The sequence below is a fragment of the Bos mutus genome, chromosome 5 (assembly GCF_027580195.1).
Source record: "Bos mutus isolate GX-2022 chromosome 5, NWIPB_WYAK_1.1, whole genome shotgun sequence".
NCBI classification, from domain to species: Eukaryota; Metazoa; Chordata; class Mammalia; order Artiodactyla; family Bovidae; genus Bos; species Bos mutus.
Genome location: NC_091621.1, coordinates 110,477,197 through 110,753,152, shown reverse-complemented (window position 1 = coordinate 110,753,152; position 275,956 = coordinate 110,477,197). Strand labels below are relative to the sequence as shown.

The window sequence follows — 275,956 nt, the reverse complement described above, 5'->3', positions numbered from 1 at the left end:
TCTTGGGGGTCTGAGTAGGAGGAAGGAACTAGAACGGAAGGGCTTAAGCTTCCTTCCAGGAGGGTCTCTGTCCCCTGACTTCCCTCAGAGCACATTCCTATCCTCAAGGTCAGCCAGGAAAAAAAAAAAAAACATGGGGCCAGCTTGCTGCAGACCTCTGCTAATGAGAAAGCCCAGGAAGGATCCCAAGACACCCCAGGGTCTGTGACACCCGAGGGCAGCCACTGCTGGGGAAAGGGCAGAAGCCCAGCCCAGCCCACACGCAGAGGGCCAAGCGCAGTATTCAAGGCCTCTCTCCCATCCTCCACAGCAGACCATCCCCAGCTCATCTGCTCCCTTCGTGAGACCAACTCTCTCCCAAGCTCACCTGTGGGCACTCTTATCCCAAAACACAAGGTCCAGATCAAATGCCACCTCCTCCAGGAAGTTTCCCTGGACCTCCTCAATCAGTCCTCTGCCTGCCTGGCCCCTTCTACTGCTGTTTTGGCCCTTCAGCCCCCACCAATTCCTGGCCTTGATCTTTCCCACCAGACCAGACAGATCGCTGATAACAAGGAGTGCATGTGGCCTGGCCCACAGCAGGCACTTACTTAATGTGTGTTAAGTGAAACTGTCTCCTGGGGAAAGAAAATTCTAACAATAGTAATAACTATAGCTACCCTTCCTTGACCATCAGCTACAAGTCAGGTCGTGAACTTGACAGCTCATCACAAATGAAGCCCAGGTAAGGAAGTGGCTCATCCAAGGTCACTCTGCTAGGGCAGAGGTCCCCAACCTTTTGGCAACAGGGACCAGTTTCATGGAAGACAATTTTCCCCTGGAATTGGGGTGGGGAGTGGTTTCAGAATGATTTAAGTGCATTATATTTATTGTGCACTTTATTTCTATTATTATTATATCAGCTCCACCTCAGATAATCAGGCATTAGATCCCAGAGGTTGGGGACCCCTGTCCTAGTGAGAGGCAAAGCCAGGATTTGAACTTGGGTTGGTCTGATTTGGAAATGCATGCTGGATGCTAGAATTGAGAAACATGGGGATGGCACCCTTGGCCCCACTGCCAGTCTCCCCAGGCTGGGGAACTAACCCACAGCATAGATCACTTGGAGAACGCAATGCCGCCCACTTCCCTGCAATGCCGCCCACTTCCCTGCAATGCCCAGGTCTGTCTGAGCCCCTGCCAGGAGTCCAGCCCATAGAGAGTGTTCCTGGAGAGGTCCAAGGAGGGGTGTACCTGCCCTCGTGACGGTGCAGACAAGTTGGGGTGACAAGGACCTGCTTCTTATGCTGGCCATGGGGAGATGATATTGCAAAGCAGTTTTCAAGGATGTTTTGCCTAAGGGTGACCCATTGATGAAGGTGAGGGAGGTGTGTGCCTGTGAGAAAAATAAGGACATGCTCAGAAACTCATGCTGGTCAGCAGAGGCCAGGTGTGAGTTGATATAAGGTTATCATAGGATGGACAGGCAAACGAGTGCATGAGACCATGGAGGGACAAGCAAGGGGTAGACAGCGGGGGTTGTTGGCAGTAGAACAAGGATGCTGGATGGAAAGGTGGGGGAAGATATATGGGTGGGTAAATGGATAGGGGTGGGAAGAGGGGCAGGCGGGTAGATGGATGGATCGGTGGGGGTAGATAGATAATGAGTAAGGGTGTAGGCAGTGGGTCAACTGAAGATTAGTAAGTAGTTAGGTGACTGGATGGGTGTGAGTGGTAGGTTAACAGATGGATGGGTAAATTGGTGGTTAAACAGATGGGTAGAAGGATAAGTAGATGGATGGATAGGAGTGTGGGTGGTGGATAGATGAGTGGACACTCAAAAGGCAGTCCTCACTGGGAATTCCCTGGCAGTCCAGTGGTTAGGACTCTGAGCTTCCACTGCGGGGGGCACGGGTTAGAACCCTATCTGGCTGCAGAACTAAGATCCCACATACTGCATGGCATCTCCAAAAAAAAAAAAAAAGACAGAAGACTGAGAAGACCAATCGAATCAGTCAATGAGCATGTGCATAAGCTGACCAAAAGCCAAGCCAGACTTCGGGATGGAAAGGATGCACCCTCTAGGGAGCGGCTGGGATGCAGGCTGAAATATGTGGCCAACTCCCTCAGCTCAAGGCTCCCCCGCCAAACCTCACTGGAGCCTGGTGGGCAGCCACTGGCATTCCTGGGTCCCCAAAGGGGAGGCGACCCCGTTAGCTGTGCCCTGCCTCCTCCACTTGAGCGCCAGAGAGGACTCCCTGCCCAGAGACCGCCTCCTTCCCATAAGCCCCGTGCCTCAGCCCACCCAGCCTGCAGGGTGAACTGAGGGAGCAGCTGAGCTCTGTGATTACAGTCCAAGGGGCCTGGTTCCTCAGGACAGGGGAGGAGGGGGGCCTTCTAAACTCCAGGCAGCCAGTCCCACCTAGCAGCTCCCAGTCCCCAGCTGGGAGGCATTTGTTCTGCATTCTGCACGGTGATTATAGCTCTGCCAGGGTTAACCCCTGCACTCCTGGGCACAGTCCCTTGACAAGGTAAAGAAGAGGACCACAGGAAATTGGGAGAGGAGAAAACCATGGGAAATGAGGACTGTCCATCCCTGCATCTTTCACGAGGATGCCCAGACTCCTCCCTTTCTCCCATTTCCAGAAAAAAAAACTGAGTTGGATCCTTCAATCAGGAGTGGAGCCAGGAACAGGAATGCAGCCTACATAGAGAAGTACTTCTATCTGGAGGGAGGCTTAGAAAGAGGGGAAGTGCCTCTGGCCTCAGTTTACCTATCTGTAAAATGAGGTGCAGAATTTCTGACTCACAGAGTGCCTTACAATGAGCTAGCAGAGACAAAGTGACTGGCACAAAGTAGGAAGTTCGCTAAGTCGTGTCCAACTCTTTGTGACCCCATGGACGGCAGCACGCCAGGCTTCCCTGTCTTTCACTGTCTCCCAGTTTGCTCAGATTCATGTGCATTGAGTTGGTGACGCTATCTAACCATCTCATCCTCTGCCGCCCTCTTCTCCTTTTGCCTTCAGTCTTCCCCAGCATCAGGGGCTTTTCTAATGAGTCGGCTCTTCACATCAGGTGGTCAAAGTATTGGAGGTTCAGCTTCAGCATCAGTACTTCCAATGAATATTCAGGGTCAATTTCCTTCAGGATTGACTGGTTTGATCTCCTTGCAGTCCAAGGGACTCTCAAGAGTCTTCTCCAGCACCACAATTCAAAAGTGTCCATTTTTCGGCGTTCAACCTTCTTTATGGTCCAACTCTCATATCCATACATAACGTCTGGAAAAGCCAAACCTTTACTATACAGACCTTTGTCGGTGAAATGATGTCTCTGCTTTTTAATACGCTGTCTAGGTTTGTCATAGCTTTTCTTCCAAGGAGCAAGTGTCTTTTAATTTCAAGGCTGCATTCACCATAAGCAGTGATTTCGGAGTCCAAGAAAACAAAATCTGTCACTGCTTCCACTTTGTCCCTTCTATTTGCCATGAAGTGATGGGACCTGATGCCATGATCTTAGTTTTTTTAATTCATTGAGGGCCTCTGACATCACACCAAACTGCTTCCTTTGCCAGATGCTCTGGACAATCTTCTGACTAAAGTGATGTATAATTTATTGTCCAACCAGGTCATCTTTGAGAGTGAAAGGAAGTCTTATTAATAATTATGCTGGGATATTGGGCATCATGTGGGACTCTCCTGGGCAAACCAGGACATAAGGACAACTTGCCACAGCTGGAGGCTTTGGGAAAGTCATTTTGCTTCTCTGCAAAATGGACATGATGGCAGTATTGTCCCTACAGGGATCTCATATGGATTCAATGATGAGCAGGTGAGGGGCGATAGGGCCTGGTTATTGTTCTGATGTTGTTTAGTTGCTAAGTCATGTCCAACTCTCAGTCCTGCTGTTACCTCAGCAAGTGCTGGAATTATCTAAACCTCAGTTTCCCCATCTGTCCTGCTGGGGAAATAACCTCCTCCCTTGGTGGCTAGCATGTGCATTCTGGGAGCCCAAGTGGCACTAGTGGTAAAGAATCTACCTACCAAGGTAGGGGGCTTCCCTTGTGGCTCAGCTGGTAAAGAATTTGACTGCAATGTGGGAGATCTGGGTTCGATCTCCAGTATCATGGCCTGGAGAATTCCATGGACTGTATAGTCCATGGGGTTGCAAAGAGTCAGACAGGACTGAGTGACTTTCACTTTCACTTCACTTTCACCAAGACAGGAGGCATAAGAGACTCCATCCCGGGGTTGGAAAGATCCCTGGAGGAAGTGGCAACCCACTCCGGTATTCTTGCCTGGAGAATCCCATGGACAGAGGAGCCTGGTGGACTACAGTCATGGGGTCGCAAAGAGTCAGACACAACTGAAGCGACTGAGCACACACATGAAGGAGGTGCAGCCAAAAAACCTCCTCTTTCCATGTGTGTGTAAATACGGCCCCTCCTCCTACAGCCACACCTGCCTCCTGCAAGCGGATCCTTAGTTCTAAGCCTTTGCTTGTTCTGTCTCTTGCCGGGTGTGTGCACATTCCCACTGCCCTTCCCTCTGCCTGTGTGTCCTTTACAGCTTAACTCAGGTATCACCTCTTCCAGGACACCTTGCTGAGCCCCGCCCCTCTCTTGTGGACTATGTTATGGGGCTGTGTGCAAGAACAGCCCCCAGATCTTCCCGCTTGTCCTTAGGAAGCTCACAGTCCAAGAGGAATATTGTTCCTGCTGTTTAGTCTCTAAGTTGTGTCCAACTCTTAGGGAACGTTGAAACAGCATAAGCTGGGGATCAGAGAGAGATCCATCTCCCCTCCTTGAGGACAGCACAGAGTCCTGTGCCTGGCTGATTCCCTGACCCTCATGGGTGGAGTTGAGGAGTGCTCAATGAAGCTTCGGGAACCCACACATCAGAGATGTGACCTCATGTAATTAATTGTTCAGCAAGTCTGCTAGGTGCTGACACAGCAGGGAACACTGAGCCACATAACATCTTATGCCTGCTGTTATTATCCCATTTTACAGATGGGAAAACCAAGGCACCGAAAGGCTAAGCAGAGACCAGCACAGGATAGGAAACCAGGCTGTTGGGTTCCAGCCTCCACAGCCTTGACCACAACACCACACCACTCTACCAGTGGCCTGGCCCCAGTGTGGCTCATGTCTGTGTTCTGGTAATCGCGGGGTGGGGGAGCTGTACTGGAGTAAAAAGGAAAGGGGGGTTAGGAGAAAGGGAGTGGGTATCCCAGCTTATAGAACTTAAGGTTTAAGCAGGAGTCGGGAGTACAGGGCCTCGCAGATCTGGCTTCCAGGTTCCCCAGACTCCCACATGGAGCGGCTGGAGAGCCCAGCAAGCGAAGTTGTCAGGTCAGTCACCCCAAGGCCCTGCTAGGAGACGGTGGGAGAGGGTTTGGGAGCTGGGGACCCGAGTCACCTCGCCCGGGCAACCCGCACGTTCCTGGTTCCCCCTGGCCTAAAAGAGCCTGACCTGGCGCCCCCTCCAGCTTTCGCAGTCGCCGCTCGGGGCGGCCCGATCGGTGCCCGGGACTGGGGGCCCCGCCCCGCCCGCGGCCTGGAGCAGAGAGGCGGGAGGAGGGAGCGCGCCCACACCCCGCCCCCGCCCCCGGAGCCAGCCCGCGGAGCCCGCGGCCAGGGCGGCGCAGACCGGCCCAGCCACTCGCCAGGGCTGCGCGCGGGGACACGCTGCCCCGCCGCCGCGTCCGCCCTTCACCCCCGGCTCCCGGGGCGCGCGGAGAGAAGGTAACCGCGAGCTGGCCCGCTGGTCGTCCAGCCCAGGGTGGGCGTGGACGCGGGCAGGGGGATCGCGGCGCCGAAATGTCTTGGCACCCCCTAGGTTCTTGGGACCGGGGCGGGGGAGGGGGCCAGCCTGCCAAAGATCGCCCCGGGTGCCAAGGGACAGGCCGGGAGCGCCGGCCGCGGGAGCGGCACGGGGACGCTCCAAGTTTTCGGGTGGTTTCGCGCTGGTCCCGGCGAGTAGAGAGCGGCAGAGAATTGGAAGGTAAAGCGGGTTGCGGGAGGAGGAGGCGAGCAGAAGGCCGTCTACGCTCCTTCCTGCCCTGGGAAAAGAAGGGAAGGAACGGGGAGTGGGGCATGTGTCGGAATGTCGGGCCCCTTGGCGAGGCTGGCGGGGAGAGCGGGAAGTGGGGGGGACCGCCGGGGAGATGGTCCAGGCACCCTGCCCCCTCCCCAACCGCCGCATTCCAGGCCCGAGCGGCGGGTGAGGTCATCCCGTCCGGTTCCCCTCGGGCCAAGGCAGCCAGCTGCCCTCTTCCCCGCGGAGCGACGACCCTCCAACATTCTAACCTCATTCCTCCCAAAGGGAATGTTTTCTGGCCAAAATCTTTCCGGGACTTCCCATCCCCACTGCCCTCGAGACTGTTCTGTTCTCGCCAAGCCAACCGAGACTCACGAAGTTTGAAGCCCCTTTTCTGGATCGGGAAACTGAGGCTCAGAGTGGCCAAAGGGCTGGCCCGCGGAGGCCACAGCTGCGCAAAACGCAGCGCAGGGTCTGGAGCCGAGGACTTGGGGAGACCCTGCCTTTAGGCCAATCAGCCTCGGCGTCAAAGGCTGATTCGGCTCTAACTTGGGGTCCATGGTGCTCCTTCCTACTGTCCCCCTTGACGGCCTGAGAACAGGGTCTCCGCTGCCACTGTGGACAACGTGCTATCCTTTTTCTCGGCTCCGTTTCTGCCTCTTGAAATGGCTGGACTTTGAGGAGCATGAAAAGGCAGCCCCCAGAAAGTTAACCCCTTATTCGGGGAGGCTAGAACAGCCCTAACGGAGACAGGGTCCCTCCGTCCAGCGGTAAGGATGGTGTTACTACCCAGCTGGACACTTGCGGGCGGGGTGCTGTGAGCAGGGAGTGGCTTCCAGGATGAGAGGTGGTGCCCCCTAGGGGCCTGCGGGTGACTCCCAGGTGAGCCCTAGGGTTCCGCCACCCCCACCCGCCTCTCACCCCTGCCTCTGCCCCCTCCCCCACAGCCATCAGAGGGCCCTTGGCCTCCTCCAACCACATGCACTTCCACAGCGGCCCCTGTTGGCCTCTCCTAACCGCGAGGTCCCTACTTCCGGCCCCAAACCTTGTCCTTGTGGTCACCACTGCTATTGAGTAAGCTCCTACCAAGTACCCAGGCCTGACTATCTGTAGGGTAAACTGAATCTGCAGGGCTGCGTCTCCTGCCTCCCTGGCCTGCCCTTCTGTGCTCAGCGGCTGGGCATCTGCTCAGCACTCCTGGAGCCTTCACCCACTCTCCTGGCATTTACTATTGAGGTTGGTAGACTCCTGACTTCCCCAATGGCTCAACAGGTAAAGAATGCACCTGCAATGCAGGAGACCCAGGAGATGCAGGTTTGATCCCTAGGTCGGGAAGAGCCCCTGGAGGAGGAAATGACAACTCACTCCATTTTTCTTCCCTGGAAAATCCCATGGACCAAGGAGTCTGGTGGGCTACAGTCCATGGGGCCACAAAGAATCAGACAAGGCTGAGCAACTAACAACAGTAGAATCCTGAGGAGATTCCTGGCCACGCCTCATTTTGCTCTCCAACCTGGGACAAGTCAGTTTCCTTTTCATGTCTCGTTTTTTCCGTCTGTAAAATGGGTGTTTGTGAGCATTAGCAGGTAGTATTCCTGGGTTGGGGAGCAAAGAGAGGCCACATACCTGGACAGCCAGAGCCCTGCTTACTCCAGGGCCAGGTGGGGCACACCTAATCACCAGCGATACCTGATGATCAGCTTCAAGGGCCAAATAGGCTACATCAAGGTTGGAGCCTCTCCTTCTGTCTCTCCAGAATGAGAGACATTATTAGTGTAAGAATGTTGGCTTTGAACCCAGCCCTGCTTCAGGATCCAAGGGTTTAATTACAGCGCTTTCCACTCTTAAAACTCTCCTGGGAGAGGACCAGCCTTGTTTTGCACATGGGAAAACAGGTCCCCAGTAGCAGTGTCCTGTCCTCGGCTGCACAGTGCCGCGGGTGTCCCTACAACAGTGGGCAGGGTGGAGAGCTTCTGGAGGTGCCCAGAGGCATTTGAGACATGGGCTTATCATAAGACTCGGGCAGAAGCTGGTGTCTCAAGTCCAAGTGGCCACAGTGGTGGGGTGGGGACCAGGACCCCTTTTGCTGAGAAAGGAGGGGCTGGGGAGAAGTAGGTGTGGCCACATGATGGACATAGTGACCTCTCCTCGTGACATTTCAGAATGACACTCCGCCCCCCCCCACCAGTTCCCTCCCCTCTGTCCCCAGATTCAGTCCTCAGCAGAGCAAGGAAATGGCCCATGCGAGGTACCTGCCACATGACCCTGGCCAAGTTCCTTCTCTCCAAGCCTTGGCTCTTCCTGTAAAATGGGCTAACCCTCCAGCTTCGGGGCTGTTGGAGAATCAGATGACATCATGCAGTGGTTGGCCAACTGCAGAGCACTTCATTACTTCGGCAAACATTCCACGAGGACATCTTGGTGCCGGGGGTGCCAGGGAAAGGAATGATTCAGATACCCCCCGCCCCCCGCTGTGGGGGAGGAGTCAGGGTTGGGGGAGGATCCCATGGTGGGAAGGAAAGAGAATGCAGTCAGAAAACAAAGCAAGCTTTGTCTTCTTGCCTCCTTTGTTTTTATCTTGTTATTTAACCTATTTTGAATTTCAAATAACATTTGAAGGGCAGTATTGAGATTTTTATGCTTGGAGGTGGCAGCAATTTTTTTTTTTTAAGTTGACGCTCAGATCTAGGTGTTAAGAATCAATATCAACTTTTATCAGCTCAGGTCCCAGGTCTGGGCAGGTAAATGACTTGCCCAAGGTCACACTGTGAGGCCACTAAATCCTCTACCTGCCCTCACTCGGACGGTGGCAAGGGTGAGCCTTTGGCATGAAGGTATCACAGAGAATTCCTGGTACTGATTGGGCACTTGGCCGTGTGCAGAGCCCAAGCTGAGCGCTGGAGGGAGGGAGGCAGGAAAATCCAGGCCCCACCCTTAGAGTGTGTTGCGATCTGGAGAGACAAGACAGGGCTCCACGAGCCACTAAAAGCCACGTGAGTCAGAGGCTCTGAAATGACATCTCTACTGGTTCTCTTGACGTGACCTTGAAGAAGCTTGGCCTCTCCGGGCCACAGGAAAACCAAATATGGGAGCATAGGTTCATAGGTGTCCTCCAGTGTATACTCTTAGGGTGCTAGAAGGGGTGATGTCAAACCAAGGGAAGCTTAGAGAAGATTGGGATGGGGGAGGAGGGTGAGGAAGAGATCAGGACAGAAGGGAGTAGGCAAAGAACAGCTTTTGGCACCAGCTGAGCTTTTTCCAAAACTTGTTCCCTGGTAACAAGGCCTTGACATCAGTTCGAAAAAAATATGTTCTTCCTGCGGGCCTTCTCAGAGCCTTGAGTGTGCTCAGACATGTAATAAGCAGCTGGAAAAACCACTTTTGACCACAGGATCCTTTTTCCAGGAAGCATCAGAAAGTGAAGGGTTCTGCTGGTTACACAGCAGTTCATAAAGCCTTTGGCCGTCACCTCCTAGCCTCTGTGAGGGGAAGACAGTTTAACCCAAGAAGGAAGGTGACTTAACTCCACCCGCCAGCAGGAGGCAGTGTAGCTTGGGGCTCAAGGGCTCTGGGGTTGGAGGCTCTGCTTCACCATTGCCTACTGTGTAGCCTCAGGCAAATCCCTTCATTTCTTTGGGCTTCCGTGTCTCCTCTGAAGCCTATAGTGCCTCCCTCGAGGTTAAATGAGTGATGAACATAAGCCATTGGCACTCAGTAGGTGCTTCATCAATGGGGACCATATAATGACCATTCATAGGTTTTAACCAGTATACAGTTGAAGAAGGGCACAGCTCCGTGAATTTTTTGTGCCCCCTCCCAGTCTATATCTGTTCAAAGGCAATCACAATTCCGATTTCTATCACTGTTGTTTTGTTTTGTTGTTGTTGGTTGCTAAGCCCTGCCCGACCCCATGGACTGTAGCCCGCCAGGCTCTTCTGTCATGGGACTGTTTCACCTGCTCTTAAATTTCCTGGATGAGGAATCATGCCACGTGGCCTCCTCTGCGGGTCTGTTCAGCATTTTCTCCATGATCCTCATTTATTCTCTTTAGCTGTTATTATTTGGACCAAGATGCCCCCAGGCCCTCCACTACCTTCTTTCTCTTAGGTCTCCACTCCTGGGCAGAAGAAGGACTGTCTACGTCTGAGGCACGTTTGGTGCCATCTACGTCCTTGGCCAGAACATCTGCAGCTCCTTCCACGGGACTGGGAGCCAGGCCTCGGGGCAGACAAGCCATGGACCCCCCACAGCCTCAGCATGTAGGGGCAGCACCTTAGCACAGAGGGGCAGCCTCCGTCCACCCCCTCCCACCAAGAAGGAGGGAGCTGAGAAGTGGACCCTTCACCTAGCCTAGCAGTCTCCCCAGGCCCCGGTGAGCATGGACCAGCAGCTGTGAACAGCCAGAGCCGATGCCGGGCCCCCAGGGGGCCGGAGGAGCCCCGGCCATGAACCTGGGCAAGCTCTCACCCGTGGGCTGGGTGTCCAGCTCGCAGGGGAAGAAGCGGCTGACCGCGGACATGATCAGCCCCCCGCTTGGGGATTTCCGCCACACCATGCACGTGGGCCGCGGCGGGGATGTCTTCGGTGACACCTCCTTCCTCAGCAACCATGGTGGCGGCTCAGGGAGCACCCACCGCTCGCCCCGGGGCTTCCTGGCCAAGAAGCTGCAGCTGGTGCGGAGGGTGGGGGCCCCGCCCCGGAGGATGGCTTCTCCGCCCGCACCCTCGCCTGCTCCACCGGCCATCTCCCCCATCATCAAGAACGCCATCTCCCTGCCTCAGCTCAACCAGGCGGCCTACGACAGCCTCGTGGTGGGCAAGCTCAGCTTTGACCGCAGCCCTGCCAGCTCCACGGACGGCCACTCTGCTTACGGTGAGGCCCTGCGCTGTCTGCCCATTTTTCAGGGGCTGAGGTGCAGCGGGTTTGAAGGTTCAGCCAACCCTCCCAAGTGAGCTCTTCCCCACAGTAGTTTGGTCTCCATGGAAGTCAGACCCAAACCTGAGATCGTGAATGGCAAGGGTGGGTCACAGGGCGGGAACCAGTTCACTCCCCAAAACACTGAGGTTGAGAGGTGATGAGGTGGGGGTTGAGTTCTGCCTGCCCCTAAGCTGCCTCCCCTTCTCTGGGCCCTCGGCTAAGCCAGCCCACCACCCTCCTTCCCCTATCCCTTGCCTGCTTCAATGGAAGCAGCTCCCTTGTGTCAGAACAATACAGTGGAGAGGTGGAGAGCCAGGGCCCTGGATTCAAATCCTGATTCTGCCTGATTCTCAGTGAGCACATTGACCTCTGTGAAGTCAAGTCCTGGCCTATATAATGGGCACTTAGGGTCACTGCTAAGATTCAGTGAAATGATAACACATATTTGATTGTGGCCTAGAATCTCACACACAGTAGGTGCTCAGGACACGGGAGCTGTTGCTCTGTTGTTATTTGAACAGAGGTTCCTGTAACTTGACAGATTTGGAAAACCCCTCAGAAGCCCTTCCTGCCAGCATGGGGTGGGGTGGGTGTCACCTGGGCTCCTCCTGGACAGCTCACTTGAGAACTGGGGCCCCTGCTGCCACCTGGTGACCGTTCCCTGCCCTGCAGCTTTGCCCGCCACCAGAGGCTTCCTGTGGTGCTCCCTGTCCAGGGGTGATGCTCAGAATCCCACTGAGGACTGGTCTGCGGTCCCACCGCTATGTCCCAGGCCTGGTAGTCCTGGAACCAGGGTCTGAGACAGAGGGCATTTACAGGGCATTTGCCTGTCCTTTGGGTCTTGATTTCTATGTTGTCACACCGGCTGCTGGTTCTATCCTGTGCCCACAAACCAGTACATGTGCTTGGGTTCACGGAAGGGGACCAGGGGTCATTCAAGTTCAGTGTTGGGCCTGAGAGTCAGGAGGTTTGAGCTCCGGGCTCAGCTCCAGCCCATCAGACTTTGTGGCCCTGGGCGAGCCTTTCCCCTCATCCCAAACTTTCTTCATCTGCAAAATGGGAATGAGGATTATGTCAATTTCCAGGGTTGACAGGAAGATTGCTCAAGAGACTGTGGGGTTCACTGTATTGGAAAGATGGAGGAAGCTGCAGTCAGATTGGGGGGTGGCTTGTTAAAGGCCACATCGCAAGCAGGTGTTGGTCCTGGCTCTGCCTTCCCCAATTCCTGGTTAGGGCCCCCAGCTCTGACCCTGGTCCCTATTTCTCTTCTAGGCCTGGACTCCGGGTTCTGCACCATCTCCCGCCTGCCTCGCCCAGAAAAGCCTCGTGACCGAGACCGTGATAGCTCCTTCCCCACTGAGCCTGAGCTCCGCCGCTCTGACTCCCTCCTATCCTTCCGCCTGGACCTCGACCTTGGGCCCTCTCTCCTCACTGAGCTCCTGGGAGCCATGAGCCTCTCAGAAGGCTCTGCAGCTGAGACCCCAGCCCCGGCTCCTGCTGCAAGTCCCCCAGCCTCTGTTGCAAACCCCCCGGCCCCTGCCTCAAGCCCCTCACTTCGTGGACGCTGCCCCAATGGGGTAACCACCAGGTTGGGCCCAGTGGCCGAGGCGAGGGCCAGCGCGGTGGGAGAGGGCCCCCGTGCGCCTGCTGACGAGGGCCCCGGCAGGCACTGGGGCGCTGTCTCGGGTGGCAGCCAAAGCTGCCGCCACTACACTGAGGTGGATGCTCGGGCCGAGGGGTTGGGGGCGCTGTCCCAGGCTCGGGCCTCCTGGGGGAGCCTGGATGAAGAGTGGGGGGCATCCCAGGCAGGCAGCAGGACCCCCGTGCCCAGCACAGTGCAGGCCAACACCTTCGAGTTTGCTGATGCTGAGGAGGATGACGAGGTGAAGGTGTGATTGGCTGGGCACAGGCTGAGAACCCTGGTCAGCCTCCGGGCACCACCTGCAAGGAGCCCAGATGCAGCCCCAGCCCCTGGCGGCTGGGTCTTGCCAACGACAGACGGGAGAACCCAAGTTGTCCCCAGACCTGTCCACACCTCTGCTGGACAGACATGAGAGGGAGGCCAGGGGAGACCAGGCTTGTTCTGGAACCCAGGTGTTCCCCTGGACCCTGCTCAGCCACCCCGCCTCCCTCCACTGCCACTCTGGACCTCCAGACCCAGTAGCCATTCCCTGGGCCCACCCTCCACCCCAGGCCCCCAACCCACTGGAGGGCCCAGCCTCACAGTGCAGCCTTTGTGTTGGGAAAAATGCCCTTGCTGGGTGGGGGTGGGGAGCCTACCACATAGAGCCTTTGTCTCCTCTCCTGAAGAGACCCTCGGCCCCAGCTCATCCTGGAGTTGCCCCCAGCAGGGTCCCTCCTGCCTTTCTGAGAGCCCCCACGGCTGCCTCCCCAACATTCCCACCGCCAGCCCCATGTCCCAGAAGCCTCAGAAACGTCAGGTGTGACCTCACTGGGAGGGGGGAGGGTCCCACCTTCCCGTGCACCCCAGACCTGCCTCTGGGTCCTGATTAAAAAGGTTTTTTTTGATAAAAGGTGTCCAGTGAGATGCTTGAGGACCTGGGATGACCGTGTCCGCGCCACCTGCTCGAGTACATTCAGCACTGGGTTTGGAAAGCCAAGGACTCCCCCCACCACCCAACCAGGGCCCCCAGTGAGGGGAGGGACCGAGGCAGGGGGTAATGAGTAACCAGACTGGAATGAATAGCCCTGAGATAAGAAGCCCAGGTGGGAGCCCTTATCTGCAGTTCCGGGAACAGCCCCTGGCCCAGGTGCCTGGAACTGTAATCCCACAGAGCAACTTGGCACTTGTCCTGGTGACAAAAGGGGACTCGCAGGCAGGACTAGTGGCTCAGGGGTGTTTGGAGCTCATCCCCCACTGGGCAGCCTCAGTTTCCTTGTCTGTATCAGGAGGACGCTAGGAGCATCAAGATAGTGGAAAACACCACAGTTGGAAAGACTATAAAGGTGGATTCTTTTGTTGGTTCTGAGCCTCAGGGGATGAGGGCGGAGGATTAGGAACAGTAGGTGCATCGCAAGGGTCACTGATCCCACATGAAAGGACAGCTCTGGGTCAGGAATCTGCTTGCAGGGACGGGTCTTGGTCTCTGGTGAGGTGCTGCCTCACTCTAGCTTGAAGGAGGAGACGAGGAAGTTCTGCACACCCAGGTAGCTCAGGTGGCTGTGGCCCAGTCTGTTGGGAAAGGTCAACTGGTGGCCATCTGGCAGCTTCACCTTGAATTCATTGTTCTCGAAGGTCACGATGAGCTGCAGTGGGAGGGAGGGCATCAGGGAGGCAGGAGGTGCCCTGGAAATGGGCCGGGGCCATGCCTGGTGACTCAAACAGTCCCAGCACGTGTCTAGGCCAGGGTGCCCCCACTATCTGTTCTCCCCCCTTGAGATCTGTTTTCAGGCCCCTTTCCCCTTTGACCTCACCTTGACTTCTGACCCTGGGCTGAAGCACATGTGATTGTCCCGTTGCTCCGCCCCCCAGCTGTTGCCATCTCGTGAGTTGCAGACGATGGTGGATTCAGCAAAGCGTGGGTTGAAATGCAGGTTCAGTTTATCTGTCCCCTGGCCCAAATTAATCACAAAGCTGCCAGAGAAGGAGTAAGAAGTGAGAATAAGGGGCCAGCCCTGGGTATAACAGCTTGGGTGGCAGTGTCTTGACCATAAAATTGGTAGAATCACCAAAGGTTGTGTTAATTGAGGTTTGTGCCTTAAAACAAGGGAGGTGACAATTTGATTGGACTTGGCACTGGAGTATCACATTCCATTTAGAGCACAGACTAAGGCTCCTGACAAGTTAACTAATAGTGACATTTCAGGAAATGAAGGTGTCTATCCTTGGGGAAAACTGCCGTTCTTAACTATTTGTTGTATGCCTAAGGTGGTGAGCTCCCTGTCATTGGAGGTATGCCCTCAGGAGTTGTGTGATCTTTTAGAAAGGGGTCTTGGTTAGACCTTCACGGTTCCTGAGAGTGGGACATTCTGAGTCACAGGGTGTCTCCACTGGGAGGACTCAGGCCAGAGGTATCCCACATTTCTGCAACCTTGAGGGACCCAAGTAGGAGAAAGAGGTGATTTTTCTCTTGGCTCCTACCTGATGCTTCTGCCTGCCCCTCCCCAATCAAAAACTGATTGAGATCAGTCTCAAGAAATGCTGACCCTTGTCCTGCACCCGGGACAGCCTAACGCTGACCTGTAGCCCCTGAGGTGAGAAAGGTCTCGGATTCCAATGGAGAGGATGCAAACGAGACCACTAGGCGCCCCCTGGTGGGTGCCCCTGGTTTGGTGCTGGTTGTAGTCACTGAGTCTGACTTTTGCGACATCATGGACTGTACGGCTAGGCAGCTAGGCTCCCTGGTCAAGAATTCTGGAGTGGGTTGCCATTTCCTTCTTCAGGAGATCTTCCCGACCCAGGGATTGAACGCTGGTCTCCTGCATCGCAGGTGGATTCTTTACCAACTGAGCTATCCCTGGTTTAATGCATGTGAAAGGCCAGTCCCTGGTCCTTCAGCAGTATCAAGAGGGTAGTGTCCCCGGGGGTTGGGGCTTTCAGTAGAGGCATCTGACTCGCAGAGGCCTGGCCAAAGACTCAGGGATTTCTCACTTGCCCCTTCCGTGTCGTTGGGGCCAAGGAATTGAGCCGTGGCGTCCAATGTGAATTCTGCAGGTCCCCGAACCTGGCCTCAGATGTGAAAGCAGCCCAAATGGAGCCAGCAAGGGTGAGGGAGGGGTGCGAGAGGAGCAGAATGTACAAACGGCCCTGGCCAGAGGTCACTCTCACTGTCCCAACATCTCACAAGGCTGCCTTGCCTGCCCCCACCTTCCCAGCCAATGCCAGCTCTGTGGCCGGCCCCCTCCCTGTCCTGCCCCACCTGCCCTCCCCTGGGCTTACCCGTTAGCGCCGTCAGCGATCTTGCCCTTGATCTTCAGGCTTGACCCCATCTTCATGTCCATGTTCACAATCTCAAATTTCCCCTGCGCCAACAGAGAAACATCCCACACAAATCAATCACACTCTTCTGCTGGTAAAAACCACTCGCCAGCATCCTCCCATCCCAGCCAGGCCCCAGGCCCCCCTCTCCTTCTCCCCATGTGAGGCCTTGGAGCCAGGAAGGGAAAAAGCCAGAGAACTCAGATCAAAGATTCCTGGAGCCCCCTCTTGCCCATTTTGCTTCACTCTCATCCACCCCAGCCTGAAGAATAGCTGGATCTGGAGACATAGGGCCCAGCTGAGGAACCTCAGTTTGCCCATCTATAAAATGGGTAGAGTGACCCCTGCCAACCTCACTGTTCCTAAATGCGTTCAAGTGATGAGGCACAATGCCCTCGGCAAAATCCCACGAACAAGGGTACGTTTATTTCCTGCACGAACTTGGGAGTCATTTTACGGATAGAAAATGACTGTATTAGGACTTCCCTAGTGGTCCAGTGGCTAAGACTCCACATTCCCAATGCAGGGGGCCCAGGTTCTATCCCTGGTCAGGGAACTAGATGCCACACGCTGCAACTAAGAGTTCGAAAGCCCCAGCTAAAAGATCCCACGTGCTGAAACTAAGAAAGATCCCATGTACCGCCATTAAGACACATTGTAGACAAATCTTTTTTTATTTTTTTTTTAAATAACTGTATGACAGGCAAGTCTAGGCCCATCCCAAACAGAGAACCTATAAAACTCCATCAGTCACATGTCTGAACATGTCCATCAAAGTCCCTCTGTAAACCGCACACTCCTCATCTGTAAAATGGGCTGATCTGATTTATTCATTCAAGCCCAGTTCCCAAGCACCCTTGTGACAGATGTTGTCGGATGCCCTGAGGTTAACAGCACCTTCTTCACCCTGGTTTGGAGGATGAGACCTTCCATTTGTGAAGCCCCTCAAATAGGACTTGGCACAGACTAAAAGCAAATCGAGGGGCTGTGGTCATTAGGCTTACTTACTGCTACTGTGGCATCCTTCTGCTCCTATTTTCCCACAGGACCTGGGCAGCGCCTGAATTTGTATAGTTAGAAGGGAGGTTCTCGAAGCTGGGTTTTCAAACCTCATGATCCAAGCCTGAGAAAATGTCCAGTTATCCATGATTGGAGGGTGTGAGGCTGGGCCAGACAGGATTCAGCAGCCACAAAAGACTTAGAACACTTAATAGGAGAACACATTTATATTATAGGATTTCTGTTCACTGATGTCTTTTTTTTTTTCTGGAGGGAGCTCACTTGGGAAGCCTTGAAACAACTTCCGGGACTGGAATGCTTTGCTGAAAGTCAAGGGCAGTGTCCGTAGGGGGTAGATTAGGACTCCCCTGCTGGCAGCTGCCTCCTTTCCACCAAGGGGGAAGGCAGTCCTCGGGTTCCTACATGGGTGTAGGGTTGCCCAGTTTTCTTGGTGGTGGTGGTTCAGTCGCTCAGTCGTGTCTGACTCTGGTGACCCCATGGACTGTAGTCTGCCAGGCTCCTCTGTCCATGGGATTCTCCAGGCAAGAATAATGGAGTGGGTTGCCATTTCCTTCTCCAGGGGATCTTCCTGACCCAGTCATCAAACCCGGGTCTCTTGCATCTCCTGCATTACAGGTGGATTCTTTACTGACTGAGCCACCAGAGAAGCCCTCTCCTGGAGTCAGTACATTTTAAAAGGAGGCCTGGGGACATCCTTGGTGGTCCAGTAGTTAAGACTCTGTGCGTCCATGCAGGGGCACAGTGTCCATTCCTGGTCGGGGAACTAAGATTCTGCCTGCCAGAGGCCATGGCCAAAAATAAAGTAAATAAAAGGAAGGCATGAAAGAGGCCATGCCAAGCCCAGGAGGGTGGAGCATCACAGCACGTTGGACCCTACGATGCTTCAGAGCAGGGTTTTCCAGGCTCAGCGCCCTGGACTTTCCAACTGAATCATTCTCTGCTGTGGGGTTGTCATGTGTGTGTAGGAAGTAGAGCCTCAGGCCGGGTCTCTAACCACCGGATGCCAGTAGCACCCTCCCCTAGTAGTGACAACCAAAAATGCCTCCAGATGTCCCCTGTGTGTTAGTCACTCACTCCTGTCTGACTCTTTGCGACCCCATGGACTGTAGCCCACCAGGCTCCTCTGTCCATGGGATTCTCCAGGCAAGGATACTGGAATGGGTTGCCATTACCTCCTCCAGGGGATCTTCCCAACCCAGGGATCGCACCCAGGTCCGATCAGGTGGATTCTTTACCATCTGAGCCACCAGGGAAGCCCAGATGTCCCCAGGATAGGGGGCATTTCACTGCCTCTGAGAAAGTGGCGCTCAGAGGCCTAACCCCTCAGATGGGTGCTTAATGTAACACGTGGATCACCAGCCAAATGGATTAAAATCCTCCTTCAGTCTCTCTTAGAAGGACAGAGAGCAGTCCCCTAGGAGAGGTTATCCTGTCCCTCCCAGAGGAGCATGGGTGACCTGCCAATGAGCAGCTCTTCACGGTGTGGGCCCTGCAGCATGCACAGTCCCCACCAGGCATCGTGAGGAGTCTCCAGTCTCCTCCCTGGATGGTCAGGGTGAGACTGAGGTGGGGAGAAGCACCCTTGCCGCCCCCATAGCTCCTGGAGGCTGCCTGGCTCAGACAGAAAAATCTGGGCCCCTAGAGCTGCTGCAGGGTAGGGGCGAGAGGAAGGCCGGGCTTGGGGGTCCATCTGGGCAAACAGGGATCCCCGTGGGAGGGGGCAGGCCTAGTAACCTGTCCCCACTCCGTAAGGTCTGGAGCACAGAGAGAGAGGGGGATGCAAAGCTGGGTGGAGGCAGGTGTCAGTGGTCAGGTGACTAACCAAGTGACTAGGGGCCAACGGTGCCCCTTTATGGACCTTGGTTCCCCCATCCTTTTTTTGTTTTAATATTTTGGCCTCACCTCATGGCATGTAGGATCTTAGTCCCCCGACCAGGGTTTGAACATGTGCCCCCTGCATTGGCAGAGCAGAGTCTTCACCCCTGGTCCGCCAGGGACGTCCCGCTACCCTCTCTTTAGTGTAAGAGATTTGGACTAGGAAGTCTCTTAAGAAGGAGGAAAGAAAGGGGAGGGTGAGAGATCGGGGGAAGGAGAAGTCGGGCACAAAGGTCCTCCCTGAGAGGCAGAGGGTGGGGAGGGCACCATGCCATGCACGTTGGACCCTCTAGTCACATCCACGCCCACATCCCACCTGTGCTGACTCTCCCAGAAAACTATGCCCCCTGGAGCCTGTGAATGAGGCCTATTTGGAAATAGGACCAAGTTGAGATGAGGTTGTAGTGGTTTAGGGTGGGCCTCAAACTCCATATGACTGACATCCTTAGAAGAAGAGGAAATTTGGACCCAGAAACCCAAACACGCAGAGAAGCTCTGTGAAGACAGAGGCAGGGGTTGGAGGGAGACAGCTGCAAGCCCAGGAATACCACAGATTGCCGGCAACAAATAGAAGCTGGAAAAGGCAAGAAAGAACCCTCCCCTAGAGCCTTCGGAGAGAGAAAGTTCCCACCAACACCTGGATTTCAGACCTCAAGCCTCCAAAACTGTGAGAGACTAAATTTGTTACGGCAGCCGCAGGAAAGCAACACACCAGCCTCAGAAGATGCCATCTGTAACCCAGTTCCCCAAATACAGGAGACAGGCTCAGAGAGGAGCAGTGATTTCTCCAAGGCCACACAGCGGACTACGGCAGAGCAGAGTTTGGAATCAGAGAATCGGGGAGAGACCTTGAAGAAGATCCACTTGACCCCCTGCAATTTATAGATTTTGCTCTGGGGCAAGTTAACCTTCCAGTCTCAATTTCGTCATCTTTTAAAGCTCAGGAGGTGTTAGTGGTTATCATTGTTGCTGCGATTAATGTTATTGAGAGGAAATTCCCTGGCTGTCCAGAGGTTAGGACTCCAGTGCTTCCACTGAAGTTAGCCCATGTTTGATCCCTGGTTGGGGAAATAAGATCCTGTAAGCCGAAAGAGATAGGCAAAAAATAAACAAATAAATTACCGATGAGAAAACCAGGCTGGAGGGGGAAAGAGACAGACTCAGAATGGTGGTGGGGAACAGAGAGCCTTGATGCTAAAGGCCAGTGGAGTGATCTGTCCAACTTCCTCCCTACACAGATAAGGAAACTGAAGCTGGAGGGGCAGCGATGCTTTTTCTCCAGCATCCACCCCACCCCAACTCAGGTAATGGTTCGGAGCCGGCGTTCTCACCGACATGGTAGCAGCTCCGGACAGCAGCTCTGGGTTGCTCCTGGAGGTCTGGGCTCAGGGTCTCACCTTGCAGTCCAGCTTATATCCTGGAATATTACACATTAACTCCCCCCAGGCCATAAATGGGGACTTTGGTCCATCCTGCCAGGGTGTCTCTCCACCCACACCTCCCGGTACCCAGAACAAACAGGCAGAAGGCTCATCGCCCCAGCCCAGCCTGCCCAGCCCAGAGCATCTTCCTGACATCTCTCCAGCTCAGCCTCCCGCCTCCTTCCTGAGCCCTAGGGGATGTGACCCTGGAAGCAACGCTGCACTGGGCGCCAGGAGCTGGCACAAACCGTGTGAACGTGGCAGGCCACCCACCAACCCTGAGCCCCACTTTCTCGTCCTCAAACAGAGAGACTCACTTTGTAAAAACCTCTATGCTTCTATGATGTCCAGATTCACTTTGAGAATCTTTTGCTTTCTCTCCTCACCCCATGCTTTTTCTGATTGTACAAGTAAGGTTTTGGGGGGGTTAAAACTTTTTTTTGTACATCTAAGTTTTAAAAGCAATCCAAAATAAATAAATAAATAAATAAAAGCAATCCATGGTGGATTTAAAGAAAACATCTAGAAATATCTACAACAAACTAAGTAAAGAAGGGAGTAGAGGGGCTGGGGGTGTGTGGTGGGTAATGGAATTTCAGTGCTTTGCTCTTTACTTCTACTACTTATATAATTGACATGCTTACCATATGCAATGGGAGCTATTAAATAAAAAGAAAAGCAGGGGGCTTCCTTGGTGGATCAGCGGTAAAGAATCCTGCTGCCAAAGCAGGAGATGCAGGTTCGGTCCCTGGTCCAGGAAGATCCCATAGGCTACTGAGCAACTAAGCCCGTGGGCCACAACTGTTAAGCCTGTGCTCTAAAACTCAGGAACCGCAACCACTGAGCCCTCATGCCACAAATACTGAAGCCCATGCACCTAGAGCCTGTGTTCCACAGCAAGAGAAGCCACTACAATGAAAAGCCAGAGCACAGCAACTGGAGAATAGCCGGTGCAGCAGAGAAGATCTAGCACAGTCAAAAAATTAAATAAGTAATTAATTAATTTAGAAAGAAACAAAAACAGGGCTTCCCTGGTGGCTCAGTGGTAAAGAATCTACCTGCCAACGCAGGAGACACAGTTTCGATCCCTGATATGGGACGATCCCGTATGTCCCAGAGCAGCTAAGCCCGTGCGCCACAACTATTGAGCCTGTGCTCTGGAGCCCATGTGCCACAACTACGGAAGCCCCCGCTCCCTAGAGCCAGTGCTCCACAACGAGAGAAGCCACGACGATGAGAAACCCACGCACTGCAACTTGGGAGTAGCCCCTGCTCGCCACAAGCAGAGAAAAGCCTGTGCAGCAATGAAGACCCAGCACAACAGTTCCCCCGACCCCGCAAAAAAATTAATGAATGAATTAAAAAGTTATATTGCAAATATACCACCTAAAATGTCTGTTAAAAAAAAAAAAAGAAAAGAATCACCCATAATCCCAGCTCCAGGACAGAATCTGCTTACTTTATTGACACATTTCCTTCCATGTGGTTTTCAATGAATTTATATCACAGACGCCCCTCTGTCTTACTCAAGTGCTGATTCTGCTTCAGCCTGTAAACTCCAAAGCCCATGAATCTATATTTCAGAATGATACCTTCAGTTTAGTTCAGTTCAGTCGCTCAGTCGTGTCCGACTCTTTGCGACCCCATGAATCGCAGCACGCCAGGCCTCCCTGTCCATCACCAACTCCCAGAGTTCACTCAAACTCACATCCATCGAGTCAGTGATGCCATCCAGCCATCTCATCCTCTGTCATCCCCTTCTCCTCCTGCCCCCAATCCCTCCCAGCATCAGAGTCTTTTCCAATGAGTCAACTCTTAGCAGGAGGTGGCCAAAGTACTGGAGTTTCAGCTTTAGCATCAGTCCTTCCAAAGAAATCCCAGGGCTGATCTCCTTCAGAATGGACTGGTTGGATCTCCTTGCAGTCCAAGGGACTCTCAAGAGTCTTCTCCAACACCACAGTTCAAAAGCATCAATTCTTCAGCGCTCAGCCTTCTTCACAGTCCGACTCTCGCATCCATACATGACCACAGGAAAAACCATAGCCTTGACTAGACGGACCTTTGTTGGCAAATAATGTCTCTGGTTTTGAATATGCTATCTAGGTTGGTCATAACTTTTCTTCCAAGGAGTAAGCGTCTTTTAATTTCATGGCTGCAGTCACCATCTGCAGTAATTTTGGAGCCCCAAAAAATAAAGTCTGACACTGTTTCCACTGTTTCTCCATCTATTTCCCATGAACTGATGGGACCAGATGCCATGATCTTCGTTTTCTGAATGTTGAGCTTTAAGCCAACTTTTTCACTCTCCTCTTTCACTTTCATCAAGAGGCTTTTTAGTTCCTCTTCACTTTCTGCCATAAGGGTGGTGTATGGCAGTGAAATAGTCTGCCTTTCAATGACTAAATTTATTCAACTAATTTCCTTCTGCTGAACACTTACATTAATTCTAAGTGTCTGTTATTAAAAATGCTGCTGCATTCAATTATTTGCACATAAAGTTTGGCAGCATTATGAGAACTTATTTAAGGCGGATTCCCAGAAGTAGAATTTTTCTAGAGCCTTGGTTTGGCTAGCTGAAGGGTTTTCCATTAGAGCTGACAGTGGCCACTCTGGGTTGGGGTGCTGGGGGACCAGCCTCCTGAAGGCTTTTCCGTGCCAGGAGCGGACAGGTGGCTCACTGCCCAGCACTCACAGAAAACACCGCCTTCAGTTCCCTTCCCTCCCCCATCCCCACCCCGAGAGGAGAGTGATTTCCTCATTTTACCCACAAGGAAATTGATCCTTGATCCTTTCTTGATCTTTTTCCCGTGGCCATTATAAAACTCAAACAAGATAAGGATTTGGCAAGTGCTTTATACACGGAAACTCTCTAATCAACAGAAGCTACACCTTGCGGAGGTGACATTCTTATGACGATAGTAGTAATTCTAGCTCACTGTGGAAGGTTTTGGAAAGTGCACAAAGTAAAAAGAACTTAAAAGCTCACTTGGTTTAGAAGAATGCTTAAACACAGGTGATCATGACCACATTTATGAATTGTGCACTTTTCTGTGGGCTTCCCTGATAGCTCAGTTGGTAAAGAATCCTCCTGCAATACAGGAGACCCAGGTTCGATTTCTGGGTCAGGAAGATCCGCTGGAGAAGGGATAATCAGCTACCCACTCCAATATTCTTGGGCTTCCCCTTGGTGCTCAGCTGGTAAAAAACCTGCCTGCAATGTGGGAGACCTGGGTTCAATCCCTGGGTTGGGAAGATCCCCTGGAGAAGGGAAAGGCTACCCACTCCAGTATTCTGGCCTGGAGAATTTTTTCTGTGGGTATGTTTTACATCAATGAAAGATTTTTAAAATACTAATAAGAAGGAGGGGAAACAGTGGAAACAGTGTCAGACTTTATTTTTTGGGGCTCCAAAATCACTGCAGATGGTGACTGCAGCCATGAAATTAACAGATGCTTACTCCTTGGAAGAAAAGTTATAACCAACCTAGATAGCATATTCAAAACCAGAGACATTATTTGCCAACAAAGGTCCGTCTAGTCAAGGCTATGGTTTTTCCTGTGGTCATGTATGGATGCGAGAGTCGGACTGTGAAGAAGGCTGAGCGCTGAAGAATTGATGCTTTTGAACTGTGGTGTTGGAGAAGACTCTTGAGAGTCCCTTGGACTGCAAGGAGATCCAACCAGTCCATTCTGAAGGAGATCAGCCCTGGGATTTCTTTGGAAGGACTGATGCTAAAGCTGAAACTCCAGTACTTTGGCCACCTCCTGCTAAGAGTTGACTCATTGGAAAAGACTCTGATGCTGGGAGGGATTGGGGGCAGGAGGAGAAGGGGATGACAGAGGATGAGATGGCTGGATGGCATCACTGACTCAATGGACGTGAGTCTGGGTGAACTCCGGGAGTTGGTGATGGATAGGGAGGCCTGGCGTGCTGCGATTCATGGGGTCGCAAAGAGTCGGACATGACTGAGTGACTGAACTGAACTGAATAAGAAGGAGAAAAAAAAATCACAGACACTTGAATCTTCAACACTGTTCTCTTAATAATGCCTAACTTCTGAAGGATATTTTATACCCACCCCTCATCACAATAAACTCAATAAATTCTGAAGGTGATCTTTATTATGACCCCATTTTTCAGATGAGAACAAAGGTTCCCAGGCCTCACACAACCAATATGTAGCCGAACTTGCCTTTTCTACTAACCCATTGCTCAGATGACTGCCAAGGCAGTCACTTAGCAAAAAGAATATTTGACTTCCAGGAGGCATATGATCTTAAAACCTTTGTGTGGTGGCAGCTTCTTTGATGGCCCCTAGTGATCCCTACTCCTGGTATTCATACTCATGTATAATTGGCTACCCTTGACTGTGGCTGGACCCAGTGACTCAATTCTAACTAATAGCATACAGAATTCTAGAAGAGAATACTAGTAGATTAGGTTACAAAAAGCCTACTTACAAAAAGAAAAGTTACAAAAAGATTGTGCTCTCTCACTCTCTCTCTCTTTCCCCGACAGCTCTGGGAGAAGTGAGCCATACAATCAGCAGCCCTATGGAGAAGCCCATGTGCTAGGGAATTGATGTCTCCAGCCAACCAGCGATGAAGACCTGAGCCCCGCCAATACCCATGTGAGTGAACTTGGCAGTGGGTCTTCTCCCCTTTGCGCCTTGGGATGGCTCGTGTTGCCAATACCTTGACTGAAGCCTTGTAAGAGACCCTGAGCCAAAAGGCACCCAGCTATATCCTATCTGGTTTCCTGGCCCCATGAGCTGTAAGAAATGTGTTTCTTCCTTTAGGTCCCTAGATTTTGGTAAATTTGTTACACCACCATAGATAGCTAATACACTTTGCCAAGCTACTGTTATCAGAAGTTTGGTGGGAGAAATAATATCCATGAAAGCCTCCTAACTAAAGAATCTGCAGTTTGCACATATGTCCCTAGACCTTCTACTACCTTGGTCTTTTCAAAGAATCAGCTCTCGTTTTGTTTGCTTTATTATTTTCTGCTTTTATGCTAATTAACATTTACTTTTTCTTTTATTGCTCTTTTTCTAACTTCCTGAGTTAAATGCTTAGTTCATTGACTTTTCGTCTTTTCTTCTTATTAACTGGGGCTTCTGAGGTGGCACAGTGATAAAGAAGCCACTTGCCAATGCAGGTGACACAAGAGACATGGGCTCCACCCCTGTATCCGGAAGATCCCCTGGAGTAGGAAATGGCAACCCACTCCAGTGTCCTTGCCCGGAAAATTCAAAGGACAGAGGAGCCTGGTAGGCTACAGTCCATGGAGTTGCAAAGAATTTTACATGACTGAACATACATACTTCTCATTAATAAATATATTTAAGGCTATAAATTTTCCTCTGCCTACTACTTTGACCAATTCTCATAGGTTTTCAGAAGTTCCGCTCAGTACTCCAAATGTTGCCCTTAAATCAAGCCAGATGATCAGAAAATTGTTCTCAGCGCTTAGTACATCCTTAACAACAAGTATTTATTGACTGACTGAATAGCAAAAGTCATCATCACCATTAGGGAAGAATTAGAAAGTGAAACATCAATACTATGGGATTGGCTAAGTTTATGGTGCTACAAAAATATAAATGAACTATTATGTAGTCATCAAAAATCACATTTTTTGAAAAAAAAATCACATTTTTGGGAGACCCTTAATGGCTGTGGTTCCCTGCTCGTGGTACAATGTGAAGTGAATAAAGCAGCTACAGAAGCGAGTTCCCAGGACTTTGTGATGGGCCCTCACTGACCTGCTTGCTCTGACTTGTACAGCAGCCGCCAGGCTGCACTGAGGGGCTGCAGTGAGGAGCAAGGCCCCCAGGAGGACAGGCTTGGCTGGCCACACAGGGTCTCCCCAAGGAACACAAGCACAGAGGACTTGATTCAAGTGCATGGGAGCAAGGGCCTCCGTAGGAAAAGGGACGAAATAAAGCCAGGCCTTAAATGAGGCCAAGTCTCGTAGAGAGACAAGCTAGGGCACAGGAAATGACTGCAAAGAATTAATGACACCCCAGTGGAAAGCTTCAGAAAGTCCCAGATTCCTGGGGCCAGGGAGGGTTCTCGAATGTCATTTTGAAGCCAGTACAGCACTAGAATCTGAGTTCTAACCTGAGTTCTGTCTCCTCCCCTGTAAAATGAGAGCAATAATGTGGTAAGAATTAGGGAGATAAAGCCTGGCACTTTGTTAATAGTTAACAGACAATATTTGTTATTTTTATCAGGAGCCCGGTGCCCCACCCGTGTCAGCTGGAAAAAGGCCGCTCACCCCCATCTGGTGGCCGAGTCTGAGCCCCAGGCTTGTGAGAAAGTTCTCCTTGCAAATTCCCAGGGCCCCATCGTGACTTTTGTGAGCCTGAGGTACTGCTGCCCTCACGGGCCCCTTCCTCCATTAGAAAACATGGATGATGTATGTGCTAGTTGCTCAGTAGCATCCAACTCTTTGCAGCCCTTTGGCTGTAGCCTGCCAGGTTTCCTTGTCTGTGGAATTTCCCAGGCAAGAATACTGAAGTGGGTCGCCATTTCCTTCTTCAGGGGATCTTCCCAACTCAGGGATCGAACCCAAGTCTCCTATGTCTGCCTGCATACGCTGAGCCATCGGGGAAGCCCATGTATTTATATATGGTGGTGGTGTAGTTGCTAAGACACGTCCAACTCTTTGCAACCCCACAGACTGTAGCCTGACATACTCCTCTGTCCATGGGATTTCCCAGGCAAGAATACTGGAATGGTTGCCATTTCCCTCTTCAGGGAATCTTCCCAATTCAGGGATCAAACCCAAGCCTCCTATGTCTGCCAGACTCTTTACCTCCTGAGCCATCGGGGAAGTCCATATATTATATATGGTGGTGGTTTAGTCGCTAAGTCATGTCCAACTCTTTGTGACCCCACAGACTGTGGCCACCTGCCAGACTCCTCTGTCCATGGGATTTTCCAGACAAGAATACTGGAGTGGGTTGCCATTTCCTTCTCCAGGGGATCTTCCCCACCCAGGGATTGAATCTGGGTCTCCTGCATTGCAGGCAGATTCTTTACCAACTGAGCTACCAAGGAAGCCCCATATTATATATACACAGACATAAATACTACACATAGATATAATTCTAATTCATGTTTTAATATATAACATTGACCCATTTATTCAATGCAGCTATGGAATAGAATTATATCTATCTGTAGTATTTGTATTATCTATGCGCAGGCATAAATGCTACACATAGATATAATTTCATGGCTGCACTGAAGAAATGGATCAATGTTATATATTGAAATATTTTCATCTACCTAAAAATTCACTTTTTTCTTCTGATTTTACATGATAGTAAAACATTTTGGTGGGCCCCTAGAGTGTCTGGGCCTGAGCCTCTGTGTCTGCTGCGCCTAAGGGAGAGTTTGGCTGGTGGCTTCCAGTAAGTATCAGCCATCAGCCTCCTGCTGTTGGGGGACTTTGGTCCTGAGGTCTGTGGTATCTCTGCTCATCTCCTCTCCTGTCCTTCTCCTCCCAGAGAACAAACAAATCAACTCATCCCTGATATCTCTCTGCACCCCACTCCTTGCTCGTCTCCTCCCCAGCACACTCTTTCCCAGATAGGGAAAGGTGCACGAAGTGTGGACATATGGGAAGCACTGAGATTGGGGCATCAAATGGGACAATGATGCATCCTAGTTCTGTCGCCTACAAGCTGGGAGCCACGTCCAGCCACTTCAAGCCTCAATTTCTTCATCTGTGAAAGGGAGCTAATAATATCTTCTTCACAAGCTGATTATAAGTTGTTTTGCTTGTTTGTTTGTTTTGGCTGAACCACACAGCATGGGGGATCTTAGTTCCCTGAGCAGGGATCAAACCCATGCCTTCTGCAGTGGAAGCGTGGGGGAATTCCCAATTGTGAGAATTTTAAAAGATCTTTTTAAATTAAAGAAATGAACCGATATAGCATGTGGCGTGCATATTAGATGCTAAAGAATTAAATAAATAAGCAAATGCCTTCCTTTCTTGCTTTGAGGGAGGATCCTAAATGGGCAGAGGTTTCACCTGAGACGATGAAGCCAAGTATCCAGAGCAGTGGAGACAGCAGAAGTGAAGTGAAGTTGCTCAGTCGTGTCTCAGGAGCAGCATCCAACAGCTTGGACCCGGGCTGGTGAGCACATCCTTCTGTGCCCTGGAGGACAGGGCTCCTTAGGAAGGCAGTGTCTATCTTCCCAGAGTCCAGGGAGCCTGAGACCAGAGCCCGGTGAGTGAGGAAGATGCTGAGACAGGCAGATGAACCATCTCAAGGAGCCAAATTATCCCATCAGCAAGTTAGGGGCCCTATTGCTACTGAACATATCTGGAAACCCATGATTCGTGATTTCCAGTCTCTGCCCAGAGAAAAATCCCTCTTATTCCCACAGTTTGTTTTTTTTTTTCCAGGTGGGTTAGTCTCAGGCACAGGGAGGTCTGTCTATAGCTGTGTGACACTGGGTGAGTCACGTAACCTCTCTGAGCTTCTGCTGGTCCATTGGCAAAATGGGAACTGTAACTGTCACAGCTTATAGGGTAGATGCGAACTTTAAGGGAGAATATGTGCAGTGTTAAGCACAGTGCTGACCTCTGTTCAGTGCTGAATAAATAAATGTTTGCTGTTATGAAATATTATCAGGCCTGCTTGGCTGTCCCACCATGCTTCTCCATCTCTGACCAGCTGACTACCTGTTCTTCGAGGGACATCCACAGAGCTCTTACCTTGTCTGGTCCAGGGATCTTCCTTGTCTAACCTGATTGCCAGGTTCTGTGGCCTCACCCTGAGCCCCAGCTGCCGGCTACACCGGGCAGCACTCTCAGTGGGCATCGTTCCAGGGCTGCCTAGATCCGCTGGAGCTCTTGGGTCATCCTCACCTCACCTGGAATTAGGGAGGGTCCTTGAGGGAGGACGGGATGGGTCGCTGTCTTAGCTACCCCCGTTCTCTGCTCCTGCCCCCACAATCCTTTCACCATTCACTGCAGTCTTGGTGAAATGGAAATAACAACACCCCACTGTCCTGCTCAAAACCCTCCAGTGACTTCTCACACTTAAAACAAATCCAAAATCCCCCGTTGGCTGACCAAGTCCACCTGATCTGGTCCCATCCACCTTGCAGCCTCGTCTCATCCCAGCTGCTCCCTGGCCAGGCTGACCTGTAGATTCACCAAGCTCATTCCAGCCTCAACCCTATGTCCTTGCTCTTCTCTCCACCTAGAACTCTTCCTCAGCTCTTGGCTGGACCTTTTCAGGTTGGCCTTAATTCAAAAGGTGGAAAGAAAGATGGATGGATGGATGGCTCAGTGAACGGAAGGATGACAAGGTGAGTAGGTGGTTGGCCGGGTAGGGAAGGGATGGATGGATGGATGGGTGGTTGTATGATGGAGCAACAGCTGGAACCACTCATCACAGAGCTCAGAAGGGGGTATTTTCAGGGGCTTCAATCCAGAGATGCATTGCCTCTTCACTTCCTCTTCCCTCGCCCCTCCCAGGATGTTACCCCAGCCCTTTGGACTGGGGAGACTCAGGGGCACACCCACCTACGCACATGTTGGTACTGGGTGTATTTACCTAAGAGACCATGATGTCCTATAATGATGATATAAGAGACCATGATGACATAAGAGACCATGATGTCCTACCTCTTATAAGTGGCAAAAGGAACATTTTCCCATAGAGAACATCTCTCTAGAAATGAAACAATACAGTAAGCTGTTTCTGTTACTTGGATGGTCCTCAAGTACTCTTCTGGGGGAAAGGAGACCCCAGCCCTGAGCCTGGTTGGTCCTCTCGGGTCCAGGACACCCCAATCTTCCTGTGGACAGTGGGGTCTCAGATGCCTTAATGGCCTGGTCACAGCTGATAAGGGAGATGCATGGGGCACGGAATCAACACCTGTATTACAATCCCCAGCTGAGAATTCCCACCGGCTCCCAGCTCCTGATCAGCATGTTAATTCTGTCCCAGTAAAGCTATTTTAAAATCAAAGATTCCATAAGGTCTTAGAGTCCATAATGACAACTTATTTTCACTTATTTTCCTTTTAAGACTCCACTTGGAGTCTGGGTTCCAGCCACAGGGCACAGCCACAGTGTTTCCTTTTTTATTTTATTTTTTAATTTTAATTGGAGGATGATTAAATTTTGGAGGATAATTAACTTTGCAATATTGTGATGGTTTTGGACACGGTATTTTCTGAAGATTGTAGAAGAGGAAAACTCTCCCCAAGAGAGAGAAAGCATTTGCCTCCTCCTGCTGGCCACGAGGAGAACAGTCTAAATTAGGAAGAAAAATAGCTTGTCAACTGCTATAAACATTTATCTCAGAAAAGAAAGAAAAGAAAAATTGACACGTATGTGATTTAAAAAACACTTCATAAAGCTCAAAAGGGTTTTACTTGGAAAAGCAAGCTCCTCATCCACTCCAGTCTCCACAGCAGCTCAGAGGCGAATAACCTTCTCCTGCTTCCTTCCAGAGATACCCTACACATCGCACAGGTACAAGTGTGCTATGCTCACCGTCCTGTAGCTTGGTTTTATTCCCTTAATGTTTCTGGGAGATTGTTCCACATCAGTAAGACATTTTTGTCTTTCCAAAGGCTGTGTCTGACTAGTATGAGATGCAACTAATGGGAAACTGAGCTGGGCATACATTTAGTTTGAGCTTACTGGGTTACAGTTATAAGGTTCACAGTCAACTTCTAGAATATTTAGATGATTGCTAGTATCCTAGTGTAGGGAATGGTTCCCAGAAACACTCCAATTACCCACACTCACTCACCATGCCGATTTACTTGGTGCCCTGACCTAAAGGTGGAGGGACACAGGTCAATCACTATGTCACCATGACATAGGTCCTAGGCACCAGACATGGGAAGATGTGGGCAGTGGAGGAGAACCAAGATCTGCATTGTACAGAGCCAGCAGCTCGTCTATGGAAGATTCTCCCAATCCTCAGACGTGTAAAATTACACGTGGAAGATTTAATCCCCACTGATCTAGTTACAGCAGATGTCCATGCCATTGGGGATACAATTAATAACATAGCATACTTAACTATAAATACGCCATATGCTATTTTCTGTTTTTGGTGGATGTTGGGGATCACATGCAGTAGAACTGATCAGGACACCTCTGTTGCAGGACACCAACTCCTAACAGTACTGAAGTAGCAAGAACAGCTGTGTATGACTTTGCACGTTTCATATGTCATGACACATGGAGTTCTATCTCACGTGCAACACGCTTTGTTCTGACGAAATCTGCCATTCCTGGCAAAACAATATAGAAAATTTGTCTTTCTCAGATCTGACAAAATTAAACATTTCAAAAAAAAAAATTAAACATTTCAGGTTTACATGACATCACCAATAACAGATTGTGAAGCTGAGAAAAATTTTTCTAAAATAACAAAATAAAAAAGACTTTTGATCAAACCTGCTAGAAGGCTGACTTTTCTTTCTCCTTATAGAAAAGAATAGAAGAAAGTCACTGCTGTATGAAAATCATGCAGCTTAAAATTACCTAAAAAATTACAAATAAAGGTATTAAAGTGACATGTCAGGTAGTTAAGTAAAAATTTCTTGTTGTCCTGACTTTATGATTATGGTATTTGTTGGATTTTGAAGTTTGTAATTTATAGGAATTCATTTTCTAACACTAAATAAATACCTGATTTTGCCTACAAAATTTTACACATATATTTTTAAGAAGTCCCCCAATTTTACAAACTGCAGCCTCCGCAAAACTTGAGTTCACCTGGTCCTGGTGTAAAGCGCATTTCTCACATTGTATTTCTGTCCCCTCTCCCCAAATAAAAAAGGTTGAAAAGCTCTGGACTTGATGTTATCTCGAAGCTTTCTTCCAGCTCTGGAATTTTCTATATCAGTAGGAAGTGTATCCAGTTCCCTCCCCCCAGCAGCTGCAACTCTGACAGAAAGACAAGAAGTCCTTTCTTGGAGTTTATCCAAGTCTTTCCTGCTGTACTTGGAGTCCTTGTCCCCTGAGGCAGGGAGTCAAAATGCCAGTGGGCAAAGCTCCAAGGGAGAGAGAAGGGAAGACAGAAAGTCTGAAGCTATAAGCTTTGGGGAAAAGGGAAGAGAGAGGTGTAGGACCAAAATTCTAAATCTAGGGAACAGAATTGAGGGACTCTCCCAATATGACAATTATGGTCACCACTCGGAACTTTCTTCAACATTTACTGAGTGCACATACATACTATGTAGTCTTCCCAGGTGGCAATAGCTGTAAAGAACCCGCCTGCCAATGCGGGTTCTCCTACATAAGAGACGCAGGTTCCATCCCGGGATTGGGAAGATCCTCTGGAGGAGGAAATGGCAACCCACTCCAGTATTCTTGCCTGGAGAATTCCATGGACAGAGGAGCCTGATGGGTTACCGTCCATGCGGTCAGAGTCAGACAGGACTGAGCGATTAACACACATCAGTTTACTAGAATGTAAGTGCCACAAGGGCGGTGCCTGCCCCTGTTATTCGCCTCTGTATTCCCTGACTCAGGACTTGGCACAACAAGGTGGGAGCTCAATAACTGCTTCCATGTGTAACCTCTACCTCAAAGCTGCGCTCCAAGCCGCATCTCAGAACTCAAGAATGAATGGTACGTATCTGTCCATCAACCAATTAACGTAGGGCAATATTTGCATATTGCCTCCCTATTGGTGAAATCCACGGTCCCTAGTTTCCTTCCAGCCAGTGGAGGGAGGGTCATAATATCGGCCTCTGTGGCCACAGTTCAGTTGCGACCCCATAGACTGCAGCACACCAGGTTTCCCTGTCCATCGCCAACTCCCGGAGTTTACTCAAATTCATGTCCATTGAGTCGGTGATGCCATCCAGCCATCTCATCCTCTGTTGTCCCCTTCTCCTCCCGCCTTCAATCTTTCCCAGCATCAGGGGCTTTTCAAATCAGTCAGTTCTTCCCATCAGGTGGCCAAAGTATTGGCATTTCAGCTTCAGCATCAGTCCTTCCAATGAATATTCAGTACTGATTTCCTTTAGGATGGACTGATTGGATCTCCTTGCAGTCCAAGGGACTCTCAAGAGTCTTCTCCAACACCACAGTTCAAAAGCATCAATTCTTCGGTCCTCAGCTTTCTTTATAAGTCCAACTCTCATCCATACATGACTACTGGAAAAACCATAGCTTTGACTAGACAGAACTTTGTTGGCAAAGTAATGTTTCTGCTTTTTAATATGCTGTCTAGGTTGGTCATAACTTTTCTTCCAAGGAGTAAGCCTCTTTTAATTTCATGGCTGCAATCAACATCTGCAGTGGTTTTGGAGCCCCAAAAATAAAGTCTGCCACTGTTTCCATTGTTTCCCCATCTATTTGCCATGAAGTGATGGGACCAGATGATAAGATCTTACTTTTCTGAATGTTGAGCTTTAAGCCAACTTTTTGCTCTGCTCTTTCACTTTCGTCAAGAGGCTCCTTAGTTCTTCTCTTTCTGCCATAAGGGTGGTGTCATCTGCATATCTGAGGTTATTGAGATTTCTCCCGGAAATCTTGATTTCAGTTTGTGCTTCATCCAGCCCAGCGTTTCTCATGATGTACTCTGCATATAAGTTAAATAAGCAGGGTGATAATATACATACAGCCTTGACGTACTCCTTTTCCTATTTGGAAACAGTCTTTTGTTCTATGTCCAGTTCTAACTGTTGCTTCCTGACCTGCATACAGATTTCTCAAGAAGCAGGTCAGGTAGTCTGGTATTCCCATCTCTTTCAAAATTTTCCACAGTTTGTTGTGGTCCACACAGTCAAAGGCTTTGGCATAGTCAATAAAGCAGAAGTAGATGTTTTTCTGGAACTCTCTTGCTTTTTCCATGATCCAGCAGATGTTGGCAATTTGATCTCTGGTTCCTCTGCCTTTTCTAAATCCAGCTTGGACATCTGGAAGTTCATGGTTCACATACTGTTGAAGCCTGGCTTGGAGAATTTTGAGCATTACTTTACTAGCATGTGAGATGAGTGCAATTGTGCAGTAATTTGAACATTTTTTTGGCATTGCCTTTCTTTGGGATTGGAGTGAAAACTGACTTTTTTCCAGTCCCGTGGCCACTGTTGAGTTTTCCAAATTTTCTGGCATATTGAGTGCAGCACTTTCATAGCATCATCTTTTAGGATTTGAAATAGCTCAACTGGAATTCCATCACCTCCACTAGCTTTGTTTGTAGCGATGCTTCTTCAGGCCCACTTGACTTCACACTCCAGGATGTCTGGCTCTAGGCTGATGATCACACCATTGTGATTATCTGGGTTGTGAAGATCTTTTTTGTATAGTTCTTCTGTGTATCTTTGCCACTTGTTCTTAATATCTTCTGCTTCTGTTAGGTCTATATCATTTCTGTCCTTTATTGTGCCCATCTTTGCATGAAATTTTCCCAAGTTATCTCTAAGTTTCTTGAAGAGATCTCTAGACTTTCCCATTTTGAGATTGCATCCAACTACTGCATTTCAGACTCTTTTGTTGACTATGATGGCTACACCATTTCTTCTAAGGGATTCTTGCCCACAGTAGTAAATATAATGGTCATTTGAGTTAAATTCACCCATTCCACACCCTCCTGTAAAAACCCATTCCACACCCTCCTGTAAAAACCAGTTCTTCCTACCCGCTAGTAAAGGGTATGGGTTTAGAGGGATGGGAGCGGGGATGGGGTTGCTCAGAACTTTCAGTCCCCAGTCCCTTATTCTCCAAACTTGGCACACAACTCAGTCACACAGCAAGTGTGACCCTACCTGGTATATCTGAGCTCTGAGCTGGGAGAGGCTGATGTTACCAAGAACTGGGGCGGGGGGCTGTAGGGGACCAGAGTCTCACTAAGTTGCAGCTGATTGTCCACACTGCAAAGTCAGACCATCGGGATGGGTCTGTGTTACCCTAGATGGGCACATCTTAGATCTAAGGTCCTTGAGGAACCAGAGCAGGCAAAGGGGGTTCAGGGAACAGGGGGTGAACTGAGCATACGATAAGACTAACTTTGGAGTGCAGATTCCTGGGCCACACACCCAGAGTCCTACTTAAACTGCCAAGGAGCCTGAATGCTACATTAGCTCCTCGGCGGATTTTGACACAGGCAGTCACCTCAGGGAAAACCACAGTTAGGTTAGTTGGTTATAGCTGCTTCATGGACAACTCATGTCTACTTGCCCATCCACTCTTAGGGATTCCCCAAGTCACTTAGAGGAACACATTTGCAAACAGCGAAGATGAGAACAGCTGCCAAAGGCCCCATTCCTGCATTTCCTGTCTCCTGTGTTGGTCCTCCTTCCTTTCACCATCCTCAGATCCTTCCTTCCACACCTATGCTGATCCCCACCCCAGCCCCGAGTTTGGGCCCAGGCTTTTCCTTCACAGTCACTTCCTGTCTCCCTCGCCAATTCTTGCTCTCCAGGACTTAGTGAGGCAAGCCTAGAGCCTTCATTAAAAGTAGGATCTGGCTCCCCTCACACACACACACACACACACACACACGTACAACACAACACACCCTCCCTGGGCAATGTAGAGCACATTCCTGCACCCTTCCATCCATAAAGCTTATGAATAATAGTTTCAACTCATTCACTTATTCAATGGGTGTTGATTGAACACGTATGTGTCAGCTACTCTTTCAAGCCTTGAGGATACATGGGTGAACCACATAGCTGAGATTCCTCATCCTCACAGAGCTGACATTCCAGTGGGGAAGAAAGACAGAAAACACAACGAGAAAAAGGAAATAGACGGTGGAAATAAGTGCTAAGGAGAAAAGTTCAGCAGAGAAAGTGGATGGAGAGCATGTACTGGGGATTCACTTTGCAGACACCCATCCATTGAATTCTCACAACCAAGTTTCAGATGAGAAGCCTGAGATCTAGGGAGTCTATGTGACTTGTCCTAGGTTTAGAAAGCAATCAAGTCAGAATCTGAACCTTGGTCAGATCTATGCCATCTTTAAAAAGTGAGTCTTGACAGTGTGCTCAGTTCAGTTCAGTTGCTCAGTCATGTCCGACTCTTTGCGACCCCATGAATCGCAGCACGCCAGGCCTCCCTGTCCATCACCAACTCCCAGAGTTCACCCAGACTCACGTCCATTGAGTCAGTGATGCCATCCAGCCATCTCATCCTCTGTTATCCCCTTCTCCTCCTGCCCCCAATCCCTCCCAGCATCAGGGTCTTTTCCAATGAGTCAACTCTTCGCATGAGGTGGCCAAAGTACTGGAGTTTCAGCTTCAGCATCATTCCCTCCAAAGAAATCCCAGGGCTGATCTCCTTCAGAATGGACTGGTTGGATCTCCTTGCAGTCCAAGGGACTCTCAAGAGTCTTCTCCAACACCACAGTTCAAAAGCATCAATTCTTCAGCGCTCAGCCCTCTTCACAGTCCAACTCTCACATCCATACATGACAACAGGAAAAACCATAGCCTTGACTAGATGAACTTTTGTTGGCAAAGTAATGTCTCTGCTTTTCAATATGCTATCTAAGTTGGTTATAACTTTCCTTCCAAGGAGTAAGCGTCTTTTAATTTCATGGCTGCAGTCACCATCTGCAGTGATTTTGGAGCCCAAAAAAATAAAGTCTGACACTGTTTCCACTGTTTCCCCATCTATTTCCCATGAAGTGATGGGACCAGATGCCATGATCTTAGTTTTCTGAATGTTGAGTTTTAAGCCAACTTCTTCACTCTCCACTTTCACTTTCATCAAGAGGCTTTTTAGTTCCTCTTCACTTTCTGCCATAAGGGTGGTGTCATCTGCATATCTGAGGTTATTGAGATTTCTCCCAGCAATCTTGATTCCAGCTGTGCTTCTTTCAGCCCAGCATTTCTCATGATGTACTCTGCATATAAGTTAAATAAGCAGGGTGACAATATACAGCCTTGACGTACTCCTTTTCCTATTTGGAACCAGTCTGTTGTTCCATGTCCAGTTCTAACTGTTGCTTCCTGACCTGCATACAGATTTCTCAAGAGGCAGGTCAGGTGATCTGGTATTCCTATCTCTTTCAGAATTTTCCACAGTTTGTTGTGATCCACACAGTCAAAGGCTTTGGCATAGTCAATAAAGCAGAAATAGATGTTTTTCTGGAACTCTCTTGCTTTTTCCATGATCCAGCGGATGTTGGCAATTTGATCTCTGGTTCCTCTGCCTTTTCTAAAACCAGCTTGATCATCAGGAAGTTCACGGTTCACATATTGCTGAAACCTGGCTTGGAGAATTTTGAGCATTACTTTACTAGTGTGTGAGATGAGTGCAATTGTGTGGTAGTTTGAGCATTCTTTGGCATTGCCTTTCTTTGGGATTGGAATGAAAACTGACCTTTTCCAGTCCTGTGGCCACTGCTGAGTTTTCCAAATTTGCTGGCATATTGAGTGCAGCACTTTCACAGCATCATCTTTCAGGATTTGGAATAGCTCCACTGGAATTCCATCACCTCCACTAGCTTTGTTCATAGTGATGCTTTCTAAGGCCCACTTGACTTCACATTCCAGGATGTCTGGCTCTAGATGAGTAATCACACCATCGTGATTATCTGGGTCATGAAGATCTTTTTTGTACAGTTCTTCTGTGTATTCTTGCCACCTCTTCTTAATATCTTCTGCTTCTGTTAGGTCCATACCATTTCTGTCTTTTATCGAGCCCATCTTTGCATGAAATGTTCCCTTGGTATCTCTAATTTTCTTGAAGAGATCTGTAGTCTTTCCCATTCTGTTGTTTTCCTCTATTTCTTTGCATTGATCGCTGAGGAAGGCTTTATCTCTTCTTGCTATTCTTTGGAACTCTGCATTCAGATGCTTATATCTTTCCTTTTCTCCTTTGCTTTTCGCCTTTCTTCTTTTCATAGCGATTTGTAAGGCCTCCCCAGACAGCCATTTTGCTTTTTTGCATTTCTTGTCCATGGGGATGGTCTTGATCCCTGTCTCCTGTACAGTGTCACAAACCTCATTCAATAGTTCATCAGGCACTCTATCAGATCTAGGCCCTTAAATCTATTTCTCACTTCCACTGTATAATCATAAGGGATTTGATTAAGATCATACCTGAATGGTCTAGTGGTTTTCCCTACTTTCTTTAAGTCTGAATTTGGCAATAAGGAGTTCATGATCTGAGCCACAGTCAGCTCCTGGTCTTGTTTTTGCTGACTGTATAGAGCTTCTCCATCTTTGGCTGCAAAGAATATAATCAATCTGATTTCGGTGTTGACCATCTGGTGATGTCCATGTGTAGAGTCTTCTCTTGTGTTGTTGGAAGAGGGTGTTTGTTATGACCAATGCATTTTCTTGGCAAAACTCTATTAGTCTTTGCCCTGCTTCATTCCATATTCCAAGGCCAAATTTGCCTGTTACTCCAGGTGTTTCTTGACTTCCTACTTTTGCATTCTAGTCCCCTATAATGAAAAGGACATCTTTTTTGGGTGTTAGTTCTATTTTTTTTTTATTTTATTTTATTTTTAAACTTTACAATATTGTATTAGTTTTGCCAAATATCGAAATGAATCCGCCACAGGTATACCCGCGTTCCCCATCCTGAATCCTCCACCCTCCTCCCTCCCCTCCTCTCCCTCTGGGTCCTCCCAGTGCACCAGCCCCAAGCATCCAATACCGTGCATCGAACCTGGACTGGCGACTCGTTTCATGGGTGTTAGTTCTAAAAGGTCTTGTAGGTCTTCATAGAACCGTTCAACTTCAGCTTCTTGAGTGTATATACCCTTAAATCAATGTGGTAAGTGCGGTTACACTTTATTTCTGTAATAATCCATTTCAGTAATAAAAGAAACAAAGGAAAAGAGCTCTAAGCACATTTTATGTTACAGCTTTTATTGAGGAATGCAATAAACATACGTATCATTTTCCTGTACAATTTTAATGGCCTGTGGGGGAGAATCTTAAAAAACATCCCAGTCTGCTGAATGGTTGAGTTTAGGGGAAAAACTGACCCAGCACATGCCTCGCAACTCCCTGATGAGGTCACCGTGGTTCTGCAAGGTGAATCGAGGTCGCTTGTCAGGGCGACGGCCAAGCAGAACCGGAATCGCTAGATTCCGTTTCGGTCTCCGCTTTAACCCTCCGGAAGACCGGAAGGCTTGAGTGGATACCATGGATCAGCTCCCCGACGGGCCGCCAGGGGGCGACGGACCCGGGTGACCCTGGAGACCGGGCTCCCTCCGGCCGCGGGTGGGAAAAAACGGATGAAGAGGGTCTGTGATGGAGAAACGGCAGAAAAGTCACCGAGCCTAGAAGTCTGTTCATTCCGCCCTCCTTGATTTCAGTCCAGCACCCGTCACTGTCTTTCGCTCACTGTTGCGCCTGGACCTTTCTAAAACAAAAGCCTGACTTTGTCATCACCACTCGTTTAAAGTCTTTAACGACACCCCCAGCATAGTTTACAAGAAAAAAAGCTAAACGCAGGAACTGCGTGATCTTGCCCCGGCCTATTTCCAGGCCAACAACCTCTGGAGCCGCATTAAACTATTTTGAATTATTTGACCTCATCATCCTCTTTCTATCCTGTGAATCCTGAAATGTTTGGTTCCCCTCACCTGGAGTACCTTTCCACACCAGGTTTACTGGGAGAATTCTGTCTTTCAGCTAAATATCACCTTCTCTGTGAAACCTCCTGACAAAACAGCCCCCCCCCCACACACACCCCGCAATCCCCTATCCCCGCCCCAGTTTAGGGTAGGGGTCCCTCCTATGTTGCCATTATCCCTGGGCTTCCCCCATCACGTGTAATATCTGGCCTTCTCTTTCTGTTTCGGCGCCTGTCCCAGAACAAGACGAATAAACAGTGCATGAACTGATTGCAGAATGGATGCAGGAGATAGTACAGGGTTCAGGCTCTGCCACTTGTGTGATCTCAGACAAACTATCTGGTTCACGTTGTGAAAAATAGCAAATCATTAAACAATACTTAAAAACAGTGCTTGGAACACTGTAAGCACTCAAACGTCATTTTCACAGCAGCCAAGGTGCCGTTGCCCTTTTAAGGGCCCCCTCCCCACTTCTGCAGCTAAACGGAATATCCGCTCAGGGATCCGGAAGTGACTTCAGAGCCCCTCAGAAACATGGCCCCAGAACGTTCTTCCGGAAGCGGTCATAGGCATCTCCGTGACGCACGGCGATTTAGAGCGTCCCGCAGGGTTTCCATGGTGCAGCCCACAGTCCCGAGTCCCTCGGCTTTCTCTTGTTTCCGAGCGCTCTGAACAAGGCAGGAGGCGAGTCGCTCTCGCGACATTAACGCCGATTGGAGGGGTTGGAAGAACAGATGACGCTCTAGGCAAGCCCGTCTTCATGTCTATGGTGCCGAATGCTCTGGCGCGCCGCTCCGGCTCGTCGGGACGGACGTTGCCCCTTTAATCGGCGGAGGGCGGTGCCAAGGAGGTCCCGCGAGAGCGGCGGGGGGCGGGGGGCGGTGCCGAGGCTGGGGGCCTGTGGCCGATGGAGCCCGCGATGGAGCCGGAGACTCTGGAGGCGCGAATCAGTGAGTGTCCGGGAGGGGCGCGGGCCGGACCGGAACCGGAACCGGGGGCATTAGGCGGTCCCCTTTCCGACGGGGGCGGGGTACAGGGCGCCCCCTCCTCACGCTCCGCCCCCGGCCCGGTGAGGGGCGGTGTCCCAAAACCCATACCTTAGATCCTGGGGTGAAGAAGGGAGACCCCCACCAGCTGCATGGACCCGCAGTGGGATCAAGTGCCACCCATCCTTCCGATTCCTGGGCCTCGAGCCCCGGGGCCGAGTGAGCTGCCCCCAGCTCGGCGCCCAGAACTCCCGGGATGGAGACCGCAGCCTACAACCTCCTCGGGCCCAGACTTATCCGCGGAGCGGACACCCAAGTCATTCCCTGGAACCCGGGAGGGAGCAGGCGAGCGTCCCCGAGGACTTCACCATACACCCAGGAGGGAGGGACCCCTGTTCCCCTTAAAGCCCCGAATCCTCCACTTTCTGGCGGTGCGTGATGGAACTCCCTCCTATCTGTTCCTTGAGCTTGCAACTCAGATTTGGTTGTTTCCCCACCCAGGAAGGTAGGACCCACTAACCCATGGAACCCCAAGTTCTGGCCACATAGAAACCCCTGAACTCCACAGGCTTGGGAGGGTCCCCGTCTCAAACTCCAGAAGAAATTTCAAGCTCTGTATCACTACCCTTCGTCCAATCCCTCAGATTTCTGCACCGCCACCACAAACTCCTTTCCTGCCTCTCACCGAGTTTGCTCCAAAGGCCCGTGCATCCCTCCCTGTGTCTCCTCAGACCCAGCTCCCCACTCCTTCGGCTTCTGAGTGCTGGCCCCCCACATGGTCCACCTGACCTCCCTATCTCACACTGCAGAAGGTCCTCGCCTCTCGTAACCCACTCTGGACTGTGCTCCTCAGAGCACGGCTTGCTTCTCCCTGGACTAGTGACAGCTCTCTTCCTTTCCACTCACCTCTGCACCAGGGCTGCAGGGAAGCCTCTGGGTCAACCCTCAGCTCAGCCCTTCGGTCCCAGGCACACCAGGGAGCCGCACAGGGTGATTTGGAATTATGGACATCCCTTTTTAAGCCAGTCTTGTGCAGCGTTGAATCTGGAGGTTGGTCTCAGAACCACACCGTCTCCAGTGATGTTTCACAGTCAGTCTGGCCAGTGGAGGGGGCAGGCATGGAAAGGAAGCACTCAGCGGCCATCGAGACGGTTCTGGAATGCCACAAGTGTCTAGGTCTCCACAATCACTTGGGGGTGGGGGATGAGCAGGGCCCTGACGGACAGATCTGACCAGACACAGGCCTTGAGCCGTGGGTGATACAGAATGGTATCAGGTTTAGCAACAGTGGACGATTTCTGAGAGGCCAAGGGGTTTGATCTGAGCAGGAGGCTGGACTCTGAGAGACTGGAGCTGAGGGTGTTTTCTCTTTTTCTTCCTGTTGGTGCCATGGCGAAATTGTAAGCTCTTTCCTTGCAGTGATTGGGGGTGAGAGTAGCCTTTGTTGGGTAAAATATGACATTGTCAACACTGTAGAGTGACAAAGTGGAGTCACACCCTGTTGTGAAACATCTCCTTCCCTGGGTGTTCTGCCCTGAGGCCTCCTGGGGGAAGTGCTCCCCCCAGGTAGAGCTAAGAGGGCTGGGAGTTGAGGGCCAGGCCCAGAGAGGTTGGTCAGATCTCCTTGGACCCAGAGGCCCTTGCTCTGAACCAGATGCAGAGATGTCCCGTGATGCCACTGCTTCGTCCTCCCTGGCTTCTGACTTAGGAGCAGACTCTGGAACTCACTCAGACTCACGTGTCTCTTGACACTTTAAGAGACTTCCTGTTTTAGGTTCCCCCAGCTGGGTGTCACTAAGTAGGCAATATCCAGCCCCATGCTATCTTTCTAACTGCAGACTGATGTTACCCAGGCTCCGTCCCTGTTGCAGGACTGGGAGGCAGAGTTGATGGAAGCGGGGAGGCAGCTATTTCTGGCATTCCTGAGTGGTCAGCAGGGGCTTCGTTTCTCCCAGGGACTGGAGGGCTCTGCAGGGCTCCAAGAACAGACGTGTGCACAGGGAAAATGCTTCATTGAGGTCTCTGCTCAGCTGGACCTCTGAGGGCCATCCCAGAGAGCAGCAACCCCCACTAATACACACACGCTGTCTATACCGTCTCTCTGCTCTGAGTTTCTTTTCCATTTTTTTTTTTAATGATCTGTTTTTCCTAACAGCACTCTGCAGCAGTGTACAGCACCCTGTTTGGTGGCTTGTCTGAGCAGTCAGTGTTTCCTATGCTGAGCTGTTGAGTTCCAGGAGGATGGGGGTTGTGTTCACTGCCACAGTCCCACACTTAAATATTTATTGAATAAATATGAATTGAATGATTGGTTGCCAGGCTCTGAGACCCTAGGGCACCAGGCCTCCCGCCACAGCACAGGACCCCAAATAGGCAGGCGCCACACTCCGAGTCCCCAGCCTGTCCCTGGCCACAGCTCCTGTGTCCCACCTCCTGGGCTGTTCCCTCCACAGCCCCCGCTCTGTCCTCAGGCTGGGGCAGAACTGACCTGGACAGGCTGGGAGGTGACAGAGATCCAGCTCTGGCTGCCCCCGCCGCTCCCCCTGGGTGGAGTATGTTGTCATCCCAAATCATTCCTTATTTCGCCGCAACTTTACAAATGGGGAAATGGAGGTTCAGGAAAGTTATGTGACTTACTTAATAGTTTTTTTGTGTGGTTTTTTTGGTTGTTTTTTTCATTTTATTGCAGTATAGTTGATACACAGCGTTGTGTTCATTTCTGCTGTACGGCACAGTGACTCAGTTCTACACATATATACATTCTTTTTTATATTCCTTTTCATTATGGTTTATCCCAGGATATTGAATGTGGTTTCCTGTGTTCTACAATAGGATCTTGTTTATCTTTAATTGTTGTTTGACCGACACTGGCGGGGGGGGTCAGGCGGTTCTGTCTGGCCTTGTTTACCACCCCTTCCTGTTTGCCCTCTCCTAGCCACTACCCGCTCTGGATTTGAATTCCCCCAGAACCTCTCCCTGCCAGCCTGCCGCCAAGCCCATGTTCATTCACTCATTTACTGGGGGGAGACCGACGTGTACATAAACGGCTGCGATGCGATGCAGTAGCAGACTTGGGCTCGCGATGAGGGTCAGGTCTGGGGGGACACAGGCGCACACTGCCTTGGCAGTGCTGCCCCCTGGGCAGGTGTGACCTTAGATTGGGAGGAGGCATACCTGAGCTGTGCTCCTTATCACGCCCCTCATGCCTTGCCCTGGGCTGTTATCCACGGCTCTTCTCACATGCAGCCCTTGAGCTGTTCCAAGTCATGTCCTCCCCAGCCTGGTACTCCCTCTTGTGCTGCCCCTCCGGGCAGCCTCCCCTGAGTCCCCTCCCCTGGCTCCCAGTTCCCATGACCCTTTTGCCTCCCTCTGTCACCTTGTACTGAGAACCTAGCTGCCCTTGGCCCACTTCCCAGCTGCGAAGCTCCTTGTGTTTGGAACTACGGCTGTTTTTCCCATACCTCTAGGTCTCCTCTGAGAGTGAATTCCGTGAGAATTATGGGGACATTTTAGGAGCAGAAGCAGAGGAGGTGTGGTTAGACAGGCGGAGAGGCTTACAGCAGAAGTGACACTAGGGGAGCAGCCCCTGAGCACTCTCTCGACATGGGGCCCTTTGGGGAGAGGCTGTGAGGGGAAGCCAGCGGCCAGCAGGCCCTCTGTGCTCTGACCTGATGGACGTCAGTGCTGGGGTCTTGGGGCTGTTGGGGCAGGGAGTCAAGGAGAGGCCTTTCCGTGTGCTCAGTCATGCCCCAGGGCAGGAGCTGAAAGAGGCAGGGGTATCCTTTCACCAGGTCACACTAGCCCTCTGTTCTCCAGACAGAGCCACAAACCCCCTGAACAAGGAGCTGAACTGGGCCAGCATCAACGGCTTCTGTGAGCAGCTCAACGAGGACTTTGAGGGGTAGGTGACTTCCCTGTCCTTTGCTCACGTGCTCAGCACCTGCCATGCACCCTCCAGACCCAGCCTTGGGCAGACATGAGGGTGGGTTGAGACTCGGTTTGCATTCTTAATGAGCTCCCAGATTAATGATGGCATCAGGCACTCTGTGCCTGGACCCATTTTACTGGACCCATTTCACAGGTGAAGAAACTGAGGCTCAGGGAACTCAGCAGTTGCCCTAAGATCTCACAGACCTGACGAGGCTCCAGGCTGCCTGACTCGTGCCCAGGCTTGTTTGGGGAGAAACTGCCGGAGAACTGCATGCTCCCCAGTTGGGGTACCCTCTGCTCAAGGCAGAGCCTGAACTGCCCGCATGAAACCCACACGGTGTGCTTGTCAGAACTGTCCGTTGGTGGTGCGTCCAGGCTTGGACTAGACCACTCAGCAGGGACCTTGAGGGGGGACGTTGTTAGCGGGTTCCCAGGCAGTGCTGAAGTTGGGAGCACAGCCCAGCGTGCTTCACCTCCGCTGCACCCCCACAAGTGCAGGCGCTCCACTCAGGATGCCATGTGGACCCTGACGTGCGTGGTCCCCACACCAGCTGCTCGGGCCCGAGTCCCATCCCTTCAGTTAGGGGGTTGCCTGGGTGAGTACTGGATGCCTCTGAGCCTCCATCTCTGTGACTGTAAAGTGGGGGTGATAGTGCTGCCTGCTTCAGGGGGCTCTTAGGGGCTTAGGCAGGAAAATGGAGGTGAGTCGCCTTGCACATTAACCACTCAGTACGTGTTAGCTGTTGCTGTCACTGGTGACGGTTAGGATCTGGTAGGTGATGTCACATTCTCCCAGCAGAATGTTCTGGGCACATTGTCGCGTTCTGCTCCCTGGCTGGGCCCCTGTAGACCGTGGGCATGTCTGTGTTAGGATCGGGTAGGTGATGTCACATTCTCCCAGCAGAATGTTCTGGGCACATTGTTGTGTTCTGCTCCCTGGCTGGACCCCTGCCTCAGTACTTGTCTGTACAGCCACCCAAGGATATGCAGGTCATAGTTCTCAGTAAAGCCAGCCAAGGAGCTGAGCTCGTCCCTTTCAAAGGTTGCCGCCCTGCGCGCCCTGCCTGGCCCTGCTCTGTTGTGCCAGAGTCTCTGGCCCCAGTCAGTCCGAAGAGGGAGCTGGGCCTTTGCGCATGCCCTGCAGGAGCCTCTGCAGACTCCAGGTCCAGGGGGAAGAGTGGCAGCACTCTCAGGGTGCCTGGGGCTCTGTGACTAGTCTGGCTCTTTGCTCTTCCTTTCCCGCAGGCCTCCACTTGCCACCCGGCTGTTGGCCCACAAGATCCAGTCCCCGCAGGAGTGGGAGGCAGTCCAGGCCCTGACGGTGAGGAGAAGGAGAAACACAGTGCCATCTGTCTCCTGACCATGTGGATGGCACCAGGGGTGGGGTAGGGGGGGAGACTGAGGTTTTTGGGGTCCCATCAGGCTCCTCTTTAGAGCCCAAGGGAATTGAGCCAAGATGGCCTAAATAAGGGTGTGTGCCAGCCTTTGAGCGCCCCATGGCAACCAGTGAACCAATGGGCTGGCCTCCCACCCCAGACCCTGCACAGTTAGGCCTCTTGCAGGGAGGAAGCCCTCGGTCACCTGGTCCGGGGATTCCCAGCTCCGGCTGTCCCTCAGATCTTCTGGAGGCTGAATCCGGGCCCCACTCCAGCCCTGCTGACAGAACACCTGTAGTACATGCATCCAGGAGTCTCCGTGTTTATAGAGCTCCCGGATCATTGCGGGGCCCGACAAGGCCAGCCTGTTGATGGCCTCCAGACACAGGACCCCAGGCACCCTTTTAATAGTCCGGTGTTTGTTTTAACATGTTAGGGTTTCGGTGTTTTTTTTTCCTCTCCTCACATGTTAGTTCTCACATATGTATGGCTTAGGATGAGGCTGAGGTTGATGGTGCCTATTTACATTTCCAAAAAACCATCAAAGGAAAATAGTGAGAAAGTAATTTACAAGTGGTACTCAGATGTGGCCAGGCCATGGAGGGACTAAGTTAGTGATGTGAGTTGGGTGTCACCAGGCTCTCAGAGTGGCCCGGCCCTGTCTTCCAGGGGTGGTGATCAATCTCAGGGGTCTCTGAGCCTCAGAATCCTTTTTTTTCCTCAAGTCATTTTCTCCCTTCTCACTGCTGGTCTCTGGACTTCTGGGCCCTGGCTGAGGTGTGGGAGAGAGGCTGCCTCCTCTGACCCACCCAGGGGCCCCCGTACCTCACACCTTCCCCCCCAGGTGCTGGAAACATGCATGAAGAGCTGCGGCAAAAGGTTCCACGACGAGGTGGGCAAGTTCCGCTTCCTCAACGAGCTTATCAAGGTCGTGTCTCCCAAGGTGGGTGCCTCTATCATATGCTCAGACCTGTGCTGTCATGGGGGGTTGAACAGCGAGGATCCCAGATCGAGAGAGGAGGGTGACTGCCCTCCTCCTGACCCAGCACACACAGACCCTTTCTCAAGGTCTCCTTCACACAGCTGAATCCAGGACAGCTGGGCTTCTAGGAAGAATGTTCCAGGCTGCCCGGTGGCTGGCTGACTCTGGAGCAGCTCGGCACATAGGGAGGAATGACTGCAATGAAAGAACAGCTTCCCCAGTGTGGGCTGCTCAGGTCTGAGCTCGCTCCCTGCAGACCTAGCCGTGGCAGGTCTGGGCACCAGGGTGGGGTGCCCTGGTGCCCCCACTAGGTGTCTAGTGGAGGGTGTCCCTGTCCCCACTTACAAAAGTAGCCTCCTGAAGCCTCAGATCTGAGGCCCCAGAGTCCTCCCGTAGGGCACGAACAGGTTTGGTGCCTCTTCTTGGGTGTGTGAGAGCCCACCCCTTTCGCCCGTCCTCACCCAGGCCCGTCCCTTGGCCCGAGCAGCTGAATGACCCAGTAGCTGTTCTCAGGAGTTGATCAGTGTGAAAGCTAGTTCCCTCAGCCGAGTGTACTGCTGGGAAACTGAATGGGGCCTGGGGCCAAACGGTCCCACACCTGCTCCTTCCCTGGTCAGCCAGAAGCCTGGTAGCTCCTCCTCCCTGAGGTCACAATGTTAGGGGTTCCATGAGCCAACCGTGAGTAGATGCTGGGCTCTGGGCCTTTCAGCTCTGCGTCCCCAGTGCTGTCTCTCTGCTGTCACCTTACTGAACAGGTAGGGGACTGGGACGCCCAGGGCCATCTCAGCTTGGGAGCGGCAGGGCCTGGAGCTCTGCAGGGCTGGTCAGGTGGGACATGAGGGTCCTGTAGGCTGAGGTTTTGGAGGGAGTCCTGGGAAGGCAGCCAGGTTTGGGCTGGGGTTGGGGCTGCAGTGAGTGAGGCCAGCCAATGCAAAGCTTCCTCTCCCCCCGGTCCCTGAAGTACCTGGGTTCTCGGACATCAGAGAAGGTGAAGAACAAGATCCTGGAGCTTCTCTACAGCTGGACAGTTGGCCTCCCCGAGGAGGTGAAGATTGCAGAGGCCTACCAGATGCTGAAGAAGCAGGGTGAGGCCCCAGAGGTGGGGGTGACCACCCTCTCTGCTCTGCCCTGGGGCTCCAGCAGCTTCAGGGCCCTGTCAGCAAGATCATGGGTGTGCCTTTTAACTGCTCAAGACCACAGAGTCAGTGGGGCCTCATTATGGCTCTAACTGAGGCCAGATGGGCTGCAGAGAAGATGGGTTTGAGTCAGCCTTCCCCTCAGAGTGGCCCCCCATGGAATGGTCTCAAAATAGAGGCTCCTAAGTACGCCCTGTGCCGGCTGCTGCTTGGCGTGGTAGTTCAGGAGCAGGCCTTGACCCGGAAAGGCAGCACCAGCGTGCTGGAGAAAGCCTGCCTCCACGCTCCCTCCTACCCTTGCCTGCCCCCCATACCCCGCCCCGCCCTAGCCCCGAGACAGACAGTCTCCCCACTGCAGGGATTGTGAAGGCCGACCCCAAGCTGCCAGATGACGCCGCCTTTCCCGTTCCTCCACCACGGCCGAAGAATGTGATCTTTGAAGATGAGGAGAAATCCAAGGTGAGGCTTCAGGGAGGGCCAGAGGAGGACCCCAGGCCCCTTGAGGGTCAGCGGATCCCAGCCCATGGTGGCACTGTCCCTGGATCAGAGGCTCGCACTAAGCACGGCTGTGTGGCGGGTACAGGCGCCAGGTGTTAAGCCCTTACGCGTGGTGATGCTGCCCGCGCGGTGCCCTGCGCTTAGTACACACAGGCCTGAGCCTGGCGGCCGGGGGTTGGTCTGAGGGCATTTCACAGGCTGATCAGCAGGTTGCCTGTCTTTATGTCTGTGACTCTCAGCAGTAATTTTGCTAGCCTTTTGTTAAAGAAGCATGTGCTCATGGGCAAGAACTTAAAACAGCCCAGAGGTAAGATAAAAAAAAGCTCCTCTCTACCCAGTCTAGTCCCAGAGGGTAACTGCTGTTGAGTTTCCTGTACTTCCTTCCAGAAGAATTCTTTAGCAACATTAATGTAATTTTTCACAGCATTTGTGGAGAACTTATTTCTGCTGGGCACTGTGGAAAGCACTTACATGCAGTGTGGCACTTGTCCCACGGCCACCACGTAAGATTAAGATGTTAGTAGATTCTTTAAAAAAAACAACATAGGATTCATTTATTTTATTTCATCGGCCTCTACAGTATGTGGCATCTTAGCTCCCTGACCAGGGATCGAACCCACACCCCATGCAGCAGGAGAGTGGAGTCTTAACCCCTGGACGGCCAGGGAAGTCCCCACTGTCAGTAGGTCCTTGCCACCCCATCGAGAGCTTAGTGACTTACTCACGTCCCACCTCCAGGAAAAGGAGCCAGCACAGGACCCCAGGCCCAGAGAGTGCCGTCACAGCGGGTCCCTCTCTCTCCACAGATGCTGGCCCGCCTGCTGAAGAGCTCCCACCCTGAGGACCTCCGAGCAGCCAACAAACTCATCAAGGAGATGGTGCAGGAGGTAATAGCCGAGCCCAGGGCTCAAGGAGGTGGCGGGAGGGGATGTTGAGCTGGGCCACCGAGGGGAGCTGTGTATATGTGTGGAACTCTGCAGTGACCCAGCTAAAGGGCTGTGACAGCACAGAAAGGGCTGACTGAGTCAGGGGACCCTGTGGGCAGAGCCAGGGTCAGTAAGTGCAGAAGAAAGCATTTCCCAGCAGCCGAGCTGACCTGCGCTGGCTTCTGTGAGACTGACTACCTCTTCTATAAAAGTTAGAAGGAAATTAGCTCTTACTGTACTTAAGATAGAGTATGTATACAGAGAAGGAAGAATATACGTGTATTTCATAAGGACGTGTACCTGTGTTGGGGGTGCATGCTGAAATCTTTTTTATTGATAAGAGTAAGTCATCAAAAGAATGCAGTCCAGACACACAGAGGCAGACATTCTGGGCTATCTTAGGGTAAGCTATGTGCTCTGACAACCCAGAGAAAGTCAGGGCAGCCCCTTTCAAGGAGGGCGACTGTATCAGACAGCACAGCACAAGCCCACCTTTCATTCCACAAGGAAGAAGCGTGCGGGGGTGAGCAGAGTGGGTGCAGGATAGCAGGGTCCCTTCTGCAGCTGCCTTTCAAGGCCATGAGCTCCCCCCACTTGCCACACACCGACAGACACCTCACAGGGTCCTGGCACTAGTTTCTCTGTTGGTGACCACTCAGGTTCCCTTTCCCTCTCAAGTACAGGCACCTCCTTTCAAGGGACAGATGGAGCGGGAGGGTCTTGTAGAACCACAGGTGTGGATCTAGACCCCAGGCCTCCAGCATCACCTGGCAAATGTGTTGGACTCAAAGATCCCTGGGCCACCCCTGGAGATTCTGATGAGCTTGTGCGTCTAGAGCCTTGGCGAGAGGAGAGGAAAAGTGAACACAGGGTGGGCCAAGGGCTTCTTGGACCAGAGTGCCTGTCCAGGGCCCAAGGGGCTCTTTGCAGGGGCTGATCCCACACCCATCGGGCGCCTCCAGGGTGGTGGGGGGCAGCATCCTGGCTCAGGTCCGGGCCTGACCCGGGCTCTCCGGGGCTGTTTGCCGATGCCTCCCCAGGACCAGAAGCGAATGGAGAAGATCTCGAAGCGGGCGAGCGCCATCGAGGAGGTGAACAACAACGTGAAGCTGCTGACCGAGATGGTGATGAACCACAGCCAGGGCGGCGCGGCGGCCCGGAGCAGCGAGGACCTCATGAAGGTGTGCCGCCCCCACCCGGCCCCCCCACCCCACCCCAGTGCCCCCGCCGGCCTGACCTGCTCGCCCTGCTGCCCCCAGGAATTGTACCAGCGCTGTGAGCGCATGCGGCCCACCCTTTTCCGACTGGCCAGTGACACGGAGGACAACGACGAGGCCTTAGGTGAGCTGCAGTTAGAAGGAGCTACCACTAGGGGGCCCCCCCCTCCCTTCTCCAGCAGTGATCTTGGGTTTCTCCACTTTGAGGAAGAAGGAAGCGAAGCTGAGGGGCTGACCCTGAGAAACTATGGGCCAAGCCCCCCCTTGGCAGACATCTCGTTTACTGCCTGTAAGCTGCACAGGAGGGGGAATTGTTCCTTTTTCACAGCTGGGGTTCAGGGAGGGAAGTGGCCTGTCCAGATCATCAGAGTGGTGGCAGAGCCAGGGAGGACTGGAGGCCCTCCCTCCAGACGCTGCCTCCTGGTAAGGGTGAGCTTGAAACCAAGAGCAAGTCCCTCAGGCCTGAGCACCTCCACAGCTGGGCCCCGCGGCCACACGTAAGGGTCTCATCCTTGTTCTGTGCCCCCACACGAGCCGTGCCTCCCAGCAGTGGTCTGGGTACCATCTCAGCCCCCATTCATGGCCTTCCCTGAGCGCCTCCATGGCTGGGCCCCGTGGCCACACGTAAGGGTCTCATCCTTGTTCTGTGCCCCCACACGAGCCGTGCCTCCCGGCAGTGGTCTGCTACCATCTCAGCCCCATTCATGGCCTCCCCTGAGCGCCCCCCGCATGCCAAGTCCCTGGTGCAGCCAGGAGGCTCGGCCCTCAGCCCCCCTCAGCCCTGCCCCGGAGGACCCGGCTTGCGGCAGACGCGGTTCTAGGCCCGGGGCTATGGCAGTGACCAAAGTAAACAGCCAAATCCCCCAGGAGCTCTTATCCCATGACACAGGAGCCTGAGGGTGTGAGCCTGGCAGTTTGTTGGGCGGTGGTAAGGGGCATGGAGAAGAGCAGGGAAGGAACTGGGGTGTGGGGCCGGGGGTGAGGGAGGGCCTCCCTGAGGTGACGTGGGTAAAGACTGGAAAGCAGGAAAGGGTGAAGCCGTGTGGAGATCCAGGGGTTTCCAGACAGCAGGGCCAGTGTGGGGGCCTGGAGACCAGGGCCTGCGTCTGTGTTGAGGGGCTGGCAGGGGGCAGCCCGGAGGCTGGATGAGAGTCACGAGGTGCCTGAGGCAGAGGAGTCAGGATGGGCTGTCCCCAAGCCCCACGCCCCTCCCACGAGGCTTGGGAGGCATGTGGGGCATCCTCCCCACCTCCCCCAGAGGCCCCCACAGTCCTTCAACCCAGCCCCTCCCCTTCTGCCTGTTCCAGCGGAGATCCTGCAAGCCAACGACAACCTTACCCAGGTCATCAACCTGTACAAGCAGCTGGTGCGGGGCGAGGAGGTCAACGGCGAAGCCACCGCTGCCTCTATCCCTGGTGAGGAGGTGGCGGGAGAGCTGGGAGGGCCCACCGGCCAGAATCCAGGGTGGGCCGCTGGTCCCAGAGCTCAGTGGCCCCTTAAGATGAGGGAGGCCCCCACTGGGAGAGCTGGGGGAGGAGTCTGTGCCAAGCCTGCAGCTGCAGGGGAGGAAGTCTGGATGCGGGGCAGAGGGGAGGGGGCTGAGGGTCTGGCAAGGACAGGCTGGGGAAAGAGGGCCTCCCTTTCATTTGACAAATCTGACGCCTCTTGTATGGGCCTGGATGACATCCCAAGGCTTAGTTTGATTATCAGAAGTGCACAGGGAGGGCTTGACACATAAGCATTGCAGCTCAGCTCCACTCCGGGTAAAGCGACAGCCAGGGGAGGCTAGAATGGGCCCTGCTGGGAGAGGCTGGGGGGCACTGCCCAGAAACAGTGGAGTCTAAGAAGGGCCTTAAAGGACGAGAGGCAATCCGCCAACTATGAGGGAAGCAGGAAGTACGTTCTGTGCAGAAGGGACACCACGTGCCAAAGAAGGGGCCTGGCAAGCAGATCCCAGGCAAGGGTAATGTGGCCAGGAGGGGAGCTTGCTGCTCCCCGACCCCAGGGACTCTGCATGTCCTCCACCCGGGGCTGGCCTGACTCTCCTTCCCCACCCCAGGGAGCACCTCGGCCCTTCTGGACCTCTCAGGCCTGGATCTCCCTCCGACAGGCGCCACCTACCCAGCTGTGCCCACCCGCCCTGGCGACCAGGCCAGCCCGGAGCAGCCCAGCACCTCAGTGTCCCTGCTTGATGATGAGCTCATGTCTCTGGGTGAGGAAGGGGCTGGGGCCCGGCCCAGAGTAGGGCAGGCTCAGCTGCAGGTCGGGGGTGATACCCCAGCACATAAGGCAGCTTTCAGAGTGTGGTCAGGTCAGCCTGTTCCTCCTCCTCCTGTGAGTCCTCTGGAGAATGGGGGAGGGGCATCAGGCCCATTTCATAGCTGAGGAGGCTGAGGCTCAGAGAAAGGAAGGAGATCCCGCCAGGTCCTACTGTCTGGGGTGAGGCTGGCCCCACCTCTGATAAGCCAGCCACACCTAGGCTCTGGCAGCCTAAGGGAAAACAAAGGGACTTCCCTACAGCAGGTTAGAGCCTAGAATTGGGAGCTACCCAGGCAAAAATCAGCAATCTCTTCACCCCTGAGAGGAAGAGGAGGGGAGCTCTAGGCTCTGAGCACTAGAAGCTCCAGAAAAGCTGAGCTCTGTGACCCCCGCTGGTCCCAGACCAGGCCTGCAGTCACTACAGGAGGGGTTGGGGCTCCTGAGCCTGGCGGGGAAACGGGCTCAACCCTGGGGCAGAGCAGGGGCACCCAGCCGGGCACACAGTTTTCAAGTTCCCAACTTTCAGGGGCAGCCGCCCCATCTGAGAGCGTTGAAGCACGAGAGCCTAGTAGCCATCTCACAGTGGCCCTGATGTGACAAAATAGAGGTAGGTGGTCGGGCTCTGTCACAGGAAACCTTACCCTGTCACAGGGGTCTCAGAGGATATGTTAGGAAAGTGACTTGGAAGCCGAGTCAGACTGAGTTCTCCTGAATTGGTTCTGAGGTAAAACCCACACCTGACGGACTCCAAGAAGCGGTGGAGGGCCGGGGTCCCAGCGGGGGCACCCCTGACACACCACGCTGCTGTCTTAGCCCCGCTCCCCTCAGCCCAGGACACAGTGAGGCCAGCACCCCTGGTTTACAGATGCCAGAGCCAGGCTCCGAAAGCTGAGCCTCTTGTCCAAAGGGCCACGGGCTTTGGGTGAGACCCTCCGATTCTGAAGCCTCCCCGGGAGCCTCTCTGCTGCTCTGGCTCGGCCATCAGCCAGGACAGGGAAGCGAGGACTTAGAGTGCGGAGGGGGACAGCAGACCAGGTCGAAGTCTCCTCTGCGGGCCGGTCAGCCAGCACCCCTTCCCTGGGAGGCTCTGACCACAGGGCGTCCCGAGGCCTGCATCAGAATCCCACCACCCGCCCCCTTTGCCTTCGGAGCTGGGGGAGACTCTGAGAGAACTGAGCAGCACTGGGCGGCAGCTACCTGACCTGGTGGTGGGTGTGTGAGCCCAGCCCCCACCCCACCCCTAGCCAGCGGCTTTGGGGAAGCCACCTCCGGGTGAGAGGCTGTGTGGGTGCTCGGCACTTCCTGTCCCCGCTGTCACAGCAGAGCCCTGAGCCTCCAGCTTCCTCTGCTTGCTGCTCAAAGTGAAGAAAATGTGGGAACCAGAACCCGACATGGCAGGGCAGCAGCCGCCCAGCTCCCCGCTGCTCGGGGCAGTGGAGGAAGCCTGGGACCACAAAGGGGGCTCGTCCTGAGCGGTTTTCTGTGGCAGGAAGGGTGCGGGGTGGGGGTGGGGCAGGCAGCACAGGCTTCCCGTCTGCCAGGGAGGGTGTCCCAGCTCCTTTGCGTCTGAATTGTCCGATTCATTAGCGACAGCAGTCCTCAGAGGCAGATGCTGCTGTTGTCTCCTGAGGCGCAGGAAGGTTGTCACCAGCCCGGGGTCACAGCTGAGTGGCAGAGCTCTGTCTGAACGCCAGTCTTCAGGCCTTGCTCTGGTCACATCCACACTCTGGGCTTTCCAGTGGTGTGACCGTGGGCAGGTTGCTTAACCCCTCTGAGCGCCTGCTTCCTCATCCCTAAGGGAGGCGTGAGAAGCCTACACCCACCTTTTAAGGTCACCTGAGGATTGAGGCCCGTGTCTGCAGTGCCTGCCTCAAGGGTGTGGGAGCTGATAGTCTCCATTGTTGGCCTTGGTCTCAGGCGTGTCCAGACGAGGAGGCCTAGCAGTTGCGGCCTCCCTTACCTCTGCCCATCAGGTAGCGCATGAGCCCGTTGTTCCGTCACTTGAGTCATGTCCAACTCTGTGACTGCCCTTGGACTGCAGCACACCAAGCCTCACTGTCTTATTCACGCTTTGCTACAAACAAGACAGAGGTCAGACTGCCTGGTGACCTACTCCCCTCTACTGACCAGCAGGCAATGAGCAGGCCTTTCCAGAGGGACCACTGCCTTCTTTGCCCCCATCAGCCAACCTTTTGGCACATGCCAGGGCAGACAAGGCCTTTTATGTCTGCCCTGGCCATCATCTGCATGCTGTGCCCAGGGCCCCTGCGGCCCAGCCCAGGGTTGCTCAGAGTCGGTCAGGCTTGGGCCCAGCGCCCTTCTGATGCTCAGAAGGTATCTATCCGTCAAGTCAGTCATTGGACGGGCACAGGATGCTGACTCCTGCCACCTGGATCTGTGAGAAAACGGACCTCACATAGTGTCTCCCACCCCCCACGCCAGCTCCCACCTGCCCACTGTCAAACGAAGGCAACCTCAACCCTGACCTTAGCGGTTGAGTCGGCCTCTGAGCAGCAAGAGAGGAAGTGTGTTTGGGCCAGAGAATGGGCCCTTGGGATCTTCAGTTGCTGCTTCTCTCTGCTGAGACAGGGAGGGGGTTGTCCCCTTTGAGCTGAACCTCTTGGAAGAGAGGGCGCAGGGGGAAGGTGGAAGCCAGGAAACCCTGACCTGACACAGAGTCCCCTCAGCCCTCTTGCCTCTGCTCACAAATCCAGCTCCTTTACCCCTCTCTCACTTCTTTGTAGGCCTCAGCGACCCCACACCCCTCTCTGGCTTGGATGGTGCTGGGTGGAACAGCTTCCAGGTAGGAGGGGTTGGGCAGGGCAGCTGGGACAGGCATCCTGAGGGGGCAGGGACGGGAGAGGTGGGCAGGAGGGCCCAGGGCAGGGGCGGTGGGGGTGGGGGGCAGCCATCTCCGGATGGAGGGAGGTGGGTGGGCCTCTCCTCAACTTTCATCGCTTTTCCCTGAGGTCTCAGCCTTGGGTTCCCTTGGGTTGAGCTAGAGGCTCCCCGTTCCTTTCTTGTGACTCTGAGGTCCTTGAAATGGGATGTTTTCTTGAGTAGAACCCCAGATCAGACTTGGCCACCAGTGGCCCTGGAGTCAGGGGCTCAGGCCTGTGGGGATGTTGTCTGTTCCTCTGCTGCTGCTTCCCAGATGTCACCTGCCAGGAGGGAAGGGGGCCTCAGGGCAGCGCCAGGTGACCCGACACCTTTTCAGCGCAGCCTCACCGCCCTGCATCCTTTGTACACCCAACAGTCGTCCGATAGCACGGAAGCCCCAGCCCCGACTCCGGCCCCCAGTGTGGACATTCGGCCCCCAGCGCAGACACCCCCGCCCGCGAGCAGTGGCCTGGATGACCTCGACCTCCTGGGGAAGACCCTCCTGCAGCAGTCACTGCCCCCGGAGTCCCAGCAAGTGCGGTGGTGAGGGTCCGCCCTACCCAGACCCTCCCCTACCCCGGGCCCAGCAAAAAGAGGCCCAGTGCCGGTTTGGTCAGTGAACGGCATGGCCAGAGCACCACCGCACGCCAAGTGCTGCCCGGGGCTCGGGGACACAGAAGTGACCAGGGCAGGCGTGGAACATATGAGAGCGGGGTCCATGCCCCACTCACACACCCTCCCCCAGGCCTGCCGGCCCCTGAGAAAGACCCAGAGGGCTGCCAGGAAGGAGGGCTCTGAACCCAAGTGGGTGGGGGAGCTTGAGTTGCCTTCTCCAAGGCAAGGAGACCAAGGCCAGAGAGACAGGGTATCTGAGCCAGCCGTCAGGGACCACGAGGACCCCAGCCGTTCCTGTGCCCCTCATCTTCTGGGCCCTGAAGATTCACCTCTCAATGCACCATCCCCCCAATAAGGGAGAAGCAGCAGCCAGCCCCCCGGCTCACACTCCGGGACCTGCAGAATAAAAGCAGCTGCAGCTTGCCCAGCTCCAGTGCCACCGGCCTGCTCCACACCGTGTCCCCTGAGCCCCCCGGGCCTCCGCAGCAGCCCACGCCCACCGAGGTCTCGCTGGCCAACATCACTGTGCCTCTGGAGTCCATCAAACCCAGTGAGTAGGGCAGTGGCGTGGCTTCCTGCCTGCGCCCCACTCCTCCCCCCACCTTGTGCTGTTGGAAGATAGATCGGGGGCAGCAGGTGGGAAGATGGGCTCCCCTCCCAGCTCTGCCCAACTCGGTGGGGGGCTCTGGGTAAGACGCTTCGCCTTCCTAGGACTCAGTTTCCTCATCAGTCCTGGAGTGTCACAGAACTGCATTCCAAACTCCAGGATGGGGAATTCCTTGGCAGTCCAGTGGTTACTGGACTTTGACTGCCAAGGGCCCAGGTTTGATCTAAGATCCCACCAGCCATGCAGCATGGCCAAAAGAATAAACAAACTCCAGGGGACTTCTCATGGGTGGCCCCTGCATCGCTCCCCAGGAAGGGCAGGGCCAGGACACAGCGAGGTCTGGGGGGGGGTCTCCCCAAGACCATAGGGATAAAGACCCAGGTCCAAGCCTGTGTTCTGCCCACGAGCAAAAGAGGGGCCACTTACAGCACCAGACTATGACCAGACAGGAAGACCGGCCAGGCTTCTCAGCGCTGTCCATCTTGTAAGCTCACGATGACAAGGGCAGTCCTTGGGAGCTGGTTAGTGGTGCCAGTGTCTTAGCAGCCTGGAGGACCCTGAACTCAGAGACACAGAGTGACTGTGCCTGGGTTACACAGCGAGAACGTGCCCTCAGCTCCTGCATAGCCCTTCTACTCCAGCATGCCAGGAGCAGCCACGCGGCACTGCGTGAGCCCGACTAGGACTCAGTTCCAGGGTGGGCGTCCTCCCTCCACCATCGTGCTAGAAGTCCACCTGCCCATCTTGGCCCCAGACTATACCCCTGACTGCACTGCTGCCCAGGGTCAAGGCAGCACGCTGGGTCTGGGTCTTTTCATTCATTCCCAGCAGAGCAGTGAGCACCTGAGGTCAGCTGGGTGTGAGGGGCTGATCGGATGTGCTTGGGCTCAGGCTTGGCACCCCGCCTCCGCCCCCTGCCCCCATCAATCTCTCCCCGTCTCCCCTGCCAGGCAGCATCTTGCCAGTGACCGTGTATGACCAGCATGGCTTCCGGGTCCTCTTCCACTTTGCACGAGACCCGCTGCCTGGGCGCTCCGACGTGCTGGTGGTGGTGGTTTCCATGCTGAGCACCGCCCCCCAGCCCATCCGCAACATCGTTTTCCAGTCAGCTGTCCCCAAGGTGACGTGGATGTGCCTCTCCTCAAAGCAGGGTGATTTGGGGTTGGATGTGGAGTCAGCTCTCCGGAGCAGGGGGTAGAAGGGAACCCAAGGGCAGGGCCCTGGGGCCCTCAGGGTGGAGCTCACAGGAGGTTGGCTTTGTTCCTGAGGGACTGGGGACAAGAAGCCAGGGCTGGCTGTCCCCAATCTGCCCTCTGACCCTCCACAGGTCATGAAGGTGAAGCTTCAGCCACCCTCAGGCACGGAGCTGCCAGCGTTTAACCCTATCGTTCACCCCTCAGCCATCACGCAGGTCCTGCTCCTTGCCAACCCCCAGAAGGTGAGTGAGGGGCCCGGCTGTGACAGGGCGTGGCCATGGGGTGGGGGCAGCCTCTTCTCCCGCTCTGACCCTCTGCCTTCGCCATCTCTGCTTCAGGAGAAGGTTCGCCTCCGCTACAAGCTCCTCTTCACCATGGGCGACCAGACCTACAACGAGATGGGGGACGTGGACCAGTTCCCCCCACCAGAGACCTGGGGGAGCCTCTAGAACCAAGAAGGCTGGGGAGAGGAGGGGCCACGGGACTGGCTGCTGCCGAGCCTAGGTGGAGGCCGTGGCCGCCTGGGTGTGTTCCCACGGCCATATTCCCCTGGGTCTGGTGCTTCTCCCCTCACCCCTGCAGCCCCCACCATCCTTGCCCCCTCCCCTACGGAGCCAAACCCAGCAGGAGGCTGGGCCTGGGTTTGCACTGGTGGGGACTGTCATCACAGGTGGGAGCCTGGAGCAGGGAGGGCCTACACGGCCCCAGAAGGACTTGGGGTCGTGGGGGAGAAGCATGGCTGTCGGGCAAGGGCCAGGGCCTCAGGCCTAGCCCGGACCCCAGCCTGGGGAGGGGTCCTCCCTGCCTGTCTCTTATGCCTTATGGGAAGGCCCAGCCATAACTTGGGGCCGGGCTGGAGCCGGGACCAGCTCAGGCCTCCTCCATAGGAACCGGGTGACTGTGGGGGTGACGCCTGCACCCCCAGCCCTTTGCACTCTCGGGTTTGTGGTTTGATTCTCTTAGCTTTTCTCTCTGAGTGGCCCTGTGGTCACCATCTCAGGGGGCCCAGTGCGGGGAGCCCCCCACCTGTCCCCCACTCCTCCTGGGGATCTCACTCTACCCGCCTGGCCCCTTTGCTGTCAGGCCTCTGGGTGGGGGGACTATGGGGGTCATGTGACGGCTGGCCCAAAGGTAATGCCCCAGGCGGTGCCCGCAGCTGGGGGCTCCCGGGCTCCTGGCCAAGGGAGGTCCTACACTGGAGTTCTTGCGTGTCTCTTTCATTCACTGGGCTTTGTTCACCCACCTATCCATGGGCAGAAGTGGGGTCGGTGCGTGAGTGAGAGCAGGAGTATTTATGGAAATAAAACGTCCATTTTCCTGGACCAGCTGCTCTTCTGCCCTTCTGAGAGAGAGGGAGTCAGGAAGGATCCAGGCGTGCGAGGTCCCCGGGGGCTGCCCCGCAGACTCCTCTGCCTCTCCTGGGAAATAAGGCCACGGTTCCCCTCCTCTCCGCTCCGGATCCCGGCACCGGAAGAGGCCCTGCTCGGGGGCCTGTGGCCACTGCTGAGTCACCAGAGAGAACCCGGGGGGCTGTGGGGGGCCCAGAGCCATCCCAGCTGGAAGCGAGTGGCTGCCTGGGCCTGCTAGGAGCCCCAGCTGCTGCAGACACTGAAGGGGAGGCCCCTGGCCACTCACAACTTCCTCTTGGTGCGTTCAGCCCTGAAAGAACAGCTGCAGTGCAGCACCACCCGAGGCCCCTGCCTCAGCTTCTCCCTCTCGCCAGAGGCTGCTCCCAGGGCGCAGGCGCCACCAACCGCAGCCTCTTTCCTGCAGGGGCCTCCTGCCATTGCCCGGGATAGCACACTCCCCCTGTGTTTTCGGGGTGTTTCTCTTCACTGGGAGGCTGGGGTCCCGGCCTGGGGCGTGGCTTAGAGACTGGCAGCTGAGGGAGCCAACCAACGTGCAGCAGAGCCATTGAAAGGCACCCCGTGGTAGGGAGCCCTCCGCGCTCTGCTCGCAGACATCTGGGGCAGCCTGCTCGCCACTTCTCTTTCCTAGAAGATGGTAGGAGTTCTGCTTTGAAGACTCGAGTTTTCACTTTTGTGTAACCCAGTGTTTCCCAAGTCTGAATTTGGGCGCTGAACACCGTCCTGTGGATACTGCTGGGAAGGGCTGGAGGCCAGTCCAGCCTGTGTGCTCTTTTCCATCCAGCGAATGAGGGCTCTTCTCTGCGCCAGCCAACACTAATCGCGCAGGGCAAGGGTTTCTCCACGGGGAGGGCGTGCTGTCGGCACAGGAGAGGGAGCAAGGCCTCTGAGTCCGCATCTCCAGCTCCTCACCATCAGGAGCCTCCTGTCAGATCTGCTCGATGTGACCACCATCCCACCTCTGGGCCTGCAGACACCCTGATCTCAGGCTCCTGGCTTCCTTCCTGTTCGCCTCCCTACTCTCTGGGCAGGAGTCTGCCTAAACACTTAAATGATGCCTCGGAAAGATAATCTCTCCTTGGAATGTTCTTATAAGAAGAATGTTATTCTTTTACATGAGACAAAACCCTGCTCCCTGTAGCATGCCCCTAGGGTCCCAGAAACTCCCTCTAGGAGCATGTGTTCCCCAGGCCGTGGAAGGGTTGTTGTGGGCCTGGGCGCCAGCGTGACTGCCAGCTGGGAGCCTGGGAGCTCTGGCTGGCTGTGTGACTTTGAAGAAGGTGCTTCCCTCTCTGGCCTTTAGGTTCCTTGTTTGAAAAGGTGGGAGGGACCCAGTGAGCTGTAAGGCCCCTCTGAAGAATCCTTGGGCCAAAGGGCCCCCCGGCTGTCGACTTGCAGTGACCACAGGGACAAGATCTGTTCAGTCTTTTAGACCACCCTTCCCTGATCCAGTCTACCCATCCAGCTGTCCGTCTGTCCATCCCGCCAAGTGCCTCCTGAACAGCCCTGTCCTCAGACCCCTGAGCCAGGAGCATGGCCACCAGAAGCTGGAGGTGGACGGGAGGTGCTCCACGAGCTTGCATCTGTCTGAGGGGCCAGCAGGGGTGCTCTAATCAGAGGAGAGGACCCTTTGCCTCCACCACCTGTTGCATCATCCTCAAATACAGGGTGTCAATCTAGACAGGTCCAGAGCCTCTGGAGCCCTCGGGCTGGGAGAGAGGGACACAAGAAAGTGTTCTCTGTCTCCTCAAGGATGACCCCCACCTCCACCCCAGGAGCAGTGGGACTTCCCAGGCCTCGAAGCCACACTTCCACTTCTGTTTGTGCCGCTGGAGGCAGCTGCTTTCCTAAGAGCAAGCACAGGACACTGCTCATCCCTTCATAGCAGCCAAGAGAGACAGAGGCCGCCACTCGCCCAGAGAGCGTGTTTCTGCTGTTCCTGATGCCCCTGCCCCCATCCTCCACAGGCCTCCTGGCAGGGTTCCAGGCCAGCAAGGTAGATAAGAGGGGAGCCGGCCTAACCTGGTGCTGCCTGAGGCCTGGAGCAAGCAGTCCCTCCCTCCAGCCCCGTGAAAATAAGAAACTTGAGGCTCGGGGAGCTTATCCAGTGCCTGAGGGCACATGTTAGGGCCCAAGTGTGACCAGCAGTCCTGGGAAGTGACCACCCTGACTGCACATTACCACCCTCCTCGCCCCCCCGGCAGGTGCTGTCCCCCAGGGCCAGGGTTGAGGGCACACGCTCTCCAGGGCTGTCAGGACTGTGGTGTGTCCCTGCCCCAGCTCCACCCAGGATTTCCTGGTAAGTCCTTTTGGCTTGAGGGCGTTTTTGGAGCCACAGAAATGACTGCCACCCGCCTAGCTGCTTCAGGCAGAAGCCTCCACATGAAGGGCAGCACCAATCCGGCCACAAACACTTTGTCAAGTGTCTAAAAGGGGATGTTTTTGCTCGGTTCTGCGGCCCCACCGCTGACCCCTGCTACCACCACCTCGACGCCAGCCGCTGGCCTCCCTGCCCACATCCTGCTGGAGCTTCAGCAGTGGGCGCTTCCCAGGCCGTTGCAGGTTTTTGCAGACAATCTGCACTGAAGCTGCTGGGCCTCCTGAAGCAGCCACGGGGATTAAGGCGGGAGGCGGGGGCGGGCAGGGCCCAGCATTTCTGGAGTCCAGGCAGTGCCATCTGGCGCAGCAGGAGAGCACGTGGCTGTTTTGGAGCCTGTCAGATTTGCTTCCTAACTTGGCTTCTACCATTTAGCCGGCCAGAGACGTGGGCCAGGAGCCTGGGTCTACTCACCTATAAAACCCCACGATCCCAACCTCACTGGAGAAGGTGCTAGAGTATCTGACAATAAGTGCCATTGTCCCCATGTAGCAGGACACAGAGGGCAAGGGGCAGCTGAGGCAGGAATGGGGGTTAAAGGATCTTTCCGTTCCTGACTTTGCAGGCTGAATAATAAACAGGGTCAGGCACTGTCTTAAGCATTTTACGTATCAATTTATTTAACACAACACCCTATCAGGTAGATGCTATTGTTATCCTCAAGTGAGCAAGTGAACTGCCTCAGCTCAGGTCACCCTGCTAGTGAGAGGCTGAGCCCAGCTAGCCAGCTCTGTCTACACCAGTAAGCTCTGCTCCTGCTGTCTCTTTGGGCTGGAAATAAATGTCCATTGATGCAATGTCTTCACTTGCCATTCACGTTAACTGTTTGTTGAGCTCCTGTGACTGTGGCACATTGTTCAGCCCCTGAATTCAGCGTGACCCAGACAAGACGCAGGCCCTCATCGGGAGGACACTCAGCAAGTCATTGGCTGGTGACCTCTTTGGTCCCACATATGCAGTTCTAAAACTATGATCTCAACATTCACTGATTGAGATCTCTGTGTCTGAAAGTCTCTGATGACAACATCCTTCAAAGGAACAGCTTATGCTCCAACTACAAGGGCTTCAAACCTTTATATGAGTGTTGATGATCTGAGTGTGCTCAGGCTTAATTATATCCTAAAATATACCCCTTACCCAGCTAAAAGGTATGGCAGTGCCACCCAGGCTGGACACAGAGGAGCCAGGTGCCCTTCCTGCAAAGGCTCTTGGGTTTGGTTGGAGGGAAGTCTGAAGCCCAGAGGGGCGGCCCAGAGTTCAGGTGGCCTGATTATGTGGCTCAGTTGTCTCCACAGCAGCTGCTGCTACAGTCCACATGGACTGAACCCTCCTTAAGCTGGAGCTGGGGGCTCAGGCTCAGGCAAAACTAGGAAGGACAGAGGTACAAGCCAGGACTTGCCCTCAAGGCCCTTCAGAACAGCTGGGGAAGTGATCAAGTCCAGGCCAGTATGGTCTGGGCCAAAGGCAAGGCTGGAACAGGGTGGGGACCCCACGTAGCCTGGAAATTTCCCAGATGCCAGGACAGTGGCACCTGGTGTCACGTTGCTGCCTCAGGAGTCTTCTGTTTCCTAATTCTGCACACAGCTGGTTGCGACAATTGCAGAGACAGGGGAAACTGAGTCACCATGAAGTCCAGTGGCGAAGGTGGAGAGGCTAGAACTAGAACCCAGACATTGCAAAAAGCAGCCCCACATCTTAAGAAGCCAAGTCTACGTTGGACCCTGATGTCTCTTTCCATCAAGGCATTCATCAAGCCCCGCCTTCCTCAAGAATCCCCTCCTGGGGGGCCTTCCAGCTGGGAGAAGGGAAGTGGGCAAGGAAACCTAGCCTGGGATTGATCCCGTCATCCTGGCCTGAGCCTTTGATCCAACAACCTCCCAACTTCTGGCCAGGATTCCACATTCAGCTTCCCTTTGCAGCCCCTCCACACCCCGCTAGGGCCTGCCTGCTCTCCCTTCGAAGAGTGGAGGGGCAGCCAGTGTCCAGCGCACGCCCACTGTGTGCCAGGGCCCATGCTGGGCACTGGGAATGTGTTAAGATGTCCAAATCGGAGGCTCTACTCTAGAAGTCCCCAGTCTGCCGACTCATACACAGCAGTAGGTGCTCGAGTAACCCTCAAAGTGAACTGGAGCTCTAACGAGGCAAAGAGCAGTGAGTGAACCAGGACTCTATCTCAGGCCCCCCCGCCCCCCACCCTCGGAGCTCCTGATGCCCAAGGGGTGCAGAGGTTCAGAGTAAGGAGAGCCTGCTGCTACTGCTGCTAAGTCGCTTCAGTCGTGTCTGACCCTGTGCGACCCCATAGACAGCAGCCCATCAGGCTCTCCCGTCCCTGGGATTCTCCAGGCAAGAACATTGGAATGGGTTGCCATTTCCTCCTCCAATGCATGAAAGTGAAAAGTGAAAGTGAAGTCGCTCAGTCATGTCCGACTCTTAGTGACCCCATGGACTGTAGCCTACCAGGCTCCTCTGTTCATGGGATTTTCCAGGCAAGAGTACTGGAGTGGGTTGCCATTGCCTTCTCCGAAGGAGAGCCTACTGTTTCCCAAAGACTCTCATCTTGAGTTTACTAGCAGTTATGGAGCATCTCCCTGGAGAAGGACACGCAACCCACTCCAGTATTCTTGCCTGGAGAATCTCATGGACAGAGGAGCCTGGTGGGCTACAGTCCATTGGGTCGCAAACAGTTGGACACGACTGAAAAGTGACTGAGCACGCACGCATGGAGCATCTACTATATGTCCAAGTCTGTTTTGGGTGGAGGCTCAAAGAAATAACTACTACTGAGTTTGGGGAGGTCAGAGCATCAGCCACATCACTGCCTCACAAGAAGTTAGGGCAGGGACTGAGGAAGTCCTCCCAGTGAAGGGACTTCATAGATGGAGAAAACTCCATGTGAGGCCGGAAGAGAGCAGGGTGGTAGGGAGCTGCTCTGGGAAGGTCTGCCATGGCTGAAGGAAGGTGAGTACCCCCATGAAAGGGGTGATGCGAGCAGAAACGAGTGCTACAGGAGCAGGCAGGGGTATCTCGTCCACTCTTCCAGGTGGGCAGGGTCGGGACAGCTGCCCACAGGCCTTTAGAGGTAGTGAGGCCAGAGTTCCAGGGACTTGTCCCAAGGCACACTGGCAGCCAGGTGGCCCAGGACGCCAAAGCAGCCAGCCAATCATCTTCCAGCAGGGCCGAGGAGGCTGACCTTTGGCTCCAGGTGGCCAGGGGGTCCTTTGGGAAATGAGGGGCAGGACAGCATCCTTCTGGGAAGCCCGGATGGACCTGTTCTTGGCCTCTGACTCCTAAGTATGGAAGCCTGTGTCTCCTTTAAGAGGGTGCTGAGGTTATTTATACCTTGGCCCGCAGGCCAGTGGGTGGGGCAGGAACCCAGGAAGCCAAGCCGGGCAGGCGCTGTGGCTGGAACGGGCTTACCTGCTTCCCGCCACCGGGGCTGGGCGGGGCGGAGCGGGGAGGAGGGGCCGCGCACACAACCTGTGAATCGCCGGACGGCCGGCGGACCCACACTCGCCGGCACCGGCGCAGGGCGAGGCGGGGGCTGCAGGGGCCCGGAAGACGCGAAAAGAGCGAGAAAACAAACTTGGGAGAGAGGAGTGACCTGGGGGCCGGGGGCGGAGTCGCCAGCGGGGGAGGAGAGAGCGAGCCGCAGCGAGAGCGCGGCTGGCCCAGGAAGCGAGGAGCGCCGCCCACCCATCCGGGGCGAGAGAGGCGCCGCGGGCCGAGGCAGGCTGGGCCGGGGGCTGCCCGGCCCTCGACCCCCACCGTGACCCCGCGGCCTCCAGCCTGCCCCCAAGATGATGAAGAGGCAGCTGCATCGCATGCGGCAGCTGGCCCACACGGGCAGCCTGGGACGGTGAGTGTCAACTCCTTCCTCCCAGCCCCATCCTCACCCTGGCAGGACCCTGGGGAGGCCAAGGACAGCTGGACAGCCACCTTAAGACTGGCCACCTCTCCTCCTTCCCCGGAAAGCCACCCCCACCTCCAAAGCAGGAGGAGCAGGCCCTGGCCTTTGGGGCAGGGGAACCCCCAGCTCTCATTGGAGGGTGGGTGGAGGATCAAGGATATTGGGCCTTCTCTGTCTCTAGGAGCCCCCGAGTGGATGGTCCTCCCCCACCTCACTTGTCCCCTCTGTACAATGGGGGTGTTAACCATCCCTGGTTGCCTGGGGGAGGTGATGGTCGCTTAGGGACCCAGACTTCGGGGGGAGCAGAAGACACGGGGTCCAGGCAGCGATGAAAGGAGGGGCTTGCCCTTGTCGTGCCCCTCACCTCTTCCTGCCACCGCCAGCCCCAAGGCCTCCTGCTTCTCTGTCTTGCTTCTGCTTTTCGTAGCCTCAGGTGGAAACATCCCCAAGTCCACAAACCTCTGGGCTGGTGGGGTGGAGGCCGGAAATGTAGGGAGCTCCCGGAGCCTGCCTTCTCTCCTCTTACCCCTGCGCTGGGCCCAGGGAAGGGGTCTAGGTGTCCACAGACCCCCACCTATGCAAGCGTGGGCAGCTAGACCACCTTTCTCTGAGCCTCAGTGTCCACCCATGTCCTGGGCCCCTGCCGGCCACCACAGTCCAGAATCCTGTGTGACCAGCAGCTTGGGAGTCTGAGCTTGCACACTTCCCGTTCTTGGGGCCAGCCCAACCCTCCTTTCCCTGGGTCAGCAGAAGACAGAGACTCCTGAAGTCACCACTTCAGTTTCGTCCGCCCTGTCTCAGGACACAGCCCTGGGTGGAGGAGGAAAAGGCCCAGTATCCCATTCCCGCCCCCACGGAATGTGTTCCGACTGGGATTGAGCGGGCGGGCCACCCAGGGCGGCCTGACTGGGAGGGGCATTGGGAGGAACTGGGGTTCAGGTGCCCTGACTGGGGAGGGGCAGCAGGAGGAGGCAGGGGGTTTCCTAACTTGGTCCTGCTCAGCAGAAGCTCTCTCCCCGCCACAGCACCCCGGAGACTGCAGAGTTCCTGGGTGAGGACCTGCAGCAGGTACGTGCCTGGGCCGGCAGCGGGTGGCAGGGCAGGTCCGTACAGGCTGTCCGTGGAGGCCCGGGCGGGGATGCCAGTGGGGGCCCTGAGTTGAGTCATTCCCACGCTGTTGGCCATGGGGTCCCCAGGAGTAGCGAGAGAAAGATAGTTTCTGCTCTGGGGGAGAAGAGGGCAGTGGGGCATGGGGGATGACAACCCCCCATGATCTACAGATTATAGATCTATAGATAGGTTATAGGTTATAACCCCCGGACCCCCTCCCAGGTGGAGCAGCGGCTGGAGCCAGCTAAGAGAGCAGCCCACAATGTCCACAAACGGCTGCAGGCCTGTCTGCAGGGCCAGAGCGGGCGGACATGGACAAACGGGTGGTAAGTGGGGATCCCAGGGAGGAGGGGCCTGGGCAGGACATCTCGGTCCAGTGGGACAGTGAGGTCGGGGCTGGGGTCTCCCTGCTAGTCTGAGTCTCTGGCACCAAGGGGGTGGAGGTTGCTCCGTCCCAAGGCCCTTCCGGACCCTCATTCATGAGGTCCTATTTCTTCCCCTCCCCTTCTTGACCCCGCCCCCTCAGCGCCAATCCTCTGCACCAAAGCCAGGCCCCTGACCACCTGAACATCTCTGTCCAGTCAGCACCCAGAGCAGGTGCTTTCAACTCGGCAGCCTGTGAGGGCTTCCTGAAGGAAGCGGCATTTGAACTGGATTTTGTGTTACTCACTAGTATTAATCTGCAGCCAGTATTTATGGACTGATTACGGCTAGTCTGTTGCTAAGATATGTCTCTGCCTTGCCTCATTGAATGCTGACAACAGCCGTGGGAGGAGGCTGCCTTTATTAGCACTGTCTGCAGCAGGAAATGGAGATGGAGAGGTAGAGTGACTCGTTCAAGGTCACACAGCTAGTATGTGGCAAAACCGAAATTTGAATTCTGGTCTCCCTGACCTAAACTGGTGCTCTCCACAACGCTAGCTAGGGACGTGGGAGGCATGTTTTATAATCAGACAACCGTTCAGGACGGCCAGAGCAATAGGGAGCCACGGGGGGTTTTGAATTCCTCAGAAGCTAGGTCAGCTACAGAGGCCCTGCGGCAGGGGTAAGGGTCTACTCCAAGGCTGTCTTCCTGGCTCCCCACTCTCCCTCTAACTGTGCACGGACCTCAGGCAAGCTCCATGCACCCTGTTTTTAGTGTTCCATTCAGTGATGGTCTTTCCTTTCTGCCCATTCAAGTGGCTTCTGGGAGAGGGCAAGGGGGCCTCGGATGGGTCGGGGCTCTGTGCATGGTCACGCCGAGATGTCACCTCCACTGTGCCTTGTCTTATCTCGCTTCTACTCTCACCTGTGACCGTGGCCCTCCTGGGTTCCTGCCACTCGTGTCCAAGCCCAAGGCCTTGTTGGGGTTCTACCACCAAGAGACTGGCCATGTGCTCAGACCAGTGGGGTGGGGAAGGGTTGAGGGAAGCCCAGCAGGCAGATGTGCACACCCATGCTCATGGCCACCCCTGCCCCTCCCTGCAGAAGAAGCTTCCCCTCATGGCTCTGTCCACCACGATGGCCGAGAGTTTTAAGGAGTTGGACCCCGATTCCAGCATGGGGTGAGCATGGACAGGGCCCTCAGCCTTCACCTGGAGATGCCGAGGAGGGATCTGGGCTGGGAGAGGGTCCCGATCAGAGAGGGCACCCACTGTGGAAGGATGACCAGGCTGGGAAGAAGGCCTGGGCTGGGAACAGTGTCCAGAGGTCAGTGAGGGCAGCCAGGCCTGGGAGGGCATTGGGCTCGGTGAAGATGAAGGAGAGACAGAACAGACAGGAGCTTGGGACTTCCCTGATAGTCCAGTAGTTAAGACTCCATACTGCCCATGCAGGAGATGCGGGTTCGATCCCTGGTCTGAGAACTAAGATCCTGTCATGCACATAGTCAAAAGAACTTTGGAAAAAAGAAGAGACAGGAGGTGATAGGGAGGGAGGAGGCCCTCAGTCTCTCCAGAGAGGGGGTGAGGGGCTGTGGGAGCCCTGGCCCACTGGGTGCTATGTCCACAGGAAGGCCCTGGAGATGAGCTGTGCCATTCAGAACCAGCTGGCCCGCATCCTGGCCGAGTTTGAGATGACTCTGGAGAGGGATGTACTGCAACCGCTCAACCGGCTGAGCGAGGTGACCCCCCCCCCACCTTCTGCCCCCAGCTCCCCCAGCCCCCACCTCTGCAGCCCGCTGACCCCCACCCCCACCTCCTACCCATGCCTACCCCCAGGAGGAGCTGCCAGCCATCCTCAAGCACAAGAAAAGCCTGCAGAAGCTGGTGTCTGACTGGAACACGCTCAAGAGCAGGTGGGAGCCACAGCCTCCAGGGGGGTGGTTCACACCTAGGTCAGCCCATGGATGTGGCCACAGAGCTTCGAGACCCCTGCCCCACTAGGAGGATGCTGCAGGGTTCTTAGGGGTATAGTGTGTGTGCTTGTGCACACACCTGGGGCTTAGGAAGACCTATGGTAATGGTGGATACGACGGGGCCTCTGTGCACATGCTTGTGCCAGCTGGAGGTAACCCCAAAACCTGGGAGAGCCATCAACAACCCTCCAAGAACCCTGGAGGGCCCCCACCCTCCACTCTGGAGGTGGATGGCTAGGATCACCGAGCCCGCCACCAGGGGAGCGCCCAAAAGCACTGCCCACGCCAAGCCGAGACCCCAGACCTGTGCCACCCTGGGATTTATGTCTATCAAGCCCCAGAATCCTATGGGGTCAGGTCGATGGAGGGGCACTTGGCTCTGGACATGCCATGGGGACAGTGACCACCCCACCTTGGGACGATCCTCAGGCTCAGTCAGGCAGCTAAGAACTCCGGCAGCGGTCAGGGCCTGGGCGGTGGCCCGGGCAGCCACACCGCCACAGCCAACAAGGTGGAGACGCTGAAGGAGGAGGAGGAGGAGCTGAAGAGGAAGGTGGAGCAGTGCAAGGTGAGGGGCACTGGCGGCTTCCTGGGGGCAGGGGTGGCGGGGGTGGGCGCCGTCCCCACTGCACAGGCCACGTGGCTAGGAAGCAGCCGAGCCAGGATTTGAATCCGGGCTGCCAGGCTCCGGGGTCTGTGTACTCAGCCGTTACCTGGTAGCTGCTTCTGTCTGTATCATACCCGTAACACCTGGGCAGGAGGGACGGGGAGGAGGGCGGGAGGGGAGAATCTTGGCGTGTCGGCTGAGTGAATGAATGAAGGGTGAGTGAATGAAAGAGTGGTGAGTGATACAGAGCACTGGGTTGAGGATATGTGGACACAGAGGAGAGGAACAGAAGAGCCCCTCAAGAGCTTGGAGGGGTTCCCGTGGGCTGGCCCAGGAGCAAACCCTGGCAGAGTGAGAGCAGAGTGGACTGCGGCCCTCCCATACCACTTGGGCAGACCTCTCCCCGCTCCAAGCCTCCCAGCAGGCCGCAGCCTCCCTGGTGCAAGCCCTGCTCTGTTTGTCCCCAAGGACGAGTACTTGGCCGACCTGTACCACTTTGCCACTAAGGAGGACACCTATGCCAACTACTTCATCCACGTGAGTCCAAGAGCAGGCTCCACCACCCGGAGCTCGGGGGCCACTGAGGTCCCCTGCGAGGTGGTGGGAGGGAAGGGTCTGCGTTTGTGGCCCTGGGGGAGACTCAACTGCCCTCATTTTCCGCCCCCGGGGGGTGCCCCCTTGTCCCCACAGCTCATGGAGATTCAGGCCGATTACCATCGCAAGTCTCTGAGCTCGCTGGACACAGCCCTGGCTGAGCTAAGGGAGAACCACAGCCAAACAGGTGGGGACCTGACCCCCACCCCTGTCCCCCACCCTGCTCAGGGCCTGTTAAGAAGCTTGCACTCCATCCCGAAAGGCACTGGGGAGCCCGGGACGAGTTCTGTCCAGGGGAGGGCTCAATGAGATTTGTGATGGAGAGAGTGCTCTGGCAGCTGCAGGCAGGATAGAATTAAGGGGCAGGATGGAGACCTGTTAGGAGGCAGAAGGGAAGTGACGGAGGCCCGGGCTGGGGTGGAGGCAGTGGAGGTGGGCGGATTGGAGACATGTGTGGGATGGTTTCAGGATGTGTCCTGTGGGTGGTCAGGAGGGAGGTGGAAGCCCCCTGACCTGGCTGCTCAGAGGTGGGAGGACCCCGGGCCGCTGATCTGTCTCGTCCCTGCAGACCCCTCCCCCTCGATGACGGCCGCCCCCTTCTCCAGGGTGTATGGGGTGCCTCTGGGAATCCACCTGCGAGAGCTGGGCCAGGACATCGCCCTGCCCATCGAGGCGTGCGTCATGATGCTGCTCTCTGAGGGCATGAAGGAAGAGGTGGGGCTCGCTGGGGCAGGTGGGGCAGGAGCACGGGCCTCTCATCCAGTCCCACCCCTCCCACCCATGCCTGTGCTGGGGTGTAATCCCACCATTAGTGCCCAGGTGCCAAGAGAAGGCGTGGCCTCCTGCGGTTGAACTGATGCCACCTCCCCCTTAGTGATGCTCACGTGGACCAGGCCCTGTGCTATCAACCCTTTGTACTCCTTGCTCCGTTGCATTACCCCAGGAAACCTTGCAGGGAGCTCTCCATTTTTGCAAGCCTCACCTCTTGCAAAATCAGCTCCATTTTGCAAGAGGTAGACAGAGGCCAGTGGGTAGGTGTGCCCAGTGGCAGGTGAGAAGGTTGGTGGAGAAGCTGCGGAAGCCACGTGAGGCACGGCCCATGCTGCCCTCATCCATCCTGTGCACCTCGGTCCTGCTAGCACATCGGCTGCTTTCCTGAGGACAGGCCTTTAGGAGGTGGATCACACTTCAAAGACAGACCTAGGCTTCGGGACAGTCCTGCGGGGCCTCTTGTCTCTCCTCCACTCCTGTCCAGACTCCAGTCTCCTCATGACTTTTCCCAGCTCCTCCCAGGCTTCTCGTTTTGCTCAGAATCCTAGACCTTGAGAGTCGAGAGGAGCCATGGACACGGTGGTATTCACTCTGCCCACCAGCCCCGAAGCCCCCCTTCCCCTGGGCTCATGAGTGGGCCAGGGCCTCCCAGGCAGGGGGTCCTTCCCCCACCCTGACCCCTCCATGGCCCCCACCCTGACCCCTCCGTGACCCCCACTCGCCCCCTCTCGCCCCTCAGGGCCTCTTCCGTCTGGCCGCCGGAGCATCAGTGCTGAAGCGCCTCAAGCAGACCATGGCCTCAGACCCCCGCAGCCTGCAGGAGTTCTGCTCTGACCCCCACGCTGTGGCAGGTACCTGCACCGAGGAGCCCTGGGTGGAGGGCCTTCCCCCAGGGCCCTAGCCTGAAGCTGCCTGAAATGGTCCCACAGTAGTTTAGCTTAAGGCCTGATACTCTGCCAAGAAGACACTTGAGGAGGCATAGGGGTCCTGAACATGGGGTCCATTGTCAGCCCCCCGAAACGTGTACGTTTTTCTGGGGACAAGGTCACTAGTCTTCATCGTTTTCTCAACAGCTTGTGACCCAAAGAAACGATTCAGTTCAGTTCAGTCGCTCAGTCATGTCTGATTCCTGTGACCCCATAGACTGCAGCACGCCAGGCCTCCCTATCCATTGCCAACTCCCGGAGTTTACTCAAACTCATGTCCATTGAGTCGGTGATGCCATCCAACCATCTCATCCTCTGTTGTCCCCTTCTCCTGCCTTCAGTCTTTCCCAGCATCAGGGTCTTTTCAAATGAGTCAGTTCTCCGCATCAGGTGGCCAAAGTATTGGACACCTAAACATGTTAATATGAACAAGAGCTACAGGTTCCTAACATGGAGAGAGCCAGGCACTGGGGGTAAAGGTGGCGGCCCTGGTGGCTGAGTCTAATTCCCTGCCAACATTCCAGGTGCCCTTAAGTCCTACCTGCGGGAGCTGCCAGAGCCCCTGATGACCTTTGACCTCTATGACGATTGGATGAGGGCAGCCAGGTGAGGATGAGGGGCATGTGCTGGGGAGGACTAGGCTGCAGATAGGCCGCCCAGGACAGCTCACCCGTTCTTTCCTCCTCCCCAGCCTGAAGGAGCCGGGAGCCCGACTGGAGGCCCTCCAGGAGGTGTGCAGCCGTCTGCCCCACGAGAACCTCAGCAACCTCAGGTAAGCACCCAGCCCACCCCCCACCCCACCACCCCCACCACCCCCTCTGCCCTGGCCTCCCCAGCCAAAGCCCAGCTGGCCCTTCAGGGCCCTGGGCTGGAGTCCTCCCACCTTGTACTAGGCAGTATTTCTGAAAATACCTCTTTGATGTATTAGCCATGTGTTTCTAATACTAGACGTTGAACTGAATATATAGCTTGAACCCTGAAGCCATTCCACCCAGTGGCTTTAGATCGCTCCTCTGCCACTCTGTGGTCCCCAGCTAGCAATTTAACTCTCTGTGCCTTGGCGCCCTCACGTGGAAGACATGGAACATAACAGTCCCAGTCCTGTAGGGCGGCTGGGGTTCGCAACTTAGTGCCCACCATGGAGGTGGCGTTCAGTAGGTCAGCTAATGTAACTAGTGAAAAAAATGTTTAAATGTCCCATGTGGTGTCTTTGGTGCTCTTTGGAAACCCTGGGCTGGGAAGGTCTCAGGTCTTGGGGGCATCCATGGGTATTCATGGCCTAAGATATCCGGCCGCTGGTCCAAACCTCCTTCCCACCCCCCAGGTATCTGATGAAGTTCCTAGCGCAGCTGGCCGAGGAGCAGGAGGTGAACAAGATGACACCCAGCAACATTGCCATTGTCCTGGGTCCCAACCTGCTGTGGCCCCCTGAGAAAGACGGGTGAGGGTCTGTGGGTTAGGGGAAGGTGGCAGTCTTGCCCCCCATTTCAACATCTGCTTATTTTCCCCCTGGGCCCCAGTTTCTCCATCCTTGGAATGGGTTGAGCAGCTTCTATTGTCGAGGCTGCTATGAGGATCATGGGATCATGGACCCCACAGGGCTTCAAAGATAGACACTCTGGGTAACGGCTTTAATGGGATGCTTGGTGGCCTGTTGCAGGAGCCAGAAATCTGGTTCCAGCCTCACCCCTCCAACCTTCCAGGGATGAACCTTATAAAGTCACTCTGGACCTTCATTTCTTTATTTGTAAGTTGGAGAGAAACTAGACAGACATTGAGAATTTTTGCTTTGGGCATTTGATGAGCTAATAAATAGAGAAATGTGTTATAAACTGTAAAATGAGATGATATGTGAGGGGTTGTAATTCACCTGGCCACGGAGGACAGAAGGATTGATCCTTGTGTCCCCAGCACCCAGCACAGGCCCAGGGAGCTGGGGTCACTAGACTTTGCTAAATGATGACTCACTTTGGCTCTCTTTTTGTCCCAGGGACCTGGCCCAGCTGGACGCAGCCTCGGTCTCATCCATCCAGGTGGTAGGCGTGGTCGAGGCTCTGATACAGAACACTGACACCCTCTTTCCTGGAGGTAAAACTCCTGTCTTTATGAACGATCCACCCAACTTGGTGCCCTCCAGACTCAGTTTCAGTTCCTGGTAGCCCCGCAAACTCACCAGGAGGCCTGGAGGAAATGGCTTCTCCCCCCTAGCCTCAGTTTCTCATCTGTAAAATGGGGATGATTGTGCCTGCTTTGTGGGATTGCCGTGAGGCCCACCTGGGAGTGGGAAGGTGAAACACAGCTTAGATAACGTCAGGAGAAAGGGAAAGTGGTCCTGACACCTGGTGAGGTGGGGAGGCCGGTGGAAGCTCTGAAAGTTCATACCTGCGCCCTCTGTCTGCAGATATCAACTTCAACGTGTCGGGCCTGTTCTCAGCACCTGCCCCCCAGGACAAGGTCAGCAACACGCCGGCTTCTGAGGAGCTTCCATCGATTCCCACACCTACCCCGGCCACTGTCCCGGCTCTCGGTCTGGCCCCTGCCCCGGCCTCAGTGGCTACCAAGGAAAGGTAAGGACTGATAGGTATGAAGGGCCCCTCCCTGGCCCCAAGATGCCCAGCCAGAGGCACTATCTCTCAGGGCATCCAAGAGCATTTTAGGAAATTTATTATATTTTCCTCCAAATACCAGATTTCCCAGTTGGGAGTGGGTGGGACTCAGGCATATTCTTCTCAGCTTCTGATATGTTCCCTGCTGTGTTCTATAGCTCTTTACTGAGCACCTACTCTGTGCTAGGCACTGATTCAGGCCTTGGAGATTTAGGGAACTGAGCATTTTGGAATTTGTAAATACTGTACTTTCCAGCCTTCTCTTTGATCCTTTAAACTGAAAGAAGGGCTGCGTGGTACCATACCGTCTCCTTAGCTAGTGGGTGTTGTTCAGTTATCATAGACTGCTGGGGCCCAGAACATGAATTTCCTTAGATGAAGAAGACAGACACATGCTGCCCTTAGGGCTTACAGTCCACAGGGTGGGAGACAGAATCAACCAGAACACCAATATAATGTCAGCCAGTTATGTGTGCTATGAAGAACAGAAGAACAGGGCTGGGTGGTCGAGTAGGGAACAGGGATCAAGAAAGTGGGGGTCAGGAAGGGCCTCCCCAAGGAGTAGCCAATAAAGCAGAGCCAGGAATGAGCCATGGCTTCCTCCTCTGCTTCTCATCCGCTCTGTGGCTTCTAGTGGTCGAAACATCCCATAAAGATCACATGGAGGCTGGGACTTCCCCAGTAGTCCAGTGGTTAAGAACCCACCTTGAAATGCATGGGACATGGGTTCAATCCCTGGTCAGGGAACTAAGATCCCACATGCCACAGACTGAGCCTGTGAGCCACAACTCGAGAGTCTGTGCACCACCACGAAAGACCCCGAGTGCCACAACTAAGATCCGACCCAGCCAAATTAATTACTTTAAAAGCAGGTCGCATGGAGGCTGAGAGCTGAGACTTTCTGCCCCCATCCTGGCCACGTGGGGGACCATGGACACTCACAGTAGCACACGGCAGCCAGGGCTCAGTGGACGCAAACTCTGGCCAATGCTAGAGGGTCTTGTCAGACCCCAGGCCCGGCCACAAGGTGGTGGGGAACAGCTCCAGGAGGACCCAGACTCAGCCTGTTGGCTGGGAGTCTCCCCGGATGCCTGGAGACCTCTGGGAGATGCCATGGCTGACCCTGACCCTCTCCTTCCCTTGCAGGGCAGAGTCCGAGGCACCCCACAGACCAACCTCCCCCAAGGTCAGTCGGAGCCCCCCGGAGGCAGCCGCCCCAGCAGAGGAGACGGCTCGGAGGAGTGAGTTGGCCGTGGGAGGAGAAGGGGCAGAGGGTGGGCAGGGAGAGGGATCAATAATCCCATACTGCCCCATGTTTTCAGACACCCAGGGAAGGCATGGAATCCAGGGGGCTAAGGGCCTGGGTTTGCTGCCTGACACTCTGGGATCAGATTCCAGCTCTGTGACCTTGGACAGGCGACTTCCCCTGTCTGTGCCTCAGCTTCTTCCTCTGTGTAATGGGACAATAACCGCACCTACCATGAAGCTATTTAGATAATTAAATAGGGCTGCCTGCCCCATACTCAGCACCCAGTAAATGCTCCATAAAAGTCAGTGACTGTGAGTGTTGAGGGCAGTGGAGTCCAGTCCCTCAGGAAGCCCCGGAATCACGAAGTACAGAGGGAGGTGGGGTCTTCAAAGCACAGTGAATGAAGGGGTGGCAGTGGTGGTGGTTAGGTGGTCTCCTTCTGTGCCTCTTTGGTACAATTACATGTTGAAGTGGCCTAAAGTCAGGCAGGTGAGAAGGTCAAGGGTTCAAGTGGAGAATCTGCCAGGGTGACTAGGACACTTGAAAGGCCCAGCCCAGGAGGCGCTAGAGTTTTCCACCTGGATGGCAGTGGATGGAGCAGGAAGCTCTGGACCGGCCAGAGCTGGCAGGTCGCACAGGGACCTTCTTACAGGAGGGGGCGTCTAGCTACTTCTCCTGGAAGGGGTGGGGACAGATGGGATGTTAGCTCACCAGAGGACAAGATAAAGGACTGTCACCTGGGCTCATCCTCACGGCAGCCCTGGGAAGTCAAAGCTGTCGCCCCATCTCAGCGATGAAGCAACTGAGGCTCCAGGGGCCAAGTCCCCCAGTGGGTGGAGGCAGAGCTTGGAGCAGAGCCCAGCTGTCCTGGCCCCACCCAGGCCCTCGGCTGCCTTGTGAGGCTGGACCGTGCAGACGACTCCGAGGTGGAGCAGCCCTAGTGGGCTTCTGAGCGGGGGTGAGAAGGACCCAGCTGGCCGGTGGGACAGGTGGCATTTCTTTATTCAAGAAATATGTATTGAGTGCCTACTTTGTGCCACCCATGTGCTGTGCCAGCCAGCTGGACGGAAGATGGCCTCACTTAGTTTGCGTTCTAGTCAGGGAGACAAGAAGTAAGGGAGCAAAATTGAAACTGACAAGATGACTTCAGAGAACATGAAGTCCCCCATGAAGAAAATATGACTGGAAGATATGACAGTAACTGGGGCCGGGTCAGGGAGGGGCCCTCGAGCTGAGGACAAATGTGGACAGAGGCCTGAATGGTGAGCAGCCCGTGTGGACCCTGTTCCCAGCAGAAGGGACAGCAGATAAAAGTTCTTGCGGTGGCATCAAGCTTGGGGGTTTGCCCCAGGCAGTACAGACACCTAACCACCCCTTTCCTTCCTCCACAGCCAAGCGCCCAGCACCCGCCAGGCCCACCATGCTGCCCCCCCAGGTCTCCGGCACCCGCAGCTCCCCTCCAGCACCACTGCCGCCCCCTGGCTCTGGCAGCCCTGTGACCCCTCGGGCTCTGCCCCGCCGTCTGGTTGGCAGCAGCCTCCGGGCCCCCACGGTGCCACCCCCGTTGCCTCCCACCGCCCCCCAGCCTGCCCGGCGTCAGAGCCGCCACTCACCAGCTTCCCCCAGCCCGGCCTCCCCAGGTCTGGCCTCTCTCAGCCCAGTCACTCTGAGCTCACCTACACGTGTGGACCTGGGGGCGGCCACTGAGGAGGGAGAGGGCCCTGAGGCTGCAGGCAGGGCCCCCACTGCCCCAGTCATCCCCCCTCAGGCCCGGCCCAGGAGCCTCGCCTCAGAGACCAACTGAGCCCACAGCTCCTCCCCGACACCCCTCAGCACCCCTTCCCTCCCGCCTCGTCCTCCCAGGACACAGCCCTCACCCTCCCAAGGGGGCGGGAGCCTCCAGCCTTTGCCTAAAGTGCCTTGGTGCCCGCTGGGTCGGCCCCCACGGCAAGAAGGACTCAGGACAGTCCTCCACTTCCAGACCTTTTCCTCTTGGATCACCCTGGGCCTCAGGGGCCCCTCAGCCACCTCTCTGCTCTCTGGCAGGATCCCAGGGGAGCTGCCAGAAGGAAGCAGAGGCTTGCCTGCTCCCACAGGACTTTTTTTTTTTCTCTTGCCAACATTTTTTTTTTTTTGTAAGGCTAGCAAATAAATTATTTTGGACAAAACTGGAGCAGCTACCCAAATGATAGTTTTCTTTTCTATCCTTGAAATAAAGAAGCCACTTTGATAAAAGGGGAAAAAATTACTTATTCTTTGCCTTTTTTTTTTTTTTTTTTTGTCTTATTTGAAATAGTAACAGCCAACATTTTTAGCGCTTACTCTTTGCTACACATTGTACTTTCCTATGCATGAGTTCCATTTAATCCTCTTTCAGGGAAGTAAATCCCATTACCTCTTACAGGTGAGGAGACTGAAACTCAGAAAGTGACCAAGGTCACATGGCGAGTGAGACATGGACCTGGCCCACATCTGCTTGATTCCAGAGTCTGTCCCTCACATCCTGAGCAATTGGAGTTTCCTTTTCTTCAAATGTGAAATCACTTTAACAGCTTTCACCACGGAAATGTTGTTGTGAGGATGAAATGAGACACTTGTAAAGACCAAAGCACTGCCCTTGCACACAGAAGTAAGTGTGCAAGGGCAGTGTGAGTGATGGCTGCCGTCGCTGTGTTCCCCCACCTGTGGTCTCTGTTCCCAGGGAAGGCTCCCCGGGGAGCAAGGATGAACTGTCTTCAAACATTCTCTGACCATACTCTGTACCAGACTCTGAGCGAGGTCCCCACTCAGCCCTAGGCCCAGGGAGCTCCTGGGGAAGGGCAGGAGAACTGACAGAATCATGTATCATGGGAGTTTCCTGGTCCAGTGGTTAGGACTCCTATTTCACTGCCAAGGGTGCAGGTTCAATCCCTGGTCGGGGAACTAAGATCCTGCAAGCTGTGTGACGGGGGAAAAAAAAAAGGTCAGGAGCAAAAGCCCAGGGCAATGAGAAGCAGAAAATATAAGCCCCAGAGGCCGAGGGTGTGCCTTTTCTCAGGTCTTTGAAGCTCCAGTTGCTCCTGGGGGTCAGACCAGTCTTCAGAGTCTTCTCAGAGGTTGGCAGACAACCTTAGATTTGGGACACATGCCTCACCAAGTAGGCACCAAGCTGCCTCTAGCCCAGTGTCTCTACATTCTGGCCTCACAGTAGAACCTGGGTGATTAAAAAACAAATCAAAAAAGTCAGGACTCACCCAAAGGAATTAAAATCAGAATTTCTGGGGTCCTATCACACGTTTTAAAAAACGTTTATCGAAGTATACACTTAAGATCCACACATCTTACTGTATATAAATTATATAATTTAAAAAATCTGTTTCCTTGGGAACTCTACTGCGCAGACAGGGTGGAAAACCACTGGTCCAGGCCAAGGGCTCCAGCGTCTCAGGGGACACCCTGTGCCTCTCTCCCCAATCACAACCACACTGCATCCCAGAACTTCTTCCCAGGACTCCGCTCGAAACTGGAGTGTCTAGGGTTAGGAAGGCAGTGAGATTTGACCCAAAGATAACATCTCCTTTAATATTTGTTTTCCTCCTAGCAACCATCTGTCTTAAGCTTGTGATTGGCTGGGGAACGAGGAACGGGCCTTGTTGTTCCATTCGTAACTCCTTATTGGTCAAAAAGGTCAGTCCCTCTCCCGGCAGGCCGCTGAAGCTCTGCGGCTACTGGTCCAGAGGAGCTGCGAGGCGGGACGAAGGACCAGGCTAGGTCTTCATTGGTCCCCCTTCCCTTGGTGGAGCTCGAGATTCTACCTTTTTCGCCAGGCTCCTGTAGCTCCCAGCCCCGCCGCCGCTCCTCTCCGAGACTCTCCCTCCCATTGGCTGCAGGTCAGGCCGTGGCCCCGCCCCCTAGCCCTTCAGGCGCGCCGATTGGCCGGTGCCCGCGACAGGCCTTCTGCGGGCGAGCGCGCTGTGCCCGCGGGAAGAGAGCGGCGCGGCTCCGGTGTGCGGGCAGCCAGCCGGCTGCATGGCGCGCTGCGAGCGGCTGCGCGGCGCGGCCCTGCGCGACGTGGTGGGCCGGGCGCAGGGGGTCCTGTTCGACTGCGACGGGGTGCTGTGGAACGGCGAGCGCGCAGTGCCGGGCGCCCCCGAGCTCCTGGAGAGACTGGCTCAGGCTGGCAAGGCGGCGCTCTTCGTGAGCAACAACAGCCGGCGCGCGCGGCCCGAGCTGGCCCTCCGCTTCGCGCGTCTTGGCTTCGGGGGGCTGCGCTCCGAGCAGCTCTTCAGCTCCGCGCTGTGCGCCGCGCGCTTGCTGCGCCAGCGCCTGCTCGGACCTCCGGACACTCAGGGCGCGGTGTTCGTGCTGGGCGGTGAAGGGCTGCGGGCCGAGCTGCGCGCCGCCGGGCTGCGCCTGGCGGGGGACCCCAGCGAGGACCCGGGCGCGGCCCCGCGCGTGCGCGCCGTGCTTGTGGGCTACGACGAGCACTTCTCCTTCGCCAAGCTGAGCGAGGCCTGCGCGCACTTGCGCGACCCCGACTGCCTGCTGGTAGCCACCGACCGCGACCCGTGGCACCCGCTCAGCGACGGCAGCCGGACCCCCGGTGAGCGCGGGGAAACAGCTGGGGGGCGGCCTGCGCTTTCAGCTCCATGCCTGGGGGTGAAGGCTGGGGAAGGGGCGTCTCCAGGCGATAGGAGGGGGACTGGAGGGATGTACGGGCGGTTCCCACCCAGCAACAGCCCAGCATGTCTTCATGGCGACATCTGGTATTTCTTGCAGCTTTCTTGCAGCTGCCACCCTGTGAGGGGCAGAAGTAGGGTCCGGTTGGACAGATGAGGACACTGTGGCTCGGGGAGTCACAGGTGCAATCCAGGGCCCTGACTCCCAACCCTAGCCTTCCTGAACCAGCCTCCATGACTCCTGTCATTTTCCCCACCCGCCATCGGAGTGAGGTGGGAGAGTTGGGGACAAAGCCTGCTCCCCTGCCCCGAGGGTTGGAACAGGCGTTTCTGGCGGCAGATTGAAGGCAGGTGTGCGGAGAGAACGGGCGGTGGATGGAGTTTGACCTGAGTTCCAGCTGCAGGGCTCTGTAATCTTGTTAAATTACATAACCGTGGAGCATCTCCTCCCTGGGGGTAAAATGGGAATACTAACCATGTCAGTTTAAGTTTCGCTGAGGAGAGAGTGATCAGGGCAAGTGCTTGCTCTGTAATAGGTGCTCAGATGATGTAAATTGTATCTGAGCCCTCTCCTGTTACAGAGCTTTATGAAGCACCTTGGTGTGTTATTTAGTTTCAGAATTATTCTGGAGATGGAAGTTATTGTTCCATTTCCAAGTTAAAGCAACTGAGGCTAGGAGAAGGGACGTGAGCTACCCAAAAGCAAGAAGACCTGAACTTGGCACTTGAGACCACCTTATCCCCAGCCTCTAAACCCCACCCCTGCCATCCAGGGCACTCTTTGCTGCTGTCATTTAGGAATTTCACATCTGCAGAGGAGGCAGGAGCAAAGGAGGCTCCTATATCTTGGAGGGTTCGCGTTAGACAAGAGCAGAGGGACAGCCCGTCGGTCGGCTGAGGGAGGGACAGATCTCCATCACTTTCTCCCTGCTGGCCACTGACTGTATTGATTCCAGATCCTAGGAGGGCAGGGTGAAACTGATGGAGTAGACAAAGTATTATGATGGGTGACAGGGAGGGCCTAGAGCTGAGGAGACCTGGGAAGGCTTCCTGGAGGAGGCATCTTGCAGGACAGGGCTCTCAGGAATGGAACAGGGCTTGGGCCATGGCAGAATCAGTTCCAAGCTGGGAATCTTAATAGTTCTAGGCCTATCTTGGCTTTGCCGCAGACCTACTTGCTGCATGACCACTTCAGTGTCCCCATAAATCCAAGGGGAGAGCGCTGCTCAGGGGTCCCAGCTGCCAGTGGCTCCTGCCTGCCTGAGGCCGTGCTGTGAAAAGTGAGTTTCTCCAGAAGCCTCACAGCTCAGGTGAAGGCTGTGGGTTCAGAAGCTCGCCCACGGGCTCAGGAGAGATGGTGTGGAGCTGCTGGGGAGAGACCAGGCCCTGCCCAGGTGTGCCCCTTGAATCTCAGCACCCACTTGGCTTTGCCCACCAGCTCTGCTGGTCATTCCCACAGCCAAGAGGGGGAGACAGAGCTCAGCAAATACACCACTGCTGTCCTGTTTGAATCGTGCAGCTTTGTAAGTGGAATAACATTTTAAATAAAGACCCCAGTATGCATAAAATCTGAAATAATGTGAATTTCACCCCAGTTCCCCCTCCCATCCCTATGGGTCTGCTTAATTGTGTGTTTATCTTGTTACCACGTGGCAGTCACTTGAGTCGGCAAATAGGCCTGCTGTCTTAGGAATACGTCACCAGCAGAATATACAGGACTCTTGGATGACAGGATGTGGAGAAAACTGGGATATGAAGGTCTGAGGGCAGAGTTGCGTTCAGACTCCCCTGCTGGGATGTTTGCTCCCCCAGAATACGATCTCAGTTTCCTTCACTGCTCTATCCCTGGTGCCTGGCACATAGTTGGGCCTCAGTAATACTGGCTGAGTGAGGTGGGACACGAGGGGCCAAGAGTGATAGGCTCAGACCTGGTAGGAAAGGAAGACGCTGACAGAGTGATGGTCCTGGAGCCGAGACAATCCCTTTGGGATGACTCAGTTGAGCCCTTTCCATTCTGGAAGGAATTCCTAAACAAAGGGTAAATGGCTTTTCCTTCTGACTCAGTTCTTAGGAAACCGAGTGGGCAAGTTCTAGGTCAGAAGTCAGGGAGACCTGCCCCACTGGGTCACCCTGGGCCGGCTCTGCCTTGATCCCAGGGAAGTTCCTCCTCCTCATCTCGGAGCTGCAAGGCTGAAGACACTTGCTGTTTGTGCACCTTCTGTGCCTTTGGCTTAATCATGTTGAATGTCATTCATTGTGAGAAGGGAGACAGGAGGCCCGGAGTGTTTGGAGTCAGACCAATGGTATACTGATAAATCTTTAAGAACCGGAAGAGCCTTCATTTACACTTTTGCCAGTTTCTGTGGTGGTAGTACTCTCCCTGGTGGCCGATTTCAGCCTACCAACATGAGGTCACTTCCCATCGTGGGCTTGGGAAGGAAAGTAAGTACACACCATTCTGTAATATTTCCATCATTGCAGATATAAATAACCTCAAGAGCATAGATAATGGTAAAATAATTAGGCAGCGATGAGTTTTGAGAATTTATTACCTTTGTTTTAAACATTTTATTTAAGTTCATATGAGTTGACTTTAAACAGTGGCTTTGTTTAACTACCAGCTCACAGAATTCCTGAAAAGGAAACATTCAGCACTCTGGAGCCAGTACAGGCCGGCCCTCGTGTGTCTGAGTCAGACTTACTTGAATGCATATCCTTTATCTGCCACTTCCTAAGCTGTGCAACCCTGGACAAGTTACTTAACAACACTGAACATCGTCTGTAAAATGGGTATTCACGAGCTCCCGCACAACCCCTGGCACTTTAGAATGTGCTTAGTAAATTGTGATTATCATCATCATCTGTTCAAGGACATTAGTGTGAAGGTAGAACACTCTGGCACAAAGACATACCGCTGGGATGGGCACAGTGGACTCATTGTATGGGGCAGGATGGTACTGGGCTGAGAATCAGAACCGTCCTTTTCTCAACAGCCCTCCTATTGTTCAATACTTGGGTGCATTCCACAATTCTGCTTATTATAGTTACTGCAGCCACGGACATCTTCAAGCATGTAGCTTTTGTCTCCAGTTTGAATTCTCGCCTTGTGATCACTCCCAGCGGAGGCAGACTGGGTCAGAGGTGCAAACATTTCTGTGCCCTGCTGTGTTCCAAAAGAGCTGGTGCCAATTTCCGACAGAACACATTCTTGTCGCAATAACCACAACTGCTGTTGGTTAAGTGCTTTTCCATTTCCAAAGCACTTGCCCCTGTGGTGCCCACAGCACCTCTTTGAAGGCAGGCATCACTTGGACCCCCCTTTCCAGTGAGTCCAAGGAAACTCAGAGAGATTGGCTTGCCCAGAGATGTACGGCTGCCAGGGTGAAATAGTGAACCACAGGCAGGACTGACTGAGCCAGGCCTGGTTATGTGCAGTGGCTCCATATTCGAGATGGGAAAACTGAGGCACAGGGAGGTTAATAGCTTGCCCAAGAAAAGTGGAGACGGAATGTGAATGCAGGCAGCTGGTTGCAGAATCTATGCCCTTAACCCCCACACTAAGACTGGGAAGCAGGCGGCCTTTTCACTCATTTCAGCCTGATTTAACCCCCGTGCCAAGCTGCCTCTGAGGATTCCAGTTCCCAGGCCTGGATGGATGCCTTCCCCGCTGCCTCCCGCACTGACCAAGTGTCCATGTCCCTGCAGGCACCGGGAGCTTGGCTGCTGCTGTGGAGACAGCCTCGGGCCGCCAGGCCCTGGTGGTGGGCAAGCCCAGCCCCTACATGTTCGAGTGCATCACAGAGCACTTCAGCGTGGACCCCGGCCGCACGCTGATGGTGGGCGACCGCCTGGAGACTGACATCCTCTTCGGCCACCGCTGTGGTATGACCACCGTGCTCACGCTCACGGGCGTCTCCCGCCTGGAGGAGGCCCAGGCCTACCTGGCGGCCGGCCAGCACGACCTCGTGCCCCATTACTACGTGGAGAGCATCGCGGACTTGATGGAGGGGTTGGAGGACTGACCCACTGATGCAAGCGCAGCCACAACCCTCCCTTAGCCTGTTCCCGTAGGTGGAGGTGATGGGCCAAGAGCTGCATTAAGGGCTACCGGCTCCCGCACCCCAGTTTCTACCCGGGTGGGACTGGAACCCAGGGAAGGAGTCAAGGTCCCCACACCCACTCCCAGCAGTGGCTGGGCACTCTTTGCTATCCCAGAAGCTGCCCCCTCCCCTCTTACTGGTTCACCCCGGCCTGACCCAGCCAGGTAGCCTTATATCCTGCCCTGTGACCTCCCCTTGTTTCAGTCTGGGCCCTGCTGCCTTGTGATCTCCCCAACCCTGAGCACTTCCGCCCTGGGGCCGCTAGAGCTTTTCCTGGGTCCTGGCGTGGGGTGCCTGTTGACCAATCAGAGGTCTAGGTAACCAGGAATCATTATTGCCCTGAGCCCTGAATGGACCAATCAGAAGGCTAAGTGATAGTGATGCATTGCTGTTGGGTCCTGAGTGGACCAGTTGGGAGCCTAAGTGACAGTGACCTTCTCAGTTCCTAGGTCCTGGGTAGACCAATCAGGACCCCAGCTAGTAATGAGCCATTAGTCTCTTGGATCCTAAATAGAACAATCTAGAAGTCTGAGAGACAGTGGCCTCTCGACTATCTGGGTCTGACTGGACCAGCCAGGGGTCCAGATTTCTGTTCATAAATAAGGGTCCAAGTGCTGAAGACACCGCTCCTCCACAAAGGGGGCCCTTAGTGACTCTGGAGGCTTCTGTAGTGAGGGCCCCACCCCTCCCTGATCATGGTATCAGACCAGTGCTGATGGTGGCCACAGCTTGGGAGTGGGGCTTTTGTGCCCCCGCCTTGCTATCAGTGTTTGCTGTGCCACCTCTCCCGTGCCCACCCCAGTTATTTATTATCGTGTGCCACTGATGGTGGGGGTGGGGGCTGAGCCTTCCCCCGCCACCTCCACCCCTGTTGTAACTGGTCCTCCCGTACTTAATAAAGTGCGAGTAGGAGTGTCTGTGTGGGTTCAAGTCTGTGTCCAGGGTGGGATGGGGGCAAGAGCCCCTGCCTGAGCCTGTTCTCCCCAAAACTGGCCCATTCCCTCTGTGAAATGATCCACCCCAGTTCCAGTGTGTTCTCTGTGTAGAGTGGTACCTTAGCTTAATAGCACTTTATGCCTCACCGAGTCTTTTTTTAAAAACATTTTTGGCCATGCCACATAGCATGTGGAATCTAGTTCCCCAACCAGGGGTTGAACCTCCGCCCCCTGCACTGGAAGTGCAGAGTCTTAACCACTGGACCACCAGGGAGGGTCCTCCTCACTGAGTCTTTATATAATAATATGTTTCAGTCCTTCAGGAAATCCAGCAAGCTTGCATTACTCATTCCCCTTTACTCCTTGAGGAACAAGGATCAAAAAGGTGATGTTAGCTTACACAAGGGCACACACCTAGAAAGTGTGACCCCCTGAGTGGGGCCGAAACTTGTGTTGACTCTGGGAGGCTGCAGCCCCGCTTTGTAGAGACTGAAGGGGGAGACAGGTCCTCGCCCTCCTCCAGGAGCTCAGGAGAGATACAGTGCACACCCCTCCACTGGATTTCAGGCATCCTTCACACCTGGGCTGCTGCTGTGACTGCCCTGCTGGCCTCGAGCTTCCCCAGGGCCTCCTGCAGAGCAGGTGCCCAGCTGGAAGCTGGTTGATGGGCAGGCCTGACTCACTGATGCACTTGTCACTTGAGCTTGCACAAGCCCCTGCCTGCTCAGCCTGTTTCCTCATCTGTAAAGTGAGGGATGGGACTCCGAGGTCTGGAAAATTCTCTTCAGTGTGGTTCTTAGGAAGATGGAGTGCTTGACTGAGTCTGGCTGCATCAGGAGGTAGGAGCAAATGTGCTTTTCTGGTGACTTTTGGTTAAGGCATAAAGGAGTTTATTGGCTGCCCCATGAAGTGGTCCAACACCCTCCAGGTGCATCTCTCTCATCCTGTCACTCTTATGGGCTTTGGATGTGGAAGTGGTTGCAGCCATTATGTGATCACAAGGCATGGCCTGGTATATTTCTCTGCTCTGTGACTCTGCTTCAGAAAAATGGGAAGCACTTGGGGGTATTTTCCCTAGACCTCTAAAAGTTGCAAACCATCAGAAAAAGTCTAAGAACAGCACAATGAATACCATATGGTCTTCACTAGATTTCTAGCTAATATTTCAGGCAACCGATGACATCAATTGACGAAACAACTCCTTCACATTATACCTCCTGATTTCAATAGGTTCCTAGTTTTGCCTCACCCCACCCCCAACCCTGCCTGTTGACTACTTTCTTGGTGAACAGAAACCTGAGAGGTACTTTCTGTTGTTCCTGCCATAATTTTTCCCTCTGGGAGTGGCTTTGAGTTAGGGGCCAAAGCTTAGACTTGCTGAAATAAATCTGAGCTTAGTCTAGCATCAGAGTCCCACAGAGCACTCCCTTTTGATTTCATTTTATCTATTACAGATAATCATAACTACAGGTCTGTAAATTTTACTTTTTTCGCAATTCCTTATGCATCCATTTAGCCAACTCCCCAGGACTTGGAGCCATGTCTAAATTCCACTGGTAACATTTACCTTTATTTAATTAAAGTTTTTTTTCAGAATGCACATAATTTTTTTGCTTTTTGCCAAGCTGCGTGGCTGGCAGGACCCTAGTTACTCAGTCAGGGACTGAACCCAGGCCCTGGGCCATGAAATTGTGCGTCCTAACCACTGCAGCACCAGAGAATTCTCCTAGGTCTACCTTTAGAGGCAATGCAGCACTGCTGCTCGGACCATGGGTGACCACGTGACCACCTAGGACTCAAAGGTTCCTCACCCCTGCCCTTTCATACTTTCTCTTTTCAACCCACACATTTCTATGAGCCAGGGCCTTTGTAGCAAATCCCACTTCTCTGACACACACTGAAAGGGGAAACTGTTTACCCACAGGATACAGTACTTCTGACACCAAAATGTGCGAGGTTTCTACATCAAGCAATTCTCCAGTTTTCTGCAAATACCACCTGAGTGTCCTACAACCTAATTCAATTTCGACACTACCTGGAGTCAGTGCAGACCCCACAGGTTAAGGGCTCAGCCCCCCTAGACTTTCCCCTACTTCAGTGCCAGGCCCAAATGCCAGGTCGTTACCTGTACTCTGATCCACTGGCTATAAATCAGAGGTTCCCACAACCCCCTTCTCAGGTTTGATCATTTGTTACAACGGTTCACAAAACTCAGGGAAACTATGATTATGGGTTTATTCTACAATAAAGGATACGACAAAGCATACCGGTGAACAGCAAGATGAAGACATACACAGGGCGAGGCCCTGGAGGGTACTAAGAGAAGAGTTGCTGTCCCAGTGGGCTTAGGCTGTGCCACCCTGCCAACATGTGGGCGTGTTCACCAACCTGGGTGATCTCCAAACTGTGTAGCTTGGGGATTCCAATGGAGGGGGTTTATCACGTTGGCATGATAGATCATTAGTCTCTAGCTCCTCTCCCCTTCTTGGAAGATGGGTGGCAGAGCCGAAAGTTCCAAGCTTCTGATCACTGCTTGATCTTTCTGGTGACCAGCCCCCACCTTGAAGCCATCCAGGTGCCCACCAAGAGTTACCTCATCAGAACAAAAAATGCTCCTATCACTCAGGAAATTCCACAGGATTTAGAAGCTCTATGTCAGGAACCAGGGTCATAAACCAGATACACATTTCTTACTATGTCACACTCCCTCGGTTATTTATTTTTTATGTTTTGACTGCACCAGCTCTTACTTGCGGCATGCAGGATCTTAAGTTCAGCATGTGAACTCTTAGTTGTGGCATGTGGGATCTAGTTCCCTGACCAGGGATAGAACCCAGGCTCCCGGCATTGGGAGTGCAGAGTCTTAGCCACTGGACCACCAGGAAAGTCCCTAATTTATAAAAGTTTCAAACCAACAGAAAAGGTGTAAGTGAAAGTGAAGTCACTCAGTCGTGTCCAGCTCTTCGAGACCCCATGGACTGCAGCCTACCAGGCTCCTCCGTCCATGGGATTTTCCAGGCGAGAGTACTGGAGTTGGGTGCCATTGCTTCTCCTAGAAAAGGTGTAAGAATGGCACAATGAACACTCATGCCCTTCATCTACATTCCCAGTTGTTTTCTATTTGTCCAATTTGCTTAGTTGCTCTGTATGTATACTGACATTTTTAAACTGGCTTGTTTGAGAGTATGTTACAGGTATGAAGACTGCTGCTGCTGCTGCTGCTAAGTCGCTTCAGTCGTGTCCGACTCTGTGTGACCCCATAGATGGCAGCCCACCAGGCTCCCCCGTCCCTGAGATTCTCCAGGCAAGAACATTGGCGTGGGTTGCCATTTCCTTCTCCAATGCATGAAAGTGAAAAGTGAAAGTGAAGTCGCTCAGTCGTGCCCAACTCTTAGCGACCCCATGGACTGCAGCCTACCAGGCTCCTCTGTCCATGGGATTTTCCAGGCAAGAATACTGGAGTGGGGTGCCATTGCCTTCTCCAGGTATGAAGACAGTTCATCTCAAATCGTTTACACTGTCTGTCCTAAAAGCAGGGGCTAACTGTGGATTGTGGTTGTGCAGAAGAGTGAGGATTGTTTATCTGGCCATAATCCATGATCATACAGGAACCCAGATCTTTTATGATTTCATTGAGCCACTGAATCAATCTGCTATGGAAACCTCCTAGCTCCAGACTGCTTGGTATGTGAATTTTTCTTAATTTTAAAGCAGTTTTTCTTGAGTTTTCTGTTATTTGCAGCCCCAAACTCTCCTGATACACAGGTCCCAAGCACATTATAGAAAACATTAAAATGCATCCACAGCCCCCATTAAATATATTTATGGGTGGGGGGTACTATACATATCTCCAAGGATTTTTATACTTTCATTTTAGACTGTATTTGGCTATGGGGATCTAATGTAAGAGTGACCAATCTCTAGGAAGGCTTGGACATGCTTTTGAAGAAGAAAATTCCACCCACAAAATTGCTTTCAAAGGCAATAGTTTTTATGACTAGCAAGGGTTAGGTTTGACCAAAGTAAACATTTATTAACTTCAGTTCTGCAGTCTTAGTATTTGGGGGCCAACACATTTTTTTTCCTTCAAGTCTCAAATATTTTCTAAGCTCTTAAAAAGCTCTTAGCTTCCTCTGAGTCTATAATTATGTCACCCCCCTCCCCACGTACACACACATACCAGAGAATCATTAAAAAAATAAAGACTCATGCCTGAGCCCTGGAGGATAATGAAGGACAGGGTCTGGACCTCACCTAGACCTCATATGAGAGGAGTGGTGATTCTCCAAAGGCAAGCTGGGGCCTGTGTTCAGAGAGGGACAAACACTAGGTGGGAAGGCAAAGTGAGAGAGGCCCCTGTGTTTGGGGAGACGGCTGGCTGAGCACGTGCAGCAGCGCAAGCAAAGGCAGGGAGGTGAGAAAAGATGAGCAGGTAAATGAGGAGGTGGGCTCCAGCACAATCTGCTTGGGAAAGTATCTGAAGTTGGGGGCATCCTCCCACTAGTCCTTCCGACCCTTCATGGAACAGGGGGAAAAGATCACTTCTGAGGTCCAAGAATCCCAGCATCACACTGTTCTTCCCTTGGCTCAGCAGATGAAAGCACTGCAGCCCAAGCTCCCCGTGTGACCCTGGCCAAATGGCCACCCTCCCTGGGTGGTCTCCTCATTATTAAATGAAGGAGCTCTGGAGCTGGCTCTGGCCACGCCCACCCTCCCCAGCTGGGCCGACCAGGCTGCCTGGGGGTGCAGAGGGTACCTCAGGGGGTCTGATAGCCCTCCCCACCACGGCCAGCTGGAGGAACCACAGCCTTCCTGGGGGCTGGGTGGGAGCCGGCAGCCTGGGAAGAGCCATGCTGGCCTGGATCTCATGTCTGGACAAGCTCAACTCATTTCTCACAGCAGCAGCCAAGGTCCAGCCCGTAGGGCCAGCCTGCAGGATGGAGGAATTCCAGACAGCTGGCTGCCTCCACTGCAGTGAGGCACAGGAGAGTCTCTGGGTGGGGAGGGGCTTGGCTTTGAGGAGTGCAGGAGAGAAAGCTGACTTTCAGCCCCTCTCACCTCACTCCTATAACCCTCCAGGCAGATGGGTAACATCCCCACTTTCCAGGCCTGGATACAGGTTCAGGGAGGACAAGGATCTTGGCTGGAGTTACAGCCCGGTAGCCCCCAAATCAGGACTTGCCCCTCCTCTCCGATTCTGATGTCAGCTTGGCTTCAGGGCCCCAGAGCAGCTTCCCTGTGCAGAAGTTCGACCCAGGTGGCTGCTTCAGGAGGGAGGTGAAGATGAAATGAGATAATGGATGAAAGCGAGGCGCCGGGCACAGGGCCTGACAGGTAAGTGCCGCCACCAGCAGAAGGCCCTGAGACTGTGTGTGGGGGGGGGTTTAATGCAGCTTGTCCTTGCCCTCCACCTCCAGAAAAGCACGGTCCTTCTTATTTATAGGGGACACTGGACTCTGTAGAGACTCCCCACCAGAGCCTGGGGATGGGGGGACTACCTAGGGATGACGTAGGGGTGAGAGGGTGGCCTCCCAGAAGTGTTGACCCAGGAAGGTGCACTCAGTCTGGAAGAAGATAAAAGAAGACAGCAAAAACCTTCTGAGACTCTATGAACAAAAGAATCATCTATTAAGGATATACAACAGACCTGAACTCTACGTTGCGCTAAGCTTATGCAAGAGAGCAGGCCTGCTCATGCCCAATTCACAGACAGGCCAACCGAGGCAATCAGGCAGGCCAAATGCCACAGAGGAGTAAAGCAGCCCTCATCCAACAACATACACTTCCTGGTGCCAAACTCCATCTTCCAGGATGCGGGGGAAATGAAGGAGCAGCTCCTGAGGCTCTAAGAGCCCCACCACTGGGGAGTAGCCAGCCAGGCCCACCTGATGGCCGTCACAGCAGGGACTGCATCTGAAGCATCTCTGGCTTTGGTCCAGGGCTCCTCCTGAAATACCCTCATTCCTTGTCCAGGCAGAGAGGATGTCTGTGGGCCTCAGAGGGCAAGCGCAGAGGAGAGGCAGTGGAACTGGGCACCACCCACCCCTCCCTAATGCGGAGGTTTGGAGGGAGGCCCTGGAGGAAAAAGGGAAGCACTTTTGCTGGTTGGTTTCTGAGGCAGCTGTCTTGGTCTAGGAGGAGGGGTGAGGGGCTCACAGGGGGTGCCACCCAACCTCTCTGGGCCTGCCTTTCAGCCCCGTGCCCTCACCCCTCCTCCTGTGCCAGTGTGGGCCTCAGTCTCTGGAGGAAGATGGGGGATGGGGAGGCAGCGAGCTCGGGGCAGGGCCTCTAGATGTGAGTCACCCGTGGTCCACATCTTCTTAGCTCTTCAGTGCTGGTGATTTCAGAAGGGGGACACTGATGTGAAGGAGGTCCTGTTGATACCTCTCTTAGCAAGCCCCCAACTCCACCCACCCAGGGCTCCCCATGCTCCTCTCCCTACTTGGTTTCTGAATGTGAGGTGAGCACCCCTTGAACCCACCCTCAAGTCTGTTGCTACAGTGATTTTCCCTGCAGTCTAAATCTGGCCTCACTACTCAATCTTCATGTAACTTTCTGTGGCCTCCCCAGCACCCTCAGATCAAACAATGCCCACACCCCTCCGTGAGGCCCTTCACGATCCAGTACCATTGGCCTCCCAGCCTCATAACCCCATCTTTCCCCAGCACCCCCCTAAACTCCAGCCATGCCCAGATGCTCACAGTTGCCCAGATGCTCACGGTTCCCCAGACGTGTGCTGTCTCATTTCTGTGCCCATGCTGGAATGCCAGTCCCTGTTTCTTCACCCATCCTTGAAGATCGACCTTCTAGGACTTCCCTGGCAGTCCAGTGGTTAAGACTCTGCCCTTCCACTGCAGTTGGCACACGTTCAATCCTTGGTCGGGGAACTAAGATCCCGCATGCCATGTGGGGTGGCCAAAAAAAGAAAGACCCACATTCTTCCCATTCTGGACCACACCACCACAGTGCTTGCTCATGACTTCTCTCAGAGCCAGCATCGTGCTACTTCTTAATTAGGTTCACAGTCAAATTCTGCCCCCAACAGAGAGCTACTTGAGAGCAGGTACTGAGGGCTTCATCTCTGAATCCTCTGAGGCCAGCTCAGGGCCAGGCACATAATAGGTGCTCAGTAAAATACCTGCTAAACGGATGGGGAAAAGAAGTTGTGCCTGGCGTCAGAGGGAGAAAGAATGGAGGCGGGTGCACAGACCGGGGACCCCAGCCTTTTATGGCCTGGCTCACCCTGGGCCTCCTTCCAGGCCTGACCCTCTTGGACAGGCCAGAAGCTGTTAGGCAGGGGCTCCTGGAGGATCTGCAGCAGGGCCCTCGGGAGGGCCAAAGCCTGCGGCCTGAGTCCCGAGCCTGGGCGGCAGCCTCAACCCTGACACCAGCCCAGCCTTTCTTTAGCGCTAGTGAAGAGCAGAGCAGCAGCCGCAATCCCTGTTTCCGGGGGAGGCAGGGCTTTGTGGTTAATGGGTCCTGCGCCCTCTGCAGAGGCGCCCAGAGCGGGCCACGCCCTGGCCCCTGCCAAGGAACAGAGCCTCTCGAATCTCAGATCTAATTCTCGAGGGACCCTGCACCCCTTCAGCTGCCTTCTCTGGGTATCCCCCCAGCTCAGCCAGCTAGCCCTGGCCCTCTTCCAGCTAACTCTTGGACCTAATTCATCCTCAAACTATTTTCCACTGGCTTCCCCCAATCCTTGCCACAGCACAATTTTGGGAAGGGGTAGGAGAATTGGGAGGTGGAGCCTGGACCTTGTGGGAGTGGCTAAGAAGGAATGGGGGGGGCATCTCCACTCCGATTGGTCATCTCTGCTCCACAACGGGCTTCAAAATTCCATTCACTCCGCCTCCTGTGGCCCCCATCCCCTTCCTGAGTTACAATTGGCTCAGCATCCAGGGGGCGGGACTCACCGGGGTCTGGTCCACTTAAAAGGGTGGGAGCGGCCCAAAGCTCATTTCTCCTGCAGAGTCTTCAGACAGCTGGTGCCGAAGTTTCAGGAACATCCTCCTCTCTTCAATCATGGCTTGTGTGAGTATGGGGACCCCCCCCGCCAACCCTAAGGCCCAGAGATGGTCTAGGGGCTCAGCCGGGGAGAGCGAGGGTAGATCAGGATCTGGGTTCTAATTCCCGTGGTGCGGCCTTGAACAAGTGTCTTTTCTGGGCCTCAGTGGCCGTGTCTGTAAAATGAGGGTAGGGCCACAGTCCCCCAAGGCCTTCTCTGGCTTAAGAAATTTCTGGATTCCCCCAGAGTCTGATAGCACAATTATTTCCGCCAAGGTCTGACTTTTCTGCAGCTCTCTTGAGAAGTGGGAGTGGAAAGGGTGTGGCCGACTGGACATGGGGGCAGGAGGAGCATTTTCTTAGTGCCCAGGACACTGTCCCTTCCCCCTCCTCCACCTCATAGAAACTCCTCTCCCTTCCCCCCCTGCAGCTGTCCGCAGTCCCTGGGCCAGGGCAGAGTCACCCTGTGCTCCAGAGAGCTCTGAAAAGTCGCCAGGATCTGAGCCACGCTGCCTGGGGGTAGCCTGCATAGGTTAGCCCGCTGCAGTGAGTGATTCTGTCCAAGGTGGTCAGATGAAGGTTGGGGGAGAGTGCTCTACAACCCTTTCCTCCAGGCTAGGAGGGGTGTGTATGTGTGATAAGGGATATCAAGGAGCAAGCTAGAATATTCTGCAGGCCCCGAGGGACAGGATTCAAGTTTCTGGCAGGAGGAACCACTCACACCAGTTAAGCTTTGCACTTGAATTGTTAACCCTGAACCAGCCAGGATGCAGGCTCCTACCCCGGGGCCCATTCTCCCTTCTTAGAGGGGTCTAACTGTGCTCCTTAGGGGACTCCCCTCCAGCCCCTGTCCCTCTCTGCACAGAGGGGCTTGAAGGGGATGGTGGACACCGCCCAGCTCCAGGCCTCTTCCTCTCCAGCAGATGTACAGACAGCCTCACTTACCCTCCTTTGCCCCCCAACTCGCAGAGACCCATGTGGAGGCGGGCTCTCTCCATCTATTCAGCGAGGCAGGCAATGGAGCAGACAGCACTCCACCTCCCAGGCTAGACATTGCATCTAAAATCCCCAGGCTAAATGGCAGAAACTTCTAGATCCTGTCTTCTTAGAATCTCAGTCATGTTACAGACAAGAAATTGACTCAGCTGGGAGTAGGGACTTGCCCAGAACCACACAAAGAAGGAGAGCCTAGAACTTGCAGCCGGGTTCCTCAGGCTTCAGGTCGGCCTGGTCAGAGCACCCTAAAAAGGGGACGACCCCACCCCTTCATCCCCACCCACACCTCTAGACGCCCCATCCCGACCCCGCCATTGCGTCCTCTAACCCTTCTGGGCGGGGTCTCGTCTGGCAGGGTCTGGTCGCCAGCAACCTGAATCTCAAACCTGGGGAGTGCCTCAGAGTGCGGGGCGAGGTGGCCGCAGACGCCAAGAGGTGAGGGGGATGAGGGCTGGGACGGCAGGGGCGGCGGGCGGCAGGGGCGGCGGGCTCAGCTCGAGGGAGGAGCCGGGCCCGGCCAGGGGCGTGGCTGGCTGGGCCCGGCCCCTCCCTCCCGCGGGGGCAGGTTTCAGGTCCGCGGCCGCTGAGGCAGAGTCTTCTGGATGAGTCACTTCTTCCGCGGGGTCTGGACGCCCCTACCATTGTCGCACCCTTAAACTGAACCAGCTGCGGCCTCGTCATCTACCTCGGCTGGCCTTCCTCTCGCCCCTTGCTGTGGGCGGGGCCTGAGGGGGCGGAGAGAAGGGATGAAAGGGCGTCACCCTTGCTGCCCGCCTTCGAGATCCGTTTTATTTTTCTTTCACTCCTTCCTGAACTCATCATTCATTCGGCCAGCTGGCCTAGTTTCTCCGGAGTCTTGTGACCTTGGGTCAGTCAACCCCCCGCCTTGAGCCTTATTTGTTAATCAGTTCGTGGAGGGGGAAGTTTCTGTGTGAAAGTGCAATGCTGGATCTCTCGGTGACGATGATGACCAGCTGACCGTATTAAAAGAGCCGCAGGTTTCACGCGTACCATTTGTGCCATTCTTTCCAAACCCTCAGAGGTAGGCATTGCTGTTAGCTCCACTCAGCAAATGTATTATTGTTATTCGTTCATGAGCCCCGCAGTTATTGAGCACCTACCTGCTGTGTGTCACGCATCGTGCTGGGCACCAGGGCTACAGATAGACAAGACGGCCAGGACAGTTGCCTTCCCAGAGGACGCCATCTGGAGGGAGTCTCTGACCTTGATCAAAGGGGCTGGGACACAAATTCATGTCTGCAAGAGTCCTGGCTGTCAGCACAGCAAGACCCTTAAGAGATCCTCTTGGTGCAGCCTCCGCTGTGTAGATATGGATACTGAGATCCAGAGAGGGGCAGGGACTTGCTCAGGGGCGCACAGCAAGGAGGAGGCAGGGACACAGCTGGAATCCAGGTTTCCTGCTTCTTGCAGTGAGTTCCCCCAGCGAGGTGCATTCACATGGACTGGGTGGCACAGACTAGAGGGCCTGAGGGGGCTGTGGCCGGTGGGGGTGGCCTCAAGCCCACCTGTTACCCTCTAGCTTCTTGCTGAACCTGGGCAAAGACGACAACAACCTGTGCCTCCACTTCAACCCTCGTTTCAACGCGCATGGGGACGTCAACACCATCGTGTGTAACAGCAAGGACGCTGGGGCCTGGGGGGCCGAGCAGAGGGAATCTGCCTTCCCCTTCCAGCCTGGAAGTGTCGTGGAGGTGGGCTGGGGTCTGGGGGCGGCGGGGGATCAGGGCACTGGGTGGGCTGGGGCAGAGCTGGGTTGAGTGGCTAGAAACCTAGGGCCCAACCCTCCAACCCGCTCCCGCTTCCTCTACCTTCCCATCTCCCTGCCCTTCCTTCACCAGTTGTGTGATCCTCGGTGAGCAATAGCCCCTTCTCCCAACCTCAGGGCCTCACCCATGAAGCAGGGCTGTTGTCAGGGCCGAGTGAGGAAAGGGCTCTGCGAGGGCCTAGGACCTGCACGCTGCAGCTGTGGCCGTGGAGTCAAGGGTCTCTGTGGGGTCCACATGCTCACTGCCTTTCTGCACCCCTAGGTATGCATCTCCTTCAACCAGACGGACCTAACCATCAAGCTGCCTGATGGATACGAATTCAAGTTCCCCAACCGCCTCAACCTGGAGGCCATCAACTACCTGTCTGCAGGTGGTGACTTCAAGATCAAGTGTGTGGCCTTTGAGTGACATATGGGCCAGCCAGCCCATGGACCCCAATAAAGGCAGCTGCCTGTGCTCCCCCTGATCTAGCCTCCTGTGTGTGTGGGTGTGGAAGAGGAGGGTTCCACCAACTGCCCCAAGCCCTGTCTCTGCCCTTTCCTTCACTTTCATTCACTACCTTGATGCATACCTTTTTGGGGGGTGGGGCTGCGCTACGTGGCTCGTGGAATCTGAGTTCCCTGACCAGGGATGGAACCCAGGCCCATGGCAGTGAAAGCATCTAACCATTGGACCCGACAGGGAACTCCCTTGATGTTATACCTCTTAAGTGGGCTTCCAACCCACTCCATTATTCTTGCCTGGAAAATCCCGTGGGCAGAGGAACCTGGCAGACTACAGTCCATAGGGTCGCAAAGAGTCAAACACAACTGAAGTGCAGGCATACCTCTTACGTGCCACTGACATCTTCTTCCCCTGGGTCCCCTGGGCTGAACAGAAAGCTCGGTACCCAGTAGGGAGCTCAATACTAAATAAGCCCCAGTCACTACCCTCAAACAGTTGCCAACTCAGTGGACCCCAGCACACAGTAGATGCTCAAAAGGTATTGAATAAATGAAAACAGGGAGAGTCAAGAACAGGCTGATTCATGCCATGGTATCTGGAGCAGCACAGAGGGAGGTAGAGGGAAGAATACCTGGGGCCCCTCATTTGTTTTCATGAGCTAGGAAGCCGTCCGATTTCAGACAGGGAAAAGCTGTGTGCCCTTCTGGGCCTTAATTGACCTCACTGAGCCTGTTTAATTCATGCATATAACGGGGAGGATAGCACGGAGCCTCTCATGGGATTGCTGTGAGGATGAGGTGAGGTATGTGAAGGAGGAGAAGCATAGGGCTGGTACATGACAACCACGCAGTGGGTAGAATATCCGTCCCTGCCCTACTATCGCTTGAGATCTTATCCCCTGAATCTGAAGGGGAGGAAACAGGCTCTGGGTGGTGACTCCCTGGTCTGTACCAGGCCCAGCTGAGCCTTCTGGGGCTCCCCAATCACCCCAGCTTTGTGGTGCCTGGCCACACCCCTGAATGCTGGAGTGTAAGGGCAACCAGGGTGCCAGTCTGGAAACTCAGGACCCTTAACCCAACAATGGGAAGATGGGCTTGGGCGATGGCCCTGGCACCACCTGCTGGCCCATTTCTGATAGGAGGAATGGGGGAGAGGGGATGCTAGCCCCTGCAGAGAGCCTAGAAATAGAGGCAGGTGGGCCTCCTGCTGCACACAGCCTCTTCTTCCCTGCAGAGCAGAGGATTGCAGGGGACTCACACAGCTCTCCACGAGCCCCTCTGCTGGTTTCCAGAGGATGTGCTTTCCAAGGCCAGCCAGGCTGTGTTACTCTGGAGGGCAAGGCTTCACCCAGCTCCATCATGCTCATTTGTCACAAGAGATGGGACATGAGCTGACTGCTGGGCAACCCTGCACACTGACCACGCCTCTGCCCCCTTTCCTTTCTGCTCCCTCCTGTAGGGCTCCTACCTCCCTGGGAAACAGCCCCTGGGAACTGAGCCAGTGTTCCCAAAAGGCTTAGAATCAGAACCTCAGCAGGCAACCCCCAAACCCCAGGGAAGCCTCCTGAGGTGTGTGTGGGGTGGGAGCTTGGCTAATTTCAGTCTCCAGAACAGCTAGCATCAGCTGTGAAACACTGGATAGGTCTCTTTCCCCCAGCCTTAGTTTTCTCACCTGTAAAATGCGGGCTGTTATTTTCAACTGGCCCCTTTGGGTGGATCACTCCCATCTCAGTGGGTCCGCTGCAGGATACATCTCTATGTGGGCCTCGGAGGATGGAGAACACAGGCTGGGAGCTGCCTTGAGCCACACCCAATCTCCAGGCTGTCTTGGGGCACCCAAGTGGCCACCCAGAGAGAGACAGCTTTGGAAGTCTGGCTGTGGGTGGGGCGCCCTCTGCTGGACATTGGAGAAAGTGTCTTCTTGACTGCCTTTTTCTCGCCCTACTTACTCTCCCTACACTGGCTGAACACACAATATACCAGGACTGGGACTACAACCAGGCAGAGGAAAGCTCCTGGGGCAGATTAGGAGAGAGATCACTGACTGTGGAGGAAAGAAACTCGGCTTGGAGTCAGATAGACCTGTGTTCAAACCCCAGTTCCATCACTGTGTGCCCTTGGACCAGTTACATAACTCCTCTGAACCTGTTTCCTCATCTATCAAATTGCATTAATACTAGAATCCACCTTGTGTGACTGTTGCAAGGATTAGCTGAGATAATGTGGAGAACTGCATTGTGCCTAGCACATAGTAGGGGCTCGGTAAACATTGGTTCCCTTCACCTCTTTTCAGACCCCGTGTGTCCCAAGAGCCTATGAAACTGGGTCCAGAGAAACAATAAGTAGAGTTCTGTCTTTAGATGACAGGGTTCTGCCCTCAGCACCTGCTCTTGTCTGTGTGACCTTGGGTAAGTGACCACACCTCTCTCAGCCTCATTAAAATGGGACTCATATCTCAAAAAAGATAATCATTTAGGGACCATGGCGATCCAGTGGTCCACACTTTCACTCTAAGGGACATCTTGGGTTGGAGGACTAAAGATCCCACATGCTACATGGCACAGCCAAAAAAAAAAAAAAAAAATAATCGTGCAAAGAACTAAATGGCAGCTGCTGTTAATTCTTTGGCTTATTACCTTCATCATCATTTCTATTAAGAAAATGTGCCATCTCTTGCTGTGCCTGAACATAAAAATATGCTCAATGAACATAAAAATAATTTCAAGGAGAAAGTGATCCTAAAGGGAAGTGTGTTAAGACTGTGAGCTAACTGCAGCAAAGGGCTCTCAAGCTTTTGGAGTCTGGGTGGGGTTGCCAGTCCCACATCTATTTCCCTGGAGTAAAGGGGACCTGGAACTCCCAGGGAAGAGTTTGGAACAATGGCACCTGCCAGGGGTGGCGTGATTCACTCTGCGCTGGGAACTTTCGCAGATGTGGCCTCTTTGAGCCCCTCGTGGGCTGGCAGCTCCAACTGGGTGGGCTGCGAGGGCCGACTGCACAGAGATTCCCCACAGAGCAGCTGTCTTCTTACTCTGCACCTGACCGTACGTTCCAGGAGGGCAGAACCACTCCACACACAGGGCAGCAATCGGGGGTGACGCTGCACACCACTTAAGAACGAGCTGACTTTAAGTTACTTCCCCTGAGCCTCCACGGAAGGCCGCTCGCCGGGCATCTTGCTGGGGGTAAGGCGGGGCGCAACACTGCAGCCAAGGCAATGCTTCTACCCAGTCGGGTGCCAAGGATGGCAAGCGGCTTGGCCACTAGTGGCGGTGCAGGGCCAGAGAGACAGTTGTTCATCACCTTGTTCAGCTGCGGGGAGTGGGGAGCGTAGGGGCGGGGGCAGAGATCCCGCCTGTTATACACGAAATAGAGAGGGACGGGAGGAACGCAGGGCGGCCCCTTTAAAAGGCGGGGTCCGGCGAGCGGAACGGCAGAGCGTCGCTACGGAGCACTTCCGGGAGGCTGTCGGTTCTACAGCCGGAAGTGTCTTTGGTGCGCGGAATACGCGCCGCCGGAGAGTTCGTGCTATGGGCCGCAACAAGAAGAAGAAGCGAGATGGTGACGACCGGCGGCAGCGGCTCATCCTGAGCTTCGACGAGGAGAAGCGGCGGTGAGTGCCAAGGCTGAGCGGATCTCGTTCGGGCCGCCGGGCAAGGCCGAGGCCGGGTATGTCCGCACACGCTCACGCGGAGGGCCCTTCCGGTCCCGCCCTCTCGGCGTGGTGCGGAGCCCTGGCTGGTGGAAGCCGCGGCTCTGGGCCTCCCAGCCCGGAGGGATGGAATCGCCCGCCCCGCCCTCGCGTCACTTCTTTGCTCCCCAAGCCGCCTTGTGATGCTGTGTGCGCGGCCCGAGAGCGGGCTTCACCCTCCCCAGCCTGGCGGTCTCGCTCGCAGTTGTGTTGTTCAGACTATGAGTCCTATCGGACTCTCTGCGATCCCATGGACTCACAGTAGACTCAGCTGTTTTGGATGAAAATGATTAGTGAATGAATCATTAGTGAAAATCATTAGTGAATGAATTAGTGGTCTAGCACCACTCAGAGTGCCACCGGGACCTATGGTAGTGGGTCAGCGAAAAGCCTGGTGTTGGGCTCCAGAACAGATAGGAATGGTGCGGCCAGACCTAGGAAGATGAGAGGGACTGAGATAAGATGGAGCGTGGGGAAGGAAGTGCTGGGGCATCGTCAGGAAACTCAGGGAGGCATCAACAAGACCTACAGACGAGTCGAGGGGCAGAGTCCTGGGGAAATGGGTGTTGGTCCAATGGACAGTTTGTGGAGGTCTGGGTGAGGGTGGTCTTGAAAGCCCCACTTGAAGCGGCCTAATTCACTGAGGAATAGAGTTTGCCAGTGAAGAAGGGACCCTCACCTGCTCTAGGTTCAAAGGCTCTCAGCCTATGTCCACCACCTGGCCCTATTGCTGGCAACTAAGAGCCCAGGAGGGTAGTGAGTGGGGAAAGAGGCAGCATCTCCCTCTCTTTCCCTAACCTTACACTCTCTGACCCCCTTGGGCAAGTCATCTTACCTTTCTCTGCCTCAGTGTCTCCCATCTGTAAATTGGGAATGGGTACCTGATTGAGGACAGGGGAAAAGGGGGTGACAGAGGATGAGACGGTTAGATGACATCATTGACTCAATGGATCTGAGTTTGAGCAAAGTCCAGGAGATAGTGAAGGACAGGTCATGCTGCAGTCCATGGGGTCACAAAGAGTCAGGCGTGACTGAGCAACTGAACAACAATAACCACCCAATATGCATGCTGTTAAGATTACATGAGTTAATACGTTTACATTTTTGGAATGGTGCTTAGCACATGGTGAGTGCAGTATTAGCTTTTTTCCCCACCTTTTCCTGGAGTGAGCCCTTCTTCCCTTGTGTCTTGTTTCTCTTGCCTCTTTGCTGTAGGGAGTACCTGACAGGCTTCCACAAGAGGAAGGTAGAGCGGAAGAAGGCAGCCATTGAGGAGATCAAGCAGCGGCTGAAGGAGGAGCAGAAGAAGCTCCGGGAAGAGGTGCAGAGGGAGAGGGCAGCAGAGTGTCTCTGACTCCCAGGGACTCTGCAGCCTCCCTGGCCCGAATAGCGGCACCTGCAGGGCTGAGGGGAGGGGGCGGGCAGGCCTGGCGTGCAGTTTATGCAGATAGAGATGCCGTGGTCCAGGTGTGGGGAAGGTTCAGGGTAAGATCTCTTGATCTTTCCCTCCAAGCCATGGTCTTACTCATCCTGGAGGGGAGCAGTGTCTGGGCTGAGAGGCCATACTCACATGTTGCCTTCCCTTCGATTTCAGCGCCACCAGGAATACTTGAAGATGCTGGCAGAGAGAGAGGAGGCTCTGGGTAAGTCCAGTCCTTGACCTGACCTGGAGAATAGCCAGTCGGTTGAGTTTGTTTATCCCTTGGTGGGTGGAAGGGAAGGGGTACAAGGACTGCAGAGAAGCTGACATCCCTAGCTTTAGGGATCTTGGTGGTGCCCTAGGAGCCAGGGGTGTCCTCAGGTACCTCTAAATGTCAGTGGATCAGAGACCAGGAGGAGACCCAGACCTCTTGGCAAATGGATCCTGAGCAGAAAGCCCAGTTTCTGAGGCCTGGAGGGACTGGGGGTGGCAGCAGCTCCTGGGGTCCTGGTGGGGACCAGGTGGTCTGGGGTGTCCCTGGAGCATGAAGGGAGGAGTTGGGTCATTTCCAGCACTTGTCTGCAGGCCAGGCTCTGGAGCCAGTGACTTCCTGGGTGCCACTCTATAGAGTAGAGGGGGCCATTACATTCCAGGGCTGGAGTCAGGGGTGGGGTGTGTGCTGGAGCCTGCTTGCTTGTGTCCTGGGCTGAGGCCTGGTCCTGTACCCACCCTGCCCAGAGGAGGCTGATGAGCTAGACCGGCTGGTGACAGCAAAGACAGAGTCGGTGCAGTACGACCACCCCAACCACACAGTCACCGTGACCACCATCAGCGACCTGGACCTCTCAGGGGCACGGCTGCTCGGCCTGCCCACGCCTGAGGTGGGGCTCCCTCCCAGCCTGGGGGAAGAAGGGACACAGGGTCAGCCTGGCTTATCAAGCGGGTCAGTAAGCGCTGGTCCATGTCAAGGATTCCAGTACAAGGGGCTCTTTGCTCTGGGTAACCCTCCAGGGCCTGGACCAAAGCCCTGAACCCTGGGGCTTCAGAGGTCAGCTCTACCATGAGCAGCTGTGGGAGCTTGAGCAGGTTTCTCTGCCTCGCCTGCTTCTTCCTTTCACCAGTACACTGAGGGTCACTGATGATAGCAGCTGCCTTGCTGGGTCGCTGTGAGGATAAGGGTGGTCTGTCCACTAGAAGCCCTCGAGAGCGGCTGGTTGTGCTTGCTACCCCTGCAAGACATGTCTCTCTGCTCTGACCTGTGAGGTGTGAGTCATAGCAAGTTCCAACCAGCATTAAAAAAAAAAAAAAAAGGAAACAATATCAAAAGTATCAGAAAGCATCCCAGCAGGTGTTGTCTTATGAAACCTATGTTTCAGTTAAGCTTGTGTCTGGGTTGTGTAGGGATTTATGCACATGTATGTGTATAGTTTGGAGAAGGAAATGGCAACCCACTCCAGTATTCTTGCCTGGAAAATCACATGGATGGAGGAGCCTGGCGGGCTACACCCCATGGAGTCGCAGAGAGTCAAACATGACTGAGTGACTAACACACACACGTGTATAGTTAGTTACCAGGTAAACCACATCCCCTCGCGTGGGTTATAGTGTCTTTAAGTTCTAGAGCCACTGCTTTATTATATCCTTTCTGAGCTCACACTCGCTTTGTGTTTGATGCTTATTCTTCTGTTGTGAAAGTTGCTCAGTCGTGTCTGACTCTTTGAGACCCCATGGACTATAGCCTGCCAGGCTCCTCTGTCCATGAGATTCTCTAGGCAAGAATACTGGAGTGGGTAGCCATTCCCTTCTCCAGGGGGTCTTCCCAACCCAGGAATTGAACCCAGGTCTCCCGCATTGCAGGCAGATTCTTTACCGTCTGAGCCACCAGGGAAGCCCTTTCTTCTGTCTGGTCTGATGCAAAGACCAGTCTTGTCTCCATTTTAGAATTCTTCCGTTTGCGAGTGTTGGAGTGTGCCCACTGTGGGCCGTGGTGGTGGAGGACTTCAGAACCCAGCTCTGCCCCATGTCATTCCTGCTTCAGGGCACATGTGGCCTTTCGCCACCTAGAGCCGCCTTCTGAGCCCCGAGCAGGCGTGGGAGGCAGCAGAGTGGTGACTGTTCAGGAGGCTCAGGCCTGTTGATCCGCCACTCCTGTTCTGTGCTTCTTTAGCAAGGGGCTGGGTCTGGGCCTGAGGAGGAGGTGTCATCCATGGAGAAGCCGACCAGAGCCTTACCCAGGAAGTCCAGGGACCCTCTGCTGTCCCAGCGGTGAGCCCTGGCCTGTCCTCCCCTGTGAGCCTGTTCCTGTGGCTGGTGTTGTGACAGTCACCTCCCGCTGGCCCATGGTGGGTGGTGTAGGGCAGAGTGCCTGGGGTAAAGGACCTTTGTCGCTGTGAGCTGAGGAGCTGGCAGGCCCTCTGGGACAGAGCATGCTGCCTGTAGAATGGCATTTGGGGCCTGTCCTGACTTCCCCTGCATGAGCTGGGCCGTCAGGCACCCCCCGACCCACCCTTCCACCCATACCTTATTCCCCAGGGTAAACTGAGGCCCAGGCCTCACCAGCATTCCTCCCATAGGATCTCCTCTCTCACGTCCTCACTGCATGCACACAGTCGCAAGAAGGTCAAGAAGAAACGTCTTCGCCGGGCCCAGGACACCACCAAGAAGCCCCCGAGCGCCACTCGTACCAGCAAGACACGGCGCCGCCGGCTGACAGGCAAAGCCCGGCACAGCGGGGAGTGAGCTCGGAGACCCTGGCCAGGCACCAGCCTTGTCAGCAAGGACCTGTCCTGTCTCAGCTGGGCTGTCTCATAACCCAGCCTGCACCTAGGCAATGACTACAGCCCAAGCTTGGGAGGCCAGCACCCCTCCAGCCTGGGGTTTGGACTCCAGAAGGTGCGGGCAGCTGAGAGCTGGCCTCCCCCAGGAGGAGCCTCCGGGGGCCAAGTGTCTGGCCAAATGTGAACCTCCCTGGACCTTCATCAGATTTGTGAAACTAAGCACACGTGTGGTTGGTTTGTCCCTGACCCTGATGCCGCACACCAAGGGCAGGCGTCTGGGGACGTGGGTCACCCTCGCTGTCCAGCAGTTCTCCCTCTGGGTATGTAAAAGTGGTGCTAGGCCTGGGCCCCCTGATGGGCTGAAGCCCGGCGCCACCCCTGGCAGACACAGAGTCTGCCTGCAGCCCTGGAACGCCGGCCCGTGGGTGAGCAGGGATAGCCTCTGCCTTTTCCTAGCTGGGAGTTGGGCTTCTCCCTCCCCTTGGCCTTGCTGGTCTCCTCAGCTGACATCGAAGGAGTGGAGATGGGGGGTCCTGGAGTATTCTCATCCCCAAACGTGGGCAGCTTCTGTAGGCTTCCAGCAGCTCCCAGACAGCCCAACAAAAAAAGAGTGATTAGTCATTTGTAAAGAAAATCTCTCTCTCCTCACTGAAAGCGTGGCTGGCGGGTGCTTGGTAAGGGCTGCCGATTCTTTACACTTCTTCGAGGTGCGGCTTCAGAGCCGATGGAAACCAGCCTTGTTGCAGCAGGTGAATGACCTGTGTCACTCACACTCCCCGCTCTAATGACGGAGCTGGGCTGGTGGCAGGGTATAGGTCCGCCTGCCGCAGGTGGGTGTGGTGCGAGGGTGGGCAGCCGGAGCACCTGTTCTGGAGATTCAGACCCTGCTTGCGCTGACTGGTTCCTGTGGCTGTGGACCAGGGCCCAGGAATTTCGGGTGCTGCCCTGATTCGGGGAGCCGTGCCCAGCCCTGACACTAGACTGCAGAGGGGTGAAGGGTGAGCTCTCGGCCCCTGTGAAGCTGGTGGGCTATTGAGTGTGTGTGAAGGGAATGCAGGTTCCGCCCCTGCACTCGGGGGCTCCTGGAGCCAAGGGGGCAGGGATCTGGGGTCTGCAGGGCAGGCCTTCCCCTTCATTCACCGTGGAGGGCCTGCTGGACACAGTCCTGGCCCTGCATTGGGCAGGCGCTCTCCCATCACCATCAAAACCCACCATCTGGGGCTTCCCTGGTGCTCAGGGGTAAAGAATCCACCTGCCAGTGCTGGGGACATACGTTCTATTCCTGGTCCGGGAAGATCACACATGCCACAGAGCAACTAGGCCTGTGTGCCACAACTGCTGAGCCCCTGCTCTAGAGCCTGCTTGCTGCAACTAAAAAGCCTGCGCAGCAGTGAAGACCCGGTAGAGCCAAAAAAACCCACCCCATCTGGTGCTGGCTGTGCATATCTGAAGGCCACACCTGGCCGTGGGAATGTGAAGCTCAGGGTTTATGGCTGGGAGGCCCTGTGACCTGGCTTCTCTGGCTCCTTCCACCTGATCTCCCTGCTGCCTTCCTGTTGTCCTCCCCATGTGGCTTAGGGTGGGGCCGCTCGCCTCACTTGGCTGCCTCCATCCATGGCAGATGGCAGGGTCTGTTACTGGGCCATCTAGATGGTTCTGGTACTTGACCCAGGGCAGTGAGTCTCCTGACGCCCTCATGAGCAGGAGCAGAGATGAGCCCGGGGTCTGCACACATGGCCGGGCTGGGATTTGAGTCGTCGTTCTACTGCTGGCCCACTGTGTGAGCCCACTGCTGTTGACCTCCTGGAACTGTTACCCCACATGTAAAGTGTCATAAGACACCTACCTCGCAGGCCTGCCCGGAGGCTGAAGTGAGGCCACGTGCATGAACCACTTCCCACGGCTCCTGACGTTTTGGGTGCACCTTCCGTGTGCGCAGCTGCTTCTCACACGCCTGACCCTGCTCTCCGTCCCCAGTGCCATAGGGTCTTTTCACAACTTACAATCTATATTTGTAACGTTGATCTGTATTAAATTCTCATCTGTCTCTCTCCCACCTGTGCCCTTTTTTCATCCAGCAGACCAAGAAAGTTGAATCATGGTAATCTTTGTCAATCCTAAGATCAAAAGTGCTGGAGTGAGAACCCTCTGGAGAACTTTCCATGTTCTACCTGAATTCTTCCTGTCACTGTCCATCCGTCAGGCCCTGCGGTTTGGGGCCTTTAGGAGCTTAATCAGGAAAGATTAGATTTAGCTACATATAATGTGAAACAAGATTTTAAAATAACTGGCTTATATAAAGCTAGAGTTTTCAGGTTAACAGAAATGGAAGGCAGCGAGCCTGAAGCTGAGAGGGCAGGCTTTTAGCTTTTGGTTTTGTGTCGTTTTAAACACAGGTTCTACCTCGTGGTCCAAGATGGCTGCCTGAGCCTCAGCCATCATATCTGCCTCTCAGTTACAGAAAGGAAGAAGGGATGAAAGTCAGGTCCCTCCTTTTAGAAACACATGATGCTGGTGCTCTTACGCAGGCAGCAAAGGCTTTAGGGCAGGAGGAAGAAGAAACTTCTACCTGTCAGGAAGGCTGAGGAGCGTGGCTTGTTCTGGAGAACCATGTACCCATCTAGGAATTGGGGAGTGTGTTGCTGACGAGGGAATTGGTATTGGGGTGCAAGCAGCAGATTGTCCCACAGGAGCCAGAAATGTTAAAGGGCTGTCTGGAGGGGATCCAACCGTGGAACTAAAGCCATAGCAGAGGCTTATCCGTTCCTGTTACTACACAAGTTTCCTGATGGGTCAGGCCTGTGCTAGTAAAACAAAGCCATGGCCATAGTTACTGGGAGCCAGGCCTCAGCTCAGTAGTAGGCTCTGGTTTTGGGGTAGCCTGATTCTCCCTGGGAGCTTAGGGTGAGGAGGCCAGGTGGAGCCGCCCTGTGGGTCTGGAACTGAGGAGGAGAGGGACTGGATGTCAGGCAAGCCTTAGCTTCCTGTTCCAAAATCCTCTGGATCCTGGGACTTCTCTGGAGGTCCAGTGGCTAAGGCTCTGTGACCCCAATTCAGGGGGCCCAGTTTCAATCCCTGGTCAGGGAACGAGATTCTGCATGCTGCAACCAAAACCCCGTGCAGCCAACTAAATAAATATGAAAAAAAAAATCCCCTTGACCTTGATGTTCCCTAGACTTGAGCTGTTGCCCTCCCTTTGGCTATGTGGATGGTTCTGGGGAGAGGTTCCCAATTCATCCTAGTGTGGGGAGCTCACTCCCTGCGCTCGTGAGCAGGTCCATCTTAGCAAAGTCCTGTTCTGAACAAGCATCTGCCTCCTTCAGACGCTATAGAAGCCCTCCCTTTAGGTGCTCACAGGCTGCCCTCAGCCTGCCCTGCTCTCCTTGGCTCTCAGTTGCCTCCTCTGGGAAGCCTTCCCGACCCCTGGGAATCAGTCATTTCTTCATCTGGGCTCCAGGTACACTTTGTGTTTCTTCCTTTTAAACATTGATCATGTTCTCACTGGGTTCCCTCTCTCCCCCGGCCAGGCCCTGAGCAGAGTGGGAAGTTTGTGTCGATCATTTCTGTGTGTCTACCCCCACACAGGACTGGAGCCCCTAGGTTTTCAGCCAGTTCTGGCTGGATTACACTGAAGTCAGTCCCCCTCCCCACCAGTGTTCTCATATAATCCTTGAAATAATCTTTCTGAGAATGTTCTTGGCCCTAGTGCCATGCTTGCCTGTCTGCAAGTTTCTAAATCTAGTTTTTGCTCCTCACCACAATCATCTCCCTCAGGCCTTTGCTGAAACCTTCCCTGTCCAGTGAACTTTGCTCTCTCCCTTCCCTCTTAGTCACCATGACTGGCAAATAATCAGCTGAAGGAGGATAGGAAACAAATTTATCAAGCGCCTCCAATGTGCTAGTGACATTATCAACTCACAACAGTATTGTGTCGTGGTTACTAGCTCCATTTGACAGATGAGAAGACTGAGTCTCAGATTAAGTACATCAAAAGTTACTGTTAGAACTAATAAGACATGACCCTCACATCTCATGGGAGAGACAGACACATGGAGTTCACCCTGGAGGTCAGGGTTTGATGTATAGGCCCGGGGGTGGGGCACAGAACAGTAAAGAGGTGATGTTGACATGAGTCGTGAAAGATGGCTTGGCCAGGTGGGTGGGAGAGGGGATGGGCAGGCAGGCAGAGAGCCCTTGGGGAGCAGAGGTTGGGGAGGGGTGGTCAGAGGAGAGGAGAAATCTGCAGAGGCCTGAAGGGACCAGAACCTTAAGGGTCTCAGGTGCTGAGCTAAGGATCTGGACCCTTATCCGGTGGCCAGCAGGAGTCCCTGAGTTGGGGGGGTGGGGGTTTAGCCTGAGGAGAGTCAAAGTCAGGGATTCATTTGAGAGCAATCTCCCTGATGGCATGGTCAGGGAACACTGAGGGTGTGAGGAAGACTGGTACCAAGTATTTACTGAGCACCATTAAGGAAGTGCTTAGTAAAGTATTACATTCTTCAGTTCACTCGCTCAGTCGTGTCCGACTCTTAGTGACCCCAGGAATTGCAGCACGCCAGGCCTCCCTGTCCATCACCAACTCCCGGAGTTCACTCAGACTCACGTCTATCGAGTCAGTGATGCCATCCAGCCATCTCATCCTCTGTCATCCCCTTCTCCTCCTGCCCCCAATCCCTCCCAGCATCAGAGTCTTTTCCAATGAGTCAACTCTTCGCATGAGGTGGCCAAAGTACTGGAGTTTCAGCTTTAGCATCATTCCTTCCAAAGAAATCCCAAAGGCTGATCTTCAGAATAGAGTGGTTGGACCTCCTTTGCAGTCCAAGGGACTCTCAAGAGTCTTCTCCAACACCATAGTTCAAAAGCATCAATTCTTTGGCGCTCAGCTTTCTTCACAGTCCAACTCTCACATCCATACACGACCACTGGAAAAACTGTAGCCTTGACTAGATGGACCTTTGTTGGCAAAGTAATGTCTCTGCTTTTGAATATGCTATCTAGGTTGGTCATAATTTTTCTCCCAAGGAGTAAGCGTCTTTTAATTTCACGGCCGCAGTCACCATCTGCAGTGATTTTGGAGCCCCCCAAAATAAAGTCTGACACTGTTTCCACTGTTTCCCCATCTATTTCCCATGAAGTGATGGGACCAGATGCCATGATCTTAGTTTTCTGAATGTTGAGCTTTAAGCCAACTTTTTCACTCTCATCAAGAGGCTCTTTAGTTCCGCTTCACTTTCTGCCATAAGGGTGGTGTCATCTGCATAATCTGAGGTTATTGATATTTCTCCCAGCAATCTTGATTCCAGCTTGTGCTTCTTCCAGCCCAGCATTTCTTACATGCTTAGCACTGAGCAAAACAGGGTGGTCCCTGCCCTCCAGGGACTTACATTCCCTGAATTGTATCTATGGGGATGGAGACGAGGAGACTTGAAGAGAGATAATAACATTTATTGAGGTACTCACTGTTTACCAGTCCCTCTTTACCTGGTTTAACTCACTGAGTTCTCATGGTAACCCCACAGGGTAGGCAACTCCACTGAGCCCATTTTGCAGGTGAGGCAGATTTAGGTGACCCTCACCCCACCCTGATGTGTGCCAGGACATGCCTTTAGCTGAATTCTAACTATTCACTGTCTCTCTGTCTGAGCTGGGATTTAAGCTGTAGGTGGTCTCTGGCTGGGCACATGTACATCTCCAGGGAAAGACCCAGAACATAAGTATGCCCAAGTCGTGGGTCCTTCCTCACATAGGTGATACTCTACATACATACACTAACACTGCCAGACTGGCTGAAGAAGGCCTGAGAAATGGAAAATGGAGATCCAGGATCTTACCTCCAGGGGGCGCCACTCACAAGGTCGACAATGTGAAAGACATCCTAGGAACAAAGGGAGTCATGCCCAAGATCCTGACAGAGGGAGCCCTCCCTCAAGTATAGGATGACCAGGGAGGGCGTCCTGGAGGCGGTGGCATTTAAATCATCACTTCTTGTTGTTTTTTAGTCGTTAGGTCGTGTCCGACTCGTTTGAGACCCCATGGACTGTAACCCACCAGGCTCCTCTGTCCATGAGATTTCCCAGGCAAGAATATTGGAGTGGGTTGCCATTTCTTTCTCCAGGGGATCTTCCCAACCCAGGAATTGAACCCATGTCTCCTGCACTGCCCACTCCATCCTGAGCCAGGATCACCTGTTCAGGGGATCTTTACCGCTGAGACATCAGGGAAGTCCTGAGTAATTGCTGCTGCTGCTGCTAAGTCCCTTCAGTCATGTCTGACTCTGTGTGACCCCATAGACGGCAGCCCACCAGGCTTCGCCGTCCCTGGGATTCTCCAGGCAAGAACACTGGAGTGGGTTGCCATTTCCTTCTCCAATGCATGAAAGTGAAAAGTGAAAGTGAAGTCGCTCAGTCGTGTCTGACTCTTCACGACCCCATGGTCTGCAGCCTACTAGGCTGCTCTGTCCATGGATGACAATCTGTGATTTACCATTCCAGAGACACTGTATGAAAGAGAAGTCCTGAGGATTCATTTGGTTACTCACACAGTGTTTAAAAGCAATTTGACTTAGCCATATTTTAAAAATTTGAGGTTTCATCTAAATGTTCAGATTTTCAGCTTCTCCAGTAAAAACAAGCCTGGTGGCTTTGAATCACCACTTACTTCACAGGGTAGCCTTAGGCTGGAGCCTGCCCTGATGACCCCTTCAGAGATTCATGCCTTCCTGCCCATGCTCAGTTGGGTCACAGCCCCCTTCATCTCTATCTTGCCTGCCGAGACCACATGATTCTCCAACAGGCTGATGAGCCAGGAGGCCTGGGATGACCATTCCTGCTTGAATAGTGAGGAAACTGAGGCTCAGAGGGATAGAAGGGATTAGAACTGTCACTTACTGTTCTACTTCCCCAGATCTCTGAAGAGGTTATCTTGGCCCAGGGGAATGGTGTGAACAGAGAGGTGGAGGCGAGCAGGCACAGACACTTTAGGGATCTGAAAGAGGAATGGGAGACTGGGGCGAAATGGTGACAAGAGGTGATGCTGTCTGGCTGAGACACCATCATGCCCTGAGCCACCCCACAGAACTCAGAGTGTTTTTAGACCAGGCACTGTCATCGAGGAGCTGAGTCGGAGTTTCCCGTCTATATAATGGGGCTGTAGCTGGCCTTCCCATATCAGGGCTGAAACTACCACTGTCCCCTTCAGGAGGGGGTTTCCTCAAACAGCCCCCTTCACTCCTCCCGACACACCCTTGGCTCCCCAGCCCCTCCTCCTGCCTCCTTCAGGACCCTGACTGCTGCCCGACCCCCCACGGTTTCCCCTGCCTTGGAGAAGTACAACCAGGCAGGCTCCAGAGATGCAGAGAGCCCCTCAGAACAGCCCACCAGCCCTGCCCCCTGATTCTCCCCCTCACCCCCTTATTCTTTCCACTCCAGCCTTGCTGCTTCTGTCCCCACAGCCGGAAATACTCTTCCCTGGGACCTGCAGGCTCACTCTGCCTTGTCTTCTCCAGGTCTTAGCTAAAAGGTCACCATCTCAGAGCGGCCTTCCACGACCACCTTATCTAAGAAGTGATGCCCTGGGTGGGAGGGAAGTTCAAGAGGGAGGAGATGTGTATATCTATGGCTGATTCGTGATGTATGGCAGAAACCAATACAACACTATAAAGCAATTATCCTCCAGTTAAAAAAAAAAAAAGGATAAAAATAAAAGTCCTTCCCCCAAAAAAGAAGTGACTCCCTCCCCACACCAGCCACTTCCACCCCCACCCCCACCCAGCTTCATTTTTCTCCTTAGCACTACCACCAGCCAGTACACTCCATGTATTGCTTATTTATCTTGTTTGAGATCTGTTTGTCTCCACTAGAATGTAAGTGCCCTGAAAACAGGAGATTTGCTCTTTTGTGCACTGATGAGTCCTCAGCATATACAACTGACAACGCAGGGGCTCCGTAAGTATTGAACGAATTGAAGTGTCAGTAGTGCCACCCTGAGTTGGCTCCTGATTTTACTGCTTGATGGTGGGTAGAGGGCCATACCTGAGCTTCAAACTCAAACCAAGCACCCACCTCACCCCCAGCTCAGAGAGATCAAGTAACTGTCTCAACGTCACACAGCCAAGAAGTGCTAAAGGCCGACTACTCCCTGTTTTGCTTACAGTAATTGGGGCTGAGGAGAAAGATCATTATCCTTGTTATGAGATGTGCTTTCCACTTACTCCATCCTGAGCCAGGATGACCTGTTCAGAGGTCCGTCTCTCCCAATAGACAGTGGGTGTGCCCTTTCAGAAGGAGCCACCCTTTGTTCACATTACCATTTCCCTGGTGCCCAGCACAGGCCTGGCATGTACCAGGTACCTGTAAGTGTCTGAAAGAATTAATGACTGAAGATGCTCTGTAGTGACCAGCAGAGTCCAGACACACCAGGATTTTAGTCTTGGCTCTGCCACTTACTAGCTGGGTGACGCTGATGAGATAGTTAATTTCTCTGATCCTAGTTGCTGTGAAATGAGGACCTTGGCACTGAATCCTTCAGGTTACTACATCCTCACAGATGTAAAGATTTTGGAACAGGAGCTGGCACACAGTTCAGGGTGTCAGCTTGAAAAAGAAGGCATATTTTTTAAAAAGGAGGAGCTGGGCATTTTATGAGTGAGCGCCACATCAATGGAAGTGTGCAAATGAATGTGCATATAGTTGAAAACTCCTGGGCTTTTCATTTTGTCCTCAACAGTTACTATTTCCATTTTATAGATTAGAAAATTAAGGCACAGAGAGATTAAGTCTCTAGCCCAAGGTATGGGCTAAAGCCAGACTAGGGAACTGCGGCGGGAATGAACCGAAGGGAAAGAGATTAGAAAGATCCAGACCTGCCAGTGCCAGCCGCCCCTAGAGCCTCCTGGGAACCTTGACGCGGCTGTTCAGGCTAAACGTGCGGCGGGTCCCGCACTCGGAGACTTCTGGGCGCCGCCCGCCTCCGCCCCGCCTTCTCCCCGCCCCTTGCCCTCGGGTTGTCCAATCCCACACTCTTCATGTAAATGAAGCACCTAGGGAGACCCTATGCGAGAGCGGCAGAGGCGTGGTCTTCGCCCACCTCCCGGGCAACGTTCTGATTCATTGTTAAAATAGAGAGGCTGTGACCCTTGGCACCCCACCCCGGCACCCACTGTGTGTGGAAACCCGAGCCGAGGTTAGTACCGCGAGCGGAAAGGTGAGAAGGGAGGGGAGGCTAGTGAGGAAAGGTAGAGGAGTGAGGGACACGGGGAGGGACTGTCTGACTAGCTGGATGGAGAGAGGTCCAGGGATCCATTCTCCGGGTGGGGCATGCATGTCCGCTGAAGGTTTCTCATTGTATCCACATCTAAAGTGCATTTTAGAGAAGGGTTCTTAATTGGTTGGGGGTGGGAGGAGGAAGCAGGATCGGCGAAGGGCACGTGTAGTTGAGCACCCCACACTCGCCCGCAGGGAAATAAGCAGCGTTCTCGTCTGAGGCTCCTTTATGTGGCGGGATCAGGAAGGAACCGCCCAGACTGGGCAAGACCGATGCGTTCCCCCCACCCCCCACCACTGGGAGCAGGGAAGGACAAGGAGAGATAACGGCCCTGGGTGGATTAGAGACCCCGGGGCTACCGAAGGGCCAGTGGGTGCTCCCTAGCCCCCTCAGTACCCATCTACTTCCCCAGGTCTGATGGTCAAGGAGCCAGGAATCTTCTCCCTGGTTGCCCCAGGGGAGGATGTGAAATCCCCCAGGTCTCCGCTGAGATTGGCAACTAAGGCCAGATCCCCTGGGACACTTTGGAGGAAACTTGACAGGTATGAGCTGCTGACCAGGGGCAGGTAAAGTGCATGTGTGCTTGGGGATGTGGATTACTCTCACTCCACCCGCCTTGATGGGGGTGAGAAGAGCATCTTCAAGTCACACTCTTCTAGTGGGGCTCCCCTGCCCACCCCCCCCCACCCCCACGGCATGGGGTTGGAGCCCTCAGTGGAGCCCACCGGGGAAAGCCCGGTGCTCCTCACAACTCCAGGGTTTCTGTTTGGCTGAGCTCTGCCAGACTTGCTGTGTGACCTTTTGTTGTCCACTTTCATCCATGATTTTGTCCTCAACTCTGAAAATACCTGGCTGGCCACTTGCCTCTTTTCCCAGGGTTTCCCAGGGGATCTGTGTGAGTGGACAGTGTGATCCAGTGTCCCTCATGCCCACCTCTGAGAGTGCAGGAAGACACACAGCCTGGGTTTGAATCCAGTTCAGCCACTGGGACTTTAAGTGAGTTATGGAATCTGTGAGACTTAGCTGCCTCATCTGAAATTGGCATTCATTTTATCTACAATGCATGTTAACTGTAAGTCAAGGGCACTGAAACTTTGGAGTGCATCGGAATCACCTAGGAGACTTGTATAAAATGCATTGTATAAATGCCTTGTGTAAGTGTCTTATCTCCAGAGATGGAAGGAACTGGGAATATGCATTTTATAAGCAGCTCAGCTGAGTCTAACGCAGGGTCCTCAAAATACACTTCAAGCAACACTGCAGTAATGAGTAGAAATCACATGTCAAATGCTTGGCAGAGTGCCTGGTGCTTAGGAGGTGCTTAATGAGTGTTTGTTGAATGAATAAACGAACAGATGAAAGAATTGATGGATAACCTCATTTCCTTGGTCCTTGGCTGTCTGGGATTAAACCGGGGCTGGAGTTCAGGTCAGCTGGTCTTTGCCTCCCCCTGCCATTCTTCCCAGGCCCCACCATCGAACTGAAGGAGCTGCCTTGGCCTGACTCAACTGATATGGAGGGGGTGGCTGGAAATGCCCCCTGTGAACACTTTGAAGCTGATGTGCTGGCCCAGAGCTGCTGTCAGGACTGCTGCCACCCTGAGGAGGCCCACAGAGCAAGGCACCAGGTGGGTAGGCTTCCTGGAGTGGTTGGGGTGGTTTGGGACAAGGGAGTCTATGATGTGGGTGCTTGGCCGGGCCACTAACTTGCAGCTGAGCCCAGACACTGACCTTCCTTGTGGTCAGAACCTCAGTTTCCCCAGTCTGTACAATGAGGCAGTAGAACCACGTTCATGTTTCCCAAATGCCAGTAATTCTCCTTCTGCTCTTACCATTTTTTGCCAAGCCTCATATAACCTATTTCTTGCTGTGTTGTCGCTTCAGTTGTGTCTGACTCTTTGCAACTGTGGACTGTAGTTCGCCAGGCTCTTCTGTGCATGGGGATTTTCCAGGCAAGAATACTGGAGTGGGTTGCCATGCTCTCCTGTAGGGGATCTTCCTGACCCAGGAATCAAGTCTGCATCTTTTATGTCTCCTGCGTTGGCAGGCGTGTTCTTTACCACTAACGCTACCCGGGAAGCCCATTACTTGCTGTATTATTCTTTAAATCCATGCCCTTTTTTAAACTTATACTAAAACAAAAGTTTACATCACCACCACAAATAGAAACTAGGATCATGTCCTTCATATAGAAGGTTAAAAGGAAAGAAAAGAAAAGGAAAAAGAAAGTCAGAAATGTCATTAAATTCTAACCAGGAAGTATTGTTATAGGCTAAAGGCTCTGAGCTTGCGACTTCCCCGCAGTGTTGTGGTTAAGACTCTGTGCTTCCACTGCAGAGGGTGCTGGTTTGATCTCTGGTCGGGGAACTAAGATCCCACATGCCAAGTAGGGTGACCAAAATTTTTTTTAAAAAAGGGGTTCTGAGCCTGGGTCCTGCTGTCTGTCTATTAAAAGGGAGACTGGTAGGTGTTAGGCATTATAGATATCCCATACCCACTGAGGGCTTTCTCCCTGAAGGTACTGGAGGAGTGAAAGGGGAGGCATTTTCTCACTTTGTGATGGATGAAGTTTTAGGCTCAGCCCTGGTCTGTGTAAACCTGGGGCTAAAAGAAGCATGGGACCGTGACTCTTCAAGAGTGCTTGACGCTGACCTCCTAATGACTCTGCCATTCCCAGTGCCCCTCTTGAGCCTGGTGGCCGTCTCCATGCAAGCGTTAGGCTCTGAGAAGTGGTCATTATAAGGGAATTGCTGTTCAGCTTTGGAGCCAGGCAGACCAGAGTCCCAGTCCTGGTTTGCCATTTGTGTCACCCTGAGTCACTGACCTCTCTGGTTTCACTCTCCTGATGGGTAAGGTGGGGCAACAAATGCTTTCCCTCAGGGCATCCAGCCCTCGTAGCCTGAGTCACGTGTGGCTAATTCAGTACACACTAGCTTCCTTTCTTCCATCTTCCCAACCAGAAAAATAAACCTGGGAGATTCTTTTCTACCTGTCCTGATACTGCCAAAAATAGCTCCCCAGCCCTCAGCCCCAAGTTCAGGAAGCAGATGCTTGAAAGCCCTCTGAGTCCATCTCCCCTGCAGATGACCTTCTCCCAGTGGGTGGGGGGATGGCAAACTTGGAACAGAAGGAACCTGGGTTCAGACACGTCAAGCGCTAGTCTCAGTCCCACTCCTTCCCAGATGAGGCCTTGGGCCACCTGTGTGTTCACATGTATTGAAGAGGTGCTTTTTTCCTTCTTTTTCTTTTTTAATTTTATGGATGTACCACATGGTATGTGGGATCTTAGTTCCCTGACCAGGAATCAAACCCTTGCTTCCTGCAGTGAAAGCATGGAGTCTTAACCACTGTACTGCCAGGGAAGTCCTGCAGAGGTGCTGAAAATGTGTCAGGCATTATGCTAGATTTGGGGAAACAGTGCTAAATAGAACAGACAGAGTTTCTGGTTCATGAGGTTTGTAGTCAAGCAAGAGAAATGGAGACAAAGTAATCAGGCAAATAGTTCATTATGGTTGAGATAAATGTTGTAAAGGAACAGCAAGTGGCATGAGGATAAATGGTGGGGTACTGGGGAGTGTTACTCCAAGTGAATCATATTTTAGCCGCCTGCTGAGGACTATGAGGGCATGGCCAGTGAAGTTGGGGGAAGAGGAGGGAAACAGTGTGTGCAAAGGCCCTGAGGCAAAAAGTAGGAGGCACACTTGAGAAGGGAGAGAAGCCAAGGATGGAGAATGGGGTGCGGAGCTGGTCTCACCAGCCTTGTGGGGACGTTAGACTTTTCCTTGAGAGGCATGGGGAACCACTAAAGATTTTAAACACGGGAACGATGTGATCAGATTTGCATTTTCAAAAGTCACTATGACTGCAGGACAGCAGAGAGTGTGAGTGAACCAGGTGACCAAAGAGGAAAAGTGCGATTACCCATATCAGAGATGACGGAGATTTGGGGATGGAGACAAATGGACACATTTCAAAACTAACTGAATAGGAGCATGTAAAGGATTTGGTCATTGAGTAACGTGAGGGGCCAGAGCATGGCTGACTGCTAAGTTTTTTTCCTGGGGCAGGGTTCCTGGGATAAGAGGTTTGTTTGGAGTTGTTTGGGGTGGTGAGTGCGAGGTGCCTGGGGGACACAGTGAGGATGAGGGGGGTTTACTTACTATAACGAGCTCAGGAACCAGACTCAGAGGAAGATAGAGGCTTTCGAGTCATCAGGATCTAGCACTGATGAAAGCCCTGCTCACAAATGAACAGGTTCAAACATGTGGAGTCACAAAATCTGTGTGTTAAAAAAGCACCCCCGGCATGGATGGAGCTGTGCATTTCCCAGCAGGATCCTTAATTATATTGCGGAGCAAACTCATCCCTGAGGGGCCTGATACATGTATCACTTGGGGTTAGAGCCAGTTCTGATGTCTTCACCTATGTTAGAAAATGCAGGGACTCCCCTGAAAGTCCAGTGGTTAAGACACAGAGCTTCCAAGGTAGGAGGCATGGGGTCTGATCCCTGGTGGGGAACTAAAGATCCCATATGCCATGGGGCATGGCCAAAAATAGATACATTAAAAAAATTTTGAGTTTTTTTTTTTTTTTAAAGGAAATGCAGAAATGGCCCCAGGCCCCAGAGCAAAGCTTTCCCGGAAGCTTTCTTCAGCTCCCCTAGGCTCCTAGGCTCTAGATGCATCTCTGCTTTGCTCTCAGCTGAGTCTCCCTGGGTGGGAGGTGCAGGAGGGCTTATCCCTGGGAATCACACAGTCTTGACCAGGTCATGGCCAGGTTCTGGATGGAGGGGCGAGGGGCTAAGTGGGAGGGTCTTGCTGTATAGTCAGACTCCACACATTCCTTTTCAATGCATCTATTCTTAAGTGTATTTAACATATCCTTGATTTAACGCTAATAAAATTCCATTGAGTGTTTTTACATTGTTTATGATATTTAATATGTACAGACGAGGCAGTGTTATAAGCCTTTTACTCATATTAACTGATGTAATTCTCGTAACACCCCTAGGAGGGTCCATTAATTACCTCCACTTTATAGATGAGCAAACCAGGCTCAGAGAGGGAAGTCACTAGGCCGAGGTCACTCAGCTAGGAAGTGGAGGCGCCAGGATTGGGCCTGATGTCGGTCTGAGGCCAGAGCCCGTGCCGACCCGCCAGACAGGAAATCAGAGCTGGGGACTAGCTGCTGGGCCTACTCGTGTGGGTGAGGGGTAGTGATGGGGCTGGAGGTAAAAGCAGGGAGCAGGTACCATGACAAACTGGGGGTCCTGGTGGCCCCAGCTGGGCTGGGACCCCTTGACGATTCCCCGAGAGCCGCTCCCTCTTCATTCACGTGGCAAGGTCCCCAGGGCAGCCAAGGCGCCAGGCTGGGCTGCAGTTCTGACACCTCCCGCCACCGGGCGCTGATCAGAATCTGGCTCCGGGGCAGGGGGTGAAACTGAACCCAGCGGGGCGTTCTCTGGCTCAGCTTGGCTCAGCAGACACTCCAGCCCACTCCTTGGCACTGCGCAGGTCCCCGAGGAGTGGCCTCCCTGGAAGCTGGAGACTCTGTGCCCACCCTGGGGCTGTGGCCTCCGCCCTGGTTCTGGGCTCCAGGGTCCCCAGGGAGCTCGTGCCCAGGCCCCCCTGCCCGCCTCTGCTCTCAGGTGAGCCATGAGGATCGGGTTCCTGCGGTTTCATGTCCTGCATTGTTCTTGGCTGGGCCCCGGCTTATGAAACAGTAATGAGGGGCCCCTGCTCCCGCAGCTGGGCCCTCTAAGGTTTCCGCTGCCTCTGCCGCCGCCGCCACGGCCCAGAGTCAGGGCCTAGGAGGGCGGCAGCGCGGGGGCCTGAGCCGGAGCCCCCCGGGGACAAAGGTGCTGACAGCCGCCACCGCCGGAGCCCGCCGCCCAGGTAACCCGAGAGGAGGCGGGGTGCAGAGTGCCACGGCCGCTGTCCCCGCTACCGAGGGAGGGCCCTGCCACCCCAGGAGATGGGGAAAAATGGGGGGGCCGTCCCAGAAGTGAGCAGCCGTTCCCCCCGGATGAGCCCAGCACCTGCCTTCGCAGGTGTGGCCCTGCTCAAGGCTGCAGGCAGCGAGGAGCCGGCAGTCGGCTCAGGGGCCCTGTCCCCACTCCTGGGACCCTGACCTTCCAGCCCTGGAGCCCCAGACTCTCCTTTTGGAGGGTGTATCTCTCCTTTTCTCCAAGGTCTCCTTTCCCATCTCTTCCTCCCTTAGACATTTTCCTACATTCTCCGGTCAACTTGATCCTCCCCCTCGGTCCTCATCCATGTCTCTTGGTGACAGAAGACCCTTTGGGATCTTTTTGTGCGCTTCACATCCTCAGGCACACACTCACACATGTGTGCCAACACACACAGGCTTGCTTGTGTACACAAATCAAGTGGGTATGTTGATGCATGTGTTTATATAAACAAACGTATATGCACTCTGCAAACAGACGCACCAACGTACCCACTGGCCATGCACACGTACGTGCACACGCAAATCCTTGCACACACTGCAGGAATTTACACGAACACATACCTACATACATGTGCGCATGCACACACCCTGTACCTCTGCCAGTCCCCAGCTTGCGTCCCCAGGGGCGCTTCGAGTCTGACGGACAGCTCTCCTTGAGAAGCGGAGATCCCCGAGGAGCTGTCTGGAGACTTCCACACCACCTGATGGGGGGAGGGGCGGTGCAGGGGGAGGGGAGCCCCCACGTGGGCCGTGAGCTGCTTCCTCTCCAACTCTGTCTTAGGAGCCTGGGAGGCTTGAGAGCGCTGAGGTGCCCTACTGCGACCTGCCCCGCTGCCGGCCTGCCCCTGAGGACCCGCTCGGCACCCCGACCTCCAGCTGCCAGTCTGTGGTGGGTCCAGGCCGTGGGCCAGAGCCTGAGAGGTGGGTAGGACCCTGGGGCCCGAGGAGGGGTTCCCGGGGTAGGATGCCCTCACCCATCCCTCCCCACACCCCTTCATGATGGCAGCCTGTGATGGCTGCTGGCGTGGGTCACATGATGCATCCACTTGGCCTGGGCATAGGAGCAGTGGGCACGTTCCTTTCAGGGATGGAGCAGCCGTGTACCCACCCTGCGTGGGCATGGCCCAGAGCCTGCTCACATTTCCTGGTTCCTTTTGCTTTAAAAGATTAAACAGTCTCACACCCAGGGGCACTTTTTATCACGCACCTACCTGACCATACACCGCTCCAGGCTGTCTCCATTCCAGGGCCTCCGTTGGACTGAAGTCCCTCTTTGGGGCCATGGTGCCTTGGAGGGCACGGCCGAGAGCCTTGAAACCTGAGTTCTAGCTTCAGCTCCCTCCCCGATGGGCTGTGGGAACTTAAAAGCAAGTTTTGGCCTCTTTTTATACCTCAGTTTCCCTGTTTTGTTTTGTTTTTTAAAGAGTTATTGAATCACATCAGCATTGTTTTGGGACTGTGTGTTCCTATTTAAAAACAAAACAGTGCTGAATTCAAATGTTTCAGAAAGTCTGGGATAAACAAATTTGAATATCTTTTTTTGCAGGACTTGTCAGAGGTTTTAGTTTGCTAGCATGCATTGTGCTTTTGGGTGGGGAAGGAAGAAGTATGTAATATATTTCAAACTTATTTGATCACAGGCCTCTTTTAAGGGTCATCACCCTTTTCTATCTCACAGGCTGATCTGTGGGTCACTCTTTGGGGATAAAGCTAGCTCTAACCTACTGGCTTCTTTAAAGCAGGGCTTTCTTTACAGCCCCCTCCCTGATATCCAGACTGGTGGCCCTGTCACTTCCCCTGGAGCCCTGCTACCTCTCAAAGCCCCCCATTAGCCCAGCACTATTCTGTCTTCTTAGTCTTACCGAGCTTGGGATTCTCTCTTCTGCTCCAGGGACATGGTTAGGGCTGGGGCCACAGCCCTGAGTCACAATGCTTTTCTGCCTTTTCCTAGCTCTGTGACCTTGGCCAGTCCCTTGACTTCTGTGAGCCTCAGTTTCTTCATCTGTAAAATGGGAATCATTACACTCACTTAAAAGAGAGGCTTTTGGAGCTAAACGAGATAGGCCCTGTGAAGGGCAGAGCACAGACAGCCCTTGGTGTTAGCTTTCTCCTCCGCCCAAACATGGGCTGTGTGTGTACCTGAACGGTGGTGGGGTGTTACTCCTTAACTCCTATTACTTTGAGGGAAAAAGTCATGAGTCTGTCTCCTCTCCCAGGGGCCCGCCAGCAGGGCTCCTGGCAGAGGGCTTCACAGCTGCCTCCAGGAGCCGGGAACCTGAGGCAGCTCCCTACCTGGAGGGCCTGGCCTCCTCCCCGTGTGGCAGCTTCAACGAGAGCCCTGACTCTGGCACCAGTGAAGCCCCTGATGATACCAGCGACTCATCATTGGTGGTGAGATGGGGGTGAGAGGCTAGGGCAAGAGCAGGTGTCAGCCCTGGGCCAGCCCTGGGATCCCACCCAAGCCTCCAGACAGGGCTGAGCCTCTCACACCAGGGAAGGGAGCCCAGGTCCTCTGCACACTTAGCCAGCATATTGGGCTGCCCATGGAGGGGCGGGGACTCTGCAGGGCCGGCCCAGGGGGGCTGAAGATCTGGCTATGACAAGATGGAAGCAGGCATTTCAGCTCCCGGTGAATCACCAACGGGCTCCGGCTGCCAAAATCTCTCAGTTCACAGAGGCTGGGATGTTGGGTGTGGTGCCCAGAGCAAGAGTGAGACTGGCCCTGGGCCCTGCCCTGGTCACACTGCTCAGCCCCATAACCAGCCCTGGCATAAATCTCCAAGGATCAGAGGAAAGAGAGCAGGCTGGGGGGCCTGGCAAGGGCAGCGAGGGTGGGGGGGGCGGCCATTTAGCCGGGAAAAGAGGAGACTCAGGGGAACTTCCTGGGACATTCAACCCTCAAAGGTCTGTCCTGGGCCAGAAGAGGCAAACTATCCATGAGAACATAAGGGAAAGTGAGAAGATTCAGAATAAAACATCCCAGCCTGTGGGCAGTGTCTTGGAAAGTCTTACCACCCCTCTCTGAGGTAGAGACTTTTATGGCCCTGACTTGGGGCAGGAAATCTGAGTCTCAGAGAAGAGAATCGTATTACTTGAGGCCATGCATCTGGGAAGCAGTGGGGCTAGATTTTGAATATCTACTTCTATGGGCACTCTGGAATGTCTCTGGGGTGGGGCCCCTATACCAAGGCCCTGCTGTTACATGGAGTCTGACTGCCCTGGGTACGAGTCTCCTCCCATATAAACCATTTCTCAGCTGAGTGACTTTGGGCAAAGTCTTAGCGCCAGTGAACGTACCTACTGCACAGGGTCAATTGAAGATCCCAGCACAGTCTTGAGTATACAGCAGGTGCTCTTTCAATGTCAGTTCCTCTCCCTTCCTTCTACCCATCTCACGCGGGGAGTGCAGGCCCTGGGCTCTCTCTTTTTGCATTCCAAACAGACTTTCTCCTCCCCTTCTCTGGCAGGACTGGGACACTGTTGAGAGACGGGAGGAGGCCCCCAGTGGGGACAACTTCACCGTGATGATCCCACGAAAGTCTCAGGAGGTGCCAAGGCCTGACGGTGCCCGCAAGGCTCCTCCTCTCCTCACCCAGTCCCCTGTGGGAGGAGGAGACACTGCAGGCCAGAAAAAGGAGGGTAAGTACCTTTTGCCAGGCCAGGTTGGTCCTTAGGACCACAGGTGTGGTGATGGCCCGGGAACTTGGAGCCAGATAGCCAGGTTTCTGGTCACATGGGCCCCTGGGTACATCTTATTTTGACAGCTTAGATCAATAACAGTAACAGTTCCCATATAATTATGGAGCAGACATAATGTGCCATGCAGCTTGCTTTAAATACATCATCTCACAACTGGTGGGTCAGGATCTTCAGGTTGTAAGTGACAGAAACTGACTGAGTGAACATCTAGGGGAATGACTTCAGGTTTGGCTGGATCCAGGTGTTCAGACATCATCAGAAATCTGGTCTCTGCTCTGCTTACTTCTGTGTTGGCTTCATTCTCAGCCAGATCCTCCCCTGATGATGACAAGCTGAGCTGCAGCAGTGGCAGGCTATATCCTACCTAATTTCCAACTCCCACAGTAAAAGGGTACAGTCTTCCCTACTGATGTAGCTGTGGTCCCAGGAAGGGTTCTCCCTGGACCCAGCATGGTTCTTGTGCCCAAACTGGTGACCAGGGATGGGATCGGCCCCCTGTGCAAACCTCATGGTCTGAGAGTCAGGGAGAGGAGATGGCCTGGAGGAAATTAAGGTGATGTTTCCAGAGAAAAACAAAAGACGCTGGTCAGGCCAAGCCCACTGATGCCTGTGACACTGGTCAACCCAGGATGCTGGGCCCTCCATCACTACTGCACTGTGTTGCTTCCGGGCCTGTGTCTTCAGCATCACGAGGATTTGGAAATGTGAGATGGGGCACCCATGTCCTAACCCCACGGGGCAGTCTGGGCTTCCCACGGCCCCTGTAGCATTCAGACATCAAACACATGAGCACTAACTGTGTGTAAGACCTTATGCTAGACACCTTGGGTGTTCAGGGGGAGATAGGCATGGTCTCTGTCCCAGAAAGCTCATCATTCAGTAAAGCAAACAGACAGGAGATCAGAAGCCCAGGACACAGGAAGAGCAGAAACAGCTGCAGAAACAGAGGCAGAGCAGAAAGAGCTTCATTCCAGCCGGGGAAGGACTCAGAGGAACGCCTTCTGGACGTGGCGCTCTAGTTGAGGAAACTGCTGAGTACAGTCTAGGAGTGTGACGCGGGAGTATCCTGGTATGCACAGCTTCAGCAAAGAGCGGGGTGTATAGTTGGGCCAAACCATGCAGGCCTCGAATCCAGCCAAGGGGTTTGGACTTTCTTCTTCTCTCTTTTTTTAACGTGTCTCTATGTCCTTCTTTATTTTTTCTTTCTTTTTTATTTATCTGACGGTGTCGGGTCTTAGTTGCAGTACGTGGGTTCTTCATTGCATTGTCATGCAGGATCTTTCATTGTGGCACACGGACTCTAGTTGTGGCAAGCAGCTTCAGGAGTTGCGGCATGCAAGCTTAGTTACTCCAAGGCATGTGGGATATCAGTTGCCTGAGCAGGGATTGATCCCCCATCCCCTGCATTGAAAGGCAGATTCTTAACCATTGGATCACCAGAAAAGTCCCTGGACTTTCTCCTTTAAGTAGTAGGGAGCCATGGAAGGTTTTTGAGAAGGGGAGTGATGTCCTGAGCCTTAAAAGAGTTTCACTAGGGCAAGGATGCAAAGGATTCAGGGTGAGGCTGCAGGATGAGAAACCAGTTAAAGAGAGTATCGCAGCCACTGTAGTAATAACTGGTTCAGGCACAAATCACCAGCAGATGCTAAATTCCTGCATGAAGGGTTGTTGGGGAACAGGATATTCACATGGCCTCAAAGTATCACCCCTCAGATTACACATTGGTTATGAAGGGAATAGGCATCCTTAGGATGGGAGATCTGGCAGACACCAGCTTAACCAAGTGGTCGCTCGGCATCCTAGCATGGGGCAAATTGGCTGGGTGCCCCTGCGTGACGCACAGGGGAGGGCACAGCATCTTTTCCCAGTTTGGCTGCTAAAAAAAAAGAATCTATCTCCTGCCTCTAATCCCAACAGAACATCAGACAAACCCAAACAGGGATATTCTGCAAACTAACTGACAGGATTCTTCATGAAAGACCAAAAAGGACTGAGGAGCTGTTCTTGAATAAAAGAGTCAGGGAAGTGAAACGCCATGTGTATCCGGGCTTGGGTCCGGGATAGGAAAATAAAGAGCTATGAAAGACATGACTGGGATATGGGGAAGTTTGAATGTGGACTGTATGTATTGCATCCATGCTGTGCTTCCTGAGTGTGAGGACAGAAGCAGACCGTCCTCACTCAGGAGGTGCACATGGAGGGGCTCTTTGGTGGCTCAGACAGTAAAGAATCTGCTTGCAGTGCAGGAGACCCAGGTTTGATCCCTGGGTCGGGAAGATCCCCTGGAGAAGGGAATGGCTACCCACTCTAGTCTTCTTGCCTGGAGAATTCCATGGACAGAGGAGCCTGGTGGGCTAAAGTCCATGGGGTCGCAAAGAATTGGATGTGACTGAGTGACTAACACTTTTCATGGATGGCTTAGAGGTGAATTGTCATGAGGTCTTTTTTAAAAAATTATTTATTTATTTGGCTATGTGGGTCTTGCAGCACAGAGGATCTTCAGTCTTCACTGCAGCACGCAGGATCCTTCAGTTGTGGCATGTGGGATCTAGTTCCCTGACCAGGGATTGAACCCGGGCCCCCTGCATTGGGAGCTCAGAGTCTTAGCCACTGGACCAGCACAGAAGTCCCTCCTTACGCTTTATGTGCAATCAGCAGCAGTTCTGGTCAGCACCTCCAAAACACATTCCAAAATATGTCTCCTTTTTGCCGTCTCTGCCACTGCTCCCTGATCAAACTAGGGGTTATTGCTAGAGCCTCCTTCAGTCTCCGGCTTTGCCAGGCCACTTCAGTCCATTCTCCCTCCAGCAGCTGAGCCATCTTTAAAAACATTCATCAGATCTTGTCAGCACCTCACCCCCACTGCCCTGCCCTCTCAGGCCCTGGGGAGAGGGCGTGTGGAAAGAAGTGCCTCCCCAGTGTGAATGGCCTGATCGTGGTGAGATTTTGTACTAGACATCTGCTTTCTTGCTCTTAAACACAGGGTAGGGGGGTGGGGGGGAACCCTCACTATGTGACCTGCTTGATCAAAGGCAGTCACCGCTGTCTACCTGGTGGCAAGCTCCCAAATTGCAGCAGGAGGCCACGGCCTGGGAGGAATCAGCCAGGTGCGAGATGCTGGGAACACTTTGACATCCCTCTAGGGCTCCTCCCAGTTTGCAGACACACTGGATGGAGCAGGGTGTGCCGAGCCCTGGCTGGCTGAGGGACAAAACACAGATGCCCTGAACATCTGCCTAGTCTGCCCCGTGTGCTCAATAAAGGGGCTGCAGGAATGAAGTCAGATCCTGGTTGGGCCAGGCTCAAAGGATGCACTGGTGAGGGGAAAGGGAAGGAACTGGGCCTGGGGTGCTGACCCAGCTGTGAGCCTCTGGGAGGGGCGGGAAATTCCATCTCAGCCAGCACCCAGGCTCACCGGGAGGGAAGACTCCAGGACGAGGCAGAGCTCAGAGCTGGAAGGTGGTGGGGCAACATTACTGCTCACTTATGGTGTGCTAGGCACAGGAGGCACAGCTGTAAGTGAGAAGGTGAGGCCCCTGCCCACAGGGACCTCGGAGGCCAGCGGAGGCGGGCAGAGCCTTGCTGGCCATGGGAAATGCCTGGGTTTTATTCCAAGTGCAGTTGGGAGCCCTGAAAGTGGTTTGTGTGCTTGTTTTTAAATCTTTTAGAATAGTTGCAAAAATGGTACAGAGAATTTCGATTACACTCTTCACTCGGGTTCCTCCGGTGTTGACATCTTACATAATTATAGCCCGATTATCAAAATTAAGAAATTAACACCGATAACAATACTGTTAACTAAACTACACTGTTTTTGTTGTTTTTAATGTTTATGTGTTTATTTGGTTGTGCCAGGTCTTAGTTGCCGCACATGGAGTCTTTTAGTTGAGGCGTGTGAACTCTTAGCTACAGCACATGGGATCTAGTTCCCTGACCAGGGATCGAACCTGGGCCCTCTGAATTGGGAGTGTGGAGTCTTAGCCACTGGACCGGCAGGGAATTCCCACTACAGACTTTCTTTGGATTCACGTTTTCCTCCACAAATGTCTCTTTTCTGTTGCAGGACCCGATCCAGAATCCCACGTTGCATTTAATCATCATGTCTTGTGAACTTTCTCCCCTCTGAGATAGCTCTCAGTCTCCTTGTAAGCCGGGGTGGTCTAGCTAGGTTTGCTTTTCGAAAGGATCTCCCTGGGTAGATGATGACCTTGTGCCCAGAGTGTACGTGTTAGAGGGCTATTGTGAAAAACGAGGGAGGCTGAGAGCGGGGAGGTGGGAAGAGGTAGATGAGAGAAGCTGGCAGATTTGGAATGTCATGGGACATCAGTCCATCAGGCAACAATAGGCAAAAAAATTTTCTCCTCGGGGGCAGTGCTATGCCGGCTTCCAGGATCCTAGTTCCCCGACCAAGGGCGGAACCCGGGCCCTGGCAGTGAAAATGCCAAGTCCCAACCACTGGGCCACCAGGGAATTCCCAACGATGAAAACTTTGTCATTCTGTGTGTGGTTCCAGTCCCCTGAAGGGTACTAGAGACTCAGGGTTCAGTGATACCAGCTCAGAGAGCTTGGAGGAGGCAGAAGTTTCAAAGTAGAAGAGGGATTCCTTTTTTGTTCTTTGGCCAAGCCATGCAGCTTGTGGGATCTCAGTTCCCCCACCAGAGACTGAACCCTGGGCCAAGGCAGTAAATTCCAGCCACTGGGCCACCAGGGAACTTCCCAGAAAAGAGGGACTCTGAAGCATGGCCTTTAATGAAGGCAGTCATGGCCCCGTCAAGATGAGGCCACAATAGCCTTTACTTCTCTTCTGAAGCACCAACCCAGGGACGTACGTGCACAGGGCTGGTGGCTACCATATGCTTGGGGACCAAGGGACTGAGGGGGTGGAGGGTGACACCACTGTCATGCTGCCCTTCATGGGGATGGGGGTTGTGAGGGTGTCCCTCCCTGAATAGGGAAGTTACACGAATCCCTTAGATCAAAGCTTCTTCAACTGTGGCGTGCGTGCAGATAGCCTAGGAATCTTATTAAAATGTGGATTCTGATGCAATGTGCCCAGTGCGGGTAGTGGTGCTGAGAGTCTGCATTTCTAGCAAGCCCCTCAGGTGAGGCCATTGCTGCCTGTTCACAAAAGGAAATTTCTAAAGCTATCACACAGGAGTCTCACTGGAAGGGAGGGAGGGAGTTCTGGGAATCCAATTGCAGGAAGTAGAACAGAAATGGAAAATTGTTGGTAGCTGCTATGAGATTCAGCTCTTCCTCTCTGGGCTCACAGAGGCGGTTTTCAAAACTGCTCTTGAAGAGTTTGCTTCTTTTCTGAAGGTCACTATGTGACCTTTGGCTCTACCACCCACCCCACTTTGACCAGGTCCGCCTGGTTTTCAATTTCAAATTCCTGACTTCAGCCTGAGAGGGACACCTAAGCCCTCCTGCAGTCTGCTTGCTCCTAGGGGCAGAGGTGTGTGAGGACCTCCAAGAAGATGGTGTGGGGTCTGCCCCAGTCATCCATCTTAGGGGACCAGGAAAAGTAGGCTGTGGGAGCCGCTTGGACCTCTCCGCTTGCCTTGAACCTGCCTCCTCTCTCTAGGCTCTGGAGGTGAGAACCGAAGCGCCGGACAGCACTGGGCCAAGCTCCGGGGAGAAAGCGGGTACTTCTCCTTGGAGCGGTCCCGGTCGGTGCCGACCCCGGCCTCCCCCGCGACGCCACAGAGTGGTCCTCGAAGTGCCACCTCCCAGGCTTCCTCTCTCCATCGCTCTGCCCCAAGGAATGCTGTCCAGGCTGCTTCCCCGCAACACGGGGCCTCCCGAGCCTCCTCTCCCCACCGAATCATCCAACGGGACAATGCCGGAACCTCATCTACTCAACAGGATGCCCCCAAGACCTCTTCCACACAGCGGAACACCCCCAGAGCAACCTCTCCTTCAAGAGTTGCCCCACGAGACAACCCCAGAACCTTGTCTTCCCAACAGGACACCCCCAAGACCTCTTCCACACAGCGGGACACCCCCAGAGCAACCTCTCCTTCAAGAGCTGCCCCACGAGACAACCTCAGAACTTTGTCCACCCAACAGGATGCCCCCAAGACCTCTTCCACACAGCGGGACACCCCCAGAGCAACCTCTCCTTCAAGAGCTGCCCCACGAGACAACCTCAGAACCTCATCCACCCAACAGGACGCCCCCAAGACCTCTTCCACACAGCGGGACACCCCCAGAGCAACCTCTCCTTCAAGAGTTGTCCCACGAGACAACCTCAGAACCTCATCCACCCAACAGGACGCCCCCAAGACCTCTTCCACACAGCGGAACACCCCCAGAGCAACCTCTCCTTCAAGAGTTGTCCCACGAGACAACCTCAGAACCTCATCCACCCAACAGGACACCCCCAAGACCTCTTCCACACAGCGGAACACCCCCAGAGCAACCTCTCCTTCAAGAGTTGTCCCACGAGACAGCCCCAGAACCTCATCCACCCAACGAAATAATCCTTGGGTTTCCTCTCCCCCCAGAGCCACCCAACAAGACACCTCCAGAGCCTCTTACACCCAACAGGACAACCCTCAAGCTCCTGTTCCGACTTGTACTCCCCAGCAGGGCAACCCCAGACCTTCTTGTGTTCCACAGAACACACCTAGAAGCTCTTCTGCCCAAAGGGACAACCCTAAAACCTCTTGTACCCAACAGGACAATCCCAAATTCTCTTCCTCACGGCGGGGAAACCCCGGAAGCACCTCCTGTCAGGGCTGCACCCAACAAGACCATCCCAGAGCATCTTCTCCCCATCGCTCCTCTCAGCGGAACAACCCCCGGAACGCCTCTCCCCACCGTACTAACAAAGACATCCCATGGGCCTCCTTTCCCCTCCGGCCAACGCAGAGCGATGGCCCCCGATCCTCTTCCCCATCTCGCTCCAAGCAAAGTGAGGTTCCCTGGGCATCCATTGCCCTCCGGCCAACGCAGAGCGACCGGCCTCAGACCTCATCTCCTGCTAGATCAGCTCAGCGGGACTCACCCCAGTCTTCCTCTGGACCCACCCAGCACAACTCACCATTCCGGGCCACTGCCACCTCCCATAACCCAGGCCACCATGGGGCCTCCAGGACCTCCTCGCCTCTGCATCCCACTCCCCGTGGTGCACCCCAGACCTCTTCCGAGCCCCCCCAGCCTCCGTGTGCTGTGTGCATTGGGCACCGGGACGCCCCTAGGGCCTCCTCACCTCCTCGCTATTTACAGCATGACCCCTTCTCCTTCTTCCCAGACCCCCACGCATCTGAGAGTGAATCACCCCACCATGATCCCCCCTATATGCCCCCAGCCGTATGCATTGGACACCGGGATGCCCCCCGGGCTTCCTCACCCCCCCGCCACACCCAGTTTGACCCCTTCCCCTTCCTCCCAGACACATCGGATGCTGAGAACCAGTCCCCGCAGCACGACCCTCCTCAGTTCCCCCCACCTGTGTGTATCGGGTACCGTGATGCACCCCGGGCCTCCTCCCCGCCCCGCCAAGCCCCCGAGCCCTCCCTCTTGTTCCCGGATCTCCCCAGAGCCAGCACAGAGAGCCTGGTCCCCTCCATGGACTCTTTGCATGAGCCTCCTGCCATCCCTGCACCGGTATGCATTGGGCACCGCGACGCACCCTCCTTCTCATCTCCACCACGCCAGCCCCCCGAGCCCTCCCTCTTCTTCCAGGACCCTCCTGGGACGAGTATGGAGAGCTTGGCCCCTTCCACCGACTCTCTGCGTGGCTCCCCAATGCTGCCCCCTCAGGTGTGCATTGGGCACCGGGATGCCCCTCGCGCCTCCTCCCCACCCCGCCACCTGCCCAGTGACCTAGCATTCCTGGCACCCTCACCTCCTCCAGGCAGCTCGGGGGGCTCCTGGGGCTCGGCACCCCCAGGGGAGATCAGGCACAACCTGGAGAGGGAGGAGTACACCGTGCTGGCTGATCTGCCCCCCCCCAGGAGGCTGGCACAGAGGGAGCCGGGGCCCCAGGGCAGCAACGGGGGCCGCACCCGCAGCCCTGGCCGCGCAGAGGTGGAGCGCCTCTTCGGGCAAGAGCGCAGGTGAGCCCAGGGCGGGGGCGGCCAGGTGGGCTGGGGAGGAGGCTTGGCAACAGGCCAGGTGCAAAGTCCGCAGGCTTAGGTTCCAGATGAGGAAAGGGTTTAGATCCCCTGCCTGCCACTTACTGGCTGTGTGACCTTGGGCAAGGCACTCCACCTCTCTGTTTCCACGTGCTAGAGTTGTTTTTGACAATTAAATGATAATACGCATAGCCTAGTAGTTAAGAGCAAAGACCAGGGTCAGGCAGGCTGGGTTCAAATCCTGGGTCACAGCCATTCCCCAACCTATGTGATGCAGCAAAGTGATTTAACCTACTTGAGCCTCAGTTTCCTCATCTGTAAAACTGGGACTTTAATACATTAATTTAAATGAGGTCAAACTCTTCGTTGGAGAGTCACAGGTTTATTTTATTTTTTTTCCCACCTTGTGTGAGGGGGGAAGAAAAGAGTCCATGTTTTTTTTTTCCTGCCTTGACAAACAAAACTCATGGGTCCCATACATTTCAGAAAACAGAGATGTCAATTTAAAAGTATGGCCAGGAGACTTCCCTGGTGGTCCAGTGGCTAAGACTCTGTGCTCCCAATGCAGGGGGCCTGGGTTTGATCCCTGGTCAGGGAATCAATTCCACATGCTGCAACTAAGAGTTCTCATGCCGCAGCCACGACTTGGCACAGCCAAATAAATACATAAAAATAAATTTATTAAAAAAATATAGCCAGAGCCATATATCTTAAATAAGAGAACCCACAGGATGGCAGACTTTTTGGAAGTTCAATGTTCCTTTTCTGGGACACGGTGACAGCACCTGAAGTCCAGGCATCACACGAATCTCCTTGGTCATCGGCTTCATTTACACGGGCGTTTAAGACCCAGCAGAGCATCTGCTTTTCCACAACCTCAGGGAGGAGAAACATTTCCTCCAGATCCGGCTGAGATTTTCATCAGCAGTTCCAGCCTCATAGTCTTTAAGGGTCAGGGTCTGGAATTAATTAGTTAGGGACCCAACCCCAGTTAGGGTCAAGAGAACCAAAAACATATAGGTCTGAAAGTCTCGAAACTTTCAGTGTAGAAGTCAATAAATTACAGCGTATTTACCGAGACAAAGTTGTACAACCATCAGCACAACCTAATTATAGAACATTTCTATCACTGTAAGGAGCCGGGAATATTTTGCATCCACGATTCCTCTCTTTGTTGTCCCTTAGACAACATTTTCTCTTAGATTTGAATCTGCATGAAAAATCTTATCTCTTCTTCAGATTTCCTTTCCCATAAAGTTTTATCCATTTACTACCCAGGTGACAACCTTTGTGGGCTCCGGCCTCAGTGTAAAATACACTTTTTCTTAGTTAGTTTTTTTTTTTTTTCTAGAGAAGTTTTAAGGGTCACAACAAAATTGAGTGGAAAGTACAGAGATCTCCTGTGTAGACACCGTTCCTACAGGTGCACAGCTGCCTCTACTATCAACATCCCCCACCGGGGTGGTCCATTGGTTACGAGCCATAGGCTTACACTGACGCATTATCACCCAGAGTCCATAGTTCACAGCAGGGTTTACTCTGATGATGCACATTCTGAGTTCAGACAAATGTTTAATGATATGTGTCTACCATCAGAATATTACAGAGTAGTCTCACTGCCTTGCAAACCCCCTCTGTCTTTGACCTTTTATTATGACTCTTTTTTAAAAAAGATTATTTATTTTTTTAATCATTTGGCCATGCCTTATGGCATATGGGATCTTAGTTCCTCCACCAGGGATCAAACCCAGTCCCCTGCATTGGAAGGGTAGAGTCCTAACCACTGGACCACCAGGGAGGTTCCGTAATTCTTTTTGGTCTAATGTCAATTTGCATACGTTTGACTTTATCTGGTAACTCAGCAGGGTCTTTAAACCAAAATTGAATTTTCTTTTTTTCCTACTGTGATAACTTTTAGAGAGATAAAAAATTTGTTGCAGAAGTCTGGAATATGTTTATAGTTTGATTAACCATTTAATTGTTTTTACACAGATTCTTCATTTTATTTTGCTCCCTTTGAAGTAGATTATCTTTTTTAAAAGCTTTATTGAGGTGTGATTGATATATAGAAGTTGTATATTTAACATATATGTTTTGGTAAAGTAGATTATTTACCTTTTAACCAAGGTTTTACAACTCTACTGAGTAATTAACATTTTCCCTCTTGTATGGTATTTTTTCCAAGTAGGAAACCATTTGTCCTCTGAAGATAAAATTTGAAAACCTATTTAAGTATCCGTAAATGGCAGGCTGAAATTCATGAATGGGTGGCTATAAAGCGATACTTTTCTTTTCTCCCATTTATTCATTCAACATATTTATCCAGCATCTACTCTAAGCATCATTCTCATTGAGCCTGGAAATTTTTCCTTAAAGGGTTATGACATTAAAGCATTAGGAATTTTGGCTTGACATCTTCATTTTCTACCCTCTTAATGCCTTTGGAATCTTTTTTTTTTTTTTTAATTGAAGTATAGTTGCTTTCCAATGTGGAATCTCTTGTCTTAGAATCATATAAGCATTTCCTAGTCTCTTAAATTCAAAACAGAGCCTTCACAGAATTTGCTAGACTTGACAGCTGTTGTCCTTTAATACACTCTGCAAGTGGAAGAGCCCATCCAAGCTTTCAAAGGAAATGTATTTCCTTTGTCGCCTTCGGTGCAGCCACACCAACCCTCAGGAACAGGTAGCCCAAGGAGACACTGTTGCTTCAGCATCAGAAAGGCTGGGTCTCGGTTGAAGGCTCAGAATCTTCTTGGTCTCTCCATCCCGCATAGGGGGAACATCTCAGAAGGAATACTCATTTAACACACTGAAGTTTATATGGAAAATGCCCTCACTCGGGACAGAACACACATTTTCCTCACCAGCTGCACAGGGTCTTTGCTGCCATTCTCCCCACCTACTCAGCGTTGGGGTTTTTACTCCACAGAGGCTCCTGGTTCTAAGAGAAACTCACTCTAAGGTTCAGATCTCACAGAGCAAGGAAACTCTCTCGCTTCAAATTGGATTAAAAATCAAACCTGATTAGGCAGCCTTCAAACTCAGAAATACTCCAGAGTGGGGAACTTCAGTTCCCTGTGAGTCACATGCCAAGAAGTGCTAAAACAGCAAATTAGTTTATGGATCTGATTCTAATGACATTGACAAAAGCCATAACACAAGAACAAAGCCCAAACCCATAATTGTTTTATTCTCCAAACCTCTAGTTTCAGCCTAGTCTCCAAGCTAGAGGCAGACTGCAGAGCACAGGTCCTTGCTCAGACCTGAGCAGAGATTCCTCTTCCTGTTTTGCTGGCTTGGTCAAGGTCAGCACCTGGTCATCTTTCCCAGGCTCCTCCTGGTGTGGTTTAGCCACCAGAGACAGTTTCATTTGTCAATTTAAATGAAGTCTGACTCTCAAACCCTCTTGCAATAAATATCCTAAATGTCAAGTGGAGTGGTTAGGTCTTATATATGGGAGGGGAGAGATGCGCCCAGATTCTGTTCAGTGTTCCTACACTCCAACAGAGACGTCACGTTAAATGTTAATAGCCATGGCTACCAATTATTAAGCACGACAACTAGCTGAAACCAGGGACTTAGGGGTTATCTTTGTTGGATGTGGCGACAATGCCTTGAGTCTGGGTGTCTTAGAAATGACATTTGCATGAATGGTTTTATGTTGGCCTTTCTGGAGTTGTGGAGCAGAGGGGATATTTTGTTCTTCTGATCTTGCTAAGAGCACTTTTACTGACAGCTAGAATGGCTGCAAACCTGTTAGTAGTAGGGGGAAAACAGGTGGGCCTCAGAAGTCCAAAATTTACCATATGGGCAGGAAGAAGGCAAAAAGAATGGGATATGGCGGCATATGACATTATGCATCTCTGATCGCCACCTCATGGCTTGCGGGAGGTGAGGTCAGATAGCACAAGTGCCTGGAACCCAGGAAGTGCTCCATAAATGTTTGCCATTAAGATCATGTGTGCGCAGTGCTTGGCACAGTAGGTGCTGAATAAATCTTAATTCCCACAAGGACCAGTTGAGACTATGTGGGTGAACTGTGGGCCACTCATGGGGTAGTGGCCAGAAAGGAAGCACTGAGTGAGACAGAAGGTGGTCTAGGCCAAGGTGGAGCCCCCTACTTTTGCTCACCCCTTTTCTCACTTCATCTTCACAACGGCCCCGTGAGGCAGGTGGACTACTATCCCCATTTTGCAGAAGGGGAAACTGAGGCCCTGAGAGGCTCCTTCCTCACTCCAGGCCCTTCATCTAGCTTGCAGTGGGTCCCTGAATCTGCCACTGGGGGCGGGAGTAGAGGAGCTGGGGTACCGGGAGTGGGACAGCCCCAAGGGCCCTCAGAGGGGCGGCTGCGTTTGCTCATAGGAAGTCCGAGGCACCGGGGGCCTTCCAGGCCCAGAACGAGGGGCGGTCGCAGTGGCCCAGCCAAGGTCAGAGCCAACTTCTCCGAAGACAGTCCAGCCCTGGCCTCAGCAGGGAGGTGAGCACGGCCAGCCTGCTGGGAGGCCCCTCTACCCCCAAGGGGTGGGCCATTGCTTCTCCTCTCCCCCAGATGCTGGGCGGGGGTCCTGGGAGGGAGGTTCTTTATGAAAGGGTCAAAGCCCCAATCATGGGTGTCCAGCTCCTCTCTCTCCCAAAGAGTCGGCAAAAATGAGGCAGACCCCAGTTCATCCATCTTGAAGATGGCCGCTGCCCTCTTCCTTCATTAGGCATCTACCAAGTTGGGAAGTTTTCAGGGAAACTTCCCATGGGTCAGTCCAGCTCTACAGGCTGTCTCTTCCAGGGTGGGGATTTGCGTGTTTAAAGTAGCTCTTAGGTGGCAAGGCCCACCCAGGGGATGGGGTGTTGGTGGTGCAGATTCTGGCCCTGGAGAGCCCAGGTTGGAATCAGTATCTTGTGTGGAGGGGTGGTGGGGGAAACTGGAAAGTGAGCAGCTCTTCTTTTTGAAAGTGAGGAAGGTGGGTGAGAGGGAAGGGCTGACACCCTCAGGAAGGGATTTCAGGGGCCCTAGGTACTCTCTGACCTGCTTTAATCCAGCCTGCTGTGAAGAGAGAGCTTGCAACTCCCCTGAGGCCTGGCTGGGACCCCAGCTGCCTGTCCTCCTAGACAGACCCCACCCAGCCAGGGGCCTGGAGCCTCACCCACCCCTTCACCTCATCCTCAGGTAACCAAGTCCCCTGCGAAGCAGGCAGAACCAGCCCGACGTAGCCGCACAGAAGCCCCTCATCCCAGGAGCCCCGAGAGGCGGCCTGAGGGGGACCGGTGGCTCCAGGGGTCCTCGCCTCCCCTGAGGATGTCAGCCAGAACTCCTGAGAGGGAACAGCGGACACAGAGACCCCTGGAACGTGGCCGGGTGGGCCCAAGACAGCCCCTGGGAGGGTGGCGGAGTCAGGAGGAGCCACCAGGATCCCAGGGCCCGCACAGATGCCTGGAGAGAGGCTGGCGCAGCCAGGAGGAGGGCCCAGGCCTGGGAGGCTGGCAAGGACTCAGGGAGTCCAGCCGGGGGGCTGCCAGAGCCCCAGAGGCAATGTGGAGGGGCCTTCCCAGGGAGTCTGAGAGCTGGAGCCTGCTGGGTGGCCTCTCTGGCCACAGGTGGCAGTCAGAGACCTGGGAGGAACCCCTGGACAGGGGCTGGGGCAGCCTACAGGAGCTGTCCAGTCCTCACCAGCCTGTGACCCCCCCGGAGAACTCCAGGGCAGGCCCAGGGGAGTTCTCGAAATCCCAGAGGCCTGAGACATTACCAGCCATGGGCAGGGGCACCGAGGGAGCCTGCCCACACTTGCACGGCTCCGAGAGGCGACCTGAGTTTGACTGGAGGGACCTGGTGAGCCTTCTTGGGGTACCCAGGGAGGGGACGTGGAGTCGCTCGGAGGAGCCGACACTCACCTCCCATCTTCCACGGCTGGACTGGGAGGGCCTCCTGGAGCTCCTGCAGGCCCAGTTGCTCCACAAGGACCCAGCGGGACACTGGGTTGGCCCTGGCCAGGCTTCCCCAGGCACTAAGGGTACCCAGGAGCTGGAGCAAGACCGACACAGCCAGCCTGAAGGAGGAGCAGGGGCTGCCCTAGTCAATGGATATGACCCCGGGCAGTGGCCCCAGAGCTCCGCTCAGCCGTCCAGCCCCACCAGCATCTCCACCCAGTGGCCAAAGACCAAAGTGACAAGCGGACCAGAGTCCTCAGCTACGACTGGTCTGGAGGAGACGAGCCAGTTGGGGAGCAGGAGCCCTGCAGAGGACCCCAGCTCGCCACAGCGGGAGGTAAGTCAGTCTCATTTCCAAGGGACAGCCTGAAAGTCAGCCCCACCTGACACAAGTCTCCCGAACGGTCACCCCTCAGCTCCTGCACACCGTCTCCCTCCTGACCAAAACCTGTCCCTACCACCAAACTGCAGTGATAATACCCAGCCCTTTCTTTGAGCATTTACTAGGTGCTAAATCTTGATCTGAATGTTTTATGGTATTTTCCTCATTTACTCTCCGCGGCAGTCTGATGAGAAAGGCAATATTTACAGATAGGGAGTCTGAGACACAGAGAGGTTAAGCCACTGAGTGGCTTAGATCACACAGCTAGTAGGGCTTAGGGTGGGGGTGGACCGCAGGTCTGCTCTGTGCAGATCACCCTGAGGCCTCCCACAAGATGCACTGACCAGGGCCTTCTCCCCTTCTGGCCCTACGATACTTGGTTTGTGTTGCTTTCTGGTGGCCTCTACCTGGCCCTGTCTGGGACTGCACCCAATGTGGTCATGTCCCCTCCCCACGGCAGTATTCCAAGTTCCTTAAAATCCAGGACGGCTTCACTTACCCCTCTCTGGCCCCTGCAGCGCCTCTCAGGCACAGGGAAGGAGTTGTATAAATGCTTATTGGTCTGAGCTCACTGCTGAGACAGCTGCTTCAATGGGGGCCTGTATGGAAAGCAGGCCCAGTGCCTGGCACATAGTAGATGCCCACAAAGTCCCTGCCTTATCTCTTTGGCCCAGGGGCAGGGTCACAGAGTCAGTGCTGCCCCGAGCGTTTATTTGAAGATGGGAAGGGTCCTAGAGACCAGAACCCTGCAACCTAGCCTCAGCTCACCAGGGATGCAGCATATTTTAACACCCAGCTTCTCTTGGTCCTGGTCTTCAGTAGTGTGGGACCAACTGCTCCCCCGACAGGCACCACTGGGGCAATGTGGAGGTTCCTGCTCCTTTATCCAAACTCTCCTCATCTCCATGATGTGCAGCCCCATGCTGCCTCCTCCATGGACGACAGGGGAGGGTTCACGGTGTGTCAGGACCTGGGCTGGGGGCTTTACACACTTTGCCATGCGTGCCTCAGATAGATACAGTGCCCAGACGCATTCAGCGTTTGCCGTGGGTCACACATATATGTGCTTAGTTGCTCAGTTGTGTTCGACTCTTTGTGACTCCATGGACTGTAGCCTGCCAGACTCCCCTGTCCATGTGGATTCTCCAGGCAAGAATACCGGAGTGGGTTGCCATGCCCTCCTCCAGGGGATCTTCCCGACCCAGGGATTGAACCCAGGTCTCCCGCACTGCAGGTGGATTCTTCATTGTCTGAGCCACCAGGGAAGCTCATGTATAAGGCGAGAGAAATGGGACCAAAGTATTGACTCCAAAGCCCAAGGTTGCTTGTTTGGTTTTTTATAGCTGTTTTACAGTGTTGTGTTAATTTCTACTGTACAACAAAGTGACATAGTTATACTCTTTTTAAAAAACAAACAACTCACTTAAAAAATCATTTTTCTTTCTCTTTTTTTGGCTGTGCTGAGGCTTCGTTGCTGCACGGACTTTCCTCTAGTTGCAGCGAGTGGGGGCTAGTCCCTAGTTGCAGCGTGCAGGCTTCTCATCGCGGTGGCGTCTCTTGTGGAACATGGGCTCCAGGACATGTGGGCTTCAGTAGTTTCCAGCGTGTGGGCTCAGAAGTTGTGGCTCCCGGGCTCTAGAGCACAAGCCCAGCAGTTGTGGTGCACAGGCTTAGTTGGTCTGCAGCATGTGGGATCTTCCTAGATCAGGGATCGAATCCATGTCTCCTGTGTCGGCAGTAGATTCTTTACCATTGAGCCACGAGGGAAGCCCTCCCTATATATATATATTCATATTCTTTTCCATTCTGGCTTTTCAAAAGATATTCAATACAGTTTTTTTGTGTTATACAGTAGGACTTTGTTGTTTATTCTATATATAATAACTTGCATCTGCTAATTCCAAACTCCCAATCCTTCCCTCCCCACCTCCCTCTCCCCTTGGCAACCACAAATCATGCCTGTGAGTCTGTTTGTTTTGCAGATATGTTCACTTGTGTCATACTTTAGATTCCACATATAAACGATATCATGTATTATCTGTCTTTCTCTTTCTGACCTACTTTGCCTAGCATGATAATGACTAGCTTTATCCACGTTGCTGTAAGTGGCGTTATTTCATTCTTTTTTAATGGCCGAGTAATATTCCATTGTGTGTATGTACGTGTATGTTCCTTGTTCAAGTCTCAGATAGGTGCTCTGTCCGAGACGCTTTTCCTGAATACTCACCCCACCCCTGGGCTGGTGCTGTTTCCTTTCTGGGCTTGGTAGTTCTGCTACTCTTCATCGGGTCATGCTCAGTTGTTGCCATTTTTCCTTAAAAAACATGAGCTCCTTGGGGGCAGGAGCTGCACCTACTTTATCTCCATACCCCCAGCCCCTAGCCCAGGGCCTGACACAAAGGAGGAGCTCAGCTCAGTGGTTGGTTGACCATGAATATATGGATGCTTGAGGGCCTACAAGAAACAGATTGGGGGTGGGTAGGTCAGTGGGTAGATGATGAATGAATGATAGATGACAGATGTGTGAAAGGGTAATGGATAAATGATATGTGCTGGACAAATGAGAAAGAGATGTCAGATGGATGACAGATGGGTGGGTGGATGGATGGATGGGTGATAAATGGAACAGATGATGGGTGCTGGATAGATATAGCATGGATGGGTAAATGTTGTAGAATATGCATGATGGATGGTGAATGAATGTCGGCAGGATGGGTAGATGGATGTTGGATGGATTAAGGAAGGATACATGGATATAGGATGGATGAAAAGATGATGAGTTAATTGAGGGTGGATATATTGGGATAATAGATGTTGGATAGATGAGTAGGTAGATGATGTAGGGTAGATTTTAGATGGTGGATGGATATATGGACCAATTGATGTTGGATTCTAGATGGACGTTAGATGGATGGATGATGAATGGATGGATAAGAAGTTGGATAGATGGATAGAACCTGGGAAGGGAAATACCCTAATCGAAGCTATGTTCCTTCTTATCTCCAGTTCCAATCAAAGGAGCCTGAGGAATCAGAACGAAGCAGAGGACAAGACTCACTGACTGATCAGAAGCAGGCCGATTCGGTAGTTGGGTCACTGGGTCATGGGTGTGGGTCATAGGGAGGGGAAGGGAAGGGAAATCAGGTAGGAGGTGGGCTGAGGTCCTGAGATGAGTTCTGGAGTCATCCAGACCAAGGCTGGCTCTGTCATGGGGTCACTGAGAAGAGGGGCTCTAGAGGAGCTGGGCAGCAGGGCTACCTTCTGGCTTGGAGACCTGGGTGGTTGGACGGTCCTGGGGTCAGAAGCCCAGGGCTCCACTTTCGACTTGCTAGGATGCCCTGAAAAGGTCACTGCCCTTCCCTGGGCAAATGGCAGTTTGACTCTGATAGTCTCGGAAGGCAAGGTCCTCCTGGGTCTGGAGGGCTGGCCACCCTGGGAGAAAGGGTAGGTTTCCAGGAGCTGGAGCCAGAGAGGCACTGAAGAGGGCCAGGGAGGTACAGAAGTCAGCTGGGCCTGGAGGATCTCCAGGGTCCCGGGCGGGAGAGATGTATGCAAGTGGTGGGACCCGCCAAGGCTGCTGGGAAGCCTGGCTGCAGCTGGAGCACATGCTCTGCCCCGCCCCTCCCCAGGACCTGCCAAACAGACTGTTTTCATCACCCTCAGCCTCCAGAGAGGTGAGGTCAGAGCCGAGGGCCTGGGGCAGCGGGAGGCGGGAGAGGAAGACCAGGCTGCTTGGGGCCAGTGCTTCTCTAATCCTGTTGTTCTGCTGTTTCTCATGCTGGCTCCTGAAAAGCCGGGTGTGACGGGGTGAGGGGGTGTCTGTCTGGCCTTGCTCCTAGTCTGAGCTGGGGGGATTCTGCCCGACCCCTGACTGTTGGGCAGAGGAGGAAACGAGGGGCAGGGCAGTCATCCTGGATCATATAGCCCACCGGTGGCAGAGCTCAAATTAGGACCTGGGACTCAGAACCCCCTACCCAGGCCTCTCCCTGCTCCCCCCGCAACACCGCTTCCCAGCTCTGCCCTGATTGCCTTCGTGGCCTCGCAGAGTAGAAGCAGCATGCTCACTGCTGAGTGGGCCATCTGTGAAATGGGAGGTGATGGGGACTGGTCACTAAAGGTGCTTCCAGTTCTCCCAGGGACTCCGGCAGCTTTGCTCCTCCTCTTTCTGTGTTATTTCTTCACACTTCCTGGGACCAGAGTTTTGTGAACAAAGAGGAAATAGAAATATAGTGGTCTCCCTTTAGGCTCCATGAAATGGGCCTGCCCCAGCAACCCAGAAAACCTCTCAGTCCACCCCCAGGAAGCGTAGACTGGACAGAATGACAACTGCCTCATTCATTCATTCATTCGCTTGCATACTTAGTGAGCACCTTCTATATGCCTGTGTGTGCGCCAGAGGTGAACTGGAGTGCCATCATGGAGCCTACGGTCTAGTGGTCAGGGCTGTGACGGGGATGTGGTGCAGGGTCTGGGCCGTCCTCCTCCACAGTGTCCTCTGGACATGTGCTTTGATGCTTCATGTCCCACATCCAGAGAATCTCTGGATACTGGGGACTTGGGACACCTGGGTTCTGTCCTGCCTGTGCCAGTAACCTCCTCTGTGACTTTGGGCAAATGCCTCTGCTTCACAGGGGCCTCAGTTTCCCCAACGAGTGAAGGTGAAAGTCGCTCAGTCGTGTCCAACTCTTTGAGACCCCCATGGACTATACAGTCCATGGAATTCTCCAGGCCAGAATATTGGAGTGGGTAGCCATTCCCTTCTCCAGGGGATCTTCCCAACCCAGCGATCGAACCCAGGTCTCCTGCATTGCCGGTGGATTCTTTACCAGCTGAGCCACTAGGGAATCCCCAAACAAAGATGACTCCAAAGCGGGTGCACTTGGGGGCTCTGCTGGGTATGACTGTAGATGTCTGGGACTCATTCCTTTCACAAAGGTGAGGAGAGTAGGCAGATGGGGGACTCGGGGTTAGGGGACACTTGGGTGACTCCTTGGCTCCAGAGGATTGTTGCCATGGGGAAGAGGGACCCAGAGTTTCTCCATCTTTAGATATTTCAAGAGAAGCTGGAAATATGTAGTTATGTGTTAACCTCTTGATTAACACTGGAACCTAATGCAAAATAATCTGAAAACCCTATGCGGGCTGAACACACATCTGTGGTCTGCATTCCTCTCCCGCTGGCTCCCTGGGGTCCAATTTGAGGGTGGAGAAGTGCACATTCCCAAGGGTGCTGAGCCCCCAGAGCCCTGCCAACCAATACCTCACGGGTGAACGAGTTCACAAGCTCTTTTCTCGGCAGTTCTGGGATGGAGGAAGATGGCAACTCTGGGCCTGTGAGGTGGGCGTGGCAGCATGGGCAGGGGAGGCTGTCATCAGGGACTCCCCCATCCCACCAAAGGGACCTGGGGGCCAATACTGGACCCTGTTTGACAGGCAGACAAGAGGCCAGCAGAGGGCAAGGCTGGGAACCCACTCAAGGGCCGACTGGTGACCTCATGGCGGATGCCCAGGGACCGTCCCACGCTGTTCAATCCGTTCCTGCTGTCTCTGGGGGTCCTCAGGTGGCAAAGGGTAGGCTGGCTCCAGTGGGGTGGGAGGGGTGAGGGTGGGGGCGGGGAGGGGAGGGAGGAGGCTGGTGTTAGGCAGAGGAAAACCAGTAGGGGCTGAAAGGGAGAGATGTGGGACCCGCACTTGAGAAAGGAGAGCTGGAAGCAGAGCCCTGAGCTCCCTTGGTCTCTGCGGTGAGGGGCCTGTCCCACCTGCAGGACTGGTCTGGGGCCGCTTTCAGCTTGCAGGGTGAAGGGTGATGGAATAATCCACACAGCTGAAGCTCCCAATCAGCATATAGGCCAAGGGCAGCCAGGCTGGGAGTGGGGGAGGGGGAGAGGGAGAGAGGGCCTGCGAGGGGCTCTGGGATTGCAAAGTGTGTCTCAGACCTGGGCCTGAGCCAGTTGCACAAACATCTGGCATTACGTAACCCATCCTCTACCCAGAGAGGGCTGTAAACACTCAGGCCTCTGGTTTGGGGTTTCCTCAAGAGCGAGGAGAGGGGAGGGGAGGCAGCTGAGATTTGCTCTCTCTGGCCCCTGCATCACGGTGGAGGGAGCAGGCCTGGCCACCTCCAGGGGCCACAGGCTGGCTTGTGGGCTCTCTTCTCTCAACGACAGGCTGGTTCTTGTACTCTGATAAGCTGGGGGTCTAGCTCTAAGCTGGGCACATTGCTGCTGCTGCTGCTAAGTCGCTTCAGTCGTGTCTGACTCTGTGCGACCCCATAGACGGCAGCCCATCAGGCTCCCCCGTCCCTGGGATTCTCCAGGCAAGAACACTGGAGTGGGTTGCCATTTCCTTCTCCAGTGCATGAAAGTGAAAAGTGAAAGTGAAGTTGCTCAGTCGTGTCCGACTTATCGACCCCATGGACTGCAGCCTACCAGGCTCCTCCGTCCATGGGATTTTCCAGGCAGGAGTGCTGGAGTGGGGTGCCATTGCCTTCTCCGAAGCTGGGCACACTAGATGCTGTAATTAGACACAGTGTAAACTCAGGGAGGTGAGGTGGACTTGCCCAAGGGTGCATGGCTAGGGTTTAGAGGAACCAGCCGCTTGCTGATTTTCCTCATTTCTTGATGAGAGCATGGCTGCAGCCAAACTCACCAAGCCTCAGTTGCCACATCTGTCTAATGGGAAAACAATATATATATATGCCGATGATCAGGGCTGTGGGGAGGACTGGCTCAGAGACATCAGGATGTACAGAGGTGTGAGGGGGTGGGGTGGGGGGCAGTGTCCAAACACTAACTTTCCCATCTGCTTCTTCTTTTTAGTATTTAAAAAAGATATATCTTGGCTCAGTTTATTTATTTTTGTTTATTTTTTGGCCACATGGCATGTGGGATCTTATTTCCCCAACCAGGGATCAAACCTCTGCTCCCTGCAGGGGAAGTGTGGAGTCATAACTACTGGACCACTGGGGAAGTCCCCCATCCACTTCTTCATTTCCTCTCTGCTTCTCTATGGGGTTAAGGCACAAGGATAACCAAGCAAACATGGTTATCTAGGCAGGGTGGTATCTTTAAGGGGTGGGAATTACCTTATCAGCCCAACTAAAGGTCACTAACACAGAGTAGTCCAGCAGGAGGGAGCAGGTAAGTCCTTGGTGGGAGAGCAGGGGAAGAGAAATGTGGAAATGGACTCTGGGATGCTGCTGCTGGTGATGATAACCAGCATTTATTGTGCACCTACTATGTGCTCAGCTCTGTGTTCAGTGAGTGGTACACCTGATTGCATTGAATCCTCGCCCTTGGGTGTAACAGGTATGGTTCACATTGTCCATTTCATAGATGAAGGAATGAAACTCACTCGTTCTAGGTGACACATAGGGGAGAGCTAGGATTTGAAGCCTGCTCTAGCCAACCTCAGAGCCCACCCTGTCCCTACCACCTCCATGCATCTGTGTCTCCTTGCAGAGTCCTTGCAGCCCCTAGAGGCTCCGCAGATTTTCCCCATTGGACAGATACGGCAATTGAGGCTCAACGAACTGGCAGCTCTTCTCTCATCCAGGGGTGAGGAAAATCAGGAGCTGAGAGACAGAACTGCTAGTGGAACCACCCAGACAGTTACTCAGAGCAGCATTAAACATCTCTCAGGCTGGATAGTGAAATTAGTCCAAGGTCAAGAGCCAGGAAACCTAAGGCTGGAGTTCTGTCTCTGCTCCTAACTGGTGTGGCTTTAGGCCATTGTCTCCCTTCTCTGAGCCTCATATTGTTATCCTCAATAGAAGAATGGTCTGAAACTGGATAACCCCAAAGCTCTGTTTAAGAAGTCACTCCTGGGTCCCTAAAGCTGTACCATCCCTCTTACCAGGGCAAGTTGCAGTAAGGCAGTCATTGGTTCACTTGTGCATTCACTCACTGGACCAACATTTGTGAAAAACCTGATATGGGCTGAGGCCCTGGGCTTTACATGATATAGACGAAAACCACTCTTCCTGCCCACAGGGAGCTCACAGTTTGTAAGGACACTGACATAGAACTGGTCAGGACACAGTGTGGTCATCACTTGAGTTGTAGAGTATACAGATGCAGGGAGCTCTGGACACGGAGATTCTCAGTCTGTGCTGGGGGCACTCTGGCTTCCTTTGGACTGAGACTTGAAGGGTGAGGAGGAATTTTCCAGGCAAACAAACATTTGGAGGGAGGGGAGGGAGAGAGTGAGTGTGTGTGTGTTGGGGCATAAGAGGACAGGAAGGGAAGTGTTCCAGACACAGCACAGAACAACATGTGCCATTAGGGAGGCACAGGGGACCTGGCTTATTCTGGGACGTCCTGGTGCTTGTGCAGCCCTAGCACGTGAAACGTGTGTGTGTCTAATGATGAAGGACAGCAGGCAGGGGCCATATGATAATGAGCACTGACTGCTGGCACAAGAATGTACCTCTCAGCAGTGGAGAAGTGTTGAAGAACTCTGGGCAGGGGAGTGTTCTAATCACTGTGTTGAGGGTACTGGAAGAGAGTCCCGGGGGCCTGGAAACCAGCAAGGAGGCTGGTGCTGTCAGGTGCCCAGTGCCCATGCCACTGGGCAAGGGTGGTAGCTGAGGTCTTCTGTCCGTTCACTCACTCTCCCAAGGACCAAATAAATGCCTGAGTGAGGTATAGGGGTAGGATGAGACCACTGCTCAGCAATGCCAGAAGGCCAGTGTCTAGGAGGACTTATCCGTGGTCTCATTTCTCAGGGTGGAGAGAATTCCAGTGGGAAATGCTGGGAGAACTTCAGCTCCCTGGGCCTCCACTTCTTTAATTTGTGAAATGGGGATAGTAATTATAATCATGACAGAAATAATTTCTGAACCCCAAAGTGAGATGGCAGAATCACTGAGATGGTAATTATTCCAATCACCCTATGTCTTACCTAAGGAGAACTAACTAGGGATAAAGGGAGTGTTCTAGGTGCTTTATTTAAATAAACACTTAATCCTTACAGCAGCCTGTGAGATGATAGCATCATCTCATTTTACAGAAGGTGAAGCTGAGGCACAGAGAGGTTAAATACTTTGCTTAAGGTAACACAGGGCTTGAGTCACAATGCTCCATAAGCCATTCCATGCACTTAGCAACAAATTCCATCACAGTCCCTCCTCAGCTGTAGGCTTAGAGGAGCTCCTGCAGGCAAAGAACCTCTTAAAAACCACCAAGTGCTTTGGGAAAGAGAAACAGTCCACACCCAAGAACACAAAATGAGGTTCTTAAACAGAGAAAGACTCCCTGTGAGGAGGGGGCATTTAAATGGGAAGGCCCTATGATTCCAGAACTCACTTTGCGCTTAGATTGTGCTAAGTTGCTTGGCTCTTTGTGACGCTATGGACTGTAACCTTTCAGGCTCCTCTACGGAATTCGCCAGGCAAGAATACTGGAGTGGGTTGCCATGCCCTCCTCCAGGGGATCGTCCCAACCCAGGGATGGAACCCGAGTCTCTTGTGTCTCCTGCATTGGCAAGCGGGTTCTTTACCACTAGCGCCCACTCTTACTTGTTAAGAACCCCCGCCTCTTCTTCCTGTGTGATCTTGAGCAAGCTGGCTCACCTCTCTGAGTCTTCATTTTCTCATTAGTAAAATGGAGGCAAGGACACCCCCTTGTCGGGTCTGTGGTTAAGGACGAAAGTCCATTACATAGGTAATGAGCCAGGCTGGGCGAGTGGGACACGCTGAGTTGGTAGTATTGGGTGCTTTGCCCGCGTCGTCACCCAATCGAGGGGCAGAGCCCTAATGGACCCATCGCTCCCGTCTGGCGCCTGGCGACTGGGTCGGGGGAACCGTTGCTGGGCGACGAGGGTGCCACACCCCGCTGCCCCTACCCCGCACTCCCGCGCAGCGGCCGGACGGAGTCACCTGCACGCTGGGCCCTTCCTTCCTCCCAGCACGCCCCCGGGGCCAGAGCCCGGCCCGCCCTCCGCTGCCTCCGCCCCCTCCGCTCCCTCCGCCCCCTCCGCCCCCATCCGCCGCGCCGGGGACCGCCCCTGCTCGCCCGTCCCGTCGCAAGAGGCCCCGCCTCCGGGCCTTTCCCGCTCTCCCATTGGCCCGCCTGCGGCCCCCGCCGCTGTTTGTCCCGGCTACCCCGCCGCCCATTGGCCATTCCGGATCCTCCCAGGAAGTTTGAAAAAAAAGTTTTATGGGCGGATGGAAGGGGCCGGGGCAGCGCCGGGGAAGGGAAGGGCCGGGAGGAGCGGCGGCTGGCGGCCGAGAGGGGCGGCGGCGGCGGCGGGATTCCCGCTCCGCTGAGCCCAGCCCGAGAGTCCTTTCCACCTTCCTGCCTCCTGCTCTTGCCGCCCCTGGGTGCCGACATGACGGTGAGTGCCCCCCCCGCCAGGGGTGCAGCCCTTCTGCACCCCCAGGCCGGGAGGAGAGCGACAGCCGGAGCCAGAGCCGCGCCGCTCCCCTCTGGGCAACCCCCTCCGGCCGCACGGGCCGGCTGTCCTGCCTCACCTGCCCCCGGCCTCACTTTTCCGAGCCAGGAGCCCGGTCAACCCCTACCCCGAGAAGATGGGAACTCTAGCTCTCAGGCACCACCCCCTAACTTTTGCAGGTCCAATCATGGACAGATTCGGGGTGGCCCTTTCCCCTTCTCTTCTCCAGCTCCCTTTAGTGAAAATCTGGTCTGATTCCCCCAAGTTGCGCCAGATTCTTAAGGGTCTCCCAGGGTTCTGGGTCGCGGGAGGAGCGGAGATGGGCCTAGCCCGGGTCTGGGTCTCGCCAGGGGCTGGAGAGAGGCGCTCCCTTGGTTGGAATGGGTCTCGCTGGTGCGGGTCTGGGAAGTCTGTCCGCCCGTGTGGGCGCTGGGCGCAGGTTGGCTGGGTGAAAAGAGGCCTCTGGAGCCCATCCTGGGACTTCTGAAGTAGCAGGATACCGTGCTTTCCCGGACTTGCCACTTCGCAGTGGCTCTGGGACCTTGGGTGGGGCAGGCCAGCGATTGGGAGTGAGGAACACGGTGGCAGGGATTTGTCTTTCTCTTGGGGATAAGCCATACCCAACCTGTATCAGTACTTGTACCTTAATTATCATATTGCGTCTCATAGCTGAGTTCACCGATAGCCCCGTTCCACAGTGTAATAAACTGAGGCTCGGAGAGGGGCCTCGGTGAGTTGCCAGAGGTTACCCTGAGTGTAAGGGAAGGAGTAGCCCTTTTCCAGGTCACTCTGGCCCCTTCACTGTGATGTTCTGGAAGGGAGGGGCAGGAGTGCTTTTGGTTTCTGGCAGGCGCCTTAGGGAGGCTCTGACAGCCTGGTGAGGAGAGTTGGGGGCAGTTGAGCAGCGTGGGTGTGCGCAGGGCCCCTGCCTCCTAAGTGCGATGACCTGCTCACTGCCTGGACTTCCTCAGCCTCTGCACATCCTGCCACCTCTCTGCCGGCCCTTCCTGTTGTCAGCAGCCTCCCCTCCCCTGTCAGGGAGTAGAGAGGGATGTGGGGGGAGGAGCTGAGTCAGTGTCTTCCACCCCACCCCCCATCCCCGCCTTAGGCTAGTGGAGAGTGGTTGCATTGCCTATGGGGTGCCTGCCAGGCCCTGAAACTGGGTGCTGTCACATTACCAGCTTGGATCCCTGCAGGTTGATGGTAACTCCCGGTCTAACCCATGAGGACACTGATGAGTTCACACTGTAGGTAGTGAACTTATGTGCCCTGGGTGACATGGCCCGGCCCTGGCTGAGCCAGAATTTGTAACTTGGTCTGTCCTAGTTTTGTCTCAGGATCGGATAAATGTACATAGTTGCCTTTCCTGGGGAAGCACATGCTGAACTCAGGTAAGGCTGCCAGAAGCAGCATGTGGGGGCCCATCCCTGCTGGTGGGAAGAGGCTTCCCGAGGGAAATGACTTCCTGGGACTATAGGACTTTGTCAAATGGAGAGGAATTGGTGGGGGGTGTACAGTGTGGACCAAGGCTGGTGGCCGTATTTGGGGAATGAAATGGTGAAAACATAGAAAAAGGACTTGGGAAGGAGGGCCTCAGAGGCCAGGAAGAGCAGCTTGGGCTTGTTCAGGGGCACTGGAGAGTTATGAAAGGTTATGGAGCAGAGAGGAGGCTCGTAATGACCTTTGACAGTGTTTACCGGATTCATCTTGGCTGCTCTCAGACCTGAGCCCACTCCAGGCTAGTATCCTGCCCATTGCTTCTTCACATCCTCTTCCTCTCTCCTGGCCCCATCTCCCTGACTTCAACCTCAGAAATCTGAACGAGCAAGTGGCAAAGGTGCTATGAACGTGTCAATGCTTAGAGGCTTCAGGAAGCTGGGCCTGGAGTCAGGCTCTGCTCCACCTTCTTTTGCCTTAGCTGGGTGCAGCCTTGCCCCGGAGCTTCATCCTCAGCCGCTGCCTGGCATCAAATTATACACCTGCTCACTTGTTTATTGTCTCTCTTCAGAGTTCCACCAGGCAGGGGCTGCATCTCTTGTTCACCGCTGATTTCCTGGTGTAGAACAGGGCCTGGTTCAAAAAAATAAGAGAGAGATGAAAAGAAAGAAGGGAAGAAAGAAATTTGTATGAATGTCCCGAGTCCTAAGATCTTGTCGGGGGGTGAACAGCGCGTGTCCCTGATGGAGTTGCTTCTGGTCTAGCCTTGAGGGATAAGTGAGTGGCTTCAGGATGATCACAGATGCCACAGAGGCCCTGGGAAGTCATCTGGTGTGGTGTGTACTGGGAAAGGTGCCTCGGAGGTGGCAGTGAAGCCAGGTCTCAAGGCATGAGAAGGGGTCTGCCTGGGTGAAGGAGGTGGAGGAGGCCTTGTGTTTCAAGCAGAGGACATAGGTGTGTGTGGAGGGCCCCAGTCCTGGTGTGTGGGGGATCAGAGAGGAAGTGTGATGACGTAAACCATGGGGCCCCCTAAGCAGGGGTGAGGCCAGGCTGAGGCTTTCGTGCTGTCCTGAGGCAGCCGGACCTTGTTCTGAAGCCGTCCCTGAGGCTTTGAGGCAGGCCTGTGACACTAGGCCTTTGGGAGCGGGTCCCCTGCCAGAGCGCGCACACAGGGGGCGGCGTCCATGGTCCAGGCTGGCTTGAGGCACAGTTGACCTGTGGTCAAAGGAGGGAGGGCTGCTGTGAGGTGCTATCAGTGCTCCGGAAGGGAAAAAAGGGGGAAAGGGAGCTTCCTGCAGGTGGAGGGAAGGTATCTGGGGCTGAGGAGCCATGTGTGAAGTTACAGGGGGCAGAGAGTTAGGTTCTCTGACCTTTTGACCCTTGGGGGCTTCCCAGGTAACTGCAGGACCTCGCCCGCCAGAAGGTTTAAAAACTCACACTGGTGGCCTTCTCTCCCCAAGGTCACCATCCCATCTCATGCCTGACAGTGTGTGGGTACCAGTGTTTCTGTGTGTAGTTTCTCTCATGGAACTTGGGGGAGGGCAGGACCCCCCCATCATTTGCCACATCAAACATCTGGGCTCAGGGAGGGGATGTGACTTAGGAAGGTCACTCTGCTTCCCAGGCAGCCCTCGGGGTCCCAAACTGTCATTCCTGCCCTTCCTCAGCCTCTGGAAGCCCATGACTCTCCCAGCCCCAGCTTGGCTGTCTTGATTGGCTGGGTGGTCAGCTGGTCCTTCCTGGGGAGCTCTCCCCAGGTCTGCACAGTGATGCCAGCTCTGTGGTCCATCCTAAAAAGCCTGGCTCCTCAGCTGCCAGGAGGTGGGGTGGGAACAGCCCCCAAAGCACAGGAATTTAGATCAGGGAGGTAGTGGAGGGTGGATATTTAATCAGCAGGTTTCCCCTGGGGTCACAGCATGCCAGGCCCTGAGGCCACGGGAGGCCCCTGTCTGCACATGGATCCAGATGACTTGGTGGCCCTGAGCATGGCTATTGGTCTTCAGTCTGAGCTTGGAACCGCCCTGGGCAGCTTCTGGCCCACGTGGGGAACAGGGCGGGGAAGAAGAGAAAGCAGACAGGGCGTACACAGCCTGGGGTTTCCCAGGTCTGAGCAGAGCCCGTGTCCCTTCCGTCAGACAGGTCTGCAGGGAAGGGCATGATGCAGGGGTTGGGCCGCCAGCCTGCCGAGATCCAGGGGCCTTGGTCCCAAGGCCATGGCTGAGGATGGCTCAGGAGGTCCAGGCTGCTGGCCCAAGCCCCTCTCAGGCCTCTTCCTCCACCGGAGGAAGAGGAAAATGGGGCTTCCTCAGAGGAAAGCGGGTCAGGGCAGGTGGCCAGGTCAGGTGGCTCCAGTTTCCAGGTTTCCAACCGTTGTCACCATCCACCCCACTGAGCCATGCCACCCACTCCCTCCACGCAACCAGACACCTTGGCCCGGTGGAGCTGTGATGCAGGTGCTGATAGGTGGGCTCAGAGCCATGGCAACAGGTGGCAGCCTCCTCCCTACCGGCCAGCTTGGCCCACCAGCGAGCAGGAGCTGAGACAGCAGGGGGACCGGGACTTAGACGAGAGAGAGAGGTCTCCCCAGCAGGCCAGGAGGGTCTGAGGATTGGCCTGGCCAGAGAAAATGCGCAGATGAGCAGTTTTGTCCTCTAGGGGCTAGGCCGGGGGGACCTAGCTCCAGGTCCCTATGGAACATGCTACAGCTGGGAGCCCCCAGACCCCGGGGCCGTGCCCCCCTGGGCAGCACTCGGCAGGTAGGACTTGCCAGAACTGAGGTACCCTCTCCCCGGCCCTTCCAAGAGCTGGGGGCGCCCAGGGGGTCTCAGACCACACCCTGGGCCTGGCTCCATCTTTCAGGGTCTCCAGGAGACGAGGAAGGGCAGGGCTGGTTGGACCACGGGAGGGCTAGTGGGTTGGGGGTGGGTAAGATCATTAGGGCATTATCTGCCTGGGCCTCAGTGAGAGGAACTGGACAGTTCACTCAGCCCTGCTGATCTGGCCTGTCCTCTGACCTCTGTAAGGGTTCCTTGTTCCAGGCAGAGTTCTCTCCCCTCTCTCTCTCCCTCTCCTCCACACTCAGGTGAGGAAGCAGGCTGGCTGGGGCAGGAGCTTGGAGGTCTGTGGTGGATGGCCAGTCACCCAGCCCACCTCTCAGAGGTTGCCAGATGTTCAGGAGGGGGACCAAGGCTGCTTCCGTGGCTGGGAGCCTGCCTGGATTTGGGGGGTTATCTGGGTCCTCAACCCTCCTTCCTGGCTTCCCAGGACTCTTACAGGACTTAGAGCAGGTAGGATGAGCCCCTTTGGTTCTCGCTTGGCCTGACTCACCTGCCACCCCCTCTCCCCATAGCCCGATCTGCTAAACTTCAAGAAGGGATGGATGTCTATCTTGGATGAGCCTGGAGAGGTAGGAGGTCTGTGGTGGGGTGGGGTGAGGGGTAGGGGGTGGGCAGTGGGGTTGCTGCAGGGCCCTGTAGGGTCCTGGGGGCTGCCCAGGTGGCTGAGCAGCTTCCCTGGCCTGTCCAGCCATCTAGAGACCCTGGCTTCTGGATGGAGGGGTTAGAGGGTGAGGGCCAGAGTGGGAACCCTGAGGGGATGTTTCTTGTCCTGCTGGAAAGAAGGCCTTGGGCTGCGGGGTGGGAGGCCAGAGGCTGCTAGTCATCTCAGTTTCGTGAAGCAGCCTGCAGTATGTAAAGGTCACCAGGATGGCGGCCTCCTGGCCCTTCACGCCCTGCACCCCATTTTCTCTCCTCACCAAGAGCCCCTAGGCCCTTCCACCCCTTGACGACCCTGGCTGGGTATCTGAGGGTCTGGAGTGGAAGGGTTCACAGAGATCATCCAGCCTGAGATGTATACAGATTCCCAAAGGCTCAGCCATGCAGCAGCTCCCCCCAGCCCTGGGGTGGGGGCTCAGAGTACATTCCTTGAAGTCTCACCAACCTGGGGCCCCAGTGAGTCACAGCTTCTTCCAGCCTCAGTGGCCTCATCTGTGAAATGGGCATGCTGGGTAGTGAGAATTCTTTCCAGGCTGGATAACAGTCACAGAGGTCAAGCACATAAAATGTTCCACAGAGCCCTCAGTGCCCGCTTGGGCCTCAGCTAATCACCCTTCCCTTTCTCTACTGTGTGCATCCTTAGAGCCAGAAGGGACAGTAGCTTTTCACCATTCTACCCTTCTGGCTGCCAGGCTGGAGGTGGAGCTGGCCTCCTGCCCACCCAGCCTGGGAGGGGACGTCTCCCTGCCCGGGTCCTGCATGCGCCCGCAGCTTGGGTCTGCGTGCAGCCCGCATGCCACGGAGGGCTTGAAGCCAAAGGGAATCTCATTGTATTCCCTACCCACATGCTTTATTCCCTCTAGCCCACAACCTTCTGAACCCGCTGCCTGCTTGCCAGCCCCCTGGTGGCTGGGCTCCAGGCTCACACAAGGCCGGGCATCCCGCCAGTGACCCTTCCCAGCCTCCCCACCCAGGGTCTCTGGAGGGCAGAGATTATGAGCCCCACCCAGAACTGGCCATTACTCATTCTCTTTCACAGGGTTTTGGAATGTCCGAGCTGGAAGGGCCCTGGGAGTTCAGCCAGCCCGACCCCGTGGTGCACAGACAGGAGACAGGCCCGCAAGGGCTTTGATCTCTTCCAGGCCCAGCAGCACCTTGGGCAAACCCAGGCCTAGAACTTGGGGTGCCTGAGGCCCAGAGTTCCGGCCAGTTGCCATCCCAGGCAGTCGTAGACCAAGCCTGGAAGGGCCTAAGAGATCTTTGGGCCTGAACCCCTGCCCCACTTGACAGAGGAACAGTTGTCCTGTGTGTAGTAGCTCGGGTCACTCAGAAGAACAGCGTGGTTCTAACAGAGCCAGTCTCTCAGAACAATCCCCGACACCCTAGTGCCTGACCACACGCCAGGTGCCATGAGAGACATTCCGGGGAGGGTTAGGAATTTCTGACCTCACCAGGAGGCTTAGGGACTACTTAGCCCTACTTTACAAGTCAGAAAACTGAAGCTCAGAGAGGTTGAGACACTTGACTAAAGACACACAGCTAGCAAGGGATGAAATAGCTGTCACCCAGGTCTCTTGGATGCTGAAGTCCTATTTCTCATGGGAGGCCAGTGTGGAAAGAAGTAGAAAGTATCATCCTGGCATATCCTTGAAAACTTAACCATCTTCTTGAGGAAAGAAAACCAAGTACTTGAAGTATTAACAACCAGAGCTTGGCGATGCTGGGGAGCTGCGGAGGACATGGGCTGACCCTGGCAGTGGGTGGATCTTGACTGGCATTCCAGTGAGTGGCCAGAAGCCCGGACGTGAGCTGAGCTTGGCACTTTCGTATCAGGCTGTTCTGATGCCCCCACCCCTCTCCTACGTGTCCTGCCAACCTAACCCCATCTGCAGCAGAGAGAAGCATTGCAGAAAGGTGCCCACATCATAAATGTACAGATAATGCATTCTCATAGCTGCACATATACGTAACCAGCACCTAGATCAAGAAACAGAATATGACCAGCTCTCAGACACTTATCCCTGGGCCCCCTTCTGGTCCTCTCTGGGAGACTTGTCCTTGGCTGTTGGGGTGATCGATCCAGGAGTAGTATATGGAAGAAGACTCTTGAAGTCCTGGCCCCTGGCTTGCTAGGCAAATGCCTTACCCAGGTCACAATCCCCTCCTGGACTGCACTGGGCAGGATTTGCGTATAGGAACCTTGATGATCTTGGCGGAAAGGATCAAGAGGCCTATGGAATTGTCAACAAATCAGGGAAGGGCTCTCAGAAAGAAAGGGAGGGTGTGGTTAGTGAGGAGAAGCCAACCCATTTCACAGATGCTGCTCCCGAGGCTCAGAGAGGGAATGGAGGAGCTAACTACAAATGTGGATTTTGTGACTCTGCACTGTCCCCTGACCCCCACCCCTCAGCCCAGCTGGTGAGGGTGCCAGGCACCTGCTGCAAGCCGAACAGTTGACCTGGAAGCACCCAAGATGCCTGTGGAATGATGCACAAACACACACTCATTCCATGCCCCCGACCCTTACTCACCGCCATCTCTCCTTCGCAGTGGAAGAAGCACTGGTTTGTGTTGACCGACTCAAGCCTCAAGTACTACCGGGATTCCACCGCTGAGGAGGTGAGACAATGAAGTGGGAGGGCTCCTTCCCCCATCAGGTTCCAGGGGCCCCCTGGTAGGGGGTCAGGGGGTTCAGGGAGGGATCCCTGGAGTCCATGGACCATCATGAGCCCTCCTGCTGCAGGCGGATGAGCTGGACGGCGAGATCGACCTGCGCTCCTGCACGGACGTCACCGAGTACGCGGTGCAGCGCAACTATGGCTTCCAGATCCACGTGAGCCTGCGGGCTGCTGCGGGCGGTATCCCTGGAGGGCCCCCAGAGGAGGCGTGGGGGTGGAGTGTGGCTCACCAGACTGGCTCCCATCACTCATTTCCCCAGAGACCTTGTCCTCAGAGCCAGTGAGAAGCTCTGCTGCCAACACCGAGCTTGTCTGGGGCAATCCCAGGAATCACTGGCAAGCCGATTCGAATGTTGGAGAGACTGTGGAGGGGATGGGGCTCTTCCAAGGCTAGGAGGAGAGGGTGTGCATCCTCTGCTCACCTCCAGGCTCGAGACCTGAGATTCCACCCCCTGGGAGGGAAGGGCACCTCCCTGGGGCCCAGAGTGGGGAAGGAGCAAGGAAGCTGGCCAGGTGGCAACCTACCTGTGGGGTGGACTTGCAGACCAAAGACGCTGTCTATACCTTGTCGGCCATGACCTCGGGCATCCGGAGGAACTGGATCGAGGCTCTGAGGAAGACTGTGCGTCCCACCTCAGCCCCAGATGTCACCAAGTATGTGCTGGGCTGGACTGGGGGCTTCGGGGAGGCACTTACCATCCCCCCAGCCCTGCATCCTGAATGGGTGTCCAGTGCTCGCCTGAGGGCCCTGGGCCTCAGTTTCTCTGCCAACAAAATAGGGAGGTGGGGGAGGGGGCAGTGGGTATCTGTGGCACTCATCCAGAAACACCTTGAGCTTTGGAGGTTGACTCATCCCACCCTGAAAGGGTGGGGAGAGGCCTCGGCTCTTTGGAGAAGTGCTGCTGAGTCAAAGGGCCCGTGAGGTGGCTGATTGTCTGTGTGCCTAGGGGGCTGTGTCTGAGCCTGTGTCAGGGAGAGGGGATGGCTACTTAGTCTGGGTGGAGGACTCACTCCCTGTGGAGGTCGCTGTGGGGAGAGGGGCGGGAGGGTTGAGTGACCTGGTGGTAGAGCCCCCACACAGTATAAACCCCAGATGTGGGACTTGCCTGACAGTCCAGTGGTTAGGACTCTGTGCTTCCACTACAGGGGGGCATGGGTTCTATCCCTGGTGAGGGAGCTAAAAGTCTCCCATGCCACGCAGCACACCCAAAAAGTAAATAAAAATAAATTTAAGTAAGCATCTTTTTAAACAAACAAACAAAAAGCCCAGATGTCTCTGAGGGTCAAAACTCTGGCTGTTGGGCAGCAGAAACTGAAGCTTGGTATTGAGGGGGCACGGAGTGTGTGTCCACCTGCCCAGCCACACCCTGGCTGGCAACCTTAGGCCAGTTGCTGTCTGGACTGAGATTCAGATTCCTCACCTGTCACGCCAGGTGTCGTGTGAGGATGTGCACAGAGGCGCTTTATAAACTCTTGCCCACTGTGCAGCTGGACTATGGTTTACTGTATAGGCTTCACTGCTATAGCAAAGAAACCCCAAACACAGGTTCATGCAAGGGAGAGGTTTATTTCTCACTCCAGCCCAGACCTGGTGGGGCGGCTGTGCAGCCCCTAGCCCCCAGCCTTGCCTCTGGGCCAGAACACTGCTCACATCCTCACGGGTCCAAGCCAGGAGCCAGGCCAGGGCACACCTGGTCCTTTGAAGGGTGCCGCCTCTCACTTGCACTGGGCAGAGTGGTCACATGGACACTTGTAGCGGCAAGGGACACTTTAGTTTCTGGCCAGGTGACCACGTACCCAGTGTTGCTATGGAAAAAGTGTTGCTATGGAAGAAGTTGTTATGTGTCTCCACAGTTTGTGCCTGTGTAGCCAGAGGCCACTGTTCACCTCACCTGCAGTGCCCTTGGGCATCTCCCCTATTCCACTGAGCCTCTTGAACCCAGGGCCTTGTCTCCCACCACACCCTTAACGCTGATGCTGCCATCACCATTCACAAAGGCCTTGCACACATTCACTCATCTAGTCCTCACGTCCCTCCTGTAAGAGGCATTGTTGTCCCGTATTACAGATGAGATGACTGAGGCTTAGAGAGGGCGGCCAGGTTCCCTGGAAGTGGCCGAGCTGGGATGGTTCCCAGGATCTGTTAATGAGGGAGCGGTAGTTCTAACCTGCTTCCTCCACTGGGGTCTGTCCCCAGGCCCCGACGCTCGGGTCACACTCCAGAAGTGCTTGTTTTGGGACCAAGCAGGCCAGGTCCCACCTGACGTGGCTCTGCTGGCCCCCTAGGCTCTCGGACTGCAACAAGGAGAACACGCTGCACAGCTACGGCACCCCAAAGGGCTCCCTGAAGGCAGGGGAGCAGCGGGTGGGCTCTGAGGTCATCAGCCGGGGTGGCCCCCGGAAGGCAGACGGGCAGCGGCAGTTGCTGGACTACGTGGAGCTCTCCCCGCTGACTCAGGGCTCCCCACAGCGGGCCCGCACCCCAGCCCGCACCCTCGACCGCCCAGCCAAGCAGGAGGAGCTGGAGCGGGACCTGGCCCAACGCTCCGAGGAGCGACGCAAGTGGTTCGAGGCCACGGACAGCCGGGCCACGGAGACACCGGCAGGTGAGGGTCCGCGCCGGGTCCTGGGCGCCCCCCTGACCGAGGACCAGCAGAGCCGGCTCAGCGAGGAGATTGAGAAGAAGTGGCAGGAGCTGGAGAAGCTGCCCCTTCGGGAGAACAAGCGGGTGCCTCTTACTGCCCTGCTCAACCAAGGCCGCGGGGAGCGCCGGGGGGCCCCAAGCGACAGCCACGAGGCGCTGGAGAAGGAGGTAGGCGGGCACGGCTGGCCTCTGGGAGCCTCCTCACCCCACCAGCGCCCTTAACATCCCTGCACTCATGCTGTAGCGTTAGTTCTTGCATACCTACGGTGACTGGGGAGTTCACCCCTGAGCCATGACACCAGATGCCTTGTAAACTGGACTTCTTTCCTGGACCTTGGGGATCTTTTGTTTTTGTTTGTTTTTCCCCATCTTTGTTCTGTCCTCAGCAATCCCAGAGAAGGGAAGGGGGAAGAGAAGGGAGCGACCGTTTATTGAGCACCTTCTGCATGCCAAGCCTTGTACTAGGCCCTCCTTACTTACGTTGGCTCATGCAGTCCTCACCTGGTCACATGGCCGTTTCATGGTCCCATAGGGTAGACCGCCTCACTGTTTCTCTGATGGGAAACTGAGGCTCCAAGAAGTTTCCTCCCACCTGTATAATAGGTAAATATCTGTGACTGTGGTATCTTGCTCCCAACCCTGTTAAGCCTTCTTCTCTGGGCCAGCGCTCTCCTGGGTCCCTGACCTGGCCATCCAGGAAGCATCTGGAACGTCCCCCTTGCCCGTGTGTCCACACCAGGGCCACTTCATCCCGCCAGCTCCATTCTCCTTTTAAGACCCTCACTGACCTTGCCTCCCCCCATCCCCGTAGGTCCAGTCCCTTCGTGCCCAACTGGAGGCATGGCGTCTCCAAGGGGAGGCTCCTCAGGGTGCACCCAAGTCCCAGGAGGATGGCCACATACCCCCCGGCTACATCTCACAGGTAAGGCCATGGAGCTGTTGTGTTGGGGGGTGGGGATGGGTTTCTGGTTGCCGTGTTTTGAGAAAACAGCTGATATTCTGGGAGCCCTTCCTATACCAGAGTGGAACCCGGGTGAGGCCTTTGACGTGCACCATCTCACTTAATCTCCCCAGAGGGTGGACGTGAGGACTGTGCCAATTTTGCAGACAAGGCCACTGAGCTATAAGAGGGTATGTGACTTGCCTGAGGTCAACTGGCCTGCAGATGTCAGAGGTGCGATTTGAACTTGGGTCCAGCTGACTGCAGAGCCCATGCGTGAGCCCCCACGTGACCTTTTGTACTTAGACTCCCTTCCTCTGTACTGCTCTGGGGAAGAGGGGCCTGATGGAGCATGGGACCCCCCAGGGGGCAGGCTCCTGGGAAAGTTAAAGTCACTCAGTTGTGTCTGACTCTTTGCGACCCTATGGACTATACAGTCCATGGAATTCTCTAGGCCAGAATACTTTAGTGGGTAGCCATTCCCTTCTCCAGGGGATCTTCCCAACCCAGGGATCGAACCCAGGTCTTCCACATTGCAGGCGGATTCTTTACCAACTGAGCCACCAGGGAAGGCTAGGCCCCTGGGAATCGCTCCCTAAACACTGGAAAATCCTGCCAGGCGGAGGCCCTGAGCAAGGTGGTCTACAGGACATGAGTGCCTCCAGTGGCCCTCGGGGGACGCACGGCCTGCCTAGGACAGCGACTCTCAACAAGGGTTGATTTTGTTCCCCTGGGGACATTTTGGCCGTGTCCAGAGACACTTTTGATTGTCATGTCCGGGACAACTAGTTCTCCAGAAAAAAATACGTGTGCGTGTACACACTGACACATTTATATATGTTTATTGTAAATTTTACTGATACAGAGCATGTTTAGTGTGCAACTTACAAATAAAAAATACGTCATGCTTCTATTGTGAATTCCATATTGCAAATTGATTTTTCTCAGAGTACTGTTGTTGATTTCTCCAAATGCTCGTATCCACAGCAAACTGACAAATGAGTGTCATTCTAACATGAATGTTGGTTGGCATTTTTTTGTGTGTGAATGAGTATGACAGCCAGATATATGCCTAAACTTTACTTGGTCAATGTCCTGAGCAACTTCTTTGCTGAACTGAAAGATACTTTACTGTTGAGACTATTTGAAAGTATTCTTTTGAGGACATTTCTTGGGGTTTTGTTCTGTGTACAATGTAGCAGTCTGAGCTAGTGCACATTTTGAAGTTTAATCTGTACTGTGAGCGTTAATAGCTTTTTCTCATCATTTGGTTAAGTCTGGACAATCAACAAAACAGTAAATCAAGCTCTGATTTGTAATGTTTACCAGTTTCCATGGTGTAAATATTCCTGCTATGGCTGATGTCCCTGAACAGAGTTGGGAAACTGCACCGAGCATCATGTGGCATTTCCACCCCGCAGATACAGGACATGTAAATAACCTCAGAGCATAGCTAATAATAAAATGCAGTGACATAATTAGGAGGTAATGAATCTTGAGTATCAGCTTTGTTTTTTAACACTTACTTGGTTTTGTCTGCATTGGGTGTTAGTTGCTGCTTTCAGCCTCTTCATTGCTGTGTGCCGGCTTCTCTCTTGTTGGAACGCACAGCTTAGCTGTCCCTCAGCATGTAGGATCTTAGTTCCCCTACCAGGGACCAAACCCGTGTTCCCTGCATTGGAAGGCAGATTCCCTGGACTGCCAGGGAAGTCCCTCAGCCTTGTTTTTAATGTAACTAATTATAAGTTTATATAATTTCCGATAACAGCTATGCTAAATAGCTGCACCACAGAATTCCTAAAAATTTGACAATTGCTGTTCCCCAGATAGCACACCCTTGTCTGAAGCAAAAAAAAAAAAAAAAAAGGCGGCTGGGGTCCCAGGCTCTGGGCAGGGAGGCCTTCTAGAGATTCCGAGGGAGCGTGGGGCTCTCAGGAAGTGTTCCTGGAGCTGGGGGTGGGAGCGGGGGCTGAGGCAGGACGGGGTTGCCACTGGGTATTCATCAAGGAGACGCCCACTGCCGAGCTGAGAAGCTGGGATCGCGACCCACACACCTCAGGAGGTTTGGGGTCTGGGACGCGACATCAGGAAGGTGGGGTTAGTGTGCAGGGAGTCCTAGCACCAGGAGCTAGGACGCTGCTGAAGGAGGGGGGAGGGAAGAGGGTGGGGGTGGGGAGGGGAGCTTCAGGCTGGCCCACTGCCTCGAGGAAGGCAGAGGGGAGCTGGCCAGAAGCTGGGGCCACCGTGCAAGGCCAGGGGCCATCTGGGGCTGAGTGGTTCTGGAACATTCAGCTGAAGGGAGACCAGGGCTGAGGGGAGTTGGGGGTGTATTGTGGAGGGTGAGCCTGGGGATCACCTGATGTGGGGAAGAGGAAAGGGAGGGCCCAGTTATTGTTAGGGCTCCCTCGAGGTCAGAGGAAGGTGGGGCATCTCTAGATAGAGGGGCCAGCACCACCACCTGAGGCCTCCAGGCACCTCAGAGATGCCCCCCTACCCACCCCAGAGGGCTTCAGACTGAGCTTGTGGACCCCTTGGACACCCCAGAGGCTGCCTTTTTTGGGTGGGTCCATCCACAGTTGTTGGTCCTGGAGCAGCACTGTCTTTGACTATTAGAACCTGCAATAATTTCCCTTGCAGGAAGGTTTCTGTCACTAAAACAAAGCTGGAAAAGCACTGCTCTGACTTCTCAGGGTACAGATGGGGAAACGGAGACCCAGAGAGGAGGCGAGTCCTCCAAGCTGGCAGCAGACTTGTGTCTGCAGTCCTGGCTTCCTGGTCCCCAGGCGCCCGCTGGGCTCCCCAAGGCTGTCAGTGTTTCATCCTGTTAGATTGGGATGGGCAGGGGTAGCAGGTGGAATGGGGGGTGAGAAGGGCATAATGGGGAAACAGCCCAAGACGGGGTAGGGGAGGGTACCCAAAAAGAGGAGCTGAACCGTCTGTGTCCCCTCAGGCCCCAGGGGAGGCAGCTGGAGAGTCAGTGGACCCTAGTGAGGTGACAGCAGGGCAGGGATTCCCAAGCCTGATATCTCAGGCCAAGGGGGTGCCCCCCTTCCAGCTTGTGGGGTTTGCTACTGCAGGACAGCAGCCAGGGGGCCTGGGGCTTCAGTGCCTACTGCAGTAGCGGCCACGGGCACTTTACCTACTTTGATCCACATCAGTGGTGGCAGCCATCACACTTGGGCCCTCAGAAAGGCAGGTCAGAGGGAGCAGCGCCTGGCCTTCTAGGAGCCCCTCCTCATGGGCTAGTGCCCACCTCCTGACATCAGCCTCTGGACGCCGTATTGACTGCCAGGTCTGCCGGCCTGATGGGGCTCTTTAAGAACAGCAATCCCATCTCCTTTAGGCTCCTGTCTCTACAGGTGGGTGATCTCTACAGTGAACGCTGACTTAGCTCAGGGAGCCTTGAGAGTTGGTCTTATGGGGTCTGTATTACAGATGAGGAGATTGAGGCTGAAAGAGGGGAACAGGCTTGTTCGGGTTCACTCCGTGGTACAGCCAGGACTAGGACCCAGTCTGTGGAACTCCCAGGGCCATGTTCCATTGCCCCACCTGAGGGGACACACAGAGGCTCAGTGAGACAGGTGTCCCCTACCCACAGCTCGGAACACCTGGATCCTGGAGACCTGGCCCTTGTCCTTCCCCAGACTGGCCCATGCAGCCCCCCAGATGTGGCTGCTGGTGTGGTGGGGGTCATCCTCCGTCCCCAGCCGTGAGGTGCCCTGTGCCTTGGGGGAGGACTCAGCCTCTTATCTGCATCGGGTCTCTTATCTGTGCCTCCCATTTCTCCCTTGGCTCTTCCCCTTCCCTTTTGAATGATCTTAAACATATATTAATCATGTAAGAAATTTGTTTACATTTTCAAAAATAATTTCAAACAAATCAAAATGTTAGAAACAAATGTGTGAACTCTCCTCCCCCTACTTGTTTCCAGCCCCAGGGGTTACCTTGGTTACCTTCTAAGCGTATCTGTATAGTTTTCTGTTGCAGCTGTGATGAATTGCCAGAAACATAAGTAACACAATTAATCATCTCACAGTTCTGTAGAGTAGAAGTCTAACGTGGGTCTCCCCAGGCTATTAATAAAATCCAGGCATCCATGGGATCTCGTTCCTTTCCATAGGCTCTGGGGAGGCTCCATCTCCTCACCTTTTCTAGCGTCCAGCAGTCGCCTATATTCGTTGGCTCATGGTCCCTTCCATCATCTTCAGAACTCGTGCAGGAGAGTCCGGTCCTTCTCTCTTCCCACTGGGCTCCTGCCTTAGTCCCCTCTCCCTCTCCCTGCTCTCCTGCCTCCTCTTCCACATCCAAGGACCCTGTGATTACTTTCGGCCCAGAGGATAATCTAGGATAATCTCCCTATTTTAAGGTCAGCTGATTAGCAATCACTAGTCCCCTGGGCCATGTAAGGTAACACATTCGCTGGTTCTCGGAGTAGGGCATGGACATCTTCGGAGGGTCATCCACTCTACTTTCCAGGGTAGCCTTCTATACCTTTTTCTGTGCCCTTATGCACAGGTACTCAGACCTACAGCTCTTAAGTGTTTTTGGTCCGCGAATGGGGTCACACCACGTTTATCATCAGAAACCAGCTTTCATGACCTAACTTTCGAGACACCTTTCCACAGCAGTCTGCGTGGGCAGCTCTGTCTTTTAACAGCTGCCCAGATCCTTTGTAAAGTGCAATCCCATAACTTATTTAAGGGCTTTCCTGTTAGGTACTTACCTTGTTTCCATTTTTCACCTGTTACCAACCTGGCCGCAGACAATACCCTTGTCTAAGAGTCTTTGTACATGCGTGACTTTCTGTGGGGTCATTCCTAGGAGTGGACCTGCCAGGTTAAAGGGTCATTAAAATTTGATGACACCACCAAACTGCCCTTCACACACCCGGTTGCAGCTGACTCTCCCAGCAGTGGGTATTATCAGTCATTTAAAAACTTGCCGGTCTTGTCTGCACAGCCCCATTTTGTGCTAAGTCATCAATTTCAGTTTGCTTACTCAGCATCTGCCACAAGTCAGGCCTGGCCTAGACCCCAGGGACTCTGAACTGTATCAGATCTTCTTTGTTTGGTGGAGGTGGGGGGTGGGGATTTATAATCTGGCAGAAGCAGAGCCTTTAAAAACAGGGGAGAGGCTGACCAGAGTCAGAGCTCGGAGGATATTTAAGCCAGGCTGCAGGCCAAGTGGATTACCCGGGAAGAGAAAGTTGTAAAAGAAAGTTCCAGGCAGTGGGAATAACATGAGCTAAAGCTCAGAGGTGTGAACATGCCATGAGCTGTTTTGTTTTTTTTCTTTTTTAAGTAACTATGATGTTCCTTGGTTGGGGAGGACTTAGGTTGAGACCATCAGGGTTGGCAGACACTGGAGCAGGGACTTGCTCTGCAGGATGGGAAGCCCAGAAGGGTTTGAAGCAGAATGACAGGCTGGGGGTTGTGGGTGGCGGGGAGCAGGGGCAGATACAGGCTGATGATGCCAGGGTCTTGAGGGAGAGGTGGTGAAGCCTGGACCAGGGCAGGCCTGCCCCCGAGGCTTCTTGCCTCAGGCTGGGAAAGGGGCACTACCTGGGCCATGGGGGCAGCCCCGTGATGTCCTGGCCTCCCACCTGCAGGAGGCATGCGAGCGCAGCCTGGCAGAGATGGAGTCTTCGCACCAGCAGGTGATGCAGGAGCTACAGCGGCACCACGAACGGGAGCTGCAGCGGCTGCAGCAGGAGAAGGAATGGCTCCTGGCTGAGGAGACAGCGGCCACAGCCTCGGGTGAGGACCCTGGGCAGGAACGGCACAGCAGGGCCCGGCCCCATGAGCCTCCAGGCTGTGGCTCCTCTTGACTGGAGGTCTTTAAATAAGAGATGAGGGTCTGGTGCCAAACTTGGGGTGAGGGGTCAGGAGCCCCTAGATATGGCCTCTAACCCTACTTGCAAAGGGGAAACCAAGGCAATAATTGATTTCCCCCTACACACAGAGCATGGGTTAGGGTTAGAGTCTTCTCCTCAGGGGCCTGTGGCTACTGGGAGGCCCACGTCAAGCCACATACACACACACACTGAGCTGCAGCGTGTGTTTGTTTTCCACAGCCAAAAATCCGTGCCATGTGCTGGGGAGAGACTGGTCAGCCGCAGACCCTGCTCTTCTATGAGTGCCGTCTCACTGGGCCAGTGGGATGGACCCAGGGGAGAGCAAGGCAAGGTGTCGTCGGCATTTAACCAAACCCTGTTACACACACGAGCAACCTTAGTCCTTGCAGTGCCCCAGGGAGTGAACCCATTTCACAGATGAGGAAGCTGGGGCTCAGAAGTTAGCAACTTATCCCAGATGACATAGCTTGGAGGTATCAGAAGATGGAGCTGGAACACAGAGCACTCTGACTACAAAGCCATGCTCTAAACCCTTCCCTCTGCTCTTCCAAGTCAGGAATAGGTATACCCAAGATTCTGGCCAGCTTTCCCTCTCTGTCCCCTGCAGACCTGCTGTGTGTGTCTGGCACATGCTAGACACTTCCATGGGGTTTGCAGAATAATAGAAATGATGAAAGAGGTCATGTGATTTGGAACTTGCCACCTGCCAGTGTTCAAGAACTCAAACTGAGGGCCCCTCGTCCCAAACCCTGGGGTCAGTGTGTTTTGCATTTTAGGAAGATAACCCAGGATATCCTCCCCCAGCAGGGTCTGGGTTTCACCTTGAAATCTAGCACTAAGATTTTGCAGTGAAATTTCTGTGTTGCTCTTAAGTGGGATAATATGACCAGAAATAGCCTTGAATCTGTTCAGGTTGGGGATTGCACCAAAAGAATTATGAAACACTTGCAGTGTTCAGAGCTTTTGGATTTTGGAATTATGGATAAGACTATGAATGAGGACTTGTTTAATCCTCACAACAGCACTGTGTGAGTGTGGAAAGAGACTCAGTCCTTGGGGGCTTGCAGACTGAAAATAAACCAGTGGGGGCCAGTGTCTGAGTACTGCCTCTGTGCCAGGCATTGTTCTATTCTGCATGCTCTACGCACATCTCCCAGTAACCCATGAGGAAAGGCGTTTTTTGTTAACCTTGTTTTACAGATAAGGATTCAAGGCACAGAGGGGTTAGGTCCCTTGCACAAAATCACACAAATTTGTACCGGCCACAGAGCCAGTGTTCTTGACTATTTGGCTGGGCCAGGCAGATGGACCTTGTTAAAGAACCTTCCAGGCTCTGCAGGGAGGACTGTGTGTAGTCCTATCCAGAAATCATGAATAACAAGAGGTACTGGTGGTCAGACACTGAAGTGTCTCCCCAGCAGAGTCCTTCAGACAGGTTCTGTCATCCTCCTGTGGTAGACAGGCTCAGAGAGGTTGAGCAGCTTACCCAGAGCCACTCAGTCCATGACACAGCCCAGCCCAGCACTCTTTGCTTATCACTCTCTGCTCCTGTCTCCACGCGGAGTCCTAGAGGAAGTGGAACTTGTTGCTCCTGACCCCTCCCCAATCTCCCTTCTACCTCTCTGCCCTGCTTCCAGCCATTGAAGCCATGAAGAAAGCCTACCAGGAGGAGCTGAGCCGGGAGCTGAATAAGACACAGACTCTCCAGCAAGGTCCAGATGGCCTCCGGAAGCAGCACCAGTAAGAGGGTGATGGGGCCCTGCAGCCTGGGGGCAGGGCCTCCCTCTGAGCCAGGGGGCCCAGCTGTCCACTCTGCTGGTTATGAGTGAGGGACCTGTGCTGAGACCCCTGGGCAGGGGACCATGTTAGTTTGCCCCCAGCAGAAATTCCTGTTCCAGTCATGTGGCGTAGGGAACAGAAGCGGTAGGACCCCCCACACCAGTGCGCACAACTGTTCTCAGGCCCCTTCTTGTCTATCCAGTCTCAGTCTCCACTCTCTCTTCCCCTCTTTAGTGTCCCCTAGAGCTTGGCTTAGGGTCTTCCCTAGTGGCTCAGATAGTAAAGAATCTGCTTGCAATGCTGGAGACCCGTGTTCAGTTCTTGGGTCAGGGAGATCCCCTGGGGGAGGGCATGGCAGCCCATTCCAGTATTCTTGCCTGGAGAATCCCATGGACAGAGGAGCCCTGCAGGCTACAGTCTATGGGGTCGCCAGGAGTTGCACACGACTGAGTGACTAATGCACACACACAGAGCGGGGCTACAGTAGAAGCCGGTAGGTGTCCTTCCCTGTCAGAGCACAGCTCTGGAATGCTGGGGCTATAGAGGCGTTAAGAGATGGGCTTCTCCAACCCACCCCCTTCACAGAGGAGGCACCTACAACCCAGAGAGGCTGACACACCAGTTCACAGCCCCACAGTGGGCTGAAGGCAAAACTAGGGCAAGAATCAGAAGTCCTGAGCGGCTTCAAGTCTGCATGACCTGACCCGGCTTGGCCAAGGGCCAGAGAACCCGGGCCATCCTCCCTGACTCTACCCTGGCAGGTCAGACGTGGAGGCGCTGAAGCGGGAGCTGCAGGTGCTATCAGAGCAGTACTCGCAGAAGTGCCTGGAGATCGGGGCCCTGACGCGGCAGGCCGAGGAGCGTGAGCACACGCTGCGGCGCTGCCAACAGGAGGGCCAGGAGCTGCTGCGCCACAACCAGGTGGGCCTTGGCCCCCGGGGGTGGGGGTGGGGCGTGGGCATCCTGGCCCCCCCACACTGACCATCCCCCACCCCTCCCAGGAGCTGCACACCCGCCTGTCCGAGGAGATTGACCGGCTGCGCAGTTTCATCGCCTCTCAGGGGACGGGCAACGGCTGTGGTCGCAGCAGCGAGCGGAGCTCCTGTGAGCTGGAGGTGTGCCCACATCCCCCCACCCTGTGCCAGGCCTCCTAGCTGGGGCGTGGGGCCTGGGCCTGGGGAGGGTACCCGGACAGGCTGGGTCTGTCCTGGGGAGAGGACAGGGCAGCTCGGAAGGAGGTCTGCTGTGCACCCAGCACTCCTGGGTCAGCTGGGTGAAAGCTCTCCACCTGAGTCCTATCACCTACCTGCTGTGTGACCGTGGCAAGTCACCTCACCTTTCTTAGTCCTAGTGGCTCATTTGTAAAATGGAGCTAGCCCCTCCCTTACTGAGAGAAGCCAGAATGAGAAAATGTATATGTGATCCCAGGATCACCCTTGTCTTTGGTTGTATTTAACAAAAATTTGTACACAGCTTTACTCTCTGCCTGGCATTTCTATAAGCCCTTGTATCTGCTAAATCATTGAAGCTTCTAGCAGTTTTATGAAAAAGATGCTGTTGCTCTCCCCATTTTACAGTTGAGGAAACTGAGACACAGGAAGGTCAAGTACCTTGCCCAGGGTCACATGGCTTGTCAGTGTGGGAGCTGGGATTTGAACCAGGCAGCCTGGCTCCAAAGCCTTAAGCTTTTAAGTCTCCCTCACCCTGCTGAACCTGTCTCCTTCTCGGTCAGGTCAAAATAGTAGTACCTACTCATCAAGGTTTGGGGAGGTGTTAATGAGGAAGCCCAGCCCTCTCTAGCTCACAGTAGGGCCATACTGTGGCTTCTTTCCATGATCTTTGCCCTCAAGTTGAGGGCCTGGTGCTGTGTTGTGACCACAGCAGGGGTGACCATAAGATATCCACTCACATGGTACAGATGGGCTGAGAGAGCAAGGAGAAATCAGAGAGGGCTTCCTGGACGAGTCTTCCCCCAGGGACCCTGGTGCAGGTTAGGAGCTGCCTTCTAGGGGCCCAAAGCAGAGAGAAGTCAGGCTTTGGGGTGTGGTGGGCCAGGGTAGCTCTGGACTCTGGCCCCAGATCAGCCTGGAACCTGTGACCTCAGGTGCTGCTGCGAGTGAAGGAGAACGAGCTGCAGTATCTGAAGAAGGAGGTGCAGTGCCTCCGAGATGAGCTCCAGATGATGCAGAAGGTGAGTCCTGGCCAGCTGAGGTGCCAGAGGGGTGGGGAGCCCCTGGATCCAGCTGTGCCCTCATCCTGTGATCACCTGTTCTGTGTCGGCCACTCCTGGCCTCATCAGGCCCTCCCTGTGCCTCCCCCATGTAGGGGTCAGTATTCCCATTTACAGACAAAGAAACTGAGGCTAAGAAAGGGTAAGTGATTTGCTCCAGGCCACCCTTGTTTTTATTGGGTTGGCCCAAAAGTTCTTTTGGGTTTTCCCATAACATCTTATGGAAGGGACCTGAATGAACTTTTTGGCCAACCCAGTATTTAATCATAAAATATTTATTGAATACCTACTATGTGCTCAGCACTATACTGGGTACTGGGTGACTTGCTGTGGACCAGACCAAAATCCCTGTCCTTGTGGAGTATGCATTCCAGTGTGGAGTATGCGTTCCCAGAAACCTGTGTTTCTGGGAGCTGGGGGACTGAGATTTGGGGCCCAGTCTGACCCACCCTTGGTGCCATGTCCATGTGTCTTTGACAACTCTCTGTGTGTTGGTGGTTCTGGGAGACTCCTGGAAGGGGCCCAAACCCTGGGCCGGGCTGACCTGCCCTCCCAGCCACTCACTTGCGTGTGTGGCCTCGGACAGAAGCTTCACCACCCTGAGCCTCGGCTCTCATCTTAAATGGGATGAAAATGATGCTGAAACCTGTGTCACTGGGTGGAGCAGGGGAACCTTCTGGGGAGGCCACCTAGAGGGAGAAAACCAACCAGGGGCCTTGGAGGGGCCTGGCTGTTTGTGCCGGCAGGTGGGCAGGGCCAGGAGGGAGGGCTCCCTGCCCTCACAATGCCTCCCCGGCCCTCAGGACAAGCGCTTCACCTCGGGAAAGTACCAGGACGTGTACGTGGAGCTGAACCACATCAAGACGCGGTCGGAGCGGGAGATTGAGCAGCTGAAAGAGCACCTGCGCCTCGCCATGGCTGCCCTGCAGGAGAAGGAGGCTGTGCGCAACAGCCTGGCCGAGTAGAGGTGGGCCCCACGGGGTGGGCACTGCAGGGCGCGCAGGGGGAGGCCGTCACAGGCGCCAGGCTGGAGGTGTGACCTCAAGGCTCATCTGCACCTGAAAGCCTGCGCTGCCCCCTGAGCCAGTGCACTTCCTCCTCCCAGCCTCCATTTCCCTATCTGGATGGGGGGACAGTGACGCTGGCAACTCGGGGCCATCCCGGGGATCCATCCGACTCTCCCAGAGGCTGCTCTGTGAGCTGGAGCGCGTTTCCTTCAGAGGTGGGCCAGCCAGTTCAAGTCTGTGATTATCGGCCCTGTCCCTGCCATGTGACAGTGGAAGCTTCTTAACACAGAGCCACAGCTGCAGCCCTGCACCGTCCACGCCCCTCCTCAGGGCTGGCAGTGCCCTAACTGATCAGCCTGGCTTGGGTGGCAGATCCGGTGTGGGTGTGCCTACCTCCTCATCAGACCCAGCAGCACAGCTCGCTGGTGTGTCTGCTAATCGCCCACAGGTTCCTTCCTCTGAGCTTCACACCCCAGACATCACTGGAGGCCGTGTTCTGTCCCACTCAGTTTCACAGTCGTCCCTGACTTAGCAGGGTCTGAGACTTTTTTTTTTTGGTTGCACTGGGTCTTAGTTATAGCATGTTGGATCTAGTTCCCTGACCAGGGATTGAACCCAGGCTCCCTCCATTGGGAGCACAGACTCTTAGCCACTGGACCACCTGGGAAATCCCTCTGAGCTATTTTTATGATGCTTTTCCTCCTGCCCTGTCTACCTGGAGCTTCCTCTTTGTAACACGTCCTTGGGGACTTCCTAAGGCACTCGGGAGAGGCCACCCTGTGGGCCAGGCGTGGGGAGAAGCCCAGAGGAGCAGGTCTGGCCCAGCCTTTGGGGTTGAGAGGCTTTAGAAGGGCCTGCTGGTCACACTTCCCTGGCCTTAGCCAGATCCCCTTGCTCTGTTTATTGAATTGAAATGTAGTTGATTTACAGTGTTACAGTTTGCAATGTTATTTTAGTTTCTGGTGTATAGCAGAGTGATGCAGTTATATATACTGGGTTGGCCAAAAAGTTTGCATTTTTCTGTAAGGTGTTATGGAACAAACTTTTTGGCCAACCCAATAGAAATACAGATATGTTCTTTTTCAGAATTTTTTTGTTATATTTTATTATAAGATATTGAATATAGTTTCCTGTGCTATACAGTAGGACTTTATTATTTATCTGTTTTATATATGGTAGTTTATATCTGCTAATCCCAAACTCCTAATTTATTCCTCCCCCACCCCTACTTCCCACTTTGGTAACCATAAGTTTGTTTTCTGTGTCTGTGAGTCTGTCTCTGTTTTGTAAATTCCACATACAAGTCATATCATATGATATTTGTCTTTCTCTATCTGACTTATTCCACTTAGTATGATAAACTCTAGTCACATCCATGTTGCTGCAAATGGCATTATTTTTTTCTTTTTTATGGCTGAGTAATATTCCATTGTATTAATATATGTATACTTTATCCATTCATCTGTCGATGGACACTTAGGTTGCCTCCATGTCTTGGCTATTGTAAATAGTGCTGCTGAGAACTTTGGGGTACATGTTTTTTTCTAATTAGCAGACTCCCCCAATCTTGTCTTCTAGGTCCTCGTGGTCCAGCCCACTGCAGACCCCCCAGTCCAAGGGGACCAATCGCCTTCCTTCTCTGCCGGACGGACGTCAGAAGCCAAGCTTTCTTCCCACCCTCTGTGGGCTCACACCCACGTGCACTCACACCCACCACACACATGCACACACACACATACACACACATAGCAACAGACACACATACACATGTACACTTTCTGCGTATCTGAGCGCGCCCCTAGCACTGGGTCTTACCTTGCACCTTCTTCAGGATTTTATATGTGAAGAGATTTTTATATAGATTTTTTTTTCCTTTTTTCCCCAAAAAAACACTTTATACGTTTTAAAAAGCAATTCCTGGTGGCACATGCCTCCAGCACCAGCCCCCACTCTGTCCCCAGCCACCTGCTTGGGCTTCTGGGCCTGTCTCCCCATCTGGGGTCTAGCGGAGGCCTGGCAGTAGCTGTGGCAGGGTGGACTCGGTGGGAGAGGCAGGGAGCCGGCCACCCTCTTCCTACCCTACCTCCCACTAACTACTTCCTGCCCTGGGGGGGACCCACTCCCTGGGACTCTGGACAGAGGGACAGATGGACAGAGGGAGCCGGCAGCTGTCCCCACAGCCCTGCCCGTCCTGTGAGGGGGTGCTGGGCATGGATCTGTGGGAGCCGCCCCGTGCAGGCATTTCTCTCCTGCTCCATGAGCCTTCTTAACTTAATAAAATGTTCTGGCAGCTCTGGTGTCCTGGATGGCCTACACAGGGTGGGTGGCAGAGGTTGGGGGTTCTTTTTTTTTTTAATTAGAGGATAAGTACTTTACAATATTGTGATGGTTTCTGCCATATATCATCATGAATCAGCCATAGGTACATGGGGGTATATAGGTATATCTATCCTATATATGTAGTCCGCCAGACTCCTCCATCCATGGGATTCTGTAGGCAAGAATACTGGAGTGGGTTGCCATGCCCTCCTCCGGGGGATCTTCTTGATCCAGGTATTGAACCCTTGTCTCTTACATCTCCTGCATTGGCAGGCAAGTTCTTTACTACTAGCACTACCTTGGAAGCCCACGTAGGTATATATATATATATAGAGAGAGAAAGGCATCCCATATGTCCCCTCCCTCTTGAACCCCCCTCCCACCTTCCTCCCCATCCCACCCCTCTAGGTTGTCCCAGAGCACCAGCTTTGGGTTCCCTGCATCATACAGAAGACTGTCTCTATGGTCGGGGTTTCTTAAAGTGGCTTCACCACCCATACCCTCCAGCACTCCACCCTTCCTAAAGGAGTAGCATGTGGGCTTCTGAGGGTGGGGTTGAGAATCTGGTTTCTCCACCAGGCTTTGCAGCTCCACGTGGGGTTTGCAGGCCAGCAGGAGCAGCTGTGGTACCTGGGAGCTTGTGAGAAACCCCAAGTCCAGGCTCCGCCCTGACCTCCTGAGTCAGAATCTGCACTTTAACATGCACCCCACGCCCCGCCCAGGGATCAGGGGCATCTCATTTTGAGAAGCCCTGAGTGGGCACTGGGCCAGCCTTGGAGGAAGGACTGGGACCTGAGGCTTTGCCCATGACTGACCTTGGTCAAGCCATGCCCCTCTCTAAGAGCCTTAATTTGCTTCTCCATCAAATGAGTATTTTTCAATCCCAGTCCCATGTTGACGCTGTGCCCAGAGGTTTTGTCCAGCCTGGCAGGCTTAGGGGCGGGGAAGTAGAAGCAGTCACCCCAGGCCACCACGCTGGGGGCCTCATCTCTGTTGGCTGTTGTGTTGATCGTGGATGGCCCCACCTGGGGCTGGGAAGAGGCCCCCTTTCTGAGATGCCATCAGTCCAGCCTGGCTGTCCAATTTGCAGGGCTGTGGCGAAGGTGATGAAGACAAGGCAGCCTCACCCCCTGCGGCTGTTCCCATCAACCCTTGGGGGACCTCTGTGCTGAGCACTGGGTGTGTAGAGTTGAACAAGAACTGGCCCTGCCCCCGACTGAGGCCACAAAAACAGGTCACATAGGGTTGGGTTCTAGAAGGCTGTGGGAACCCAGGGGAGGCCCCCAGCCCACAGGTAGAAGAGGATTTTGGGGGTGGTTTTGGACTATGACTTTTCTAGATGGAAAAATGGGTCCATGGAGTCACAAGAGTCAGACTCGACTGAGGGACTGAAAAACAACAACAAGATGAAAAAATCAGGAAGGTTTTCCAATTCCAAGGGGAAAGCATGAGCAAATGCCCTGTGAACCTCCCTAGTGTGTTCAGGGAACCCATGGGGGAGCAAGCTTGTGGGGTGTGGGGGAAATGTGCCCCATTCCCTTGTAGTGATGGGTTTAGGAATGGGCATGGGATATAGTTCCAGCCAATGAGATGGCCCAGGAAAGTCTTGACTGGGGTGGAGGGATGGAGCAGATCATCCTCAGAGGTCTTCCTTACTCTTAGGGGCACAAGGAAGGGAGGCCTCTCTCTCCTGACCTTTGGACAGTGCTGGGTGAAGTCCCCATGTTGCCACCATTTTAGCTCATTAATATGCTAAAGATGGTGGAACAGAAAGAAAGAAGAACCAGAATCCCTGAGCCATCAAATCACCCAGGCTTGGTGCTGCCGTGATTCAGGACTTCCCGTCTCATGGGATAAGAAGCATGCCGTGGGCAGCCCCAGTAACCAGATAGTTGAGTCCAGGGCCCTGCCCATCCTCACCAGGCCCTGTTGCCCCAGACCAGCCCCTCCTGGACATCATTCTAGCCCATCCCCTGCCTCCGTGACTCTCTCAGTCCAACTCGGGCTGCCCATGTGGCACCTGGGCTGTGGCAACACCCTCCCCACCAGCTCCCTCCCACCCCACCCTCTCCGCAGGCAGGGCTTCCCAGACAAACTAAAAAATCAGGCCAACCTATGAACAGGTGCCCCACCTCAGCTGTTGAAAAACAATGAGATATCCCTCCCCACCCCACCCCACTAGAATAGCTCAAATCAACAGAACTAACAATACCAAGTGTCTTGAGGATCTGAAAAACGAATTCTCACACAGGGCTGGTGGGAGTACTCTAGGTACCAGCACTATGAGGAACTGTTGGCAGTTTCTTATAAAGTTAAACGCACACCTACCTGTGACCTCGCATTTCCACTCCTGCATGTACACCCAAGAGAAATGAGTGCTGAGGTCTACAAAATGACTAGTACAATAATATTCATGTCCACCTTACTCATAGTAGCCCAAATCTGAAGACAGTACTCATGCCTGTCAACAGTAGATTGAATAAATGGTGGCATATTCATACATTAGAATACAATAGGGAAATAGAGAATTACTGCCACATGCAACCGCACAATGAGTCTTCCAGACATGGTGTTAAGTGAAAGAAGACAGCCACAAAAAGGCCCACGTTGGACCTTCCCTAGTGGTCCAGGGGCTAAGACTTCAAGCTCCCAAGCAGGGGGCCCAGGTTTGACCCCTGATGAGGGAACTAGATCCCACATATTGCAACTAAAAAAAAAAAAAAATAGATCCCACATGCTGCAATGAAGACAGAAGATCCTGCATGCTGCTCTAAGACTTGACGCAGTCAAATACCTTTTTTCAAAGAAGGTCCATGTTGTACAAGTCCACTTATAGAAGTTCAAGAACAGGCAAAACGTCACTATGGAGACAGTCTTCAGAACAGTGGGTTCCTCTGGGTTCCTGGTGTGGTACATGGACTAGTGGTAGGCACAAGGGAGATTTCTGGGGTGCCAAAAATGTTCCGTATCTGGACCAGGGAGGTCACATGTAAAAACCTACCTCGTTGCACACAATGATTTGTGCATTTGACTACCTGAATCGTGTCTAGTTTTTTACGAAATCCAAGTTTCTAGCAGGTGCCCAGGTGAAGCTCCTAGGAAAACTGCAATTACCTGTCACACCAGGAATTTGGCCAAAGCCACATGGTTTGGCTGCTAGGTCTGGTCTCCTCAGGCAGCCAAGCAAGTGCTGTGGAAAGAGCACAGGGCAGGGTATCAGACACACCTGTCTGGGTTCAAACCCCAATTGCTGCCTCCAGCAGACTACATGAACCTCATGAAGTCACATCCCTCTCTGGGTTTATTTCCCCATCTCTCTTTTTCCCCTTAGAACAGGGGTCCCCACCTCCTACACCATGGACCCTTTAGGAACGTGGCTGCACACCAGGAGGTGAGCGGCAGGAAAGCCAGCGAAGCTTCCATCTGTGTTTACAGCCACTCACCATCACTTGCGTTACCACCTGAGCTCCTCCTGCTCAACAAACTCAGTCAGTGGAATGCACTTGAATCAACTCCCACATCCTTGGAAAAATTGTCTTCCTACAAAACTGATCCCTGTTGTCAAAAAACTTAAGGACCCCTGCCCTAGGCATGCAAGCACAGTCTTTATTTATTTACTTAGGCAGAGTCTCTCAGCTTGTGGGATCTTAGTTCCTTGAACAGGGATCGAACCTGTGCCCCCAGGAGTGGAATCGAGGAGTTCTAACCACTGGGCCACCAGGGAAGTCCCTATTTCCCCATCCTCTTAAGTGGAGATGATAATGCCTGCCACAGAGTTATTCAGGTATTGAATTACCAACTGTTTCAATGATCTATAAACTTAATGGTTTAGAAAATTTTATTATTACCACACTTGGTCCTGTGGGTAGACTGGGCTCAGCTGGGCAGTTCTCTTGCTGTCTGTTCTGCAGTGGCTGTCAGTAGTGGCAGGGCTGGAGTTTCCTGAATGGTCACTGGGGTTGGCCATCGTAGATGGCTTCTTCACTCATATCTGGGCTTCAGCTGGGATGGTGGTGATAGCAGAGGCCATTGGACATCTCTCTTTCTTTCTCTATGTGGTCACTTCATATGGCTAGCTTGGGCTTCCTCACGACACGGCAGTCTCCAGGCAGTCTGTAGTCTGACTTCTTACATGGTGGTTTACTTCCCTAGAGAGTTTCAAATGATGCTGGAAGCATCTACATGCCTCTTAGGACTTAGGCTTGGAAGTGCTGTGACACTGCTTCCATCACATTTGTCAAAAACAAGTCATAGGGCCAACCCAGATTCAAGGGAGGGGGACAACACCAGGGCATGAGTGCTGGGGGGTGGTTCACGGGGAGCCAGCTTTTTCCTCTGTGTTCCTGCTTCTCTACCTAACTCTCCAGCTCCTCTTTCTCAGTCTCCTTTGTGGAATTCTCTTCTGCTATCAGCCCTCTAATGCTGGGGTTCCCCAGTGTCTGACCTCAGCTCTCCTATCTTCTACACGTTCTCCTGTGACAAGCTTGCTCTCTGTCTTTGATCTCTGCTACTAGCTGCTACTGCTAAGTCACTTCAGTTGTGTCCGACTCTGTGCGACGCCATAGATGGCAGCCCACCAGGCTCCTCCGTCCCTGTAATTCTCCAGGCAAGAACACTGGAGTGGGTTGCCATTTCCTTCTCCAATGCATGAAAGTGAAAAGTGAAAGTGAAGTCGCTCAGTTGTGTCCGACTCTTAGCGACCCCATGGACTGCAGCCTACCAGGCTCCTCCGTCCATGGGATTTTCCAGGCGAGAGTAATGGAGTGGGTTGCCATAGTCCTCAGCTTTTGTCTGTCTCCAGTCCAGACCTTTCTCAGAAACTCCAGGCCTGGGCAGCCTCAATCTCAGGGCTGCTATCAAAGTCCTGTCTTCCCTCCAACCTACTCCTCTTCAGTTAATTACAAGAACGTGCGGTCAGCACAGAGGATGCAGCAAATCCAGCCTGGGAGGTCAAGGGAGGCTTCCTGGAGGAGGTGGCCCTGGAGCTAAGCCAGAACTAGCTAGAACGTATTCCAGGTCAAATGAATACCATGTTCAAAGGCACTAGATGGGAGAAGAAGATCTATCTATATATATATATATGGGTCACTTTGCTATACAACAGAGATTGGCACAACATTGTAAATCAATTATACTTCAATAAAAATAAATAAATAAAAATTTAAAGGCACTTGATAGGTCTTCCCTGGTGGTCCCGTAGTTGAGAGTCTGCCTTCCCGTGCAGGGAACATGGGTTCAGTCCCTGGTTGGGAAACTAAGATCCCGTGTGCTGCATGGCGTGGTCAAAAAAAAAAGATACTAGATGGAAAGAAAAGTCCATTCAGGGACAGAGCAGCTGTATGTGGATTGAGGTTGACATATATAGAGGGATCCAAAATGAGGCTGGAGGAACAAGCCAGACCTGGAATTCAAACTGCAAGGAGGGTGGGTACCATGGGTCCAAGCTCTTGATGCATTCTTAACCCAGTGGGGAGCCATTGGGGAGTTTTAAGTGGGCACTGCCCTAGTTCAGGATGAGGATCTGGGCAAAGATGGGAGTGTGCACAACCCCTTCAGCACACGGGGTAGGTGAAGGCTCTGAGCTGGCCTTAGGGGTGGCATGTAGTGGGGGTTGGAGAGGAGAACAGGACCCCAAGGAAGAGCAGTAGGTAGGTTCCCAACAGCCCCAGGGAGTGAATGCTTTGAGAAGCGACTGGCTGACGGGCTGGGAGAAAAGGCCTATTAAGGGCCTGTTGGATTTCCTCAGGCCACAGAGAGTGGGGAGCTGTGTGTGGGACGGGGGCTATGGGGAGAGGACAAAGTTTTGTCATTTCCTTACCACCTTCACTCTTTACACCTTGTCAGACTTGATTCTGCCCCTCAGCTCCAGGGACCCACAGCTCCTCTGAGAAGAGCGGGGCAATGTCACCTCAGAAGGCACTGGTGATGCAGCCCTTCCCTTCCGCCTCCTCTGATGCCTGTGGGAGGCAGGATGAGGAGCAAGAAGAGCTCAGGTCGGCGGCGGGGGCAGGGGAGTAAGGGGCCCAGAGAGTCCTTCAACCGTATCCTAGCTCCTAGGCAAACTTGGGCAAGTTATATAAATTTTCTGTGCCTCAGTTTCCTCATATGTAAAATGGGAATAGTAGTACATCCCTCTCAGGAATGTTGTGAAGCTCAAAAATGAGCCAAAAGATGTAACATGGTGAGAAAAGTTCCTGGGATCTAGTAAAATCCAATAAAAATGTTATTGCCATGATTGTTATTGTTATGGGATGGTTATAAGGATTAAATGAAATGATGGAAGTACAATGCATGGCATGGGGCCCACAATTCAGTATTTCAAAAACAGGAACTATTATTTTTTATTTGTAGTCAGAGGTTAGCCGACTGCCCCTGCCCTTTGCCATTTCCAGGAGATCTGGTTGAACTTGGTCCAAACCCCAATTCCATGGCCTTCGAGAATCCAGGCCTCTTTAGCCCATCTGGCAGGTTCCCACTTATCACTTGTCAGGGCATCCTGAGACTTCTCTTTCGGGGGGGTGGGGGTGGTGGCAGGGATCTGTTGCCATGTCAGCCACGCCCTTCAGGGGCTCTGTGATAAATCCTCTGGAAAAGAGTCCTGCTAGTGAGCTCCAGTACTCTCTCACCTGGAGAATCCCATGAACAGATGAGCCTGGTAGGCTGCAGTCCATGGGGTCGCTAAGAGTCGGACACGACTGAGCGACTTCACTTTCACGCATTGGAGAAGGAAATGGCAACCCACTCCAGTGTTCTTGCCTGGAGAGTCCCAGGGACAGGGGAGCCTGGTGGGCTGCCGTCTATGGGGTCGCACAGAGTCGGACACGACTGAAGCGACTTAGCAGCAGCAGCAGTGAGCTCTCACCATCTCGTCCCTGTGCCCTCTTGATCCCAACAAGTAGGGGCACCTGGCAGTCTGGGAGGAGCCCACCTGGCTGTGGGGAACTGCCTGCTCCTTCTGCTTATCTTTGTCTCCAAGCCCATGATTCGTTCTGTGTCCTCCCCTGTCCCAACAACTGGGACCTGAGTCACCCTCTTCCCTGGTCCCCAGCCTCTGGTTTTTCCCTTCCCATCCAACCCACACCAGCGTGGGTTTTCTAAAACAGAGATCTCCCTTTGTGAAACCCTGCCCCGAGCCCCTGCTGTCCTTAGGATCGAGCCTTGGCACATGAGCCCCTACCCCGGCCTCCTCTCCCTGCCCCTTCAGGACCGCTGGGCTCTGGGTTTCCACTCCACAAAGGCACCTGCAGTTCTCAAGTGTGCCCACCCAGGCACCTGTCTGTCCTCACCCTTCATCTCCATCTGCACCTGCCACTTCCTGCCCCTTCCTTGGTAGGCCCCTGGCAGAGTCAGGACACAGATTAGTCACCACTCGCCACCTCCAAGAAGCCCGCCCAGATTCCCTCACAGGGAGCTAGATGCCTGCTCTGGCTTCCACAGCCCTTCCACCTGACATGTTCTCTCCACATGGCTCACTCCGTCTGGGAGCCCCCTGAAGCCAGGGGCCAGCTCTCACTTACTTCCGTTTCCCCAGCGCCCAGCACAGAACACTGGAGTCTCAGCTGGATTCTTGTTTGTTGATTGACTCCCTGACTGACTGACTGGAAATGAATGACTACCCAGTCAGGCACCCTCCAGACAGGGCACAGACACAGCCTCAGCCTCACTCCCACGCCAAATGGCAAAGGGTGAGGTCTCCCCATAAACCAGCTGGGAAGCTCAGCAACCAGCCAGAGGCGCTGGCAGCTAATGGCAGTTTCCTTTACATGAAAGGGCCCAGGTTGTAACCGTGAGTCAGCCAGTCATCCCAGCGTCCCCTTCTGGCTTTTATGAGGGCCCCTTGGGCTCTGAGGCCCAGGGAAGGAGGAGCTCACACTGAGGGAGCATCTGCTGTGAGTGGATTTTCAGACAACACCTCTTTGATGTGTTGTCCCATTTGCAGAGCAGGAAGCTGAGGCTCAGAGAGGGGACAGGACTCACCAAGGTCAATAACTTAGTGGGTCACCTCACAGCGTGTCTGGTTCTAGAGCCCAAATCTTCTGACTCAGGCTACCTGCCGAAGAGAAAAATATCTACCTTTTGTGGAGCACTAACCGTGTGCCAGGTTCTAGAATAAGCATTTGCATTCATCGTCTCTTTTAATCCCCAGAACAGCCAGTGAGGGAGGTGCATAGTCACCTCCATTTTATTTTTTGTTTGTTTTGGGTTTTTTTGTTTTTTTCTTTAAAACAATTTTTTTCTGTTTTTGTTTTGTTGTTACCTCCATTTTATAGGTGAGGGGCAGGGACCCAGCAGCGCAGGAATCAGAGAGCTCGAGTCCAGGTCAGTGGGTTTCATAGCACAGGGGGCTTCCCAGGCTGACCCAGGTCTTCTTACTGGAAACCACCCACAGACCACATGCCTTGGGTCTCTTGCTTGGGACATAGGTTTGCAGGGAGATAGGGGTTCACCTCTGTTGGGCTAACTTGATGAGCTACCTCCACACTCCTGCCTCAGTTTCCCCAGTTATGCAGATCAAGAGAGCTTCCTCCCAAGTGGGCTAGGAAGGCTAGGGCCCCTGGAAAGGGCAGGAAGGGGCCCGCATTGTTGTCCCTTCACCATCCCACAGCTCCAGCATCACCCCATGGCAGTGAAAGTGAAAGGGTTAGCTGCTCAGTCGTGTCCGACTCTTTGCAACCCCATGGACTGTAGCCCGCCAGGCTCCTCTGTCCATGGGATTCTTCAGGCAAGAATACTGGAGTGGGTAGCCATTCCCTTCTCCAGGGCATCTTCTCAACCCAGGGATTGAACCTGAGTCTCCTGCCTTGCAGGCAGATTCTTTACCGTCTGAGCCACCAGGGAAGAGATCTGGGTTGGGGGGCTGCCAAACACGCTTTCTTCTCAAAGCTCCTGAGCTCTTGCAGTGTGGCTCCCTGCCTGGACCTCCAACCCCATTCTGAACCCCCACACCAGACCCTTCCTGGCTCTGGGCACGCTGGACCCAGCTGGCCACTCTCTCCAAGCGCCCTTGCATTTCCTTGAGATCATGGTTCACCAAGATCAATGGCTGTCTCTGTGTCCCCATCTCCGCCATCAGGGCAAGGCATGGAGCCTGCTTCCCAAAGATGCTCATGTGGTACGGCCACCCATGGGTCCTGCCACCTCAGTGAGGCATTTCTAGCTTCAAGAGATGGGGGCAGCTGGCCAAGCGGGCGTGAAAGGTGACTCGTGGTGGACACACCTCACCGGCAGTGAGACGTTGCTGCATTGTTGAGGAGGAGCCGAGGGGATCCTGCTGGGAGACCTTCACCTGGGACCCAGCCAGTGGGGACCCTCAGGACTCCAGGAGATTCTCATGTTCTCCCATTTCCGTAGGAAGACAGGCTTGGAGGTACCTCTGACTCCACACTCAGGGTCCCCCATAATCCAGGCCCCAACCTCAGGCATCCTCTCACCTCTTCGCTGATCCATTTATTAAGTCAAAGTCTGTGCCTGTACAAGGACATTCATTGCCACACTGGGAATAGGAAGTGGTTAATAAATTCCCCACCACATGCGTCAAGCAGTTATAAAAAGCAGTGAGGGGACTTCCTTGGTGATCCAGTGGTTAAGAATCAGCCTGGAAATGCAGGGGACACAGGTTCAATCCCTGGTCTGGGAAGATTCCACACGCTGTGGGTCACCTGAGCCCATGAGCCACAACTACTGAGCCCGTGCTCTGGAACCCTCGAGCCAAAACCACTGAAGCCCAGGTGCCCTAGAACCTGTGCTCTGCAAAAAGAGCGGCCACCTCAGTGAGAAGCCCAAGCTCCACAACTAGAAAGTGGCCCCCACTTGCTGCAACTAGAGAAAGCCCAGGCAGCAGCCAAGATCCAATGCGGCCAAATTAATTAATTAATTTAAAAATTGTTATTAATTTGGTGGCACTGTGCAGCATGTGGGATCTTAGTTCCCCCACCAGGGATTGAACTCCGGCCTCTGGCATTTAGAGCATGAAGTCTTAACCCCTGGACCATCAGGCAAGTCCCCAAATTAATTAATTAATTTTTTAAAAGCCGTGAGGAAGTTCTTATATGATGATGTGGAGAGATCTCCAAGATGTGAAGTAAGGAAATCAACAGGCAAACCCAGGTGTGGGGTGTGCCATTATTTATGTAAAAGAAAGAAAATACAACAGGTATGATTGGCGTATGTACTTAGAGATGCTTAGAACCTCTCTGGAAGGAGACACACTCATGTGCATGCACCTGGAGAGGGAAAACCCAGGGGGAATATGGCCCTGGCTGTGCAAAAGCCTGGAGCAGTGGTTGCCTTGGGAGGGGTCTGGAAGGGTGGGTGACAGGGGGAAGGGACTCTTATTTTGAAGTTGTAGGCTTTCCTGAGTTTTCCCAGGTGCAGTGATAGCTATTCCCAAATAAATAAAAGCTTAAGTAATAAAATAGGGGACTTCCATGGTGGTCCAGTGGCTAAGACTCTGCACTCCCAAAGCAGGGGGCCTGGGTTCAATCCCTGGTCAGGGAACTAGATCCCACATGCCACAACTAAAGATCCCATGTGTCGCAACTAAGACCTGGTGTATATTAAAAAAATAAACAAAAGAGCCCCAAAGGAGTACACTACAGGAACCACAGAGCTAAAGCCAAGTCTGGGGTTCAATTTCTGGTCCAGCCAAGTACTTACTTCCTTCTCATCTGGAATGGATTGATGAACAGGATTCAGTGAGGTCATGGGGGCACCACCCCCGAGCATGCTTGGCCACAGGGCCCGTGCCCACCAAGTGGCAGCTGTCATCATTGCTGTTAATGTCTGGTCAGGCCTGTCCCAGGACCTCGGTGACACAGATGTGAAGGACACACCCTCACCCCCAATGAAGACAACACCAGGGAGGGTGGATGTTGCAACTGCCCCAGCCAGAGGAGTCAGAGTCGCCTGTAGGGAGAGGTGACACCCACGCTGAGTCTCTGGGGACTTGGGCGTCATCAGGAGACCAAGGCAGAGAAGGGCACTCCAGGCTGAGGGAGTGGGCGGGGACACCTGGAGCCACACCATGTAAACAGAGCTGTGGACGCATGCTGTCGAGAACACCTGTGCCCACGGCCACCCCATCCCCTGCACTCACATGCTGCCCCGCTCAGACATCCAGCCCGCACAGGAGTCTGCATACGCTCCAGGGCCTTGCAGGTGGGCAGCTTGGGGGCAGATTTGCTTGTGACCACAGGCAAATCACTTAACCTCTCTGGGCCTGTTTCCTCACCTCTCACCTGGGGATAATAACAGTAACTGACCTTGTAGGAATGTGGTAAGGATTAAATGAGGTAGTTCCTGTAGACTACTGAGAACACTGTTCAACAGATATTCACTGTTGTGATTTCGAATAGGCATGTTAATAAGAATTCTAACACACTCAGTGATACATTAATATCATTACATTATGTGTTCATATTTCAGACTCTAGATGGGGAAACAGTGGAAACAGTGTCAGACTTTATTTTTCTGGGCTCCAAAATCACTGCAGATGGTGACTGCAGCCATGAAATTAAAAGACGCTTACTCCTTGGAAGGAAAGTTATGACCAACCTAGACAGCATATTCAAAAGCAGAGACATTACTTTGCCAACAAAGGTTCATCTAGTCAAGGCTATGGTTTTTCCTGTGGTCATGTATGGATGTGAGAGTTGGACTGTGAAGAAGGCTGAGCGCCGAAGAATGGATGCTTTTGAACTGTGGTGTTGGAGAAGACTCTTGAGAGTCCCTTGGACTGCAAGGAGATCCAACCAGTCCATTCTGAAGGAGATCAGCCCTGGGATTTCTTTGGAAGGAATGATGCTAAAGCTGAAACTCCATTACTTTAGCCACCTCATGTGAAGAGTTGACTCATTGGAAAAGGTTCTGATGCTGGGAGAGATTGGGGGCAAGAGGAGAAGGGGACGACAGAGGATGAGATGGCTGGATGGCATCACTGACTCGATGGACGTGAGTCTGGGTGAACTCCGGGAGTTGGGGATGGACAGGGAGGCCTGGCGTGCTGCGATTCATGGGGTCGCAAAGAGTCGGACACGACTGAGCTTCTGATCTGATCTGATTAATGTTTTACTAAATGCATGCCTAGAGGATTTATATTAACATGTATTTTATGTTCAGTTCAGTTCAGTCGCTCAGTCGTGTCCGACTCTTTGCGACGCCATGAATTGCAGCATGCCAGGCCTCCCTGTTCATCACCAACTCCCGGAGTTCACCCAAACTAGATAGCACATTGGTCCATCGAGTCAGTGATGCCATCCAGCCATCTCATCCTCTATCATCCCCTTCTCCTCCTGCCCCCAATCCCTCCAAGCATCAGAGTCTTTTCCAATGAATCAACTCTTCACATGAGGTGGCTAAAGTAATGGAGTTTCAGCTTTAGCATCATTCCTTCCAAAGAAATCCCAGGGCTGATCTCCTTCTGAATGGACTGATTGGATCTCCTTGCAGTCCAAGGGACTCTCAAGAGTCTTCTCCAACACCACAGTTCAAAAGCATCCATTCTTCGGCACTCAGCTTTCTTCACAGTCCAACTTTCACATCCATACGTGACCACTGGAAAAACCATAGCCTTGACTAGACGGACCTTTGTTGGCAAAGTAATGTCTCTACTTTTCAATATACTGTCTAGGTTGGTCATAACTTTCTTTCCAAGGAGTAAGCATCTTTTAATTTCATGGCTGCAGTCACTATCTGCAGTGATTTTGGGGCCCCCAAAAATAAAATCTGACACTGTTTCCACTGTTTCCCCACCTATTTCCCATGAAGTGATGGGACCAGATGCCATGATCTTAGTTTTCTGAATGTTGAGCTTTAAGCCAACTTTTTCACTCTCCTCTTTCACTTTCATCAAGAGGCTTTTTAGTTCCTCTTCACTTTCTGGCATAAGGGTGGTGTCATCTGCATATCTGAGGTTATTGATATTTCTCCCAGCAATCTTGATTCCAGCTTGTGCTTCTTCCAGCCCAGCATTTCTCATGATGTACTCTGCGTATAAGTTAAATAAGTATTTTATGTATACATACACAAAAGCCTGTTAGCACACACATCTCATGTACGCCTATAAACATGTGCATATGTATATATACACACACCCTCAAACACACACGTGTCTGCACACAAGCATCCTTTAAAGGTGCCCACTTCACCTCCGCCTTCTCTTCCCAAGCAAAATATGCACACAGGGCAGTGAGGCAGGTGGTCTGAAAGGCTGCCCCGGCCTGAACCAAGCCAGTTCCCCAGGGCCCAGCCACCTTCTCAGACTCACCAATAGCAGATCCAGACTGATAGGAGGCCAGGAACCACATTCCAGAGGCACTGAGTCAGAGGCTACTACTCTGAATGCAAAGAAGGCTCCAGGGTCGTGGTGCGTGTTCTCAGCCTGGGCCCCCGTAAGGGTTGGCCGCATCTGTGTTCTTGCACCCAGTACAGTGCCTGGTGTTGAGCAGAAGGCCCATCTCCTGGCGAGGGCTGACTATATGAACAAACGGCTGCCTATGGTATGAGACTGAGACTAGAGTCATCCTGGGATTATCTATTTCATCTTCATCTCCCCCCCAAACTGTGAGTGTCGAGAAGATAAAGCTCACGTCTGATTTGTCTTTATTCCCAAAACCCAGTCCAAATTCTGGTAAAGAGAGTCATCAGTGAGTGAATTAGTTAGAACATATTCAGCTGTGGGTGACCAAACAGTAATTTAAACAAGAAAGATATTTGTTTGCCTTATCTGGAAAAGTCTGAAGGAAGGATCCCAAGCTGAGCTGAGTCACAGTGTCTGGGATCCAGCTTCCTTATATACTTATATCTAGGACCTACACCCGGAGAAGGCAATGGCACCCCACTCCAGTACTCTTGCCTGGAAAATCCCATGGATGGAGGAGCCTGGTGGGCTGCAGTCCATGGGATCACTAAGAGTCAGACATGACTGAATGACTTCACTTTCATTTTTCACTTTCATGTATTGGAGAAGGAAATGGCAACCCACTCCAGTGTTCTTGCCTGGAGAATCCCAGGGACAGGGAAGCCTGGTGGGCTGCTATCTATGGGGTCGCACAGAGTCGGACACGACTGAAGCGACTTAGCAGCAGCAGCAGCAACAGGACCTACACCCCATCTTAAACAGTGGGTCCATTCACAAATGCACCTCATTGTCCAATATGGCTGCTCTAGTTCCAGTCAACACATCTGCATCCCTGCCAGGAGGTAGGAGAAGTGAAGTGAAAAGGAAGGGGCAAAAGGCCTATGCCAGCTTTCTCTTAAGGAAGCCCTAGCACAACACTTCTATTTATATTCCTTTGGCCAGAACTTGGTCACATGGCCATTTTTAATTGTAAAAGAGGGTGGAAAAGGCAGCCTCCACTTTGGGTGGTCACATGCCCAAGCCAAACATTAGGGACTATGTCACTGTGCTCCAAGGGGGACATGGATATTGACTCTACCATCATCAGTATTTACCAACTCAACTCCCTAAAATTCAGACAGTATGTTGGGAATTCTTTGCCAGGCTGGGAGCACATAAACTGTAGTTAAAAAAAAAAAAAAGACTCTAAAAAAAAAGGACTCTAGGTGTACCCCAGCCTGTACTGCCTGCGCAGAGAAGGGCTGGCAGTGACTTCCAGCCAGAGTTCAGAGGAGGGAGAGAGGACCACTCGATGGTTACAGGCAAGCACTTTAGAGTCCAGCATGTTTGGTTTGGGCTCCAGTGCCTTTCAGCTGTGTGACCATGGTCCCGTTCCTTAACTTCTGAGACTCTCAGCTTCCTCCTCTATAAAATGGGAAAAATCATTCCTGCCTCAAAGGAAGATCTTGAAGATACAATGGTATCATGAACACAACATGCTCAGCACAGTGCCCTGAGGAGGTCCTCAGAAAACCAGCCCTGAGAGGAGAGGAATGCTATCACCTGACTGGCAAAGATCTAGGGGAATTGGGATGGGACTGGGGCTCCGCCACCAAGGGACCTGGAGTTCTTCAGGTACAGCAGGAAGCAGCTTTTTGGTCACTTTTAATTTGTCCCCTATAAGTGTAAAACATTTACTATACAAGTGAAGTAAGTTAATTTTTGAAAGCGTGCAAAAGCAGAGGAGCTAAAAGAAGAATCAGCAGTAAACCTACCACTTAGAAGCAAAACTTGATGTTGTTGTTGAATATCCTGTCAGACTGTTTTGTAACCCTCTGTATACACATGACCATGCACATTTATAAACTTCTTTTAATGTAAAATGTATATGCTTTTCATGGAATCACACTATACATAGGCTACTCGAAAACCGAAAAATGCTAAAAATGCTCTGTTGAAATCTTAACCTCTTGACACATCAGCATCTTTTCATGACAACTGGAGAGCCCCACCATTATTCTTACTGGCGTGAGATAAGACCAAGATTTACTTCACTATTATTCTGTTTCACACAGGAGTGCTTTCCATTTTTCTAGGGTTAAAAATAATGCTACAGTGAACATCCTCATGCAGAAATATTTGTGTGAATTTAAGGGTCATTTCATCAGGTTGGATCCCTTTAAGTGGCCCTCTTTCACGTTTTAAAAATCCTGGTCTCTCAAACAACCTACATTCAAAAATAGATCTCTACATTTAAAAAAAAAAAAATTAAGGAAAGCCGTATGGAACTGCCAGTCAGAAGTTTGGATCAGCAGGAGCAAACCCACTGTTTCCACACTGAACTGACACACATCTCAGCCAAAAGTAAAGACACTTAACACATCTGTGAGTCTCTCCCAACTTATTGTGGGTAAACATCTCATTTCCGTCCAGGTGATGAAATACCAATAATGATGGTAACAGCTAATGCTTCAAGTGTGCTGAGTATGTGTCAGGCACTCTTCTAAGTGATGTAGATATAATCGTATCATATTATAATATAATAATATTATAGATGTCAGGTAAATGATATATAATTTACTATAAACATATTACATATGCACATATGCGTGCGTGCTCAGTCGCTGTCTTGTCTGACTCTTTGCAACATCATGGACTATAGTCCGCCAGGCTTCTCTGTCCATGGGATTCTCCAGGTAAGAACACTGGAGTGGGTTGCCATTTCTTTCTCCAGGGTATCTTCCCGACCAAGGGATGGAACTGGAGTCTTCTACATTGGCAGGTGAATTCTTTACCACTGAGCCATCTAGGAAGCGCACATACACGTATTTATCTATACACACATATACACATTTAGTCTTTGTGAAAACTCTATCAGGGATGTGCCACTGTTGTCCCAGTATACAGGGGGAGGAAATCGACACACAGAAGTGTCAGCTTGTCCTGACCTCATACCTGTAAGTGGTAAAGCTGGGACCTGAACCCAGACAACATGAATCTATGGTGCTTGGACCTTATCACCAGGCTAGACTTTGTGGACTTGTCGTGGGTCAGTGAGGCCTTCCCAATGCTGATTTTATAGGAGAGAGCACACGAGCCCAGAGAGGGTTAGCAAGCTATTTTAAGTCACATAGCAGATTCGGGTGTTTCTCCCACCCACGTTGCCTCCTTAGGTGTGTTTAAACACCTCCAGTGCCCATGGGGAAAGGCCCTGAGCCTTTGCAGAGATGTCGCTCGCAGAGACCTGGAGTTTTTGCCCACCCTTCCTGGGAGAGCATTTTGCTCTCCACCCCAGCCAGCACCAAAGCATGTTTTGAATACTTGCAGGGAGTGATGCCAGCTATGTGTGGGCTCCAGTTGGCATGGCTCTGGCCAGAGAGCAGCTAGACCCAGTATGTAGGCCTCCTCGCCATCCTGGGCATCCCAGCCTCGCTTCCAGGTTCCTTTAGCCGCTGGTGCTGGTCAGAGTACCAGTTAGGGTATCTGAGAGTGTGGTGCATGGAGTAAAAAAGCTGTATTTGCCCATCTGTCTAATCACTTAACAGCCATAAGAGGTTGGTGTTTTTTGCTGTTGGTTTTGTTTTTTGTTTGCCATGTGGCACTTGGGATCTTAGTTCTCCGACCAGGGATCGAACCCTTGTAATGCAAGTGTACAGTCTTAACCACTGAACCGCCAGGGAAGTCCAGCTATAAGAGATTCTGAATCTAATATTTAAGAATTCTAACGTAAGTGAGAATTCTAATATGAGGACCGAATTCTTGGCTTCCATAATTTCTCTGAATTCTTTGATTCTAGAATCTTTGACCTTCACTCCCAAAAGCTAGGGCCAAGGAAGGCCAACGGTCCCTCCTTTGGGCAGTCAGGGAGTGGCTGCCTGGAAAACATCAAAGAGTTGACGGGCAGCTGGTTTCAGTCTCTCAGAGGGAAAGGGCCACGGCCTGTGTACTCTGCCATCTTTTCCCAGAAACCCTGGTTTTGTTTGTGTTGTGTGTTGTTTGCAAGATGCCCTGGTTCCCCTGCCCCTAGCCAGGGACCCCACTTTATTTCCTCATCCAGGCGGGCTCTTACTCACTGGAAGGGCCCCAAGGTCAAGCTCAGCTGACCACTTCAATAGCAGAGCATGTGCCCCGAGGTTAAGGAGAACAACTGCTGCTGACGTTGGGTGTTGCTGGTTTTTGAAAAAATAAAATCAAACAGACCCTCCACATCCCCTGGGCTTCCACAGGGCCTGCACTGGGGTGGCAGAAGCAGGGCCTCAGATTGGGATAGGGTGCTCCCAGCTTCTCCCAGGAGACCCCCACCTCTGGGGGCTTCCATGATCCTCCAGGCTGTGGCTGCCCACGCAGCACTTGCCAGAAAAGACACAAGCCCCCAGTGTTAGGGAGGACGGACAGGCAAGTCCAGTGAGGAAGTGGTCCCAGGGCAGCATGCAGGGGTAGATGAGGGCCAAAGATCACAGGCAGAGGAAGAGCTGAGATTAAGGTCCCAGTTTGGCCTCCTCCTGGCCGTGGGATGAGGGGTTGAGGAGAAAGGACTGGCTTGGGGTCTGGAGTGAAACCAGGGCGCAGAAGCAGCACTGCGCCCCCAGACAGGTCTGCAAAGGGTCTCCAGCCCAGAAGTGCTGAGGTCTGGGACCCGAAGGACAGAGGAGAACAGCAAGCTGGGGGGTGCTGGGACCAGTGCCAGGGTCAGCCCCACCAGGTTGCACATCCTGCCTGTCACTCAGAAGCTGAGTTGAGAATGGGCTGTGCCGCTGGACTCACTTGACTTTAAACACTTCTCCTCCAACTTATTCTGTGCATTTTCAAACCTACAGATGAGCTGAAAGAAAAGTTCAATAGGGAGACTTTCCTGGGGTATCCACTGGTTAAGACTTCGCTTTCCAGTGCAGGGGATGTGGGTTTGATCCCCGGTGAGGGAACTAAGATCCCCACATGAAAGCTAAAATCCTTGCTGGGACTTCCCTAGGTGGTCCAGTGGTCGTGCTTCCAATGCAGAGAACATGAATTCGATCCCTGGTCAGGACACTAAGATCCCACACGCCGTGGGGCATGGCGAAAAAGTAAACAAACAAAAACTAAGATCCTCGTATGCCATGCTGTGCAGCCTAAAATAAATAAATAAAATTTTACCAAAAAAATACTCCAATTAAATTCCCATGTATCCTTTGCCCAGACTCACCAACAGTTGAGATTCTGCCACCCTTGCTTTCTCTCTTGTGTTCTCTGTTGACATCTCTGTCTATATATATTCAAATCTATAAGCCTATATCTCTATCTAAATATATATATTTTGCTCAGTGATCTGAGTTGCAGACATCACAACACTCTCTCAGCCCTTCAGCATCCATCTCTTAAGTAAAAAGACACTCACTCACAAGAGCACAATCCATGATTGTATTTAGGAAATGGAACACAGGTGCAATGTTATCTATTATAGAGCCCACATTCAAACTTCCCCAACTGTTTCCATAATGTCTGTTAGAAGTTATTCTCTTTTAGATCCAAGGTCCATCCAGAAGCACGTATGGCATTTAGTTGGGTCTCTCTTGTCTTCTGTAATCTGGGACATGTCTCTGACTTTGTAGTTTTGCATGACTTCAATGTTTTTGGAGGATCCAGGCCAGTCATCTTATAAATGTCCTTTGGTTTGCGTTTGTCTGGTTCTCTTCTCATGATTAGATCCTTGAACCATTCAAGGTCCTTGAGTACTAGCAGCAAATTGTTATCCAAACATGTTGATCTAATGTCCTCTCCCTCGAGCAGGGGAAAGGTGTGCCTGACTCACTCCCAGTCCTGTTACCATTTGTAAAAATCTTAGGGAATTCCTTCATGGTTTTCACTCCCAAGGCCCTGGGTTCAATCCCTGGTCAGGGAACTAAGGGGACCTAAGATCCTGCAAGCTGTGCAACCAAAAAAAAAAATCCTGAAAGGTGGAAAATCTGACATTGCTACTGTTTAATGCTGCACATCTTAGCTTGTATATGAGATCAAATGAGATATCTGTATTATTTGTCTATAATTTATCTGTTTATGTACTATTTCCCACTGTGGTGTGACCATTGTTCTTCTAAGGACTTGTAACATTATTCTATATGCTTTGGACATTTAATGTTCATCATATTTACTCTGAAGCAGTTTTTTAATATTATTTTTTTGCCTTTTCTTCATATGTATGTTTCTGACATTATGAAGGTTCTTTATTACAAAAGTAATGCATGCTTATTATTTCAAAAATTAAAATGGAAGTATAAAAGTAAAAAATAAAGCCTGCCATGACCTAATTCTACTCTTCAGATAAAACTGGCAATAATAACATGGATGTACACACACATATCCATAACCCACTTGTCCAGCCTGGAGAATGACCTACTGGTCACAGCTCAGCATGTTTTATTTTTTTCAAGTTTTTATTACATTTGTTACAATACTGCTTCTATTTTATGTTCATTTTGGCCACAAGGCATTTAGGATCTTAGCCCCCCGACCAGGGATCGAACCCACACTCCTTGCATTGGAAGGTGAAGTCTTAATCACTGGACTGCCAGGGAAGTCCTGTGGTTGCTTTTTTTAAAATCATCTGTCATGCACCCGCATGCATTTATTGGTAAAGAGGCCCGGCGTCTCCCTCTTGAGGTCTCTTCCAGAATAGCCTGAGATTCCCAGAGCTCACTGGATTCTAAAGCCAATCCCACTTCCATAGCTCCCAGCCTGGCTGTTGCTGGCCCCAAGGTTCATAGCAGGAGCTCAGTTCTTGATCCCTGAAATGGGAATGATGCCAGAAGGTGGGGGCGTGGTTTGGGGAGAGCATGGCTTCCCGCCCAAGCCACATGTGGTGTCTGCCTTCCCACAGAGTGACTTCCCTCTTCAGGGGCACAAGTGTCTTCTTTGCCAGATGACCTTAGTCAGGACTGTTTCAATGGGTCAGATGGCAGCTAATCTCAATGACCCATATAAGAGAGGGCTTGGTGCTCAGGGCTCTTTCCTCCAGGGCTCCCAGGGACAGCCACAAATTTGCCCTCCTGGTCCCCAGATTAAGAGAGGGGAAGTTTATTTGTTTGTTTGTTTAATACGCATTTGTTTTTCCTTATTCATTTCTTTGGCTGTGTCAGGCCCTAGCAGTGGCATGCAGGATCTTTTTAGTTGCAGCGTGCAGGATCTTCTTCTTGTGACACCCGAACTCTTATTGCAGCGGGATCTAGTTCCTCAACCAGGGATCAAACCTGGGGCCCCCTGCATTGGGAGCACAGAATCTTAGCTGGTCAATCCCTGGTCAGGGAACTAAGGGGACCTAAGATCCTGGACCACCAGGGAAGTCCAAGGGAGGGGAAGCTTTGAGAGTTGGTTACAGCATCGAGTCAAACCCCTTTGGACAGGTTCCTTCCCCATCTGTCAGAGGAAGTGACAATAACAGAAAAAGGTCCAAATACATTGTTGTTGTTCAGTCGCTAAGTCCTGTCTGACCCTTTGTGACCCCATGGACTGCAGCATGCCCAGGCTTCCCTGTCCTTTACTATCTCCCAGAGTTTCCTCAAACTCATGTCCATTGAGTCAGTGATGCCATCCAACCATCTCACCCTCTGTCACATTACTACCTATCAACAGAGCAGAGAGCCCTCAGCACAATGCTGGGCACACAGTAATAGCTCTATAGATGTGAACTATTACTATATACCTGGATGAAGTGCCCTAGTTTATAAAAATTAGATCCCCACACAAATTTTTCTCAGTCTGCTTTTCTGAATTGGTGTACTACAGACACCTCCCAAGTCTGCACATACAGCCTCCTCTCCTGTGGAAGAGTCACATGGGTTCCCAAAGGATGGTGCCAGTGCAGGAGATTAAACTGTTTCTAAGAATCAAAACCCTCAGTCTTGGCCTTGCTGATGTCTTTGCTGCTTTAAATCTTAGGAAACTAGTTAAAGTTTAGTTCAGCTAGATTAGTTAAAGTTTAATGGTGAAGCTATCACCTGCATTTTCATTCCTTTGTCCTGGGAGTGTGTGTTTATCTTTCTGTCCATCATTTGGCTCTGAATTCACATGGGATTTCGATCATTTTCCAACTTGGGAGAAGTGGGTGAGAGGTCAGCTTCCAAGGCATGAGGTTGTAAAGGATGAGAAGGGACCAGGAGAGCTGCCAGTGAGGGTGGAAATGGGGATGCCCTTGAGGAAGGGTCCTGGTATCAGATTTCCAGCCATCAGCATCTCTGGTTCCACCACCATCCTTGCTTCTGCTCCAGAACTCAGGACTCTTTCTGGTTGCTCCCTCACCTCCAACAGGGAACCCTTCAGGGAGTCCTGTGGACTAGTCCTCCTTAATATTTCTCACATTTGACCCTTTTTCCCACCTCCACTGTCACTTCTCACCTCTAGCTCGCTGAGATGGCCCCTAATGGTCTCACCACCTTCACCCTGCCATTCCCCAGATCAGCCAAACTGTAGCCTATGAGAAGCAGTTGCCTCGACCTGGTAAAGCTGAGGCTACACAAACAGCAACGTTATCTGGAAAGTAAGAAACTGGAACAACCTAAATATCAACCCAAACAGTAGTATATTAATTTCCTAAGGCTGCTGAATCAAATTGTCTCAAATTTGGTGGCTTGAAACAACACAAATTTATTACCTTACAGTTTTAGAGATCAGAAGTCCAAATACGGTCTCACTAAGCTAAAATCAAGCTGTCCGCAGGTGTGTGTTCTTTCTGGAGGCTGTAGGGGAAGATTTGGATTCTGCCTTTTCCACCTTCAAGAGGCAGCCCGCCTCTTGGCTTGTGGGCTCTTTCCATCTTAAAAGCCCACAGTGGTCAGTTCTTTCATGATGCCATCTCTCTGGTTGTTCTCTTCAGCCTCCCTCTTCCTCCACTTAAGGACCTTTGTGATTACACTGGAGTCCCCCTGGATAATCCAGGGTAATCTTCCATCTCAAGGTTGGCAAACTTTACTCCATCTGCAAACTTGCCATGTGACAGAACACAAGCACGGCTTCCAGGGAAGGATGTGGACAGGTCTGGGAGCCATTTATCACACGTTGTATGAAGCCCAACTGCAGCTTCTTCCTACAGTGGAACATACCACTTTCTGGGATGGATTCACTGTGAAGCTGCTTCAGTGAAAGTTCTCTCCCTTGCGCAAGCCCCTTGTACAACCGTGAGAGGGATCCTAGCAATGTGGGTCAAACAGTGCATCAGAAAAAATGTATTTCTGGATCTTATAATCTTTGTGATATTTACCAGGTTTTTAAAAAAAATCTAGGATTTGTTGTGAGTTCTTTTCTCACTCTAAATATAAATTCACTTGTTACCCAATATTCTATTACAAGTTTGTATTTTTTTAAAGGACTCTAAAAATTGTATAAATGTCAGGTCCTACACAACTAGTATGTGCTCTGACCACTGAGCTACAGCTGTCTGCACCAATGGGATGACTCTCAAAAATACACTGAATAAAAGAAACAAGTCACAGAAAAAAATACTCATGATATGATTCCATTTGTCTATGGTCCAAAAACAGGCAAAACTAAGTTATACAGTAGTGTACGGGGTTAAGTACACATATGGGGAAACCATAAAGAAAGAAAGAAGAGAATTGCTTACATAATTTCAGGATAAAGGTCACAGAGACGTGATTAGGGAGAGCAATAAACAGGGTTTCCAATGGACTGATGATGTTTCTTATGTTAACTTGAGCAAAAGAAACAGTTGTCTCCATATTGGTTTTAGAACTGAATATACGTTGCATACTGTCTTGCATGGGTGATGTATGTCATGATTTAAATTTTTTATTTTAAAATAACTGGGTTAATTATTTTAAGAAACAAAATTTTAAGCTTAAAATTCTCCAGCAGCTTCTAACTGCACTCAAAGTAAAATCTACACCTGTTGCCATGGCTTAAAGCCTCATGTGCTCCTGCCGGCTCTTCAGCCTGAGGACATCTCCCATCACACTCCCCATCCTGCCCCCACCTAACCACATGGCCTCCCCTGGTGCTTGATCTACAAAAGCCCACCTGTGACTCCTTCCCAGGTCCTGGTTCTCAGTCTTATCTGCGCTTGACACAATCACAATTTGCAATGATATCAGTGCCGTCTCCCCAGTGGCCTCTGAGCCTAGTATGACCAAACCAAGTTTGTTTTGTTCCCTCCTGGCCAAAGTAGAGGGTCTTTCAATGGGAGAAAAGGAAGGTAGAAGATCTCTCTCCCTGAACTCCAGACTCAGGTTCTTCTATTTATCTGCCTTCTCAGCATTTCTACTCACACATCTGGGAGGCATTTCAAACCTAACCCAGCCAGAACATTGAAACCCCTCAGTCTTGCCTGCCTCACTTAATGACAACTCCTTCTTTGCTTGTTCAAGCCAAAATCCACAGTGCCCTACTGGGACCTGACCACTTTCTGTCCCCTCCACTGCTGCCCTATGGACCAGATTGCCATGATCTCTCACCTAGATTACTGCAACAGACTCCCTACCCTGCTTCTGTCCTTGCCCTCTGCAGCTTCTCCACACAGCTGCAACAGGTGACTGGTTGGCTACTGCCTGGGTCCCATCATGTCCCTCCTCTGCTCAAAACTGTCCAGTGGCTCCCATCTCCCTCAGAGTAAAAGCCAAGGTCCCTACAATGGTATCCCAAACTATGTGACCTGTGCCTCCTTTGTTTCCCAGACATTAAAAAAAAAAAAAAAAACTCATCTCCCCTTAGTGTCCTTCTTAATTCAGCCACCCTGTACATTCCTGCCACAGAGCCTTTGCACTGGGTATTCCCTCTGCTTGAAAGATTCTTCCTCCAAGAATAAAAATGGCTCCCTTTCTCATCTCCTTTGAATCTGCTCACATGTCCGCTTCTTAATGAGTCCTTCTCTGACCACCGTATTCAAAATTGCAAACATTCTTCTCTCAGTACTCTTAGCTCCCCCATACCCTGCTCTCTCTATATATTTTTAAATTACCGCACTGGGTCTTTGTGGTGGCACATGGTCTTCTCACGTAGTGCAAGGGCTTCTCTCCTTGTGAAGCACCTGCTCTACTGGCCCTGGGCTCAGTAGTTGCTGCACCTGGGCTTCGCTGCCCCACAGCATGTGGGACCTTAGTACCCCAACCAGGGAGAGACTGAACTTGTTTCCCCCTGATTGGAAGGTGAATTGTTAACCACTGGACCACCTGGGGAGTCCCCCTGCTCTAATTTTTGTCTTTGCAACCAAGGCTTCCCGACATACCATACAACGGACTTCTTTTCTTACTTAGCTTCTCCTCTCGAAAGTAGTTCCACAAGAGCAGAGATCTCTTGTTCATAGCCCTATCCCAGGGCCTGGCACATAGCAAATGAATGCCTTAAGTTTTCCAAAGACCAGAATGAGTTCACATCTGGACCGGGAAAGTCATTGGCTTGAGAGTCTGTCACCCGCCACCCTCCTGGGTCACTCACCTTGGACAAATCATTTAGCCATCACAGACCTCCTCTCTGAAAAATGGAGATGTTATGTATGACTTGAATGTACTCAGTAAATTTACGGGCACATTCACCCAGGCATGTTAGTAAAAACAAGATCCCCGCATTCTAGCTCGATTTGCCCTTTTCCATACAGGATTTCATTTCACCTTCACACCAACCCCAGAGGTAGGTAGAGCCCCTTTTTGATAAATGAAAACACCAAGGGCCGTTTTTGACAACCGAAAAACTGCCAGGAGGTCTGAGCCCCTCCCTAAATGAAAGGACAGATGAGGTCTGACCCCTTCCCCATGCTTGGGGTGGCTCCGCAGTTCCGAGGCTCGGGAGGTCCCCGGCGGGTCGCAGTGCGGGGCTGCCACTCGGGGACTACATTTCCCAGGAGGAATTGCCCGCAGCCCTGCGGCTCCCGAGTTTTTAAAGGGCTCGCGTTAAATGAGGCGGAGGGAGTTCCGCCTTCTGCCGGCCAGTAAACGACTCGAAGCTTGGTACCGTGCCAGGGTAGGCGGGTGGGGCCGGGTCGCGGTCTATAAGACCCCCCAGACTCTGCAGTGTCTGCGAGGCGAGGTGAGCTCAAGCCAATCTGGAGGCACCCTGTTCTCTTCGTGCCCACCTCTGCCTCGGACTCTATGTCCAACTCCGGGGAAACCCCTGCCAACCTCCGCCCCCCCACCCCCACCCCCCGCCCCACCTTCCTATCCAGTTCTCCCTTACAAGGGGAGGGGCAGAGAATCTCGGCCCCTGCCCAGAGGGAGAAAGGGAGAAAGGCTGTCCGCCGGCGGTAAAGCCCCCGAGACCCCGAGGTGACACCTCCCTCCATTTCTGGCTTCAGGACCGGGAGAGAAATTACCGGTTGCTGGGATGGGCGGGGATTCGAGACGTGAGAACTATAAAATGAAGTGAAGGCCTGGGGGCGTGGGGAGCTGAGCCTCACAAAGCGCCTCCACGTCCATCCTTCCTAGTCCCGGGACCTTCACCGTAAAATGGGAGTGATGGGTGGGGGCGGGGGAGTGATCGCGTTCCCTGCTTCCCCAGGCAGGAGGCGCGAAGGATCAAGAAACGGCTGGAGAGCGCTGTGCAAATAAAATTATTTCATCATGGTGCCATTGAATTCATTCAGGCCTTAGTTTTAGACACTCGGGGACCTGGGATGAGGGGATGACCTATCTATAGGATCTCTGGGTGAAACAACATCTTGGACCTGTGGCTGTCACGTGGATAAGTATTTTCCCATCCAGATCTTAGTGGGAACCGGAAGAACTGTCTTTGACAATAACCAAAGCAAACCCATCAGAATGTTGTGTTTCAAGCCAGGAGACTTCGGGGGTAATTGACAATATTCAAATAAGAAGGTTGAGCTTTTGAACTAACCTGGCCCTTCCTGGTTTCTCTTCCTCATCTGTGGCACCAAGATAAGCCCCGGAGAAGGTATCCCATACCGATAGAGTCTCAAGACTCCCCCTCCCCGTTCCCAATCATTTGGATTAATCCAACCGTTGGTGTGTGTGTGAGGGGGCGGGGAGAACCCATTAATTTCCTTGTCCTCAGAGACTCCCAAGTCCAGTAGGAGCCTTTCCCCACACATACACACCTCCCAATTGCCACCAGTTTCCCCCTCTTCCCCCATCTAAACCCTCCAACCCTTCCCCGTCTATAGCTGGTGTCTCAAACAGCTCCTGGACCTTACTACCCAGATGCCTTCATCATTTTGACTAGCTACCACCACCAGGGTATTGTTTAAGCTAAGAGTGTCGGCTTATTTGCTTGGAGAATAAAAGCGGGTTGTTGCGGGAGGCGACTCAGAGAGGGAGCATTACAGAATCTCAACCTAGGACCCCTGCCAAGAGGGACCCTGCATGGGAATGAATATAGGACGTCTATGGCAGACGAGGGGTCCCAGGAACGCTGAGCTGAGCCTCTGACCACTAAAGCCCCTCTGAGCCCCCGAGGCTCCCCACAGACGGTGGTGCCCCTTGTTTTCCTTATCTGTACCTGCCAAGCAGCAAGGGGAAAGATACATACATTTTAACAAAGACATCGCATCTTCCAGCAAAATGGAGGTGGTCCCGGCGGGGCTCCCTGAACAACTCACTTTCTGAAGATCACTCAGGACTCAAGCAATAGGACCCTCTCTTCGACCTCCCCGCCAGAGCCCCGTTTTCCCAAACTCCCAAAGCTCTCAGGGCTTCTCCTCATCCCAGGGGTCCCCAGGACAATCTTTGATTAGAGCCTTCTGAGCAGCGCCTTCATTGTTGACCTCCCCGCTCATTGTCTTCTAGGAGCCCTGGGAGGGGGACTAGACCCCCAGGCTGGGTCCTAGGAGTGGGGGCAGCAAGCTCTGTCTCTGACACCCCAAAACTCCTAGGCTGAGGAAGGACTATAAATGAATTACCAGTTAGGATACATGGAGGATGTGGGGGGGTCTTTGAGGAGAGGAGGAGACCTGGGAGACCCCTCTTCATTCCCTCAGGGACCCATGCAGCATTCGGGGTTCGACCTCAGGAAAGATCCTTGATGTAGATATCGGGGGCGCGCTGGGGGAGCGAACACAGAGGAGGGGGAAGGGACAAAGTTTGAAAGTGTCCTTCCAACTCTTCCAGGGAAAGTTTACTTAGGGGTCCCATGGCCTGAGAGATGGTAGAGGTGCGGGGGGCCCAGTGGCAGGATGACCCCCGAGAGGTGACCGGACCCCGGGGGAGCGACCCCTCCCCCCTGTCCCAGCTCGGCCCGGCTGGGAGTCGCCCGTCTCGGGGCCGCGTGTGTTAGTTGGGGCCGCTTTCGGGCCGCTCTGCTGGGCTGGGGGATCCCGCCGCGGGCCAGGAGTGGGGTCTCCGGTAGCCCCAGGGGGGAGCTTTCCTACGGGGGTTTTCAAGCAGCGGAACTCCCAGGCCCCGCAGAGCCAGCCCCCCGCAAAGGGGAAATGTGCCGGCGCGCCAGCGGTCCTCAGCGCTGTTTGGGGCGCGTGGCGGGCGCGGGGGGCGGCGGCCGAGGCAGCTGGACGCCTGGCGGAGGAGCTCAGAGAGCCAGGCAGCGGCCCGGAGCGGCGGCGGGGAGCAGGAAGGCCCGGGCTGGGGGGAAAGGTCGGATTTGCTCGGCGGAAGAAACACAGATGGCGGCGGCGCGGCGCCATTCTGGGCCGGGAGCAGGCAGCCAGCAGCCCTGTCCTCACCGCGGTCCGCCCGCCGCCGCTAAATACCCGGATGCGCCGCCCGAGCGCCAGACGCGGAGCTGGGAAAAGGGAGGCAGAAGAGGAGGAGGCGGAGGCAGAGCCGGGCGCCGAGACCGACCGACAGACCGGCGGGGCTGGGCCACGCAGACACGGCCCAGTGAGCCCTCCCCGCGACCCGAGCCGGGCCCCCGAGCGCCGGCCTCTGGACTGGCCTGGGAGCCAGAGGCTCCAGAGCAGATCCCGAATCAGGCTTTCCTCGGTTTCCGACGAGGGCTGGCCCTTTGGAAGGTGCCTTCAACAGCAGGACCAGGCAGGCCACCATGACCGAGAACTCCACGTCCACCCCTGCGGCCAAGCCCAAGCGGGCCAAGGCCTCCAAGAAGTCCACAGACCACCCCAAGTATTCAGACATGATCGTGGCCGCCATCCAAGCAGAGAAGAACCGCGCTGGTTCCTCGCGCCAGTCCATCCAGAAGTACATCAAGAGCCACTACAAGGTGGGTGAGAACGCGGACTCCCAGATCAAGTTGTCCATCAAGCGCTTGGTCACCACTGGAGTCCTCAAACAGACCAAAGGGGTGGGTGCCTCGGGGTCTTTCCGCCTGGCCAAGAGCGACGAGCCCAAAAGGTCCGTGGCCTTCAAGAAGACGAAGAAGGAAGTCAAGAAGGTGGCCACGCCAAAGAAGGCAGCCAAGCCCAAGAAGGCTGCCTCCAAAGCCCCAAGCAAGAAGCCCAAAGCCACCCCAGTCAAGAAGGCCAAGAAGAAGCCGGCTGCCACGCCCAAGAAAACCAAAAAACCTAAGACTGTCAAAGCCAAGCCAGTCAAGGCATCCAAGCCTAAGAAGACCAAGCCAGTGAAGCCCAAAGCCAAGTCCAGTGCCAAGAGGACAGGCAAGAAGAAGTGACAATGAGGCTTTTCTTGTGGACACGCCTGCCTGTCTATTTTCTGTAAATACTTTATCCTCCTCTCTTGGTCTCATCTGCCATCCTTTGCCCCTTTCCCTTCTCACTTTGTAAAGAGAATTTGTATTCCTCAGAAATTAGGGAATAATACATTTTTCCTTAACCAACCATGCAAGGACAGCAACAACAAATATCTCTGTAATGATGAGAATGTACTTTAGTTTTATTGTTACTAATCTGCCTGTGGGTTTGGGAATTTGGGTGGGTTTGTGTGTTTTCTTTAGTTGGGTGGTTGGTTCACTCTGAAGGTAAAAGTCGGTGGGGTTGGGTGGAGGAATGGGCAAGGTAGTTTGTTGGGGCTAGGTGACAGGGAGCCCAGGAACTGTAAGATTTGTAGGAGTTCCTCAGAGACCATCAGGCTTTAAGTTGAGCACTCCTTGTGAGAGTTTCAGAACCTTGGTGGGGAGGAGAGAGGGATGGCAGCAGCTGGCTGGCAAAAGAGGTAGATGGGGGTGGGGGGAAGCCCTCTCTTGGCTGTCTGCCACCTTCCCGTGGTGAGAGTGGGACGTCCAAACCCAGTTTCCTTCTCACTTCTGTTAGTCTGTCCCTGTGGCCTCTCGATTGTCCTAGAGAACCGGAGGGAGGGTTAAAGTGACAGCTGGTCCTAGAAACTGTAGCTTTTTTCAGTCAGCTAGAAACTAGCCACTGTGGGGGTTTCTGTGGATTCAGAAAGTCTCCTGTTAAATGGGAGTGGAAACTTTAGGGGAAGAGTGAGGAGTCAGCCAAGTGCCTCAGTGTGCCCCTGTTGAAACTTGGGTTTTTCCACACAATTGTTTCCTAGGAAGACCTTTTTCCTTTCCCCCCTGATTTTTGGTTCCTCTTGTATAAGAGGTGGCTTTGCTTGGCAGTCCAGTGGGGCTTCAGCCCTACCACTCACCACTTAAAAACCTCCAGACCTCTTTACTTTTTTTATATGTAGTGGTAGACCGGGGGTGGGGTGGGGGGAGGGCGGGGAGTGGACAGTAAGACATACTGCAGTCGACTTTGAATTGCTAAGTAGTTTTACAGAGCTAGGTCTGGTGTGTGTGTGTGTGTATGTGTATGTATATATATGTGTATGTATGTATGTGTGTGTGTATATATACATATCTAGGGCTAGTACTTAACGTTTCACACCCGGGAGCTGGGAGAAAAAACCCTGTACAGTCTTTCCTTTTTTTTTTTTTTAAATAGGCGCGCTTGCGCTCTCCCCACCCACCTCGCCCCTTTTTATTTTTAAATAAGTGTTATTTGTGCCTGGAAGAACTTGCTGTCTTTGTAATTTTCAAACTTTAAAATAAAATTTAAAAAAGAAATCTGAGCGGTGTGTTTTTCCATACTTCTAAAACTGAAGGAGAATGCAGAGCAATATGGTGGTCGAAACCTGGGGGCTTTTGCACCTAAGCACTGGGGAGAGTTCCAAGAGCTCGACAGAACCCAGGAAACCTTAGGGCCGGAGCATATGGAACGTCCCTCAGCCTGCTTTTAGGCGCCCGCCTCCCGCGTCCAGAGGGCGTCCCTACCTTCCGGGAGATGTGTGGTAGGCAGGGCATGGGAATGGGGTGGGGGTCTGGTGGGTCTGGCCCTGATGTGCCTTCCAACCCCCGTCGCCTCCTCTCCCCCAACACGGACAGCTCCAGTCTCAACTTACAAGTCACTCCACTTTCGTCCTCTTCCGATCCCGCCAGGTCCCGCCCTCCTCTTCCTAGGTCCGCTTCCCTGCCCCAGAGCGGGGCCCTTCTCGCTCCGATTGGCTGCCGGGGCCCAGCCCCCGCACGTGATCACGCCGCGGCCTAGGTGCACAAGGACCTGAGCGGGCAGTCTAGCTCCGGCGAGGTGGGCAAAATGTGGGCTGGCCGCGTCCTGCATGCTGCGCTCTCCCGGGCCCCCCGCGAGAGCCGGGCGCAGTCAGCGCTGGCTCAGCTGCGTGGCATCCTGGAGGAGGAGCTAGAAAGCATCCGCGGAGCTGGCACCTGGAAGAGCGAGCGGGTCATCACGTCCCGTCAGGGGCCGCACATCCACGTGGACGGCGCCCCGGGAGGTAACTACCCCCTCCTGGGAATCGCCAGACCTGGCCGGGTTTCGGGGGGCCGTCCTGAGGGTTTCGCTGGAGTGGAGGTCCTGGAAGCAGTGAGCGGGCCGGAGCACAGGCACACGTAGCCGCTGCTGGACCGTTTCCCATCTGTCAGGCCGACTTGCCTTTTCCCACGGTTAATTTTAACCTGATTAGATCCGTTCCCCCAGAAGAAGGTAATTTGCCCTTTGAGCACCTTTTTTATTTAGAGGCCAGGGCTCAATCCGAGATCCAGCCTGTGAGAACATAAGGAAGAAAGAGAGACAGCCAGTTGGCTCCCACCATACGGATTCAAGAAAGGGTGATTCAAGAAAGGGAGGCAGTAGCAAGAAATCCCACATTTCTAGAGCTGCTGCTTTGTTCAGATTTCTGCTAATTGCTGCGCCTGCACTCCTGCAAATCTCAAAACATGGGCATGACTGGTCCCATTTACAAACGAAGAGACGCTGATGCTCATAGATTTGAAGTGTCTTGCCTATAAACCCCCAGCTAGCTGCAGGAAGAGCTGGGCTTTTAGTGTAGGTCTTCTGGTATATTGGAGCTGGAAGGTCACATAACTGTCCATAGAGACCAACTTTCTGGCCAAAATCACTGTTTGAGCAAGGGGCTTGAGGGCTGCCCCACAAGTCAGATTGTGAACTGGCCCACCAGGCCGCCCTGGTTTCTGTCATCTGTGGTCATTGCTCATCTTGTTTGTGCCAGGACCCAGGTGGGTGCTGGTTACCAATAGGCCTCCAAACCTGCCTTCTGCCCAGGAAATAGGCCTGGAATATTTGGTGCTGTTGTGCTTATTTGTAAAACAGAGGTCTCTATCCTCCTCCAGGGAACCTTGGAGCAGATCAAACAGTGGGAAATTAGGAGACCCAGGTTCCCATCCTGTTTTGCCTCTCCCAAACTGAATAAACCTTGCCCTCTTGGAGCCTTAATTTCCTCCCTGGATCAGCTGTGTCCACTTTGGGCTTTAAAATGCAAGGGTCAAGGTCTCAGAGAGGCCACCCTGCTGAGCATACTGTTCTGTACCAGGCAGCAAAGTCAACTGTGTGGAGTTCGGAGACCATCACAGGGCTCTGTGATGCCCTCTTCTTTTACCCAGGAAAGAGCCAAGGGCCAGATGAGGGGTTACTGGTTTTCTTCAGAGATAGGAGAAGCCAGAGAGGAAGGGCTGGGGGTGAATGTGATCCAAACCTTCTCATTCTCCAAGGTGCTGCTCTGGGAGTCCATTTCTGCCCCTCCCTCTCCTGCAGCTGTTGAATTTGGTGCCTGCTAGGGGCTCCCCACTCCCCAACCTGGCCTCTGCCCCAGAACAGATGGTGCTGTGTGGTTGTTGCCTCATCAAGGGCAACTTCAGGTTCATTTCCTCTCCTGAGTCCCCAGGGCCTGGCACCTTTACAGGCCCTGATTGTCCTGAGCTCCTGTGTCCATCCCCTGTCCTCTGTCTCAGGAATTATTAACTTCTGTGCCAACAACTACCTGGGCCTGAGCAGCCACCCTGAGGTCATTCAGGCAGGTCTGCGGACCCTAAAGGAGTTTGGAGCCGGCCTTAGCTCTGTCCGCTTCATCTGTGGCACCCAGGTACACTGAGGGTGTGGCCCAGGCTGGGGCGGGGGAGGACGGGGTGGTCCCCAGTGTTGGCCACTGACCTCAGGTGTCTGCTTCTGCAGTCAGCAGGGCTGGTTAGGCAATTCAGCTCATCCCAGAACTCTAGGCCCGTGCTTAGCCCCAGTGCTGTTCACTGGGAAAACTGGGTTCAAGCTTCTGTTTTGTTGTGAAGCCTTGGGCAAGAAATTTAACCTCTCAGAGCATCCATTTCCCCACCCACAGAACAGAGCTTCTTACCTGTTCCTCTTCAAGAAAGGAAGAATAGAAGGCAGGGATTGAGATAGAGGTTTTTGGAGCTATTCTGCCTGAGTTTGGTTTCTAGTACCACGATATATTGGTTCTGTTACCATGGGCAAGTGTCTTAACTTGTCTGAGCATCAATGCCTTCATTGGTAAAGTGGGAATAATAATACTTAATAAGATTATCCCAAATTAAAGAGTTAATAGTGGGTTGGCAAAAAAGTTCAAGTTTTTCCATAACTTCTTACAGAAAACCCTGAATGAACTTTCTGGCCAACCCAATACATGTAAAAATGCTTAGAACAAGGCCTGGCACATAGCAGTGCTCAATAAATTGTTGCTTAATTATTTTATTTTGTAAATGTTACAAAATGAACTCTATACATGAAACTTACAGTGCTTACTGTGTAACATGTGCTATTTTAAGAACATTGCAAATTACTCCTTAATGCAGATAATAATCCCAAGTTCTAAGAGCTATTCTTGCCCCTGTTCTAGAGATGAGGACACTGAGGCCCCGAGAAGTTAATTTTCTTGCCCAGAGCACCCAGCCTGTTGTGATGGAACTTGAACCTATATGGCCTCGCTCAAGAGTCAGTGCTTCTGAGTCCTTGTGATTATTATTATTTGTCCTCTCAGAAAGGTGAAGGTGAAATGAATGGAACTTTTGACTTCCAACCAGGGCAGGTAATTCTGGACAGCTTCAAAATCTAACAATTGGAGGCCCAAATGAACCTAGAGTTACTTATGTAATCCTCCTTTTTGGCATTAAACAACAGAAAAAGGCGCTTAGGGACTTCTGTCATGATCCATTGGTTAAGACTCTGTGCTTCCACTGCAGGGGGTGCAGATTTGATCTTTGATCCCTGGTCAGGGAACTAAGATCCTGCATGCTGTGTGGTGTGGCAAAAAAATAAATTAATTAAAGGAAAATAAAGAAAAAATAGAAAAAAAAAGGGTACTCAGTTTGAAAGAGAAAATATCTTCCTTTGCCATTAGCTTCATAATTCTACCATCAGACCCCCACTGTAAAAGGAAAACCCAACCAGGAAGAGGGGCACCTAGTGGGCCCCTAATGCTTCAGATTCCTGTGTTGGCTCTGGGTGAACCCTTGTGGTGCAAAAAGCAGGGGGAGGGTGTGTTTGTGGCTCTGAGCCTCTGTCCCCGGGGCTTGTCCCATGTGGCCCCAAAGGCGTTACTGTGTGCTTCACCCCTTTACTTCAGAGCATCCACAAAGACCTAGAAGCAAAGATAGCCTGCTTCCACCAAAGGGAGGATGCCATCCTCTATCCCAGCTGTTTTGATGCCAACGCCGGCCTCTTTGAGGTGTGTGACGCCACGGGTGGGAGTTGGTGAGGCCTACCAGGCTGTGCAGGGCTTGGGAGAACTTGGCAGGATGCCAGGGCCATGTCAAGAGGCTCCAGTGCCCATTTCTTTGGAGGTCAAGGTTGGGCCAGCAGGTGTCCAGGAGGAATCCTGGGGCTTACAAGGAGGCCAGCTTCCAGGGCATTTGGGAGGTAACCTACATCAGCTGGAAGGCTGAGGGTGTTAGGGGCCAGGCATTCATCAAACATGTTCTCACCTGCTTTTGCTAGAGCAGGGCCCCTGATTCAGCCCAGTCCTGGAATGCCTGGGGATCAAGATAGAGACAGAGGGCTCCTTGCCTCCCTGCCCAGAAGAATGCCTGGTTGGCAGTGAAATATTGATTCAGGGGGAGTCATGAGGGAGGGAGAACCCCATGGTGGTTGGGTGATGGCTCTACTTGTGACTGCCTTCCACCAGGCACTGCTGACTTCGGAGGACGCAGTCCTGTCGGATGAGCTGAACCATGCCTCCATCATCGATGGCATCCGTCTGTGCAAGGCCCACAAGTACCGCTACCGCCACCTGGATATGGCTGATCTGGAGGCCAAGCTGCAGGAGGCCCAGGTGCGGCAGGGCCTCGCACTTCCAGGGCCAAGGACTGGTCTTATCCTCAGCCTCCCCTGCAAACTGCCCCCTACCCCGGTGAAGGAAAAGAGGCTTGCAGAAGCCGTCTCCTCACTCACAGGCAAATAGCCTGAAAGTTCGAAACAGCCAAGATCTGAACCCAGATCCTCAGACCCAACATGACTTAGCAACTAAATAACATCAACAATCTCAGACCCAAAACTTTATCCCATGGCACAAAGCTGTTTTGAGTTTGAGGAAGCACCTTATGTGTGGCAGGCCCCTGCCCAGCATCAGAGTGGGATAAGCTTATGGACAGAACTAACCCCACCCCACTCTGCCCTCTGGAGAGAAGACTGGGAGCATTCTCACTGCCCAGTGGCTAAGTATGTCTCCAGACTGCCCTGGAAGAGATGGGGAAGGCCCAGAGAGGCCCAGAGGAGGGAGAGCATGTGCCAGCCTCAGCACGAGGGTACATGTGTGCTCCCTCTGTTATGGGCACTGGGCAGAGTGAACCTTAAGAGCGCCAAGCAGCACAGAAAGGGAGTGACTTGGCCCAACTCGTGATACCAGCCACTGCCTTCTGTATCTTCCCTGCAGAAGCATCGGCTGCGCCTGGTGGCCACTGATGGGGCCTTTTCCATGGATGGTGACATCGCACCCCTGCAGGAGATCTGCCGCCTTGCCTCTCAATATGGTGCCTTAGTCTTTGTGGACGAAAGCCACGCCACTGGCTTCCTGGGGGCCACAGGACGGTGGGAGCACATGGCCCCTGAAGCCTTGGGTTGGACTCGTCAGGGTGGGTGGGAAACCACAAGGCCAGCCCCTACGCCCAACCCATGAGCCTAGGTGCTCAGGTGGCCGTGGTGGTAGTGGCAGCTTCCCTTGCAGGGGCACAGATGAGCTGCTGGGCGTGATGGACCAAGTCACCATCATCAACTCCACACTGGGGAAGGCCCTGGGCGGAGCATCAGGTGCCTGCAGGCTTGGGCCCCTGGGCTCCCTTTATCTGCATGCACGGCCCTGGAGGGGACTTGGGGGAGGTAGGAAGGGGAGGCCTGGGGCTGCAGGGAAGAAGACAGCATGGATGGTCCTCTCAGGAGGACCATGGGGTAAGCTCTGGCTCCTTGTTCTCACCCTTGTTCTCAGGGGGCTACACGACTGGGCCTGGGGCCCTGGTATCCCTGCTACGGCAGCGTGCCCGGCCCTACCTCTTCTCCAACAGCCTGCCCCCTGCTGCTGTCGGCTGTGCCTCCAAGGCCCTGGACCTGCTCATGGAGAGCAACGCCATCGTCCAGTCTATGGCGGCCAAGACTCTGCGGTGCGGTCCTGGGCAGGATGGGGCCAGCAGGGCCAAGGGAGCTGGTGGGGGCCTGCCCTGTGTGCCTGCACAGGCCCGTAACTCCCTGCCTTTGTGTCCTGCCTCTGCCCACCTCCACGTCCCCAGTGGGTTGCACTGGGACTTGTCTCTCTTAATCAGGAGCTACCTGCTTGCCCCGCCCTCTTCTCTCTGTCTGTCTTTTCCTTCCATTTCTTGGCGCATTTCATGTATTTTTATTTTTTGGCCCTACTGCCTGTGGGATCTTAGTTCCCCAACCAAGGATCGAACCCACACTCCCTGCATTGGAAGTATGGAGTATTAATCATTGGACTCCCAGGGAAGTCTCCCTGGTGCATTTCTTTGCAAATGATCCTGCATTCCCCCTTCTTGTACAGTCCTGTCCTTCTGCCTTTCTAATTGGTCTTCCTGCTCCTCTGCCTCTTTCCCCATCTGCCTCTCTGGGTCAGCATCTCTGTCTTTTTTGGTCCCTCCTGCAGACTTGGCCACAAGCCTTGGGTCACATCCATGTCCATCAGGAGTGGGTGTGATTGCTCCACAGTCCCCCAACTACCAGTGACACCCAGCTCATGCCCACAGATTCCGCAGTCAGATGGAGGCTGCTGGCTTCACCATCTCAGGAGCCAATCACCCCATCTGCCCTGTGATGCTGGGTGACGCTCGGCTGGCCTTAAACATAGCGGATGACATGCTTAAGAGAGGTAAGGAGGGCGGGGCTTGAGATGTGGCTGTGGGTCCTAAAAGAAAAGGAGGGAACCCTTAGACTGTGAATATTCCCTCTTCCCCCAGCCCTACTACCTTTCTTAGATCAGATGTCTGTCCAAGCTTGAAAACCCTAGGCCATGAGGCAGTCCCAGGTTTGAGAGACCTTTGGCAGCTCCCTTGCCCTCTGTAGCCCCTAGAAAAGTAGGAGCTATCTGTCATGCCCCCAGAACCTGCCTGGCTCTGGTGAGCCCCAGCTTGAACCCTCTCTACCCTCACAGGCATCTTTGTCATTGGGTTCAGCTACCCTGTGGTCCCCAAGGGCAAGGCCCGGATCCGAGTCCAGATCTCAGCAGTGCACAGTGAGGAGGACATTGACCGCTGTGTGGAGGCCTTCGTGGAGGTGGGGCGACTGCACGGCGCGCTGCCTTGAGTTCTGGGTAGTGACAAGCAGGGCCGAGGTCCCCCTCCCAACACAGTGAAAAGGGGGGCCTTTGATCAGCCCAGGCTAGAAGCTCTCAGCTCTGTCAGTCCTGGCGCCAGGCTGGGATGAGGCCTGTGCTTGTGGGTGTGAGGTTAAAGCAACAGTGTGAAAATCGGCTGTGACGTGTTAGTCTGCTTTATTCTCTCGGAGCAGCCCCAGTCCTGCAGCTGGTCGAAGGATCAGGCAAGATCTGGGGCTTTGAGGGCTGTGATAGCTCTCGGAGTTGACCACCTCTCCCAAATTAAGGTGGGACCCAGGCAGGTGGGATGACAGAGGCCGGAGCCACCGTTTGGCTCAGTTGGATGCTTTCCTGACGTAGAGAGAAGCTCAGCACCAGCCCTACAGGCCCCTTCCCATGCCACCCGCCCCCCTACTCCGCAGCCTCCAGAGTCTAGCCTTGGTGAACCCCTTGTCCTCTGCTCCCCACCCCAAGGATGGCCTACAGCTGCCCAGATAAGAAGGGGCTGGGCACCCAAGCCCATGTTTGAGAGAAGCAGAAGATTGCATCCCAGAGGAAAGAATGTCTGTCACTATTGGAGAGGCCCCAAGAGTCTGGAGCCCTGTCTTCTAGCCCCTCTTTGTCCCTGCATTTGTGGCCTTAGGCAGCCCCTTCCCCCGTATGTGCCTCGGTCTTCCCTGCTGTACCAAGACTGGCTGTTACATTGGTATCTGGGGCCCTTCCATCTCCATATTCCCAGGGCTCACTGGTCTGGTCAGAGGAACCGCCAGGGGGCGCAGTGAGCTCGGGTTCTGGCTGCTATTTTCCAGCCGCCTCTAGACTTCAGGCCTTGGACAGGCTGTTTTTGCAGCCCCACAGACAAGACCCCATCCTCCCTTGCCCCCCGACAATGGCTCACTGCTCCCCTGCTGTAGATGACAGTCCCCTTCCCACAGTCGCAGCCCTTCTCTCTCCATAGCCCTCCCCACTCAGCCTTATGGGCACCTGATAGGGTAAAGGATGGGTCTGAGTCACCAGCCTCAGCATGGTGTGGCCTTGGGAGCTGACAGTCTGCTGGCGAGGGGGCAGGGAGGATGAAAAAGCCCTTTTTCATGAAAGGTGGGGACCACGGCTCTTGTGCCCCACACCCCCAGCCCTCCCTTCAGCCTGGATGTCTAGAGAGCTACCTGGGTGAGCTCTGGCCCCAGCCAGCAGGGTCTTAACGCTGGGATTCTGAGAATCCTAGCCTGTGATCCTGGGCAGCTTGAAGCTAGGAGTTTGGGGTACTGGGGGATACAGACCCCGGGAAGGGGGCTGCTGTGGCCACGTCAGGGGCACAAACACGGGGTGGGGCATCTAGCACCAGGCCCACTTCAGCAGCAAGTACCCACCACTTGGTGCCCAGCCCCTGGCCAGGCCAGCAGCTTGATATGTGTGGTCTGCTCAGGCTGGCAGGTCATGGCAAGTGGCCATGAGCAGCCACGGGATGACGGGTCACAATCGGTGATGCCAAGACAAGACAGCCATAGGTGAGGTCCACCCACCAGTGGTACAGAGTGCATGCTTCTTCCTCCTACAGTTTCCAGGCACCACCAGCTGCTGACACTGTGTGCCTGGGGACAGCCCAGCACTGTGACACTGTGGGCCAGCTCGTCGCAGTAGGGCGCCAAGTTTTCAGCCAGCTCGTGGCTCAGCATGTGACCTGTACTGGCCCAGGTGCCCCATGGCGCAGGTCTTTCGCAACTGTCCCAAGGGGTCACAGGAGGTGCCAGCAGGCACAGGGGCACCTCTGGGCACATATGCTTGGGCTCAGCACATACTGGTCGTTGCCAGAGGCCAAGACAGGCTATAGGGCTGAGGGCCAGCCACAAAGTCGCAATTTCACATCTTGCAGGGCCCAGATCTCCAGGGACTGCTCTCAGGCTGCACCATCTGTCCTCTGCATTGGGTGCAGGGTTCAAGGCCACAGCTGCCAGAAGCAGCAGTTGGAACAAGGGGAGGTGTGGGTGCCCGGGGCCCGCTGCGACTCAGGTCGTGGCGAGGCGCCCGTCCTGCCTGCCTCATCGGTAGTCCCACTCTGGTTGCCACCATCTTCTTCTCCTCTGCTGTCATAACACAGCTCAGCACTGCTGCTCCTGGGAGCTCTTTGCCCTAGAACTGCTCCAACCCATCCAGAGCCCAAACTCTGACAAGGAGGGGCATAGCTGGCTTGGGGTTCCCAAGGGGAGGGAGGGCAGTGTGTCAGGGGCTTTCAGGGGCCAGGCCTGCCACATTTGTGAGTCCAGGCTTCTGGGTGTCTCACAGTGCATTCCTTCCATACAAGATGGTTGTGGACCCCCAAGTTCTCAAATCCTACCACTCTTAAGTCTAGATCCTACAGTTCTGCTCTTCAGAGATCACAAGATTCTACAATTCTAACTCCTTAATGCAGTTTTGATAGCTCTGAATTCGGGTTTGCAGAATCTGGGGATGATCCCTAATATCTTCAATGAGTTTCTGCTTCTAAAAGTTCAGGGATGTTCCACATCTGGGATGGGTGGCATCAGGCTTTAGAGGAGCCTGAGCACTGGTGAGCATCCCAGGGCCTCGGGAAGCCAGTCCTGAAGAGTCTCTTCCTAGCTCCTCGGACCTTGGTTGCAAGTCCTGGCTTCGTCAGTATCCTCTCAGACTGTTTTCTTTCCCCTTGCATAGACTTCTTGACATTCATCCCACCCTCCCAGCTTCTAGAAAGACCACACAACCCCTACCGCCTCTCCTCCCCATTCACTGCAGACTCCCTTCTGCCCCCACTACACTTGTCTAGTACCAACAACAACCTTGTTGTTAAATCCAATGCATCTTGTCCCACTGGCCTCTAACCCTCTGGAAGATGTGGCCATGTGGTCCTTCCAAGAGGAGGTCCAGACCAGAACCCCATGACTGAAGCACCAGTCATTCACCAAGACCTGGTAACCTCTTTGCCTGGAGGAGAGGCTCTTAATGGGTCTCTCATTAAATCACTCCCCCTCTAGCCATTCTTTTAACCCCAGGCCATAATAAGCTAATTACAAAATAAATGAGCAGGTCACATCCCTGCCCTAGAATCTCCTGTAGTTCCCCACTGCCCTAAGACTAAAAGTTAGACTCCAGACACGCACATAGGCCCTCCAGTCTTCAGGCAGACTGAAGCCCTGGAATCAGCTCAGGGAAGCTGATGGGTCTTGAAATTCTCAGGGCCAGGAGGAATCCTAGTCTGCAGAAAAAGGGACTTTTATCTGGTTTCCTAGCGTTGGACACTCCATTCAAGATTAGAAGTCCTGGGACTTCCTTGACAGTTCAGTGGTCAAGACTCCGCACTTCCAGTGCAGACGGCTCTGGTTCGATCCCTGGTTGGGGAACTAAGATCCCACAGGCCGTGTGGCAAAAAAAAAAAAAAAAAAAAAAAAGACTAGGAGTCCTATCTGAACTTGGGTTGGAGCCCTTCTTGGAGCAGAGAGGATGTGGAGTAGAGTGAGTAGGCAGGACCACAGGAGGTGAGAGGGCCAGGAATGGACTGGGCCTTGGGCACAGAGGGGTTAACCACAAAGCGAGAATCTCAGAGAGCGAGATCAATGGGTTACTCGCTGCAGAAAGGCAGAAGCAACGCAGAGAGGCGGAGGAGAGGAGAGCCAGGCAGAAGAGCATGCCACCTGGGGAAAATCAGGGGCTGAGGAGGAGGCGGCTACTTCGGAGGGAGAGGAGAGGACTTAAAGAAGAGGGAGCAGTGGGAGGCAGAGCTGTACCTGCAGGTAGGCACCAAGAGGCAGCCACTGAGCCAGGAGGCAGCTTCAGCCTGGTCAGTTCACCCAGGGAGAGCAGGAGCCCATCAGGGTTGAGGTCTGTGTCGCCCATCTGGGCTTGCCGGGGTGGGGGTGGGGGCTCCTGCATGTTGGGATGGGGGTGTCTCAAAGATACCACCTTTCTTTCCTCCTCCCTGCTTGGCCCCCTTGCCCTTCATTCATCCAGCCACCCCAGAGGTCCAAGCATGCAGGGAGACCCACAGGTAGCAGCCGATGTGGGCCATGGGGTGCGACAGGGGTCAGGTGATCACAGCTTACATAGATGTAACACACACGCACATGCACACATGCGGGTTGTCAGGGGCACCGCCTATTACAGCTCTCAGATGAGTGCTCCAGCCTGGGAGTCGGTACCACGGCGGCAACAACCTCAGGTCTATCACTCAGAGTGTGACACTAGCTTCCCAAGTCCCCTCTCTGAGCCTCAGTTTCCTCATGTGAAAAGGGGGCAGTGACCTATATGGTGCTCCCAGCTATGCCAGGTGGTGCTGTCACTAAGCTGGACTATCCAGTGACTCAGGGGTGTCACCCATGTTTGGCTGAATTTGACTAATATCCAAAAGTCTTCCCTGTATTTCAGATCCCCATTGACAAGTGAGGAAAATACACCAGATCCTGGGGTTGGAACTGCCCCTCCCCGCACCCGCTTTGCATGTGTCTTTACCTGCATCATTGGTTGAAGGTGTCTATCAACTACCTAATCAGTCCTTCAGGCCCTGGGATGTTTCCTAGGAAACTGAGAAACCCACCTTAGACACCAATGAGACTGCCAGGAGCTGGCACAGTGGGTCCCAGGGATAACTTTTGTCTTTGTCTGCCCAACACCCCTATCCCCCACAAGCTTCCACCCCAGGAGAATTGGCCAGGCCTATGGTGGGGGAACTAGACCCCTGAATTGAGTGACCAGAGCTGAGGACTCCAGCTTTTCTTCCTCAGGTGCCCATCTGTTGGGAAGATGGCTGATATCCAGAATGTTTCGCTAGACAGCCCGGGGAGTATGGGGGCTGTGGCAGTGCCCGTGGTCTTTGCTCTCATCTTCCTGCTGGGCACGGTGGGCAACGGGCTGGTGCTGGCAGTGCTGCTGCAGCCTGGCCCGAGTGCCTGGCAGGAGCCGGGCAGCACGACGGATCTATTCATCCTCAACCTGGCGGCGGCTGACCTCTGCTTCATCCTGTGCTGCGTGCCTTTCCAGGCCGCCATCTACACGCTGGACGACTGGCTCTTCGGGGCCCTGGTTTGTAAGGCTGTGCACCTGCTCATCTACCTCACCATGTACGCCAGCAGCTTCACCCTGGCGGCTGTCTCAGTGGACAGGTGCGCTGGGCTGGGAACGCGGCCCGGTCTGGGGGAGGGGAGGGAGGAAATGGGGGACCAAAAAGGGAGGGGGAGGGAGAAAAAGAAGAGCTGTCTGGCCCCCACCAACCAGTCTCCGGGCACCTGCAGGGCATACTTGAGGGGGTCATCCTGTCCTCACCGCATCTTCACTGGGAGAATCCAGAGAACATCTCTGTGTTCCAAGTGTCAGCTCAGGGCCTGGCACTTAGTCCGTGCTCTGTAAGCATGAAATGAATGGCCAAAGGAACACACGAATGAAATTCATCAGCTATTTTATTACCGCCCACATCTGGCCCGAGTTGTGGTCAGACCGGCTTTCAGGGGTTGAAACTTGGGGTCAAGCCCAGGCTCACTCTCTAGTTGACTCGTTGATGACCTTGAGCCGGTTGGTCACTTCTCGCTGAGCTCCGACCCAGCCTCGCTAGGTGCCGCGGGCGCTGCTCCAAGCGCTTTGCGCGCTAACTCCCTTCATCCTCAAAACCTCCCTGCGAGCGAGGCCCGGCGCGCGCTCACTGGATACCGGGCGGTATCCAGGCCGCCCGCTCGCCACCGCGCTGACTCCGCGCCCGCCCGCAGGTACCTGGCCGTGCGGCACCCGCTGCGTTCGCGGGCCCTGCGCACGCCGCGCAACGCCCGCGCCGCCGTGGGCCTGGTCTGGCTGCTGGCGGCGCTCTTCTCGGCGCCCTACCTCAGCTACTACGGCACGGTGCGCTACGGCGCGCTTGAGCTCTGTGTGCCCGCCTGGGAGGACGCGCGCCGCCGCGCCCTCGACGTGGCCACCTTCGCCGCCGGCTACCTGCTGCCCGTGGCGGTGGTGAGCCTGGCCTACGGGCGCACGCTGCGCTTCCTCTGGGCCGCCGTGGGCCCCGCGGGCGCGGCGGCGGCCGAGGCCCGGCGCAGAGCCACGGGCCGCGCGGGGCGCGTCATGCTGGCGGTGGCGGCGCTCTACGCCCTCTGCTGGGGCCCGCACCACGCGCTCATCCTCTGCTTCTGGTACGGCCGCTTCGCCTTCAGCCCGGCCACCTACGCCTGCCGCCTGGCCTCGCACTGCCTCGCCTACGCCAACTCCTGCCTCAACCCGCTCGTTTACGCGCTCGCCTCCCGCCACTTCCGCGCGCGCCTCCGCCGCCTGTGGCCCTGCGGCCGCCGCCGCCCCCGCGCCCGCTGCCCCCCGGGTGGTGCCCGCCGCGCCCTCCGTCGCGTCCGCCCGGGGCCCGGGGACGCCGCTGGCTGCTCCGGGAACGCCCGGCCTCGCGGGAGGCTGCCGGCGGGCGGCGACTGGGGCGGGGAGCGGGGTCCGGAGCCCGCAGGTGGTGGAGAGGCGTGCAGGGCCCTACCTGTCAGAGTACCAGAATAAACCTTGTCTGCCTCCGCTCTGCCGGGTGTCCATCTGTCCTTCCTCTTCCCCCAGGGCCGGACCGTACTAGGGGATAGGGCCAAAGCCAGGAGCCCTCTGAGGAGCAGTGGATACTCAATCCATGGAGTGGACACCCTTGGACGGTGAAAATGATTCCACGCAGCCAAGCGCAGGCCCCCAGGCCCCAGACTGTGTCCATAGCAAGTCTGGCAGGAAGGAGGGTAGCCCCTCTGCCCATTCTGCCAACTCTGTTAGCATCTTGGAAGCCCTGCTTCCTCTACCAAGCTCCTTCTCCCTTCGAAGCGCTGTCCTGAGTAACTTAATAGTGTAGTGGTAGTCTTGGTCGCTCAGTCGTGTCCAATCTTTGTGACCCCAAGGACTGTAGTCCGTCAGGCCTCTCTGCCTTTGGGATTTCCCAGACAAGAATACTGGAGTGGATTGCCCTTCCCTTCTCCAGGGGATCTTCCCAACCCAGGGATCGAAGCTGGGTCTCCTGCATTGCAGGCAATTTCTTTACCATCTGAGCCATCAGGGAAGTCAGAGTAACTTAATACTAACAGATACAAAATAAATATAGCAAATATTTATTAAGCACTTCATATGTATCCCATGGGGCTTCCCTGATGGCTCAGCTGGTAAAGAATCCTGCAATGTGGGAGACCTGGGTTCCTTTCCTTGGTTGAGAAGATTCCCTGGAGAAGGGAACAGCTACTGTGGTATTACATTCTTCAATCTAATTACAGTTTTGCAAGGTAGATATCATTCGTTCCTCTTTAAAAATGTAGACATCAGGAATCAGAGGGGTTTAGTGATTTGCCACGTAACTAGTGTTTGGGAGAGTCTGGATTCAAACCTACTGCTGTTTACCTTTTTCTACTTAGAAGAACCGACTTCTCCACCTCTGGGACCTCTGTTCTCAGATCCCATGGTTTCCAGTGTTTTTCTTGGTTCTTCCTGATTCTGCATCAGCTCTCTTCCCCAAACCTATAGCTCCCCATACTCAACTGGCTGCCTGAAACCGCAGAGGGCCCCTAGCCCCCTGCTATAGCAGAATTCTGTTTCAGTACTCAGGACAGCGGGTCCTGATGGGCATGCCCCAGGCATCAAGTCCTAGGTCCATTGCCTGACCCCAACCTCTCGCATTATTCCTTCAGCCACTTAAGGCTCCTGGCTCAGAGGAGACATTGAGCTGCACTCAGACCCCAGCTGGCCTTCCAGCAGCCCTGATTACCCTGTGGCACCCTCCCTACCTGGCCCTACACACAGCTGGCATAGTCTGTGGCTGTGGAAACCTCCTAATTAAGCAATAGATCAGTCTCGATGGTTGTGGAGCTGCCCACTTCCTCCTTCACCATAAGCCAATATTGTTTATTAGCTTCTGGCTGAGACCTTCCAATTCTCTGTCTCCCCAGCACACATACCCCAGCTGCTGGGCACCCTGGAAAGGCCCTCCTTGACACTGGGCAGCTGCTGAGACCTCCTCACTGCCTGCCACCTGCCACAGACCCAGGGATCAGAGTGGCAGTCAGCCTTCTCAGGGGGAGGCTGAGAGCCAGCTGGGGAGCCAGTGCTGCCAGGGCCCAGCACCAGGGCTGACACCTGGTCCCGGGCTGTTTCTCCCCGGTCTCTGCCAAGATGTCCCTGACTGACTCAGGCTGCAGCAGTGGGAAAGTTTCCTGGAGGGCAGGGGCTGTGATGCTGCCACTTCTGCAGCCCCCAGAGTGGCCTCTGTCTCCCACGGCCATCACTCACACCTCCCCTGCCTCATCCGTGCCTCGCACCAACAGGCAAGGGATATGACCTCCATTTGTGGGAGTGAAAGCTGAGGCTCGAGATGAGGTACTTGATCATAGCTAAGTGGCAAAATTGAGGAAGAGCCAGGGTCCTAACTGGGCGAGAGGAATGGCTCTCGGGGCAGCCTGGGAAGTATTGGAAAAACATCTAAGAGCATCTGACAGGGTTGCTACACACGACAATGGTGAGAGCCCGCAAAGTCAAAGTGCAGAATAAAATCTTGCAGGGTGGCCGTGCCATGGTTGGTCCAGCCACCCAGGTGGGCTGGTGCTCCTCCACAGTCACCTCTGTGGGCACGGACAGGTGACAGACTGCAAACAAAATGGACAAGCGCCCAGCCAGGGAGTGACAGAGCCAGAGCCTGAACTTGAATGAAACTCCAGGCCTGGGGGAGGGGTCCGTCAGTGAAAGCCCTGCATAGTGGCCTGGCAGAGGGACACTCGTACAGCCCAGACCCTGGCTGGACCCCGAGGCCTCCTGCTTCTGACTGCTGCTTCTGAATGGGTCTCCCTGACCCATTGGAGCTAGATAAAGAAGCCCAGACACCCCGACTAACGGAGGGCCATACAGCCTGGCCTAGAGTAGGCGGCTGACATGATACATGAGGACAGAGGTGCCAGGGAAGGCAAGGCGTGACCCTTTCTTCCTTTATCCCTCAAACATTTGAATGCCTGCCTTAATCTAGCCCTCGAGAGGAAGTCGGAGATGACGTGAATTTGGCCTGACCCCTGCCTTGCGGGAGCACTTAGTCTAGCTGGAGAGCCAAAAACCAAAAGAAGAAAGGATAGCACTGTGTCATGGGGCCATAACAGAAAAGTACACAGGGCCCAGAGGAGGAAATGCCTGCCTTCCTTGACCAGTCCAAGCAGGATACCCAGAGGAGACGACATTTAATAGGCATTTTTCCTGGGAAAAGGTGGGACGGGCCTGCCAGGCAGAGCAAAGGCCAGGGCAGGTACAGGTAGGAGCAGTATGTGGGTTTGTGTAGCTGAAGCAGGGTTGGATAGGGTGGGGTAGGGTCTGGGGAGGCTGGGAGGGTGGGTGCAGTGAGGTCACGTGTGCCTCCTAGGTCAGCTGGCGGGGGACAAGAACTCCATCCTTTCAGGCAGGCAAAACCTTCCTGAAGGTTTTCAGGAAGGGAGGGGCCCACTGTTGCTGTGTAGAGGCTGGGTTGGAGGTGCCAGACTGGTAGCAAGGATCTAACCCAGAGGCTGTTCTGTGAGCCGTGGGCCAGGAAAGCTACCACCAAGGGCTTGGCCTGGGGCTGGGACAGTATTTTTGCCATGGATTTGGCAGGAAGACTGATGGCCTGATGCTGGGCTTAGGCTCAGCCCCTGAAGCTCCCAGGTCTGCTTCAGGAGGCTAATGAAATGTGTGGAAGAGCAGATGATTGTAATACTTTGGTGGAGAGAGTTGAGTCCTGGAGGACCACAGGCAGGCAATCGGGCTGTCCAGAAGCTGAATGAGCCCCAGTCACTGCCCCTAGGGCCCAGGAGAATCCACCTGACCTGAGCCTCCTATGAGGTCTCGGGCCAGCCTGGGGGTCAGGATGGAGCTCCTCTTATTTGGAAGGAGATTTGAATTATGTAACTCTCTCACCCTCCTGTTTGTACCAACCTGTTAGGATTGATCCTGCAGCCTTCAAGTCTGAATACCTACTCAATACAGAGTTCTGCAGGAAAGCAAGATAGAAGCATGGGGGACTGTGGGAGCCCAGAGGAGGGTCCTACCCAGCTTGGAGAGGCAAAGAAGATTTCTGGGAGGAGCTAATGCCCAAGCCAAGCCCTGAAGTGCGAGTCAGTGCACATGTGGAAGGGGGAGATGGGAGAACATGTGCACAGGCCCTGGAGTCCTCCACCTGACGCAGGCACAGCACGACACACCCAGGGTCTGGGACAAGGTACAAGGGAGCCCCAGCAGGAGGTGAGGTGGGAGAAGTTGGGGGAGGCAGCTGCAAAGGATTCTCTAAATCCTGTCTGTAACCAAGACTGTACTTTGTCCCGAGGGCAGGGGGAGCCATGGAAAGATTTTGAACAAAAGAGTGACCGGATCAGATACACTCTCGAGGGAATTCTTTCTGGCTGCAAGGTAGACTGTACCTGGGGAGGGAGAGCAGAATGAAGCTGAGGGTAGGCAGACTAGTTAAGAGGCTGGTGTGAGAACCCAGAGAGATGAAGGTGTCCAAGACATGGCAATGGGTAGAGAGACATGGACAGATGGGACAACCACATACAAGGTACAATTGTTGGGGCTAAATAGTGATTAAATGTTACGGGGTGGGGGAAAGTGATGTCCCAGATAACGCCCAGTCTTCTGGCTTAGGCTACAGGGAGTGGCAGTGGGGGGATGTTGAGCTCGGTGGGAACCCACTGAGACAAGGGGCCTGGGGACATGGTGAGGGTGTCTGTGGGCAGTGGTGAACTGGGCGCCTGCTGTATTTCAGACCTTGTACTTGGCCCTGGAAGGTGTGTCTCATCTGCTTTAGAGTTTGGATTTGGAGAAACTGAGGCTCAGAGAGATTAAGTCACTGGCCCAAGATCACAGAGGTAGTCCCAGACAGTGCTGGGGTCTAATTCAAGTTGGTCTGATTTCAGTTTCATGGTCTTTAGGGAAGAGAAGAGGCAGATAGAAGTTTGTTTTTTTTTTTTTTTTTTTAAGGGGAGGGAGGAATTTGAATGTGCAATGGTGACCCCCACCGCCAGCCCACCCCAGGTAGCAAATGTAGCCAATGTGAAACTCAGCCCCGGGGAGGGTGGGTGAGGTGAGGACCTTGGCACAACCGTGTTAACCAGTCTCTCTCCCTGCCTCTGGCTGACAGGAACAGCACCATCTATCAACTTCAAGGTGTGTACCTGGGGACATAAATACCAATTAACCACCCCGAGTTCCCCTATGAATGAACATTAGTCCTCAGCCTGGATGCAGGGCTCATTTGCAAGTTGCCGGCTGGATCCAAGATGGCATGAGGCCAGAAGGACTGGCTGTGGGGGTGGAATTGTTTCTGGCTTAAGAGGACAAGACTGATTTATTGAGGCATCTGCTTGGTGCCACCTTGCTTTAGCAGCTTGGGCTCTGCGTAGGGGTGAGACTGAAGCAGGGGGAAGGGTTGTAAGGAGGGGTTGAGGGGCAAAGGGGTGCCAGCTGGGAGTTCCTGGGGGTGCTCTGGATGGCTGTGGTTCTGGGGAGGATGCTGGACTGGGCATCTGGTGGGCCTGCCAGGTCAACTCAGAGAGGTGGCACAGTGCAGGGGTCAAGGCACGGACTGTGAGCCACATCACCAGGTTTGAATCCTGGCTCTTGCACTTTACAGCTGACCTCTTAGTACTGTGAACTGAGCTGCCTGAGCCAGGCTGCAAGGTAGGCACACCGCCCCGGGCTGCTTTCTGGCTGCTGCCACCTATATGAGAGGTTTCCAGGGCTCTCCCGGGCACATCCTTGCCTCCATCAGAACCCTAAAAACCCTCACAATCTGAGACTTCTCTGGTGGTCCAGAGGTTAGGATTCCAAGTTTCCACTGCGGGGGCCGAGGTTCAATCCCTGGTTGGGGAACTAGGATCCCACAAGCTGCATGGTGTGGCCAAAAAAAAAAAAACCCCAAGAACCCTCACAATCCAACTCGATTGTGGAGGAGGCTCAATTCATCTGCCTCTGCCCCCTCTGGGCATGCTGATGGCCAAGGGCATTTAATAAACGTGCCATCCTCCCCAGCTTCCAAAGTGGGAGAACGTCACTAGGCTGGCATGGGCCAGTCATAGAGACAAGGGACTACTCTGGGTCCTGGTCTGGGGCTTTGGGCAAGACTCCTTTGCTTCCCTGAGTTTGTTTCCTCAACTGTCAAGTGAACTGATCATATCTCCCTGCGTGTGCTGAGGTCTCAGTGGTCGCTGGAGAGTCAGCATCAGGGCCTTTGGGCTCTCATTCCCTATAGCTGGGGGGAGCTGGGGACTTTGTTGGATTATCCAGGTATGTATCAGTCCAGCGTCCTGTCCTCCTGACCCTGGCTTGGGCTCAGCCTCTGAAGCAGTTGGGGATCTGGTAGGAGGGGGTCTTTTCCCCGGAGCTCATGGTGATTGCTCTGGGTAAGGACGCATATGACCTTGAGGGTGGAGGTGAGCCTGCCTCACCTGCTTTCTGTCGCCAGGGCAAATCTTCTGACCTCAGGATCTCTGCAGCCTGGTCTCATCTCCCTCTCTGGCCAGCCCCTCACACTCCTGGGCCCCACATTTCCCATGCCATCTCCTGGTCCCACAGCTAGCTAGTGTCCGTCCGTCTACCAGGCCTGGCTCATGCTGCTCCCAGCTCTCTGACCACCTCAGAAGGCCTATAATAGTGTGGGCAGCCACCAAAGATGGGCAAAGACCACTCCAGACCCAGTTCAGTCCCATGACTCTGCCCTGTCCTCTCTTCCCTTGGTGACCAGGTGCAGGCCTCGCACACCAGGCACACTGCACCACGTGCTCAGCGAGGAAAGGGCCCGCCCCTCCCCACGTGGGGAGAGAGATTTACTCAGTAAGGTCCACGGTGTCTACTGGGTCTTATGAACACTGGGGAGATCTGCACTTTGGGAATCTTGGCAGATATTCCTGGGCTCGGCTGGGTCACATGCTGCTATCTGACCTCAAGCAAGTTACTCTCTCTCTGAGCCTCAATCTTGTGCATCTATAAAATAGTGAGCAAGGGTGCTGGCTAATCTTTGACTGCAAACACTAAATCAAAGGGCTTGTATAATAGGCCTGCTGGCACGTAGCAGGAGCTCAACAAATGTTGTGGCCCTCAGTTTTAGGAAACCGCTTCTGAGAAGACTCGGACTTCAGGCATGGTGGAAGCATGAGCTTTGGGGGTGAGTCCAGGTTCCACCCCAGCTGCCCCGTTGGGTCACTCTGGCAAACCTGCCTTTTCTTACCCATCCGAAGCAGCAGGAAGGCCAGCTATCTCACAGGATGGCTGTGAGAACCCGTGAATACCCTTCTCCCAGCATCACCACCATCTGCGTGGCAGGGATTTTGTGTTTTCTTCCCCTGCTGTGTTCCCACCTGGAGCCCTGGTGAGTGTAAAGCAAGTGCCTGAGAGGTATTTCCAACGTGAATGAAATGGGAGGTGTAGAGAAGAGGACCCTATCCAGAAGGTGAAATCAACAGATGTGGATTTTTTCTTCCTGCCACCACCACCCTCCCCACTGCTTCCCTCACAAACTCGGTTATTCCTGGAGCAGCCAGGGAGAGAGCTGACTCCTGTGTGGGCAACCTGTCAGGTTCTCCATCTCGCCCTGCCCAGCCCAGCCCGCTCAGGGCCCACGTGCGTGTTTGCTCCTCTTTTTTAAAATGTTTACTTATTCATTCGGTTGTGGCATGCAGGATCGCTACTGCGTCCTCTGCCCTCCTCTCTCCCCAGTCTTTCCCCAACCCTGGCAACCTGATGGGGCTTGCAGTTTCCCCTCTCCCAGGGCCCAGGAGGCAGCCCCAGGCCTGAATATCACATTCTGCCTCCCCAGAGGTCCTTTCTTCTTTAGGGTCTGGGGAACTGCTAGGTCCCATGAGTTCAATTCAGATCTGATCAAGCTGGGATTTGGGAGACAAACTCCCCTCCTCCTGAAAAGCAGCCAGGACTCGAGTCTGGCGAGAGGGAAAGCGGGGCAGAGCAAGAGCAGAACCAGGACTGACAATTTGGGAAAAGTCTATCTTGACTCCGTAGTCAAATGTTTTCTGGGAGACAGCTGGGTCTCGCAAGCCTTCCCTTCAGGCTTCCCCGCTATGGCAGATCCCTGCCAGGAGGGGGCGCTTCCTTTTGCATCTCTGAGCCCCAAGGGGAATGTCGGCTTCTGCCAGGGTAGAAGTTGCAGGGTTGTGTGTTTTTGAGCCTTCACTAGAGTATTAGTTTCCCTTCACTACTGCAACAAATTACCACAAATCTAGTAGCTTAAAACAACACAAATTTATTCTCTTACAGTTCTGGCAGTCAGAATTTGAAACCTGTATCTCTGAGCTAAAATCAAGGTGTCAGCAGGTTGGTTCCTTCTGGAAGTTATGAAGGAAGAATCCATTTCCTTGCCTTATTATTATTATTTTTTAATTTATTTTTTTGGCTGCACTGGGTCTTCACTGCTGTGCTTGGGCTTCAGTAGTTGCGGCACACAGGCTTAGTTGCCTGGAGGCATGTGGGATTTTCCCAGACCAGGGATCAAACCTGTGTCCCTTGCATTGGCAGGTGGATTCCACTGGCCCACCAGGGAAGCCCTCCTTGCCTTTCCCAGCTACTGGAGGCCGCCTCATTCCTTGCCTTGTGACCCCTGCCTCGCGTTACTCGTTTCTTGATTGGTCACCTTGTCCCCTACTTCCTCTCTGAGCTCCTGCTTCCTTCTAATAAGGATCCATGTGATTACATCAGGCTTGCCTGGATAATCCAGGATAATCGCCCTGTCTAAAGACCTTAGCTTAATGACATCTGCAAAGTCCCTTTCATCATATAAGGTGGTGTTCACTGGTTCCTGGGATTAGAATGTGGCCATCTTGAGGGCCTCTCCTCGCCTGCTACAACTAGGCTGCAGAAAGGCTACACCTTCCTGGTGTTTCTGTGATTGGGCAAAAAAGGGCTGGGGATTTCTGCTTTGGGTTCAGCTAGGTCCTCCCTAACCTTGTATTTCTAAGGTCTAGGCTTCACCAACCCCCTGACCCCTTCCAAACCAAAGAAACTAGCTGCCATGTCTCCTTGCAAGTCCGGTGACAAGCCTGATCTAAGTGCTGGTGAGAGGTGCAGGGCCAGCCAAGAAGCCCCCTAGGCCAGAGGGTGCCTGCCCTAAGCCCACCCGGCTGGCTGCAACAAGCCCACGGCTGGGAGGGGACTCAGAGGAGGGTCTGGGGCCTGCTGAGGGCACCAGGGAGGCTGTGGGATGAGCAAGGCCTGTGAGGAGAGTGCGTGTCAAGTCAGCCAGGGCTGAGGCGTGGCTGTGCTGCTGCGGGAGCCAAAGGAAGAAGCTGGGGGCTGTGGTCTCGGCCCACGGACATGACAGAGACTACAGCTGGGAGCAGCGCTGAGGTCAGTGAGAGAACGCCTCTGCCTCCCAGCAGCTGGGATGAGGCCTCGGCAGACGGGGTCCCAGGCGCCAGGCCTTTTCTTTGTAGCGAGAGGGCAGCAGGCAGGGCGGGGGAGGCAGCGGGCAGGGCGGCGCTCTTGCTACCTCTTCTCCATGTTCTGCATCTGCAAGCTGAGGGAGGTGAAGCTGGCCAGCAGGTCGGTCACTTCGTCCACCTGTGGAGGAAACCAAGGCTCTGTGATGGGGTGTCCCAGGTCTCCCCCACAGCACCACAGGCGCAGAGGCAGGCACGGTCTCTTCTCCCAGGGCCTGTGAGGGCTTCACCCTGGACTATGGAGCAGCTGTCCAAGGGTGAATCCTCGCTGACCCAGAGAGAAGGACCCAGGCCGCTTCCAAGGAGGTGGACAGAGGCTCTGAGGCCCACAGAGGACGGCAACCAGCAGCCATGCCTCTCTCTCCAGCCTCAGAGCGGGGACCGGCTCACTCTGAGGCTCCTGCCAGGCCCTGGTCTGGACCGCAGCTGCGCTCACCTGCTCGCGGGTGCTCGTCTTCTGGAGGCGGGTGCAGAGGTCATCTAGCCGCTCCCGCTGCTCATGCCGCCCTAGGCGCTCCAGGTACTCCCTCAGCATCTGGATGATCTGAAACCAGAGGGCAGGCTGAGGGTGTGCCCACAGGCACAGAGCAGCCTGAGGCTGCTGCCCAGGGGCATGCTGGACCAGGTGTCGGCTGGGGTCCACGTGAACCCTTAAGTCACCCACTCAGTGCTGCAGGCTCAGCGCTCACCTGCTTCACCTCCAGCCGCACGGCTTCCAGGCACTGGGAGTGGCCTTCCTGCAGGATGTTGAGCTTGGACTTAGCCAGGTGCAGGGGTGTGCGGCCCGCTCGGTCCAGGGCGTCTACCCGGGCCCCTGGGGGGACAGACAGCGGTGAGCATGCTGAGCAGGGGGAGGAGGAGAGAGGACGGGGAGGGGAGCACTCACCTCCTCGCAGCAGCGTGGTGATGACGGGGGCGTGGTTGGTGCAGGCCGCTGAGGAAGGAGAACAGGGACTGAGAGCTCAGGACCGCGGGGGGCGTGGCCCTGGGTGCCCGCAGGAGGGAGCAGGACTGTGTCTCTCAGGGTTCAGGTGCTAGATCACACCCCGAGAGGCATCACTGAGGCAGCAACTGGGGGGATTCAGCGATCAAACCCAACTTCCTCCCTACACAGCTGGGGAAACTGAGGCTGGGAGGCAGGACCCGCCTCGCCACAAGCCATGATGAGAGTTGGCCACAGGGCGGGAACCTCCCCCGGCAGAGCTGCTGCTGAGCCAGTTCAGGTTGTGAAATCAGCTCTACTTGGGGCACAGCCAACCAACAGTGGATGGGGTCAGCCATGTACACAGCCCAAGGGGAGTACGGCCCTGGGGACTCAGGCTCTCCCCAGGGGACAGGAGAGCCTGCTGGGGGCCTGCAGGACCCTGGGCTCTCCATCAAAGGAGCCTGTCTTGGCAGCTTCCAGGCGCTCACCCAGGTGCAGTGGCGTGTTCCCCAGCCCATCTCGCTGGTTGGGGTCGGCTCCGTGGTCCAGAAGCAGCTGTACTGGAAAAAGGAAAGCCCCAGAGGAGCCGCTGGGGGTGTCTACTGGCAGCATCCTAGCCTCCATCCCTACATGGAACACTGAAAGCCAGTACGCTGCCCAGTGCGGTTTCACTACCTTGCTCACTCGTGAGGCCTGTGTGCAGGACGCTGAGCACCATGAACTAAGGCTTCTGGGAGGGTCCCTGAGCCTGTGCAGGTATACGGGACTGAGATTTTAGGGTTAAAGAAAGTTCTCCCAACAGCTGTGGCTGCTAGTGAAGGTTCTTAAGGGGCATGAGACAGGATGCCGGGCACTGAAAAGATTCTATATTTTGATCCAGGAGGTGGACACAGCAGTGTATGTACATAGAGACTTTACTGTTTGCAAGTTATACCACATCCTAAAAAGACTTCTGGGAAAAAAAAAATTGGGTTTGGGGGCGGGCTGTCCCACTGCTGCCCTTAGCACTGAGTAAATGTTGCCTGAATGTCTGGAAGGTCCGGTCCGACCTTGGGGTCGATCTCGTTCTTTCCCCAGGTGAGCCCACCTTAGCCTGGCAGTGCCAGTTCCACAGGCCAGAGGCGTGGGAGGGTCCAGCCTTCCTCGCCTCCAGCAGCCCCCCACCGGCCGTGTGCTGTTCCCCAGTGTCTCTGGAGGCAGAATACTCACCAAGCCCCCCTCCCCCACCTCCCAAGGACTCACCAATCTGGTCGTTGCCATTGCAGGAGGCAAAGTGCAAGGCAGTCCGGCCCTTGTCGTCAGCTGCACAGGGGTCCGCGCCTTCCTCCAGGAGCTGCTGCACTGGCACCGCCAAGACAGAGGGAACAAGCAGGGAGAGTGGCGGCGTCAGCCAAGCTGCAGCCCCGGGGGTGGGCAAGGGTCCTCAGGGCCCCTTCCAGCAAGGCATCCATAATGTGTGGGAGAGCTAGTCCCTCCAGGATGCGGCCCCTGGAGGACTGCCGTGACAAGGGACTTGTTCTCCTGAGGGCACAACTGAGCACCATGGGTGCTGGGTGCTCAAGTACGTGTCTTGGGACAGAGCATCACAGAAGGATCTCGGCCCTCAGGGTCAGGAATTCTGGAGTCATGGAAATCCCCAGTATTGGTTTTGGTCCTGCCCCTCTACAGGGGCAGGAGTCTGGCTACACATCCATCCAACTGGGGCACATCTGTGGGCTGACGCTCACTTAGCTCCCAAGAGGCAGCCCTTTAGAGTGGACAGAGCCTGGGCTCTGCCATGCAGACCAAGTCCCAGACCGAGCTGAGCAAAAAGGAAAGGAGTTCATTGCCAACAGCATGCGGCAGTGGGCAAAGCTGGGCTGGGAGCAGGAAGGCCGAGATTTGGGCCCCCATTCACCAGCAAATGGGAGTAGTTTCTGCCCAGTCAACCTCTAGAGCTGCCATGATGAGAATAATGGATATGAAAGTACTTTTCTGAAAAGTCTGGAGCCACTGTAAAATGGGAGGCATTATGTATTGCATGCCCATGTCCAAACTGAAATGTAGAAATTGCTGCCAAACATCATTTTAGAGCAAGCAGTGGAATGCCCTAGCAATCCCCCAGCGAACCTCTCAAGGACCCAAGTCCTTCCAGGCGAAGCCCAGATAATCTCCTGCTCCATGAATCTCTCCCGTCTCCTTAAGGTGAATGAGCCCCTCTGACCCCCACATCTCTGTGGTGCCCTGGTCATCCTGCTGCTCTCACATTAACATGCTGAGCTCTTTCAGAGTAACTGCCTGTACACCAAGCACCAGCCAGGCATCAGCTGCCTGACTGCCAAGACCCTCAACCACTCAACATGGTACCATGTCCATGCTACAGACGAGGAGACAGACTCCAACCCAAGCCAACAGGAGGGCTGGGATAGGAACCCAGGTTTCTCCTGCTCAAGAACTTTTACCTCTCTGACTAAACACATGACTTCCCTTTCTTTGGGTTTTTTGTTTGTTTTTAGAAATGGTGTCACTTTATACGCTTCTTCTCCAGCTATACTGTAGGTTTTTATTTTGTTTCTTAATATCCTGGATGGAGATATGACTTGACCTGTTTCACAAATGTTGCTGACTGACTGCATAAATGAATGAATGGTTTGGGAATGAATGAATGGGAAAGGTTTATAAGAGTGGAAAAGAAGGAAGAGCTTCAGGTCACCTTGGTGTTCATCAGTGCAGTCACCAAAAGAGAGCCAGCATCCCTGAGATAAAGTAAATGGTTCTATTTTTGTGATCTGTACAGCTAACAGTCTTTTCGGAAACCACTTTAGCAACACCTATCAGAAGCCATCAAGACACACGTATCCTTTGATGTAGAAACCCCATTCCTAGGAAATTATCTTAATAGTGAAAAACCAGTGTGCAAATATATGACTAACTGAATAACTCTTGCTTTGTCCCTTTGAAGGCATCATGTGCATCCATTACAAACTGTGGTTTCAGCTGGGGAATGGAATTACAAGGTAATTTCTGCTTTTTACAAGCTTTACACAAATTGTACAGCTATGTATTTATTCTATAAATAGGAAAGATGGCACTTCTGTTTTGAAAAAGAACAAATGGTTATGAAGACTATGGGAAAGGTTTATGATACATAAAGCATTAAGCAGGCTGTAAAATTGTGTATACAGCACAGTCTACAAGCTCATCAAGAAAATTCCTCTGTACAGGAAAAAGGACAGGAAGGATATTCACCAAAATATTAACAAAGATTAGCTCCTTTGCTGACATTTAAAATGTTTTTCTTGTATATTTTTCTAATTTTTAAAAGATTTTAAATGCATATATCATTTTCACATTTAAAATCTTTTCAGTGGGACTTTCCTGGCAGTTCAGTGGCTAAGACTCTGAGCTCCCAACATAGGGTGCCCAGGTTCGCTCCCTGGTCAGGGAACTAGATTTCACATGCTGCAGCCAAGAGTTAACATGCCACAGCTACAAGATCCTGCAGCTAAAGAGCCCCCATGCTGCAACTAAGACCTGGTGCAGCCAAAAAAAAATCTTTCAAATGATTATGAATTCACAGAAAGGTACGTATAATTTAACCATAGGAGGGCAGAAATTTTACACCCACTATAATTGCTAACCTATACCAAAGACCCAACAAACATGAAGCAAGAAAACAGAATGCTAACCATACAGTAAAAAGGAGTGAAAAAGCTAAAGTACAGCCAGTTTTGCTATCAGAGTCCTGCAAGAGCCTGATGGGTGTGTCACAGACTCTGAATGGAAAATTACAGCATTTCCACCAAAATAATGAAACTACCATGTGGACACCTGATTCAAGATAAGCTAGACACTGGCTAATGATTGTGAAAGCTGATAAACATCTTTTACTGTTGTGAAAAGGAAAAGATAAGCTAGACATAAACTCACAGGCATAGAGAACAAACCAGTGGTTACCACTGGGAAGAGGGGAGGCAATATAGCGGTGGGGAAGTAACTATTAGGGGCAAACTATTAGGTATAAAACAAGCTACAGGGATATATTATACAACAGGGGGAATATAGCCAATATTTTGTAACAACTATAAATGAAGTATAACCTGTAAAAATTGTGAATCACTATACTGTACACTTGTAACTTATATAATATTGTACTTCAACTATGCTTCGATTTAAAAGAGAGAGAAAGTAAACCTATTAAAAAAAGGTGAACTAAAAATAAAATAAAATTTAAAAAAATTTAAAAAGGTAAACTAGACTTTCTGTGGAAGGGAAGTATAATTAGAATATTCTCTGGCCATACACTAGAGGTATTAAAAAGAGAATATATCATTTTTCCTTGAAAAGCCATATAGGTTACCACCCAAATATTCCACAATATTAAAGTTCATGGAAGAGATGAAATTGGAGAGCGCTGAAAAGCCCTCCAGTTTCTAGGCCTGCTCACTATGCTCTGCCAGGGATAAGGGACCCACTCAAGGCCCAGCTCCCTGAGGGGAACAACCTCCTCTCCATGCCTGCTCTCCTATCCATGGCCCTTTATCTACACTTATATTTTATCTGTTGACCACAGCATCGCACTCTCAAAATAGAATGATGGCCACGTGAGATACGGCAGAATCACAACACCCAAAGATGCCTATGGCTAAATAGCCAGAATTTATGGATAGGCTACCTTACATAGCAAAAGGGACCTCACAGACAGGATTAAGGTTAGCAACCTCTAGCTAGATTATTGGAGAAGGCAATGGCACCCCACTCCGGTACTCTTGCCTGGAAAATCCCATGGATGGAGGAGCCTGGTCGGCTGCAGTCCATGGGGTCAAGAAGAGTCGGACACGACTGAATGACTTCACTTTCACTTTTCACTTTCACGCATCGGAGAAGGAAATGGCAACCCACTCCAGTGTTCTTGCCTGGAGAATCCCAGGGACGGGGGAGCCTGGTGGGCTGCCGTCTACGGGGTCGCACAGAGTCAGACACGACTGAAGCGACTTAGTAGCAGCAGCAGCTAGATTATCCTGGATTTTGCAGGCCCAATCTAACACATGAGTCTTTAACATCAGAGAACCTTTTCCCATTGGTAGAACCAGTGTGCGGACTCAGTCTACTATCGCTGACTCTGAAGATGAAGGGAGAGGACTACGAGCCAAGGAACGTGGGCAGCCTCAGGAGCTGGGAAAGGCAGGGAAACAAATTCTTCATGGAGCCTTCGGCAAGAAATACAGCCCCACTGACACTCTGATTTCAGCCTGATGAGACCTAAGCTGGACTTCCAACCTTCATAGTTGTATGATGACAAACTGGTGCTGTTTTACACAACTATATCTGTGGTTATTTGTTACAGCAGTTACAGAAAACCAATATACCACTTTTCCCTGATTCACAGAATGAAGTAAGTCAGTGGATAAAATTAAATCTTTTTTTTCCCTATAACTTGTCTTGTACCTTTGATGCTGCTACTGCCCTATCAGCTAGTAAAGGATGAAGAGCGACAACAACAACAAAAAAAACAGAGCCGTGTCCTGCTAGGAGCCCACCCCTGCCTTTCAGATGTTCTGTCAACTTAAGTTTGAGAACCCCACTACCACCAAGCCTCAGGGAGCAGCGGAAGGGCTCTATGCAGATGGTGGCTCTCCTGGCGGTTCAAGTTGATTGATTTTCATTCCTTTTAGCCACAAGGTCCCAAAAACTCCCACTCTGCGGCTGGGTGCCAGGGATACAAAAGCTCCCGCCATGAGGGGGCTCACAGGGTAATAAACACTCTGACACCAGTAAGGACAGGGTGGCAGGCAAGCATGCGAAGAGTAAGCATCTGCACCAGACTTGTCATCTGTAAGACGACAGCAGTTATACAACAGATACAGTGGTCCCAGGGCTGAGCTGGCAGAATTCAAGCACTGTCTTCCCAGGTACTGGTGATGTGGACTTTTCCTTCCCTGACCAGACCACGGAGCCAGACTCACTCTGCACACTCACCTGTTTCCACATCGTTGGCATTGGCTGAGTCCCTCAGCCTTTTCAGAGCTGTGAAGAGAATAAGAGTGCCAGTTAAAAAAACAAACAAAAAAACCCAGCAATGGCCATGATGAAGCAGAAAGTGATGGCTTCCTGGGAACTTCCTGGCAGTCCAGTGGTTAAGGATCCATGTGTGTGTCGCACACAGCACTGCCAAATGGAAAAAAAAAAATCTAAAAGGAAAGAGAGGTGCCAGGATATAACCAGGAGAAACCTGAAATGTGACACAGCTCGTGCAAAAGCCACATTTTGTAGCAAATCCTCCAAGGCCTTTGCAGCCAGATCTTGGCTCTGCCACTTGGTGACCTTTAACAAGTTAATTAAGCCCCTGGGCTTCAGATCTATCAAGTACAAACAAGGTTGAGCTCTGTCCTGACAGTCCTAAGTTGTTGTAAAAATCAAATGAGATGATTTACACAAAACTCTTTGTGAGCTGGTTACACATATAATCTTATATTCTCCTTCAAAACAGGCCACTCCCAAATGGCATATTTAAATTTGATAATTCCCACAGAGAAACTTTTTTCTCCACAATGACACTACCTCTATATTAAAGGCTAATAGAAAGCAATACTTTTATCATCAGAGAAATGGACAAAAATTACAATTCAGATATATGATTCCTTACATTCATACAGCACTTTCAAATTCTCAATTAATCCTCATAACACCACTAAGATATGAGTAGGTCCTAGAGGGAATCTAAAAGTCCCCATTCTTAAATTTTTCAGGGTGTTGGTTTCCATGGCATCCATAAAATGTAAAAGAAATATGGAAGAAGTATCAGAGCAGGAGTTCTAACACCAGCACAACCAACTTTTACTGATGTGACTTCAGTCAGTTCAGTTCAGTCGCTCAGTGCGTCCGAATCTTTGCGACCCCATGAATCGCAGCACGCCAGGCCTCCCTGTCCATCACCAACTCCCGGAGTTCACTCAGACTCACGTCCATCGAGTCAGTGATGCCATCCAGCCATCTCATCCTCTGTCGTCCCCTTCTCCTCTGCCCCCAATCCCTCCCAGCATCAGGGTCTTTTCCAATGAGTCAACTCTTTGCATGAGGTGGCCAAAGTACTGGAGTTTCAGCTTTAGCATCATTCCTTCCAAAGATGGAATGTGACTTAGAGCAAGACAGTTATTTCTCCAAGCCTCAGTTTTATCTTCAGTAAAGTGGGAACAGTATCTGGATCTTGATGAGTTATTATGAGGATCAAAAACCGTCACAGGGCTTCCCTGGTGGTCTAATGGTTAAGAATCTGCCTGCCAATACAGGGGACACGGGTTTGATACCTGGTCCAGGAAGATCCCACAGGCCTCTGAGCAACTAAGCTCATGCGCCACAACTATTGAACCTGAATTCTAGAGCCCAGAAGCTGCAGCTACTGAAGTGTGTACCTAGAGCCCATGCTCTGCAACAGGAGAAGCCACCGCCAGGAGAAGCCTGCGCACCACAGTAAGGAATAGCCCGCACTCACCATAACTAGAGAAAGCCTGCGCTCAGCAAAGACGGCCCAGCAGAGCCAAAAATAAATAAATCTTAAAAAGAAAAGAAAATGACCACATTATCACCCAACATTGTCTGGCACACGTTGATGGCCAAATATTGACTATACATTTCCTACTTTACCTAACTCTTGTCAACATTCCTGTAAAGCATACCATTCCCATTTTACAGATAAGAAAACTACAACTGAAAGGGTCTGTAGTTTGCCTAAGGCCACCATGAGCTAGAAAAGTCCAACCCAGGTCTGTGCATTTAAAGAAGCTGGTACGACTTGGCTCTGATACGAAAATATTCTCCACTACCCCATGTATTATCTACACCTGGGGCTAGGAATCCGTTTCTACTCAGGAACTACCCAATGTGAAAAGCCTCCGGGACTGTTTCTGAGCAGGAAGACTACTTTTTTTTTTTTTTTTACACTCATGGTCCTTAGCAGTCATACGACTACTATTCCTACTGGAAGGGGACTCAGGGGTCACTCCAGGTCCGTAGCGCAGACGTCGGAGGACTCATCCTGAGCGGGCTGGAGAGATCAGCCGAGGCCAGCCCCGCCTCCCGCCGAGCTCCTCACCGTGCACCTCCTTGCCAGTGGGCCCGAGCCGGCGGTGGGGCCTGGCGGCGCGCCGCAGCCTGCCCGCGGGGATCTTACAGCGCAGCTCATCGCGGGGCTCCGCGTCCTGCTGCCACAGGACGTGCAGGTAGCGCAGCGGGGACTGGGCCCCGCCGGACGCCCGGCCCGGGAGGCCCGCGCCGCCGCCCAGCGCAGACCCAAAGTCGGCGAAGGAGAAGAGGCCCTCGGGACCCGTCAGCGGCTCTGGCGCCACCGCGCACTCGCCGTCGGAGCTTGAGCGGCCAGAGCGCGACTCGTCGTCCGCGCCCCCGGCGGCGGCTGCCATGGCAACGGCTCCGCGCGGGCCTGGCCGCCTGAGGAGCCTCGTGCCTGAAGGACCAACGGACCCGCTTCCCTCCGCCCTAATGGCTCGCTGTCAGCGGACGAGCTGGCGGGCCGGGCGTGCAACCACGGCAACTGGGTCGGGGGGCGGTCTCGGGGAGGGGAGCGGGGCCGTTTCGGACCAATGAAAACCCTTCCAACTGCAATAGACCTGGTTTCCGGCAGTATGACTGATGGGTATAAGGACCAATCGCAAATTTGAGCTGCTCAATCCCCTCGCCTTACTTCCCTACCGGAGCCAATAAAATAGCTGAGTTTAAGACACTTTTTTTTCTTATTTCTCCCATCGGATCAAGGGAAAGATAACGGGCAGATGCCCTAGCCAATCACGTTAAGATGATGTGCAGCCAATCACAAAGGAAAGTGAAGAATCCGGGGGGGGGAAAGGAGAGGAAGAAAATGTTTAAATCAATGAACGTAAAAAAAAAAAAAAAAATCCTAAAAATACACAGTGTTAAGTAGGAAATGAGAATACGTTAAAATGTGGGGCTAGCAACACGAACCGTGTAGTAATAGCTTTTAAAGGCGATAAATTCCGTTCGTTCTCTCCGTAACCCTGGCGTTGATCACTAATTTACAAAAAAATGAATTCTGTAATTCAAGGACTTTCCTGAGGCTCAGACGTTAAAGAATATGCCTGCTATGTAGGAGACCCGGGTTCGATCCCTGGATCGGGAAGCTCCCCTGGAGAAGGAAATGGCAACCCACTCCAATATTCTTGCCTGGAAAACCCCATGGACAGAGGAGTCTGGCGGGGAGTCCAGTCCATAGGGTCACGAAGAGTCGGACACGACTGAGCTACTAACACTGTAACTCAACATCATTACACGAGAGTGATCAACATTTGAGTCTGAGAGCCAATCACTGAGCCAGCAAATTCTCTGTGCTAAGTCCTGGACACAGAATCAGACTACGCTCCGAGAGGCTCACGTCGGATGGGAGAAGTCAGAGCCGTAAACAAGGAACTGTTCCGCAAACCGCTAACGGTGAGCTTAGCAACCTCTCCCAGGTACCCTGCTTTGTAAGAATTTTCACAACCCTGAATCCCACATGCACTTCTGTAAAGTGAGCAAAGAGGATCACCGCTACTTCATAGACGAGGGGCTGAAACCAGAGAGATAACGGACTTGTTCACGGATGCCCAGCTCTCTTGAGAGGAAGACTGTCCTGGCAAAAGTTGTTCCTTGTTATTCAGCGCAGTGAAAATGTAATCTTTTTCTGACAGTTGAAAAGCACTTTCAGATTTTGCAGTGTTCTCAGAACACCGCTATAAAGTTTATCATTGTAACATATGGAGAAAAATATTTATTATTGTTATTCTTCTCCTCTGCCCCATGCAGGAGAAGGGCATATGCCAAGTTCATTTGTATCTAGAAAGAAACATTGAATGGGTACTATTTACCAAGTGCTTAATATATATGATGCCATTTAGTTCTCCTTCACAAGAGCCTTAGCAGGTAGATATTATTATACTGACTTAGCAGAATAGGAAACTGTAGTCTTGAAATGTCATATGAATCAACCAGGGGTATGAGACTAGAAAGTTGGAGAACTGGGATATGAACATAGAAAATCCTCTCTTTCCATCACACTGCTCTCTTTAATAAAGAGCCCCCTGGAAACCTGCGTCCACAGAATGTAAGTGACTTCTGGGTGTTTATACCTCAATTCTGCCGAGTGTACACTGAATTAACTTTATTACTCATTCCTCAACTTTTTCCATGTAATAACCTCCAAAATAATCTTCATCCCTCCAGTCTCTCTTTGAAGAATCAAGGTTTACTTGTTGTCTAAAGCACAATTCTCTTCATGTCCTACTAGTGGATCTGGTCTTCAAGCCATCTGGTCTCCTAAGATGTTTGCGTTGTCAGAAATCTTTTAATTTAAACAGGATCCCTAAACTTTAGAGGTTGCTGTTACTTCTAAATTTTAAGTCAGCTTTGTTGAAGTACATAGCCCAACCCTTTGTGTGTTGCAAGATCCACTTGTTATTTGGGATTGGAAGAATGGGATGTGGGTTGGATGTGGACCCAGTTAGCCTAACCCAGATGAGTTTTAGAGCGGAACTTGGGACTATGAAATTGTATTCCCTCATAATGCCTGGCTCAGCAACTGGAGCCAGTATACTGTAACTATTTGACTAACTTACTGGTTGAATGAATGAATGCATGAGTAAAGATAGCATGTCCCAGTGGTTAAGACCATCAACATTGGACCATAAATATGTAGTTTTATGGCTCTGAGCAAGTGACTTTCCTTTTCGTATCATCAATTTCCTTAGCCACAAAATAAAAGTAAGAGTAGTCCCTATATCATGTTAGTGCATGCTCACTCAGTCATGTCCAACTCTTTGGGACCCCATGTGCTGTAGCCCACCAGGCTGCTCTAGAGGCCCATGAAATTTTCCAGGCAAGAGTACTGGAGTGGGTTGCCATTTCCTGTTTCGATGATCTTCCCAAACCAGTGATCAAAGCCAAAGATAAAAGAACCTAGTGGAGAAGGCAATGGCAACTCACTCCAGTACTCTTGCCTGGAAAATCCCATGGATGGAGGGGCCTGGTAGGCTGCAGTCCATGGGGTCACACAGAGTCGGACACGACTGAGCAACTTCACTTTCACTTTTCCTTTCACGCATTGGAGAAGGAAATGGCAACCCACTCCAGTGTCCTTGCCTGGAGAATCCCAGGGACGGGGGAGCCTGGTGGGCTGCCGTCTATGGGGTTGCACAGAGTCAGACACGACTGAAGCGACTTAGCAGCAGCAGTAGCAGCAGTACAGAGTGTGATGGTTATTGCTCAAAGTATGATAGTTGTTCTTATAAAGAAGCTTAGGATGCAGGTCAGTTCAGTTCAGCTGCTCAGTTGTGTCTGACTCCCTGTCCATCACCAACTTCCGGAGCCTGCTCAAACTCGTGTCCATCGAGTTGGTGATGCCAGTGCAAATCCTATGCAATTGTGGGCATATTACACTGGCATGAACTTGATCTAAGGGTGCTGCAAGCATTCATACGCAAGTCATTATGTTTGGTCAGTTAGCAAATAGAACATGGAGCACTTAATGGGAGACAAAGAAAGTACCTCTAATGTTGTCAAGTGGGAAAAGCTTCTGGTTGGGAATCCAAGGGCTTGTGTTCTAAGACCTACTCTGCCAAGACTCACTTCATAATTTGGGGACGAGTGTTTCCTTTCTTTGGGCTTCAGTCTTCACATCAAAAGTATTGTTCTAGGTCAGATATTGACACTGGCTCAGGCTGGCTTGGCTTTCCCTTCATTCATTCCTTCATCCTGTTGGCCTACACAATTTGAACTGGTTTCCAACATTAAAAAATTTAGATCTTTCCCATAAAACTTTTTATTTCCAGATTCTTTAAAAAATAAGACAGTATAGCAATACACAACCAACTCTCCCACATGGCAATGGTTGGCTGGAGCTGCATAGCAACTTTCCCCTTTAGATGGGGCATGGTATTCTGGTTTGCCACAGTCCCCACCACTCTCTGTTACCTCCATTTGAGGCCTAAAGGCAGTTACCGTTTGTCCTCATACCTGTGATTTTTTTTTTAATGGAGCTAACAGGAAATTAAAATATCACTTGTCTCCATCAAATGTGGAATAATAAAAACTAGTGTGGAGGAAAATTATTTAGTATGTAAAAGCATGATGTACAGTGACAGTGTGACTTCTTTATGCCATTCTAGAGAATTTCTAATAAACCTACATAAGGGACATCTGACTTTCTGGGGAAATTTAACTTTGACTAACAATTGACTAGGACTCAGAGATGTTTTTTATAACTCTGTAAAGTTAGAGGTTAGCTTGTAGGAAACTGATAAGGTACAGTGATTTTTGTATATCCAGTAAAGAACGTAACACCAGAGTTATGGTTTTGTTACTCTGGAGGGAAAGACACAGATTTGGATCTAATTTAGCAGTCATATTTCTTTCTTTCTATTTTTTGGCTGCACAGGATCTTCGTTGTGGCATGCAAGTTTCTCCAGTTGCAGATGTGGGATCTTAGTTCCCTGACCAGGGATTGAACCCATGTCCTCTGCTTTGGAAGGTGGATTGTTAACCACTGGACCACCAAGTAAGTCCCTAGCAATCATATTTCAGCATTTCTTTGCCCATTCTAGTGCATGTGTGCCCAGTTGTGTCTGACACTTTCTTTGCCCATCAACTATTCTCAAATTCTTTTCAGGCCACGTCTGTCATACTGCTGTTTCCTTCATTAATGAATAACTAAGCTCACTCTTCATTGGTATGAGAATTATGTTTTTAATCTCTTAGTGGTATTAATCTTTTACCTACTGTAGAAGTTCCAAAGATTTTTCATTAGTCATTTGTTGTTAATTTTACTTATAATTTTTAAGTGAAATTTACTCATGTGAAGAGTTGACTCATTGGAAAAGACTCTGATGCTGGGAGGGATTGAGGGCAGGAGGAGAAGGGGACGACAGACGATGAGATGGCTGGATGGCATCACTGACTCGATGGACGTGAGTCTGAGTGAACTCCGGGAGTTGGTGATGGACAGGGATGCCTGGCGTGCCACGATTCATGGGGTCACAAAGATTCGGACACGACTGAGCGACTGAACTGAACTGAGGTTTAAAGTATATACAAGAAATTTCCACGTTTTAACACAAGGCCACTGATTTCTGATAAATGTATACACTCAGGTGACTATCACCTCAATCAAGATATGTAGCATGACACAGAAATATATATATGAGCACGACAATTATATTTGTAACAATTTGAGAATTGCTATTTTAGATTGTAGAAAGAAGGACAGGCCCTTTTCAGAAAAGTAGGTAAATATTTATTTGCAGGCAAGAAAAACAGTCTTCAATAGTCTCTATCAAAGAAGGCTACAATTTAACATACATTTGGAAACAGCCTCCTACTTTCTTGTTTTTTTTTTTCCAATCTAGTGAACTCCTGTACCAGATGATCCCTAAAGATACTTCTACTTCTGATTTATGAAGACTCAGTTACTTGTCTCTCAAGGCCTACATACTACTGCCCCAAAGGGCAGTGAGCAGAGGCTTCTGAGATCATTTCAGGAGAGTGAAACAAACAAGATAATACATCAACTACAAACAAACTCAAGATTCTTGGGAAGTGGGGCTTGACATGAACAGAGCTGAAGAGCCCAGGATGACTATTAAATATAACTAATGGCTTTTCTGCATCAGAATTTCTTGCTTCAAATCCCAAGCAAAAGATCAAGAGAAACAGGCTAGCTTTTCAACTGCTAAATTCTCTCAGCAACTCTCTCAGGTAAAATTATTCCAGGAGCTTTGTTCTGCCCCCAGTTTCTTTCCCTTTGAAGTACTGGTTTTCCATTAACAAGGGAGCCTTGCAAAATCAAACACTCCGTGATCAGACATTTCATAGTCTACAATGGGGGCCCAGCTACTCTCAGGTCAAAGTTGGGTTTCTTTCTTTTCTAAAAAAATTGTCTTCCTTGGATCTTAATTGTGGCATGTGGGATCATCATTTGGGTGCGTGGATTCTAGTTTAGGGGGCACCTGGGCTCCATAAGTTGTGGCATATGGGATCTTAGTTCCCATCAGGGATGGAACCCATGTTCCCTGCATTACAAGGCAGATTCAAATTACACGAGGAATAAACAACAGAAAATAACAAACCAAAAACGAGAGAGGAAAGAGATTTATTTATTTAGAACGAAGGATCACAACGAAAATTGTGGGAGAAATCTTGCAATTACAATTTGTAATTTTAAAAAGCTAACAACACAAACATGAAATCCAGAAATGAAGCCCTAATTTTCTTAAACACCTTTATTTTTTCTTTTGAAAGGCTTGACTTTGATCTCTTCTTTATATAACAATTTTGTATCATTTTCCACAATTTTAATGGAAAGACAATTTAGTTTTTCCTCCAGCATATCAAAGAAAAATTTTTTAATTTAGAAAAGTTCCTTCAGACCTCGCAGTTCTTTTTTAGTAACGTCATGAACTGACCTAGAAAAGGTCAGTTTTCATTCCAATCCCAAAGAAAGGTAATGCCAAAGAATGCTCAAACTACCGCACAATTGCACTCATCTCACACGCTAGTAAAGTAATGCTCAAAATTCTCCAAGCCAGGCTTCAGCAGTACATGAACCGTGAACTTCCAGGTGTTCAAGCTGGTTTTAGAAAAGGAGAATCAAATTGCCAACATCTGCTGGATCATTGAAAAAGCAAGAGAGTTCCAGAAAAACATCTATTTCTGCTTTATTGACTACATCAAAGCCTTTGACTGTGGATCACAATAAACTGTGGAAAATTCTGAAAGAGATGGGAATACCAGACCACCTGACCTGCCTCTTGAGAAACCTGTATGCAGGTCAGGAAGCAACAGTTAGAACTGAACATGGAAAAACAGACTGGTTCCAAAAAGGAAAAGGAGTACATCAAGGCTGTATATTATCACCCTGCTTATTTAACTTATATGCAGAGTACATCATGAGAAACGCTGGGCTGGAAGAAGCATAAGCTGGAATCAAGATTGCCGGGAGAAGTATCAATAACCTCAGATATGCAGATGAAACCACCCTTATGGCAGAAAGTGAAGAGGAACTAAAAAGCCTCTTGATGAAAGTGAAAGAGGAGAGTGAAAGGTTGGCTTAAAGCTCAACATTCAGAAAACTAAGATTATGGCATCCAGTCCCATCACTTCATGGCAAATAGATGGGGAAACAGTAGAAACAGTGTCAGACTTTATTTTTCTGGGCTCCAAAATCACTGCAGATGGTGACTGCAGCCATGCAATTAAAAGACACTTACTCCTTGGAAGGAAAGTTATGACCAACTTAAATAGCATATTGAAAAGCAGAGATATTACCTTGCCAACAAAGGTCCATCTAGTCAAGACTATGGTTTTTCCAGTCGTCATGTACGGATGTGAGACTTGGCCTGTGAAGAAGGCTGAGCGCCGAAGAATTGATGCTTTTGAACTGTGGTGTTGGAGAAGACTCTTGAGAGTCCCTTGGACTGCAAGGAGATCCAACCAGTCCATCCTAAAGGAGATCAGTCCTGGGTGTTCATTGGAAGGACTGATGCTGAAGCTGAAACTCCAATACTTTGGCCACCTCATGCGAAGAGTTGACTCACTGGAAAAGACCCTGATTCTGGGAGGGATTGGAGGCAGGAGGAGAAGTGGGTAACAGAGGATGAGGTGGCTGGATGGCATCACCGACTGGATGGACATGAGTTTGAGTGAACTCCAGGAGTTGGTGTTGGACAGGGAGGCCTGGCATGCTGCAATTCATGGGGTCGCAAAGAGTCGGACATGACTGAGCGACTGAACTGAACTGAACTGAACGTCATGAACATTTTGAGAGTTATCAAAGTTGAGGGCAACCTGTATCAAATTTTTGTCATATACTAACAAAGGTTTTGGGAAATTTGAAGCTTTCTAGTTGCCCTGCTGCTGCTGCTAAGTCGCTTCAGTCGTGTCCGACTCTGTGCGACCCCATGGACTGCAGCCTACCAGACTCCTCTGTCCACGGGATTTTCCAGGCAAGAGTACTGGAGTGGGTTGCCACTGCCTTCTCCTGTAACTGCATCAGATCAGATCAGATCAGTCGCTGAGTCGTGTCTGACTCTTTGTGATCCCATGAATCGCAGCACGCCAGGCCTCCCTGTCTATCACCAACTCCCGGAGTTCACTCAGACTCATGTCCATCCAGTCAGTGATGCCATCCAGCCATCTCATCCTCTGTCCTCCCCTTCTCCTCCTGCCCCCAATCCCTCCCAGCATCAGAGTCTTTTCCAATGAGTCAACTCTTCACATGAGGTGGCCAAAGTACTGGAGTTTCAGCTTTAGCATCATTCCTTCCAAAGAAATCCCAGGGCTGATCTCCTTCAGAATGGACTGGTTGGATCTCCTTGCAGTCCAAGGGACTCTCGAGAGTCTTCTCCAACACCACAGTTCAAAAGCATCAATTCTTCGGCGCTCAGCCTTCTTCACAGTCCAACTCTCACATCCATACATGACCACAGGAAAAACCATAGCCTTGTAACTGCATAGTGATACACTAATTCAAACTTACTGCTATGGGGGGAAAACACCATTTAATGAGACATGAAGACAAAGCACAAACCCGACTAAGGGGACACACGCTGTGGACCACAGCACTGCTATGACCAGATTACCCTTAAATACTTATTTCATTGAGGACCCGCAGTCATCACAGCGGGTGGCAGGTGTACGTTACACACGGAGGGTCAACACTAACTATTCACAGAAGAGTATCACATAAACATATCCTATTAAGCTCAAACGTTCCCAACAAGATTTCCTCTAGCTGAATCCCAAACGCCACTAGACACAAGGGGAAATGTGATGGGAGGATAGATCGGAATAGAAAGAAGTTCTAACCGACTGCAATAAAAACATTACTCTTAAAAAATTTTCAAAACCATATGACTATGTGAGCACGGTGCTGGGTACCCTCCTTAAGCCAACGAAGAGTTCCGGGGACTCGACGGGCCCTTTAAGCTTAAGCTTAGTTCCATGATGGTATCACCTTTTGGTAACTGACGACGCAAAGCAAGAACGCACAAGGAGCTGGGGCGAGGCACTGCTGTTTTAATGGCTAAACTAAGGCTCTTCACCCACACACCGGTTTGTGTTGGTCTGTTTCATAACCCTGTCCCTAACTCTAGGGTTTGATCAGGACTCGAACTCATTCAAACGCCCGGTTGTGAGCACCCCTCACAGCGTGCAGTGCTGTAGGCGAGGGTGGGTCCTAGGACTTCCTCCTCCCCCCACAGCTGGCTTCATCTTGGCCTGCTCCAACATTAATGTCCAAAGTTGGGGGGCGGGGGGCTTTTCTCAATACCTTCGCACCGAATTGGACTAAACCTCCATTTTTACACTCGGTAAGTTTAGACTTTGGAGAGCAGAACATTTGAAGACCTTTTTTTCGCCTCAGGCAAACCTCTAGCACCTAAATCCATATTCAGGCCCCCATAGCCAAGTGACCCATCTCGCGAGAGTACGGCCGAGGGCGTGGTCAACCATCCTTTGAGAGGGATTACTTCTGATTTCTCTTACTTTGCCCATTCTTTATTACCCTGAGATACTTAACGTTATTATTTATAAAATTTTGCAAGTACTGTAGAATCGCCTTCCTTGTAGAGCCTCTATTTGAAGAAGGAAGATAATGGTGTTTACTTGCGCCCTTCCCAACATGGCTACCTCAGCTTGCCGGCGGCCCCAGAAAAGCTTCCGGTTTCCCGGCGGCCTCCAGGGAGGTTGGACTTCCGGCGCCCAGACAGAGGAGAGGCCTGAGTTTGCTGCTCTCTCCAGGCTGGGCTCGCGGCCGCCGCAGCCATGTCGTACCCCGCTGATGATTACGAGTCTGAGGTAACTTGTCCTTGACGTGTGTCGGTCTCCGCCACAGGGGCAGGGCTTTTGGGATACTGACCCCCAAGAGGAAATGGTGTCTGCGCGTCTCTGGGAGGCCCCGCCGGCCTCGCCGCGTGCGCGTACTCATGCTATTGCCACTCACAGCTCCGGACTCCAGATCAGCCGGGTCTCGGCCGCCCACCTCGTGTGTCCGGTCCCCTCGTTCTCTCCTTTTCAAGCCCGGGGGCCGAGGCTGGAGACAAAGGGTTCTGTGTTTCTGTAACTGAACTCTGATTTCTTATGATTTGGGCTCAGTTCCGTCAAACCGCGCTGATTCCCATAGTCTCTTGTGCTTTGCTCTTCCGTATTGCAGCCGTAACGAGGTATTGTCATTGCCTATTTATTCTCCCTTTTCTCACAGGCACATGAGTCGCTCAAAAGCAGGGACTGTGTCTTGTTCGTCTTTGTGTCTTTTCAGTTCAGTTCACGGAGAAGGCAATGGCACCCCACTCCAGTACCCTTGCCTGGAAAATTCCATGGATGGAGGAGCCTGGTGGGCTGCAGTCCATGGGGTCGCTAAGAGTCGGACACGACTGAGCGACTTCACTTTCACTTTTCACTTTCCTGCATTGGAGAAGGAAATGGCAACCCACTCCACTATTCTTGCCTGGAGAATCCCAGGGACGGCGGAGCCTCGTGGGCTGCTGTCTATGGGGTCGCACAGAGTCAGACACGACTGAAGTGGCTTAGCAGTTCAGTTCAGCCTCTCAGTCGTGTCCGACTCTGCGACCCCATGGACTGCAGCACGCTAGGCCTCCTTGTCCGTCACCAGCTCCCGGAGCTTGCTCAAACTCATGTCCTTCGAGTCCGTGATGCCATCCAACTGTCTCATCCTCCGTCGTCCCGTTCTCCTGTCATCAGTCTTTGCCAGCATCCTGATTTTTTCCAATGAGTCAGTTTTTCGCATCAGGTGGCCAAAATATTGGAGCTTCAGCGTCAGTCCTGCCAATGAATTTTCAGGACTGATTTCCTTTAGGATGGACTGGTTTGACCTCCTTGAAGTCCAAGGGACTTTCAAGAGTCTTCTCCAACACCACGGTTTGAAAGCATCAATTCTTCTGGGCTCAGCTTTCTTTATAGTCCAACACTCGGATATCCACACATGACTACTGGAAAAACCATAGCTTTAACTAGACGGACCTTTGTTGGCAAAGTAATGTCTCTGCTTTTTAATATGCTGTCTAGGCTGGTCATAGCTTTTCTTCCAAGTGTCTTTTAATTTCATGGCTGCAGTCACCATCTGCAGTGATTTTGGAGCTCAAAAAAATAAAAGTCTGTCAATGTTTCCATTGTTTCCCTATCTATTTGCCATGAAGTGATGGGACTAGAGGCCATGATCTTTGTATTCTGAATGTTTAGCTTTAAGCCAACTTTTTCACTCTCCTCTTTCACTTTCATCAAGAGGCTTTTGAGTTCCTCTTCACTTTCTGCCATAAGGGTGGTGTCATCTGCATATGTGAGGTTATTGATATTTCTCCTGGCAATCTTGATTCCAGCTTGTGCTTCATCCAGCCTGGCATTTCACATGATGTACTTTGCATATAAGTTAAATAAGCAAGGTGACAATATACAGCCTTGATGTACTCCTTTTCCTATTTGGAACCAGTCTGTTGTTCCATGTCCAGTTCTAACTGTTGCTTCTTGACTGCATACTGATTTCTCAGGAGACAGGTAAGGTGGTCTGGTAGTCCCATCTCTTTCAGAATATTCCACAGTTTGTTGCGATCCATGCAGTCAAAGGCTTTGGAGTAGTCAATAAAGCAGATGTAGATGTTTTTCTGGAATTCTCTTGCTTTTTCGATGATCCAGTGGATGTTGGCAATCTGATATCTGGTTTCTCTGCCTTTTCTAAATCCAGCTTGGACATCTTCATGGTTCACATACTGTTGAAGCCTGGCTTGGAAAATTTTGATCATTACTTTTCTAGTGTGTGAGATGAGTGCAATTGTGCGGTAGTTTGAGCATTCTTCTGCATTGCCTTTCTTTGGGATTGGAATGAAGATTGACCTTTTCCAGTCCTGTGGCCACTGCTGAGTTTTCCAAATTTCCTGGCATATTGAGTTCAGCACTTTCACAGCATCATCTTTTAGGAGAAATAGCTCAACTGAAATTCCATCATCTCCACTAGCTTTGTTCCTAGTGATGCTTCCTAAGGCCCACTTGACTTTGCATTCCAGGATGTCTTGCTCTAGGTGGGTGATCACACCATCGTGGTTATCTGGGTCACGAAGATCTTTTTTGTATAGTTCTTCTGTGTATTCTTGCCACCTCTTTTTAATATTTTCTGCTTCTGTCTTACTTGCCTTTGTGTCTTTAGGAACCTAGAACGAGCATGTTGGATTCACAGACTGGTGACTGTTTATTTGTGTCTCTTTTGTTAATAGGCTGCTTATGATCCCTATGCCTATCCCGGCGACTATGATATGCACACAGGTGAGTCTACGGGTTTGGCTAGCTGGGTGCTTCTGAGGATTGGCACCTTTTTGAATGTCTCACAGCTGCCTTGACGGGCACCTGTTTAAAACTAGGTGTTGATGATCCAGGTTTGGAGTCAGTTATTAGCTCTCAGCCAAAGGGTGGTACAGAGCCTATTAAACCAGGCTTTTTTCATGGTCCACCTCAGAGTCTTACAAAGGAAGGATGGTTGTCCTGGCTGTGGTTTTCCTTGTTTAGACTATTACCTGAAGAAGAAAATCTTGTGAAAAATTAAAGTTTAGTTGCTTGCACTGTCATATTGATAGAGAATGGCAGTTGGTTATTTATTTAAAAAATACTAAGTGCCTACTGCTTACTTCCTCTTAACCACAGTTCCACCCCCTTCCCGATAACCATCCCAAGTTCTGAGGGTAGACCTGGGTACAAGACAAATAAGGTTCTTGCTGTCATAGACTTTAGATTCTGGTGGGGGAATCAGTAAGCAAATAAATTACTTTAATAAGAAAATGACTAGTGGAAAATGTGAAGAAAGAGACCAGTGGGGATTGGGAGTGACATGGAGAGTGTTTAAAAAGGCATTACACCTAGTTTTATAGACATGAGTTTAGTTTCACGAGTGACCTTGCCCTCTTGTTATGTCATGCATACGAATTTGAAGTGTTTATCATATCCAATCTCTAGGAGATCCAAAGCAGGATCTGGCTTATGAACGTCAGTATGAACAGCAAACCTATCAAGTGATCCCTGAAGTGATCAAAAACTTCATCCAGTACTTCCACAAAACTGTCTCAGACTTAATTGACCAGAAGGTGTATGAGCTACAGGCCAGTCGTGTCTCCAGCGATGTCATTGACCAGAAGGTGTATGAGATTCAGGACATCTATGAGAACAGGTATGGGCCATTGGCTGAAATAATCTCCTACTGGGTGAGACTGGCTGAGTAATGCAGTCTGTAGAAGGGGGTGATATTTAATCATGATTCTGTAAAGAGAGTACGCTAGGGTTTTCTGTGATTCTTTGGGGGTTACAGACATTATTTTATTGGACTCTATATCCAGAACTTGTACAAGGCCTAAAATAATACCATCAGTATTAATTATAATAGTAATTACATATATGATCAGTATAAATTAGTGTCATGAGTGCTTTTCTTGTATTTACTCATGTACTCTTCACAGCAACCTTGTGAAGTAGGTACCATTGTTTTCCTCATTTTATAGTTGAGTAAACAAAGCACAGAAGGATTAAGTCACATAGTGGATGTTCTGAGTTTTGAACCTGCACAGTCTGTCACCAGAGCCTAATTTCTGAATTGTGCTGTACAACTTCTCAATGCATAATAGGATGAACAGAGCTCTTGAGTGGTTGCTTCTCAGTTTTTTTGTCTTAGTTATCCTTCTCCCCACTTTGTTCATGCCGTGTGACTTGTGGGATCTTAGTTCCCTGACCAGGGATCAAACCCAGGCCATGGCAGTGAAAGTGTTGAGTCATAACCACTGGACCACCAGGGAATTCCTGATTGCATCCTAGTTTTGAGGGCACTGCCCTTGTGTAAAGGGCTTTAGAAGTGAGACAGGTCAGTCAGAGCTGGATAGTCCGCAAAGACTTCAGGAGGAAATAGGGTCGTGAAGCATCTTGGGCATCAGTGTTTGGGTTGGATGCTCTAGGGCTGTTGCGGCATCAAACTGCAGCAAATACTGTTGCTGCCATGTTTGAAGAAGAGCACTCTTGGAAGTGGAAAGAGGGGAAGCTGAGGGAGGTGTGTGGGGGTGTCTGAAAGGTAGTTCTCAAGTCAGGGAACAGTGAGCAGTGAAATACAACTCCAGAGTTCATGATACAAGAGCAGGAGATGATCTTGAAGAGCTTGGTGGTTGCCTAATTGATGTAAAAGAAATGTTTCACTGTATTAAGAAAGGTTGGGGTACAGAGTTGGGTTGAGGAAAGTTACAGAGTTGGAGGCTCTGGCCCTGGCTCTGGTTCTGTGACTTCTTCCCTTTACTGAGCTTGGGTACTTATCTATAAAATGTGACAGATCTCTAAAACAGATCCTTTCTGTTCAGATCCTTCCTGTTTTGGACTTATAGAGTATTTCTGTTTGGTTTTCAGCTGGACCAAGTTGACTGAAAGATTCTTCAAGAATACACCTTGGCCTGAGGCTGAAACCATTGCTCCGCAGGTTGGCAACGGTAGGTGTCCTGGGTGCTGGATGGGATCCTATGACTGGAAGTCATTAGAAAGTTCAGAATGGTCTGTATCTGTTTTGTTCTTCATTTTATTTCCCCAGAGTTTGGTGCATAGTAGATGTGACTTGTTGAATGAAAGCTGAATAAATGAAAAGAGGACAGATTTTTCATATGTGGTGAATGCTGAAAGTGAGATTTTTGTCTTACTGATTTCTTTTTCCCTGTGTAATTTTTGGGGTCATTACAGTTGCTCCAGAGTGGGCTTTCTGACCTCCTCACATTTCACTTTCTGATGGAGTCTTTTATATATGGTGTAAAGTATTAAGATCATGGCATCTGGTCCCATCACTTCGTGGGAAATAGATGGGGAAACAGTGGAAACAGTGTCAGACTTTATTTTTTAGGGCTCCAAAATCACTGCAGATGGTGATTGCAGCCATGAAATTAAAAGACGCTTACTCCTTGTAAGGAAAGTTATGACCAACCTAGATAGCATATTCAAAAGCAGAGACATTACTTTGCCAACAAAGGTCCGTCTAGTCAAGGCTATGGTTTTTCCAGTAGTCATGTATGGATGTGAGAGTTGGACTGTGAAGAAAGCTGAGCGCCAAAGAATTGATGCTTTTGAACTGTGGTGTTGGAGAAGACTCTTGAGAGTCCCTTGGACTGCAAGGAGATCCAACCAGTCCATTCTAAAGGAGATCAGTCCTGGGTGTTCATTGGAAGGACCGATGCTAAAGCTGAAACTCCAGTACTTTGGCCACCTCATTCGAAGAGTTGACTCGTTGGAAAAGACCCTGATGCCAGGAGGGATTGGGGGCCAGAGGAAAAGAGGACGACAGAGGATGAGATGGCTGGATGGCATCACCGACTCGATGGACATGAGTTTGCATGAACTCCGGGAGTTGGTGATGGACAAGGAGGCCTGGTGTGCTGCAATTCATGGGGTCGCAGAGTTGAACACGACTGAGCGACCGAACTGAACTGAACTGAAAGTAGGAAGAGCCAACCTCATTCTTTTGCATGTGGATACCCAGTTTTTCCAGTGCCAGTTTTTGGAAAGACTTTTTTTCCATTAAATTGTCCTGACAACCTTTTTGGAAATTAGTGATCATGTAAGGTTTATTTTTGGACTCTCATCTTGACTCCATTGATCTTTTATGACTGTACCAACCACACTGTCTTAATGATTGTGGCTTTGGACAGTTTTGAAATTGGGAAGTATAAGTCCTCCAACTTTGTTGTTTTTCAAAATTGCTTTGGGTCTTCTGTGTCCCTTGAATTTCCATATTAATTTTAGGATCAGCTTGTCAGTTTTGGGATCAGCTTGGATTTTGTTAGAGATTGTGTTGTATCTGAGTATCAGTTTGAGAGAACCTCAGTTTGAGATTCTAACATTCCTCTCCAGTGGAGTCACATGGATTGTACTTCATTCCTTGAGCAAGGAGTTGTGATACCATGTGTGACCATAGTTGTCTACCATAGCAGCTCATTACAAACTCAACATGTACTGAAATTCCAGACTCTCAGAAGGAAAGCAGGTATTCAGTATAAAACATGTTGTTTGCACAAACAGTTTAAGGATACCAACCCTATCAGGTTAGTGGGAACCCTTCTGAAACCTGGGTTCCCAGATGCTGGTCAAGGAGCAGCTTTACTAGCAGGCCTAAGGATAATAGTCTCAGACCTGTATGTGAACTCTGCACAGCATCAGTATCTGAAGAGCTTCCGCACATCTTTCTTTTTCGTGGTTGCGTCGTATCAATAGGATAAATTCCTTAAAATAGGATGTCTAAGTCAAAGGTCCCCTTGCACGTGCAATTTCAATAGTTAAATGTCACGTTATCTTCCTTGGAGCTATTATTATGTCCTGGTTAAGCAACTGGATGGCAGCAATAACTAAACGGTGAAGGGATGTGGGCCTGAATGAGGTTAAGATGAATTTGAAAGAGTAAAATGGGAAATGAATTTTCTCGTTGCATGTATTCTTGGAGTGTGAGTGTTAGATGTTTGATGTTGTTTAATCTCTGAAATCACATTTACCCTGTTACTTCCCACCAAGGGCTAAAACTGACTAGTTGTTCAGTGGATTCCTAAAGCACCCCTCTGCCATCTCTTTCAGATGCTGTCTTCCTGATTTTATACAAAGAATTATACTACAGGCACATATATGCCAAAGTCAGTGTGAGTATCTAATTGTTGCTGGCAGTTTTTAAACTCTATGCCGTTTTTGACCCTGAAACACAATTGCTAGTTTAATTTCTCCACCTCGAATAGTTCTCCTTGACTGGGCTTGGGCAGGTGGTAGTTTCGCTGGAAGAGCGTTTACTGTATTAGGCACTTTACCTTCATAATCTCATTTTTCAGAGAGATTAAATACCTTGTCAGACCCCATGGTTAGTAAACTGTGGGACTAAGACTCCAAGGCAGTGTTCTTTCTAGTCTATCAAAAATACACCGTTCATCATGTTGTTCCCCAGCTCAGACATCTTCAGTGGTTCTCATTTACCAGCAGCATGAAGTCTAGCTCCGGGGTCAGCAGCCTTCTATGTACAGAGGTAGTTAGTAAGTATTCTGGGCCTCTTTCACACTCTGTTCACCTCTGTAGTAGCCATGGACAGTGAGTACACATAGCTGTGTTCCAGGTGAGCTTTTTATTTACCAAAACAGGTGATGGTGCATTTGCTGAACCCCTGGCTTAATTCTTGTTTGGCCCTAAAAGACTTCTGCACTTCTGGCCCATTGAAGCCCACTGTAGCATTGTCTGCCTTACTCCCTAGCCCTCAAGCACCATACACATCTCTTTGCCTCTGTTAGTCCTGTTTTTCCTGAAGCACGTTCCCCTTGCTCCTCTGCTTGCCAGATGTGCGTACCTGGTGTCTAAAGGTCAGTTAAGGTTTTTGGCATAAAATTTGACCCTTAGGGTCAGATACTCAGGATCGCTTTGAACTGCTGTAGCACTTACTGTCTTCCCTATCACTGGAGTGCTCTTTACATGCTAAGAAGCGGGGAGCAGACATCAGTTCTCATGTATGTTTGACCCTTGAACAACATAAGTTGGAACTGTGTGGGTCCACTTACATGCAGATATTTTCAGTAAATATACTACAGAGTTGACTCTGCAGATAATGGAAAAACCAAGTGTATGGAGGGCCGACTCTGTGTTATACATAGATTTTTGACCGGAGGGTTGGCACCCCTGACCTGCATGTTTACAAAGGTCAGCTGTATTTGTCTTCAGCTCTCAGTGGCAGGCCGTGAGTAGAGTCCGTTAGGTTAACTGTGTCCTCCTGTCTTCTGCTTTCTTTACAGGGAGGACCCTCCTTGGAGCAGAGGTTTGAATCGTATTACAACTACTGCAATCTCTTCAACTACATTCTTAGTGAGTCTGAGGTTATGATGAAACCTAATATTTGTCTTCATCTCTTTTTAACAGGATTTTAACATGCAGGTGGGAAGAGGGGAGGTCTTGAGGTTCATAGTCCTTTTAAGAGAGAAATTAAAAATTGTGTTCTGCAACCTTGCTGAATGGGTGTAGTCATTGACTTGAGTCTGACTTTTCTGTGGTCTTCTGCACAGATGCTGATGGTCCTGCTCCCCTTGAACTCCCCAACCAGTGGCTCTGGGACATCATCGATGAGTTCATCTACCAGGTAGCTGGTCAGCCTTGGGTTAATTTGAAGTATTCAATAACTGGTCCAAACAAAGAACAGCTGTTAACTGTTGTTCGTGTTATTAAAAAGATACAGGGGCATTCTCCATCCCCCTTCTGGTGTCTGTGTCAGAAGCTTTTTCTATCCTTTTTCACTTTAATAAAACTCTGCTACACACACACACACACAGAAAAAGATACATAATATAAAACCGTCTCAGCATAGTGAGAAATAACCCTGTCACATTGAACTCCATGTCGTGGTTTTCTGAAGAATTCATTGAGGTCTGAGAGCTCCATTCTGAACTTGGAAGTTGAGCTCCAGACTTCCAACACTTTGTTACCTGACCTTGAGAGGTGGTCTGATAGGAAGAATACAGGTTTCCTAGGCTTTGGAGTCAGCTAGAAGTGGGGTCTTGTGGGTTGTGGCCAGCTGGTGGCTCTGTAGCAGTGACATGTTTTTTCAGCTTTCTGAGCCTCACTTGCGTCACCTACGGGTCAGGAAGTTTTTATATCTTGATTGTGGTGGTGGTGATGTGAGTATATTCTGGATTAGAGTAAAACGGGACATTTTTATCAAAGGGGAAATATTACCTAAGAGTACTGTTACTAAAAAAAGGAAGTTGAACTTGGGGAAAATTTTTTTTCTTGTGTTTTACTAAGATAACATAGCTCTTACTGGGTATTTCAGGAAAAATCGGTTTGTTAATAAAGCTCTTATTTGAACTCCATGGATCAAAGAGACTCTAAATACAAAGTGCTGACGTGTTGTAATTGGAGAGCTGAGGAAACCTTCCTAGGCCCTTTGAGAAAGAGGCTTCTTGCTCAAGATAGGCTTCAGTGCCTTTGGGCAGTGAAGACCACAAAGCACACCGGCCTTATTTGCCTTCTCTGGCTCCTTGGCTTGTTCGGTTGTTTGTACTTTATTTATTTGGCTTTACCTGCTGTTAGTTGCAGTTCATGGCATCTCCACTGTGGCATGTAAACTCTTAGTTGAGGCATGTGGGATCTAGTTCTCTGACAAGGACCAAATCCAGGCCCCTGCTTTGGGAGCTGGAGTCTTAGCCACTGGGCCCCGAGGGAAGTCCGTCCCTTGGCTTGTTACTTGGCATAATTTTAGAAGGTTGGCCATCCTGTTGGCTCACAGCAAGTCAGAGTCTGTGTTAAGTTTCTTCATCCGACTAAAGATAATCCTAATTCCCTGGCTTAACTGGTGCTCTGTTAATGGGTTTAAGTGCTCTCACTTCTAACAAAGACTCCCACTATGGGCTAGGTGCGATTCCTCCAGCCAGTCTTTATGAGAAGTGAGAGTGCTATAAGCCTCTTAAGAAAACGCCAGCTATACCTCATGGGGTGAGTGGCTCCTCCCCACCACTTGTTCCTTTTTTCTTTAAAAAAAATTTAAAAAGAAGTCTTTTTTTCCTCTTTATTCCCCACCACTTTCATTTATTTGTATTGATATAGTAATATATGAATTTGTTATTACTGAGTTTTTTTTTAAGTGCAGATAAAGTGAAAGTGTCTTCCTGCCTTGCCTTTGCAGAGATATCAATTAGTATCTGCAAAGATAATCAGCGTATAAAGGCCTGCCTTATTCTTTTGTGCCATCCACCTGATGTACCACTCTTCTGGTCTATGTGCTACACATAAATCTGTTTCTGGAGATGACTGGAAGTAGAGTTGTTGGCTGAAGGATGTTTGCTTCTTAAATTGTTTAAAATCAGGTTTATAGAGTCATAAATTGCACAAATAAAATATACCAATTTTAAGAATATAGTTGAGATCTGACAAATATATTGGAGGAGGAAATGGCAACTCACTCCAGTATAACCACAATCAAGATATAAAACATTTTTGTCACTTTGAATTTTAATAAATAGTAATTATTGCCCTCAAAAGGCTGTGTCAAATATACTACTACTATCAGCATTATTAGAAAGCAAGTTTTCTGTATTGGATGTTATTGGTCTAATTTTTGTCAATTTGATAGGAAAGAAATGGTAATCATTTTAATTTACGTTTCTCTGAAAAGATTGAGCATTTTGTCTACTAACTGACCAGGCCTGTTCAAAGTAATTATCAGTATTCTTTGCCTGTTTTTCTGTTGGCTGATCTTCCTCTTTTTGGCTTAATGAGAATTCCTTCTACATTCTGGATACTATTCTTCGTTTATTGTAAATTTAGAAACGTTTTCTCCTGCCTTCTTAGAGGAAGGTGATATTTTAAAGTTGAAGAGTGATCTTAGGTCATCTAGAACTTAGCTTCTAGGTCACTGGAACCTGTGTTTGGAAACCAGGTTCTAGTGGCCAGCGCTGTGATGCCCAGAGACATTAAGTAACTTTAGGCTGTGTTTGACTCCAAATTGGATGTTTTCTTTTTTCCACTACTTGTCATTTTAGAGATATTTACTTCACTGTGGAATAAGTAATATAGTAATGAACAAAATTCACAGCTTAGTCAAAGATGGCTTTCAAAGAACCAGTAGTGAGCGCGCAGATTGCGGTAGCGGAAGGGACAGCTGCAGCGCTGTGCGCTTGTGTGTCCCTTTGGGTTTTACGCCCCTGCCACATCGTTCCCTTCTTCCTCAACAGTTTCAGTCATTTAGTCAGTACCGCTGTAAGACCGCCAAGAAGTCAGAGGAAGAGATCGACTTCCTTCGCTCCAATCCCAAAATCTGGAATGTTCACAGCGTCCTCAATGTCCTTCACTCCCTAGTGGACAAGTCCAACATCAACCGGCAGCTGGAGGTGTACACGAGCGGAGGTGAGCGCTGCCCGCCGTCGGTTCCCCAGGCATAGCGGCGTGGGTTGGAGGAGCCGCCGTCTCTCGTCTCTCGGGTGACGGGCTGCTCCTCTGGTGTCTGGGGATGAATAGGAGCTGAGTGCTGATTTGGAGGCTGCTGGGCTTGGCCATCTGTTGGCTGACAGAATGAACCAGTACTTCCTAAGAGCTGTGTTTGTAAACACTTCTGCTGCCTCTCCAGGACCTTTGTTTAGATAAGCACTTCTCAAACATTTTGGTGTGAGGACCACTTGACACTCTAAAAGATTAAGAATCCCAAAGTTTATCTCTATAAGCATTTTGTTCCAGTGAGAAGAGTGGTGGTTTTGCAAAGCTCTTTAAATGTGGCTTTGTGGAAGAGTGCTGGAGGGGTCTTCTGCCTCTTCCTTCAGTTTGTGGCAAGACGCTGCTGTGGTTGATGTATCTGAGGGGAGTCTGGCCTCACACAGATATTTAATTGGGACAGGGAGGAGAAACTTTGTTTAACAGCCTTTTCGCATAGCCCAGCTCTTCTCTGATTCTACACCAGAACTTGACCATGGTAGTTTCTGTAGGTTAGTTGCAGCGTGGAATCTGAAACCTTATCAGTCAACTTTTTCTTTGTTATGTTAAGGTTTACTAGTCTCTCCTGCAGCCTGAGTGAATTTTTTTAATCCGTGCATGATGTAAAATGAGCTAGCAAGATTTTCTGAAAGTTGACACATTTTATTATACAGTTTTTTGAAACCACATCTGTTACTTTGACCATCAACCTCATCAGATAAATCCTTATTTTGGGAAGCTGTTGTTCATAGTAGTTTTATTAACGACTAGTAGATAGAAGTTTTATGAAATTCTAATTTTTACTTAAAAGTTGGTAAGTTCATTGACACTTAACAGACATTGGTATCTTAACAAGTTCGCTGCACTCATTTTTGAGAAAATGCTAAATACCCATTTCTGAATAGTCATAGTTTGTATATTAGTTATTCTTTTAAGTAACAATGGGGTTTTGTGAAAAAAGAGTGGCTGGTTCTTTCATTGCAGGTGAGTGGTGGTAAAGAATACAGTGATGATAGTCGAGTTCAGTGCCACTGTCTGATTGATGCTAAGTTGTCGGTAGTTTTACTCAAATTGTTTCTGCACCATCAGTGCAAATGTCAACTCAGTGAGAAAGGCACGTGGTATCTTAGTGTTGTTAGGAAAATAGCTTTGATCTCATGGACATCCTGAAAGGAGGGGCTTAGTGAGGAGCTCTTATTGATGAGAGGGGTCCTCTTGTGTTCTCAGGTGTGTGTGGGGACTGGCACCCGCCCCCCCACCACCAGGTGACTTAACTGGTGAATATAAGATTAGCATGAGGCAGGCGTGCTGCTGCTTCCTATTCATTCAGAGGCAGAGCAGAGAGCTTTGGAGGCTGGCAGTAGGTTAAGAGTTTACTGAGTGACATTGAAGGTTCAGGCCTGCCCTTGTTCCCGGCCTCCCCTGAAGTGTACACTGTCTGTCTTTACTCAGGCGACCCAGAGAGTGTGGCCGGGGAGTACGGACGGCACTCCCTCTACAAGATGCTCGGCTACTTCAGCCTGGTGGGCTTGCTGCGACTGCACTCCCTGTTGGGGGATTACTACCAGGCCATCAAGGTGCTAGAGAACATCGAACTGAACAAGAAGGTAATTCCCTGTTTCCTCAGGCCCACATTTGCAGGGCCTTAAGAGAATATCTGATCTATTAGGACAGATTTCAAGGAGAAAAAATGAGGAATCCTCTCCAGGGAACATTGAGACAAGAATTGGAAAACTACTGCAGGGAAAACCTGAATCTGGACAGGGTGGTTTTCGCTTTGATGCTTAGTAACGTCTCGGATATTCACCATTCCTATTGATCCTATTTTCAAATCAGAATGATTAGGCAGATTTTTACCTTTCAGCTTTCACCAAAGAATTAACAAAATACTTTAAAGTTCTGAGGTGGTAGAGATAATGGTCTGTTAGCAGTGGTGGTTTGCCACGCCGTAGAAACAGGATACCTTTTTTGTTTGATGTATGTATCTTATCAGTCTGTTCCTTTATAGGGCTTATTTGGAAAAGCAAGAAAGAATGTAAAAGTGAGGTGTAGAGGATTTTAGAGTTGAAAGAAATTTTAGGGTCACCTGGTCCAGTCTTTTTCTCTTACAGCCAAGGAAATGGAGTCTTCAGGTCACATAATCAGTTAGTGATACAATCTACTCGGAGCCTCCAACTCCAGAGCCAGGGCTTCCTCTGAGTAGTTCAGGGCCTCTGCAGGGATCTCTTGATGCTTCTGCTTTGCCTGACACTAGGCCCTGCTGATTTTTACATCCTAGCTGGGATGAAATTGGTCTTAAGACTCATGGATGCTGCTTCTGCTTCCTTCCACAGAGCATGTATTCCCGTGTGCCCGAGTGCCAGGTTACCACATACTATTATGTCGGTTTTGCATATTTGATGATGCGTCGCTACCAGGATGCCATCCGGGTCTTTGCCAACATCCTCCTCTACATCCAGAGGACCAAGAGCATGTTCCAGAGGACCACGTACAAATATGAGATGGTAAGGAGGCCTCTGACCAGCTGACACAGCAGTGCCAACAGTTTTTGGGTAAACCAAAATTGTGCTATTTTGCCTGCTTTTTCAATAGGATGATTTCTTAATGGCTAGCCTATTCTGAGTTTCTTTTGTTATACACATTACTTTGGATCATTAACACCTTGATGATCAGGACAGTAGTGTCTTTTCTTTTATGTTTATCCCCCAGCAGTACTTAGGATGTTCACTGGGCTGTGGGTACTTAAAATCAGTTAGATATGGGTACTGCACCCAAGCAGTTTGCCTGGAGGACGATGGATCCAGAACACGCCTAGAATTGGAATGATGATGTGAGTGATTGAAACACAGGCGTGTGTGCCCAGTCACTCAGTCATGGCCGATTCTTTGAGAACCCGTGGAGTGTAGCCTGCCAGGCTCCTCCGTCCATGGGATTTTCCAGGCAAGAGTATTGGAGCGGGTTGCCATTTCCTTCTCCAGAGGATCTTCCCGATCCAGGGATCAAACCCACGTTGGCAGGCAGATTCTTGATGCTGAGCCACCTGGGAAGCCAGAATTGGGGGGAGGTTTCTAAATAAAGCAGAGGTGTCGAGACTTGGAAGTATGATCATGTAGCAGCCCAGGAAACCAGTTGGACTGAAAGGCAGAAGAGTAACCATAACCTTTACTAATCAGCTAAAGTATTTAATCTATATTCTACAGGCATTAAGTACCATCAGAGATTTCTAGATATTATAAGAAACAATTAAAATATTTTTCAAAAAAAAAAAGATTTCTAGGTGACTTGATCATAATTGGTGTAGGAGAATTGATCTGCCACCGGTACATAGGGTGGACTGTGAGACAGAGACAGAGGTACCAATAAAGAATCCAGGAGACAGGGAGGACTTGGAACTGGACCGGAAGTTCGTTGGAGCTAGAGGGAGGATTGGGAGAGACATTGGGAAACTCAGCTGCTGGGTGTAAGACAAAGGGAGAAGTCAGGAGGTCTGAACAGAGAGCATTTGGGAGGGTACAGGGTCCTTTTCATGGGACCCTGCAGCAGTCTCTCCCCCCACCCCCAGATCAACAAGCAGAATGAGCAGATGCACGCGCTGCTGGCCATCGCCCTCACCATGTACCCCATGCGTATCGACGAGAGCATTCACCTCCAGCTACGTGAGAAATACGGGGACAAGATGCTGCGCATGCAGAAAGGTGACCCGCAGGTCTACGAGGAACTTTTCAGCTATTCCTGCCCCAAGTTCCTGTCGCCAGTAGTGCCCAACTATGACAATGTGCACCCCAATTACCACAAGGAGCCCTTCCTGCAGCAGCTGAAGGTGTTTTCTGACGAGGTACAGCAGCAGGCCCAGCTCTCGACCATCCGCAGCTTCCTCAAGCTCTACACCACCATGCCGGTGGCCAAGCTGGCCGGCTTCCTGGACCTCACCGAGCAGGAGTTCCGAATCCAGCTTCTTGTCTTCAAACACAAAATGAAGAACCTGGTGTGGACCAGTGGCATCTCCGCCCTAGATGGAGAATTTCAGTCAGCCTCTGAGGTTGACTTCTACATTGATAAGGTATGGCCGGCCCCGCCGCCACCCCGCCAGGCTAGGTTCTCAGGATGCTCCCTGTTCTGTGCATCTGGGACATATCATTGAACCAAATCAACAAAGATTTCTGCCCTTGTGCTGGTATTCTAATGTTTAAAAAGTAGGTGGTAAACATCATCCTTAAGCAAACCGTGTAATAGTTCAGATGTTGCCCCTTGCTGTGGAGTAAGTCAGGTTGGTGGCAGTAGAAGCTGCAGGTTGCAGTATTAAATAAGATGACCAGGATAGACTTGGTTGGGAAAGTGAACTTGCAGCTGAGCCTTGAAGGAGGTGCAGAAATTAGCAAGCAGATACCTGGAGGAAGAGCATTCCAGGCCGAGGGAGCAATTAGAGCAAAAGCCCTGAGGCCAGAGCGAGCCCAGACAGCTGCAGTGTGCTTGGAGTGGGCTAAGAGGAGGCTGTGGTGGGAGATGGGGTGGGAGAAGAAAGGGGGATGGTGCTTTGTACACTGTTGGAAGTACCTCACTGGATAGGAAGCCATTGTCCTGACTTGTACCACCCTAGCTTGGTGCTAGCTGATTTTGAACTTCTTTTAGGGGAATTACGCGGGACGTGCTCTTTTCTGTCTGATTTCTTTGGCTCGACGTTATATTTGAGAGAAATCACCGTCCAGCGGTGTCATATGCAGCAGCAGTTCAGTCATGCCTGTTCTGTGGTGGTCTAACGTCTACTGCAGTTATTGACTGCAGCGTTTCCATTCTTCTGCTGGCAGACATTTGGGTGGTTTTGGCAGTTGAACGGTACACGTGTAATTTTATAGAGTGGCTGTCAATTGTCCGTTTAAGGTTTTTTTTTTTTTAATGATATATATGCTTGTATATGCAAAGAGTCATTTCTGGAAAGATGCACAAGCAATATAGTGCATAAAGAAAGGCAGTTTGAGGAATATTGTTAGTGTTTGTTTTTTAATAGTAATTTATTTGGCTACGGCAGGTCTTAGTTGCAGACTGTGGGACCTTCCTTGCATCGTGCAGGATCTTTTGCTGTGGCTCGTGGGCTGCTTTCTAGCTGTGGTGTGGAGCGCTCTGGAGCACACAGGCTCAGTAGTTGTGGTGTGTGGGCCCAGCTGCTCTGCGGGTCGCGGGATCTTGGTTCCCAGACCAGGAATCAAACCTGTGTGCCCGGCCCTGCAAGGCACATTCTTAACCATTGGATACCAGGGTAGTCCCTCCCTGTTAGAGTTTACCTTCAAGTTGAACATTTTAATGTACTTGTGAGTTTTTTTTTTCCCCCTAAGTTGTTTTAAGTGAGTTTTTCCAGACTTAAAATATTCCGGACTTCTCAAATTGTTCTTTGCATGAAATATCACCTTCCCCCTGTTTGTTTGCACCGTGTACATAATACTCAAAAATGAATGGAACGTTCTTTTTTCCCCTCCTCTTTTCTTTTTGGGCTCATGGTATCTCAGTTCTCCAACCAGGGATTGAACCTGGGTCATGACAGTGAAAACCCAGAATCCTAACCAGTAGGCCACCAGGGACTCCCAAGGAAACGTTGTATTCAGACATGTTTGGAACCCTCATAAAGACTTAAAGAATCTGTTAAAAGTTAGTGGATCAGTATCTCTCATCTCTTCTGGAATATTCTTAGGCAGTAAGTCTTAGGTATTTCTGTTCTCTTCTCCTTCTGGAATTCTTTAATCCATGTTAGACCTCTGTCCATGTTTCTTAAACCTTTCTTCCATCTTTTTGTCTCCTCTCTTCTGGATACTTTTGATTAAAAACATTCTGTACCTGTACCTGTTCATCTATCTTTCCAGCTCTGTTTCTAGCTTTCTCTTAAAAAAAAAATAATGGTGCAGTGTTTCCATATGTGCTTGGTTATTATTATTATGGTTCATTGTCCTTGAAAAAATATTTGTTAATATTCTTTGAAGCCAAGGATGAACATCTGTTCCTGTGAAGGGAATTTGTTTTTGCCTCCACGAGGTGCCTGGGAATATTCTTGGTCTGGGACCACCGTAGACTGAACTCACCAGACTGAGGTTCCTGGGACCAGCTGGGTGACGAGGCCAGGCGGTAGACTGTCAGAAGAATATGTCTCAGAGAGGAGTCTCTTTTATGCTTCTTCCCCCACCCTTGGCAGGCTTTGCTTGGTGTCAGGAGTGGGATGGCAGTTCACTTCTGGATCACCTGTAGCTGAGGATGCAGCTCTTATAGGATCTCAGCATTACAAGGATGATCTTCTGTTAGACTGGCCTTCTGCCCAGGTTTTCTAGGATTAACAAATCCCCTCAGTGCAGAAGGGGCTTCTGTGTTTTGCTCGCAGAATGGTTTGTTTTCTCTTAAATGATTCTTCATTCTCTTGTCAGCTCTTTGCTGCTATGAGGCGATTTTTTAAAAAATATCCTACATTTTTGGTTGCTTTCAGAAAGTATAATGTATTTAAGTAGAGTTGATTTCCAGCGTTGTGATGTTGTGTTGATTCCGTTACGCATATGTATATATTGTTCTTCATGTTCTTTTCCATTATGGTTTATCGCGGAATGTTGACTATAGTTCCCTGTGCTGCCCAGTAGGACCTTGTTGTTTATCCATCCTGGATATAATAGTTTACATCTGCTAATTCCAAACTCCCCATCCATCCCTCCCACACCGCCCTCTCCCTTGGCAACCACGAGTCTGTTTTCTGTATCTGTGAATATAACAACTGCTTTTTAAAATTAACTCTTAGACCCGTGTTCCAACAAAAATAACCAATCAACACAAAACTTACTTTGAAACTGTCAGATTAAAAAAGTAATCATGTTCAGAAAACTAGTATGTCGTTTGACCTGTTCACCTTTGTGGATATTGTGATACTCATCCTTATAAAAGGCAGAAAATCAGCTTGGCACAGCTGAGGCGGGGCTTGAGGGGTGAAAAGGGAAGAAAGTGTGGTGGTCTAAACATACTACTTTTTGCTGGCAGTTTTTAAAGCTAAAATTAATAACAAACTTTCCTGGGTAAAATTCCATGATTAATTAGTGTATTCCCATGTTGGGCAGCCATCTCATCCTGAAAAGGAATCCCTGTCCATTAGCAGCATCCCCAGTTCTCCTGCCCCCGCAGCCCCTGGCAGATCAGTAATTTGCTTTCTTTCTCTCTCTGGATTGGTCTGTTCTTAATATTGTCTGAAAACTAGAATCATGAAATGTGTGGATTTTTGTGTTTAACTTCTTTTATTGAGCATCTTTTCAAGTTTCATCCAGGTTGTAGCAGGTATCAGTGCTTTATTCCTTTTTATGGCTGAATAGTATCTCACATTTTGGACACACCACACTGTTTATCCATTCATTAGTTCGTGGGCAGTTGAGCTGTTTTCACATTTTGGTCATTATGGGTAACACTGCTATGAATTTTTGTGAACCTGTTCTCTTGGGTTTATGTACCTAGTTCTAGAATTGCTTGGACAGTTTGGGTAGTTTGCTTTTGGAAACTTACCTTGCTAAACCAGATCCTCTCATTTTAGACTTCATGGCTTTTGGGAGGATTGGTGTTCAGCAGAACTTGGCTATCCCTGCCATGAACGGAATCACCAAAAGTAGAGATGTGTCAGTAGTGAAAGTTTTAAGTTGTGTGGGTTTTGTTTTTTGTTGGTGGTGGTGGTGGTGGGAAATTTTGGGGGTTTTTTGTTTGTGCTTTTTGCCATGCAGCTTGATGGATCTTAGTTCCCAAGTCATGTTTTTAAAAATCAAAACCCCGTACCCCCTGCAGTGTTGTATCAGCTACCTAAAATTCTGTTTGAATTTATTCCCAATGCCTGACACTCTTGGGCCATATCAGTCACCTGCTATATTCCTTTTAGTGAGCAGACGAACTAGTCCCAGCCATCTCTGGATTGTCTTCTTCCAAGAGTTAGCAAGTTCATTTTTTTTTCCATTCTTGACTTGAAAAAAATCAAGAGATTCAGGAAGTTCTTGAGTCCTAACCTAGATTATGTAGGAATTTACAAATAAACAGTGCTCAACAAAATATTTTGAGCTAAAAAATCATTTAAAATCTAAACTAATTTGGAACTTAAAAACAGTATATGAGAATAAAATGTTATGTTTTAAATGTTACTATTGCCAACAGATTCATGGTCATTAAAAAGACCAGAAAATAAATGAGTTAACATGAAGAAAGTAAAACTCAGCATCTATAAAGAGCGGCTCCTAGCTGTTAATGCTCCCCCATAGATAGGGGTTTATCTGGCACTTAGCACCACTGGTATCTGCAGAGTCCGTCAGTGACTCCTCCTCACTGCTCCTCTGGTTGCTGTTCCCACAGGACATGATCCACATCGCAGACACCAAGGTCGCCCGGCGCTATGGGGATTTCTTCATTCGGCAGATTCACAAATTTGAAGAGGTGAGAGGTGTGGAGAGTGGTGTGGGGGCTGGAGACAGGAGTTGGGGATGGAATGGGGAGTTTTTAAGTGTTTTATTTCTCATTTCTATTTTCAAGAAAGCCTGAAATTGGCCTTTGAAGTTTCTGAGCTAGACTGGCTGGCTCCTTGGGGTCGGGGGGGTGGGGCTGGGCCTGTAGGAGTTGCTGCGTCAGCCTTCTCTGGAGCATCTCTTCCCAAGATCTCTCTCTGCGGGTGGCCGGCTCTTGCCTCCCTCCCTGTTATTTCCTAATATGGGTGGATTCACCGCCTGCTCTTACCCGTCCCTCCCCATCTGGCAGTTAGTTACTCTTCAACTTAGACAGGTCTGGCCAGTCTTTGCAGGCAGATACCCTGAAGCTCTGTTTTGACAGACCTGGTGCATTCCACGTCCTGCCCTCAGAGAGGCCTTGTGGGTCACTCTTTGTGCCCATAGCTAGAGCCACAGCGTCCTGGTGCTTTGAGTCCTCCAGCAGAGGTCACTGCTGTGCTGTGGGCCATGCTGCTGGACTCCTGCAGGACAGTAACACAGTCCTGGCAAGTCTAGCCACCCTGAGGCCCTTGCTTATCTATAAAATGATTAGAGCAGTATAAGGTGTGTGTTCAGTGTGAAAGGCAGATAGAACAAGCTGCATGAACTGTGCAGCACTATGAGAGTGTGGGGTGGAGGGCTCACCACTGTGATAATAGACACTGTTAGTAGTGATGCCATGATAGTAGACACTGTGACGGGTCTACTTGGGAGTGTGGCCTGGTGATCATGCACACCGTAGGAAAAGGTTTGATGAAAAAGCCAATATCTGACTTTGCTTTTCCTTCCCTTCCAGCTTAACCGAACCCTGAAAAAGATGGGCCAGAGACCCTGAGTATATTCACACTTGACACTACTCAGGAGCTTATTTTGATGTCATTGTAGGGGGTGTTCCTCCACCATGAAGCCTTTACCCAGCTCAGCCATTGGCCAGTCACCTGGGTTGAAGTTTTTTGAATCAAAGACTGAAATGTTTTAAGTAGTTATTAATAAAGGATCTTCTTTGGAGTCAGATTTGTCTTCTTATTCTTGTTGGGGAGCGTCTGTGAACAAGAATACTATATGTAATTTCCCATGTGTCATGAGATACTACTTCCTGATGCCTTAGTTATTGATGTTTAAATTGAATTACTTAATTCCTGTATTCATAAAGCATAATACAATATACAGGACAGTGCCATATTTAGTATCTTACCTGCATCTCAAAGGAATCCTGTGAGCATTGATGACCTGCCGAAATTTGCATGCATATTTGTGCAAGTGCTGGGTTTTTGGAAGGAACTGCTGAGCACGTACTGCCAGGACTGTGCTGACGAGTCCAGGTACACTGCCTGTGCTGTACAGCTCGGGTTCAGTAGTAGGGGCCCCATTTTGTTGAAGAGGAAACAGACCTGGGGAGTTAAGTGACTTAATCAAGGTCATGCAGTTATATTGTGTTGAGCAAAAAGTTTGGGTTTTTCTGTAAGATGGCTCCAAAGTCTACTGTGTTATGCTGCTAAGGTCTTGTGATTCTTCACACTGAAAACTTATGTTAAAAAAAACCAACAAACTTGTGCAGTAGGCAGCTTCTCCCACCCTCAGTGAGTTTGGAACTACTGCTTGTCTGCCAGAACCATCACGGCCAGTCAACTACGAAGCCGTGTCTGCTTTTCACATTCTTTCCCATCCCTCCTGTAAATGACCATATGGGATCTGCTATCTTGGAGACTTCTTTCAGGTGGCATCTTCACCTCAAAACCTAGCAGCCTACACTATTATCAGAGCCGATTTCTAATCTTATCTTTTCTAAGAGTTAAAGCACAGATCATATAGATCTGTGATAGTTGAAAACGTCACTGAAGTTGTCTCAGGTAGCTCACCTAACCTACAACAAAGATCAAGTGTTCCTGGACCTGTAGAAATCTTGTATTCAGGGGTAAGCCCTCAGAATGGTCTGTACACCATTTATGCATTATCTCACCCAAACATGTGGAATCCTGATGAGGCTCCTTTGTCCATGGGGATTCTCCAGGCAAGAATACCGGTGGGTTGCCATGCCCTCCAGGGAATCTTCCCAACTCAGGGATCAAACCCAGGTCTCCTGTGCTACAGGCAGATTCTTTGCTGTCTGAGCCACCAGGGAAACTCAAGGAAGGAGGCTTAATTAAGTAGCTTGCCCAAGTCAAAGATGGTAGGTAGATGAAGACTGGTCTTTCATTTCCCAAACTTGTGTTTTTATCTTAGAAAGTCCTACCCTAAGACTGGTAGCAAGAAGAGCTTCACTGGTGGCTCAGTGGTAGTCTGCCTGCCAACGCAGGAGACACGGGTTTGATCCTTGGTCCAGGAAGATCCCACATGCCACAGAGCAACTAAGGCCGTGCCCCACAACTACTGAGCCTGTGCTCTAGAGCCCGGGAGCCACAACTGTGGAAGCCCGAGCAACCTAGAGCTTGTGCTCTGCAACAAGAGAGGCTGCTGCAATGAGAAGCCCTGGCATTGCAACTGGAGAACAGCCCCTACTCACCGCGGCTAGAGAAAAGCCTGTACAGCAACGAAGACCCAGCACCACCAACAATAAATTAATTATAGAGCATCATATCCTTTTAAAAAAAAGACTGGTAGCAAGAGGTTAAATAGCAGTAGCTATACCATCAAGATCTGCAGGGTCTATATATCCCCTCCAAAGCAATTTCCTGGAACTTGGGAGGGGGTGGCTGGTGAGGCTCCCGGCTGCCACCCAGCGACAAGGTGCTGGTGAATTCTGAGGCTAGGCTCTGTGCTCACTGGGTACATGGCTGGTTTCTTCTGAGTTTTCTGGCTATAAGGAGGCTAGAGAACATGGAAGAGCCACTGTTTTGAAGGCATCACACCTGGATTCAAGTCTGAATTGTGTCACTACTGTGCAACCTCTTAGCTGGTAGACTTAGCGGAAAATTAAGCTCTGCCTGCCCTCTGTTGAGACAGCATCTGCCATCTCTCTGTTGAGAGATGAAATGAGGATGATTGGGCTGTGTTGCTCCCTGCTGTGCAGCCCACCTGAGGATCCCTAGAGTCTGCAGCTGGGCAGATCTGGGCCTGTTCCATGGCCTCGGTGTTGGGACAGCAGTAGCTGGAACTGGTCAACTGGCTTCCTTATCTGGGATGTCACCTGTCACCCTGGGGTGGATACCTGTATGGCTCTTGGGGTGGAAGCTCCTGCTCGCAGGTCAGTTCATCACTGCACACCGTTCCTTGCTTGTAAATGAGGATGTTGTGTGTTAGTCGCTCAGTCGTGTCTGACTCTGCAACCCCATGGCCTAGGGTTGTGGCCCACCAGGCTCCTCTGTCCATGGATTCTCCAGGCAAGAATATTGGAATGTGTTGCCATTTCCTTCTCCAGGGGATTTTCCTGACCCAGGGATTGAACCTGAGTCTCCTGCATTGCAGGCAGATACTTTACCATCTGAGTCACCAGTGAAATAAATGAGGATAGACTCTGCTTTAGAGGGGAGTCAGGACTAAATGTGGAGAAGGAAATAGCAACCCACTCCAGTGTTCTTGCCTGGAGAATCCCAGGGACGGTGGAGCCTGGTGGGCTGCGGTCCATGGGGTCACACAGTCGGACACAACTGAAGCGACTTAGCAGCAGCAGGACTAAATGAGATGCTGTTATTTCCCCCCACACACACTTTTAATTCATAAACTCTTCTGTGTCCTTGTTTCCTATTGATATGAATGCTGGTAGTTCATTCGGTAGTTACTGAATGCTGGTCCCCAAAAAGATATGCCCATGTCCTAACCCCTGGAACCTATCAGTGTGATGTTTGGAAAAAGGTCTTCACAGATGTGAGTTAAGTATCTCAAGATGACTTATCCTGGATTATCCATGTGGCCCTTAATTCCAGTGACAAGTGTCCTTAGACTCAGAGACACACAGGGAGGAAGGGGGCCACAGAAAGGTAGAAATTAGAGAAAGGCAGCCACAAGCTAAGGGACACCTGGAGCTAAAGAGGACCGAGGACAGAATTCAGGTCAGCCTAGTTCGAAAGCCTGTGCTGTCTCTGAGACGCAAAGAAAACCAAAGGCAGGCTCTTTGTTAATTGCAAGAGGCGAGGAAGCCCTCTCCACTAGAGCTGGTACCTTGATTTTGGATTTTCAGCCTCCAAAACTGGGAGAATAAGTTTCTGTTCTAACCACCAACTTTGTGGTAATTTGTTACAGCAGCTCTAGGAGTCTAACACAATGCCTGCTGTGTATCAGGCCTGTTGTAGGATTTCACCCACAGAAGATTGGATCCTTTTTCCTACAAGTGAGCCAGCCAGGTGTTGCTAGGCATGAAGGAAAGGAAGTGGGTAAAAAAGCAAAACCCATAAAAGACAAATAATTACTTTGAATTAAAAAGAAAAAAATAAAGTCCCTGTCCTCATCTTAGATTCTAATGGGTGGAGGCAGGTTATAAACCATGCAGAGCATGTTGGATGGTAATGTATCTTACAGAGAAAAATCAAGGATAGAAGTTACTGTTTTGAACTGGATGGTCATCACCCTAATTGGGATCATTTGGGCAGAGACCCAGGGGGCAAGAAGGCAATGTTGGAGATAGAGAAAGTGTTAGGAAGAGAAAACTTGCAAGTCCAAAGGCTCTGAGGCCAGAGCATGTTTTGTATGTTGAGAGAACGTAGTGAGAAGGCCAGTTGGAGCAGAGCTAGCAAGCGGGAGGGAGGAAGAGGTTCTGGGTCATATATACGCCTTGTGGAGACTTATGGCTGTGACTGAGTCCGAGCTGGGAGGCCTTTCTCCACCAGGGAAGTTACATGACTTGTCCAAGTTCCAGGAGCTAAAGAGGACCGAGGACAGAATGCAGGTCAGCCCAGTCCGAAAGCCTGTGCTGTCTCTGAGATGCAAAGAAAACCAAAGGCAGGCTCTTTGTTAATATGTAATAAGTCCAAACATTCAGAGAGCTCTTGGTAGTTTTCCAAACACTTCATCTGTTAGCTTGCTGGATTCTAACAAGTGGCAGAGTTGGGATCCAGTGCCAGCCAGGCCTGCTTAGCAGCCCCTCCCCGGGGCCTGCCCATTCTCTGGTTCCCTGGCCTTCCTAAGGAGGGCTCATGCAGGGTCATCTCTCCTGTGCCCACCACCCGTCCTGACACTGGGCAATGGTGGCTCACAGGATACAGACCCACCTGGGCAGCCCTGGCGTTAACTTGTTTTGAATTCACCACCAGAGATGCACGGTTCATGTTGGAGTCTCCTGTCTCCACCACTGAAATTATGCCAGCTCAAGGTGTGCCGTGTCTGACCCAGCCCCTCAGCACTCTTCTTACCAGGAGACAGGCCATTTCAGGAGCCCAAGGTCACACAGAGCCACTGTGTAAGCGCCTGGCTTGGGCCGCTTCCCAGCGTCTTGGCCCACGTCCAGCCGGCAGGCCTAGTGAGGGGGCAGGCACAGCTGAACTCCGCCTGGTACCGCTTGAGGAATGCAGGGCACCAAGCAGCTGCAGTCAGCTAGCAAGACTTTTATTCCAGCTTGTCTGGAGTGGAAGAAGCAGCTTCATAATCCTCCCACGTGTAATGGGAGTGAGGATTTTTGAGTTTGTTTTTAGGTTTAATTGACTCCACCGGGTCTTACTTGTAGCGCACACAATCTTTTTGCTGCTGTTGTGGGCATGTGGGATCTAGTTCCCCAACCCGGGATTGAACCCTGGCCCCCTGCATTGGGAGCGTGGAGTCTTAGCCACCAGACCACCAGGGAAGTCCTGATGGTCCAGTTTTATGGTTTTATTAGCTGGGAATGGGGAGCTCTGGGTGGTGCCACTTACCAAACCTTCCTGTGCTGGAAACAGAAAGCAGCCCAGCAAGGTGTGTGGGCTCGGGCTTGGTCAGACCTGGGTTTGAATCCCGACTCCACACACTAGCTGTGTAACCGCGGGCCAAGTTGCTTAGCTTCTCAATGCTTTATTTGCTCATCTATAAAACGGGGGGGTAGTAGCATTTCCCTTAATTAAATTATATGAAGTACTTAGCACAGCACCTGGCCATCATGTGCAATGAACGAATGAAGTCCATTGTTGTTAGCTGGCATGACCTTGGAATTCAGAGTCATAGATTATATGGATAAGCAAGGCTGTTTCCTGGTGGAGCTCAGACTCAGGGCCTACTGACTCACCCAAGGGCTTTCTCTACTCCCTATTCCTGGATGGACTCAAGGCAAGTCTGTGTCGAGAGTGTAGAGGCCAGTTCACAGAGAGGCTGAGGTGCTTGTCTAGAGTAGCCCAGCCATAGAGGAGCTCTTGCAGGGTGCTGGCAGGGGAAGGGAAGGAGACGCCCAGTCCTCTGGCTTTTGCAGCTGGGGAGACAGTGGAACCTCCCTTGAGATGCGGGCGGATGGGGCAGCTTGAAACAGGAAGCATGTGCAGGTGGGTAGAGAACTGGGTTCAGACATGTGCTCAAGGCCCTGTGAGACGTTCAGGTGGACATGCCCAGGGCATAAGAAGCTGGGCACTGGCCGTGAACAGCTGGGGCCGGAACCCTGATGGTCAGATCCCAAGGCTGCTGCTGGTTCCTCGCCACACAGACCAGCCTCTGGTGGCCTTGGCTCCCTGTCCACAGCGTGGACTGGACCACAAGCCTGAGATGGGGCTGCTCTTCACGGAATGGCCTTGACCTCGGGTGGATGCTGACCATTTCCTCATCTGCAAAGTCAGTGGGACCAGCTGTTGTCCAAAGGCTGCAGCCCTACAGTTTTAGAATTCTGGGTAAGACTGTGGCATCTAATGGGCCAAGACCTCCCCTGAATACCAGAGAAAAGGGGGCAGCAATGGGCTTTGCAGTAAAGAGAAATAGTTGGATGAATGAACTAATGATGAATACACAAGGATGCGAGTGAATGAGGCTTATCAAACGAAACAATATGAGTGTGTCAATAAGTGGAGTGCTTTAAATCCTTTCTAGAAGGCAGAGGCATAGGATGAATAAATGCTGAATGTATTCACTCTCTTCAGCAAACGGAGAGTGTGGGTGGGCCTGCGCTATCTCCTTCTCTGTGTGGCATTTCCGCCCCACCCCCACCTGCCCTGCGCACTGGAGAGGGGCTGGCATAGGCTGTTGCTTGGAGTCAGGAGCCAGGCTTTGGGAGGGCAGAAGGGCATCAGGAAGAAGCTGTGAGGGAGGCAGGGGGCGGCCAATTTGAAGATTCTGTCAACTACAAATTGACACTGGCCAAGAGAATTTGCCAGTAACTGAACAAGAACAATAAGGGCATTTGCCGTCTGCCTAGAGGAGATTGAACCCTGTGTTGCTGCAGCTGATGGCTTTCAATACCGCCTGAGGGAGTTCAGGGTGGAGGGAGGCCCTCTGTGTTCCAGGGAATCTGGTGGGACAGGTCTTTAGATAGATATTTTCAGGAACTGATTTCATGATCCCAATCTTTGCATTTCTTCGTATCTATTGTTGTTGTTCAGTCACTAAGTCGTGTCCGACTCTTTGTGACCCCATGGATTGCAGCACGCCAGGCTTCCCTGTTCTTCACCATCTCTCGGAGTTTGCTCAAACTCATGCCCATTGAGTTGGTGATGCCATCCAACCATCTCATCCTCTGTCGTCCCCTTCTCCCCCTGCCTTCAATCTTTCCTAGCATTCGGGTCTTTTCTAATGAATCATCTCTGTGCATCAGGTGGTCAAAGTACTAGAACTTCAGCTTCAGTTTCAACATCAGTCCTTCCAGTGAATTTTCAGGATTGATTTCCTTTAGGATTGACTGGTTTGATATCCTTGCTGTCCAAGGGACTCTCAAGAGTCTTCTCCAACACCACAGTTCAAAAGCATCAATTTTTCGGTGCTCAGCTTTCTTCACAGTCCAACTCTCACATCCATACATGACTACTGGAAAAACCATAGCCTTGATTAGATGGACCTTTGTTGGCAAAGTAATGTCTCTGCTTTTTAATATGCTGTCTAGGTTGGTCATAACTTTCCTTCCAAGGAGTAAGCGTCTTTTAAATTCATGGCTGCAGTCACCATCTGCAGTGATTTTGGAGCCCAAGAAAATAAAGTCAGCCACTGTTTCCACTGTTTCCCCATCTATTTGCTATGAAGTGATGGGATCAGATGCCATGATCTTCGTTTTTTGAATGTTGAGCTTTAAGCCAACTTTTTTACTCTCCTCTTTCACTTTCATCAAGAGGCTCTTCAGTTCCTCTTCACTTTCTGCCATAAAGGTGGTATCACCTGCATATCTGAGGTTATTGATATTTCTCCTGGCAATCTTGATTTCAGCTTGTCCTTCATCCAGCCCAGCATTTCTCATGATATACTCTGCACATAAGTTAAATAAGCAGAGTGACAATATACAGCCTTGATGTACTTCTGTCCCAATTTGGAACAAGTCCATTGTTCCATGTCCAGTTCTAACTGTTGCTTTTTGACCTGCATACAGGTTTCTCAGGAGGCAGGTAAGGTGGTCTGGTAGTTCCATTTCTTTAAGAATTTTCCACAGTTTGTTGTGATCCACACAGAAATCACATTTAGAATCAAACTTCTTACCTGCCAGAGACACTCGGAGTGCACAAAGCCTTGTGTGCACCAGGACCCAGGGACCCCACAAGACACTGAGCCAGACCTGTGTTTGAGTGTCTCCTATGGAGGCATGGGTCGGCAGGGGCTCTGGCTGCAGCAGACCTGGGAGGCACAGTGTGTGGCATAAGCCCTCTTGGAGGAGGTCATCATCAGCCCCATCATAGAGCTGCTGAGCAGACGACCCACAAACTGCAGAACAATTATACCAAAGAAGCTCTCCCACCGTTGCAAAACTTCTAGGGTCCACAACAGATTCCCCAGCCTGAGGATCAAGCAAAGGGAATGAGAACCTCCAGGGAATTTGACTTTGAAGGCCAGTGGGATTTGATTACAGAATTTCCACAGGACGGGGAAACAGATTCTTGGAGGGCACAAACAAAACCTTGTGTGCACCAGGACCCAGGAGAAAGGAGCAAGGTCCCCACAAGAGGCTGAGCCAGACTTGCCCGTGAGGGTCCCAGTGTCTCTGGCAGAGGCGTGGGTCAACAGTGGCCTGCCACAGGGTCAGGGGCACTGAATACAACAGTCCTGGGAGCCCCAGTGTGCTGGCTTAAGTCCTTTTGAAGGAGGTCACCATTACCCTGATCATAGTTTGGCCTTAGGGAGGGAACTTCAGGGAGGGAAGACAGCCCCACCCATCAACAGAAAATTGGATAAAGATTTACTGAGCACAGCCCTGCCCACCAGAGCAAGACTCTGCCCCACAGTCAGTACCTTCATATCTAGAAAAGCACTAAATCCCGGCATGATGATATCAGCTCCTGGTGACTAGCAGAAAACCTCTTGTAAAGTAAGTGCTTGACTGCATTGAACTCCTTTACCAAAACCTTTTATACTGACCTTCCCCTACTGCCTCTTTGGAGCAGTCTCTCAGAGCTATCTGAGGTGCTGTCTCCTGGGATGCAGTCCTCATTTTGCCCCAAATAAAATTTAATTTGCAACTCTCAAGTTGTGCATCTTTTTTGTCAGTTTAGACACTTACGGCGATTGACGAAGTGACCCAGTGGACTTCCCTCTTTCGCCTGAACTCCATGAGGAACCAGAGCTTTGATACCAGCAGTGGTGCGCCCATCCGCCTCCTTGGGGAGTGCAGATGAATTTGGGTAAGTCGGTCCTGGTTCTCGGATCTCCTGTATTGGTTGTGATTGTGGGTTTTATTTTGTGGTGGAGCAGGTTACTTGCCCATTCCCAGTTGAAAGATATGATACTGGGGGAGGGGGGCGATTGAAATAAGCTGGGGCATACCCCACGCACTAGACACTGAGTGGGGCTCAGCTAAAAGATAGCAGGGCAACAATACCCACCCAGTGGAAAGGTACTGGGTGGGCGGGGCTCGACTGAAAGAAATCCAGGAATACCCGGGGCTTGGCTGGAAGATACCGAGGTTGCTCTGTTGTAGGGGACTGAGTGGTCTTGGCTGAGTGGTTAGGTAAGAGCTGATCTGACACTTTCCCTCAATTCTTTGTAGACTTTGTCAGGATAAAAGCGAGGAGATTACATGAGAGCCTTGCTCCAAAGAAAAGGGATGATTCCTCCCAGCCAGTTATGGTTTTCTCAGGTGACTGAGAAATTTACAGGAGTGGTGGAGGCAAAGTCCTTACACAGTGCAGTGGTCCCATAGAGAATGCACGCATGCTAAGTTGCTTAAGTCATGTCCTACTGTTTGTGACCCCACGAACTATAGCCTGCTAGGCTCCTCTGTCCATGGGATTTTCCAGGAAAGAATACTGGAGTTGGTTGCCATTTCCTTCTCCACCCATAGGGAAGTTAGTTAAATCACTCAGTCGTGTCCGACTCTTTGCGACCCCATGGACTGTAGCCTACCAGGATCCTCAGTTCATGGGATTTTCCAGGCAAGAGTACTGGAGTGGGTTGGCATTTCCTTCTCCAGGGGATCCTCCCAATCCAGGAATCAAACCCAGGTTTCCCTCATTGTAGGCAGACGCTTTACCGTCTGAGCCACCAGGGAAGTCTCACTCATTAATTAAAATACTTGCTTGTCTGGGGTCACAATAAGTATCGGCCATTCAGTGACCTGAGTAGCCATGGTGGTCTTAGATTGCTGGAGCAGAATCTGAGACACATAAGAGGAGCTGAAATGACTCTGGGGTGACTCCTGGAGGAGTTAAGCTCACAAACAGCACACAGGCCCATCACACAATTTCACTAGTGATTTTTATCCCTGACAGATTCAGCTTAAAATGGGAAGCATCTCAAAAACAGAAACGAGGGGTGTCAGAAAGCCAACCTCTAACTAACACTCTAGCCAGATTCATGTACAGTATGTACGGAGTTCATATTTGCAAGTACTTAGTTAATTGGGGAAATTACACTAAAGAAGATCTTAACAAAAGTGTCCAAATTGGAGTTCTTTTGATATTCCAAAATTGATATTTTTGCATGCACCATTAGATAAAGCCAGGTGTAAGATCAAGCAGACTGAATGGAATGCTTACTTTGGTACCTAGAAGTTTCTAAAAGAGGAAGCAATAGGGTAACTTCTTTGCAGGAAGCCAACAAGAAATTGCTTGAAGTATATCAGAACCAAAAAAGGCTGCTAGCACCGACTCTGCCAGGTTATAGGTCTAGTAGGATTGGGAAGTCACGTTTGACATTTTTGCCATTTGGCTTTTGATTTCTGGACATCTCTCTGCCTTTTGTTTTATTTGGAATGTGACTTCTGGCTGGTGAGATTCTGGTTTGGTTTGAGTGCACAGACATCTGGTACAAACTGCTCAAGTTAAAATGGGAAGCGCTTCTTCTAAGGTTCCATACCACACCTGGGAATCCCTTGCAACAAATTTTTAAATGACTGGTCAACCTATAGCTATGATCCAATGACAAAGGAAAATGGCCTAAAAATATTAGATCTCTATTGCCACAGGATGGAAAAATGAACTGAAGTTCCCTGATGTCCAGGACTTTTCTCCTATAATCAACAGCTTGGGGCTGATCAAACTAAGACCCCCATTTCCCCAGAGGGACAATCCCTGCTGGGTCTAATCTACTCTGGTTATCAGGGCCAATTTGAGCACTCAGTTCAGTTCAGTTCAGTTGCTCAGTCATATCCAACTCTTTGCAACCCCATGAACTACAGCATGCCAGGCCTCCCTGTCCATCACCAACTCCCGGATTTCACCCAAACCCATGTCCATTGAGTTGGTGATGCCATCCAACCATCCATCCTCTGTCGCCTTCTTCTCCTTCTGCCCTCAATCTTTCCCAGCATCAGGGTCTTTTCAAATGAGTCAGCTCTTCACACCAGATGGCCAAAGTATTGGAGTTTCAGCTTCAACATCAGTCCTTCCAATGAATACCCAGGACTGATCTCCTTGCAGTCCAAGGGACTCTCA

General features: G+C 52.3%; 14 protein-coding genes and 1 long non-coding RNA gene across 31 annotated transcripts; 12 read left to right on the top strand and 3 right to left on the bottom strand.

The window, feature by feature from the left end:
* The first annotated feature begins 5,566 nt into the window (after positions 1 to 5,566).
* CDC42EP1 (CDC42 effector protein 1) lies at positions 5,567 to 13,470 on the top strand. Of its 3 annotated transcripts, none has more exons than XM_070371621.1 (3): positions 5,567 to 5,722; positions 10,125 to 10,889; positions 12,207 to 13,470. In XM_070371621.1, the coding sequence occupies exons 2-3, from the start codon at positions 10,427 to 10,429 to the stop codon at positions 12,827 to 12,829; spliced, it is 1,086 nt and encodes a 361-aa protein (XP_070227722.1). In that variant the 5' UTR covers positions 5,567 to 5,722; positions 10,125 to 10,426; the 3' UTR covers positions 12,830 to 13,470. The 3 variants fall into 3 exon arrangements, with proteins under 3 accessions (XP_070227722.1, XP_070227723.1, XP_005895272.2); XM_070371622.1 differs by lacking the exon at positions 5,567 to 5,722 and adding an exon at positions 5,752 to 5,981; XM_005895210.3 differs by lacking the exon at positions 5,567 to 5,722 and having other exon boundaries at positions 6,018 to 10,889.
* Positions 13,471 to 13,847: 377 nt separating this feature from the next.
* LGALS2 (galectin 2) lies at positions 13,848 to 20,105 on the bottom strand. The gene is made up of 4 exons (XM_005895211.3): positions 20,100 to 20,105; positions 15,835 to 15,917; positions 14,370 to 14,529; positions 13,848 to 14,201 (listed from the first exon to the last, which is right to left on the bottom strand). Exons 1-4 carry the CDS (start codon positions 20,103 to 20,105, stop codon positions 14,058 to 14,060), a joined length of 393 nt encoding a protein of 130 aa, XP_005895273.1. The 3' UTR covers positions 13,848 to 14,057.
* A 20,197-nt stretch (positions 20,106 to 40,302) lies between these two features.
* Positions 40,303 to 59,665, top strand: GGA1 (golgi associated, gamma adaptin ear containing, ARF binding protein 1). 5 transcript variants are annotated; one of them, XM_070371618.1, is made up of 17 exons: positions 40,303 to 40,685; positions 44,538 to 44,622; positions 45,897 to 45,972; positions 46,872 to 46,970; positions 47,971 to 48,094; positions 48,504 to 48,604; positions 49,450 to 49,530; positions 50,610 to 50,750; positions 50,829 to 50,910; positions 52,094 to 52,201; positions 52,897 to 52,998; positions 55,790 to 55,848; positions 56,200 to 56,468; positions 56,897 to 57,090; positions 58,098 to 58,267; positions 58,475 to 58,585; positions 58,682 to 59,665. In XM_070371618.1, the coding sequence occupies exons 1-17, from the start codon at positions 40,643 to 40,645 to the stop codon at positions 58,790 to 58,792; spliced, it is 1,956 nt and encodes a 651-aa protein (XP_070227719.1). In that variant the 5' UTR covers positions 40,303 to 40,642; the 3' UTR covers positions 58,793 to 59,665. The 5 variants fall into 5 exon arrangements, with proteins under 5 accessions (XP_070227719.1, XP_070227720.1, XP_070227718.1 ...); XM_070371617.1 differs by having other exon boundaries at positions 40,304 to 40,685; positions 52,846 to 52,998; XM_005895213.3 differs by having other exon boundaries at positions 40,305 to 40,685; positions 52,846 to 52,998; positions 56,302 to 56,468.
* Positions 59,666 to 65,507: 5,842 nt separating this feature from the next.
* On the top strand, positions 65,508 to 78,365 carry SH3BP1 (SH3 domain binding protein 1). Its single transcript, XM_070371615.1, is given in 19 exon segments — positions 65,508 to 65,943; positions 67,020 to 67,062; positions 67,327 to 67,408; positions 67,411 to 67,430; positions 68,572 to 68,648; positions 69,094 to 69,205; positions 69,303 to 69,379; positions 69,869 to 70,007; positions 70,515 to 70,583; positions 70,737 to 70,827; positions 71,209 to 71,354; positions 72,151 to 72,262; positions 72,862 to 72,943; positions 73,029 to 73,109; positions 73,662 to 73,778; positions 74,328 to 74,425; positions 74,739 to 74,904; positions 76,090 to 76,184; positions 77,584 to 78,365. Coding segments are annotated over 19 exon segments (2,079 nt in total). The 5' UTR covers positions 65,508 to 65,884; the 3' UTR covers positions 77,997 to 78,365.
* Positions 78,366 to 80,007: 1,642 nt separating this feature from the next.
* Positions 80,008 to 85,654, top strand: PDXP (pyridoxal phosphatase). The gene is made up of 2 exons (XM_005895236.3): positions 80,008 to 80,774; positions 84,556 to 85,654. The coding sequence occupies exons 1-2, from the start codon at positions 80,201 to 80,203 to the stop codon at positions 84,870 to 84,872; spliced, it is 891 nt and encodes a 296-aa protein (XP_005895298.2). The 5' UTR covers positions 80,008 to 80,200; the 3' UTR covers positions 84,873 to 85,654.
* A 956-nt stretch (positions 85,655 to 86,610) lies between these two features.
* On the bottom strand, positions 86,611 to 94,259 carry LOC138987987 (uncharacterized). 7 transcript variants are annotated; one of them, XR_011464330.1, is made up of 6 exons: positions 93,799 to 94,259; positions 92,587 to 92,772; positions 92,094 to 92,219; positions 91,771 to 91,960; positions 88,141 to 88,937; positions 86,611 to 86,744 (listed from the first exon to the last, which is right to left on the bottom strand). It is a non-coding gene; the product is annotated as an uncharacterized lncRNA (long non-coding RNA). The 7 variants fall into 7 exon arrangements; XR_011464331.1 differs by having other exon boundaries at positions 91,667 to 92,219; XR_011464329.1 differs by having other exon boundaries at positions 91,771 to 92,219.
* Positions 93,767 to 97,138, top strand: LGALS1 (galectin 1). Its single transcript, XM_005895218.3, has 4 exons — positions 93,767 to 93,916; positions 95,241 to 95,320; positions 96,426 to 96,597; positions 96,934 to 97,138. Exons 1-4 carry the CDS (start codon positions 93,908 to 93,910, stop codon positions 97,078 to 97,080), a joined length of 408 nt encoding a protein of 135 aa, XP_005895280.1. The 5' UTR covers positions 93,767 to 93,907; the 3' UTR covers positions 97,081 to 97,138.
* Positions 97,139 to 100,552: 3,414 nt separating this feature from the next.
* Positions 100,553 to 105,637, top strand: NOL12 (nucleolar protein 12). 2 transcript variants are annotated; one of them, XM_005895219.3, is made up of 6 exons: positions 100,553 to 100,728; positions 102,022 to 102,127; positions 102,401 to 102,449; positions 102,965 to 103,107; positions 104,394 to 104,491; positions 104,800 to 105,637. In XM_005895219.3, exons 1-6 carry the CDS (start codon positions 100,646 to 100,648, stop codon positions 104,963 to 104,965), a joined length of 645 nt encoding a protein of 214 aa, XP_005895281.2. In that variant the 5' UTR covers positions 100,553 to 100,645; the 3' UTR covers positions 104,966 to 105,637. The 2 variants fall into 2 exon arrangements, with proteins under 2 accessions (XP_005895281.2, XP_070227714.1); XM_070371613.1 differs by lacking the exon at positions 100,553 to 100,728 and adding an exon at positions 100,854 to 101,932.
* An 8,315-nt stretch (positions 105,638 to 113,952) lies between these two features.
* LOC138987895 (TRIO and F-actin-binding protein-like) lies at positions 113,953 to 148,456 on the top strand. Its single transcript, XM_070370158.1, has 16 exons — positions 113,953 to 114,180; positions 114,674 to 114,803; positions 115,728 to 115,888; positions 121,009 to 121,148; positions 122,444 to 122,618; positions 123,695 to 123,866; positions 129,511 to 131,989; positions 136,373 to 136,487; positions 137,172 to 138,266; positions 141,318 to 141,395; positions 141,955 to 142,118; positions 143,611 to 143,644; positions 143,745 to 143,882; positions 144,077 to 144,107; positions 145,772 to 145,867; positions 148,218 to 148,456. The coding sequence occupies exons 3-16, from the start codon at positions 115,775 to 115,777 to the stop codon at positions 148,454 to 148,456; spliced, it is 5,070 nt and encodes a 1,689-aa protein (XP_070226259.1). The 5' UTR covers positions 113,953 to 114,180; positions 114,674 to 114,803; positions 115,728 to 115,774.
* A 12-nt stretch (positions 148,457 to 148,468) lies between these two features.
* LOC102287238 (TRIO and F-actin-binding protein) lies at positions 148,469 to 173,058 on the top strand. 2 transcript variants are annotated; one of them, XM_070371610.1, is made up of 14 exons: positions 148,469 to 148,646; positions 153,490 to 153,546; positions 156,185 to 156,253; positions 156,378 to 156,467; positions 156,857 to 156,966; positions 158,599 to 159,124; positions 159,768 to 159,878; positions 165,505 to 165,652; positions 167,388 to 167,490; positions 168,291 to 168,450; positions 168,531 to 168,644; positions 169,634 to 169,720; positions 170,563 to 170,726; positions 172,345 to 173,058. In XM_070371610.1, exons 1-13 carry the CDS (start codon positions 148,641 to 148,643, stop codon positions 170,722 to 170,724), a joined length of 1,743 nt encoding a protein of 580 aa, XP_070227711.1. In that variant the 5' UTR covers positions 148,469 to 148,640; the 3' UTR covers positions 170,725 to 170,726; positions 172,345 to 173,058. The 2 variants fall into 2 exon arrangements, with proteins under 2 accessions (XP_070227711.1, XP_070227712.1); XM_070371611.1 differs by lacking the exon at positions 153,490 to 153,546.
* A 27,986-nt stretch (positions 173,059 to 201,044) lies between these two features.
* Positions 201,045 to 203,291, top strand: H1-0 (H1.0 linker histone). Its single transcript, XM_070371609.1, has one exon. The coding sequence runs from the start codon at positions 201,350 to 201,352 to the stop codon at positions 201,932 to 201,934; it is 585 nt and encodes a 194-aa protein (XP_070227710.1). The 5' UTR covers positions 201,045 to 201,349; the 3' UTR covers positions 201,935 to 203,291.
* A 435-nt stretch (positions 203,292 to 203,726) lies between these two features.
* GCAT (glycine C-acetyltransferase) lies at positions 203,727 to 210,455 on the top strand. Its single transcript, XM_005895221.3, has 9 exons — positions 203,727 to 204,012; positions 205,487 to 205,617; positions 207,109 to 207,210; positions 207,667 to 207,813; positions 208,414 to 208,568; positions 208,705 to 208,787; positions 208,963 to 209,134; positions 209,732 to 209,853; positions 210,136 to 210,455. Exons 1-9 carry the CDS (start codon positions 203,817 to 203,819, stop codon positions 210,285 to 210,287), a joined length of 1,260 nt encoding a protein of 419 aa, XP_005895283.1. The 5' UTR covers positions 203,727 to 203,816; the 3' UTR covers positions 210,288 to 210,455.
* Positions 210,456 to 214,219: 3,764 nt separating this feature from the next.
* GALR3 (galanin receptor 3) lies at positions 214,220 to 218,229 on the top strand. Its single transcript, XM_070370088.1, has 2 exons — positions 214,220 to 215,408; positions 216,006 to 218,229. Exons 1-2 carry the CDS (start codon positions 215,050 to 215,052, stop codon positions 216,784 to 216,786), a joined length of 1,140 nt encoding a protein of 379 aa, XP_070226189.1. The 5' UTR covers positions 214,220 to 215,049; the 3' UTR covers positions 216,787 to 218,229.
* A 6,267-nt stretch (positions 218,230 to 224,496) lies between these two features.
* ANKRD54 (ankyrin repeat domain 54) lies at positions 224,497 to 235,145 on the bottom strand. 2 transcript variants are annotated; one of them, XM_070371607.1, is made up of 8 exons: positions 234,701 to 235,145; positions 232,588 to 232,635; positions 227,872 to 227,970; positions 227,118 to 227,189; positions 226,591 to 226,638; positions 226,394 to 226,518; positions 226,141 to 226,248; positions 224,497 to 225,825 (listed from the first exon to the last, which is right to left on the bottom strand). In XM_070371607.1, the coding sequence occupies exons 1-8, from the start codon at positions 235,023 to 235,025 to the stop codon at positions 225,751 to 225,753; spliced, it is 900 nt and encodes a 299-aa protein (XP_070227708.1). In that variant the 5' UTR covers positions 235,026 to 235,145; the 3' UTR covers positions 224,497 to 225,750. The 2 variants fall into 2 exon arrangements, with proteins under 2 accessions (XP_070227708.1, XP_070227709.1); XM_070371608.1 differs by having other exon boundaries at positions 227,872 to 227,965; positions 234,701 to 234,839.
* Positions 235,146 to 244,345: 9,200 nt separating this feature from the next.
* On the top strand, positions 244,346 to 265,082 carry EIF3L (eukaryotic translation initiation factor 3 subunit L). 2 transcript variants are annotated; one of them, XM_005895222.3, is made up of 13 exons: positions 244,346 to 244,461; positions 246,888 to 246,936; positions 247,621 to 247,831; positions 249,046 to 249,125; positions 251,245 to 251,306; positions 252,435 to 252,504; positions 252,702 to 252,775; positions 255,366 to 255,537; positions 257,050 to 257,204; positions 257,931 to 258,101; positions 259,160 to 259,657; positions 263,941 to 264,021; positions 264,865 to 265,082. In XM_005895222.3, exons 1-13 carry the CDS (start codon positions 244,429 to 244,431, stop codon positions 264,901 to 264,903), a joined length of 1,695 nt encoding a protein of 564 aa, XP_005895284.1. In that variant the 5' UTR covers positions 244,346 to 244,428; the 3' UTR covers positions 264,904 to 265,082. The 2 variants fall into 2 exon arrangements, with proteins under 2 accessions (XP_005895284.1, XP_070227707.1); XM_070371606.1 differs by lacking the exons at positions 244,346 to 244,461; positions 246,888 to 246,936; positions 249,046 to 249,125 and having other exon boundaries at positions 247,624 to 247,831.
* The last annotated feature ends 10,874 nt before the right edge of the window (positions 265,083 to 275,956 follow it).

Excerpts from the sequence above, each read along its gene's own strand:
- CDC42EP1 (XM_070371621.1), top strand. The coding sequence starts at position 10,427 with ATGCCGGGCCCCCAGGGGGCCGGAGGAGCCCCGGCCATGAACCTGGGC. Across the intron at positions 10,890-12,206 it reads GGACGGCCACTCTGCTTACG|GCCTGGACTCCGGGTTCTGC; the intron begins GTGAGGCCCTGC and ends TTTCTCTTCTAG.
- LGALS2 (XM_005895211.3), bottom strand. Across the intron at positions 14,530-15,834 it reads ATCGCTGACGGCGCTAACGG|CTTTGTGATTAATTTGGGCC; the intron begins GTAAGCCCAGGG and ends CTTCTCTGGCAG. Across the intron at positions 14,202-14,369 it reads GCCCAGGGTCAGAAGTCAAG|CTCATCGTGACCTTCGAGAA; the intron begins GTGAGGTCAAAG and ends CTCCCACTGCAG.
- GGA1 (XM_070371617.1), top strand. The coding sequence starts at position 40,643 with ATGGAGCCCGCGATGGAGCCGGAGACTCTGGAGGCGCGAATCA. Across the intron at positions 44,623-45,896 it reads CTCAACGAGGACTTTGAGGG|GCCTCCACTTGCCACCCGGC; the intron begins GTAGGTGACTTC and ends CCTTTCCCGCAG. Across the intron at positions 58,268-58,474 it reads TCCAGTCAGCTGTCCCCAAG|GTCATGAAGGTGAAGCTTCA; the intron begins GTGACGTGGATG and ends GACCCTCCACAG.
- PDXP (XM_005895236.3), top strand. The coding sequence starts at position 80,201 with ATGGCGCGCTGCGAGCGGCTGCGCGGCGCGGCCCTGCGCGACGTGGTG. Across the intron at positions 80,775-84,555 it reads CGACGGCAGCCGGACCCCCG|GCACCGGGAGCTTGGCTGCT; the intron begins GTGAGCGCGGGG and ends ATGTCCCTGCAG.
- LGALS1 (XM_005895218.3), top strand. Across the intron at positions 95,321-96,425 it reads GTGGCCGCAGACGCCAAGAG|CTTCTTGCTGAACCTGGGCA; the intron begins GTGAGGGGGATG and ends GTTACCCTCTAG. Across the intron at positions 96,598-96,933 it reads AGCCTGGAAGTGTCGTGGAG|GTATGCATCTCCTTCAACCA; the intron begins GTGGGCTGGGGT and ends CTGCACCCCTAG.
- NOL12 (XM_005895219.3), top strand. The coding sequence starts at position 100,646 with ATGGGCCGCAACAAGAAGAAGAAGCGAGATGGTGACGACCGGCGGCAG. Across the intron at positions 100,729-102,021 it reads TTCGACGAGGAGAAGCGGCG|GGAGTACCTGACAGGCTTCC; the intron begins GTGAGTGCCAAG and ends TCTTTGCTGTAG. Across the intron at positions 102,128-102,400 it reads AGAAGAAGCTCCGGGAAGAG|CGCCACCAGGAATACTTGAA; the intron begins GTGCAGAGGGAG and ends CTTCGATTTCAG.
- LOC138987895 (XM_070370158.1), top strand. The coding sequence starts at position 115,775 with ATGGAGGGGGTGGCTGGAAATGCCCCCTGTGAACACTTTGAAGCTGAT. Across the intron at positions 123,867-129,510 it reads TGCAGGCCAGAAAAAGGAGG|GCTCTGGAGGTGAGAACCGA; the intron begins GTAAGTACCTTT and ends TCCTCTCTCTAG. Across the intron at positions 143,883-144,076 it reads GGGTCCTCAGGTGGCAAAGG|GACTGGTCTGGGGCCGCTTT; the intron begins GTAGGCTGGCTC and ends TCCCACCTGCAG.
- LOC102287238 (XM_070371610.1), top strand. Across the intron at positions 156,468-156,856 it reads ACTATGGCTTCCAGATCCAC|ACCAAAGACGCTGTCTATAC; the intron begins GTGAGCCTGCGG and ends GTGGACTTGCAG. Across the intron at positions 159,879-165,504 it reads CCCCCGGCTACATCTCACAG|GAGGCATGCGAGCGCAGCCT; the intron begins GTAAGGCCATGG and ends TCCCACCTGCAG.
- H1-0 (XM_070371609.1), top strand. The coding sequence starts at position 201,350 with ATGACCGAGAACTCCACGTCCACCCCTGCGGCCAAGCCCAAGCGGGCC.
- GCAT (XM_005895221.3), top strand. The coding sequence starts at position 203,817 with ATGTGGGCTGGCCGCGTCCTGCATGCTGCGCTCTCCCGGGCCCCCCGC. Across the intron at positions 207,814-208,413 it reads CCAAGCTGCAGGAGGCCCAG|AAGCATCGGCTGCGCCTGGT; the intron begins GTGCGGCAGGGC and ends TCTTCCCTGCAG. Across the intron at positions 208,788-208,962 it reads GGCCCTGGGCGGAGCATCAG|GGGGCTACACGACTGGGCCT; the intron begins GTGCCTGCAGGC and ends CCTTGTTCTCAG.
- GALR3 (XM_070370088.1), top strand. The coding sequence starts at position 215,050 with ATGGCTGATATCCAGAATGTTTCGCTAGACAGCCCGGGGAGTATGGGG. Across the intron at positions 215,409-216,005 it reads GCGGCTGTCTCAGTGGACAG|GTACCTGGCCGTGCGGCACC; the intron begins GTGCGCTGGGCT and ends GCCCGCCCGCAG.
- ANKRD54 (XM_070371607.1), bottom strand. The coding sequence starts at position 235,025 with ATGGCAGCCGCCGCCGGGGGCGCGGACGACGAGTCGCGCTCTGGCCGC. Across the intron at positions 232,636-234,700 it reads CACTGGCAAGGAGGTGCACG|CTCTGAAAAGGCTGAGGGAC; the intron begins GTGAGGAGCTCG and ends TTCTCTTCACAG. Across the intron at positions 226,639-227,117 it reads GAACACGCCACTGCACCTGG|CGGCCTGCACCAACCACGCC; the intron begins GTGAGCGCCTGG and ends CTCCTTCCTCAG.
- EIF3L (XM_005895222.3), top strand. The coding sequence starts at position 244,429 with ATGTCGTACCCCGCTGATGATTACGAGTCTGAG. Across the intron at positions 247,832-249,045 it reads CAGGACATCTATGAGAACAG|CTGGACCAAGTTGACTGAAA; the intron begins GTATGGGCCATT and ends TTTGGTTTTCAG. Across the intron at positions 257,205-257,930 it reads ACATCGAACTGAACAAGAAG|AGCATGTATTCCCGTGTGCC; the intron begins GTAATTCCCTGT and ends TTCCTTCCACAG.